General features: G+C 41.6%; 2 protein-coding genes across 8 annotated transcripts; one reads left to right on the top strand and one right to left on the bottom strand.

The window, feature by feature from the left end:
• Positions 1–28,695: 28,695 nt before the first annotated feature.
• Positions 28,696–66,923, bottom strand: LOC140453571 (keratinocyte-associated protein 3-like). Of its 3 annotated transcripts, none has more exons than XM_072548373.1 (6): positions 66,662–66,923; positions 45,520–45,715; positions 44,585–44,644; positions 43,858–44,049; positions 37,855–37,989; positions 28,696–32,689 (listed from the first exon to the last, which is right to left on the bottom strand). In XM_072548373.1, the coding sequence occupies exons 2-6, from the start codon at positions 45,604–45,606 to the stop codon at positions 32,603–32,605; spliced, it is 561 nt and encodes a 186-aa protein (XP_072404474.1). In that variant the 5' UTR covers positions 45,607–45,715; positions 66,662–66,923; the 3' UTR covers positions 28,696–32,602. The 3 variants fall into 3 exon arrangements, with proteins under 3 accessions (XP_072404474.1, XP_072404473.1, XP_072404472.1); XM_072548372.1 differs by lacking the exon at positions 45,520–45,715 and adding an exon at positions 45,310–45,494 and having other exon boundaries at positions 66,666–66,921; XM_072548371.1 differs by lacking the exon at positions 45,520–45,715 and adding an exon at positions 45,310–45,494 and having other exon boundaries at positions 66,662–66,920.
• Positions 66,924–71,886: 4,963 nt separating this feature from the next.
• LOC140453569 (calcipressin-3-like) lies at positions 71,887–244,512 on the top strand. Of its 5 annotated transcripts, none has more exons than XM_072548366.1 (7): positions 71,887–72,244; positions 73,518–73,754; positions 185,552–185,725; positions 199,840–199,923; positions 210,310–210,393; positions 227,042–227,213; positions 236,234–244,512. In XM_072548366.1, the coding sequence occupies exons 2-7, from the start codon at positions 73,563–73,565 to the stop codon at positions 236,389–236,391; spliced, it is 864 nt and encodes a 287-aa protein (XP_072404467.1). In that variant the 5' UTR covers positions 71,887–72,244; positions 73,518–73,562; the 3' UTR covers positions 236,392–244,512. The 5 variants fall into 5 exon arrangements, with proteins under 5 accessions (XP_072404467.1, XP_072404469.1, XP_072404468.1 ...); XM_072548368.1 differs by having other exon boundaries at positions 73,489–73,754; XM_072548367.1 differs by having other exon boundaries at positions 71,887–72,259.
• Positions 244,513–247,493: the final 2,981 nt, after the last annotated feature.

Below are 247,493 nucleotides of genomic sequence, written 5' to 3'. Positions count from 1 at the left end.
TCTTTCCTTCTTGTTCTATGGTAAGTAATCTTCACTGGCAAGGCCAGCATTTATTTCCCATCCATAATTACTCAGAATTTAGTTGAGAGTCAACATGGAGGCCATAATAGGCAAAGAGTATGGCTGATTTCCTACTTGAAAAGGCATTGGTGAGCATTTAGTTTAAAAGTTAGTGGCCTATTCCTAAAATTTAATCAATTGAATTGATTGGCAGAATTCAATCTGCCATGGGAGCATTTGAGCTTAAATCCCAGTGTATTCACCTTGACCTCTTGACTACTAGTCCAGTGACATTACCATTATACCATTGTGATTACTGCATCTTCCCAGTCCAGTCCAGACCAATACTGTCCATTCAATGACACCATGACTGAGCTTTTGTTTTAATGCTACTCTCCTGCACTATTCCCTGTCCCTTGATATTTTTAATACATAGAACTCAATCAGCCTCAACCTTGAAAAAGCTCAAAAACTGAACCTCCCAAACCCTTCATCATCAGAAGATTTCAAAGAGTCACCACCCTCTGAGTAAATAAATTCCTCCTCATCTCAGTCCTGAGTGGCCATTTCAGTTATTCGGAGGCCTCGGAGCAGACTGAAGGGACCGATGTCATGCCTTCCTCTGCCAATCCAGCAGGAGGAGGATGCCACTTCTTTGCACCACCCTCTCCACTAGGACCTCAGGTCCCTGTCAGAAACATGGTACCATCTTCCCCTTCTATGATATCATCAGAATGATTCTGTCACTGAGCAAGTCAACTTTGGAATGCCAGTGCACCCCAGGCTTTCAAATGTGGCAAAGATACCAGTCATTCTAGTCTTTCAGCAGGTATCCATTGAGGGTTGAGTTGTTCTGGAAATGGTGCATAGTAAGATGGGGTAAGAACACAACAGGAATGCCACTGGCCATGTTAGGTAGTTAAGGAGACTTATCAGACTCAAAGTGTTAACTCTCTCTGCTTCTCTCTCCACAGATGGTGCCCAGACCTGTTGTGTTTCTCCTGCACTTTCTGTTTTTATTTCATATTTCCAGCAACTGCGATATTTTGCCTTTAGTTATTGAGGCATATGTTTGGTAAGATACAATGAGAAATCTTGTTTGATCTCACAGCAAGAAACCCTCTAAAAATCTCAATGCAACTCACACCACCAAAAAAAGAGCAAGATTCAGCCAATTATTTACACAAGAAATGTTAGCAAGAATGCAGAAAGTAATACAGCAGAATTTAAAAGAGCAGTTTATTACAAGTTTGAATACTTGCAAATGTCATCAAGTTTAATCTCTATTGGCCAAATGTCCCTCACTCTACACTGTTTACTGCTCAAAGTTAAAACTGGCACATATCTATAAGTTGCAACTAAAAACAGGTGGTGGAACCATCAAACCAGAAGAGCTCCATTTTCACAACCTCAGGATGTTCCAAAACGCTTAACTAAAGCACATTTTAAGTATAGGTTCTGTTGTAATGCCGCAGTCAATTTGCTTCCACCATCGATGATGTGATAATGACAAGATAATCTGTTTTTCTTGTGTTCATTGAGAGGATCTTTTACATCCACCCATGACAGTAGTTGGAGCATCAGTTGAACATCTCATCAGAACAATGGCAGCACTATGAGTCAGCTCTTCCACGGTAAGATACTCTGCCTGTAGAAGCAACCAACACCACGGAACACCAGAAGCTATATAGGACAGATGAAATTTCTGATATTCCTAAATAATATTTTTGTGACCTGTGTCTTATGGCTTTGGCTGAAGGAATAATATAGGCGAAAGTGAGGACTGCAGATGCTGGAGATCAGAGTCCAGATTAGAGTGGTGCTGGAAAAGCACAGCAGGTCAGACAGCATCTAAGGAGCAGGAAAATCGACGTTTCGGACAGGAGCTCTTCATCAGGAATGAGGTTGGGAACCTCCGGGGTGGAGAGATAAAACGGAGGTGGGTGGGGCTGGGGAGAAGGTAACTAAGACTGCAATAGGTGGATGGAGATGGGGATAAAGGTGATAGGTCAGAGAGGAGGGTGGAACGGATAGGTGGGAAGGAGGATTGACAGCTAGAACAGGTCATGAGGATGGTGCTGAGCTGGAAGGTTGGAACTGGGGGAAGGTGGGGGGAGGGGCCTGAGTTCCAATCTTCCAGCTCAGCACCATCCTCATGACCTGTTCTAGCTGTCAATCCTCCTTCCCACCTATCTGTTCCACCCTCCTCTCTGACCTATCACCTTTATCCCCACCTCCATCCGTCTATTGCACTCTTAGCTACCTTCTTCCCCAGCCCCACCACCCTCCTATTTATCTCCCCACCCCAGAGGCTCCCAGCCTCATTCCTGATTAAGGACTCCTGTCCGAAACATCGATTTTCCTGCTTCTCCAATGCTGCCTAACCTGCTGTGCTTTTCCAGCACCACTCTAATCTTGAAGGAATATTAGACTGAGCAAGGTTTGGAATTGAAATCATTGTACTAAATGATGAATTTGCCAAAATGATGGGTCAAAAAAGACCCATCAGAGAATACTCATGGTAATAGAAAATTGGGAAAAGTCAGTATTACCCTTTTTAATGCGTATTCATTCATGTTGGTGTTGCTGGCTATACCAGCAATGACTGCCCAACCATAAGGGCCCTTGAGATAATGTGGATGAGCCTATGTTGGACTGGAGTGGGCAAAGTTACAAATCACACAACACCAGGTTATAGTCCCAACAGGTTTATTTGGAAGCACTAGCTTTCGGAGCGCTGCTCCATCACCAGGTGGTTGTGTAGCAGGACCATAAGGCACAGAATTTATAGCAAAAGATTACAGTGGCATGAAAATAAAATTATATATTTAACAAACCTAAATTGCTGTTCAGTCTTACATCTTTTAGAATGGATTGCAGGTTTTGGTTCATTAATACATAAATCCCAGAACTCCTTTTAAGTCACATTCTCAAGATAAGGTAATAAAAATTTGGTGACATCTCAGATCAGACGATGCATTAAAGGTGTGAGGTTAAAGTCTGTCTGTATCCCAATCTTGACTGAGACTGGTTCTATTTCCAAAGTAAAATTTACATAATATGATATGGATCGACTGTTTGCATTGACTATCTAAAAATATAATTCTGCAAATACAAATGCACCCCATAGACTTGTGTGTGTGTGTGTGTGTGCATGCATGCAGGAGAGAGAGAGAGAGAGAGAGAGTGTGAGAGTGAGTGCATGTCAGAGAGTGTGTGTTTGTGTGTGTGCAAGCTTGGTAAAGTGAGTGTGTGAGTGTGATGGAGTAAGCCTGTGAGAGGGTGCATGTGTTGGCGTGACTGTGAGGGGTGTATGTGTGTGTGTATGAGAGAGGGTCTGTATGAGTGTGTGAATAGGTGTGAGAGAGAAAGTGTTTTGTGTGCAGGGTCACCTGTATTGTGACATGAACCCAAGGTCCCGATTGAGGCTTTCCTCATGGATACCAAACTTGGTTATCAGCCTCTACTTGGCTACTTTGAGTTGTTGCCTGTCCTGAAGTCCACCCTGGAGGATAGTCACCTTAAGGTCCAAGGCCCAATGTCCCTGACTGCTGAAGTGTTCCCTGACTGGGAGGGAACTTATCTGCCTGGTGATTGTTGTGCGGTGTCCAATCATCTGTTGTAGCATCTGCTCAGTTTCGTCAATGTACCATGCTTCAGGGCAACCTTGCCTGCAGCGTATGAGATAGACAACATAGGTCAAGTCACATAAGTACCTGCCACATATACCATGTACGTGGTAACCTCAGGACATTGTTAGTATCTCTTTTGTTATGTTCTTTTCACATTCTTTGCATGCGAGAACAATGCAGTGAACTATCTTAACTGTTTTTACTTGCTTGTCCCCACCTATATTTGAAAGAATGCCGATTTATGGAAGAGTGCTGAAAAGTGATGTGAAAAAGTATTTGAATATCCTTTTATTTATAATTGCATAATAGTTAATAAATTTTGTGGTGAATTGGATGCTAGAAATTGGGCTGAATTTATCTCACGAAAACTATCAGTGATGAGGGAAGGTTACCTTTAGCATCTAAAACTGTATGGTATACATAGATATTGAAATGTGGCATTATTTCATATTACCTTCCACCACTGTGTGAAATAATTGTGGAACACAGGATTGTATTCTCCACTCGGGAGTATAATATGATTAATGCATTTGTTTTCTGCAATAATTGTGTCTCTTGCCTTTCAGTAAAGTTTCTACCTGACTATATGACTTTATTTCTCCCTGTATCAACATTTGTATCTCCATTACAAGGTTGCATATAACTTAATAGAAAGCTTCTTATTTCACATTATTTTTAAAATCACACTTGTGTCCTCAAAAAGGTGATAGCATCACAACCAAATTCACCAGCTTTGTATCACTATTAAATGCTAGGATTATTGGTTATGGCAGTCCTCTGAGGAGTTATCTCATGATACATCATTTTATGCACTTAAAAAGAAAGCCAGTTGTATGAATGTAAGCAATGGTTCTTTTTCTAATTGTGATCACTTATTCCATCATGTAATAATTTTATCATACTGCTAATTGTAGTTTATTGTACTTCATTCACTGTATATTTGGATAGTCCTTTTTTTTCTTGCAAAATGATCACCAAAGCTTTTCCTTCTTACAGTTTGGCTGTTCTACAGGATCATCAACAGGTGCAGATGTCTGACATGTAGTGACATTCTGCAATCCTGCTAATCTTTCTGACAGTATATATTAGCAGTTTCTGTGGCTCAATTAGCAGAACAATAGATCAGTTCAAAAGTTCAGTTAATTGGTCAAGAAGCAGCAGATAGAATTCTTTGATGTTTTTCATCATTTGATGGCACTGCTTTACCTATTCAAATTGCAACATTACACGTATTTGTTTTTAGATTTCATCTCCTAAAAGTGAAATAATCTTTTGTACAAAGAAACAAGATCGCTTCATTCAAAACTCTGCCAGGTCACCTTCATCCCCCTCCGCCCAAGCATCAATGAATTTAATACGCACCGTGACGTCGAACACTTCTTCCTCCGCCTCCGAGCTTACTTTCACAATCAGGACTCCCGCCCACATTCCGAGGATCCCTTCACTCACCTCCAACACATTGCATCCACCTGGACACCCCGCGCTGGCCTATTACCTGCCCTCGACCTCTTCATTTCCAACTGCCACTGGGACATTAACCGCCTCAACCTGTCTACCCCCCTCCCCCACTCCAACCTCTCACTCTCACAACACGCAGCCATCCAATCCCTCTGCTCCAATCCCAACCTCACCATCAAGCCAGCAGATAAAGGGGGCACAGTGGTAGTCTGGCGCACTGACCTCTACACCACTGAAGCCAAACGCCAACTTGAGGACATCTCTTCCTACCGCCCCCTTGACCATGACCCCACCCCCCCATCACCAAACTATCATCTCCCAGACCATACAGAACGTCATCACCTTAGAAGATCACCCACCCACAGCTTCCAACCTCATAGTCTGGGAACCCCCACTGCCCGGTTCTACCTCCTTCCCAAGATCCACAACCCTGGCCACCTTGGCCGACCCATTGTCTCAGCATGCTCCTGCCCCACTGAACTCATCTCTACCTACCTCGACACTGTCCTATTCCCCCCCCTACTCCAGGAACTCCCCTCATACGTTCAAGACACCACCCACACCCTCCATCTCCTCCAAGATTTCCGTTTCCCCGGCCCCCAATGCCTCATCTTCACTGTGGATATCCAATCCCTCTACACCTCCATCCGCCATGACCAGGGCCTCCAAGTCCTCCGTTTTCTCCTCTCCCGGCGTCCCCAACAGTACCCTTCCACCGACACTCTCAGTCGTTTGGCCGAACTGGTCCTCACCCTTAACAATTTCTCCTTCGAATCCTCCCACTTCCTCCAGACCAAAGGGGTAGCCATGGGCACATGTATGGGCCCCAGCTATGCCTGTCTCTTTGTTGGCTACGTAGAGCAGTCGATCTTCCGTAATTACACCGGCACCACTCACCACCTCTTCCTCCACTACATTGATGACTGCATTGCCGCCACCTCATGCTCCCGCGAGGAGGTTGAGCAATTCATCAACTTCACCAATCCATTCCACCCTGACCTTAAATTTACCTGGACCATCTCTGACACCTCCCTCCCCTTCCTGGACCTCTCCATCTCCATTAATGACGACCGACTAGACACTGACATTTTTTATAAACTCATCAACTCCCACAGCTACCTGGATTACACCTCTCCTCACCCTACCTCTTGCAAAAATGCCATCCCATATTCCCAATTCCTTCGCCTCCGCCGTATCTGCTCCCAGGAGGACCAGTTCCACCACAGAACACACCAGATGGCCTCCTTCTTTAGAGACCGCAATTTCACTTCCCACGTGGTTAAAGATGCCCTCCAACGCATCTCGTCCTCATCCCGCACCTCCGCCCTCAGACCCCACTCCTCCAACCGTTACAAGGACAGAACGCCCCTGGTACTCACCTTCCACCCTACCAACCTTCGGATAAATCAAATCATCCGCCGATATTTCCGCCACCTCCAAACAGACCCCACCACCAGGGATATATTTCCCTCCCCACCCCTTTCCGCCTTCTGCAAAGACCGTTCCCTCCGTGATTACCTGGTCAGGTCCACACCCCCCTACAACCCACCCTCCCATCCTGTCACCTTCCCCTGCCACCATAGGAACTGCAAAACCTGCGCCCACACCTCCTCCCTCACCTCCATCCAAGGCCCTAAAGGAGCCTTCCACATCCATCAACGTTTTACCTGCACATCCACTAATATCATTTATTGCATCCGTTGCTCCCGATGCAGTCTCCTCTACATTGGGGAGACTGGACGCCTCCTAGCAGAGCGCTTTAGGGTACATCTCCGGGACACCCGCACCAATCAACCACACCGCCCTGTGGCCAAACATTTCAGCTCCCCCTCCCACTCTGCCGAGGACATGGAGGTCCTGGGCCTCCTTCACCGCCGCTCCCTCACCACCAGACGCCTGGAGGAAGAACTCCTCATCTTCCGCCTCGGAACATTCAACCCCAGGGCATCAATGTGGACTTCAACAGTTTCCTCATTTCCCCTTCCCCCACCTCATCCTAGTTCCAAACTTCCAGCTCAGCACTGTCCCCATGACTTGTCCTACCTGCCTATCTCCTTTTCCACCTATCCACTCCACCCTCCTCCCTACCTATCACCTTCATCCCCTCCCCCACTCACCTATTATACTCCATGCTACTTTCTCCCCACCCCCACCCTCCTCTAGCTTATCTCTCCACGCTTCAGGCTCTCTGCCTTTATTCCTGATGAAGGTCTTTTGACCGAAACGTCGATTTTGCTGCTCCTCGGATGCTGCCTGAACTGCTATGCTCTTCCAGCATCTGCAGTCATTGTTTTTACCCAGGTAATATCGACTGGCGTTTCTCTCTCTCTGCATGAAGGAGAACAGCTTTTCCGTAAGGAAATGCACTCTATTAAAGTTAAAAATCTCACAACACTAGGTTATAGTCCAACAGGTTTAATTGGAAACACACAAGCTTTCGGAGCGATGCTCCTTCATCAGGTGGTAGTGGAGGGCTCAATCCTAACACACAGAATTTATAGCAAACATTTACAGTGTGATGTAACTGAAATTATACATTGAAAAATTGATTGTCTGTTAAGCCTTTCATCTGTTAGAATACACCCAGCATCTCCAAATCATCTATTAAAGGTATTGCTGTAAATAACATCCTCTTTTCCTTGGTGGGACGTGGGTTCTGGCCAGAAAGTTGGGATAATATGGCAAAAATAACAAGTCGGAAACTTGATGTCAAGTCAAAGTACAAGCTGAGTAAGAGCACTGCTTGCCTCTAATTGGCCATGCCTGACTGGTGACTGATACGCTGGGCCTTCCATGGAACAAGCAGCATACATTTCTCAGCAGCTCCCCAGCCAGTTGTTGAAACCCCCTGTTCCCTCAACAACATTCTACCCACACTCTGGGTTGGAGGCAGTGGTCCTGGTTTTGCAATCTGGGGCACCCATTCCAGAGGAATACCTCTGCGCTGAACTGTTGCAGTGTAATGTTTATTTGAATTTTTTCTCAGTCTGACTGTAATGTAAATCCTTTGACTATGTCTTATTTCTAACTTATTCTTTAAAAACTGTAAAGTAATTCAAATACTTTTTATTCCTCTTTCATATCTAAAATTTGTACCAAGGTGCTTGTCCCTAAGTTGGTGTCAGAGGTGACATTGTAATATTTTACATTGTACTCCTACAGTTCTGTACTGGAGTACATGTGACAATAAAGGATATTCTATTCTATTCAGTAAAACTTGAAACTGACATATACTGGTCCAGTCATCTCGTATAATTCACAATGGAGGTCCAGTCCATTTCCAAGAATTACTTGTTCTTGTCCCTCTGTGAAATCAAAGCAAAGATTCAAAAACAGTTTCATTTAAACATCAAAAGTGAAACAGTTAACAAGTTTTAAAAATTGTAAAATTGCCAAAATGACCAGTTGCCCCTTGCCAGCTGTAGGCCTATAGAAAATGCCATTCAAGACAGCAGGATGCCTTTAATTGCCTATCAGGTAGTTCATGTGGGGGACAACTGTCACTTCCTTGAAAGTAGTGTGGTGGCACAAGGAGGACCAGGCACACAACTACCATTGTCTTCCTATGCTGCTGTCATGCCTTCCACCCTCTGTCAGCCATTCTCAAAAGCCAGTGACATGCTTTGTGATTTATAAAGACCGCCCTACAGAATGCTCTTGTGTTTGTGTGCTGAAGTATGTTCTGTTTCTGCCACTAGAGGCAGCAGAAGCTAACTAGTAGGGGACAGGAGCGGGCCGGGTGCCCTAACCTCAGTCAAGGAGGTGGTGCTGGTCAAATGGAGGGAGGGGGCGCATTGTTCCGGTTGTGGCTGGTGTAGTTACCAACTCGTATGAAATAAAACAAGGCTGCTTTAACAGGTAGTTCTAGTAACCATGACAACCAGTGAGTGAGGCATGTTAGTTGACAGGGAGCTGTAGGGTGGTGTGGTTAGTCAATTAGGCTTCCAATGCAGTGTCTTTCCAATTCACATGTTATGATAAATACAATGCAGCTGAACTTCGATGTGTTGTACTCAGATAACCTGAGTTTGTGTTGAATTTGTAAGACATTCCTACTGGAAGGATATCAAATCCAGTTGAATGGTGCCAGTGACAAACCTCTGGATTAGTCTCTATTGATTAGCCAAATGCATTTAAGCTTGTCATATGACCGCACTATGTTAGGCCAGGCCAGTGTGTGAAATCATGGATCTCTAGGCAAGCTGTCATTTAACATGAAAACATTTAACATAAAATCTCCAGGTGAAAGAAATTTCAAACCCTACAAGCACAGTACAACCTGTGAGAAAGGTAGAGGTGTTGTCGTTTAGGGAGAAAGTGAATTATTACAACAAGTGGAAAACCATGGTGTGTGAAGTAAACAGCAGACATTGCCAAGGAGTGAGAGATTCAACCATCAAATTGTCAGACCATTTTCACATGATTGCTATTTACCGTGTTTTTTTTTACATTGAGTATGTTTTGAGGCAAATCCGATTGGATAGAGTTTCCTCAGCCATCTCAAAGGTTCACTTAACACAAATTCAACTCTTGTGATTTAACTGTAATATGAAATTCCATGCTTCAAAGCAGTTTGTGAAATTGTTATTATTTCATGCACTTATGGATTTCAGACTCTTCACACTCCCTGGCGACAGAAGAATCAGCAAAGCCTCTCTGATCCAGTATTCTGCTCAGGATGACTCCTTATCGTTCCCCATGTGCAGCCAGACATGTTTTTCAAGGAACCCCAATCCAGCAACACACTGTGGGTAATGACAGCACTGACAATTCCCACATAACTTTAGGAATACAGGAGAAATATAATCATGGAAAGAAATGTAAATGACACAGGACAATGAGGGCATTTTAAAAATTGGACATCAGATCGCCTTGGTGATTAGCAAAGGAATTGAAATCATCAAAGGTGATGATATCTTGATACCTAATCCTCTTTCTCATGTCCTACATGCCCCTCATCCTCCACTCCTGAATTATAAGCTGCTGATGGTGAAATATTTGTGACCTACTTATCACCTACCCCTCCCCCACCATCTTTCTCCTGTAAGATTGCCATGCAAGGTTAGATTGTGATAGCTACAATTTCTGCCATCTTGGCTGTGGATTACAGTGCACATAAAGATTTACAGAACGTCACAGCAGTGAAGTAATCCGTTCCCCCAGCAGCTGACGAGGATTGTCGAGGCACTGCCTCTAGGGGAGTGGCAAGTGACAGGTTGAGCACAAATGCGCTATCCTCTCTCAGGTTTATAGCATTGGTCCTCCCAAGCTTGCTGTTTTTAACCATTGTCTGTGGATTTTGATGTCAGTCAGCCAAAACTACTGCCACTTCTCTGAGATAGTGCACTCTGCAGCTGAACTCTGCAGAGATCACCCTCCAAAGCCACCTGCTGATTTCTCCTCTGAAAGTCATTTCGGGTGCATTTCACCTTCAGGAGTGTAATGTGACAATGCCTATGTTATCCATTGTGACATAAAACACTGGGTACGGATAGCGGTATTGAAGAATCCAACAGACATTTCTTACAAGTAGCTCTGCATACATCTTGTTTCTCAGTCTCCTAAGTCTCTGGGTTAATATTAATTTAACACAGTTCAGACATCCATACACCTATAAGAGACGTGCAAAATAAGATTCTCAATTTGACCTAGTATGTTTCATCGCAGCTTAATGCATATGTTTATTATGAAACTTGAACAGTGGATTTAATTGGCAACTTCTTTAAGCCTAACCATTATTTCAAGATGGTGGTGGGGTAGACGGGCAGAGCTCGGGCCTCGTCCACTCTTGATGGCTTTCTTTCTTGTTTCTTTCTTCATTTTCTTTGCTGTAAAGCCTGGAGAGTGATGGGTAAAGGAGGAGGTCTCCAGTGGCAGCAGCAGCACAGATAGGACAAGTCAAACATTGCTTCACCCTAGCCTAGCTTCTCCCGGTGAGCGAGGAGCAAGTCCCAGGCTGATTCCCCGGCCCAGATTCGCAGGATAGACCGAGGCTCCAAGTCCACAGCTAGGCCCGGGCCAATGGAGGAGGAGAAAGGGGGTCTCAGCCCAATGTGTGGAGGTCTGCTTCTTTGGTATTCCAGCTGCTTGGCAGGCTGTCTCATCCAGAAGTCATGGAGATATACAACATGGAAACAGACCCTTCAGTCCAACTCGTCCATGCCGACCAGATATCCTGAATTAATCTAGTCCCATTTTCCAGTATCTGGTCCATATCCCTCTAAACCCTTCCCATTCATGTACCCATCCAGATGCCTTTTAAATGTTGTATTTTGTACAGTCTTGGCCCAGTTTGGTGATCTTCTTTGGCCAAGGCTTCTGGCCCAGTATTGCAGTGGCCTAGCCTGTGGCACTCTTGTCCCAGAATGGCAGTCTCGTCCTGGCTGCACCATCTGGTATTCCATTGCTCCTTAATCAGCTCTCCCTGAGTCCAGGAGCCAATAACTGATCTGTGATGAATTTTGTTTGAATTTTACGTTTTTATTTTTATGTATGACTTCTGTCATTGATGTAGGTGCCATTGTGGGGCAACTTATAAAACTTTTCACTCTATTTTTCATGTAAAAGTACACATGGTAATAAATTTCTATTCCATTCCATTCTATTTACTGATGTGTGATACATTTGAACCCTTTGTATATTGCGCACACACTCACACTATCTATATATGTGTAGATTTTGATGCACCCAATATGTTCTGCATCATAATATACATTTTTACTGTGGTAGGCTTTTCCATAGCATTTAAAAATCATTTTTCTATGCATTTTTCTGGTTTTGCTGCTATAGGCTATCAAGTGGTTAAACAGGAGGTATGCTTGTTATGTGGTAGAACCAGTTTCTAACCATAAAGTTTGCAGTTCTTTGTTTTATTTCAGTTTCTAATCATGCTGCTAGTGGCAACTTGTCCTTTTGGAGAAAGATTTAAGTATTTATCATCGATTTGTGCTTGAGCAGGATTAGTGCAAGTGAGGAAGAAAGGCATGCTACATTAAAACATTGGATATTATATATCTCGTATGAAGAATATCCTTAAGTTTGGTTATGAAATACATATTATAGTGTATATGATTAATTGCTCAGCATTTATGCAGTGTTGTCTTTGTGAATAATATCATTTGGAGTCACAATATTTAATGGAAATGGGGTGAGCTCAAAGAACCAGAAGAAGGTAAAATTGGATATATTAGAATGAGAGTGCACCCACCAGCATTTCAATGGAGAAATGATAGGTCTGCATGTCCAATATAAATTGGTACAAGTGAAGTGTATCTAATGGCTCCCACAGACTGCACACAAAAGCACTTACAGCCAGCCACTCAGTATATTAAAGATACAATGTTACTTACCCAAACAGAGATGGTCCATTAGAATGGAAAGAATCAGTTTATTTTGTTCCTTTTCTATTTCTGGCTTTAAAAGAAAGGTATTAATCTGCTTTATTGATGCCAGCAGACCTGCTGTGTACCTGCAGCATTTCTGTTCTTAATTAGGACTCGCACTGTATCATTTAAGTATAAAAAAAGGAAGGAATGCTTACTGTTTTCAGTGTTCTCATGTCAGGAACAAATATTATTCCCTGACTTTGAAAGTAATACAGAGTCACAGAATTTGTACACGACAGACAGCCATTCGGCCCATTATTTCTCTACCCCTCGTGTAATTTCCTCCGTTTCACCATAACTCTGCACATTCTTCCTTTTCCAATAACAAACCAATTTCTGCTTGAAAGCTTCAACTGAAGCTACCTCTATGGAACTCTTAAACAGTGCTTTTCAGATCTTAACCACTTGCTGCATGAAAAATGTTCCCTTCATGTTTCGTTTTTTGTCAATTTACTTTAAATCAGCACCCTCTCATTCTCGATGCTTCTACCAGTGTGAACAGCTGCTCCCTATCTGATCTGTCCAGGCCCCTCATGATCCTGAATGCTTCTATCAAACCTGCTCTCAATCTTCCCTTCTCCAAGGAGAACAGTCCCAGCCTCTACAACCTGACTATATATAACTGAAGTTCTTTATACCGGGAACCATTTTCTGAATCTTTTCTGCAGTCCTGCTAAAGCCTTCATGTCTTTCATTCCTAAAGTATGGCACCGTTGGATGTGTTGCTCCAGTTGTGACTGAATGAATGTTTGATGCAAGTTTAACTCAACCTTCCTGGTTATGTACACTATGCCCCTATGGTAAAGCCTAAAATGCTGTATATGTCATTAGTCTTTACTGACCTGTCCTAGCACCTTTAATTTGTAATAAAGGGTGTTCTTCTGCAATGTCACGCGATTGGAAATCTGGCATAGAAATTTGCGCTGTAGGAGATCGCTATAGAAAACCGCTATACCCGTTCAGGAGGAAGTACGCATTATCCAAACAGTGTCCACAATCTGTTAATTGTGTTATCGTCAATTCGCATTGATGAAATGCACATTATACCAGATCAACCTCTACACATAGACACCCAGATTCATTTTAGAATTGTTTCCTTTTATGTTATATCAACTTTGTGTTCCACTTACCAAGCTGAATCATCTCACACTCCTCTGCATTAAATTTCTTCTGCCACTTGTCTGCCATTCCACCAACTTAATGTCCTTACAAAGTTCTATGCTATCCTACTCACAGATTCACATGCTTCACTGTTCAAACAATTCACTGATCCTATATCATCTGTAAAGGTTGAAACTATGCCATACACACCAATGTCTGAATGATTACATATCTCAGGGGAAGCAAGGCCCTTAACACTCACCTGTTGGGGGGTGAGGGAGCATCCATTATAATCCTTTCTCCAGGTTGAAGGACACCCACCCACTGACAAGTACATTTTGTTTCCTATCTTGCTATTTCCCCTTTTTATTCTGTTAGGTGTAACTTTGCTCACAGGTCTGCTGTACAGCACTATATCGAATACCAGTATCAAACACTGTGAAAGTATCCCATCTCAAAGTGACAGGAGGCTGTTTAATGATTTGACTTACAATAACCATATGTATCTCATCGTAAGCTGCAGGTGAAAGAAAAATCTTGTATACAAAGATATAAAATTCTATAAAGATATAGAATTTATAGTTCTCTAAATATACTAGAAAGCACTGAAATGTCGTGCCATCTACGAGGTAAAACATCAAAGGAGTTTGTACTCACACAAAAATGCACTACTTTTGCTTCTTGTTAAAACAGATGTCATAACTGATATTTCTATATTTTAAATGCTATAAAATGTCTTTTTTTTTGTCCCGGAGAAGCTCAGTAAACTACATATGCTATTTACATTTCAGTGAATGGCACTGAATCAGCAGATTGGCTAATCATAAGTGCTCCTTTCTAGTAAGTTGATTGATTGCTGCTCCTAGCCAAACAATCAACCAGAGAATGTGATGTGTGTTATTGTAGAAACCATCACAAGACAGCTTCACAATAACACCTGTTTCCCTAGTTACCAGTTTTCTCAGGTCCACAGAATGTCAAGAGCTACTACTAATTACTGAAATCATCAAAATAGATAGACCAGTCCATCATACCCATCAGGTTGAAGCAGACTGCTTGAAATATTTTTATCTTGCTCAAAAAAGAACACTTTTTCGTTATTGTAAAATACAGAAGAATTCAGATCTCATATCAATGCATATTTCCTTCAAACATTATTTTGGCATTCCTGGACCTGCTGATACTTATGTCTATTATTTTTCTTACTGTTTCTCAATGAATAATGATTAGATTCCTTACAGTGTGGAAACAGGACCTTCGGCTCAACAAGTCCACACTGACCATCCTAAGAAAAACACCACCCAGACCCATTCCCCCACATTCACCCCGGAGAAATTCCACACAGACACAGGAAGAATGTGCGAACTCCACACAAACAGTTGCCCGAAGTGGGAATTGAACCCATGTTCCTGGCGCTGTGAGGCAGCAGTGCTAATCACTGTGCCACCATGCCGCCCTAATAATGCCAATGATCAGCTACTTTTAATTTTGCATATTCTATATCGAAAATATCTTGTTTCAGTACAGTAAAAACAAATTTCAAGAGTAGAAATTATTCATAAAGCAAAATGGAATGGCAAGAGAAAAATATCGCATGAATTGTTTTTATAAATTGAGCATCTGTCAGATGCACCACTTTGTTGAATTTTACACAAAGCCCTTGTGAAAAGAGAGCACCTGTAAACTTAAGCTGAGAGTAGGGTCAGGTCCCTGGTGATCCCTTCCCCTGGAAAAATAATCTTTCCAGATGAACTCTCCAAATTCTGACATGAATACCATGGGTGAGGCACTGGCGATTGTATATTACATGGAACTGTAGTCCAATGTAAATCAGGGCCTTAGGAAAAAGCAAGAATGTCGGCCAGAAAAACAAAAAGCTATTGAAAGAAAGCAATACGTGGGATCGGGAGGTGGTCTGGGGTTGTGACATCAGGTATTGGTGAGAAAATAAGAGGACAATGATGATGAAAATAAGTTGCCTCACAGAGTAATGGACAAAAGAAGCATAACTCAAATTGCTGAGCTGCAAAGAAGATTAGAAAGATCATGAAAGTCTGGACTAGGGAAGGGATTGTGGGAAGTGCTAGCTGGGAAGGACAGATTAAAGAATCTAAACAGTGAAGAGAAAGGGGAAGAATTGAATGATAAACCATATTAATCACAACAAACATTAGCTGATGCTTTTATAAATTCATTATTGGCATCATTGGCTGGGCTAACATTTATTGCACATTGCCAGTTGCTCTAGAGAAGGTGGTAGTTAGCTGCCTTGAACCATTTTCTATAGGTACCCACTTAGAGCTCTTAAGGAGGAAGTCCCAGGATTTTGACCCAGAGACACTGAAGGAATAATGATATAATTCAAAGTCAGGATAGCGTTCAGTTTGGAGGGGAACTGTCTGAGTGCTGCCCTCGTCCTTCTAGACGGTAATGGTCTCAGGTTTAGAAGTTGCTGTCTGAGGAGCCTTAGTGAGTTTTTGTAGTGCATCTTATAGATGGTATAACTGCTGCTGCTGTGTGCTGGTGGTGGAAAGAGTGACTGCATTATCCTGGATATTAAAGTCTATGTGCCAAAATGGCAAATACCATTAAGATCACATAAATGTCAGGCCATGACCATATCCTATGACTGAGAGTATAACCCGAACACTTTCAAAATGTAAAAACTATGCCTTTATATTTCTGTGATCTTTAAAACTTCATCATGAATTAAGAAAGAACCATAATGAAATCCAAGGATTTACAGGGAAGATTGAACCATTTGAGAGTAGGGAGTTTGGACCCTTTTGTGAACCCTGTTTGTGTAGCAGTGGATTCCAGATATGTGCAGATGCACTGGAACCGAAGGATTGTTTACAAGTGAAGCCGATTGTGGACTATTGACCAGTTATTAATGACAACGGTCCTGAGCCTGCCAACAATTATGTGATTGGTTGTCAAGTAGGTGAACTACCTGGGCTGTGAATAAGACAGGGAGACATAAAAAACTGCAGATGCTGGATTCCAAAGTAGATAAGCAGGAGGCTGGAAGAACACAGCAAGTCAGGCAGCATCAGGAGGTGGAGAAGTCAATGTTTCAGGTACAACCCTTCTTCAGTTCTGGGCTCTACCTCCTGATGCAGCCCGGCTTGCAACATTCTTCCAGCCTCCTGCTTGTCTAATAAGACAAAGAGAAGCTAGGTCAGACCAGAGGAGAAATCAGAAGATCTGTGTCAGCCTGGAAACTTACTATCAGTTCTTGCACTTTATGACACTTTAAACTTGAAGTCAAATTAGTTAGTTTTACTTCTGCAGATAATGGAAGCTGTGGGCATTGAGTTGATACATCAGGGAACTTTCATAAGTGAAACAGCCACCATGTGACTCTGTTGACTAGTAGAAGCATTTGGAAAAAGGTTGAGGAGAAATCTTCAATCAACCCAGAACCAACCCAACAGAACAAAGACTGTAGAATGTTTCCCCAGTTTACCCTCCATCCATGTTTTCATTCCACCTGTATGCGATTATGTGTGTAAGAGTGAGTTTAAAAGGTGCTTAGAGTTTTAATGTGTAGTTTCCTCAATTTATTTTAATTGTTTACCCATAGCTAGAATCTAATTACCTATAATAAAGAGTGAATCGTGCTAAGTATAGAAATCTGCTGTGTGTTTTCTCTCAACCTGAGTCTGAAAAGCAGATAGTTTGGGGATTTTGTAGATTTGTTTTTAAAAACTTTGCTTTTTGCAATGACCCGGCTTGAAATCCAGTGCACTATCAAAGTGAATCATGACAATCACCACACTGAATGGCAATACCCTCACCGTAACTATCCTGGGCGCATGTTAATGGGAATCCGAATGGAATCAGCCATTTGAAGTATTAGCCTCAAAGAACGGAGAATGTCAGAAGTGGGATATCGTTTGGTAAGAGGCACACTTTCTGACTCCCCACAGCTTCCCTTCAAGTTATTATAGGTCAGCAGTTTCTCTCCAAGACTTCTTCAATGGTAGCTCCCAAACCTGTAATTTTGACCACCTTGAATGATGGTGAGCAGAATGGACGGCTTTCCTCTGGGTTGGAAGCATAGAATGAAAAGTGCAACAGGTTCACCATGACCTTCAAGTCTTGTAGCAAGTCTCACATTGTTCTGACATAGACATAACATTATCATACTCTTTTCTGGTCATTGAGTCAAAATCCTGGAACTTCCTCTGAGCACCCGATCTGAGGGACTTCAATGATTCAAAAAGAAGCCTCATCTTCTCTCACACTGCTGGAGATGTGGAATAAATGCAGGTCTGGACACCATCACCCACATCCTGGGATTGATTTTTTTAAAAGTGCAGCAAAGCTTACAGGTACTAGATAGAAAAATTGAGGACAATAAAGAGACAAATAATGACAAGAACAAATCCTTGAATAAATCACCAAAGAACAATTTCTTGTATAAACCACCGCAGAACTAAAAGCTTGACAGACAATAATAAAATGACAGTAAGTTGATAGTCTTTGGGGAAATACTACAAACATCAAATGATTCAATTACAGTCATCTCACTGTACATTGTGACATTGAAGCACTGCAGTATATGATTTCCCCTGTGTGCTGTAATAGTTGTCTATGTTCTACATTCAGTGAAATGATTCAAGGACAATCATTTCACTGTGGGTTACAAAACTGATATTGGTACTGTTTTCTTTTTAAACTGCACTTAGGTACAGTACATAATTTTTTGAGATTTTTTTTGTTTGTGTAAGGGAAGGATGCTTTGATATGCTTGTGCATATTTCACCGTACATTGAACAGATCATCATTTGCAATGCAAGGACAACATTCCCTGGGTGCCTGGATATTATTTCTGTCTTCAATATTACTGAGAGTTCAAATTCAACAATTTAATTGGAGGATGTTGAACAGGCCATGTCATTGCAAGATTTCTCTAGGGCACTGTTGGATTTCAGTTTCCCTTCAGGAACAACTTCAGTTCAGCAAATTGGCTCTTATTTGTTAAACAGAGCATGTTATTTTGTTGCAGTGGTCCCCTGTACACAATGGGATTCAAAGGGTACTTTCTAATTAGCTTGAGTAGGCAATGCCTTGTTTTCAAATGTATTTAGATAAAGAGTAAATTGGGAAAAGCTCTTTCCATTGACAGGAAAGTCTGTAATCAAAGGACATGGACTTAAGGTATTTGGCAAAAGAGCCAGAGGGAAGGATATGAAATTATTATCATCTGGAATGCATTCATTGAACGGATGGTGGCAGATTCATTAGTAACGTTCAAAAGGGAACCTCCTGATGCTGCCTGGCTTGCTGTGTTCTTCCAGCCTCCTACCTGTCTACTTTGGATTCCAGCATCTGCAGTGATTTTATCTCTAACCAAGTTCTGGTGACAACTTGAATCATACTTATATGGAGAATGACTGCAGAATGCTGAAGTGCAGAGTGATTTAAAGTTTTGTAATGCAAGAGGTACAAACCATTAGTGTGCGCAATTCTGGTATTTTTTAGGGAAGAATGAAAAACTACAGGAAGTGTTTGAGAGGAAGTTTACTAGATTGATAGCTGGAATCAATGAAAGTGTTCCCTTCAGTGGAAAACAGAAACATGCTGGACTAAGTTTCCATTGGAATTAAGGACACTGAAAGGTGACTTGTTTGAAGCACATAAGCCCCAAAATGGTCCTGACAAGGAGAATATGGAAATGATCCTCTTGTGGGTTGGTCCAGAATTAAGGGGCAATATTTTAACATTACGGGAGGTCACCGCTTTTTTTTTAAGTAGTGAGAAGACTTTTTTTCTCCCAGAGGGTTTTGATTTGATTTGTTGATACCACATAGAGTCCATACAGTGTGGAAGCAGGCCACTTGACTCATCATGTTCACACTGACCGTCTAAAGAGCATCCCAATCAGACCCACTATATCCCTGTAACCCTGCATTTCCCATGGCTAATCCACCTAAAAATATGGGCAATTAGCATCACCAATCCACCTAACCTGCACATATACAGTCACAAGGAGAACAGGCAAACTTCGTACATTCACTTGAAAGTGCAATTGAACTCAGGTCCTTAGTGCTGTGAGGTAGCAGGGCCTACCTCTGAGCGACCATGTCAACCTGTCCATGACTTCCTTTCACAATGCCAAAGCCACTATAGCCCTCTATTTAATGGAGGTGTGAAGCATGTAAATGGATTATACCTCCCAATGTTATTTTAACCTGGAATTTGTTCAGTTTATGTGAATATTGGTACAGCCTACCAGAAGAGCATACCAGAAGAGAATAGAAGAGAGAAGACCATGAGGAAGGCACAGATGAGACAAGTGCAAGAGACCCCGGGGGAAGTACCTGTCAGGAACAGGTGAATCTCTTGGAAACCATAGAGACAGGTGTCACTGCCAGTCAGAGAGGTGGTCAGGTCTGCCAATCAGAAATTGGTGTGGAGGCAGAGCCGAGGAGTCAGACATCACACTGAGCTGTTATAATAGGGGACTCCATAGTGAGAGGGACTGAAAGGGGTTTCTGTGGCAACAGGTGGGATTTGAGGATGGTGTGTTGCCTTCCTGGTGCCAGGATTAAGGACATCGCAGACAGAGTGCAGGAAATCCTCAAGAGCGAAGGTGAAGAGCCAGACATGGTGTCCATGTCGGCCCAAATGATGTCGGGAAGAAGAGGAGGGACATTCTTAAGCAGGACTTCGGAGAACTCGGAAGAAGGCTGAAAAGCAGGACACCAGGTGTGGTTACCTCTGGTTTGCTTCCAGTTACTCGGGCTGGAGAGGACAGGAACAGGGAGATAATGGACTTGAATGTGTGGCTGGGGAACTGGTCCAGGAAGCAAGGATTTAAATTCTTGAATCACTGGGGTATGTTTAGCAGTGAGGATAAATTATACAAGAAGAATGGTTTGCACCTTAATAGGTGGGGGACCAGCATTCTGGCAGGTAGGTTTGCCACTGCAACACAGCTGTGTTTAAACTAAATAGCGGGGGGAAGGGGACAAACTGGAAGTTTAAGAAGGAAGTTAAAGGGAAAGTTAGAACAAGAGAAGTCAAGAAAGACAATGGAATCAATGGAGCAGAAAACTCAAAAAGGATCATGCCGTAAGGTCAAGTGAAATAGGGATTGATAGGAAGGGTGAGGGGAGTAACAAATTAAAAATATTATATATGAATGCACGAAGCATTAGAAATAAGGTGGATGAGCTTGAGGCTCATTTGGAAATTGGTAGTTACTATGTTGTGGGGAAAATTGAGACGTGGCCTCAAGTGGACAGGGCCTGGGAAATGAATATTCAAGGCTGTACGAGTTATTGTAAGGACAGACTGGCAGAGGGGGTGGGGTGGCCCTGTTGGTAAGGAATGATATTCAGTCCCTTGCGCGGGGGGACCTAGAATCAGGGGATGTAGAGTCAGTGTGGATAGAGCTGAGAAATTCTAAAGATAGAAAAGCCCTAATGGGAGATATCTACAGGACCCCCAAACAGTAGCCTGGATGTAGTGTGTAAGTTGAATAAGGAGCTGAAATTGGCCTGTCGCAAAGATATTACTACAGTTGTTATGGGGGATTTCAACAAGCAAGTAGACTGAGAGAATCAGGATGGTACTTGACCCATGAAAGGGAGTTTGTGGAGTGCCTCCGAGATGGATTCTTAGAACAGCTTGTGCTGGAGCCTACCAGGGAGAAAGCAATTCTGGATCTGGTGTTGTGCAACGAACCAGATTTGATCAAGGACCTTGAAGTGAAGGAGCCATTAGGAGGTAGTGACCATAATACAATAAACTTTAATCTGCAGTTTGAAAGGGAGAGGGTAGAATCGGAAGTGATAACATTTCAGTTGAATAAGGGGAACTATGGAGCTATGAGGGAGGAGCTGGCCAAAGTTCAACGGTGCAATACCTTAGCAGGGATGACAGTGGAGGAACAATGGCAGATATTTCTGGGTATAATGCAGAAGATGCAGGATCAGTTCATTCCAAAAAGGAAGAAAGATCCTAGGAGGAGGCAGGGGTGGCCGTGGCTGACAAGGGAAGTTAAGAAACATATAAAGTCAAAAGAGAAAAAATATAACATAGCAAAGATGAGTGGGAAAACGGAGGACTGGGAAGCTTTTAAAGAATAACAGGGGATTACTAAGAAGGAAATATGCAGAGAAAAAATGAGGTACGAAGGTAAACTGGCCAAAAATATATAGGAGGATAGGAAAGGCTTTTTTAGGTATGTGAAAAGAAAAAAATGGTTAAGATTAAAATTGGGCTCTTGAAGACAGAAACAGGTGAATTTATTACGGGGAACAAAGAAATGGCAGAAGAGTTGAATTGGTACTTTAGATCTGTCTTCACTGGGGAAGACACGAGCAATCTCCCAGGTGTAATAGTAGCTGAAGGACCTAAACTGAAGGGAATTTATATTAGGCAGGAAATGGTGTTGGAGAGACTGTTAGGTCTGAAGGTTGATAAGTCCCCGGGGCCTAATGGTCTACATCCCAGGGTAGCGAAGGTGGTGGCTCTAGAAATCGTGGATGCATTGGTGATCATTTTCCAATGTTCGATAGATTCAGGATCAGTTCCTGTGGATTGGAGGGTGACTAATGTTGTACCACTTTTTAAGAAAGGAGGGAGAGAGAAAACAGAGAATTATAGACCAGTTAGTCTGACCTCAGTGGTGGAAAAATGCTGGAGTCAATTATAAAGGACGAAATTACGACACATCTGGATAGCAGAAACAGGATAGGTCAGAGTCAGCATGGATTTATGAAGGGGAAATCATGCTTGACTAATCTTCTAGAATTTTTTGAGGATGTAACTCTGAAGATGGACAAGGGAGATTCAGTGGATGTAGTATACCTGAACTTTCAGAAAGCCTTTGATAAAGTCCCACATAGGAGATTAGTGAGCAAAATTAGGGCACATGGTATTAGGGGCAAAATACTGACATGGATTGAAAATTGGTTGGCTGACAGGAAATAAAGAGTAGTGATAAACGGTTCCATTTCAGAGTGGCAGACAGTGACCAGTGGGGTACCGCAGGGATCAGTGCTGGGACCGCAGCTTTTTACAAAGTACATTAATGATATAGATAAAGGTATTAAAAATAATATTAGCAAATTTGCTGATGACACAAAGCTGGGTGGCAGGGTGAAATGTGAGGAGGATGTTAGGAGAATTCAGGGGGACCTGGACAGGCTAGGTGAGTGGATGGATGCATGGCAGATGCAGTTTAATGTGGATAAATGTGTGGTTATCCACTTTGGCAAGAACAGGAAGGCAGATTACTACCTAAATGGAGTCAAGTTAGGTAAAGGGGCAGTGCAACGAGATCTAGGTGTTCTTGTACATCAGTCAATGAAAGCAAGCATGCAGGTACAGCAGGTAGTGAAGAAAACTAATAACATGCTGGCCTTCATAACAAGAGGAATTGAGTATAGAAGCAAAGAGGTCCTTCTGCAGTTGTACAGGGTCCTGGTGAGACCGCACCTGGAATATTTTGCGCAGTTTTGGTGTCCAAATTTGAGGAAAGACATTCCGGTTATTGAGGGAGTGCAGCATAGGTTCACGAGGTCAATTCCCGGAATGACGGGACTATCTTCGTTGAAAGACTAGAGCTTGTGTACACTTGAGTTTAGAAGGCTGAAAGGGGATCTGATTGAGACGTATAAGATTATTAAAGGATTGGACACTCTGGAGGCAGGAAGCATGTTTCTGCTGATGGATGAGTCCCGAACCAGAGGACACTGTTTAAAAATAAGGGATAGGCCACTTAGAACAGAGTTGAGGAGAAACTTCTTCACCAGAGAGCGGTGGGTGTATGGAATGCTCTGCCACATACTTGTTGGGCCGAAGGGCCTGTTTCCACACTGTAAGTAATCTAATCTAATCTAATCTAATCTAATCTAATCTAATCTAATAAGGCTATGAAGGCCAAGTCTCTGGATACTTTCAAGAAAGAGTTGGATAGAGCTCTTAAGGTTGGTGGAATCAAAGGTTATGGGGATAAGGCAGGAACAGGATACTGATTGAGGATGATCAGCCATGATCATAATGAATGGTGGTGCTGGCTCGAAGAGCAGAATGACCCACTCCTGCACCTGTTGTCTATTGCCTATACTTTACTCTTTCCAAGAGTACCAGTGATTCACTGATCATACCAAAGTCTGATTTTTGACTGAAGTGTTTTCTGTCATTTTCCTCAGCGTAAATAGAAAAATCTTGGTTTCAAAGCCCAAGTGATTCATCTTTGTCTGTTAAATTGATTTAGTTGAGTAATTTAATCTCCTACCTGGTTGGATTGTTTAGGTTACTGTGCTGATAAATCATGTATTGGCACTGAAGTGGTGAATCACATTCAATTTGCTGTGCAAATATCCTTGGTTCCTCAACATCACTTGAACTAATTTAGTAAAAGCAAATAACAGCCAAAACAGCAATCTTTTTAAAACTGAAAACTGTTTCCTGTAAACCTTCCCAAACAGGAGGACATAGTAGGAATGATTTTGACTTTGAGCAAGAGTGCATGTTTCATGGTTTTATTTTCATTTTATTTCAATGTAATTGGCTTAATTAAATGCATTCTCATTGCTGAATCAGAATATATATAATTAGTACAGTCTCCAAGGTGGAAACTTCTGTTTCTGTATTCTCAGTTCACATCTGGAGGAATAGTCATGTTTGGTGGCTGTGGGTGTTCCGTCCCTTCACTACCACCACCCTTCCCCATCATATGCCATGTTGCAAACTGTGATGCCCACATTAGAATTAACCATTTTCTAGGCTTGTATAAAAGTTATGATTTGGAGGTGCCGATATTGGACTGGGGTGGACAAAGTTAAAAATCACACAACACCAGGTTATAGCCCAACAGGTTTATTTGGAAGCACTAGCTTTCAGAACGCTGCTCCTTCACCAGCAGCACTCTGAAAGCTAGTGATTCCAAATAAACCTGTTGGCCAATAATCTAGTGTTGTGTGATTTTTAACTTGGTAAAGAAGTTGTCATGGATAGGCTGCCTGTAGTCTCAATCAACATGAAGGGCTTTTGCACAAAACGTAAATTTCGCTGCTCCTTGGATGCTGCCTGAACTGCTGTGCTCTTCCAGCACCTCTAATCCAGAGTCTCAATCAACATGCAAGTGGTCCCACTGCTTTAGTCTGCCCTTCAATGGAAGACTGCAATGATATGAAAATCATCATCATGAAAAATTTACTCATCCACTATGCCATCAGAGGCTTTAAGATATTGTTGTCGTCAACTACTTTTAAATAAAGTTAAATTTGGGAGAGGATGTTTGCAGGTAAAGGGATGACTAAAAAATGGAAAGCCTTCAATAATGAGATAACGAGAGGCCAGACACAGTATGTTCATGTTTGGATGAAGGGCAAAGCTGGTAGATGTAGGGAATGCTGGATGATTAGAGAAATCAAAGTTTTGAATAAGAATAAGAAGGAAACATATGGCAGGTATAGACAGCAAAAATCAAGTGATTCCCAAGAAGAGATTAAAAGCAGTAGGAGTATATTTAAGAGGAAAATCAGGAGGGCAAAAAGGGGACATGAGATAGCTTTGGCAAATAGGGTTAAGGAGAATCTGATGGGATTCTACAAATACATTAAGGACAAAGGGGTAACTAGGGACAGAATAGGGCCCCTTAAAGATCAACGAAGCCACTTATATGTGGAACCGCAGGAGATGGGGAAGATACTAAATGAACATTTTGCATCAGTGTTTACTTTGGAGGATATGGAAAATAGAGAACATGTGAAAATAAATAGCTCCATTTTGAAAAATGTCCATATAGCAGAGAAGGAGGTACTTTATGTCTTAATACACATAAAGGTGGATAAATCCCCAGAACTCTTTGGGAAGTTAGGGAAGTGATTGCTGAGCTCCTTGCTGAGATATTGTATTATTGATAGCCACAGATGAGGTGCCAGAAGACTGAAGGTTGGCTAACATGGTGCTACTATTTAAGAAAGATAGTAAGGAAAAACCAGGGAACTATAGACTGGTGAGCCTGACGTTGGTGGTGGGCACATTGTTGCAGTGAATCCTGAGGGACAGGATTTACATGTACAGAGGAACCTCGATTATGCGAATATCAATTATCTGAATATTGGACGATCTGAAGGAGACCTCAAAGTCCCGATAGAAACATTACATCAGATGTGTTTCCAACGCTGATCGTGTCTTTTGTTTACAGTGATTAAAAGTGAACTCCACTTCCTGAAATGCTGCCGAGAACAGTCCTGAACATTGATAAGAGCCCAAGCACCGTCTCCAAATAACTTGACCGCCAGCGTGCTCTCTCTCTCTCCCCACACCTCCCCTGGAGTTCGAAACAGGATGTCTCCTAAACCCCCCCCCCCCCCCCCAACTTCCTCAGATAATCGCTCCAACATTGTCCTGTACAGGGCAAAGGTGGAACCTGAGAAAAAGTTGCAGTAAAAAGGTGTGTTGTGTGTGTGTGGCGCACTGTTTGAAGACTCACCCCCAAAAGGCGACAGCAGCAACAGTAGCAGTAGTCTTGTAGTTTCCAGTCCGGCTGCCCCAGAGAGGGGGTGGGGGTGCACGGGGGAGGCAGGCGGATGGCGGTGGCAGTGTTGGTCGGGTTTGAGGGTTGGATGCGCTGCGGGGGGCTGGGGGAAGGGGGCGCAGATGGGGGGCGGTGGTGGATGGAGTTGGGGGCAGGGTCAGGACTTGGGCGCGGTTTGCTGCTGTCTAGTCTCCTGAACGGGGAATGGACTTAACAGAAAACTCCGAGCCCCAGAGGAGAAGCCTTGAATCAATTAACAGAATAATCAATTATCCGAACGAAATAGTGCCCTTCCATCTCGTTCGGATAATCGAGGTTCCTCTGTATTTGGAAAGGCAAGGACTGATTAGGGATAAGCAACATGCCTTTGTGCATGCATAATTGTGTCTCACTAACTTGACGTTTTGAAGTAACAAAGACAATCGATGAGGGCAGAGCAGTAAATGAGATCTATATGAACTTCAGTAAGGCTTTTGACAAGGTTCCTCATGCTAAACTGGTTAGCAATGTTAGATCACACGGAATACCGGGAGAACTAGCCATTTGGATATAGAACTGGATCAAAGGTGGAAGGCAGAGGGTGGTGGTGGAGGGTTGTTTTTCAGACTGGAGGCCTGTGACCACTGGAGTCCCACAAGGATCAGTGCTGGGTCCACTACTTTTTGTCATTTATATAAATGACTTGGATGGGAACATAGGAGATATAGTTAGTAAGTTTGCAGATGACACCAAATTTGGAGGTGTAGTGGACAGAGAAGAAGGTGACCTCAGATTACAATGGGATCTTGATCAGGTGGGCTGATGGGCTGAAGAGTGGCAGATGGAGTTTAATTTAGATAAATATGAGATGCATTTGGAAAGGCACATTGGGGAGGACTTATACACTTAATGGTAAGGACCTGAGAAATGTTGCTGAACAAAGAGATCTTGGAGTGGTCCTTGAAAATGGAGTTGCAGGTAGACAGGACAGTGAAGAAGGCATTTGGTCTGCTTGCCTTTATTAGTCAATGCATTGAGTATAGGAGTTGGGAGGTCATGTTGCAGCTGTACAGGATATTGGTTAGGCCACTATTGGAATACTGTGTTCAATTCTGATCACCCTCCTATAGGAAGGATGTTGTGAAACTTGAAAGGGTTCAGAAAAGATTTACAAGGATGTTGACAAGGTTAGAGGATTTGAGCTATAGGGAGAGGCTGAATAGATTGAGGCTATTTTCCCTGGAGCATTGGAGGCTGAGCGGTGACCTATTGAGGTTTATAATATCATGAGGGGCATGGATAGGGTAAATAGACAAGGTCTTTTTCCTGGGGTGGTGGAGGCCAAAGCTCAAGGGCATAGATTTAAGATGAGAGGAGAAAGATTTAAAGGGGACCTAAAGGGCAAACATTTTCATACAGAGGATGGTGCATGTATAGAATGAGCTGCCAGAGGAAGTGGTGGAGGCTAGTACAATTAAAACATTTAAGAGGCATTTGGATGGTAATATTGATAGGAAGAGTTTAGAGGAATGTGGGCCAAATGCTGGCAAATAGAATTAGTTTAATTTAGGATATCTAGTCAGCATGGGAGAGTTGGACTGAAGGGTCTGTTTCCATGCTGTACAACTACAGGACTCTGCTGGCATCTCAGTGTATCTGACGACAAATGCCAAGTCATGGTATACCAATGATAAGAAGACAATGATTTCAATCTGATGTAGACTACTGATTTTACCATGTGGCAGCATTGATACACACATCAATGGAGCAATAGCATGGATGCTTTGAAAAGTACTTAAAAAGTACCATGGCAAACAGTATGTTCTCTAGACCCAACCATTTTCAACTGCTTCATCAATGATCTTTCCTCTAATGTAAGGTTAGAAGTGAGGATGTTCATGATGTTTGCACATGTTCAGCACCATCTACAACTCCTTAAATACTGAAGCAGTCCACAACCAAAAGCAGCAACACCTGGACAGTGTCTGGGTTTGAACTGACGGATGGCAAGTAACATTCGTGCCACATAAGTGGCAGGCAATGACCACCTCCAAACAGAAAGAATTTAACCATTGCCCAATGACATTCAATTCACTGAAACTCCCACTATCAACAGCCTGGGGGTTACCATTGAGTAGAAATGTAAGTGGACTAGCTAAATAAATGCTATGGCTACCACAACAAAATCAAAGAGTTCTGCCTCAAGTAAGTCAACCCTGACTCTTTAAAGTCTGTGGAACTCAGGTGTGTTGGTGTAGCATAAATTATCCACTTTAAACTCTGACAGCCAGGCAGTAACATTGACAGATGAGACATCTCAATGCAAACCGTAAAACTATACTTACATCCCAAAGTTTGCTCTATCCTTGACCTTAATCAAATTTCATGAGTCCTGTGGAATCTTCAAATTTCAACAATAATGGCAAAAACAATATGGGGTGCAAAGCACTTGCTGGCATTTACTTTGGCACAGATGTAATTTTGTTTTGTAAGTGTGGTTATTTTATTTGTACTGGGGTTTCTCTACTTCCATTTGATGACCTTTTTTGGAAACTTCACATTGGTAAAGGTCCTCTTAAGAAGTGCCAAATAAAATCATGTTCTCTGTAAATAAACACACTAACACATCAAACAAAGTGAAGAACTGAGTGCTTGAGAAGCTTTATCTACATTATTGCACCTTCACTAAAGACCTCTAAAGCTTTGATGTTTAGTTAAGTATTTCAGAGGGTGTGTGTTAGCGACAAGACCAGCATTTGTGGTATATCCGTAATTGTCCTTGAGAAAGTGGTGGTGAGTTTCCTTCTTGAAATATTGCAAGTCCATTTGCAATATTGCAAGCACCTCATTCTACCGCAAATCCACAGACAACCTCACAATGCTACACTTCTCCAGCTTCCACCCAAAACATATTAAAACAGCCATCCCCTATGGACAAGCCCTACGCTTACACCGGATCTGCTCAGATGAGGAGGAACGTGACAGACACCTGGAATTCCACAGGGATGCCCTCACAAGAACGGGGTACGATGCCCAACTCATCAACTGCCAGTTCCAACATGCCACAACAAGGAACCGTAATGACCTCCTCAGGAGACAAAGGTGTGCTGCAACCAACAGAGTACCCTTCGTTGTTCAGTATTTCCCAGGAGATGAAAAACTACGCCATGTTCTTCGTGACCTGCAACACATTATCAGTGAGGATGGGCACCTCACCAAGACCTTCCCCACACCTCCACTATTTGCCTTTAAACAACCGCCAAGCCTTGAACAGATCGTTGTTCGTAGCAAGCCGCCCGGCTCTCACGACAACTCCATACAACCCTGTCATGGTAGGCTCTGCAAGACGTGTCAGAGTGTGGACATAGATACCACCATTAGGCGTGGGGACACCTCCCACCTTGTACGTGGCAGGTACTCAAGTGACTCAGCCAACGTTGTCTATCTTATACGTTGCAGGCAAGGAGGCCCGGAGGCATGGTACATTGGGGAAATCAAGCAAAGGCTACAACAACGGATGAACGGGCACTGCACAACAATCAATAGACAGGAGGGTTCCCTCCCAGTTGGGGAACACTTCAATGGTCCAGGACATTCGACTTCGGACCTTCGGGTGACCATCCTCCAAGGCAGACTTTGGGACAGGCAGCAATGAAAAGTGGCCGAGCAGAGGCTGATAGCTAAGTTCGGTACCCATTGGGAGGGCCTCAACCAGGACCTTGGGTTCATGTCACATTACAGGTGACCACCATTGCACTATACATACACACAGATACTCCTACACACACACAGGCAATCCTATACACACATACACATGGACACACATATACACAGATGTGCACACAGACACCCACACACACCATTACAGACACACACACTCCCACACTCACACATGCACCCCCTCACAAACTTAAGACACTCTGCACTCACTACACACGCACTAACATACACTTTCTCATACTCACAACCCCCAATCCAGACAGACAGACACACACAGACAGTCAAAGACCCACATGCACACATATATCTTGTGGGGTGAATTTGTACTTGCAGGGTTACATTGTACTTTGCTCAAAAACTGCATACATTCATGTAGAACGCTGAGCTCAAGACTCATGAATTCATGTAAAACTCTGGTTACCTCACTTTTTAGATTAGAATCAATCTAAACATGGACAGAGAACACAGGGGGCTAACACCTTCAGCATATTGTCTACCTATCACCATTGTTAACAGCTAACCCGCGAATGCAACTTTTTAAAAAAAAGATTTTATGATTTACACATGAAAGAAGTGAAACTATCATGATATTCCAACAGATGAAAGGCTTAACAGACAATCAATTTTTCAATATACAATTTCAGTTACATCACACTGTAAATTTTTGCTGTAAATTCTGTGTGTTAGGATTGAGCCCTCCACTACCACCTGATGAAGGAGCGATGCTCCGAAAGCTAGTGTGCTTCCAATTAAACCTGTTGGACTATAACCTGGTGTTGTGTGATTTTTAACTTTGTGCACCCCAGTCCAACACCGGCATCTCCAAATCATGAATATACCCAAAGTCTTGTCAGTAAAGGAGTTCCAGAATGGTGACCGAGCAACAGGAAAGAAATGATTATATTTCTAAATCAGGATTGCATGTGGCTTGGAGGGGAACTTACAGTTGTTTATGTTTCTATGTATCCACTTATCGTTGTTCTACAAAATGGTGCAGTCGCAGGTTTGGAAGGTGCTGTCAACGGACACTTGAGTAGCTGCTCTTGTATACACTGCTGCGACTGTGTCAGTTGTAAAGTGAGAATGTTGAAGGTATTGGATGGGGATGCTGATCCAAGTTGACTGCTGTGTCCTGGATAATGTTGAGCTTTGTGTTAGAGTCACACTTGTCCCAAGTGAACAGTGTTCCATCACACTCATGACTTATGCCTCGCAGTTAGTGGACAGACTTTGGGGAGTGAGGTGGTGAGTTATGTGCAGAATTCCCAGTCTCTGATTTGCTCTTGTAGTCAGACCATAAGGCTGTTCCAATTCAGTTTCTGATCAAGGATATTCCCCAGGATGTTGATGATGGGGATTCAGTAATGAATGTTAAGCAGAGATTGTTAGGTTATCTTGTTGGAGATAGCCATTCCCTCTCACTCTGTGACAGGCATATTACTTGCCATTTATCAGCCCAAACCAAAATGTCTTGCTCATACAGACATGGACTGAACTTAGTATTGGATGAATTGTGAATTATACTGAACATTGTGTAATGTTGAGTTAACATTCCCAGTTGTGACCTTAAAATGAAAGAAAGATCATTGACAATGCAGCTAAGGACACTACCCTGAGAAATTCCTGCAGAGATAGACAATAGCCGAGATGAATGGCCTCTAACAAACAGAAATAATCTTCCTTTCTGCTGGGTATGGCACCAACCAGTGGAGAGTTTCCCCTCTGATTCCCAGTGACTGCAGTTTTTTCACGTTTTCTTAACGTTATACATGTTTAAATGCTGACTTGATGTCAAGGGCAGTCACTATCACCTCATGAGTGTTCAGCTCCTTTGTCCATTGGATCAAAGCTGTAATGAGATCAGGAGCTGAGCAGGTCTTGTGGAACCCAAACTGAACACAAGTGAGTGGGTTATTACTGTGTAAATGTTTCTTGTTATCCCTGTCGATGATGTGCCTTCCATCACTTTGCTGTTGATTTTTTGACAGATGAGGCAGGAAATGGCCAGAGTAGACTTGGGTTGCTTTTTGCCTTTTCACAGGAAGGGAGACAGATTTAGTGAATGTAATTTACCAAGAAGAATCCTAAATGAAAAATCATGTGCTTTCCTGTCACTTCATGAATGATGACTAACCATTGGAACTATTTACCAGCAAGTAGTGAGTTGTTTAACATTACTGTACAAAGCCTGTGCTTCAGTATTCCTTTAGAATCAGATCTAATGTACTGATTGTAAACATTGCTGTGGTAAAAGTCAATCCTGTCAGCCTTCACAATGTCAATGCATTGGATAAAAGAATCACACATTAAAGGGCGGTGCTTCAATCAATATTGTCTTTGCCTGTCCTTAAAGAAATATTTAATTAGTCCACCCTCCAGCTTGTTCCCCAAAATTTGTCTTTACGCCTCCCACCTTCCCTTCCCCACCCATTCCCAAAGGTCTTTATCCAATTCCCTTCTGAAATTTCCTACTGAATCTACTTCCACCTCTCCTTCCTGGCAATGCATCCCAGGTCATAACAATTTGCTGCATAGAAGTGTATAATATTTCATGCAAAAAACAATGCATAGATTAAAACTGGATATATTGCCAGGAAACCAATGCCAGATCTAAAATTATCTGACAGTTCCTGTGAAACCTTTGCAAATGTTTGATGCTTTTGTGTTTGTTGAGGCAGTCGTAGCATGAATTTGGACTTTATCCAAAAATATAGGAGTGTCTGAAAAGTCCATTTGACCTACACTTGACCTATATGTCAGGAAAAGTGGGCTTTGTCTTTCTTTCATAGCTGTTCATCAGTCAATGTGATCGATTGTAGTCACACCCAGAACCTCACTGTAGTTTCTTCCAAAAGCTCACTGTCTTCATCTGTTTCCTGAATTTCTTCTGAAGATTTTTGTCTCACCTAACAGAGACCAAAAAGACAAATCCAGTAAGAGATGACTCATGAATGATTCGATGAAGGAGCCAAACTAAGCTCATCACAACAATTAGGGTGAGAGAGAGAATGAAGAATATTTATACATTTTGAAGGATTTCCATCTTTCCTCAATATGATTACTTGCTTCTTCTTGTTAAAAAAAAGGCAATTGAATTAAAAATTAATTATAGAATATATACCACAAATTTAGAATTTTAGCTTCCCCCGAGGAACTTACTGATGCATACCTAGTCATGTTTTATGAGAAGATTTACATTCTTTAAGACAAGTGACACTCCTTTTTGAGGTTTAAAGTGCTTCCAGGTGTGATTGAACAAACTGGTGTTATTTGACTCTTTCTCCCATCCACCCGTGGGATCGTCAGAGAGGGAGTGGCAGCCATTTCTAGGATACTCCAGTCACGTGATATGCAATAGAGACAATGAGTCTTTTTGTTCTGTACTAGGTGCCCGGTTATTTTCTCCATTTGAATAAATGTGTTTAGCATATTTATACAGGGTCACTTTATTAACATCCGATTTATAACCTTATGGCTTTTTTTCCCCTAAACGGAAAGAAGTTCACATCCATTTCAGGACAAATGGGGAAGAAAGGTATATTTTAACATTTTGATTTGATGTAAAATCACTGATATCCTTATGCAGCAATTAAAAATAAATTTATTTAAAACAGATAAACCACACTTCCTTTATTTTAGATAATCGCTGTAAACTGCCACATGGCTCATTCTACCAATTTGGTTTTCCCCGTCTTACATGAAGATAAAGTCATCTATGATTAAGATACTGCCTTTTGTTACATGCTTTCATTGTCTCCTAATTTATTCTCTGCCCTGCAGCATTGCTAATATTAGGGGCAGCCTAGACATTATTTGCATTCACTTGTTACTACTTATGCCACCCTATTTGGGCGGCACGGTGGCACAGTGGTTAGCACTGCTGCCTCACAGCGCCTGAGACCCGGGTTCAATTCCCGCCTCAGGCGACTGACTGTGTGGAGTTTGCACGTTCTCCCCGTGTCTGCGTGGGTTTCCTCCGGGTGCTCCGGTTTCCTCCCACAGTCCAAAGATGTGCAGGTCAGGTGAATTGGCCATGCTAAATTGCCCATAGTGTTAGGTAAGGGGTAAATGTAAATGTAGATGTAGGGGTATGGGTGGGTTACGCTTCGGCGGGGCGGTGTGGACTTGTTGGGCCGAAGGGCCTGTTTCCACACTGTAAGTAATCTAATCTAATCTAATCTAATTTGCTTGTATACAAAGTTTGTATACTTTGTCCATTCCTGATTCACTCTGGGCATCATTCAAATAATTGCCTGCAATGATGCCATATTCTTTTATGTTTTGAGCCTACTTTTTCCCTCTTCCAAATCTCCAATTCCAATTAGTTTACAGCCCTCTCTACACCTCTAGCTGTTTGATTCAGCAAGACATTGGGAACAGCATGATCATGTGAAGCCTAACTAGAACAGTTCCCTTTTACCCAATACTGGAGTCAATGTTCATGAAATTGAAACCCATTCCACTCCAACCATGAGCCATGTATTTAATTCCTTAGTCTATTTTCCATATGCTAATTCACCTATGGATCAGGAAAAAATCCTGGCATTTTACCTTGCAGGTTCTTCTTTCTAATTTGATGGCATGGTGGCTCAGTGGTTAGCATTGCTGCCTCACAACGCCAGGGACCTGGGTTCAATTAGAGCCTCGGGCTTGTGTCTGTGTGGAATTTGTAAGTTCTCCACATGTCTGTGTGGGTTTCCTCCAGGTGCTCTGGTTTCCTCCCACAATCCAGAGATGTGCAGATTAGGTGGACTTGCCATGCTAAATTGCCACAGTGTCCAGAAATGTGCAGACTAAGTGGATCAGCCATGGGAGATGCAGGGTTATAGGGATAGGGTAGTGGTCTAGGTGGAGGGTTGGTGTGGACTCGATGGGCAGAATGGCCTGCTGGGGTGGCACAGTGGTTCAGTGATTAGCACTGCTGCCTCACAGCATCAGGAACCCAGGTTCAATTCCAGCCTCGGGTGACTGTCTGTGTGGAGTTTGCACATTCTCCCCGTGTCTGCGGGGGTTTCCTCTGGATGCTCTGGTTTCCTCCCACATTCCAAAGATGTGCACGTCAGGTGAATTGGTCATTCTAAACTGCCTGTAGTGTTAGGTGCATTAGTCAGAGGGAAATGGATTTGGGTGGGTTACTCATCTGAGGGTAGGTGTGGACTTGTTGGGCTGAAGTGCCTGTTTCCACACTGTAGGGAGTCTAATCTAATCTTGATGCAAATCCACATCTTAATCTAGTTCCTAACAAATCAAATTCTCTCAGTGGAACCACCTTCCTGCACGAGGACGACCAAATCCCTCTGTGCTGCAGCTTTCAACAGTCTTTCTCAAGTAAATAACTTTCAGCTCCTCTCTTCTTCCTTCTAAACTACTTAACCTCACTAACTTCACCTTATTGACATGTATAAAATTCTTTAGGTGTTTGATGCGGGCAGGTTGCTTCCCCTTCAGTGAGAATCTAGGACCAGAGGGCATAATCTCAGAATAAGGAGTAATCCATTGAAGATAAAGATGAGGAGGAATGTCTCTTCTCAGAGGGTAGAGAACCTATGGAATTCTCTACTGCAGAGGACTGTACAGGCTGGGTCATTAAAGACTATTTGGGGGAGGCAGTGGTATCATGGTACTGTCACTAGGCTACTAATACCGGGCAATATTATGGGGACATGAGTTCAAATCCCAACATGGCCAGTGAAATTCAGTTTTAGTTTTGAGGGGGGCAAGGTAAAAAGCCTAGTGGTATTATCACAGACTATTAACTCAGACCCAGGTAATGTTCTTTGGACCTGAGTTTGAATCCTACCAGGGCAGATGGTGGAATTTGAAAAAATAATTTAGAATTTAAGTGTCTAATCATAACTATAAAACTGTTGCTGATTGTGAGTAAAAAAAAACCCAACTGGTTCAGAAATGTCCTTTCGGGAAGGAAATCTGTCATCCTTATCTGGTCTGGCATACATGTGACTCCAGACCCACAGCAATATGGTTAATTCTCAACTGGCCAACATTCCTCATAAATGAATTAAAAAAAATTCAAGGCTGAGATAGACAGATTTATAATCAGTAAAGGGGTAAGGAGTTATGGGAAAAGGCAGGAAAGTGAGGTTAAGGATTATTAGATCAGCTAAGATTACAGTGAAAGCAAGCAGACTTACAGAGTCATACAGCACAGAAACAGACCCTTTGGTCCAACTTATCTGCACTGACTAGACATTCCAAATTGACCTGGTCCCATTTGCCAGCATTTAGCCCATATCCCTCTAAATCCTTTCTATTCATATGCCCATCCAGATGTCTTACAAATGTTATAATTGTGACCCACCTTCACTACTTCCTCTGACAGCTTGTCCCATACAGGTGCCATCCTCTGCCTGAAAAAAGTTACTCCTCAAGCACTTCATAAATCTTTCCCCTCTCACTTTAACCAATATCCTTTTAGTTTTAGACTCCCCTACCCTAGAGAAAAAAAACCTTTTCTATTGACCCTATCCATGCCCCTCAGATTTTATGAACCTCGATAAGGTCACCCCTCAGTTTTCAACACTTCGGGAGAAAAAAGCCCAGCCTATTCAACCTCTCCCTGTTCCTGTTCTGTGTTCACAGTCCAAAGTAATGGACTGGGCCATTTAGTACTGAGATGAGGATACATTTTTTTCACCATAGTTCTGAACCTGTGGAATTCTCTGCCACAGAAAGTGATTGGAGTCTAAAACACTGAATGTTTTCACGAAGAAGTCAGATATAATTCTTCAGGCTGAAAAGACCAAAGGGTATGGGGGCGAAATTGGGAACGGGGTACTGAGCTCGATGATCAGCCATGATCATATTGAATGGCGGAGGAGACTCATAGGGCTGAATAGCCTACAATTGCTCCTATTTTCTATGCTTCTGTAGTGCCAAAGGCCACATCACCACTAATGATTGTATTGATAGGCCAAATTGTGGAAAATACAGACAGATTGATAGGCTTCAGTTCGGACAAATGTGTCATCACTCTTCAGCCAGATATCTGTCAAACCTATTATGTTGACACAATCTTTTCCAATAAGTTCACAGCTGAATGGGCATTTCAAATGAAGATGTGTGCAAGGGGTGATAGCTTATTCACTGGCAGGGTCCACAGGGTCAGGATAGGAGAGGGGAATTAGACCGGAAGATTAGTTGCTTAGGGGATGCTGGCAGGGATGGTGGAAGTAAGTATGTGATGGGCAATGGGGCTGGTATTGGAATGAGCCAGTACCAAGAGTCTCAATGAACCAGTTGAAGAATATCAAGAAAAGCAGAGGGAAGGTGTAGATATATCTAACAGGGAGTCAAGCCTGGTTTGGCGGAAAGACGGCCAGAAGATTTAAAAATACTGAAGGACAGCAGTAGAAAACTGGAAAGGCTAAAGTACTGGAGGGTGGAGAAATGGAGAGAGGCACAATGATCAAAGAGTGTTTTGGAAAATGAATAGGAAAATAAGCTTAAAAGAAAGAGCAAAAGTGGAAATGCCATAAAAAAGTTAAAATTTAGAGAAGGATTGACTCAATTCTTAGCTATAGTTTTGTTTATGAATGTTTAATATGTTAATATTTTGGTCTTAATTAATGACAATTTTCTTTATCCATTTGGTCTGTATTATCTTTAGATCCATCTTATTAAGCATATTGTTGAAAAAGGTGTTTTATCAAGGTTGACCATAAAGAGAGAGCTGCAGATAAGACATACCAGGAAAAGGTCATATAATCAAATAAGTTATTCTTAAGTGGAAGACTGGGCCATCTCATTTATTTTGAACAAGTAATCTAATTTAACATTAAACAATTCTATACTAATTTACATCCCCAACCAGTAGTGATCTACGGTAAAACATTTAGTATTGCAATAAATTGAAATAAACCCTCTTTATTATGTTAAGAGATATTAGTCTTTTAACAACCACAGAACTATTAATAAAAGGGAAATGTGAGGAGTGGGATTTTTGAATCACAATAACAGAGATGTCTAAATGTATCTAGGTTGCTTTTCAAAATCAAGAGAACCGCACTCCAAATGAATCAAACTGGAACGTATTACTGTCTGGTTCTCTTACCTGTTTCCTGTCAGATTTCAGTGGCTTCTTCTTGATTCCTAATAAATTAATAGAGACGAAGAAACATCTGATAGACAGGAAAGCCTCCACACCAGTCAGCACCAGACTCGGTATCCACATTGCAAGAGTGGTATCCTGGGAGACAAAGTATTAGATTAAATGCTGTCTCCTGTGTAACAAAGGTTAACACTTTAGCTGAATTACAGCGGGCTGCAAAATAAAGTGTTGAGAGGTTGAAGTTGTGTGAATTAAGATTGACAGTATAAATGGTATCAGGCTTTCTTTCTTTTCTATCTCCCTCTTCCTTCTTGAGTCTGTGCCAATACATATTCCTGCATTTTCAACAGAAGTAAAGACTGGAAGATAAGTTAACTAGATTAATATTTTTGACCTTCCCTCATTCTCTGCCTACTCCACCCCACTAAATCTGCTCTTACAGGATAGGAAGACAAGTTTTGTTGCTGAGCTCTATGTAAGTCTACACTATTAGGCAAATATAAGACACTTATTTAAGGGGATCACAAAAGTGTGACCCAAAAGCTCAGTTAAAGAGAGAGGCTTTATGGAGTATCTTAAAGAAATAAAGGTGGAAAGACTTAAGGAGCGAATTCTACAACTTAGGGCCTACACCTGCACAGTCACAATGAGGAACAGGAATCCTGGCTGGCAGCTGTTCTCATCTAATATGAAACACAGAGGCTAACCACAGTGCAGAACTATCCAGCAACAGTCTGCTCACCATGAGTCCTCAGCTCAGTATAAGGGGCATTTACTCAAAGTGGTTGAGGTCTCACTCACTAGCTAGAGAACCAATCCCAGCTGTTCCTTTTTGTGATGGCCTGCTGCTATTATATATCAGGGCACTTAACTGGGTGGGCCTTCCCTGGAATCATTGGCCGTGCCAGTGCGAGTGATAGCAGCTGCACCTAAGGCCCAGGTTTAATAAGGGAGCCCAGCCCCCAGGTGAGTGATGGTGGGATGAGGGCTGCGTGGAGTGTAGTGAAGGAGGTCTGCAGGAAGGGCAGTGTTGGGATAGGCAGCTCTTGGTGGGCCTTCCCCTGATCTCCATCCCAATGTTTCGCTCTTTGATCAGACACTGAGTATCTTTCAATGAAGGTTGAAATCAAGCAGTAGCATTGACTACCTACTTCTAGGTCTCAGTTAGCAGTGAGGTGGGAAGTCTGTCCATGAACCAGTCCCAATTTGGACTTTATTAAAGTAGAGCAGGAGGTGATAGGGCTCACACCCACCCCTTCCCATCCAACAGAATGCTCCCCCCCACCAAAACCTACCTGAGGGGAGGGCATTAAATACCACCCTGTTCCTCAGCACATCACTACATCAGCTTCAAGATGAAAGTAGAATGGAACTTCGAGATATATTCAAATAAAACGAATTATCTCAATTGTCATTCACTGATTTTCAGTGGAGAAGGCAGGAGGCAAAGCTCACACCATAACAGAGACAAAAACGTGATGATTAGAGATAATTGACTTCATCAAGGTACAGCAGAAAACCAGATCGCAACCAGCATTGAGACAGCAGCATTAAAGATAAGATACCTACCAGAAATATTCTCTAAACAGGTTTGCTATTTGTTCCTTTTCAGCTGTGATACATGTATCACAGCTCTCCCTTTATGTTTTGCAATTTCTTTGCCAATTATTTTATCACCTCTGCTTCCAAACACCCTCAACCCCACCAAGAATTAATTGTTTTGCAAAATGTAATGCAAAGTTTGCACAGTTGTAAAAACAAAAAGCCATTCTGCCACTCTCATTTGACACCAGGTCACTTTTTTGCAGATTAACACCACCCACTAGGTGTCTGAGACAGATGACTTTCAGTAATGAAGATCTCTAGAATACAAAATGATTTGTTGTAACAGCAACAACATTGTTGTATGTCTATGTAGTGCCTTTCACATTGTCAGCTATACCTTCATTAAGAATGTTAAAAATCACACAACACCAGATTATCATCCAACAGCACTAATTTTCACAGCGCTGCTCCTTCATCAGATCGTTCATTGAGAATGACATCGACTTGGTCATGAGTTTCTATGATGTGACTGAGCAGGCTTATTCCTAACCCACAGATCTCTGGATATTTCACATGGTAGTGGGATTTGCAGTGCAGGATTTGCTTCTTTTTCTTTCCTTCTCTATCTCATTGTTAAAGTGTTTGGACTCGAAACCGAATGCAGTTGATGGCCATGTGGTTGCCATTTCAAATGAAAGGTAGCAAGCTCTTCCCATTAAGATCATTCTACTGCATTTGAGCGAAACCCTCAGGATGTCTTTGAAGGGTTTTCCTTCCCCACCTCTGGAGCATGGGCCTCTTGATAATTGATAGAGAAAAAACTGGATAGGACAGCGAAGATGATTTTCAGCCATTCAGACACCTTGTCCATGTATCAACATTGATTTTGCTGAAGTTTCACATGAACACTTTTCAAATGGGCTTGTAGGAGGACACAAGCATTAGCTCAAAGGATTCAACAGGAAGACCGAAGAATGCAGCGTTGTTATTGCTGATGGAATTTTTTGAGTGCTTTTAACTGTTGCTGATAAAAGGTCCAATTCTCACTGCAGTACAAGAGTGTGGTGACTGTCATGACTCACTGAGGGAGTGTGTTAGAATTCCTGGAGTCACAGATGTTAAAGATTTTAAAAAAGTATCAGAAATTTCTCAATTTACCACTCTGCCCAACCCAGGTTGACAGAAAGCACAGACCTGGTTTCTGTACTTAACAAATACTATTTATTGCAAGTAAACAGACAGTAGCTTTATGTAAACAATTATAGACCTCAGCATGTATCTCTATAAGTAAAACTCTAACCCCTGTTCACAGAAATAACTCTCATGCTATTTCTCAGTCATCCTTTTTCAGATACTTCCACAGGTTTGAAAGAGGCACAGAACAGCTGGTTCACTTATAAAAAGTACTCTAACTTAATTAAAAGTCAGAGCTTACGGAAACAGCTGAAGGAAAGATAAACTGATCTCGCCAGGCCTAAAGTGGCTTATTGCAGGGAACTGAACAGCTGTTCAGTTACCTGAGAACCAGTCACATGGTTGTTGGTAGGTGGAAAAAAATTAGTCATCAATAACTGGCCATTAGTATATAGACCAATTAGACCAAAGCTCTATCTGTACACAGCCCCTCAGCTCAGGCTCATCTACAAACTACGCTTCAATTAGTGCTGCACAAGCAATTGTATAAACAATGCTTGCAATGAATGTCAGGTTACTTGTTTTCAAACACGTAACAATTCTCCAGCCACCCAAACAGTTCTCATTTCTGCTTTTCTAATTGTGAACTGAAATTAAAAAATCATCTTTACATGACGACAACTATTCTGTACACTTAACACTCACTGTTGCAGTCTGTGGAAGATTGATCCAGGGTGTCCTCATCAGCAGCAGCCTTTTAAAAGATATGGCTACCAAGGTATGGTGTATCCTAGAGTCTTTCCTTCAATATATCTGAAAGGCAGAAAACTTGCCGGACCAGATTGTGGTTGATATGAGTTTTAGTAACATTTAAGATCGAGGAAGCCTCTTGTATGCAAATTGAAAAGATCGAAGGTAACTTGTGAATCTGATGCTGAGTGGGCAACAACACTGTAGTGACCTGCAATCTGTAGATCATGTATCCTTGGTGATCAGTTTCATTTGGTATGGAGGTACCTGAGATGCAAGAGTTTCCATTTAATTGCTACTTCGGGGTGGCATGGTGGCTCAGTGGTTAACATTGCTGCCTTACAGCAACAGGGTCCCAGATTCGATTCCAGCCTCGGGCTACTGTCTGTTTGGAGTGTGTACATTCTCCCCGTGTCTGTGTGGGTTTCCTTCGGGTGCTCCGGTTTCCTCCCACTGTCCAAAGATGTGCAAGTCAGGTGAATTGGCCGTGCTAAATTGTCCATAGTGTTAGGTACATTAGTCAGAGGGAAATGGGTCTGGGTGGGTTACTCTTCGGAGGGTTGATGTGGACTTGTTGGGCCAAAGAGCCTGTTTCCACACTGTAGGGAATCTAATCTAATACTGACTTGAGTGAGCACGTGATCTACACTGAGGTGAACAGGCACTGTCAGGATACTATAAGTAGAATGGAGTTATTGCACAGTCTTGCTTGATTATGGTTATGATTTTGGTGTCACCTGTTTCAGATTCCCACTTGTAGACATATCATCAGGATGCAATTCCAGGACTGTGATGAGACTTCTTGGACATCCAAGTCTTTGGAGCACAATTCACCGAGGATTGGGATTTACTGAGTCAAATGTTTTATCCAAGTCAATAAGTGAGGGGAAGAGTTTCTGGTGGTGTTCTTTTATTTCATCTTTCATGGGCCATGCAGGTCATTGACAAGACCAGTATTTGTTGCCCATCCTTAATTCCCCTTGAAATGATTGGCTTGCTTCACCATTTCAGTTAGCAGTTCAATATTAACTACTTGTTGCTGTGGGTCTGGAATCACATGTAGATCAGTCTGGATAATAATGGCAGATTTCCTTCGCAAAAGGACATTAGTGAACTGGGTGGATTTTTCCAACAATTGATGATAGTTGTTATGGTCACCATCACTATGAGTAGCTTTCAATTCTAGATTTACTAGTTGGCTTTCAATTCCATCAGCTGCGATGGTGGGAGTTGAACCCATGTTCCCAGAGCTTGGTTCTCTGCATTACTAATTCAGCAAACCTACCACTCCATCAGTGTTATCACCACAGTGATTGTTATGATGCTCATAGAGATTAATAATTTAAAACATTGCAGTTAAACTCCCTGAAGATGCTTGATTGATCTGAGGTTGCCAGGTGGTTAGAGTGGACTGGGAAGACAAGTCAAAGGTAAGATAGTGCTGAAGCAGCGACAGACTTCTAAGGATATATTTTCTGACTCTCGACAAAGCACATTCTCCCCGTGTCTGTGTGGGTTTCCTCCGGGTGCTCCGGTTTCCTCCCACAATCCAAAGATGTGCAGGTCAGGTGAATTGGCCATGCTAAATTGCCCACAGTGTTAGGTGCATTAGTCAGGGGTAAATATAGGGTGGGGGAATGGGTTTGGGTGGGTTTCTCTTCGGAGGGGCAGTGTGGACTTGTTGGGATGAAGGGCCTATTTCCACACTGTAGAAAATCTAATCTAATCTAATCTCATCAAAGATATGTGAGCACAAGCAGTCTTGAGCACCTTTTTTTAATAGTTGTTGTGGCACCCTGGTAAAACCTTTGCATTACCTGCTAAATCAATTTTGTGGTTCCCACAGTCAGCAGCTTGAGTGTTGCTCTCTGTTTTGTCCAGAATTGCTTTCTCTCACATTCCACTCTCACCAGCAACTCTGTGGTATCCCCCAACATGACAGCCGCCTGCTGCTCAGTGCCATTAACTGATCGCCAAATCTGTTCCTGACCAACTGGAGCATTGTGTAGGGTATGAACCCAGAGCTCATCCACCTCACTGAAATTCCAGTCCACTGAATCAATGCTCATTCACTGTTAGCTTCAGTTCATTTCTGACCCGGTTAAGTGTTGCTCCATAATGCTGAATGCAACAACATGGATATATTTCCTTAGGGTTTTGCATAGGCATATTATTTTCATTAGTTGGGATTTACATGGCTGGATTTTATGGCACGTCGGCTGTGTTTTTGGTGGGAAGTGGCACTTAAAATATGCCAGGGTACATGTTTCTGTCTGCTCCCCCCATCGCTGTAAACAGTTCCCAAGCCAATGGACTTGAATAATATGTTCCAACACTTCATTTGCATCCTCCATTCCTACAAAATACACTCCCACAATCTGTTCATAAGTTGTTACATTAAATTATCTGATCAAAACATGCCTTGTATTGTTTAATTAAAGTTGGAAAGTTCATATGACTGAATAATCCTAATATTATAAACCAACTTGTTTTGAATTAATAAGTATCTTGTAGAAATTAAGCTACACATTTATTAGCAAATGCAGAATAGACATAGTCCATGGACTATCAACTTACATAGATTCTTGTAGGATCAAATGGACATTCATTTGTTATTTGTAAAACATCCTTAGTGGAGCTGAGATGACAAACTGTAAGAAGCGTTCTTCCTCCATTGGCAATGGTGATTACAACAGAGACTCCCAGACCCAGCAGACAGGCCATGGAGATAAGGGAATTGAGCATACTACTTGCAAAGACAATGTATTGCTGCAGAATTAAACAAAAGAGATATTCTTTATTTTTCTCCATCTATATAAGAATTTATTAAAAGCAAACAAAAAAAATTCCTTTTTCTTCTTGAATCAGTAACCTAAGGAAACCTCATTGATTGCAAAGGCATTTGTAAACAAAAACAATCTGACCTCCAAAAGCTTTTTACCCCAGACTTTCATCCCTGTTGTTAGCATCTGTACACTTGAGTCTATGCATCTAATCCCTTTCCCTCTAACATACCAACAGTGGTACAGTTATCACCATTGCACTCTGAAATTCTCATGTTAATGCACGGCAACTTGTTACAAAACAAAACCCAAAAACCACCACTTTGCTCCTCTACTAAGCTCCTCTTTGAACTTGTTCATTCAGCGTCCAATTCTCCCTTGTGAGGGCCAACTCCACTTTATGTTACATAAGTATGCTGCATTAGTAATAGTTTACTTTATGACTCCTACAACAGCTAGCAGTAAGGGTGACATTAATACACTAATAAGTTTGGCAATTAAAATTAATAAATTCTTCTCACCAGTATTGTGCGAGACAGGTTCCCTGATAACACAATCACTGCAATTCCAGTACAAATAGTCTGAAAATACAGATTTTGAAATGAATTTAATCAGCATGTTTGTTAGTAAACTACAATGACAGCATTAAACAATTTATTGAACTGCACTAAAGCAATTACTGGGTAATTACAAAACAAAAGTGGGACAGAGTTAGTGGTGGCAGGGGTGAGGTGAACAGAATAACTTAAAAATTTCAAGTGGGACTCCAATTCAGTCACCTCTGGTTTTAACTTAGTGAGGGAAATCACTCTGTTCCCAGGAGATAATTTGAACATTTCAAACATATGTGAGATGTGCAGTCTCATCATGTTATCAGTTCTGCTGGTTCACCCTGTTTCCCAGGAAACCTGGCTGCTAAAGTTACAGAAGGACTGTTTCCTGGAAAAGTTAATTAGCTTTATAGCAAGGTTTGTGTACCAGGAGAAGCTTCCTCCCAGCCCACTGGCTTGTCTGTTTCTTTGCTTGCCAACAGACAGCCTTCATTCAAAGATGCCCTCTGATCAGAGCTCTGCCCCTACCCTGATTTTACTTTCTATCAATAAATTCGAATTGCACCCATTATTTTTCTGATTAACATTCCAGTAATTGGTAACTGGGGGCAAAATACACCATTTGAAAGCATAAAAATATAGATTCAATTCTGAATAAGGCACAGGTTGGTGTTTGGAAAGCTGTCAACGAGTACCAGTATTCCTGAAATTGCAGACATGACGTTGGTCACAGAATATTCAACCAAACTGCCATTTTCTGGTGAAGTGACATGTCGCAGGACTGTGCCGTGGATAATCGCTCCAAGAATGAAGTTCAAATGACCAATTATAATTAAGGCAATTCCAATTTTCATCAGCTGCTTTCTATCCAATAGATTATCTGAAACACAAAGAAATTGAAATACCTGTGAAATGATCATTTCTCTCTTGATTAGAAACAATTTGATGTAGGGATTGTAGGAGTAAAATGGCCTCTTTTTTTTATTGTTCATTTCTAAGATGAGGGTGTTGCTGGCTGGTCAGCATTTTTTTTGCCCATCCCCAGTTGCCCCTTGAGAAGGTGGTGGTGAGCTGCCTTCTTGAACTCCTGCAATCCACCTGCTGTGGGATGACACACAATGCTATTAGGGAGAAAGTTCCAGGATTTTGACCCAGCAATAGTGAAGGAACGGCAATGTATTTCCAAGTCGGGGTGGTGAGTGGCTTGGAGGGGAAATTGAAGGTAGTGGTGTTCCCATATATTTGCTGCCCTTGTCCTTCTAGTTGGAAGTGGTCATGGGTTTGGAAGGTGCAGTTTGAGGATCTTCGGTGAATTTCTACAGTGCATCTTGTAGATAGTACACAGTGCTGCTGCTGAGCTTCGGTGGTACAGGGAGTGGATGCTTGTGGATGTTGTGCCAATCAAGCAGACTGCTTTGTTCTGATGGTGTCTAGTTTCATACATATTCCTAAATGATCTTCCCCCGTCACATGGTTGTATGTCATTTAATTAGAAGGTAACCCAGAGAGTAGTGCTGAAGTTTAATTTCATTAACTGCCTTCATTTGGGATCCCAGACTGAAAAGGAATGCTATTCTTTGCAGCCAATATCAGGTTTCAGCAGCTTATTGGGAAGGAAAATAAACTTTTTTCCAAAATGATCACTTTTGATTTGATCTCTGTGGGATCATAACATTTATTATCGATGAGGAAGACCATTTGTCCTGTTTTCCTTCATTTACCCAAAAAAAAGCTGACACTACACCCTCCGTGCCTTCCACCATGCTCTTAAAAAGCTTGTCTCTACAATTTCTATTGAAACTTTATTCTAAGTGTAAATTATTCTACAGGTAGAGAAACATTTGCTAAACTGGGACCTATGTTTGTTCTTCACTAGTTTAAATCTAAAAGATATGTACAAAAAATTCATTAAGCTATTAATGACAGCTCTCCATGCAGTTATGGATGTATCTATATGTACCATATGTCGAAGGTTTGAGCTGCTGGGACTATTCCACTACAGTGATGAATATTTGAATAAAAATTACTAAACAAATTTTAAAATGACCAAGAATATTAATAGAATAACTAGTGAGAAAGACTATCCTACACATTCATGTTTCTGTGGCAAAACTTGTACTCAAAAAGTAGAGAATAGCTTTTAAATGAATAACATTTGAGACATTGAAATTCACTCTCACTTCACATTTCACTGTCGCAGACTTGCCAATTTAGGAACTGTTCCTGTTAACTCTGTCCCCAGAAATATTGGAATAAGGAGTCAACATACAAGTGCAGACATGACAAACTGAGAAGCCACCTTCTATGGTGTGCTATTCTAAGACTCTTAAAAAGTGGGTTTGCACCAGAGTGAGTTTGACTTCTGCATCAAATAGATAGTAAGTGGATTTCTTGGCACACTTGTCAGGGATTGACTTTTACCCAAGATCAACCATTTCCTCTTGTCTCCAGCCAGTGATGGGGGTTCATCAAGTTCAAACCCTCACAGTGAGGACAGCATTTCAGAAAAAAATGTCTTTACAGATACTTGGCTAGTGCTGGATATATTTTACTGTAGGTGGGTAGTTGATAGATTTACGACTGAATTTCTGCCCATTTGCTAAACTAACTTTAGACATCAGAACCTTGAACAGATACACCTGATCTCCAAATATTCAATTTAAATATAGTCAGTTCTGCTATAACACAATAGTTCCGTTCTCCTGCAATCCCATGTTATAAGAAAACTGCACAATAGCAGCACCATTTGAACTAATGGGGCTGGCATCACATTATAAGCAATACACGCTTTAAAAGTTCATGCCATAAAAAGAGTCGCTAATTCAATCACGTTATAGCGAATTTGCATTAACAAAATGCGCATTATAGCAGAACAACCTGTATTTAAATTAGCATGCATTTCCAAAAATGTCCTTGTTGCCATGGAAAATGTGCTGATACATGTTCCGTTATAATGCTGGTTAATTCAACCCAAAAACCAATGAGAAAAGTGCAGATAGACAAAGTATATACAGCATTGTTATAGACATTGATAAACGATAAAGGTTGACCATTCTGTCAGTGCCTAAGTGAAAGTATAAAATACAGGCTGCTGCATTCCTTTCTGTTTACAATGTAATTCATTTCTAATTTTCTATGGCCTTCCTGTATTTAAAACTGAAGGTTATTGTCAAGGGGATACTGTAAATGATGATCATCATTGCAATCCATTTATCTAATGACCTTTGTAAATCAGTTAGATGTTTAAATAAGTGAGGTGAAGAGTTTCTTGTGGTGTTTTTTTATTTCATCTTTCATGGGCCATGCAGGTCATTGACAAGACCAGTATTTGTTGCCCATCCTTAATATTATATTAATGATCTGGATGAAGGGACTGGGGACATTCTAGCGAAGTTTGCTGATGATACAAAGTTAGGTGGACAGGCAGGTAGTACTGAGGAAGTGGGGAGGCTGCAGAAGGATCGAGACAGTTTGGAAGAGTGGTCCAGGAAATGGCTGATGGAATTCAATGTGAGCAAAAGCAAGGTCTTGCACTTTGGAAAAAAGAATACAAGCATGGACTACTTTCTATACGGTGAGAAAATTCGTAAAGCCAAAGTACAAAGGGATCTGGGAGTGCTAGTTGAGGATTCTCTAAAGGTAAACATGCAGGTTGAGTCCGTGATTAAGAAAGCGAATGCAATGTTGTCATTTATCTCAAGAGGGTTGGAATATAAAAGCACCGCTGTGCTACTGAGACTTTATAAAGCTCTGGTTAGGCCCCATTTGGAGTACTGTGTCCAGTTTTGGTCCCCACACCTCAGGAGGGACATACTGGCACTGGAACGTGTCCAGCGGAGATTCACACGGATGATCCCTGGAAAGGTAGGTCTAACATACGAGGAACGGCTAAGGATCCTGGGATTGTATTCATTGGAGTTTAGAAGATTAAGGGGAGATCTAATCGAAACTTACAAGATAATACATGGCTTGGAAAGGGTGGACGCTAAGAAATTGTTTCCGTTAGGTGAGGAGACTAGGACCCGTGTGCAGAGCCTTAGAATTAGAGGGGGTAAATTCAGAACAGAAATGCGGAAACATTTCTTCAGCCAGAGAGTGGTGGCCCTGTGGAATTCATTGCCGCAGAGTGCAGTGGAGGCTGGGACGCTAAATGTCTTCAAGGCAGAGATTGATAAATTCTTGATGTCACAAGGAATTCAGGGCTACGGGGAGAATGCAGGTAAGTGGAGTTGAAATGCCCATCAGCCATGATTGAATGGCGGAGTGGACTCGATGGGCCAAATGGCCTTACTTCCGCTCCTATGTCTTATGGTCTTATGGTCTTATCCTTATTTACAAATGTCTACAGTGGACAGTCTCCATTTCTGCAGTTAAAACAGTGCATACAACATGCTGAGGAGACACATACTGACTAGATCCCTTCACAGAAGGGTATTCTCTGCCTCAGCTTGATGTTAGTATAATTGATTTGTTTTCAGGTTGCTGGTGAGTCACAGTTCTTTCAGCCTGTATGATTTTCTTCCTGTCTGTTTAGACACAGTGGCTGGGTGTCTAAGGCAAGTCAAGAACATGCAAGTTCCACCTTCATGGTAACAGCAGATATAATGGAGAGAAAATGCTGACACTTAATCCCCTGGCAGACTGGCTGGGAAGCTTGAGTTCTCAGTGAGAAAGCAAGGAGGATAGAAAGATTTGGTTTATTACAATTGAAGGTTTCACACTTGCCGGTTGATAAAAAGAAATTGAGTAGCTAGCATTCATAGCTAGCTATATTACTTATACAAAGCTAGCATTCATTAATCCCTAAACTTTTTGGAGTTTAATTCAATTTAGTTGTGATCAAGTTTAAAAGACATAATTATTACCACCTTTAAGACTTTACTAAGGTGTCAAAATTCACATCAGCAAGTTAAAATGTTCTAAGTTACCTTGTTTGTTTTTGTCCTGTATGATAGTACATAAGTTATTGTATACCTCACTGAGTGGCTCCATGCAAGGTGAGAATTAATTGTATAGGTAATTCTTTTCAACAATGTGCGAGTTACCATTTCCATCACTTATGATATATTCCATTGGGCCTCCACTGCCAAATGTCTCCCGATGGTAAAGGTGCCAATTGTTATGGGTGTAACATTAAAGAGAGTTATTTTGGTTTTCTCTACCTCACCAAAATTTAATACAAACTTTATCCATAATGCTAACCAGACTCTGGTGCATTTTCTGTAATGGTGCTGAATCCTTCAATAACCCAATTTACAATTTACATTATTTATCCAAAGATACTGAGTAAACAATGATAATGAGGAGTTTTAGTAACCTAGAACATAAGAATTTTTACGTAATTTTATTGTCTGTTTGTGTGATATGGTTGAATACTCTAGTTTATTTTTATACACACTGGGCAGGATACAACATCACATTTTTACATTCAGAATGTCACTTCAAAAGGTATTCCTACACAAATTGGTTTCAAAGCAAGGTGGGGCTCTTCAGACAACTGTCTAAAAGTAAAGCTGCATCCAAAATATTTAGCAAGGTTTTGTACTTGCTAAGCCCTCAGAAGTGATGAGGCCATTCACATTAGAATGCATCACTGGATTATAACAATATTACTGCATTGTCTGCCCGGCAGTTTGCAATGCCTTCCATCCTGAGGCATGAAGATTTATTAAAGTAGCTAGAAATAAATAACTAATCTTTCTATCACAGGAGATTACTGACATTTGGATTTGTCAAATGACAAAAGGTTTTTAAAGATTAACTCTCTTTCACAAAAGGAGAAAAGAACACAAAAGGTTATCGGTACAACCTCAATACCTCGTTAAACCTATTGAACAATAAATACAAATCTCAAGGTCCAATAAAAATAAAACAAGCCTGTTAAATATTAGTGAATAAATGCTGGTTGGCTGGCAACTTGAATAAAAAAGGATGGGAGTGGAATGGTGGGAGGTCTCTTAAACTATCCTTGGGTAGTATTAGTTAAACCAAAGAGGAGATCATTGACTTTGCGCTAGAGTGTAAAACAGGCGGTAACAAAGCAGCAGCTGGTTTTATGCCTCTCCTGAGAGAAGTAAAGTAGTCTGCCAATTCACTATCACTTGTTTTACAATTATTACCGTCAAAATTACTCCCAGAGATACCAATGTATTTATCTGTGAACATCTTAAATTACTAACATTTTGTAATAAAAGCGTATGGAAAAGTACTTTGCATTGTAGCTGTCCTGGCTGTAGAATCTTTATCACAGCCAATACTTTTACCAGGGGCCAGACAACCTCATGCTAACTACCCTAGATTATGGTTTGGAGATGCCGGTGTTGGACTGGGGTGGACAAAGTTAAAAATCACATAACACCAGGTTGTAGTCCAACAGGTTTAATTGGAAGCACACTAGCTTTCGGAGCGACGCTTCTTCATCAGGTGATAGTGGAGGGCTCAATCCTAACACACAGAATTTATAGCAAAAATTTACAGTGTGAGGTAACTGAAATTATACATTGAAAAATTGATTGTTAAGCCTTTCATCAGTTAGAATACAGTGATAGTTTCACTTCTTTCATGTGGAAATCACAAAACTTTTTTTTAAAAAAAGTTGCATTCTCAGGTTCCCGCATATTCTCAATCTCAGCAATTTTCCTGCAGGCAGGGAAGTGTGGAACTGCGACACTCCTACTGTTTTTCTCCGTGGGTACTGCAAAACCTGCTGAGTTTCTCCAGCAATTTCTGTTTTGTCATGTGAGACCTTAATTTGTTACTTCAGGCAAGAAAAGAACAAAGATGCTAATGATTTATAAGAGGAAATCCTGAAACCTGCTTTCTTCTTTGACAACAGCATAAATGACAACCTGAATCATAGCACTTTTTATCTCTTGAGAAGAATCAACTGGAAGAACATGGTAAAGAAGTTAATTTGCTCATTCTGCTGAGGATACTAAGGCCATGCAGCAGATATAGAAACTCTTGTGGGTGAAAAAAATTTAAAAAGTTCAAACACTGCACAAGAGGAGAAATAACAATAAGTTCTGAAGTCTCTGCAGGAATCTGTTCCAAATGAATACCTGATAGATATTTCACCAAAACAACATGAACCTCATTGAAAGAAATGAGCACTTGAGATGATAGGATATTGTATGCTTTGGATCAAATGCAGTTGAATGGGATTACAAAGAACAAAGAACAAAGAAAATTATGGCGCAGGAACAGGCCATTCAGCCCTCTAAGCCTGCACTGATCCAGATCCTTTCTCTAAACCTGTCGCCTATTTCTAAGGATCCGTGTCCCTCTGCTCCCTGCATGTTGCAGCTGTACAGGACCTTGGTAAGACCACATTTGGAGTACTGTGTGCAGTTCTGGTCACCACACTTTAGGAAAGATGTGGAAGCTTTGGAGAGGGTGCAGAGGAGATTTACCAGGATGTTGCCTGGAATGGAGAATAGGTCGTACGAGGATAGGTTGAGAGTGCTAGGCCTTTTCTCATTGGAACGGCGAAGGATGAGGGGTGACTTGATAGAGGTTTATAAGATGATCAGGGGTATAGATAGAGTAGACAGTCAGAGACTTTTTCCCTGGGTACAACAGAGTGTTACAAGGGGACATAAATTTAAGGTGAAGGGTGGAAGGTATGGGGGGATGTCAGGGGTAGGTTCTTGACCCAGAGAGTGGTGGGGGCATGGAATGCGCTGCCTGTGGGAGTGGCAGAGGCAGAATCATTGGTGACCTTTAAGCGGCAATTGGATAGGTACATGGATAGGTGCTTAAGCTAGGACAAATGTTCGGCACAACATCGTGGGCGAAGGGCCTGTTCTGTGATGTATTGTTCTATGTTCTATGTTCTATTTCTCTGCTCAACTCTCCAATCTATCTATATTCTGCTGCATTCTCTGACAGTCCCCTTCACTATCTGTTATCCAGCAATCTTAGTGTCATCTGAAAACTTGCTAATCAGACCGCCTATGAGATTAGATTCCCTACAGTGTGGAAACTGGCCCTTCAGCCCAACAAGTCCACACTGACCCTCCGAAGAGTAGCCTACCCAGACCCATTTCCCTGTGACTAATGCACCTAACACTATGGGTGACTTAGCATGGCTAATTCTCCTGACCTGCACATCTTTGGACTGTGGGAGGAAACCGGAGCACCCAGAGGAAACCCTCGCAGACACAAGGAGAATGTGCAAACTCCACACAGACAGTCAACCAAGACTGGAAATGAACTTGGATACCTGACACTGAGAGGCAGCAGTGCTAACCACTGAGGCACCGTGCCACCCCTATACCTTCCTCCAGATTATTTAGGCATATTACAAACAACAGTGATCCCAGCACAGATCCCTGTGGAACACCACTGCACTCACAGTTCTCCATTTTGAGAAACTCCCTTCTACTACTACTCTCTGTCTCCTGCTGCCCAGCTAGTTCTTTATCCATCTAGCTAGTACAACCTGGACCCCATGTAACTTCACTTTCTCCATCAGCCTACCATGGGGTATCTAATCAAATGCCTTACTGAAGTCCATGTATATGACAATTACAGCCCTTCCCTCATCAGTCAACTTTGTCACTTCTTCGAAGAATTCTATTAAGTTGATGAGACATGACCTTCCTTGCACAAAACGTGATGCCTACAACTGATAAGCCCATTTTCTTCCAAATGTAAATCAATCCTATCCCTAAGTATCTTCTACAGCAGCTTCCCTATCACCAACATCAGGCTCACTGGTCTATGATTACCTGGAATATCCCCGATACTCTTCTTAAACAAGGGGATAACATGAGCAATTCTCCACTCCTCCGGGACCTCACCCATGTTCAAAGATACTGCACAGATATCTGTTAAGGCCGTAGCTATTTCCTCGCTCGTTTCCCTCAGTAACCTGGGATAGATCCCATCTGGTCCTGGGGACTTGTCCACCTTAATGTCTTTTAGAATACTGAACATTTCCTCCCTCCTAATGCCGACTTGACTTAGAGTAATCAAACATCTATCCCTAACCTCAACATCAGTCACGTCTCTCTACACAAATACTCATTAAGAATCTTACCCATTTTCTCTGACTCCATGCACAATGTTCCTCCTTTGTCCTTGAATGGACCAACCCTTTCTCGAGTTACCCTCTTGCTCCTTATATAGGAATAAAAGGCTTTGGGATTTTCCTTACCTCTGTTTGCTAAAGATATTTCATGATCTCTTTTAGACCTTGTAATTCCGCATTTCAGATTGGTCCTACTTTCCCAATTATTTTTCCAAAGCTTCATCTGATTTCAGTCGTTCAGACCTTATATATGCTTCCTCTTCCCTGTTAGCTTATCTCACAAATTAACCTGTCATCTATGGTTCCCCAATCTTGCCATTTCTATCCCTCATTTTCACAGGGGCATGTCTGTCCTGCACTCTAATCAACCTCTCTTTAAAAGCCTCCCACATATCAAATGTAGATTTATCTTCAAACACATTAGTGTAGTTCTGTGTTTGTTGGTTAGCATAGACATAGTGGGCCAAATGGCCTGTTTCTATGCTGTGTGACTCTATGACTCTAGACAGCAAGTTGCTTGTTAACTAATTTTCAGCACAGTAATTCAGGGAATATGGGCTTCACAAGCTGGGCCCGAATTTAGTGCCCATCTATAATTGTCCTTAAGAAGGTGGGAATGAACTTCCTTCTTGAAGCAGTGCTGTCCATTTGATATAAGTACACCCTCAGCACTGTTAGGGAGGGAGTTCCAGGATTTTGTCCCAGCAATACTGAAAGAACCACAAAATAATTCCAAGTTGGAATGATGCACAGCTGGAGAGGAATTTGGTGGTTTTCCTTTGTCCTTTTCAATGGTAGTGATTGTAGGTTTGGAAGGAGCTGTCTAAGGAACCTTTGCGAATTTCTGCAGTGGACGTTGTAAATGTTACATATTACTACTATTTAGTGTCAGTGATGGAGGGATTGAATGTTTGTGAATGTGGTGCTAAAAAGCAGGTTGCTTTGTCTTATATGATGTCAAGCCTCTTGAATGTTGTTGAATATGTACATAATCCAGGCAAGTCGGGAGGAATCTATCACATTCATGATTTGTGCCTATTAGATGGGAGACAGACTTTGGGGGTGGTCAGGAGGTATGTTACTTGTTATGGACTAGGCCGAACACTCAAAACATTCTTAAGCAGGCAGCCCAGACTGTAACTTTGCAATTTGTTTCAGTAAGTGTACAGTGAAAATTATCCTGAGCAAGTTAGCTAGGTTTTAAAACAGACAAAATCTATTCACAAAGTTACGGAATGAAACACAAAGAATGGAATATAGAATACCCACAGAACTCAGACTAGACTTAATTATGTTGTTCTGAAAATACACAACAGTCTCAATAAACAAACCTCTTAAACATAGAGTAAAACTGAAACAGAGGTTTACAGGTCGAAATTAGAAATTCAGAAGGAGACAGAGTCCAGCAGCCTGTTTCCACACAGCCCACTGCTGAGTTGGCTCAACCAAGACTTCAGCTTTTAGGACTGACCACTCCCATTTCATTATACAGATTTCTTCTGAAACATGAAAGCTTTGGCCTAAAGTCTCATCTGTTTACATATGAACAAAAAGGCCTCCCTTTTTATCTCTGTACCAAACCAGTCATTTCAGAGCCCGGACTGTTTTACAACCCCTCTGGGGGAAAAAAACCAAGGACACAGTATCCTTGACAAAAGGAACAGCTTTTAGAAAAAAGGACCAGCTTTGTGACATACTCACCTGCAGAATTCCTAGCATCTGACTTACTCTTCTAGCAATAATATTTATATAGCTAATCCGAATCGTAAGACCCTAAAACGGATAGGGAGGACACCTGAGATGATCATTGGAGTCTCTCTTTCCTCCATTACAGACATTTATACCACATGCTGTATCCGAAAGGCTGAGAGCATTGTGGAAGACCCCACACATCCCTCAATTGAACTCTTCTCCCTCCTGCCATCTGGCAAAAGATACCGGTGCATTCAGTCTCTCACAGCCAGACTGTGCAACAGTTTCTTCTCCCAAGCCATCAGCTCCTTAATATAGTATGATCGGACTCTTTCCCATCTGAAATTCTTTGCACAACTTTGAATTGCTGCGAGTAAAATGTCTATTATTTATCATTGTTCTGTTACACTGCAAGTTGTGTGTATTGCACTTCTTATGTACATTATACCGTGTACGATTTGTAGTTTGTACTGTCCATATAGTTTGTGCTGTCTATGTAGCACCCTCTGTCCTGGAGGAACACTGTCTTGTTTTTTTGCTGTATCGGTTGTATATGGAGAAACAACAAATAAAGAGCTACTCTATTCTACTCTATGATCATCCTCAGAATGTTCAGAGTGATGATAAAGCATTGACTGTCAAGACGCAATAGTTATATTTTGTCTGGTTGATGATGGTCATTGTGTCACTCATCTGACATGAATTTTAAACATCAGTTATCAGCTCTCAAGTCTGAATATTGCCCAGATTTTTCTGTATTTGGTCATGGACTGTTTCAGGATCCAAGGAGCTCCAAATGATCCAAACGTTGTGCAATCATCAGCAATCACCCTCACATTTGAACTTATGATGGTGAGATGTTTAGATTCGCCGAATTCAACATTGAAAATCACATTCTCCACCAGACAGGCTTCTCTAAAAGCTTCCTAAGGTGGGTGGGGGAGGGTTAACAGGCCATTAGTTCGTGGTGAGAGGGTTTCCCATTTTGTCCCTGACACTGGCCATTTGAAATTTCCAAACAGTACTTTAGCAGTTGGGATCATGACATGACTTCAGAGACTGCAGCATCAAACTGGGAACTGAACTTTGCCCTGATCCTGCAGGCACCTGAAAATCTTTGCTCCAACTTGATATTTTCCACACTACACAAGTGCTGAGCATTAAAATAATGTAAGTTGCATTTGAAATCCATTTCATTACATCAATATTTATCTTACAAGTTGCTTGTTCTATTCTAAATGAGAATCTTTTTGATGGACTGTTATTATGGGCTGTAATGAAGTATTGTTAGGTATTTTAGGTCATCGAAGAAATACAATTATTAACTTTCACTTAACCTATCCCAACAGAGGTCCAAGGCAAGCAAGCAAAAGAGAATGGGGAGTCACATTTTTTAAGAATTATGACTTTTTTTAGCACATACATACAAAACTATTTTGCCCTTGGTGTTAACTTTAAAAATACTGGTGCATTTTTTCACTTTTTTTTCAGTAATAATTTATAAAACAAGATTACATTTGGAAGACATTTCCCTGTAGAATGGTTTAGCTCTTAGTGGGAAGGGATTATTTGGTGAAGGAAAATATATTATTGATAGATAAGTGCTTTTTTTGTTCATTGTGATAGTTATTAAGCATTTTGAAACACTGAAGGTATCATTTTCGTTGCTTAAAGTGTTAAGAAAATAGTAATGACTGCAGTTTTCAATTAATTTCAGTTAGTTGTGCTCAATTCCCTTCTAGTACAAAGTCCATAGCTGCAAGTTAGCCATCTATTGCTTTATTGCTTTTGTTCATTTTTTTCCCAATTTCATATCTGCACCACCCTCATGACCATTCTTTCCCTCCACAAGGGAAGAAAATGAAGGAAGTGTGAGCAAGTACAGGAATTTTTCAAAGCTATTTCGAAAAATGTATGCAACACTCTTTTATGAGTGTGCATGGTTTGTTTGCAGGGTGAGGAAACTAACAGCTTTTAAAAGGTCCTGAAATCATCTGGTTTACCAAATGATATACCACTGTGCAAATGCAATGGCAATCATTCAATGGTGTGTTATTTAATCTTCACCTGTACTTTGACCAATATTTCTGCATGCTACTTAGCTAATATATTAAACTCAACTGCCTCCACTTCAAAATACTGCTATTGCTGATCACTGGGTGACATGGATATAGTCTTCAGTAATGGTAAATCTCCAAATTATCTTACATCGACTTAGACATTAAGAAATTATCAAAACAGTCAATATACTAAAAATGAAGTGACTTTTAATAGTTAAGAAGAAATAAAGTAATCAATTTAAGCTATCAGAACATAATGATTTTATTTTGTGATTAATTAGAAAATTATGCTGTATAGATTGTCTATAAACAATTGTGATATTCCACTTTGTTTCAGAAGAACAAAAGTCAAGTGATTGACTAAAAATATCAGGAACGAGCATGCTGTGCAGCACTGTATAGAACAGAATGTGAAATTGTTAACAACCTTGGAGTTCTTTTGAATCTTGAACTAAGCTGCTGAGCTCATATCCAGTCAATCACCAAAGCCCATCTGCTTTATAACATTGCCCACCTCTGAACTGGCCTGTTTACTATCTGACATTCTCAACATTTTTCGAGGATGTTGGTGATTCGTTGTCTTGCAAATGTTCACAGGCACACTGCTGCAGATATTTCCAAATGTAAAACACTTATACCTTCTTTCTAATCAAGCAAACAATCTGGGATTCCTTTAATCTCGAACAACCAGGCTTGTTGTCAGGCTAATTTCACAGCAAATCCCCTTCAAATTGTCTTCAAATCAATTTGCAGTCTCAAAACACAACAACTCATAAACTTCAAAATTGTATTTTCTGTCTTTGTAGGCAGACTTCTCTGAAACAAAATTAGCTGCTCATTTCTGTCCACTATGGAATCCAATTCTTTGAAAATAGATAGCTTAATTTGTCACAAAATAGCACAGAAAATGCTTTCAACAAACATTTGTTGGTCATGAGCTGCTTTAAAACATGCTGTAGAAATGAAGGGAACCATAAAATTAAATATTTTCTTTTGTCAAAAATGAACAGAGATGTTTATTGAAGAATATTTCAGTGTTAAACCAAGACACCAACAATACAGGTGGAAAAATGTCCATCCTAAGACTTTTTGAACTATGATAGGGCAGTGATGTAATTTATAGAACACTGACAACATGCTTGTGTTTGCCACAACATGTAAAGGAAATACACTGCTCCAACAGTAATGGAATGAAAGGACTGCAATTGCAGCAAGTTCAGACTGCGACCACTGACGTTTTTCCACAATAAATTTCTTTAATCAAATCTAGCTAATATGAGCTATTATCTCCAGGATCATGTGGTTGATCAATGCATTAGTTTGGCTCTGGATAAAGGTGGAGATATTGTTCCTCACCAGGACTCATTTAAACTCTTTCTTCCCTGTTTTAGACAAGGGGTAATTTCAAGGTTTACTGTCAGACTGAAAAGAAAAGACAGTGAATCAGCTGCTTATTTTAAATCTGGCCTGAGTTTTATTTCTGGTCAACATCTAACACCTAAACTGAAAGCTTAGTAATTTGTCTTATTCCTGTGTGGAGGACCTTTCTGTGCTCAAACTGGCTGCTGCACTTCCCTAAGTAAAAAAAATAAATACTACTATTCCAATACTTTAAAAACACTTTACTGGTTGTTAAACACTTAAATGTCCTCAGTATATGAAAGAAACTACATCACTGCAAAATTTGTTCGTCATTCATATTGTCAGGTACTTACTTCCTGCCTCATAAATCTGCACTTAATCATTCATCTAGGACAGCAGGATAGTGTACTTGCTAATCTGCACTTATTCCCAGTCAAAGTAATGTCTTTATTTCACAATTTTTTAACATTGTTTCCAAATCCCTCTTTGGTCTCTCCCCATTAGAAGCACAAGTAATCTTTCCCTGGACATTGATGCAGCAGTAAACCAGTCACAGTTAGATATTCTACAATTGGTTATTAACATCATCTTAAACTGCTAACCTTTGGCCAGGTGGTTTGCCAATTTTCAATTAAACGATTGCATAGTTTTAATTCCATTTGGGACCAAAAAGACAAAGATATGGACCAGATCTTGCTTCAACTTAACATCAGCTAGTGAAGTACCTAACCCCAACTGATCCCATCATCTACACTGGATGACAATATGCAACAATAAAAGCATATCTCAAACTGCTTAACATTTTATTATATTAAATTAACAATTTCATCAAGTTGCTCTTGCTTCTGTCTGACTTCTACAAGATATCTTGAAAACAATAATTTCTTCTCTTTATATTATGTCATCAAAATAAAAGAGTTATACATCAGGTTTAATGGAATAATAATGGCTTGTAGTATATAACTTTAGTACTGCTGAAAGAAAGACACATACAGTCAAAGCTTATTTTCAGGATTGTTTATTAGATGTGTTTCTGTGGTGGGAAACCTTTATGGACAATCAGTGTGCCCCAAGAATTACACTAACAACTAATTTAAGTTATTCACTTGGACTTCCAATATAGTTCACTGTACTTGCTGTTGCTATATATATTCGCACGCTTTCCGTATAGAAAGGAATTTATACAGGTATCATGCCTTTTCAATTAAACAAAAGCTTTGGGAACATTGCTCTCCGGGGATTTTCTGCATAGCACCTCTTATTCAATCATGGTAGACTTACCAATTTGAATTTGAGCAAAAGCTCTGGGGTAACTCTTCATTGGTGCATTCTCCATGGAAAATCCTTGACAACCAATCAACGTGGTTCTCATAGCATTATAAAATCTTGCATTCTTGCATTGGCCCTGATAAGAGCAAGATGAGAAGTTCCAACAGACAGCATGTCTCTTTCTTTGGCAATACAAAAGTTTAATTTTGTATTGGGAACAGGGACTGATAAAAATCACCCCATAAGTACAAGCATGTCTACTATTATAGAACTTTGGGATCTAATAACACAACCTTATGAAATCACTTTGGGCAAAATTGTTTGGTAATTGAATAAACTTCACTGAAAATCTTAACCTAATCACAACAGTAGATCAGCAAAAGAAATTCGATGCCAAAAGTAACCAACGCCTTCAGTACCTTTGAATAAAGTTTATCCTATGAGTAGCACAAATAATCTTTCCTTGGACATTGATGCAACAGTAAACCTGTCACAGTTAGGTTATTCTACAATTGGTTTTTAACATCTTAAACTGCTAACCTTTGGTCAGGTGAGTATTGCCAATTTTCTATTAAACGATCACATAATTTTAATTCCATTTGGGACCAAAAGGACACAAATATGGACCAGATCTTTCTTCAGGTGAACAGCTGCAAGTGAAGTACCTAACCCAGATCGCCCATATCGCCTACACTGGATGACAATATACAACAATAAAAGCAAAGTATTTTTAGATATTTAGATGAATTGATAACTACTTAGTTATTGGATTATTTTGAGCCCCAGATTGTCGCTATTCTGTCTTTGGGGAGCACTAAAAATTTCAGCCAGTACTCGTGCAATTCTAATGCCAAAAGATAAAGACGTGTGCATTTCAAAATGTACTAATTGATAATACATATTAATTTAAAGCAGTCAGACAAAGTAGCCAATAGCCCATCTAGAGTCTGATTTTATTTCCAGGGAAGCCATTAAAGACCTGGGGACTAAACCTTATGACATAAAGCTTTAGAAGCAAGATGGTTTGTGTATGTCAATGAAGGATTTCAGATGAATATTTAAGAGTGAAAGAAGAGAATATTCCAAATTGTTTCTCTAAAGGTGATAAGAAGTAGGAACAGGAGCAGGCCATTTTATCTCTTGAGCCCACTTTGCTATTCTATGTGATCTTCTATTTCAACATCATTTTCCTGCACTCTCCTTAGATCCTTTGATGCTTTTCATATGTAGAAATGTATTTATCCCAGTCTTGAACATACTTAACGACTGAGCCTCCACAGCCTTCTAGGGCAGAGAATCACATGATTCACCACCCTCCACATGAAGAAATTCTTCCTCATCTCAGTCATAAACGGCCTGCCCTTATTCAGAGATCCTGCCCTCTAATTTTTGACCTGTCATCCCAGAAAACATTTATCTCACATCGACCCTGTCAAAATTTTATCTGCTTGAATAAGATCACTTCTGATCCTTCTAAATTCAAATGAATATAGATGGAGTCCTCTCAATCTTTCCTCAAAGGACAATCCATCCATCCTGGGAATTTGTTTGGTTAACCTTTGTTGCACTGCCTATGTGATATATGTATCTATTCCTGCATAAAGAGACCAAAACTCCACATATTATTCCAAGTATAATCTCACTAAGGCTCTATATAACTACAGTAGGATATATTTACTCCTATATATAAATCTTCTTGTACAATAAAGGCCAACATATCCTTTGCCTTCTTAATTGCTTGTTGTACCTTCATGTTAACTTTCAGTGACTCATGAACAAAAAACCAAGTCATTTTGAAGTTCAACGTTTCCCAGGATCCCACCACTGAAGAAATAGTCTGTTTTTCTGTTTTTTTCGTACCAACGTGGATAACCTTGTATTTTTTCCAAATTGTATCCCATCTGCCAAATTCTTGACCCTCTCTTTAGCCTGTTCAAATTTCCTTGAACTTTGTTGGCGTTCCATGAAAATTATTTCATTTATAGGTAAAAATTCTTTTTACTGCCATTCATTATACAATGGCCAAATATTGTGAGTATGACAGTGTCTGAGTTCTATCACTTAGAAATAGTCTCATTTACAGTAATCTGCGAAACAACTGATAATGGGAGTGGGTTGGATTTTCTAAAAGCACATAGAGTCTCATCTACTGCTTGGACAGCCAGTTAGAGACCTGCACTGCCTCCTATGGGAAAACCTGCCAAGTACACACTTCTTAAGAGGCCACCAGTGGGCTTTCTCCAAAACCAAAGACTCTGAGGATGGAAATCCCACCCACTAAGAGTTCAACAGCATCATCAAGGAGGCACTGTCCACTGTTGGAACAACTGTCACCAGACGTCCATGATTGAGAGTGATCCAGGTCAGATGTAAGTCATGGAGGGAGTGATTTCATAGGATATGGTTCAGCAGCATGGGGCTGGCTCTCAGTGGCCTTCATCTTTCCCAACACCAGGTCTCTTAATTGGGCACTGAGGGTCTTTATTTGAAGAATCCCCAGCCCTGCTCAGGATTGTTTATTAAGCATGCTCACAACTAGCTTATTACCAGCAGTGGTGGAATACGGCCTTCAATAATTAACCATGTAAGAGCCTCAATTGACAAATATGAAGAAACTCCAACCAAAAGTCTTCCAACTTAATGATAATGTCCTAGGGAGTGTAACTGAACAAAGAGACCTTGGAGTGCAGGTTCAGAGCTCCTTGAAAGTAGAGTCGCAGGTGGATACAATCGTGAAGAAGGCGTTTGGTATACTTTTCTTTATTGGTCAGAGTATTGAGTACAGGAGTTGGGAGGTCATGTTGCGGATGTACAGGACATTCGTTAGGCCATTTTTGGAATATTGCATGCAGTTCTGGTTTCCTCCTATCGGAAGGATGTTGTGAAACTTTAAAGGGTTCAGAAAAGATTTACAAGGATGTTGTCAGCGTTGGAGGATTTGAGCTATGGGGAGTGGTTGAATAGGCTAGGGCTGTTTTCCCTGGAGCATCAGAGGCTGAGGGATGACCTTCTAGAGGTTTACAAAATCATGAGGCGCACGGATAATTGACAAAGTCTTTTCCCTGGGGTGGGAGAGTCCAGAATAAAAGGCATAGGCTTAGAGTGAGAGACCTAAGGGGCAACGTTTTTACACAGAGGCTGGTACGTGTATGGAATGAACTGTCAGAGGAAGGTGGTGGAGGCTGGTACAATTGCAATATTTAAAAGGCATTTGGATGGGTATATGAATAGGAGGGGTTTGGATGGATATGGGCCGGCTGCTGGCACTTGGGACTAGGCTGGGTTGGGATATCTGGTCGGCATGGACGAGTTGGACCGATGAGTCTGTTTCCATGCTGTACATCTCTACGACTCTATATAAGTGGAGTGTGGCACACTTGGTTTTAGGTCTCCTTACATTTTTTCCTAACAACAGAGATAGTGTATTTGTACTACATATGTTCTACTACCTTTTGCTTTGCAGTAAACGATTAAAAGTAGCAAGAAGCATCATCATAGACCTACCAGTTACCATAATTATAATTATGTTTAAGTTTAGATCAAAGCTCAGTGCCTGCAAGGGTGAAATAGGAATATAATATTGCTCATTCTTCCCTTTCACGTGAACATTTATTACATTTTCTGTCAATGTGTGAAAGAGAATAATGAGCAATATTATGTTCACACAGCAATTTATTTAAAACAGTTTTTACTTTGTTTAATTTTTAAGGTTTTTTTTAAAATAAAACTTCTTTCATGTCCTATTGACAATTATAAGTGTTAAGCATAATTTGAAATGAAATTTAAGGACCCAAAGATAATGTCTTGCATTAGGGTCAGACTGAAATAATTGCTTTTTAAGAAAGACAATGTATAAATTTGAAATTCCAATTTTCTGTTTTGTTTTATTCTTCTCTGACCTACTTCCCGAACTGCTGTTTGCATGAAACTGATTTGATTGAGATTTGCAAAGATATTTTAACTACGAGTCAAAACGTGTGGTGCTGGAAAAGCACAGCCAGTCAGACAGCATCTGAGGAGCAGGAGAGAACATTCCTGATGAACAGCTTATGCTCGAAGCGTCGACTCTCCTGCTCCTCGAATGCTGCCTGAGTGGCTGTGCTTTTCTAGCATCACACCTTTTAACTCTGATCCCTCGCATCTGCAGTCCTCACTTTCTCCTACTTTAACTATGATACAAACATGGAAAAAAAGTTGAATTTCTTTCTAAAACAAGATTGTGTGGGCTTCAGGTGACAGGTACAAATAACAAAGAAATATATGACTCAGGGAGGCTGGAGCTTCAAGTTCAAATAAAGTTGACTCTATTTCCAGATATCTGAACTCATCTAACTCTGGCCTCTAAAATATACCAGATTTTAATTAAATGACCACTGATGGCCATACCTTCAGTTGGCTAGCGCATAACTTTTTAAGTACTCTTGTTATGGCAAAATTTATCATCCATCCCATAGTGATTTTGGTGCAATTGAGAATTTAAACAGGATTAGATTCCCTACAGTGTGGAAACAGGCCCTTCGGCCCAACCAGTCGACACTAACCTTCTGAAGATAACCTACCCAGACCCATTTCCCTCTGATGCACCTAGCACTATGGGCAATTTAGCATGGCCAATTCACCTGACCTGCACATCTTTGAACCATAGGAGGAAACCATAGCGCCCGGAGGAAACCCACGCAGACACAGGGAGAAAGTGCAAACTCCACACAGGCAGTCACCCGAGGCTGAGATCGAACCTGGGACTGTGAGGCCGCAGTGCTAACCACTGAGCCACTGTGCCATCCAGGATGGTCTGTGGCAGCCGGGGAATTGGTCATGTTTCTACCCCCACCCTGATTAAGCCTGTGGCATGGAGGCCTGTGGACAGTTCATTCCTTCTCACTGCCATTTGAGCTTTCATTCCACAGGATAAATTGTCATTTAAGCCCAAAGGTATGCCCATTTAAAGTTTTCTTCATGACCCTGCCAACTGCTATTAACTCATCCCAATAAGGCCCTTGCCATGTGGGCAGCATAACATGGAAATATGGACTCCTTGCAGAATCAAGGGTGTCTTTTGTTCAACAGTATTCAGTGCTTGATTGAGGAATACTATGTCAGGATGTGAAGTCTGGCTGAGAGGTACCAATCCTATCCAAGCTGACCCCCTTCTCTCAAATAATTCTCCTCCCACCATCACTCAGCTCTATACTGGTGACTTGCAGGACTTCTGTCCCTGGAGTTTCTGATCAAACAGGAGGCCCACTTCTGTCCAGTTAAGTCCTAGAGTGGCATTTGAATCCATGGGTCTTCCCTTAACGAGATGACAAAAAGCCTGCTGGTGTGCAAAAGCTCTGTCATCTCTACTAATGAGCAAACTATATCTCTTTTCTCTCTCCCTCCTAATCTTGATTTCCTCCTTTAAGGCACTTCTTAGATCCTACCTCTTTGACTAAGCTTTTGGTCATGCAACCCAATGTCTCCCAACATTGGTCAATGTCAATTTCTTTTGTTTTAGAAAACTCCTGTGAAGTACCCTGGCTTGTTAAAGATGCGACAATCAATACACATTATCTGGGTAGATTCAAATTTCGTAAAGATTTTGTTGCTTGTGACGGTAGTGACTTTGACAAATTGTCCCACACCTTTGCTTTCTTTTCTGTGACTAAAATGCTTACCATTTCCGGAACTCATCACCAGGAGCGCTGTCAATGTATCCATTCACTCTACTCTCACTGCACTATGATGTGTCTTAACATGATATTGCATTCCATCCCCTGGATGGAAAGCATGGCCATTTACTTCAATGTACCAAATGATAATGTCTACTATAAACATGATCTCAATGTAGCTCCGGAAAATAACAGATAATTTGAAACAGCAAAGCAAATCACAAGGTTCTTAGCAAATCTAAGACTACACAATATACCTGAAATCAAGCTCCTCAGTACTTCAGTCCTGCTGGGTATTACCAACAAACCAGACTTGAGGAATGAGTTTAACAACTCAGTCTCAAGTTAATATTAACATCTGCCATCTGAATTCCAAAATATCATTAACAAGTAATCCAACAGTAACAAAAAGCTGTACTCTGCATAAAATATCGAGAGTACTTGATCAGATTTGTTAAAAGATTTGGCTTTAACGATTACTCGGGAAATTATCTTCAAAGTCCTGCAGAGTTGTAACTGGTGAAATCAGCGTGTACGGTCGCAATAAAAGCGAAAACACGTAGTACTGATCCCAGCTGGTCTTGTATATCTTAAAACAGATATCTCCGCTTCGGACCCAGTATCATCTGATCCTGTCTTTTTCTCCGAATTCTTCAGCGCAATGTCCTCGTGGGTCACTGTGCAACATCATAATTTTCGCCGCTGAGTTTAGAAACGCAACAGCAAATTTGTATACAATACACTGAAGGAAAGGTCAAACTAAGTCAAGTGCCGATGCTTTTCACTCTGTTGAAGTCTATGGACTCTGGGCGTTGGTGGAGTTTAACTGCTCTCTCTCTCTCTCTCTCTCTTTCAACATTTGCTTTGCTGTATTTTCCACTGAACCTCCTGGACTGCAAAACAAAACTTTCTGACACTTTCATTCGCTTTCCTAAAGCCCCTTCCATTTGACGCTGGAGAATTACCGAAAGAACCTTACCTACTCTGCACATCTTCAAACACACGCTGCTGAATTTCACTTCAATCGATCACCATCTCCTTTCTTTAATGTCGAAGAACAAATCCATTGAGTTTCTGAGCGACATTAATTCAGGCAAATACAGTCAAGTCCCGCCCACCTTACCTTAACTCTTTCAGTGCCTAAATTCACTCGTCTTCAGACTATGCGCTTTCGAGTCTTCTGGAATTAATATTGAGTTTAACACTTTCAAATCGTGAACCATTTCTTTGAGCTTGTTATCATGTCCTTCCATCCCCCATCCCACTTACTATCTTTTCAAGTCTGGCAGTTAGACAAACCTTTGTTCTGTCGTTCCCACATTCCGAGCACTTAATGTAAACTACTCACATCTTTTCTCCACCAGCACCCTACACCCACTGCCCCCACCACCAGTCCCCCGAAACTATAGGATAAATGCAGCCTCCTCTACACTTCACCAGCTCTGATGAAGAGTCCTCGAGACTCGAAAACATTAGCTTGCTCTTTCTCTGTGGGCGCTGCCTGACCTGTCGTGGTAGAACATGGAACATAAAGGTATTTCAGCCCTTGATGTTACACCGCCCTGTGAAACCAATCTGAAGCCCATCTAACCTACACTATTCCATTCTCATCCATATGGCTATCCAATGACCATTTAAATACCCTTAAGGTTGGCAGGTCTACTACTGTTACGGGCAGTGCGTTCCACACCGTTACTACTCTCTGAGTAAAGAAACTAACTCTGACATCTGTCCTAAATCTATCACCCCTCAATTTGAAGCTCTGCCCCCTCGTGCTAGCATCACCATCTGAGAAAAAATGTTCTCACTGTCCACCAAATCTAACCCTCTGATTATATGTCTCAATTAGGTCACCTCTCAACGTTCTTATCTCTAACAAAAACAGTTTCAAGTCCCTCAACCTTTCCTCATAAGATCATCCCTCCGTACCATCCCTCCAGTGTATACCTACACCTTTCCATCGCTAAAGTAAACATAGCGGAATTGTGGTCGCTATCGCTAAAGTGCTCACCTACCTCCAAACCTAACACCTGGCCGGGTTCTTTCCCTAGTACCAAATCTAATGTGGCCTCGTCCTTTGTTGGCCTGTCTACATACTGTGTCAGAAAACCCTCCTGCACACGTTAGACAAAAACTGACCCATCTAAAGTACTTGAACTAACATATTCCTAGTCAATATTTGGGAAGTTGAGGTTCCCTATAACAACTACCCTATCATTCTCACTCCTATCAAGAATCATCTTTGCTATCCTTTCCTGTAAATCTCTGGAACTATTTGGGGGTCTATAGAAAGCTCCCAACAGGGTGACCTCTCCTTTACTGTTTCTAATCTCAGACCATACTACCTCATTGATGAGTCCTCAAACATCCATTCTGCAGCTGTAATACTGTCCTTGACTAACAATTTACAAACCCACCGACTCCCACAGCTATCTGGATTACACCTCCTCCCACCCTACCTCCTGCAAAAATGCCATCCAATATTCCCAATTCTTCTGCCTCCACCGCATCTGCTCCCAAGACGACCAGTTAAACTATTGCACTCTTAGCTACCTTCTCCCCAGCCCCAGCCCCGAGGCTCCCAGCCTCATTCCTGAAGAAGGTCTCCAGCCTGAAACATCGATTTTCCTGTTCCTCGGATGCTGCCTGATCTGCTGTGCTTTTCCAGCAATACTCTCTTAACAATGTCACACCCCCATCTCTTCTACCATCTTCTCTGTTCTTACTGAAACACCTTAAACCCAGAGCCTCCAACAACCATTACTGTCCCTGCTCTACCCTTGTCTCTGAAATGGCCACAACATTGAAATACCAGCATGATCTTCAGCATATGTTGGTTTTTAGTCAACAAAATTGGATTTGTATAACCCAAAACTCTGCTATAGTTCTGCTAAATGGTCAACATTTTGTAGGCTTTCATTAATGGAAATGGCTTTTCAATGTACCTCAATTTTAGATTTTCTTGTATTAAAGGGAGCTAAGGAAGTTAAATCTAGTATTGGGGAAGAAAGAAGTGAGAAATTATAAAGGAAGAATATAGAATCATTATGGCACAAAAAGAGACCTTTAGTCCCCTGAATTCATATGGGTTCTCAAGTATGTGTCATCCCATTCTATCCCCATGATCCTGCAAGGTTTACTTCCCTCGAGTGCACATTCAGTTTCTTTCAGAAATCAAATTCTTGGCTGTTACCAACTACTGCATAAAACATTCTTCTTCATATCCCTCCTATCCTGTACTTTGAATCTGTGTTTCCTTGTCTTTGTGTGATCAATCGGAGGGAATAGTTTCGCCTTGTCACCTGTAATAATCTTAATTACCTCTATCAAACCTGCCTACCAAAGCAAACAAGCTCATCTTCTCCAACCTAACATTGTAGTCCAAAGACCATATCTCTTTCATACCATCTGGTCCGAATGTCATGATAGTCCTCTGGGAGAAGCTGGGACTTGAACCTAGGTCCTCAGACCCAGAAGTAGCAACACCAACCTGACACCACACGAGCCTTTCCACGGTATTTACTGTGAAATAAAACTGAAAATATTTATTTAAATCAAAGAGGCATTTGGGTAAGTACGTGAATAGGAAAGGTTTGGAGGGATATGGGCCTGGAGCAGGCAGGTGGGATTATTTTAGTTTGGAATTATATTCAGCATGGACTGGTTGGACTGAAGGGTCTGCTTCTGTACTGTACAACTGTGTGGAAAATTACTATACTTTTAAAAATCATGTTTACTGGAACATATTGCAGACCAAAAACAGCTAACAGATACATGAGAAACTGTATGGTGGACTTTAAAGCCTGACAAATTGTCTCCCTTTGTTTATATTCAGGGCAAACCTGCCCAGCCACACTGGTTGGTCTTTTCATCAATCAATGTGAAAGAGTTCTCTGTAACAGCCACTTTGGGATTGGACTCTGAGGAGGAAATCTGTGTGTAAGCACAAATCTTACTTCTTAAGGAAAAGCATCAAGATACCTCCTGTTTGTGAAAGGTACCAGGAAACCGAGTTCTTGTCAGCTAATCTCACCTGCCCTTTCTAGGAAAATATTTTTCCATACCCTTGCTGAAGGAAGAAGAAAGCCCAAGTATTTAGCCTTGTGTTGTCATTAAAGAGCTGAAACAGTATTGAAAGAAATTGGAAGTTATAGAACGTAAAACCATTCACTAAGTCCCATGCTGTACTAATGGACTGCATTATCCCTGGTTTTCTTCCCCTTAAAATCCATATCTTTTTGAGTTAAGAAAGGGAAGAGTCCTAGAGATTTGTTAATAATTTATTTCTTTTACCATTGATTCAAGCTAATTTGTTCAATATGAATAGTTTTCCTCTGGGTCAGTATACAAACCTGGGGGTGTAGTCTTTTGACTTGAGTTTGTCAATCAGGTAAATTGGATAGTTTAACTAAATCTCCATCATTTTCTATATTCTGACACCTGAAGGGAACTTAGTGCCCCTCAATAACACAAAAGTTCAAGTTTTTCTTTTATTCAAGGTGATAATTGATGGATGAGAAACAAGCAGAATCCCTCTTTCACCACTCCTACTTGCCCCATCCAAATCATAGAATGCATACAGTGTGGAAGCAGGCCATTCAGCCCATTGAGTCCACACCAACCTTCCATAGAGCATCCCACCCAGATCCACCCCAGTCCCCTATCCCTGTAACCCCACATTTCCCATGGTTAACCCACTGAACCTGCATGTCCCTGAACACTACACACAATTTACCATGGCCAATCTACCTAACCTATACATCTTTGGACTGTGGGAGGAAGCTGGAGCACATGAAGAAAAACCACATGGACATTGGGAGAAAGTGCAAACTCCACAAAGTTGCTCGAAGCTGGAATCCAACCCAGATTGCTGGTGCTGTGAGGCAGCAGAGCTAGCCACTGCACTACCCAAATCTCTACTTTGCACTTCTTTAAACATGATGTGCCATGATACCAGCTATGTCAGTAGTGGAATGTTTGCTTTGGAGTCCAAGCAGTGTGGATTCAAGTCTCACCCCAGCGATTTGGGTCCACAATCAGATTTGCACTACTGAATGCTACAGTCAGCATAGTGTCAATACTATTTTTCAGATAACATATTAAACTGAGGTCCAAGGTGTCTTGTCATGTGAAAATAAAAGCACCTTTGACGCTATTTGAAGAAGGGGAAAGGGAGTTTTCCAACTGTCCAGCTAATGTTTATCCTTCAACTGTCCTGAAGGAGGATCACTGGGCCCGAAACGTTAACTCTGCCTTCTGTCCATAGATGCTGCCAGACCTGCTGAGGTTTTCCAGCAATTTCTGTTTTTGTTTTATCCTTCAACCAACAATTAAGAAATAGATGATTGGGTTATTTTATTTAATTGCTGTCTGTGCAAGTTAGCTATGGGTGCATTGACTGATGCATTTCTTACATTGACACCAATTACCACACTTCATAAGTATTAATTGGATTTAAGCATGTTGGATGAAAAGCACTGTATAAATACAGAGAACTAGATTATTTGGGTCAAACAATGGTCTCACCTACTAAGAGTAGAGAACGAATAAGAAATCCTTTTCAGTTCTTTCTGACACTTGAGTGATCATAGTCAGGCATTGACAGTAAGGAAGTTCTACCCACTGAGACTTACAGCTCATCAGAAGGCATCACCTCATATTGCCAGCAACAGAGACTAAGGAATGTCATGAGACTCCAGATGAAAACCGAGGAGCGGGTGGGTCTGGTGGGGTTGGAGAGAAAGGCTTGGGGTAGTTTTCAGCAGCCACACTTTCCTGATGCCAGATTCTCTGAAATTCATGGGGCTAATCTTGAATCCCTCAGGCACTATTATAGTTGCCTCAAGGATTGTGGGTGTCAATTAATGCATCTGGTAGATGCTCTGCCACTAGCTGCCAGGTATCCAGGCTACAGGATGTTTGCCCAGTTCTTGGAGACTGACATGTCTCCAAGCCATATAATCATTCTTGATATCTTTCAAATCCATCTGAGACAACAGGCAAGCTCCTCAATCTAACACCTCCACTGAAGATGTGGTACTTCCAGCACACTCAAAGCTGTATTTTTGGGAGTGTCCAACATCCTGAAGTGGCCAGGTGCTCAGCCCTAAAACCTGTTGATTCAGGAAACTGCTACCCTTACGCCCTCTGACAGCTGCCAGACTTCAATGGATCTGCTCATGTTGCGCAGTATAACGATACAAACGTTTCCTACTGAAAGAGATTCAATATGCACTGCGCATATTTTTTTTTAGCGGGAGCCCTCACAACATAAAGGAGCAGATCAAACTTCGCCAGACCCCAGTCCAAGGAGGTAATCAGCGGATGGTCTGGACGCCAGTGGTTCACGTAACCCCGCAGTGAACTAGTGGCCTCTCACCCAACCATGTTGTTTCTAGCCCCGCCCCCGAGGCCTCCGATTCGTCAGTCATGACATCATTAGCGACTATTCCAACTTCCCCGATCTGTGATTGGTTGAACTTGATGTCAATCACTCCGTCAAGTCAAGTTTGTTTTTCCGTCAGCAAGGTGCAGTGAGGGTTGACACCCGGAGCTGTTGCAGGTTTGTCTGGGGATGGTATTGAAACCTTTCACGTTTCTGTTGTGTGTTTTAATTTAATAGACGAGTCTGATGAGAAATAGCTAGTTGAGTTGACTTGAATACATTACTAGCAATGTAAACTCGTATTTTTTCGAAATTTTTAGTTTAGACTGTCTGGTTTATATGTCACAAATTACAGTTACGTGAGAGCAATACATTTTGCAATTTGTTTTGTTTCGAAGGAACTTCCTTTTTCTTGAGCTCATTTCGAATAGTTTTTAAGGATTCTATTTCCTATTAGATCCAGGCATTGCTGTCCTCAAAAGGATACTGTTATCATACTAACTGCAACACATTTGAAGAACTGTACAACAGCTTTCTGCAATAATTTAAATTATGCAACTAATTAAGAATTTCTATTAATATTATGTGTTCATGGCACAGCTGTTGAAGCTTATCAGGACTGCAATAACTAATCATTCTGAATTGATTTACCAGGCTTTAGTTGGCTTAGGGTTATTTTATTGCAGTTGTGAGTTTAAAAAAGAATGCTACCTGGAGACTTGGAGATTAGGAATCATAAAAGTGCACTGATGCATCTTACCATGGAGTGCTACAACCTGTGCATTTCTAATCTCAGTATCAGTTTCCAGTGGAGACCAGGTGCTTTCTCTGAGGGAGAATGAGTTTATCTCACAGCATTGGTATATATTAATCATAGAAAATATCATCACAAGGCCTAAATAGGGTCAGCTATAGTTGAGGGATATGCAGCCATTATTGGATAAAAATCAATCAAATGAAATGCTTCAAATAAACTGTGAATCTTGAATGTGCAAAAGCTATTTCTTGGTTTATTTATTTAACCATCTTAATAGAAATATTAATAGATTGACTATACTTTCTATAGTTATTTTTATTAATGTGTTCAGATATTCTGATGCATATTGATGGGACACAGGTAGGACCTTCTGGCCCAGTGGTAGGGACATTACTCTGCACAAGATCCTGACTCATATACTTTCAGTATATTGACTTGTTTCAGCATACAACGTTAATTTGACATAGTGCTGTTGCCACTATATCCTGATTTAAATTGAATCCTTGTCTGACTTATGATTTTGTTTTGAAGTAGAATGTACAGAAATTAGCTTTTAATATAAAATTATTTGTGGGATTATGTTGCATAAAAATTTAGTTTTAAACAGGTTTGTCACTGTAAACTATACTGATTTCAATATATTGTAATCCCCCTTTTTCCACAGATATTTTCAATTTTCAATGTTTTATTTAGGGTTATTTATGAGAACAATCAACTGGAGGCTCAGGCAGTGACACAATGCTAAGAGACAGTGCACAGATATGGCCCGAAACTTCAAATCACTCAAGCCTTTGTGATAATGATCAAGAGGATCTGATCTTTGAGAACTATGACAACCTGGACTCCAGGGTTATGAACTTGAGCAATCTTCCTACATCGCTATTTGCTTGCTGCGTTCATGAAACAGTCTATGAAGATGAAAATCAGAGGGTAAGATTCTAATGTGGAAGCTGTGTATTATATATTAAGGAGAAAGTGAGGACTGCAGATGCTGGAGATCAGAGCTGAAAATGTGTTGCTGGAAAAGCGCAGCAGGTCAGGCAGCATCCAAGGAACAAGAGCATCGACGTTATTTATTAAGTTTAATTATCCTAGTTGACAATGCCAAGAAGTAGAACAAAGGTTCAGCAGTGGTGAGGAATTAGAAAGGGTGGGGTCTGAGAATTTCAGGTGGGGTGGAGAGGGAGGTGGGGGAGTGGCATTGTGTAGGGCTAGGGGAAGTAACCTTCTCCTCATGTCAAATAAAAAAATCTTTTAAATTTCTAACTTATTATCATTCCCTTTCTTTGAATGTATATATCTCATGGGTTAAAATATTGAATTTAGTGCCACACTGGTATTCATTTTTATTAACTGCACACATGGATGCTATTATAATAGTTCAATTGTTCTTTCCTTTTATTATTTAAATTCTTTCACTTGATCTAGGTGGCTTATAAATCTGGAATTGGGAATTACCTCAGTAGTTCCAAACTTGTGCTTCTTTCCTTTAACATCAATACCCTTGGAGCATGCAGATCATGTTGCCGTTGAATTCCATCAGAATAATTGTACTGCTTCAATGTCACATCCAAACTTGTAGTTAATGTGTTCCAAAAATGACTTTGCTAGAGTTTAATGTTTCCACATTTTGACCTGTCAAATGTCTGATTGTGCCAGCATTTTCATTGTTCTGCCAATTCCAATTATCTGTATATATTCATTCCAGCATTCCTCTTATATGTAAAGATTTCTTCTTCTTCAGAATGTACATTAGTGCACACTCCATCAAATACATAAATAAAATGTGTGCCAACAAAAAATCAGCAAAGGTTTAACTGCTCTAAAGTGACATCTCTACCTGTAATTATGTTGAGAAATCAAATGTCCAACCTTGGGCATGCAATTGTTCATGAAGGAGGCCAAATAGATGTATTAAAGTGATCTTGGTCTGTGATGTTGATTTAGCAATAGTAGTGATGGCTCGATCACTGGCTAGAATTCATTTTAGTTATGTATTTTCTCATGAATTTATGCAATTGATAATTTGTATCATCTGTCAAACAGCCCTAGCCATTCAACCAATAGCTCTGATAAGCCTGGTATGAGTTGACTTTTCAAAGACAAGTGTTTAGATCAGAGTGGTGCTGGAAAAGCACAGCAGGTCAGGCAGCATCCGAGGAGCAGGAAAATCGAAGTTTCGGGCAAAAGCACTTCATCAGGAATAGAGGAAGGATGGCTCCAGGATAGAGAGATAAATGGGAGGGTGGGGGTGGGGAGAAGGTAACAAAGAGTACAATGGGTGAATGGGGGTGGGGATGGAGGTGATAGGTCAGAGAAGAGGGTAGGGGAAGGCAGCAAAGAGTACAATAGGTGAATGGGCGTGGGGATGGAGGTGATAGGTCAGAGGGGAGGGTGGAGTGAATAGGTGGGAGGGGAGATAGGCAGGTAGGACAGGTCATGAGGACAGTGCTGAGCTGGAAGGTTGGAACTGGGGTAAGGTGGGGGGAGGGAAAATTAGGAAACTGGTGAAGTTCACATTGAAGTCCTGGGGTTGAAGTGTTCCGAGGCAGAAGATGAGGCATTCTTCCACCAGGTGTCAGGTAGTGAGGGAGCGGTGGTCGAGGAGGCCCAGGACCTGCATGTCCTTGGCAGAGTGAGAGGGGGAGTTGAAATGTTGGGCCACGGGGTAGTGGGGTTGATTGAGGAGGGTGTCCTCGATAGATTCCGTGAAGCGCTCTGTGAGGAGGCGTCCAGTCTCCCCAATGTAGAGGAGACTGCATCAGGAGCAACGGATACAATAAATGACATCGGTAGATGTGCAGGTGAAACTTTGATGGATGTGGAAGGCTCCTTTGGGGCCTTGGATGGTGGTGAGGGAGGAGGTGTGGGCGCAGGTTTTGCAATTCCTGCGGTGGCAGGGGAAGGTGCCAGGACGAGAGGGTGGGTTGCAGGGGTCGAGGACCTGACCAGGTAGTCATGGAGGGATGGTCTTCACGGAAAGCGGAAAGGGGTGGGGAGGGAAATATATCTCTGGTGGTGGGGTCCGTTTGGGGAGGTGGCAGAAATGTCAGTGGATGATGTGTTAATACGAAGGTTGGTAGGGTGGAAAGTGAGGACGCGGGGGGGGGGGGGGGGGCGGGGGTGGCGGGATCTGTCCTTGTTATGGTTGGAGGGGTGGGGTTTGAGGGCGTTGGCGCCGGATGTGGATGAGATGCGTTGGAGGGCATCTTTCACCACCTGGGAAGGGAAATTGCGATCTCTAAAGAAGGAGGCCATCTGGTGTTGTCTGTGGTGGAACTGGTCCTCCTGGGAGCAGATATGGTGGAGGCGGAAAAATTGGGAATATGGGATGGCATTTTTGCAGGAGGTAGGGTGGGAAGAGGTGTAATCCAGGTAGCTGTGGGAGTTGGTGGGTTTGTAAAAAATGTCAGTGTCACGTCGGTCATCATTAATGGAGATGGAGAGGTCCAGGAAGGGGAGGGAGGTGTCAGAGATGGTCCAGGTGAATTTAAGGCCGGGGTGGAATGTGTTGGTGAAGTTGATGAACTACTCAACCTCTTCGTGAGAGCACGAGGTGGTGCCAATGCAGTCATCAATGTAGCGAAGGAAGAGGTGGGGAATGGTGCCGCTGTAACTACGGAAGATGGACTGTTCTACGTAGCCAACAAAAAGACAGGCATGGCTGGGGCCCATACGGGTGCCCATGGCTACCCCTTTGGTCTGGAGGAAGTGGGAGGATTCAAAGGAGAAATTGTTACGGGTGAGGACCAGTTCGGCCAAACGAATGAGAGTGTCAGTGGAAGGATACTGTTGGGGACGTCAGGAGAGGAAGAAACGGAGGACTTTGAGGCCCTGGTCATGGCGGATGGAGGTGTAGAGGGATTGGATGTCCATGGTGAAGATGAGGTGTTGGGGGCCGGGGAAACGGAAGTCTTGGAGGAGGTGGAGGGTATGGGTGGTGTCTCGAATGTATGTGGGGAGTTCCTGGACTAGGGGGGATAGGACAGTGTTGAGGTAGGTGGAGATGAGTTTGGTGGGGCAGGAGCAGGCTGAGACAATAGGTCAGCCAGGGTGGTCAGGCTTGTGGATCTTGGGATGGAGGTAGAATCGGGCGGTGTGGGGTTCCCAGACTATGAGGTTGGAAGCTGTGGGTGGGAGATTGCCTGAGGTGATGAGGTTCTGTATGGTCTGGGAGATGATGGTTTGGTGATGGGGTCATGGTCGAGGGGGCGGTAGGAGGAGGTGTCTTCGAGTTGGCATCTGGCTTCAGCAGTCTAGAGGTCAGTGTGCCAAACTACCACAATACCCCCTTTATCTGCTGGTTTGATAGTGAGGTCAGAATTGGAGCAGAGGGATTGGAGGGCTGCGCGTTGTGAGGGTGAGATGTTGGAGTGGGGGAGGGGGTTCGACAGGTTGAGGCAATTAATGTCTTGGTGTCAGTTGGAAATGAAGAGGTCAAGGGCAGGTAATAGGCCAGCGCGGGGTGTCCAGGTGGATGGAGTGTGTTGGAGGTGAGTGAAGGGGTCCTCAGAAGGTGGGCGGGAGTGCTAATTGTAAAAGTAAGCTCGGAGGCGGAGGCGGTGGAAGAAGTGTTCAACGTCACGATGCGTATTAAATTCATTGATGCATGGGCGGAAGGGGATAAAGATAAGGCCTTTGCTGAGGACTGATCGTTCGTCCTCAGTGAGGGGAAGGTCTAGTGGGGTGGTGAAAACTCGGCAAGGCTGGGAGCTAGGATCTGGTGTGGTTGTGGAGCCTGTAACTGGAGTGGGTGTAGTGGTGGAGGGAATGGAGCTGGGAGTGGGGGTGGTGTACCCCTCAGGATTCTGGGGGCGGGGATGGTGACAGTGGGATCTGCAGAGGGCATGTCGGCAGAACGCAGGTGAGTGGCGTTGGTGGGGGTGGAAGTGGTGGTGAACATGACAGTAGAGGAGGCGGAAGTCGCTGAACGTGTGACGTCAGCGATGACGGGGGCAGAAGTGATGTCACGTGTGGTGCGTTAGGGGTGGAAGTGGCTGTGGAAATGGCCATGATGGGAGCGGAAGTGGTGTCGTCGATAACCGGGGGGATGGTAGCTGTACCAGCCCCGTGGCTAATGGTGTCTGAGCAGTTCCAGAGGCCGGTGGAATCTTCTGGAATGTTTGAGGAGCACTGGTTATGGAGGTGAGTGTGTAAAAGTTTGCTGTACTTACAGTTTTTGATGTTTGAGATGGTGTTAAAATACTGTTTGTTGAGAGTATGAATTCTTCTTAGAATATAGTACAGAGTGGGTCCTTTGCAGTTCTGAGAAAGTGTGGCCCTCAGCTGAGGCAGGGTTGACTGTAGAGAGTGCATTGCTGCGAGTGTGGAGCGGAGGATCCAGAAGGAGAACCGTTTCTGGTGATTTTGAATCCGTAGTCTGGAATCAAACAGGACAACCAGTACAAACTGTGTTGGGTAGTCCAGAGACCATGTGGGATCAGTTGATTACGGAGGTGGCACTGAGGAAGCAAATGTGGCTTTGGTAGCGAGTCTGTTTCAGTACATGGTTGAAGAGCTTCAGGGCAGAGATGACTTGGGGGTTGCAGTGAGAGAGAGACTCGCTGAGATTCTTGTGGAGAGAGGAGGAGAACTTCTTCAAGGTAGGCTTTTTCTAAGACAAGAACAACCAGTACTATTTTCCTGGCTTTGGGCTAGCAGACTAGGATATGCAGAGGAGGTGAGAATAGCAAGAACCATGTAGGAACACTTCACTGATGTATTGCCACCATTCTGAAAATCTCTTGCAGGTGGATTAGTATGTGTGTCAGCTGAATTCTCATCAAAGGCTTGTAGGAAATTCAAATAATTGAGACCACAATAATTGGTGATTTCTTTTTATTCTTGTCTCTGTTTATCTGTGTCAAAGTGTCATGAATCCCAATCCTCTCCTCACATTGAAGGACTCCTGCTCCATGAGTGTAGTCTCCTAACAGCAGTTGGCATTTTATATTGGAACAGTGCATTTTAAAATTTCCATGCTGCCTTATTGCCATGGATATCCCACACGACTCCATTCTCTGTGCCTCCTCCACACATGCTGTCTAATACACCCCTGTTGCTGCGGCACACTTTAAACCTGATGGGTGCCATGTATGACCCAGCACCCCTGCTTTCACCACAATTTTATGTGGTTTCTGATGGCCTGCCTGCTGAGGGACAATTCACACCTTTACCTTGGGAGTGAATGTAGAATTGGGACTACACCGTAGAACTGGAGTAGGCTATTTAGTACATTGAGCTTGTTTTTTTTTAATTTGTTGTGATTATGTTGATGTGTGACCTAACTCTGAGCTAAATTTTCATGTGGGGTGTGTGATATGCAAGTTGGGCCCTTGGCAACTTATGACTGTCTTGGGCCAGGAATTTGGTGTTTTCGTAAGAATGTAAGAAATAGGAGCAAGTTAAGCTTGAAAGATGTTGGGGGGAGCCCTTGCCCTTGTACCTGAGTGTTAAGCACATGGTGCTTAATTAATGGATCTGGGCTTTCTCATCTCCTGCTCCTTTTACCTGCTAGTATGCTAGTAAGAAACTGTTAAAAACTATTCAAGACGGCTCAGGGAATCCCTGGTGGACTCAACCTATAAGCCTCGCTTGGTTCATCCCGGAGATCATATTGTGGTAGTCTGGAATAATCTGACAGTTTAGTTTAAATTTATTTAGCTTTATTTATCAATGGCATCATTGTTATAAAATAGAATATAGATAATATAGTAACATAGATAATATAATAATATAGATACCTGCTAGCCAGGTTTGAGCTAAGGTTCTAAAACAGAGTACCGGCACCAGGTCTTACCCCAAGAGCTCTCTCAGGCAACTCTCCTTATTGCTGCAAACAAGATGTCTTTACACAAAATTTGGTATTAAAATTACAAAAATGCCACCTGTCCTTAATCAGATTAGCAGCAATAAAATGACAAAAGTTTGCAGAGGAAGAGAAACTCATTGACAAGTCTGAGTACGTTTGACTAATTAAGCTACATGCACATCAAAGTGAGAACCCTTGACCAAGCTAAGCCAAATGGCCAGTTGCTTTGGCTAGTACATCATAATGAGAGACTTGTCTAAACTATGTGGAAAAGGTCATGAGGTAACCTTGCTCAGCTAACATGTCCAGTATCATTGTCCTCCAAAATAGCTTTTTCTTTTAAAATCATCTTGGATTCCCAGAATGCAAATTAAATTCATTACATTCCTGGATCTTGAGCTCCAGGGAACAACACACAAATATTCAATCCATGACAAGACAGTGTTCATTTAAATCAAGCCTCAAAGAGTTAATCTTTCCACCAGCTTCTGTCCTGTCTGTCTGTCTCTCTCTCTCTCTCTCTCTGTCTCACAATGTAGATTGAACCCTTCAGTCAATGAATGCAATTTACAGAAGAATGTTTTCTCTCTCTCATGAACACCTTCCAACTTCCTTACTATGTCAGTTTCGGCCTCTGTGTTTTCCCAGCCTGTAAGGGTAATCAGAGATTCACATTCCAGAACAGTCAAGATGAGGGAGTTGAGCTTCATAAATTCAAATCTGCTCAGTGTGGTATACATGAAAATGTATCGGGATTGTTCTGTTATGTGCAAATTCCACTCAGCTTATTAAATTACAAGGTCTATTCCAATTGGGTTTGAATTTGTTAAGAGTCTTTGATATAAACAGAAATCTAGTTATTCAACATCCAACTGTGAAATATGCGTAATCTTCCAGCCCCCAGTGTGAGAAGGAAGTACTACCACTCATTCCACAAGTGAACAAATGTTATCACCTTGTTTACACCGATCCGTTGACACTATGAACAGATGTCCCCAATTCTTCTGAACAAATACCCCCAGCCCCCACCCCACTGTGGTCAAGCGCTTTCCTGCATCTCCTGTCGCAAATGTGTCACATGTAAGGCTACAAGCTTTCTCAAAACCATTGGTTTAAAAAATTGAAAGAATAGACAATGGAGGCATATAGTTTCCTGAATAGGTATTTACTGATCTCGTGATCAATGGTATGCTTCCTCCTGATGATACCAAATCCAGAAGTGGGAATGCTTGGGCTGGGTTTGAGAAATGTAACACTTGTAAGTGCACACAAGTTACAGGACTTCTAAGCTTGAGTCATAATTCCTCCAATTATCCTGACTTTTGCATTCACAGTCATAAGTAAGAATGTTAGAACTGGGAGCACGAGTAGGCCAATTGTCTCCTCTAACTTGTTCCACCATTCAATATAACTGTGACTGATCTGATTGTAGGCTCCACTCTACTACCTTGCCTGCACCCATAGCTCTTGGCTCTACTGCCAACTAAAAATCTAACTCTGCCTTGAAGACTCCTCAGAAACTTGTATATTTCAAATCAGATCACCTCCCATTCTTCTAAACTCCACAAGTATAGGCTCAGAATGCTCAACTTTTTGTCTTAAAACAGCCCCTTCATCTGTTCTGATGAAGAGTAACCAGACTCAATTCATTAATTCTGCTCACTTCCCACAGTTGCTGCCTCACCTGCTGAGTTTTACTAATACTCTCTGTTTTTGCTTACCTTCATGCTAGGATTTAGCCTAATGAACCTTCTTAAACCTGCTTCCAATCTAATTGTGTCCCTCCTTTAGTAATGTAACCAAAACTGTACATAATATTCTAAGTGTGGTCTTATCAGAGTCCTGTACTACTATAGCAAGATTTCCCTATTTTTGCTGTCCATTCCTATTCCAATAAAGGCCAACATTTCTTTTGCCTTCCCAAATATTTGCTGAACCTGCATTCTAACATTTTGTGATTCAGGTACATGCAGCATTTTGCAGTTCCTGCAAAAAAAAAAAAATCTGCCATTCTATTCTTCTTTCCAATGTGGATAAGGGTGACATGGTGGCACAGTGGTTAGCACTACTGACTCACAGTACCAGGGACCTGAGTTTGAATCCACTCTTGGCAACTGTCTGTGTAGAGTTTGTATATTCTCCCCATGTCTGTGTGGGCTTTCTCCGGGTGCTCTGGTTTCCACCCACCGTCCAAAGATGTGCAGGTCAGATGAATTGGCCATGCTAAAATTGCCCATAGTGTTCAGGGATGTGTCGGGTAGTGGCCTGCATAGGGTACTCTTTGAGGTTTGGTGTGGACTCGAAGGGCTGAATGGTCTGTATCCACACTGTAGGGATTCTAACTTCACATTATATTCTACATACCAATTTTTTTTAAATTCACTTTATCATATCCCTTTATATTGTCTTTTATATCAATGTACCATGGAATCATCAACAAATGTGGATATCATGCAGTCAATGTCTTCATCCAAGTCAGTGATATGGATTGTAAATAGATGAGTCCCACCCCAGCAGTGTTCATGTTCAACGTGGCTTACAAACAGCACTGAAGGGCAGGTGTAGATGCAGGCTGGTTAGAGGTACACCTTGGTTCCAGTAGGCATTAATTCATCTCCCAGAACTATTTCAAGTCCATCTAAAACTCAGTCATCACTTGACACCACATAACATGGGGATTCATGTATTCTCCATTGCCAATCACTCATTGGCTGTCTGTTCAGTCCTCAGGAGTAATGCAATAGCAATGGAAATTCTTTTTAATTGCAGGTTCAATAAAACTCGAAGCTTTGACTGTCTTTTTGATTCATTCATGGATTGTGCCATCCTTAGTTGACTTTGACAAAGTGGTGGTGAGTTCACTCCTTGAATTGCTGAAGACCCACTGAGGGGTTTTCCATAATTTTGACACAGTGACACAGAGCAAAAGCAAATATATTTCAAAGTTAGAATGGTGGCTGGCTTGGAGGGGATTTTCCAGGTGGTGATGACCCCTCTGCTCTTTCCTTCTCAACAGTAGTGGTTGTAGAAACTTCAGTGAATTTCTGCAGTACATCTGGAGAAAGGTGCACAGTGCTGCGACTGAATGTTGGTGGTGGAGGCAGAGAATGTTTGTTTGCGAATGGGGTATGAAAGTAGTGGCTGCTTGATCCAATATTGTGTCAAGCTTTTTGAGCATTATTGGAGCGTCAGTTCTGATGAAGGGTTTATGCCCAAAATGTCAACTGTCCTGCTCCTCAGATGCTGCCTGACCTGCTGTGCTCTTCCAGCACCACACGTTTTGACTCTGAGCTCTAACATCTGCAGTCCTCACTTTCTCCTGGAGCATCAGTAGCTGAGTTATTCACTACGGCCTTCCTAGCTTCCGATCAGGTTCTTGTAGCCACCGTATTTATATGGTGAGTCTAGTTCAATCAATGGCAGCCCCCAATGATGGCAATGGAATTGAATGTTAAGGAGCAATAGTTGGCTTTTCTTTTGTTGCCTGTAGTCATTGCCTGACACTTGGGTGTCACGAATGTTACTTATCACTTTTCAGCTCCAACCTAGTTATTGCCCAAGTTTTGCTTTATTTGAATGTGGATTGTTTCAATATCAGAGGAGCAGTAAATTGTGCAGGGCATTGCACAGTCGTCAGCAAACGTCCCCATTTCTGACCTTATGGTGGAAAGATGGTCATTAATGAAGCAACTAAAGATGGCTGGGATGAGAATACTATCCTGAGGAACCCCTGCAAAGCTGTCCTGGAGATGAGAATACTGACCTATAACAATCACAGCCATCTTCCTTTGTGCTACATATGCCTCCAGACAGTTTTGCCAGGCTCCTTGAGTCAGTCAAGTGTTGCTGTGATGAGAAGAGCAGTCACTTTCATCTCCCTTCTGGAATTCAACTTTTTTTTCTGTATTTGAACCAATAGGGCAAATACTGGCTCTGGCATATATCTGGCTCTGGCAGAAACCAGGTTCAGTGTCCATGAGCAGTTATTGCTAAGCAAGTGCCACTTGATAAAATGTGATACCACATTGGCGATCCCTTCCATTCATGACTAGATGTGGCAGGGCTGCAGGGCTTAGATCTGAGCCGTTGATTATGGAATTACTTAGCGCCATCTATCACATGTTGTCTTGCATGGAAGTAGTCCTTTGAACCAGAGTGGATCCCTTGGCTTGAAGTTAATGGAAAACTGGGAGATATGCTGGTCTGTAAGGTTGCAAGAATGCAAAGATTAGGACCTGAATATTAAGGGTATATACATCCAAAAGAATAGAAAGCCAGGCAAAGATAGAGGATGTAAAAATGGATAGCAAGAATTTCACCAAATATTTAAAAGCAGAAGGGAAATAAAATGAGTGGTGGTCTTTTAGAGAATGAGAATGGGGAGTTAATAGTAGGTAATAAGGGAATAGATGAAAAGAACACATTTTGCTTCTGTCTTCATGATAGGGGATTAAAAAAAAGAAATCCCAGAAATAGTTGTAAATAAGGAAATGGAAGGAAGGAATTTGGTGAAATTACAATTCCAGGGAAGCAGTACTGAACAAAGTGATAGAATTGTTGGCTAGAAGGTTACTTATGGTCTCCACCCCAGGGTCTTGATGAGGTAATTAATGTGGCAGTGAATGGGTTTGTATTAGTCTTTCTAAGCTGGCACTTAGAAAAATTGAAGTTATCAGGAAGAATCAACATGGTTTTGCGAAAAGGAAATCATATTGAACCAAGTTTTTGGAGTCCTTTGAAGGAGTAACAGGCACTATGGATAAGGGGGATTTTTATGCAATCTAATTGGATTTTCAGAAGGTATTTGGCAAGATGGTATGTATCAGGCAAAGAAGCAGCACATGGTATAGAGAGCAACATACAAACAAGGATAGAAAAGTGGTTGGTTGGCAGAACATGGGATGATACATCAATGGGGCTTTTTATAATTGGTGGGATGTAATGAGTAGAATCAAGATTAGAGTAGTGCTGGAAAAGCACAGCAGGTCAGGCAGCATCCAAGGAGCATGAAAATCGATGTTTCGACCAAAAGCCCTTCTGTAACGAGTAGAGGCCTGCAGGCTTCTGTGCTGGGTGTCAACATTTTACAATTTACATCAATGACTGAAATGAGTGGAGCAAATGCATGGTAGATGAATTTCCAGTTGACACAAAGATGGATCAGAAAACATAGTATGAAGAGGACATAAGGAGATTGCATTCTGATAGTGAGAAGGCAAAATATGACAGGTGGAGTATAGTGTGGGGAAAAAATGTCTAATTGTACACTTTGTCAGGAAGAATACATTGAACAGAGAATGACTACAGAATTCTGAAGTGCAGAGGGACTTTGGTGTTGTGCATGAGTCACAAGAAGGTAGTATGCAGGTACAGCAAGTAATTAAGGCAGCTACTGGAATGCAATTCTTTATTACAAGAGTAATTAAGCATCAAAGTAAGGATGTTATGGTTTAGTTTTATAGTACATTGATGAGCCTATATCTCTCATACGGTGCACAGTTTTGCTATCCTTATTTAAGGAAGGATGTAATTACATTGGGAATGGTTCAGAGGAGGTTTGTTCAGTTGATACCTTGAATGAGTGGATGGCCTAATAAGAAAAGCTTGGACAGATTGGGCTCCTTTTCACTGGAGTTTAGAACTGTTTGAAGGATATGAAATCTTTAAAATACTTGACAAGTTGTAAATGGAAATGAGATTTTTTATTCTGCATGAGTCCTGAACTAGGGACCACACTTTCAGGATTAAGGGTCATCCTTTTCAGACAGAGATGAAAATTTTCTTTCTCTAAGGATTGTGAGCCTTTGAAGCTGTGCCTTAGAAGGTAATAGAGATGTCACCATTTAATATGTTTTTAAGTCAGGGATAGTGGAATTCATGTTAGGCAAGGTAATCAAAGGTGATTAAGAGTAAATGGAAATGTGGAATTCAAGACACAAAATGATCAGCCATGATCTTATTGAATGTTGCAACAGGCTCAAGGGCTGAATGACCTATTTTTACTTATAATTCCAATGTTCGTATTTATGTTCATAACGCCTTGAAATTGAAAGAATAGATGGCGTTACATTTCAGTTTAAAAACAAATTGCATCCTATTCATTCATTCATTGACAGGCAAATGTTTAAACTTCTTAATGCTTCTCAGCAGGACATTGTTTTCCTTCCTAAGTCAGAGCTGTCCGTACATGTCAATGAGAGAACCAAACATAACAGGAGATTTTACCAACATATTTTCAAATGTATTGTGGCAGTTTCTCCACTGGAAAAGGACTCTCATGCATATCAAGGCATTCAAAGCTGGTTAATGTGATGATCAACTTAACTTTGCAGGACTGAGCTCTTTGCCTCACTGTATTAAAAACACATCTACCTTACAGCATAGCATCGCATTGTGACATTTCGAGATGTTGTAGCATGTTGTACTTACTTGGCAGAAGATCCCTAACTCCTCAGCAGGTTTCTCCATGGTCATGAGCTGTTGAAGGAGTTGTGTTTTTCTGGTCTCACCAGCACACACAAACAGCATAGGCAGAAATACAGCTTTCCTATTGTCCTCATAAGCGGCTCCTTGGAAGAGATGCTTGAGATTCAAGCTGACCTACATAATGAAGGTGAAAGCGAGGACTGCAAATGCTAGAGATTAGAATCAAGATTAGAGTGGTGCTAGAAATGCACAGCAGGTCAAGCAGCATCCGAGGAGCAGGAAAATCAATGTTTCAGGCAGGAGCCCTTCATCCTCATTCCTGATGAAGGGCTCCTGCCTGAAACGTCGATTTTCCTGCTCCTCAGATGCTGCCTGACCTGCTGTGCTTTTCCAGTACCACTCTAATCCTGACCCACATAACATCCACGCAAAAGTAACTTAGAGTGAGGAAGGAACAAAAAGTTTGCTTAACCTGCAAAAATAAAACTCCATTTGCACTTTCCAAACTTATTGCAACTCCATGAGGAGATAAGAATATGATCGCTCACATCAAACTTAGTCCCATATCCTTTTGTATTTTCTGGACTAACAAAAGTGGACCAGTGTGTGTTTGAATTAACAATTAAAACTAGCATTGACTGTTGTTTACATAAGAGAGCTCCACATTTCTCACCACACTTTGTATAGAAATGTTTCCTAACTTGCCTTCATTACTACTCTCCAAATAAAGAATCTACCTCTGACATCTGTCTTATATCTATCACCCCTCAATTTAAAGCTATGTCCCATCATGCTAGCCATCACCATCCAAGGTAAAAGGCTCTCAGTCCATCTTATCTAATCCTCTGATCACCTGTATGTCTCTATTACGTCACCTCTCAGCCTTCTTCTCTCTAGTCCCTCGGTCTTTCCTCATAACACCTTCTCTCCATACCTGGTAAATCTCCTCTTAACACTTTCCAATGCTTCCACATCCTTCCTATAATGTGGCAACCAGAACTGTACGCAATGCTCCAAGTGCAGCTTCATCAGAGTTTTTTACAGCTGCAACATGACCTCATGGATCTGAAACTCAATTCCTCCACCAATAAAAGCCAACGTACTGTAGACTGCCTTAACAGTTCTATCAAACTGGGTGGCAACTTTCAGGGACCGATGTACATGGACACTGAGATCTCTTTGCTCATCCACTCTACCAAAAATCTTACCATTCGCCCAGTACTTTGTATTCCTGTTACTTTTTCCAAAGTGAATCAACTTCACACTTTTCCACATTAAATTCCAATTGTCACCTCGTAGCCTAGCTCTGTAGCTTATTTAAGTCCCTCTGTAGCCTGCAACATCCTTCAGCACTGTCCACAACTCACCGACCTTATGTCATCTGCAAATTTACTGACCTATTCTTCTACGCCCTCATCCAAATAATTTATAAAAATGACAAACAGCAGTGGCTCCAAAACAGGTTCTTGCGGTACACCACTAGTAACTGAACTTCAGGATGAACATTTCTCATCAACCACGACCTTCTGCCTCCTTGCAACTAGTTAATTTCTGATCCAAATTGCTAAATCACCCCCAATACCATGCCTCTAAAATTTCTGCAATAGCTTACCATGGGGAACCTTATCAAATGCTTTACTGAAATCTATATACACCACATCAACAGCTTTACCTTCATCTACCAGTTTGGTCACCTTCTCAAAGAACTCAATAAGGCTTGTGAGGCACGACCTACCCTTCGTGAAACCATGTTGACTATCCCTAATCAAGTTATTCCTCTCTAGATGATTATAAAACTGTGCTAAAATTGAAAAGGGAATATCTTCACCAGGAGCAACATAAATGACACTTGCATTACTTTAAGTCATGTGACCTGCAGCAGCCAGGCTGCAATACTGAAGCCAGACCAGCAAACCCTCCAAATGGGCAGAGCCTAGAGGCAGCCAACACCAGTTGCACTCTAAATATTGACCAACAGTCAGACAGAGGCAGAGAGATGTCTGTATTAAAAGAGACAGCAAATACAAGCAATGGGGGAAGACCTGCACGAAAATATGATTGTTGAACCAGTCGTGTCCTGGGTGACAGGTGCATTTTATTTTAACCTGCAGCCTTTAACAATAATGCACAACACTCGATGATTTGACAGTTGGCAGAGCCCCCCTAAAGGGTACAGAATGAAAGCAGGCCATGGCAGAAATGGGACTGGACTAAAGAGCTGCTAATCACCATTTTAAAGCCACTTAAAATGGTGCAAAGAAACATTCGAGTTGAGAAGGAGGCTCTACCTATTCTTCCAAATAGCCATGGTTTCATTTATGGCATCCTTCTTTCACTGCAGAAGCTTGTGTTTGGAGTGAACAAGTGATTTGATACTTGTGCAGCAAAACCTGCCTCCTGGCAGAGTTTTGGACCATGATAATCGAGTTCCAAAATTACCAGCTCTGACCATCATGCACAACTTCAAGTTAGTCACAGGGGTTGCAGTCAGACAGCTTTGCATAGGTTAACCTGCAGCCTTCATCTGTCCAATGAATCAGCCTGGTGAAAGGACAGCTTCCAGAAACATTATGACACACAGGTCAATTGTAGAAATGCTGTATATTTGAGTATGACCAGACATACCTGCCACTAATAAGAAAGCCAATACAGCTCTCAGTAAATGGAGATTATCCTGAAGAAGGCCATTATTTCTGAAGTCTCACAGCCAACTGCGAAGTGTTTAGTTATGGCCAGTCCTAAACCAAATTGATCCATTAGAATTTGTGTCAACTTTATGTATATGAACAAAGTTGTGCAAAGTGAGATGCATGCAATTGTTTTTATAAATGAGAGCCTGACTAAGGGCCTGCAATCAACACTCTTCACAAAGTTAGACATAAACAGCAGCTTTTAGCAACTTCTTTTTGACAAGGAGTCTTAGCCGTTGACAATGTCCATAGCACCTTATGGGTATACTGCTTTAACTGTGTCTTTTGCCATCACATCTGCACCTGAGATTTTTCAGCAATGCCCAACATTTTGGAAGGAATGGAAGACACCATATATCATATGAATGACATTCTCAACCCTGAACCTACTAAAGCACAACATGAAGATGGAGTATGGAGGGTTTTATGTAAAGTCCAGGATGCTGCGTTGACTTTCACCAACATGTGTGAGGTTTTCAGGTCAACAATTGCATTTTTGTGCAAAACTGTTCAGTTACCAGGAATACTAGTAGATGTGCAGATGGTATCAGGACATTTCTACCACTCAGAAATATCTCTCAACTCCAGCATGTGATGGGATAAACCGAGTGGGTTCGTTCGTTCTTCACTCAGACCAAGTTAATGCATGTCTTACATAACTCCCAAAGCAAGATCACACGTTTACTCATTCTTGATTATTCAACCCCTTCATCTCAGGAATAAGTCTAAAGAATCTCTTTTACACTGTCTGTGCTGCCAGTGCATCCTTTCCTAAAAACTGGGACCAACACTGTTCACTGTATTCCAGGTGCAGCCTCACCAATACCCTGTACACTAAATATTGACCAACAGTCAGACAGAGGCAGAGAGATGTCTGTATTAAAAGAGACAGCAAATACAAGCAATGGGGAAGACCTGCACGAAAATATGATTGTTGAACCAATCGTGTCCTGGGTGACAGGTGCATTTTATTTTAACCTGCAGGCTTTCCTATTTTTAAAATCCTGGGAATAAAGGTCAAACTTCAATTGCTTTCTTAACTTAATGCTAAATTTTATATCATGCACAAGAATACCCAGATCACTTTGTGCTGCACTTTTAAAAAAGATTCTCTTTCCATTTAAATAATCTGCCATATGATTCTTACTACAAAGTGCATGACATTTTCCTACATTTAAACTTCATCTGCCAACTTTTTTTGTCATTCTCTTCACCAATCTGTATCCCCTTGAATATTTCTTATGTCCTCATTCAAACATGCCCTCACATCTATTTCATTTCCAAATTTGGATACATTACACTCTGCCCTTTTTCTAAATCATTAATAAACAATTGAGACCTGAGGATTGACCCTTGTAACACTCTGCTAAGTATATCTTTCCAACTTGAAAAATACCCACTATTCCCAACTCTTTATCTTGGGGATGTTAACTAATCCTCAGTCTTTGTTGTTACAATTCTCCAACACCATGGGCTCCTATCTTGTGCAGTGATCTTTTATGTGGCATTTTTATCGAATGCCTTCTGGAAATCTAAATGCACTGCATCAAAGGGTTCTCCTTCATTAACTCTTCTTAACTTCAGAGAATTCTAGCAAATTAGTCAGAATTGATTCCCCTTTCACAAAACCATGTTGACTCTGTGACTTCTCTAAATGTCCTGCTATCTGACCTTTAATAATGGAGTTTAGCATTTTCCCAAAGACACTGTTAGGCTCACTGGCCTTTTGTTTCCCTCCTTTCTTAAACAGGATCATTAGTCATTTTTCAATCCATTGGAACCCTCCCAGAATCCAATGAGGCCAGAATGTTCCTAAATGCTTCCACTATCTCTGCAGCTACATCCTTTAAAACCCATGGCTACAGGCTGTCAGACCCTGGTAAATTATCTGCCTTTAGTTCCGTTAGTTCATCAAATACTTTGTTCTTCATGACAGAGATTGTTACAAGATCCTTCTTCTCATTAGCACATGACTTATTTGTTAACTTTGGGATGGTTATACTTTCTCCACTGTGAAGACCATTGCGAAAGATTGGTTTAAATTATCTGCCATTTTCCTGTTTCTCATTATTAAGTCTCAGTTTAATCCTCCAAAGGTTAACGCTTCATGTAATTTCAGCTTATACACCCTTACAAGCTCTCGCAGATACTTTTTGTAATTCTTGCCAATTTACTTTATCAACTTTTCCCTTTTTATTCATCCGGAGCAGATTCCAGAGTATTCTCAATTTTCTCAACTCCTGCTAGTTTTTGCTGTTTTTTGACGAGTTAGTTGTGATTGGTTACTGTCCCCGACCAGCTTCTCATCGAGTCATTATTATTGAAATAAATTTTGGTAGGCCTTATGAAATATTTGCTTTAAGTGTCTGACATCACTCATCCTTTGACTTTCTGCTGAATGCTATTTCCAGCCCACTTGACACACTGTCTCTTCATACTTCTGGTCATTGCCCTTTAAGTTGAGGACACCTCTGAGACCTGAGTTGCTCTGTCTCAAATTAAATTTGAAACTCTACCATGTTGTGATCACTACCCACCAGAGGATCCTTAACAGCAAAATCTCTTATTATTCCTGCCTTGTTATACATTACTAGATCTAGGTAGGTTGTGCAACATACACCTCTAAGAAATAATGTCATTCTACAACTTTGTCTTCTGTTAGTGAGTTTTGAGAAGACTTGTACCTCAGATTGTGGTTCTGGATGTAGGTTTGCTTGCTGAACTGGAAGGTTCATTTTCAGATGTTTCGTCACCATACTAGGTGACATCTTCAGTGAGCCTCCGGATGAATCCCTGCTGATGATTCCTGCTTTTTATTTATATGTTTAGGTTTCTTTGGGTTAGTGATGTCATTTCCTGTGGTGATGTAATTTCCTATGGCGATGCCATTTCCTGTTTGTTTTCTCAGGGGGTGGTAAATGGAGTCCAAGTCAATGTGTTTGTTGATAGAGTTCTGGTTGTCTTTCATTTTACCCTTGTCCATTTGAATCCTTCAGTCAATGTGCAGATTAAAATCACCTATGACAACTGTCATGCTCTTTTTACATGCCTCCATGATTTCCCAATTTCTACTTTGTTCAAAGTGAGACAACCCTTCTGCAACCTATTGAGAACTCCTACATGTGACTTCTTTCCCTTGCCATTACTCATTTTTAGCCAAACTGATTTGGGTTTGGGCTCTGTGCCAGTATGCCCCTGCTCACCTGGCAAGCCACATTCATTTTTTTTTTAGCTTTGTTTCTTCACCATCTCTTTTGTGTCAAAGTTCACTTTTTCTTCTTTTCTGTGGTTGTGGTGGAAGAAGGTGGTTGTGAGGGCGAACCTGGTGGATCCATGCATCCATTCCTCATGGCTGTAGCACTACAGCTGTATTGAAGACTTCATCCTCGGTGGGTCTGGTCCATTCTCCTGCCTGCAGTGCAGCGGTTTCAGTGTTGGCTATAGCGGTGGTGGATGGTGGTACAGGTTCATTCCTCATGTCTATGGTGACAACATGGTGGCTTCAGCATTGGCGACTTGGTGGGTCCGGCCTGTCCCTTCTTGCTGTGGTGACGATGCAGTGACTTTGGTCTCAGCTTCAGCGGTGGCAGTGTGGTAGGCCCGGTCCGGAAATCCTTGCTTCGACCGTCTCGGCAGTGGTGTCCTGTAGCCACTCCATAAACCCAGATTGCCAGGGAGAGAACAAAAGATGAACTTTGTCTCAATTAATTCTTTTTGTAATTTCTGTAATTAAAATGGTGCTGAATTGTGGTGACTAATACAAGTGACAATATATTGCTATTCTATTCTATTATACTTCCCATTGCAATGGACTATCCTTTATTGACAAAGCTGCCTCACCTACCTTTCCTTTATGCCTATTCTTCTGGAATGTCAAATACCTTTAAGTATTGATTCCCAGCCTTGGCCATTCTACAACCATGTCTCCAGTGTAAATATCAAGTCACATTCATTTATTTCCATTTGTACTATTGAATATAGTCCTGAGGAAAAGTCATTCGACCTAAAATGTTAACTCTGATATCTCTCCACAGATACTGCCAAACCTGCTGAGCTTTTCCAACAATTTCTATTTTTGTCTCTGACTTAGTGTTGTGGGGAAAATCACCAGCCTCAGAGTCAAAGTCGAGGTTGAACATCAGAGTTTATTGTACAAGGAAATACCAGAACTCCGGGTAGAGAAAAGACACAAACAGCACTGAGGTCAGCTGCGAGTCTTCTCTCAACCCGGAGCACATGTCAAGATACTTTTATACATTTTGTGATACAATAGGTCAGTGATGAGGTTACTGCTTCTGTAACGTAGTTTGTTTGTTGTAAACATTACAGAATCGTTGATAGTTTTGATGCAGTCGTTGTCAGTTCCAGTACAGGCTTTGTTAATTTCAGCACGGTCATTGTCAGTTTCAGTGTCTGCGTGGAAGTCCATTGCTGTAGTAATGGGTGCTAATCGCTCTTCCTGAGAAGGACAAATACTGCAGTCCTGGCTATCAGCACTTTGTATTGATTCCCGTATCAAACAGTTAGCATTTCTATCAAAGGTGTTGGCTGGACCCAGCCACTTCGGCGGGCAGTATACGCTACTCATGTGTATTCTCTCTTCCACCCACCTTAAACTAATCAACCAGATTGCAAGTGCATTGTGGTGGTCCCAGGCAGTATCGGTCTTTGCTCTGCTGTCTCTCTCCATATTGTGGTTCAGTGGCCATCTTGTGTGTCCGTGTGCCTAGTGTCACCCTGCCCCGTGCCATCTCCTACTTCAGCAGCATCTGCAGTTCTTTCAGTTTTTATTTATGACCCACTGAAATTGTCTATCTTGTCACAAATGCTGTTTGCATTCAGCTGAGGAACCTTAAGCTTTGATATTTTACAATTATTACTTTGTCTGTAATATGTGCTACAATCTCGTATGTACATTGTCTACCCTGTCTTGTCATATTTTGATTATTCTTTGCTTCTTCACTACCTCATACCTCTGCTCTCTTGGTTCCTTCTGATTTGTTTAAAACTTCCCTTCAATTACACCTCACCTTCTAATCAGTTTAAAGCCTGATCTACAATCTGAGTTGTGAGATTCTCCAGGACATTGGTTCCAGCATGGTTCAAATGAAGTTGTTCCAACAAAACAGCTGTCTTTCGCAGTACTGTAGCTAGTGCCCAATTAATGAAAAGCTATTTCTCTCAGACTAATCTTTGAACCAGGTATTACCTTTCTAATCTTATTTACCTTACACCAATTTGCGTGAGGCTCAGATAGTAATCCAGAAATTACTACCCGTCACTTTGGTTCTGCTTTCTAATGTAGCTTCTAGCTACTTGTAATCCCTCAGCAGAACCTCTTTCCTAGTCCTCCCCATGCTGTTGGTATCTCTGTTGTTCTCCTTGTGAAGCTGCTGTCTCTTCTCTGTCTTATTAGAGAAGCTGCTGACCCTGCTTTCTCTCACACTGTTTATGAAACTGCTGTCTTTGCTCGCTCACGCTGTTTCAAAAGGACAGGCAATTCCCCTCTCTCACTGTTTTACCTGGTGGTGACTGTCTACAGGCCTGTCTCTGTTCCACTCCTGCAGTGAAGCTTGATTGTGGACTTGATTTTTTTTTTCACATGCCCATTTGAGCTTTCAGAATGGATAGAATTTTTTTTTAGTTTATATGAATTAGTTAGATGGAGAAGAAAGAGTGTTCTATAGAAATATAGAAAATAAGAAACGGAGTAGGCCATTCGGCCCTTTAAACCTACTCCGCTACTCAATATGATCAACATCCAACTTGGTATCCTGTTTCTATCTTCTCCCCAGGCCATTGGTTGCTTTAGTCCTAAGAACAATCTCTAACTCCTTCTTGAAAACGTTCAATGTCTTGCCCTCAACTGCTTTCTGTGACAGAATTTGTTAAAGTTTATTGTTAACTGCTCTGTGTCCAAACCGAGTGTTCCATGATTATAGACAATGGTTGAAGTCAAAACTGGAAATCAAACCCCACTATTTCTGAAGTCATTACATGAAATCATCGCAAAAGTTAATGATTTCATAAAAGTATGGAAAATGACCCAATTTATCTGTATTTTAGAGCCAGGTTGATAAAGCATGGAGCATTATGAACAGGAATGGCTACTTATTACAAATAAATGGATTCTAGCTATGAATAAAAAATTTAGGAATCTTTGACACATGCCTCTACTAGTTCAAATTCTAATCTCTTTATAAACACATATACAGACACAAACAGGACAAGCACATTGATATAATCACCAGAGGGAAAGACTAGGGAGGAAGTTCAATGGTCCCTGCTCACAGTGTTCACTGCGATGGTCCTTTTCGATTGTCTGGACTTGATTGTTCTTCACTAGACACTTCAATAGTGTCTAGCTTGTAGAAGATGCAGGTGGTCATACTTTCAAAGTCCCTGACTTACTCATGAAGAGCCACAGCTCATAGCAACTGCTGAGGCAAGAATCAACTGCCTTTTTTCAGACTAAAGGTGGCTTTACTGCTGAGAAAAGAGACAACATTTGCCCTGATGGCTGTTATTAATCATTCAAACCTCTGACCTGTTCAGTGAGATCGAACCCAATTACATAGTCATTGGCAGGGGCCGAAGGCCTTCGTCATCAATAACTGATGGGTCATTGGTCCACAGACCAATTGTTACTAGCCAAAACTCCATTTATGCATACCTTTTGGCTCTCGCTTATCTGAACCCCCAGCTCCCCCCCCCACCACCAACCCCTCGCTGCTTGAACAAATATATTCATAGTTTAAGTAAAACCAAGACCTGGGGATGCTGGAAATCTGAAACAAGAAGAGAAACTGCTTCAGAAACTCAGCCACTGTGGAGAGGGAAACAATTAACATTTTGAGTATCGTGACCCTTCATCAGGACTGGTAGTAGCAAGGGTGGGGTGGTACATAGGCTGAAGAAACAGTTTGGGATTTGTAAAGGAGTGAGAGGAGAGGTGGAGATGGAGTCCAGAGGAAGACAAAGACAGGCAAACAAAGGGATTGATAAATGAGAGAGAATGAGAAAAGCTTCTAATGGGGACCATAGGAAGGTGAGAGTGGGTTGACTGTTGCTGAAAGTAGCCCATGTGATGACAAAGCCTAGGTTGTGAAGGTGTGTAAAGGACATGAAAGAAGGTACTCAGGCTCTCAAAACATTGAACTTGACTTTGAATCCTAAAGGCTGCAGGGTTTCCAAGCGAAAATATAGGGTGCAGTTCATCCAGTTTGCACAGATCAGTGCTGGAGCATTGTACCAAGCCCAGATCAGAAACACTGGCCAGGAAACACGGCAGTGCATTGAAATGGAGGGCAACTGGAAGCTGTGGGTCAATTTTACTGATAGAACACAAGTGCTCCTCAAAGCAGTCGCCCAACCTGAGTTTCATCTCCCTAGTGTAGAAGAGATCACGTTGTGAGCAGCAAATACAGTAAACTCGATTGCAGGTAAATCACGACTTCAACTGGAAGGTAGGTCTGGGGCCTTGGATACCGAGGATGGAGGAAGTCAATGGGAAAAGTGTTACATTTTCTGCAGTTGCATGGGAAAGTGCCATGGAGTGTTGGGGAGGTGTTAGGAGTGGAGGAGGAGTGGACCAGGGTGTCCCGAAGGGAATGGTTCCTGCAGAACATTGACAAGGAAGGGGAGGAGAATATGTATCTGGTGGTGTCACCTTGCTGGAGGTGGTGGAAGTGGCGGCTAATGATCCTTTTGATGCAGATGCTAGTGGGGTGGGGTCCAGGGAACTGTATCACTGTTGTGGGAGGGAGAAAAAGGGATTGGGTCAGATTGGATACAGCTGGGGACCACGGCGGTGGAGAACTCTCAGTTGAAGAAAAAGGTGGAGGTTTCTGAGCACCCTTCTGTAGGAGATGGCATCATCAGAACAAATGTGACAGAGATGGAGAAACTGGGAAAACTAAATGGAATCAGAGTGTAGGAATCAGGGTGTGAGGATGTATTGTCCAGGTAAATGTGGGAGTCAGTGCATTTGTAGTGGATATTGCTGGCCAGCATAACCCCAGAAATGGAACCTGAGAATGTTGAGGAACAGAAGGGAGGATTCCGAGATGAACAAGGTGTAGGTGAGACCAGGGTGGAAATTGGAAGGGAAATTGATAATGTTTTCAATTCCAGATGAGAGAGAGAAGTCATCGATGTCCTGGAGAAAGAATTGTGGGGTGTCTGGTTTCCCTTGGGAAGGTGGTGATGAGCTACCTTGCTGAACTGATTCTGTAGCTACATCCAGAAAACTGAGTATGAGGAACTCCTGCAGAGAGGCCCCGGAACTGAGGTGACTGACCTTCAACAATAACTGCTTTGTGCTAGACATTTCTCCCCCACCATCTACCTCTTGCCATTCCCATTTCCATTGACTCAAGTTTGTTAGGGCTCCTTGATGCCACACTTGATGGCAAGGACAGTCACTGTCACCTCACCTCTGGAATTCAGCTTTTTCACCTGTATTAGAGCCAAGTGTAATGAGTTCAGGATTTGAATGGGGCTACCAGAACCCAAACTGAGTGTCAGTGAGAAGAATATTGCAAAGCAAGTGCTGCTTGAGAGCACTGTTGTTGACATGTTCCATTACTGATGACCAAGAGTCGATGGACGGTAATTCAGTGGAGTTTCTCAAGACTGAGATTGGTGTAGCTTTTGCAAAGGGAGCAAAAAGATTTTGAACAAGTGGAGTTGATGCACAGATCAATGCTTGTCTAATCAAATGATTGAAAAGCTTATATGACCTGCTCCTGTGCCTATATTTCCATGTTTCTTCAACTATAGATTTTAATTCTTCTGTCCATTATTTGGTTTTATGTGACCTATTTTGATCTGTGTAAAAAAGGATTGTAGTGTTGTGCTATAGATGGTAAGTGAAGGGTTTCACAAAAGGATATATTGATTCAGCACTGAAGTGTATTAGCTCGAGTGAATCTGTATGACTATTGGAGTACAGGGAAAGATGGATGAACAATGGTGGAATCTCACAGGGGTCTGAGTGACGTTGGCTACAGCAGGATGTGAGACAGAATTGGGCTACAAATGCAGCATGGTCCATCTCATTGCTGACATCATTTCGCCCCCATCTTTCATGCTTTTCACAAGCAGTGTGGTGGCATTTCCACTAGTCAGCAAAAAGAAGCGAATTGACGGGGATTGATGCCTGTTAATCACCTTGTTTACACCACAACTCTCTCATTGTCATAGAATTCCTGCAGTTACTTACTGTTTTGTAATGATGGAAAGTGGGATTTGAGGGGTGTCCTCATTTCCTGAGAACCTAGTTGAATGGTGGGGTTTGGGGGCCTGGCTTTGCTGCTTCTCTCCCTTGTAAAATTGCTGTTTCTGTGTGTACAGCTATTAATGTTAATTGTTTTGTAAACTGTGTATTGTTCAATAAAATAATTTTTAAAATGAATCCCTGCAGTGTGGAAGCAGGCCATTCGGCTCACCGAGTCCATAACCGACCCTCCAAATGCATCCCACCCCCTAACCCACCTCACTACCCTGTCCATGTAACCCAGCATTTCCCATGGCTAATCCATCTAACCTGCACATCTTCGGACAGTGGGAGGAAACCGGAGCACCCGGAGGAAACCCATGCAGACACGGGGAGAACGTGAAGACTCCAGATACACAGTCAGCCGAGGCTGGAACAGAACCCTGACACTGTGAGGCAGCAGGGCTAACCACTGAGGCACCATGTCACCCTCACCTTATTAGTATTCAGCCTCCCATCTTGTCAAACTCATTAAACAAGCAAGATGTTGGGGAAAACTCAACAAGGAAAGCAGAGAATGGCTTGGGACATGATCCACCAACCCCAGAGGAATGCCTCTCTCTTCCAGGGACATCGGCATCTGGTATCTCATGAGACCCGTCCTGGCACTTCTGCTGTCCATTGTCATTGCTCTCTGGAAACTCAGCAGGGCAGTGAACATTGAAAGACTGCAGCAAGGACACATTGCACACATGGACAGCTGGGAGATGGGTTCAGTAACAAATGGAATGAGTGTGAAGCAGCAGAGAGTTGAGGATGGCACTGACCTTTGCAGAGTGGGGCAGGACCTTCTTTTTGCATTGCCAGCTCTCCCTCTGCACCCTGCAGACAATACAGACCAAGTGGCAAGCTTAAATCAGGCTTGTTGGGTCTGGTGGCATAGCCTTGTCTGCCAATCCTCTGGGAAGAGGGCTCTTCTCCTTTTACACCACCCCATGACTACGACCTCCGGGTTCCTGAGGAGAAATGCGGTACTCCATGCCTTCTCTGCCACGTTCCCACTTGCCCATCAATGAGTGGGCAGTTTCAAAATGCCAGTGTGCATCCAGTTGCATGATAGCCTTTTGAAGGTGGTGCCAATGCAAGGGATGCTGGGATTTGGCTGGCTAACTGCTGAGAGGTACGTTATTCAGAATGGCATGTGATGAGGCAGATGTGAGAGATGCAGTGGGGTTTGTTAGCTATTTATGATGAGTTTGGTAAGATAGAGCAAGAAATGTGACTGAGCTGCAGCAGAAATATATTTTTCTAAAAACCCATTGCAACTCAGACTCTGATTATTTAAAATATGGTTAAGATTCAGCTCATAGTGAATGTGGTAATGTTGTAATGCCTTACTTGTACCATCGGAGGCCACTAAAACACTTCAGTTGAAGTTTGTCAGTAAACCGAGTTGTTTTGCTGGTTGGAGCTATGTCAATAAAACTGAAAAAAACATTTAGCAAGGTTAGCCTGAATTCTTATGTTTTTAAACAAGTATATGTTCACTATGCTGATTTGAAAAGAAACATTTCATTGAAGTAGCATACGGTTTCAACATAAACAGACAAATGGTTTTGATTTATGGATAAAACAAGCGTGGACGTATGAAATACTGAGAATACTCCAATGCATTAAGCATTTTTCAAGGAAAGAGAACAGCTAAAATAACAAATCAGGTGGAATTTTTGTTGGTTTTGGACTTGGACCTGCTGCTTGTTTCAAATACTTCCTATTTTCCTTTCTGTATATTTTTCTTGAACGTTAGAAAATGCAGCCAAATGAACAGTACAATTTACCATGCAGTCTAAAACCTTATTAAAATGGTCATTCTGGTTCAGTGTATCTACAGACTATTAGAATTTATCTGTTGAAATAGACTATGCATTTGTTTCGAGCTTGTGTTAATATTGCCCAGTGTACTTAATGTTACATCTTGCTCCCAAATGTAGTAGGATATCATATTTCAAACTACTTTAATTATACTTTAATTTAGTTTCTCCACACTTGCCTTACACTTGAATCTGAAATCACTGATAGCAACTGTGATTAACTTAAAAAACCATGCAGTGCTGTTGGAGCTCGAGACTATTTGTTGTACATGTCTAACAATAACTAGGATTACGTCAGGAGTCTGCTGAGGAATGAGAACTCGAGGTATGCCTGTAGTGATTCAGCAGAAATTGAAGAAGTAGGTGAGAACCACATTGTAGGCTTTGAATGAGGATATACTGAAGTCTACTGTGACGGCAATGGAGTGCAATAGTGTCAAGTGGTGAGGAGTGGGAACAGTATATGAAGCATCATTAATCTACAGACTATCTACAGAGATCATAAACAGAACACCATAAATGTGTAAATGATTAGCTATGTGACCTTGCTCCACTACAACTACTCTAGCAGTTCAAACTTAACTGAAAATGTTGAAAAGCGATTGGCTGACAAATGGTGAACCATTTAGATGTAGCTGAGGAAGAATAATAGTAGAGTGAAGAGAGTAAAGAAAATTAGAGCATACTGTGTACACAGAATGATGATAAGGACAGATTGTGTAGAGCATTTTGCATTTCTTTATGCATTGACAACTTAGTGTTTCATGTGACACCCAGGATTTGATGGTGTGCATAAAGAAGAGCTTTTTATTATGGTAAACCTTCAATACAAGAGTGTATACCCTTAAAATTGAAGGCAGGACATTCAGGGATGATGTCAGAAATGTATTGAAAGTCTAGAAAATTCTACTTAACAAGCTGTGAAGGCAAGTTCAATTGAAAATTGTAATGAAAAAGGTTTCAGAGTTATAGTGTTAAGACAAGTAGATGAATTTAAGATGACACAACCAAAGCTGTTTCAACAGTACCTCCTTAACCCACAACCTTTACCATCTTGGAGGAAAAGGAAAACTTAGAAACATTAAATAGTGTGCAGGAGTAGGTCATTTGGCCTTTCGGGTCTGCACCACCATTCGCTATGATCATGGCTGATCATGCAATCTCAGTATCTCGCTCCCATTTTCTCTCCATAACCCTTGATCGCTTTAATTGCAAGGGCCACATCCAGCTCCCTCTTGAACGTATCTAATGAACTGGCCCCAAAAGCTTTCTATGGGAGAGAATTCCACAGGTTCACAACTCTGACTGAAGAAATTCTTCCTCATCTCCGTCTTGAATGGCTTACCCCTTATTCTTAGAACGTGATCCCAATTTCTGGACATTCTTCCTGCATCTAGCCTGTCCAGTCCCAACAGGACTTTATACGGTTCTATGAGATCCCCTGTCATTCGTCTAAATTCCAGTGAGAGCAAGCCCATTTGATCCAGTTTTTCTTCATATGTCAGTCCAGCCATCCCGGGAATCAGTCTGGTGAACCTTCGCTGGGCTCCTTCAATAACAAGAATGTCTTTCCTCAGACTAGGAGACCCAGACTGCACACAATACTCAAGGTATGGCATCACCAACGCCCTGCATAACTGCAGCAAGACATCCCTACTCCGATACTCAAGTCCTCTTGCTATGAAGGCCAGCATGCTATTAGCTTTCTTGACCACCAGCTAGACATGCGTTGCCAACCTTCAGCAACCTGTTCCACCATGACACCTGGGTCTTATCGCTCTTCATCCTTTCTTAACCTGCCATCATTCAGATAATCCGCCTTCCCACTTTTTGCCACCAAAGTGGATAATCTCACATTTACCCACCTTATATTGCATTTGCCAAGTATTTGTCCACTCAGCCAGCCTGTGCAAGTCACCTTGCAGTCTCTTAGCAGCCTCCTCACAGGACACACTGCCACCCAGCTTAATGTCATCTGCAACTTTGGAGATCCCACATCTAATTCCTTCATGCAAATTGTTAATGTATATAGTGAACAGCTGGGCTCCCAGCACTGAACCCTGCAGTACCCCACTTGCCTGTCACTCTGAAAAGGACCCTTTTATCTCTGCTTCCTGTCTGCCAACCAGTTCTCTGTCCACATCAATACATTACTCTCTGATACCAGGAGCTTTAATTGTGCTTATTAATTTCTTATGTGAAACCTTGTCAAAAGCCTTTTGAAAATCCAGATACACAATATCCAGTCATTCACCTTTGTCCACTCTACTGGACACATCCTCAAAACAATTACAGAAGGTTTGTCAAGCAACTCAGTTATTACATCCAGCATTTTCCCCGGCACAAATGTAGGGCTAACTGACTTATAATTCCCAGTTTTCTCTCTTACTCCTTTTTTAATAAGTGGGGTTACTTTAGCTCTCCTCCAGTCCATTGGAACTCTTCCAGAGTCTATAGAATGATGGAAAATTATGACCAATGTGTCCACTACTTCTAGTGCCAATTTCTTAAGTACTCTGGGATGCAGAGCATCAGGCCCTGGGGGACTTATCAGGTTTTAATCCCATCAGTTTCCCCACTACCATTTCCTGACTAATGAGGATTTCCTTCAGTTCCGCTTTCATGCTTGACCCTCTGTCCCCTAGCATTTCCAGAAGATTGGATAGATGGGCATATTATCTCTTGCATGTTCCTCTCCAAGACATGCACCATTCTTCCATTGTTGTGGGGTCAACATCTGGACATCTCTCTTTACCAGCACTGAGTATGTAGCTACACTACCAACATTTATGAAGGGCATGTCACCATCTTCTCAAAGGCTTCTGGAGATGGGAAATAATTGTTAAGAGATTCCAGCAATGCCAAATATTATGAACAACTATAAAAGGCTTTGATCTATTGAATAGTCCTTGTCATGCAACTCTTTTACGTACTGTGTCTATCCAGCCATTTGGTTTGTCTCTGACACCATCTTATTTTTGACTTTTTGTAACTATTTCTCTTCCTTAATTAATCAGATTGAAGGTCATCCCTCCACTTGCTATTCATCTATTAACACTTCACTCGCACTGTTTGACACTTTTGATCACCTGCAAAGACTTGTTGTTCACCCTGTTGACATTGCATTCACACCATTTGTCTTATCTTTTGACACTCTTAATTACCTGGAATTATTTTGCAATGGTATATCCACCTGTAAATTCTGTGCCTGTGCGCTTCCCTCCACTTCACCTAATAAAGGAGCAGCACTTCGAAAGCTTATGATTTGAAATAAACCTGTTGGAACATAACCTGGTTTCATGTGACTTCTGACTATTGAATGGTCCAGCAGACTTGAAAGGCTGAAAGCATAGTCTTCTTACTACTGCAGGAACGGTATAATTATGAAGTCAGTCAGTTAGGCACTTATGACACTAGTTACAATTCCACTTTTAAGAAAATTGCATGTTCCTCATAATTGCATCCTATTGGAGCCAGCAAGTCCCATTTAACAGATGGGTTATGCCAAATAAAAGGGCATGGTGCAAGATATAGTGTGTGCACTTTGATTCATTCAAGTGTTCTGCATAAATTGCTGTTGTGGGAAGAATTTTTGCTCCAAATAAATACAATGTAGTCAGCAATTATGGGGAATGAACAGAAGGCACTAGCCTAGAAATATCACTGCATATAAATGGGTTCTATAAATATAGGTGCAGCATTTTCTTTATTGCTGTGTAATGGGAGTGGAAATAAATGGTTTCCAGAGTTTCATTGAGAAAGAAAAACACAAACAGTAAAATATGGCAGCAATTTGAATTTTTAGTTCTGCAAAACTGAAATCTTTGCAGCATTTGAACAACATGGGCAATAAACGCCAATTTGGACAAATATAGCAAGAATGAGAAAAATCTAGATTTTTGACGTCGTGGAACAAAAATGTCTACTTTTTCCCTTAATGGATTTTGAGAGGATTTGTAGCTCAGGTTGAGGTTCTGGATGTAAGTTTGCTCGCGGAGCTGGAAGGTTAGTTTTCAGTCGTTTTGTCGTGACACTAGGTAACATCATCGGTGAGCCTCCGGTGAAAGTATTATGACCCACTTTCTTTATACGTGTTTCCTTGGGTTGGTGATGTCATTTCCTGTTCTTATTTCTCAGAAGGTATTAAATGCAGTCCAAGTCGATGTGTTTGTTGATAAAGTTCTGGTGGAAATGCCATGCTTCTAGGAATTTTTGTGCACGTCTCTGCATCCTCTGAGGAAAAGAACAGGAAATGACATCACCAACCCAAGGAAACCTAAACATACAAATAGAAAGCGGGCTTTAACACCAGTGCTTCACCAGAGGCTCACTGATGATGTTACCTAGAATGGTGGTGAAACGTCTGAAAACGAACCTTGCAGCTCAGCGAACAAACTTAGATCCATTTCCCCTTAATATTTCAATGGCTAGGTGAGGTTGTCATTAGTAAGTGATGGTGACTCTATTTCCATGCATTTGGTTAAAAATCACACAATGCCAGGTTATAATCCAACAGGTGTATTTGGAGGCACTAGCTTTCGAAGTGGTGCTTCTTCATATGATAGATGTGAAGCAGGACCATAAGAGACAGACTTTATAACAAAGCATTATAGTGTCATGCAGCTGAAATGAGAAACCTAGATTAAGTCTTCCATTGTTTAGAATGAGTTTGCTCATTTCGGTTCTTTAATATGTAAATCCCAGAACATCTTTCCAGTCTCATTCTCAAGATAACTTCAGGTTTTCTAACAAAAGATGCCATCTCAGCTCAGACAATACATGAAAGGTGTGAGGTTAAAGTCTGTCCCTGTCCCAATCTTGAGTCAGACTGGTTCTATTTCGAAAGTGGGATTTACAGAATATTACATGGATTGACTGTAGGTTATGCATTTTTTGAACAAAATGGAACGTATCTGCAAATATTCTGCAGGTACAAATTCATTCCATACAAATTCTGTGTCTTATGGTCCTGCTTCACATCCATCTGATGAAGGAGCAGCACTTCAATAGCAAGTGCTTCCAAATAAACCTGATGGACTATAACCTGGTGTTGTGTGATTTTTAATTTTGTCCACCCCAGTCCAGCACCCGCTCCTCCAAATCATATCTGCATTTCCCTCTCAATAGCTACTATTTGCAAATCTCCCAGGTAGAGTGGTCTTCGACATGTTGAGTGCAAGCAATTTTTTTTTTGGATTCCAATCTTTGACAGCCAATCGCCCTGTCCTCCCTGTGCGTGTCCCTAACAGTCAATCTCACCACCCTCCTGTGTTTCCTCACCATGTGTGTCTCTTACAGTCAGTCTCAGCAAACTCTCCCAATCCCTCACTGCCTGCGTATCAATTAGCATCCTGCTACTTGTCTTCCACTTCTGAAAGCTGCAAAGCTTGAGAAAAGTCCATGTTGTTAACAGGTTTTGCCAGTTTATTGCATTGTGTTAGTTTGGTCTGGATAGGCTATCGTAGCAGAGTAAAGTACGTTTTATGATGGCAGTATAAACAAGTGAATCAGAATGATACTGGGGGCTGATGTGTGAAGTCAGTATATTACTGTAGTGGAAATATAGGAGGCTGCTTACCCAATGTGTTTATATGGACTCTCCTGCTCCACTGCCCATTTTCTGTAGACCTACAGCTTTTTTTTTGTCATCAGCTGCTTTTCTAATAGGTCTGTGCAGGAGAAACCACAGGGAATCCTGCCACAGCCATGTTCAACATCTAAGCAGCAGAAGCCAACTAGGGGCCTTTGGAAGCAAATCACGGCCAAAGATGTGGCCACCCAAGCATCAGCACTTGAAAGTTACATTTTGAATGTTCTAGAATCATGGATCCTGAGGACAACCTACAGAGTGACCAGCAACAGAGCTACACCACGAACTACAAGGTGAAGCAACAATGATAAGTGATGAACCTGGACCATCTGAAAGGAAACCTGAAATAAACTACCGCCACATGGAATGGGGAAATGAATTCCTGTTCACAACGGTAAAAGATTTGCCTCTTACGTCACCAAAGTATATCAATAAGTTAAAAAGGGAATTTGGGTTAATACCATATATTGACGCACAGGAAATTCAAGTTTAGATTTTACATGAACAGCATGCTTCAGATAAACAAAGTGAACTAACTGTAGGTTGTTTCGAAAGTTCAGCAGTATTTCTTTTCTAAGCTAGCAGCAGAAGATAAGGTCTGAGGTATGCACTGAAACATCTTCTGACAAAATGCAAGAAATCATTCAGATGGTAAAGTAATTAAAAAGCAAAGGCTGTGACACTGACACCATTTAAAAACTTAAGAACAGGGATTAGTACTGAGTTCACTTTTATTTGTCATTTATGTGCACGATTTGGATGAAAATATAGGGGGCATGGTTAGTAAGTTTGCAGATAACACCAAACTTGGTGGTATAGTGGACAGCAAAGAAGGTTATCTAAGGTTACAAAGAGACCTTGATCAGTTGGGGCTGAGGAGTGGCAGATGGAGTTTACTTTGGATAAATACATTTTGCTAAAACAAACAAGGGCAAGACTTATACAATTAATAGCACAGCCCTGGGTAATATTGTCAAACAGAGAAACCTAAGGATTCAGGTATGTAATTCTTTGAAATTAGCATCACAGGTAGACAGGTTGGTTAAGAAGGCATTTAGCACACTTGTCTTCATTGCTCAGATCTTTGAGTATGGGAATTGGGATGTCATGTTAAGGTTGTACAGGACATTGGTGAGGCTTTGTCTGGAGAGCTGTGTGCAGTTTGGGTCGCCCAGTTATTATATTATTGGCAGGAAGGGTTGGAGAGGGTTCAGAAAAGATTCACTAGGATGTTGCTGTAAATGGAGGGTTTGAGTTGTAAAAATAAGTTGGATAGGCTGGTACTTCTTTCCCTGGAAAGTAGGAGGTTGAGATTTAAGTCTTATATAAAATCATGAGGGGTGTAGGTAAAGTAAACAGCAAAGGTCTTTTCCCTATGGTGGGAAAGTGCAAAACTAGAGGTCATATGTTTAAGGTGGGGGGAAGGATTTAAAAAGAACCTGAGGGACAACTTTTCCACGCAGGGGATAGTTTGCGTGTGGAATGAACTACCCGAGGAAATGGTGGATGCAGATACAGTCACAACATTTAAAAGATATTTGGATAAGTACATGAATAGGAAAGGTTTGGAGGGATGTGGACCAAATGCAGGCAAGTGGGAGTAGTTTAGTATGGCAACATGGTCAGCATGGACGAGTTGAACTGAAGAGATCTGTTTCTGTGCTGTATGATTGTATGATCTAGTGTTCCTGCAAACCGAATTGCAACTTCTGTTTCTTCGCATCTCCCTTCAGATTTTGATCCAGCAACATCTACTTAAAATGATCGCTCCTGGCTACTATGAAGCTGGGGTTAACTATGACGTCCATGGCATAAATGATAGACAATAGACAATAGACAATAGACAATAGATGCAGGAGTAGGCCATTCTGCCCTTCGAGCCTGCACCGCCATTCAATATGATCATGGCTGATCATTCCTAATTAGTATCCTGTTCCAGCCTTATCTCCATACCCCTTGACTCCACTATCTTTAAGAGCTCTATCCAATTCTTTCTTAAAAGAATCCAGAGACTGGGCCTCCACTGCCCTCTGGGGCAGAGCATTCCACACAGCCACCACTCTCTGTGTGAAGTAGTTTCTCCTCATCTCTGTCCTAAATGGTCTACCCCGTATTTTTAAGTTGTGTCCTCTGGTTCGGCACTCCCCCATCAACGGAAATATGTTCCCTCCTGCCAGAGTGTCCAGTCCTTTCATAAGCCTATACGTTTCAATCAGATCCCCTCTCAGTCTTCTAAACTCAAGGGTATACAAGCCCAGTCGCTTCAGTCTTTCCGTGTAAGGCAATCCTGCCATTCCAGGAATTGACCTCGTGAACCTACGCTGCACTCCCTCAATAGCCAGAATGTCTTTCCTCAAATTTGGAGACCAGAACTGTACACAGTACTCCAGGTGTGGTCTCACCAGGGCCCTGTACAGCTGCAGAAGCACCTCTTTGCTTCTATACTCAATCCCTCTTGTTATGAAGGCCAGCATGCTATTAGCCTTCTTCACGACCTGCTGTACCTGCATGCTTGCCTTCATTGACTGGTGGACAAGAACACCCAGATCTCTCTGAACAGCCCCTTTACCTAATTTGATACCATTGAGGTAGTAATCTGCCTTCCTGTTCTTGCCACCAAAGTGGATAACCAGACATTTATCCACATTAAACTGCATCTGCCATGCATCTGCCCACTCACCTAACTTGTCCAGGTCACCCTGTAATCCCCTAACATCCTCATCACATTTCACCCTACCACCTAGCTTTGTGTCATCAGCAAATTTGCTAATGTTATTGCTGATACCATCTTCTATATCATTTACATATATTGTAAAAAGCTGCGGTCCCAGCACGGATCCCTGCGGTACCCCACTGGTCACTGCCTGCCATTTCGAAATGGAGCCGTTAATCACTACCCTTTGTTTCCTGTTAGCCAACCAATTCTCTATCCAATCTAGTACTTTGCCCCCAATCCCGTGCGCCCTAATTTTACTCACTAACCTCTTGTGTGGGACTTTATCAAAAGCTTTCTGAAAGTCCAGGTACACTACATCCACTGGATCTCCCTCGTCCATCTTCCGAGTTACATCCTCAAAAAATTCAAGAAGATTAGTCAAGCATGATTTCCCCTTCATAAATCCATGCTGACTCTGTCCTATCCTGTTACTATTATCCAGATGTGCCGTAATTTCATCCTTTATAATAGACTCCAGCATCTTTCCCACCACTGAGGTCAGACTAACTGGTCTATAATTTCCTGCTTTCTCCCGCCCACCCTTCTTAAAAAGTGGCACAACATTAGCCGCCCTCCAATCCTCAGGAACCAACCCCGATTCTATTGAACTCTGGAAAATAATCACCAGCGCATCCACGATTTCCCGAGCCACCTCCTTCAGTACCCTGGGATGCAGGCCATCAGGTCCCGGAGACTTATCAACCTTCAGACCTAACAGTCTCTCCAACACCAAATCCTGGCAAATAGAAATTCCCTTAAGTTCAGGTCCTTCAGCCACTGTTACCTCAGGGAGATTGCTTGTGTCTTCCCCAGTGAACACAGATCTGAAGTACCCATTTAATTCCTCTGCCATTTCTTCGTTCCCAGTAATATATTCCCCTGCTTCTGTCTTCAAGGGCCCAATTTTTGTCCTAACCATTTTTTTGCCTTGGACATACCTAAAAAAGCTTTTACTATCCTCCTTTATATTCTTGGCCAGTTTACCTTCGTACCTCATTTTTTCTCTGCGTATTTCCTTCTTACTAATCCTCTGTTGTTCTTTAAAAGCTTCCCAGTCCTCCGTTTTCCCGCTTATCTTCGCTAAGTTATACTTTTTCTCTTTTAACCTTATATGTTTCTTTACTTCCCTTGTCAGCCACGGCCGCCCATGTCTCCTCCTGGGATCTTTCTTCCTTTTAGGAATGAACTGATCCTGCATCTTCTGCATTATACACAGAAATATCTGCCATTGTTCCTCCACGGTCTTCCCTGTTAAGGTATTAAACCATTGAACTTTGGCCAGTTGCTCCCTCATAGCTCCATATTTCCCTTTATTCAACTGAAATATTGTCACTTCAGATTGTACCCACTCCCTCTCAAATTGCAGATTGAAGCTTATTGAAGCTTATGATGTAAGGTCCCATCACTGGTATCCTATTGTGCCTCATCTGACCGCTTGGTTGCATGGAAAGGGTGATGTGGAGGTCAGATATATAATTAATAAGGTGAACAGTGGAAGATTACGTGAGAGAAATTGTCAGAGTCCCCAGAGGGAAACACTCTGTGAAACTCTATCAAATTGACAGAGCCAAAATATAGGAGCTTTCGGCTCAAAGAATATACCTCCATGTGAAAGATTTAATAGTGATCTATGTAATTAACCTTTGCAATGTGCATTATGAAATGAAAATAAACCTTTTGCCTTAGATTTTGTGGTTCGTGACAAAGGCACATTGCTTCCTCTGTTCTGGAAAAGGGCTTCCTACAAAGATTTAGCGGAGTTTGTCGCAACCATTTCCCCTTTTATGATGTAAATTTAATGCTGGTCCTATCAATAATTGATCTCTGCTGTGCAGGAACAGTGGATTCATCAAGAAGGCTGAGACCTCAAAAGGTAGTAAGATTCTTTCAGTGCCTTTATACATTGTTTGTGAACTGATTATTGTTCATAGAAACATAGAATCTACAGTGTGGAAGTAGGCTATTCAGCATTGAGTCCACGCCCACCCTCGGAAAACAATTCCACCCAGATGACCCCCCCTCCCACCCCACCCTAACCCTGTAACCCTTCAATTCCCATGGCTAATCCCCCAAGCCTGCATATCCCTGGACAGTATGGTCAATTTGGCATGGCGATTCCACCAAACCTGTGCATCTTTGGACTATGGGAGGAAACCAGAACACCCAGATGAAATACACACAGACACAGCCAGACTGTGCAAATTCAACACAGACAGTCACCCGAGGCTACAATTGAAGCCGGCGCTGCGCTCATTCTTCAGAGTTCATTCTTTTCAGCTTTTTGCAGTGAGTGCAATAATACTTGGGACACATGACACTAAGAGTGTGGTGCTGAAAAAGCACAACAGGTCAGGTAACTTCTGAGGAGGAGGAGAATCGACATTTCGGGCATAAGCCCTGGTGAAGGGCTTATGCCCGAAATGTCGATTTCTCCTTCTTCTTGGATGCTGCCTGACCTGCTGTGCTTTTCCAGCACCACACACTCGACTCAGATCTCCAGCATTTGCAGTCTTCGCTTTCTCCACACATAACACTAAGACAAATTCAGAAACTGGTTGGATTTCCCCATTTTTAGCTGTATGATGTTTGTGAGGAGTTTCATGATTGTCACATCAGGACTCTTACTGCCTTTCCTCATTCCGTCTTCCACTCCTCCCCTCATTAAATATGCAACCAGCCTCTTTGCTATCCTTCTGCTGCAAACATGTGGCAGGAGAAGCGCAATTCCCAACGCAACCAAGATGTGCAGGACAACAAGCTGAGCCACTGTGTGTTTAAAGCATAGCTACACACACTTCAGATGCTGCAAAGTAGGGGCTACACCAGGCAGCTATCTCTTAGAAAACTGAAATGTCTGAAAGGGAAGGTGAGAGCCCACTTTCCAGAGAGGGATCTGGGGGTGCTGGTGGTTAAGGGAGGTCCGTTCTCTACCTGACTGGCCATTAACCGATGCCAAGGCATGAAGACACATGACACCAGGTTATAGTCCAACAGGTTTACTTGAAATCACAATCTTTCAGAGTGTAGCCCTGTCGTTAGGAGTGTCATGTGACTTCAGACTTTGTCTACCCTAGCGCAACACAGGTACCTCCATATCAAGGCATGAAGCATAACTGGTCTGGATACAGATAGTGGCCCACGTTCGTGCCATCTCCAGGATCAGGTGGAATGTACAGCAGGGCAGGAGAAAGGTTATTGATCATCTGCACTCCGCAAGCTAAGTAGCTCTAACTTCTCTGTGCTAAGTTAAAAATTACACAACACTAGGTTATAATCCAACAGGTTTATTTGGAAGCACTAACATTCAGAGCACCATTCCTTCTAAGGGTGGTTTTGGAGTAGGACCATAAAACACAGAATTTATAGCAAAAGGTTACAGTGCCCTGCAAGTAAAATGGTATACTTAACATAGCCTTTAATCTTTTAGAATAGATTACAGGTTTTGGTTCATTAATATGTAAATCCCAGAACTTCTTTTAAGTCACATTCTCAAGATAAGGTAAGGTTTTATAAAAAATGGTGACATCTCTACTCAGACAGTGCATTAAAGGTGTGAGGTCAGAGTCTGTCTTTATCCCAATCTTGACTAAGACTTGTTCTATTTCCAAAGTATTATATGGATTGACTGTCTGCATTGACAGTATTTTTTGAGCAAAATAGAATGTATCTGTAAATATAATTCTGCAAATACAAATTCACCCCATAGACCCATTCTCTCTGCTACTTTACACTCGCAACAACCGACACCTGCACACAGACCTCACCAACACCCATAGAACAACTCTCTGAACAACTTCTCTATCCAATCCTCCCACTTCCTCCAAACCAAAGGAGTAGCCATGGTCACCCGCATGGGCCCCAGCTATGCCTGCCTCTTCGTAGGATATGTGGAACAGTCCATCTTCCGCAGCTACACTGGCACCAGACCCCACCTTTTCCTCCGCTACATTGATGACTGTAACGGCGCTGCCTCATGCTCCCACAAGGAGGTTGAACAGTTCAGCCACTTTACTAACACCTTCCACCCTGACCTCAAATTTACCTGGACCGTCTCAGACTCCTCCCTCCCCTTCCTGGACCTCTCCATTTCTATCTCGGGCAACCAAATCAACACGGACATTTACTATAAACCAACCAACTCCCACAGCTACCGAGACTACACCTCCTCCCACCCTGCCCCCTGTAAAAACGCCATCCCATATTCCCAATTCCTTCGTCTCCGCCGCATCTGCTTCCAAGAGGACCAGTTCCAAAACCGTACAACCCAGATAGCCTCCTTCTTCAAAGACTGCAATTTCCCCCCAGACGTGGTTGACGATGCCCTCCACCGCATCTCCTCCACTTCCTGCTCCTCCGCCCTTGAGCCCCGCCCCTCCAAACGCCACCAGGACAGAACCCCACTGGTCCTCACCTACCACCCCACCAACCTCCATATACATCGTATCATCCGCCGTCATTTCCGCCACCTCCAAACGGACCCCACCACCAGGGATATATTTCCCTCCCCTCCACTATCAGCGTTCCGAAAAGACCACTCCCTCCGTGACTCCCTTGTCAGGTCCACACCCCCCACCAACCCAACCTCCACTCCCAGCACCTTCCCCTGCAACCGCAAGAAATGCAAAACTTGCGCCCACACCTCCCCCCTTACCTCCCTCCAAGGCCCCAAGGGATACTTCCATATCCGTCACAAATTCACCTGCACCTCCACACACATCATCTATTGCATCCGCTGCACCCGATGTGACCTCCTCTATATTGGGGAAACAGGCCGTCTACTTGCGGAACATTTCAGAGAACACCTCTGGGACACCCGGACCAACCAACCCAACCACCCCGTAGCTCAACACTTCAACTCCCCCCTCCCACTCCACCAAGGACATGCAGGTCCTTGGCCTCCTCCATCACCAGGTCATGGCAACACGACGCCTGGAGGAAGAGCACCTCATCTTCCGCCTAGGAACCCTCCAACCACAAGGGATGAACTCAGATTTCTCCAGTTTCCTCATTTCCCCTCCCCCCACCTTGTCTCAGTCCCAACCCTCAAACTCAGCACCACCTTCCTAACCTGCAATCTTCTTCCTGACCTCTCCGCCCCCACCCCCACTCTGGCCTATCACCCTCACCTTGACCTCCTTCCACCTATCGCATTTCCAACGCTGCTCCCCCAAGTCCCTCCTCCCTAACTTTTATCTTAGCCTGCTTGGCACACTTTCCTCATTCCTGAAGAAGGGCTCATGCCCGAAACATCGATTCTCCTGCTCCTTGGATGCTGCCTGACCTGCTGCGCTTTTCCAGCAACACATTTTCAACACCCATAGATTACCAACATCATGACTGTCTTTATTCAATCGCAAATGAATTAACATTTACCAGTTTATTCTTCAAATACAATCTATGCAGTCCTTACAATATGTATTTCTAATCTTCTGTACCTACATTTTATCGAATAAATGTATCACATTTTGTCAAAAAACTAAATGAATGCTTATCGCACTCTTTGAATTCGCATTTCATTGACCACACTGACAGGTTGTGCCTTGTCATTGTGACACACCTAAAATCCCTTAATTCCAGAATCATTCTGGTAAATCTCCTCTGGACCCTACTATGGACTGTCTACATCCTTTATAAAATGTGCTTCGGTTAGCATTTGAGATTATCTGCAATCTGTTTTAGTGGTTGAAGACTTGGTTAATTTTGTTTTCACATGTTGGCAATTCATGTTGCAGCTGTATAGAACTTTAGTTATGAATTGATTTGATTTGTTGCAGTCACATGTACAGTGAAAAGCTTTGCTTGTGTGCTGTACAAGCAGACCATCGTAAGCAAGGACATGCAGGTCACAGGGTGCTTAGACAGAGTGAGGCATACAGATTACACTGCACAGGAGGTGCATCAAGCAAGATCAATATGAACAAGATTAACAGTATTTGAAGTTAGAAAATCCATTCATCAGTCTAATAACTACAGGGAAGAAGCTGTTCTTGAACCTGTTGGTGCATGTGTTCATGATTAGATTAGATTATTTACAGTGTGGAAATAGGCCCTTCGGCCCAAGCTTCTCTCTCTTCTGCCTAATGGAAGCGGCCATAGGAGAGCATTACTGGGATGGGTCTTTAATGATGTTGGCTGCCTTTCTGTGGCAGCGAGAAGTGTAAGTGGTGTCTATGGAAGGAAGGTTGGGTTCCGTGATGGTCTGGGCTGTGTATGCAACCTTTTGTAGTTTCTTACGTTCCTGGGTAAAATACCACACCATTTTGCACCCAGGCAGTAGGTTTTCTATGGTACATCTCTAAATATTGGTGAGGGTCCTTGTGGACATACTGAATTTCTTAAGCTGCCTAAGGAAGAAAAGGTATTGTTGTGCCTTCTTGACCATAACATCTACATGGGACGTCTAGGACAGTTTGTGGGTTATCATCACTCCTAGGAACTTGACGCTCTCAGCCCTCTCACCTTCTGCTCCTTTAAGTAGATAAGGGTGTGTTCTCCTGCTTTCTTTCTGAAGTCAATGATCAGGTTTTTTTGTTTTGCTGACATTGAGAGAGAGGTTGCTATCATTGCAAAAAGCTTTAACTAGAAGTCCTATATGCTATCCATTGTACCATGATGCCACGGAGTTAGGCCACATTTGGAATATTGTGTCCAGTTCTGATCATCAGACCACCAGAAGGATGTGGGTGGAGGGGGTACAGAAATGCGTTTCCAGGATGCTGCCTGGTTTGGAGGGTATTAACCATGAGGAGAGATTGGGCAAAGTTGGTTTGTTTTCACTTGAACATTGAAGGATGAAGAGCAACCTGATAGAAGTTTACAAAATTATGAGAGGATGGATAGTTCGAATCTTTTTCCAAAGGGTAGAAACATCAATTACTAAGGGACATATGTTTAAGGTAAAAAGGGGTAAGTTTAAAGGAAATGTAAACAGCAAGAGGGTGGTAAGTGCCTGGAATACGCTGCCAAAGGATGTGGTAGAATGGGATAAAATAGCAACATTTAAAAGGCATCCCGACAGATAGATACATGAATACGCAGGGAACAGAGGGATACGGACCACGTAGAGGCAAAAGGTTTTTAGCTTAGAAAGGCATCATCTGTTAGTGCGGGCTGAAGGGCCTGTTCCTGTGCTGTACCGTTCTTTGTTCTTTGTATTCCTCAAGATTGTATCTGAAAATACCGGCTGTATTTTTCTATTAACTTTTCTGAAGTTTCCTGTTATTTAAATTTTCCTTAAAGTTATTTAGATGGCAAATGGTAACATAGTAATAGAGAAATAACTATTTCCTGAGGCTATATATTTAAAAGCACAGGCATTCCTTTCGTATTTCAAATTAGATAGCACTATATATTTCTCTGAAGGGACATTGTGGCCTCGGATTTTCAAACTATGTTAATGGCTCTAATTTATTTTTGTAATTTCTTCCAAGTGTATCAGTTTTATCAATTATGTGTAAGATTGCCAAGAACATTTGTAGGATTTGGAACAAAACTATATAAATTAAATTATGCATTTAAAATGTAAATTAGAAAACGTAAGCACATGATTCAACATTTAACTGACTTCAGTAATGACCTCTTGGAACACAGGCAGAAGATGATACAATCAGGCAAAAAAAAATTGTGTTCCCACTTTAAATCGTGCTGTTCCACCTTCTCTGTTCTTCTACTTGTCACGTTTTGGACTTCTTCATGTCACCATTTAGAAAAGTCTTGTTGGAACGTGTGCTGTAAGTTTCTTTTCGAATTTGAATTCTCCGGGTAATTAGCCTTAATAGTACGATTTAGGATTTGGGCTCGGTGTTTGCAGCAGTATAGTTTAATGATTGAAAGCTGTTTTGGGAATTTCACTACTATTCTGATTGCAATCATTCCATTCATTTGAGTTCAGGAAGGATGGTTGTAATTTTTTAAACATATATTCTTTATTGGGTTGTGAGGCTTCCCTGCTAATGAGAGTATTTAATATGAAAGTTTATATCTAGTCTCTGAGGAGATTGTGGTAAGCAACCTTTTTGAACTGCTGCACTTGAAGTTGTCCTGGTACACCCACAGTGCTGTTAGAGGGGGGAGTCCCAGGTCTTTGTTTCAGCCACTTTGGTGAGACTCTCAACATGGATGTTCCTGTCCTTGCTTGTTAATTCTGACTTGAGAAACAGAATTGCCAGAACCCAGGAGGACCAGTTCCACCACAGAACACACCAGATGGCCTCCTTCTTTAGAGACCGCAATTTCCCTTACCATGTGGTTAAAGATGCCCTCCAACGCATCTCGTCCACATCCTGCACCTCCACCCTCAGACCCCACCCCTCCAACCGTAACAAGGACAGAATGCCCCTGGTGCTCACCTTCCATCCTACCAACCTTCGCATAAACCAAATCATCCGCCGACATTTCCGCCTTCCGCAAAGACCGTTCCGTCCGTGACTACCTGGTCAGGTCCACGCCCCCCCCTACAACTCACCATCCCATCCTGGCACCTTCCCCTGCCACCACAGTCTATTGAATCAGAGCTGAGAATGCTCATTAGAGAACAACAATTGACACACAAATCCTATATGGTATTGGCATTTGTTCTGTCCACTGTCAAATAAATTATTCCATACTTTGGTTCAAAATAACCAAATGCAGAAATGAAAATGTAGATAGTTAGTGTTTCAAATCCAGGCCTTGGATATTCAGTTCAAAGTTGGAAAGCCACTGCTAATGATTTCTGGTTCCCAACACTGTGCCTTGTCTGCATTATACAGACAAAGATGTTTCTTTTATGTAGATACTCTAATTACACCGATAATGAGCTTTGTGTTCAAATGGTGGCGTCAAGTGCTGCCAAGAGCTGGTGACTGAATGCTGAGCACCATCCTCAGAGGCAGACAGCAGCCACAACTGGCCTGCCGCTATCGTATAGAATAAAAAAAAGACAGCGGAGAGGCAGTATATTCTCAGCGAAATCACTCAATGGCAAATGGAAAGATAGTGCACCTTATCTGAGAGACAATCTCTTCATAGCGAAAACATTTCCTCCTTTCAAAAAAATGTTCTGAAAACTCACATTATATGAAACACCAGTGCAATAATATGCATCAACCTGCTTGGGTTTGGCAGTCTATGATTTGAGAATCACTCTGTTGTCTTCAGTAACCATTAACTAGTTTCTGCTTTAAATATAGCAGCACATCATTGAGAAATGGACACACTGCAATGACATTTAGATATGCCACTATCTAAGTGTGCCCACTGCTGCTCTTGCCCCCCACATGTGATTGAAAAGTTTACTCCCAGGACAGACTTGCTGGGAAAGCAACTTGTTGCACTTCTTCGCCCCATTAAACACCAGAGCAAAGCTTTGTTTCTTGTTTGCTCAACAGTTGCCACATATAATGAGCACCTTTAGTATATGGGCCAGCATAAAGTTACAAACTGTTAAAGCTCTGCATGTGAATTTGAAGAGAATATGTGTAATTTCTATCAGTTAGACCTGTTTGCCATTCAGAAAGAGAGAAAACCTTTGGATCAGTGACTGCAGGAAATCAATTCAGCGTGACTCTGACTGCAAGGTCCCACCATCTGATTTGGCATTCCAGTCCACCAGCTGGGTTTGTGGGACTTCAGCCTGAATCAGAGAACACTTACCAAAATGAAACCTGGCTCAGGCTCCACACCTACTGACCACCCTGGCTTTAATGGCAATGTTGAGGCTGGTATGCACTGTATCTCTCCACCCTCAGTTAAAGTTTAGCCATTGATGTTAATGGGCAAGATTAAACTGGCTGAAAATCCGTGCACTTCCACACTTAAAATTGAGCCAAGTACCTCAGAAGCCATTTCACTCATTATACCTGTGTTAAATCTCTAAACCAGTGTACACTTAATCTGACACTCATTATTTCTCCTGTGCTATTTAAGTGTTTGTTTCTTTTTATTTAATTATTCAGTCATGGGATATGGGGGATTGCTGACTTATTTTTCATTTTTGTTTTATTTCTGGAGAAATGGTTATGCAAGATTGAATTCAAGAGTCGTGAGGTGATGTTGCAGCTGTACAGGACTTTGGTTAGGCCACATTTGGAGTACTGTGTGCAGTTCTGGTCGCCTCACTTTAGGAAAGATGTGGAAGCTTTGGAGAGGGTGCAGAGAAGATTTACCAGGATGTTGCCTGGAATGGAGAGTAGGTCGTACGAGGATAGGTTGAGAGTTCTCGGCCTTTTCTCGTTGGAACGGCGAAGGATGAGGGGTGACTTGATCGAGGTTTATAAGATGATCAGAGGAATAGATAGAGTAGACAGTCAGAAACTTTTTCCCCGGGTACAACAGAGTGTTACAAGGGGACATAAATTTAAGGTGAAGGGTGGAAGGTATAGGGGAGATGTCAGGGGTGGGTTCTTTACCCAGAGAGTGGTGGGGGCATGGAATGCGCTGCCCGAGGGAGTGGTAGAGTCAGATTCATTGGCGACCTTTAAGCGGCATTTGGATAGGTACATGGATGGGTGCTTAATCTAGGATAGAAGTTCGGCACAACATCGTGGGCCGAAGGGCCTGTTCTGTGCTGTATTGTTCTATGTTCTATGTTCTATGTTCTAATCTGTTTCCATCACCTCTTTCACAGGGGCATTCCATGCTGCAACATCCCTCTCATTCACTTTCCTAATGCACATCTTTGCTCCTTTCTTGTTGTCTTAAGTATAATTTTTCATACTGTCCCACTAGTCAGTGAAAATAATTTTCCCCATTTATGGCCTCAAACCCTTATCATTTTGAATATAATCAGATCTTTTGTTAATCTTCTGTATTTTTATTAAAAGAATCCTGGTTTCCCTGATCTGTCATAACTTCTTCCTTTAATCTCTGATATTTCTACTTCCTTCATGACCTTTTGTAAAGAGGGTGTTTATACCTGGATATATGATTCTAACTCACCTAACTAACCCTTTCTTCAGAGGGAACATTACAAGTACTTGTATTAATATTCATACGCTTACATTTCTTTTCATAAAATCCATGATTTTTTTTCTTCAGTTGATCAGTCCTTCCATGGGAAAGTGCAGCAAAAGTGAAAAAACAGATTCCCAACACCAAGATAAGGTTCTGATTTTTTTTTCTCCTTAAGATTTAAGTAGCGAGTTCTGAACCTCACTAATGTTTGTCAAAGATCTTTTATAGCTATTTAATAATTAATCTCTACTCATTTCTTTGCAGCTTCCTATTATAATCTCCATCCCCTAGAAATAGAGGGTGCCAACTCTCAATGTCAAAGTCAGACCAGTTCCTGATGCCACAGCTTTTCCTTTGTCAGGCCTTCATCCAGCTCCACCTCACCACAAGTGTCCTACATGCTGTATGTACACCATCCTCTTCCATTCTTCCTCCATGTAACTAGGCCAAACCACATGATTGTTTACAATTCACATCCCACTTCATTCCTCCTAGATTTCACTTTGGATCTTATGTATGCTTACACCTTGAATGCTTCTGCCAGGTTGATTTGCATGCAGAAACTTGTGCATCTACCTCTTGTGCCTCATGACTGTCTTTTTTGGCCTTCATTCACTTGAGGGGTTTGCCATTTCTGGCTTGCTTTGTCTTTTTGATCATTAGCGCTTCATTGAAAACCTACAGGCTCTCGGCATATCTAACTTGTATTGGGTTTAATCCAGGTGGGGCTGTTTAATCTTATCGGGGGGGTTTGTGACTCATTGAAGTGCAAACTGGAAAATGATCATCTTTGCTGCCTCAGAGCTGCAGTCTTCACACATTGAACTGCAACTATGTAAGGACGTAGTTGTTATAGTTGATGATAGGTTTCCTGGGTGTGTTTATCCCTGTAATGTATCCCAGCTTGTAGAAGATAGGGCTTTAGCTTGAGAATGAATTGCGGATTGGGAGAGAAGTGATTCTGCAAGGAGTTCCTCTTGCCGTTACTGTTTCCTGTTGCAAATCATAAAGCTTATAATCATGGCCGTGTTTAATGGTTCACTCTCAAAACCAAAGTCTGAGATTTTTAATAAAACAAAGAACTGTGAATGCTGGAGTTCTGAAACAAAAACAGAAATTGCTGAAGAAACTCAGCAAGTCTGACAGCATCTGTGGGGAAAAACAGGGTTAACATTTTGACTCCAGATTTGAAACATTACTCCATTCTCTCCCCAAAGATACTGCCAGCACTGCTCAGTTTCTCCAGAATTTATGTTTTTGTCCAAGATTTTTAAATTGGTTAGGTAGATTTAATATTAATAGTCTTTATTTGATATCATCTTGACAATAGGTATCTTAAAGCTGGTTTATTATTAAAAAACTGGAAAATGAAAACAGCACAGACTGGTAGATCAAATGTCACTAATGGTGTCCATTTATTCTTTATTAAACATGTATTTGTATAAAAACATCTGAATTAGCTTTTATAAGGATGTTGCTGGGACTGGAGGGTTTAAGTATCGGGAGAGGCTTAATAAACTGGCCTCTTTTCCCTGGAGTTGGAGACTGGGAGATGACCTTTTTGAAGTTTATAAAATCATTAGGGTCATGAATAACGTGAAAGCCAAGGTCTTTTTTGCCGGGTGGGGGAGTCCAAAACTAGACGGCATAGGTTTAAGATGAGAGGGGAAAAATTTAAAAGGGACCTAAAGGGGATCTTTTTTGTGCAGGGGGTGGTGTGTGTATGTAATGAGCTGCCAGAGGAAGTGGTGGAGGCTGGTAGAATTACAACATTTAAAAGACATCTGGATGGATATATGAATAGGAAGGGTTTAGAGGGATAAAGGGCCAAATGCTGGCAAATGGGACTAGCTCAGATTGAGATGTCTGGTTGGGGCAAATGAGTTGGACCAAAGGGTCTGTTTCCATGCTGTACCAACTCCATGACTATATGACAGGTTCTCTACATCCCCCTCCCCACTGCCGTACTGGTTGTAGACTTTCTCAACTGACTTCCACAGAAGTGAGCACATTGAGAGCACAAAGTAACCTCATTATTGTATGCACCATATCTATGATGGCAAACAGAGAAGAAAGATTATGGGGAAAACCAGCTAATCATATTGGAAAAGAACAGTCTTGGCAGGTTCCCTTGAGGGACAGGGAGGCAAAGCTGAATTTTGTAAGCCATAGGGAGCGCTGGTAAAGCCCTTTGCTGCTCTGTCTTCCGTTTCAGCCTCCAGTTTGCAGGAAAACTGACCAGCAAGCCAATAATTGGAAATCGCTCCCAAAATCCAATCAGTATTGTAATATCATAAATGCCAACCTGCCTTTGCAATGCCTCTTTTTATCATATTTAGCTCTTGTCTCTGTCTTCTCTTGTGCTATCTGTCTCTCTCCTTCCTCTTCAGGTTAAAATTACCTCCTGTGTCCTTGTAGCTTTTTCACACCCAGGAAATTCCTTGCATGCTGTAGTAAGCCCTACAGTGATCCAGTAAATTAAAAATAGCAGTTCAAAAGAATATCTGAAAAATCACTCAAATAACAATTGCATGAGATTTTTGCATGTTTTCTCACTCTCAAGTAACTTACTGGAAAAACAATTTCTAAGACAATGTGTTGAATGCCTCTATTTTACAAGCTTTTTAAAAATCATTTCTGCAGAATCTCAAAACAGGTTTTGCAATATGGCTTCTGATGTTCTCAGGTTTTCTGCTCTCTTGATTTAAATTACAAAGAATACTGAGTTACAGTTCAAACTGGAATTCCTTGGCAAAGTGATCTAGTTTTTATGATTTATCAAAACTGCAGAACCATTGCATCATGCAGAAAACAGATGGCTAAGAACAGATTCTCAAAGTGTATGTGGTCTCTTGTTAGTTTCAGCTAGTGTCACATCATGTACAATATAAAACCAGCTTGAGATCATCCATACTGTCCTGCAGCTTTAGCCATTCATTTTTCTCGAGCAGGTGTCTTTTTCATACACAGTAATCTGCCTTGTTAGATTGTGTCTTTGAAATATGGAGATATTTTAAGACACCAATCTTTTAAAACAAGGATGAAATAAATGCAGTTCATTGACTCCATTGTACTTATGTTAGAGAAGAGAACTCAGCAGTCTCTGCTGGACTTGTACATTCCTGTATTCACAATCATGACTGATCACTTCCGAGAAAAAAGATCATTTCTGAATATGTGTGTCCGTGTTTCTTTTCCCTTTATGCTATCCCATCAGAGCCCTCATCTGAGTCATCTGCAGCAAACTCCATGTGTGATTTCTCCCGACGGGCATCTAGCTCTTGTGCAATTCTATTTGCCCTGGTGATTCACAACTTGCAAATCCTGCCTCTGTGTTACCTTCGAAGGTTCACACAGTACCAGTGTCTGAGCTGCTGGCTGCAGGCATGTCAGATCGAGTGACAGTGTTCCTTCATGTTCAGGTTGTTCTACCCTTTTATGCTTTCAGCCTTCCATACCACTGTCTGATCAGCTGTAGATCATGAGAATCGAAATTGTAAATGTGCAACGCAGGATTGGGATGAGAGAAGACGGCTGGTGGGGAGTGGGGGAGGTGTGGTGGTGGGGTTTGTTTATCAATACAGATAGCAGGAGGAGGGTAAAATGAGATTTTAAAGAATGCAAATTTCAGAAATGCAAATGCCTGGAGCTTCATTTCTACTCAACGCCATCTCCTCTACATGAGTCAGCAAGGAGCTGGAGCCAGTCACCACCAGTTAGTTGCTGCTGCTGTCCACCTTGTCCTGCAAAAGGGAGATGTGTGTCGATGATTAGTTTGAAGTGGACAAGCTTGAGATGAGTGTGCAGCTTGCAATGCTAAGTATCCAAATGTATGGCAACACCTTTGGGCGTGAGGTTTGAGTTGTGATTGATGAGAGATTGTTGGTAACTGGTTAGAAGGGGGTGTGGTGCATGCAGCATTAACATGAAGCTTGTGGTGCATTTAGTAGGATGCATTCAGCCCTTGACCGTGTGTGTGAGGTCGTTGGTCTTACTGCAGTACTGCGTCCTGTATATTATGATTAGATTAGATTAGATTCCCTACAGTATGGAAACAGGCCCTTCGGCCCAACAAGTCCATACCAAACCCTCTGAAGAGTAACCCACCCACACCCATTCCCCTACCCTGTATTTCCCCCTGACTAATGCAACTAACACTATGGGCAATTTAGCATGGCCACTTCACCTAACTTGCACACCTATGGACTGTGGGAGGAAACCGGAGCACCCGGAGGAAACCCCGCAGACACTGGGAGAATGTGCAAACTCCACACAGTTACCCGAGGCAGGAATTGAACCCTGGCCCCTGGTGAGACATTTTTTAAAAAAAATTCATCCATGGGATGTGGCCATTGTTGGCTGGGCCAGCATTTATTTCCCATCCTTCATTGTCCTTGAGAAGGTAGTGGTGAGCCGCCATCTTGAACTATTGTAGTTTATTTGTTGTCACCTGTTCCCATTGTCTCCTGAGCACAGATCTGGAGGGTCTCGTGGCCAAGAAGGGGAAAGAACCTCTTTCTTCCTATCGACCTCTTGTATCAACGACTCCAGTGCAGGGTCTGAAAATCTTGGAGCAATGCAGTCTGGCCTGTGATGTTTCATTCTCTCCCTCAGGTCTTCAAATCTTCTTTAAGCAGTTTTGGAAAATAAGAAATTAATTAAGGCTTTAAACTGTACAAAGTAGCCATTAGGCCCGACAATCAGGCATGTAGACATTCAGCAACACATTCACTGGGCTGCTCATTAAAATTTACAGAGAGTACAAAGTTTAAGTTCTGTCGACAGCATTTTGAATTATAATTGTGAACTCAATGCCCAACTTTGTAAGTTATCAGATTTGACCCTTGTTGATTGTGAACTCTGCCCTCTTCATCCGGTTTTCAAAAAATTGCAAAAGCTGATGATTGACATTTTCCAGCTGAAAATAAAATTGTCATTAACAGTATCCATATTTGCATTCACATTTGCCATCTGTAAATTTATTTATATTACTGTGATACATATTTACATATTTATTTGAGAAAAATCTTGTTTTTTACATTGATCAATGACAGATTATCATCAGGAAAGTAATTTCCTTGAACTTTTTCACAGATACTTTTTACTTGTTATCTTGAACACAGTGTTCTGATCTAATTAGATTTTGTGATTAATGTGTACCAGGTCACCTCCTGATCACCTTATTTCAGCAACATGTGTTACAAGATTGGGACCAATTGATGCTTTATTTATTTAGCTGACTTTCTAATACAAATACTCATTTAACTCATTTTTACAACAATTAATGCTAGAAGTCAAAAGCAGTTTACTTTTTTGATACCCTGGGGTTCTGAATCTTTAATTAGATGACTTCAGCTTTTCTATGGCTATAAATGGTGACTCTAATGAAACCAAAGTCAATAATGCATAAAACCATATCACAGCTGCCTGTTTCAAGTTCTCCTTTATTGTGCCAGCAGTACAATTGCTTCCCTGCCATGATTCAGGACTGTGAGCTGTACAGCAAACACAGATTTCCCCATTTGGAAACTGTTCTTTGCTCACTGGCTTTCTAAGTTCATATCCACTTAGGTATAAATGGATGATAATTGCATTTCACAGTTTACAGTCAGGATTACTATTTCATTAAATGACCCATTTTGCTTGTGTTTCACTGTATATTTTAGCACAGCTACAGGTTCATGAATTAGGACTTGACCACCATGCTTGAAGGACTCTAAATTTTAACTCCACTTCCTCATTTAAGTAACATAGGGCAGTCTCTTTCTTGAAGTCTGCAAGTCTGAACTCAAGTCGTACATGGACTGGGCAAGGAGTAAGGGGCAGAATGGTGGAAGAGATTCAAAGGGCCAAATGGCCTACTCCTGCTGTTGAGTTCTATGTTCCTTAACGTGGCCCTTGCCTGTCTGTTGGAAGAGTCGAGGTGGATTTGAAAGTTAAAGATAAAATGGCACGAGTGGAAACAAAGCTACGTTGAGCTGCCAAGGAGGAGAGCTAATAACCAGCCCTACTCCTCTTCTTGCACATCCACACATGTCCCATTATGGCTGTGCGAGAGAGATTAAAATCAAGGTTACATTATTAACATTCATAAGTAATACACTTATGATCTTGATTTATCTGTAGACAGCAAGGTTGCTAACCACATTTGTTGATAGTACTGGATTGGAAGCAGCCAGGTATGAAAAATTGAGGGCCATGGTGATTTTAACAGTCATTTGTAGACCTGGAAGTGTAGTTTGCAAGTCTTCCTGAGAAGATGATGTACTGATCACTAAGGTAGGTTAACTAAACCTCTTCGATCATTCCCCAGGAGCTGTACTGAGCACGGCAAGTGTTTTGTGTAAATATAACAGAGAACTGTAGATGCTGGGAATCTGAAACAAAAATAGAAATTGCTGGAGAAACTCAGAGGTTAGGCAGCATCTTTGGACAGAGAAACAGATTTAATGTTTCACGTCCGGTGACCCTTCATCAGAACTGAAAGCTGCTAGGAAAGGGGAAAAGGGTAAGGTGTAAATAGAATAAATGGAGACAATGCCGAGAGAAGGAAGAAAAGGACAAGCGAATGAAAAATTGCTGGTAGGCCAGAAGGGAGATGAATGCTGGGTAGAGTGTTAATGAGAAGTACAAATGGTTTAAAATGGGTGGGCTGTACTGCAAGTAACCAATACGAAATAGGACATGGACTGTAGGAGTGGATAATGAACATGGAGGAGTTGCTGTGGCCAAGAGATGAGGTGTTTTTCCTCGAGCTTGCATTGAGCTTTCCTGGAGCATGGCAGCAGGCCTGAGACAGAAATGTTGGGCATGGAAACATAGTGTTAAAGTGGCAGGCAACTGGAAGCTCGGGATCAGAGCATAGGTGTTCCACAAGGTTGTCACACAGTCTGTATTTCATCTTCCCAATGTAGACAAGTCCACTTTGTGAGCAGCGAAGACAGTAAATGAGATGGAGTGAAGTGCAGGAAAATCGCTGCTTCACTTGGAAGGTGTATCTAGGACATTGGATAGTGAGGAGGGAAGAAGTAGATGTTGTGGCGATGCTGCTCTTTAACATAGTTATTGTGTCCTTGTCTTCTTTTTTCAGGTCATCAAAGACACAGACTCTGAAAAGTCAAAGTTGAAGGGTTTTAGGGCCAGTTTGATTATAGCCATCAGATACTGCCTCAGGTAAAAGGCTTTCAAGTTATTAAAAAACGCAGCTGTACAACAAAACAGGAGTGACCAGTTCTCCCAGCTCAGCTTTTCTTTAATTTGGTCTGTTTAGCAAGCAGTAGTGTTGTGAAGCTGATGGCCCCAAGAGACGCAGGTCTGGGCTGACCCTCTCTTTCTGACCTCTCTCCTCTCAGACCCTGTGCTTGATTTTCCTTTAGTGCCAAGGGGTGTTTATGGAGATTGTTGCAAATATTTGGAACAGCATCGTTAAGTTGGGATGATCTGTTGGGTTTTCAGATTGGATAAGTTATTCTGTATTCTGTTCTCTTTTTTTTGTGTTTCATTCTTGTAAATAAATTCTGTTTTGTTTAAAACTAAGTGGTTTGACCAACTGCATCCCTCCTGGAATATCCACATTACACTTACTTAAAACAACCCGCAAAGTTAGGGTCTGGGCTACTTTCTTGAAATGTTTTTTAGGGGGGGGGTCAGGCCTGATCCATAACAATGGGCGAGTGTTGCATGTTCTGCGATTTGCATGGGGAGGTGCTATAGGGTTGTGGGGAGGTGTTTGGAATGAAATAGGAGTGGGCCACTACGTCTCAGAGGGAAACATCTGTGCGAAATTCTCATGAAGGGAAGGGAATATGTGTCTGGTATTGGCATCCTACTGGAGGTGGCAGAAATGGTCACTTATGATCCTTTAGGTGTGGAGGCTGGAGTGGAAAATGCGGACCTGGGGACACTATCAGTGTTGTGAGAGGGAAGGGAAGAGGGCAGAAGTGTGGGAAATGGGTCAGATGTGGCTGATCGCCCTGTTAATCAGTGTCAGGGAATTCTCAGTTGAGGAAAAAGACGGACATTTTTGAGGCCCCCTTGGAAGATGGCATCATCAGAACAGGTACAAAGGAGACAGTGAAACCAGGAGAATGGAATGGAGTCCTTACAGGAAGCAGGGTGTGAGGATGTATCGTCAGGATAACTGTGGGTGTGTGATATCAGTGGCTAGCCTATCCCTGGAAATGAGAGGAAGGGAGGGGAGAAGTCAGCAAAGGACCAAGTGAGGTTGAAAGCAGCAAGGAAATTTGAATCAAAATCGATCAATTCTTCCAATTATGGAGAAGAGGGGGAAGCAGCGCTGATGGTGTCCTCAGTTTCCACCCCAGCAGTCTTTGCATCCAAACGATCTTAAGCAACCGATTCCAGCACCTCCAGTGGGGTGCCAACACTAGCCACACATTCCCCTTTCCTCTCTTGTTAGCATTCACAGGGACTTTTCCCACTGGGACACCCTAGTCCACTCTTGCTCCAGTACTGACACCTCCTCAAACCCCACAGCACCTTCCCATGCAAATGCAGAAGGTGTAGTACTTGCACATTTACCTCCTCCTTCCTCACTGTCCAAAGCCCCAGACACACCCTCCAAATATTTTGTGCAGTTGTTTATCTTCCTGTCATGTGCCTTTTTGGCCTCATAAGCAATTTAATTCTACTCTTGCTGGTTGACTGTCAAAAGTTGTGCTTCTGGAGTACTGATTTCAGTCCCCATGATGCATTTTCCTTTTGAAAAATATAGATTTCATCTAAAATATGCAGCAGCTCATCTTCCAAAATAGGACTGCAAAGTGCGCAACATAGTCACGTGGCCATGCCACCAGAACATGCAATACTTTCCAAAAAGCTTCCATTATGTCAGCAATAATGAGAATCAACTTCCCCAAACACCAATAAAGGAGTGGGGAACAAACAGGATTCTGCAGTCTTCAGTAGTCCTGAACTTACTGCTCAGTCGCCTTCAGACAGTGCTCAGACTAATTTCTGTAGATATTATATTCCAAATACTGCATTTTTTTTTATTTCCAGCATCCAGTTGTGTAAAGACTGTTAAGCCTATCTTTGCACTCCTCGACTTAAATCCTAGCACTTCCTGCTGCTGATATGATCTTGCTGTTGACTTTAATCAGCCTTAGCCTCAGAAATCTTGACCATAAAATTATGCTGCAGATTCTGCTGCTGGCTTTTATTACATTATAAGATTTAAAATTTCCTTTGATGTACAAAATGCATAGAATGAACAAAAGACACCTTAAGATGCAGGGAGCTGTGATGTACACTGAGGAATATTTTGAAGGGGTAGGCAAGTCTGTGGGGTAGCCATGAGCTGTTTTGAGTGAAATAATCAAAAATCTTAGCTGCACTTGCAGGAAATTAGTTATTTCCGAGCACTGCTTCTGAGCATGCAATAGTTTAAGCCTCAGGTAGATTTAATTCCCTCCTTTGAGGTGAGTTTGGTGGTGGCTCGGGTATTTAAATCAGACAGAAGGATGACAAATAGGGAACCCAGTAGTATCCTGTTGGAGTTGGTGTTTGGAAGGCCCAAGGTTGGCCTTTCCATCCTGTTAATAATTGAGGACTTTAAGCTGCCAATTTTGGCTCTTGTTCTGGTGCTCTGATATTTGCCCATTGCCCCTTCCTACTTTAAGACTTCAGTTTCTGAAGTGACCATGGAAGCTAAGCTTTTCCTTCATGGACAGCATAAAATGGGTGATAGTGAATCCATAGTCCATATAAGGTCCCTGCAGAAAAGAACAATTTATTGGGATGCAAAACACTGTGCCGATTTAGCAGTTGTTTGTTTTGAACCTTCTCAATTTATGTAAAAGTATTCCCAGAATTGCCTCCCTCCAAAACTGTTCTCAGAAGTTCCAGCCCTGTGTCATCTCTTAGATCGCATGGTGTTCTGCTCAGTATGCATGTATTATTGATCTGGAATGTATTATTGGGAATAATCATGGAAGTTACTGTGGGAATTCAGTTCTTCAGTTTAGTTTATTTCAGCCAAATCCTGACATTGCATTTGCAAGATCTCCATAGTGCAGTTGCCTACGCTTACCATTCCCTCAAGATCTACAGTCTCCATTATCTTTCCCTTAATCAATCAATTTATAAATATTCCTAAGGTTTTTAAAAAGATGCATATGTACGGTTGGAATTTTAAATTCGCATGAACATTTTCAACACCACCTACCCTTAAAAGGTTTCCACACATTTCCAATGTGTGGAAATGAGAAAATGAGTCAGACTTCAAGCAGAGAGATTAATCAGGATTCAGCCCAGAGGAGGAAAGGAACAGGGTGAGATTAATGACCTGGAAATCAAAATTTTATGGTGGCCTACTTGGTAAAGTTGTCTAGAACAATACTAAGGCCAACTGTCAATATTAAAATTGCTGCAAGGTCAAAGATATGACTTGGTCAGCTATGTTAAACTACTTGAAAACTAATTTGATTTATTAGCTAGTCTTGACAATGATATTTATCCTGAAAGTGCAGTAATTGAGATGGATGTATGAATGGAAGTGGTTTGGAGGGATATGGGCAAAATGCTGGTAAATGGGACCAGATTAATTTAGAATATTTGGTCAGCATGGACACGTTGGACCAAAGGGTTGTTTCCATGCTGTACGGCAGTATGACTCAATGTTCATTAGTTAATTATGCAAATTATTGTGAAATGCTTTCAATCTGGAAAACCAAAGGATTACCCTCATGAAATTTTGTTTTGACATCTTTGCCTGTCTTTTCCCTATCTTTGCTCCTTAGAGACTTCGGCCAGGATTTAGAGACAGAATAATTCTGCCTCCACACAGCTGACCCAGGAGAAAGTGCACCAGAAGGTGCAAATATTGTTTCCAATTGTCCAGATTCTCTGGATTCACGGTGGCCAGAACAAGTGCAGGAGTGGGCTAGGCAGATGGCCAACTTAATTTTCTGGGAGAAAGTGAGGACTGCAGATGCTGGAGATCAGAGCTGAAAAATGTGTTGCTGGAAAAGCGCAGCAGGTCAGGCAGCATCCATGGAGCAGGAGAATCGACGTTTCGGGCATAAGCCCTTCTTCAGGAATCTGTCCTGAAGATTCCTGAAGAAGGGCTTATGCCCGAAACGTCGATTCTCCTGCTCCATGGATGCTGCCTGACCTGCTGCGCTTTTCCAGCAACACATTTTTCAACTTAATTTTCTGGCACTATGTTGAAGTTTTCAAAAAAGGCAATAAAGCGTGAAACAGCTTTTCAGCACTCAATTCCACCCCTCCCTCCCCTCCCACCCCCCCCCCCCCCTCCTACCCCCCCCCCCCCCCTCCTTATTCCACACCCTCCTTGGCCATGTCCATGATTCTTTATAGCCCCATGTTAACCCCTGACCCCCATCCTCCATTTTCTGCTCTTATAACAGCCATGCCAATACGAAGAATATCCAACATGGGCAGATCTTGCGACGCGTGCTGACATGAAATAAAGTGTCTATTGTAGACTTTATCTTGACAAAAGAAAAACACTCATTCCTAGAAGCCCACTTACTGCATTTACATTCCTTTAACTATATAATCCCTTACAGCAACAAACCCCTCTTTCATGTCTATATTCCCTGTATAAAAACAAGTGTTGGAATTCATAGTCCGATTTTGAAGAATTTATAATCATTTGGAACTGTCAGCCAAACCACAAATAGATACCACCAGATTGTGATAATCAAAAATTACAAGTTTAGTCATGTGGCACTAATCTGGAAATAATAGTCCTCAGGAGTGAAAAGGGAGGTAAAGTTTTAAAGGCAAATATACATAGCTTGACAACTCTGTTTGACAGTTCCTGTTCAAGATTTTGACAGTTTTTATGTGCTTCACAGTTCCAGTGAGTTTATGCATGGCTTTACACAGTCATGTCTGTATTTGTCAATCCAAAGTTTGCTTGACTTCTCTCATAAGATACCTGAGCTTTCCCAAAGGTGGCCTGGCACTGTAGTCAAAGGGATAACTTATCCTTCCATCTGGGTACCTTGACTATTCAAATAAATCCACAAAACTCAGATCTGCTTTTACAAGGTCTAACTTGCGCAGGTCACATTTCATACAGACATATAAAGATGGATGCTGTGACCATAAAAGGACAGCTGCTCCTGAGAAAGGCATACATAATTCACCCCTACAAAAGTCTTCGCTTCAGGTGAGACGGCAGTGGTGTAGGGTTTCTGAGTCCGGGGCTCCGTACACTTTTCTTTGCATTTCTTTTTGTTTTTTTGTTCTCTCTTTATTTACCACTTGGTGAAGAGGTCAGTTGCGGTGACAACATTGAAGGCGGTGAGTAGGCCCAGCAATACAGACTTGATGCAGCGACATTGGGTTCCCAGTGACTTCTGCATTATCGAGGCGGTCCTAGCGCTGACTCATGGCTGCTGCAGCAGAGGCGACTTTGAGTTCCTGGCAGCATTTGCATCCAGCGTAGACTCAAGGTGGCAAGTCTCAGTACGAGAACTGGTGGCATCAGCAACTGCTGCACTGGCAAGGTGGGTCTGGAGCAAACTCATGGCAGTGGTGAGGTTGAGTTTGGGTCAGTTGAGTATTAGGCAGCACCGTTGGCATCTGCATTGGCGAGGTCCAGCAAGGACACGGTGGCCAGTCATCAGTGGAGCTGAAATAATGTTGAAGAGTAGTGACTTTTATTCCAGTGATGGCAGTAGAGTGAAGGGGACTTGTTGCCTGGCCACCAAACCCACTGAACAAGAAGAACTGTCAAGTAGGAAACTTTTTCTTTGTTTCTTCAGTTTTCTGTCTTTATATTCTATGTTTTCATCTATTTTTGTGCTTGAAGATATGCCAGAGAGTATGACACTACACAACACTTATATTTTTTGTAACAAGACATGTGAAAATAAATAAATAAATACAAGCAAAATTGGTGGATGTAATGTTCAAGGTCAGGACTTGCATTTATTGGCCTCTTCTGTCAAATTAGCAAAGATGAGGAGACTGTCCAGGCTTTAGGTTTAGTTCTAGATGAACTTCAGTGATCAAATGTTGAGCCTCCATGATAAATACTCATGCAGGTTTTCTGTTTCGAGAATGAAAATGGATAATTTACATTATTATATCAACTGGTAGTGGATGAGATCCTAGACACCATAACACAGGATCAAATTAATACTCCCCAGGAAAGACAGGAGTTATAACCAATGAAGGTTAGCCAGCACAGATCAGTGAAAGACACATTTGACAAAATTAGTAAGAGTTCTTTGAGGAGTGTATTAGTAATGGAAATGAAATTGATGTAATGTATGATGGATTTACAACAAGCAATTAATAAGTTGCTGCATAGTAGTCAGCATGGCAGCAGTGTTCTTGTCTTTAAGACAGAAGTTGAAGCGTACTCCAGAGATTTCAGCACACAATGTAGATTAATACTTCAGTGCAATACAAACAGCAGGAAAGACAATTCAGATAACCAATCTAGTTTTACATCCCCATTTAATTTCTTTATATTTAATGCACTTGCAAAAACCACAATAACCTTGACCATTTAATTTTCAGGAAGACCCCAAATCAGTCTTTTGGAAGTCCCCAGATTAGATTAAAGGGAGGAAGGGACTGAGAGAGGATTTGCAGCCACCGGTGGCAAGGTGGACTCATTAATGACCAACTGACACCAATTGTCCCTGACCCCATTGCAATTCATGATGATTCAGGAACTAAGTAGCAGCTGCCTGACTCTGATCCCTTAACAAGCAATCTGACATTAGGAAGCAAGGTGACATTGAAAGCTACCCTCTTGTCTTGTGATGAAGATTCCTAATATATGATTATTATTTGGGAACCTGGATTCCAAAGTGGAGAAATAATATATGTATATAGCTTTAAATTTGATTTGTATATGTATGTTATGTGAGTGTTAAGGGAAAGACATAGTTTCAGTCTCATTTTACTTGTTCTCTGTGAGTAATATTGGGAGGTCTGGAGTTTGCTGTGTGTATTTTTAATGAGGGTTCCAGCTGTGGAATAGAGCTTGAAGTGAACAGTTCAGTGTATTTGAAACAAGGGGAAAAGAAGAGAAAACATGGGCCGAGCAACAAGATGTTTTATGACACCGACAGACTGAAATTAATTCATTTAGAAAGACAGTGTGCACAGGTTCAATCAGAGCAAAAAGGTAGTTTAGCAGTGTCTAGAAGTTCAGGGGGAGGGAAGAATTGGCTTAGAAGAAAATTCCAGAAACAGAAAACTGAAAGAATTGGGCAGAATCATATAGGGGCCTAAATGCCATGGCCAAATTGGACAAATCTAGCGACGCCTATTATCAATGTTGGGAGCAACTTACTGCATCTTTTAACTAAGTTCTAGTTTGAAGCTAAGTATCTTGTTAGGCAGCAATCAACTCTCTACTAAGGGGGATTATTGCTTGTTCATGACCTTATTAACTGTACATATCACATCTTACTATGCAGTTGCCAATCTTGCCATTCACCAGAAACAAGCTTAGAATTCTTGACACGGAACTCAGAGTGAGTTCCTGGTGATTTAAGCTCACTGCTTTCTCTAAAGAACCAGCATGTTGGACAACGGTATCTCAGGACAGTGGCCATACAGATCCCAGGTTGACAAACATTGGCATCTGATGTGTGCCAGCTTGTAAGAACCCTCATGGCACGTCTCTGAACCATATAAGGTATGCTCCTGTATTTCAGTGCTGCACCTTGGGATGCAATATGAACTATCATTGGAATGTCACAGCACGGACACATTGTACTCCGGGACAAACACCAGCTCACGGACTGACCTGGACTGCTTCTCCAAGCTGTTTGCTTGTTCTTTTGATACTCACTTTGAGGCTATCGGATGGGTCATAGCATCCCTGTCTTGCCTTGTCTTTTTGCATCTTGCGCCTCAGCTATGAATAGCAAACTCACAGTGCTGCTATATTGCCTTGATATTTAATGCAAAAGCAAAGCCAGGATACTAATGGCTGTCACTAGTCCTCAGGCAAGTCAAGGGGGAGAGACATCGATCAGGGAGTCCTCGCACAGTAAATCAACAGCCAGTGCTGACACAAGTCTAGGGGCTTGAACACAGTTTCTCAACCTCTCGGGGCAGTTAGAGTCAGGTCTCTCTACACAAAAGGGTGAGGAGCTGAATGTCAAGCAAACCAATACTCACCTTGACTCTATCCACCCTATTGTGGGCTGTTAGTCTCCAGGAATGAAAGAGAGGCAAGTATGAAGGGAGGTGAAGGTAAGTACCACAGCTGTTACTTTTGGTGCAGGTGGAGAGCTGTCCCGATTGAGTGAGTAGGCAGGATCAGTGGTGTTGGGGATTGGGGTGGGTAACAGTGAGTGAGGAAGATGTTACAGGCAGTAGTGAGAGCAGTAGTGCATGAGCTTTAGTGGGAGTTGGGTAGCAGAAATAGAATGAGTGTGAGACAGTGGAGAGAAGCTGGTGGCACTGACTCTGGCAGAATGCAGAAGGTCATTGACCTTTTTCCTGCAGTGCCAGGCATTCCTCCAGGTGGCTTAGTCTGCATGGACTCAGGTGGCAACCTTGAACAAGGTTGGCATGATCTGACGCTGTGCCGTCTTCAGCCTGTCCTTGTGGTAGTGGACATTGTGCTTCTGTGCTGCTCCATCAGAACCCCCAGGTCCGTTCCCACAAGATGGGCTGTCAATTTTCCTTATCCTTGGATGCTGCCTGAACTGCTGTGCTCTTCCAGCACCACTAATCCAGAATTTTCCTTATCCTCCATGTCTGCGGCAAATATCATGAACTGTGCAGGGCAGCTCCTGACTAACCAAGCTTGTCTGAGTGCACGGTGGACTTTTAAAGATGGTACTGGATTAGTGGTGCTGGAAGAGCACAGCAGTTCAGGCAGCATCCAACGAGCAGCGAAATCGACGTTTCGGGCAAAAGCCCTTCATCAGGAATAAAGGCAGTGAGCCTGAAGCGTGGAGAGATAAGCTAGAGGAGGGTGGGGGTGGGGAGAGAGTAGCATAGAGTACAATGGGTGAGTGGGGGAGGAGATGAAGGTGATAGGTCAAGGAGGAGAGGGTGGAGTGGATAGGTGGAAAAGAAGATAGGCAGGTCGGACAAGTCCGGACAAGTCAAGGAGACATTTACTGAGCTGGAAGTTTGAAACTAGGATGAGGTGGGGGAAGGGGAAATGAGGAAGCTGTTGAAGTCCACATTGATGCCCTGGGGTTGAAGTGTTCCGAAGCAGAAGATGAGACGTTCTTCTTCCAGGCGTCTGGTGGTGAGGGAGCGGCGGTGAAGGAGGCCCAGGACCTCCATGTCCTCGGCAGAGTGGGAGGGGGAGTTGAAATGTTAGGCCACGGGGCGGTTTGGTTGATTGGTGCCCCATGGCCCAACATTTCAACTCCCCCTCCCACTCTGCCGAGGACATGGAGGTCCTGGGCCTCCTTCACCGCCGCTCCCTCACCACCAGACGCCTGGAGGAAGAACGCCTCATCTTCCGCCTCGGAACACTTCAACCCCAGGGCATCAATGTGGACTTCAACAGCTTCCTCATTTCCCCTTCCCCCACCTCATCCTAGTTTCAAACTTCCAGCTCAGTAAATGTCTCCTTGACTTGTCCGGACTTGTCCGACCTGCCTATCTTCTTTTCCACCTATCCACTCCACCCTCTCCTCCTTGACCTATCACCTTCATCTCCTCCCCCACTCACCCATTGTACTCTATGCTACTCTCTCCCCACCCCCACCCTCCTCTAGCTTATCTCTCCACGCTTCAGGCTCACTGCCTTTATTCCTGATGAAGGGCTTTTTCCCGAAACGTCGATTTCACTGCTCGTTGGATGCTGCCTGAACTGCTGTGCTCTTCCAGCACCACTAATCCAGTGTTCGAATATTACTGTCAGCTGGGATCATAAGATCTCTGACCTGCCCCTCCTTCTCCTGTGATCCCCATCCTGGCTTCACTCACCTTTATCATGGGGTTCTGCAATGATCCTAACCTCTGATCAGTGCATAGCCAGCTGCGTAAGCTACCCAGGGCTGTGGTGACATTGAGGAGTTACTGGTCTCTGGCTGACTGCTTTCAGCAGCCAGGCTACAGCTGCCAGATCCTGAATACCAAAGGAGACTTTATGGTCGCCACATAAGTGCATGGAAGAGCTCAATAGTGCCAGGTCTCCTACTGGCCTGATGAGATTCCCCGCTGGTTCTCCAACACACTGACACCATCCCCTTTGGGCCAGCCAAATCCATCCACTTTATATTTTATGTTAATCAATACAACTTCCCCAATTGCAGGAATAGCTAGCGATGCTAAATTACAGACTTCAACTGAGAAAAGCTGTTATGGCTCTGATATATTTAGGTTCTTGAAAACACTTGTAAGTTAATACCATTGGCTTCATCACTGCTGAAGATGTCATGTTAACCTAATCCACTGTTTGGGAAGATGATAGGTTTCCAGTCAACCACCTGTCCCTCTTCCCTTCAGTGGAGAGTTAGAACTGGGCACTAACCCACATCTACCTGTTTACTGAAAAGTGGGTCAGGTAAGATTACTCCTATTGTTTATGCATGAGCCACACCAGAAACCACAATGAACTGACTACTTCACATAATTAGGTTAAAGGGATGAGAGCTTTGTATATCAGGATAATGCAGGCATAGAACTGGGCTAAATGTAAGCAGGTTTTGCCTTTTCTCAAAGACTTGTCTTTGCAACAAATTGTTGGTTTTGTGTAATGAGTGTGAATTCACCGCAAGCATTCAAAAAAAGTGAGGACAAAGTTCCCAACTTGTGGCTGACAGACAATAATGTTTAAGCAGTAGGTGATATATACAGTGACATATCTGAGCTGTCTTAGAAGCTTCGTGATCACCTGTCATCAGAGAGGTGGTTTGTAGATTTTCTTCCATCTGGATTGGCTTCAGGATATTTATATGTATTGTCCTGCCAAGGAATTTAAGTGATGGGTGCAGTAGGTTGGGCTTCATGGTGTTCAAATGCATCATTTCATTATGGCTGTCTGCAATTTTTATATTTGTAAATTTTCTTGATCAGTTTATGTGTGACAGAGTGAAGCCTTTCTCTTTGAAATGAGTTATGCTATTGACTGTCTTGTGGTGACTTCTACTCATAGGTTTGATTAAATAAAGTAAACCAGATTTAAATCTGATGATTTCTGATGCATAACATGTAACGTGTTTTCCTAGTTGATGATGTTCAAAATGGTTTCTCTATAATGCAGAAATTAGATTGTTGGCAATTGAGTTTAGCAGGGTAATTTGTTCCTAGACTGGAGTTTAAACCATGTAATTCAAACACTGGCATTGTGTTGATCTGTTCACAGTACATTTTTTGATTGGCATATAAATTACTTTTGTAATTTCTTTTGTTATAGCCTATTTTCAAAACATTTTAAAAAAATCTTTGGCTGATTGTTCCAGTTTAGCAAACCTTCTGAAGTCATCAGCCTTATATTGTAATAGGTCAGCACCAAACTGCAGTGTCAGTTTAATCCTTGACTTTATTTCAGGTCCAGCTTTCAATTGAGTGTTAATGCAGAAATGACTGTTGTTTCCTGTGTCCCAAGAAGAAATATTTAAGCTCCTAATTATTGTAAATCTATTGTCTGCTCTTGTTACCATTCACTTATCTGGTTAAAGTTCAATATATCAGTTGGGAAGATCATAGCCTAAACCATTATCTTGATAAAGTATTCTATTGTGTTGCATTTGATGTGTCCATAAACTGAAATGTAATAACAAGGATTTTTTTTTTCTTCAACCCCCTGAGCTCACAACAAATACCAGATTATTGCATAAATAAGAGCAGACTCTGGTTTGTGTGGAGTACAGCCATACAGCATAAGAGAAGGGTTTGTCACACTGAACCTGAGAAAATTATCTAGTGAAAACCACAAACATTGGCAGCAGAAATTTCAAATCTCCTTAAAAGATTTTGTAGAGATACCACACGCAGATAATCCAAATTTAGTGGAAGCAGGCTTGTTTATTGTGCACTTTATTTATTGGAAAGCACTTACAAATGTGGAATATTTACTGTTCAATTTCTTTGAAATGTTCATTTAATGTAATGTTGATATTTTTGCTTGCTTTCAAAGTCTCTTTGGTGTATAAAACGAACAACGTGTACAAATTGTGAAAAAGGAGCTAATTAGCATGCCAGGTCAGTGCTGCAGTGATGTCACTGGCAGGACTAAATCCCTATGTACAGTTTTCAGTGCCTGCATTTATCTCCTGAAGGCAAATGGAGTGCAGTTCTGAGCTGGCTGTAAGCAGGATCATCGTTTGCTGATTTTCAAAAAGCCTGTCTTTTAATTTCTTTCTATTGTGTTTCATAACGTTATTGGTAATGCTCAGAGGCATCAGCAAAACTGTGTTCTGCTAGAGGTCCGAAGTGCTGGCTTTTCATATGCCACGGAGGGAGAGAGAAAAAGCGAGAGTGCAAAACTACAAAAATAGATTAAGCACATTGAAGAATGCCAGCACAGAAGATGGAGTGGGAACTGTTAGTGCTAGTTGCATGTGAGGTTAATGAGCAAATATTCACAAACCAAGAGGTCCAGGTATGGAATACATTCATTTAATTTTAAAAAATATTTTGGGTTTGGACCACTCCTGCTTTGGCATATTATGATGGCTGAATTGATCAAACTGCAATTTATGTTGGTGCAAAGAACATGATATGAACACTAATCATTTCTAAAGTCAAGCATGAATTCTAAATGTAGCTGTCTATCTATATAACAAATATATTTAAACTCTTCAGTAACTGTTGTGTTCCTAGTTTTTTTTTTGAAAAGTTAAATTTCAATTAATATATACCTAGGGAAATGTTGATAGCACAGAAAATATTGCTTAAATTTACTCCAACATGTATCTGGTACTTTATGCTGAGACTTATGACTTTTCAGTCTTTTAATAAAATAGTTATTTGATACCAACATTGGAAAAATATAGTCCACAATGTAATCCAGCTGTTTCAGTGTTCAGATAGGCATATGAGGCTTCCTTTTTCCACTACTCTTTCCCCTAAAAAGTGCATCTAATCTATGTGTGTGAATGAATATTTGTCTGTATTTTAGACACACAAACAAAACGAATTTCAAACCCTGTATGAAGAATTATTTGTTGGTGCATTGTATAATCGTTGTTTATTAAGTATTGTATTTGCGAATATCTTTGATTCTTCTTCCCCCTGGACAGCAGCACACAATGGAATGAAGATGTTGAGGGAATTGAATGAGGGAAATGGTGGTGAATGTTCCACCTTTTTAGTTGCAGTCAGTAACACTCTCCTCCTGACAATCTGCAAGGTGACCTTGATCAATATCTGCAGTTATTCGTGTTGTCCTAACCAAAATCCTGGGTGAACAGTACTGGGGAGAAGAAAGGGAGAATGCCTTTAAAATAAACATTATTTTGAGGCTATGTTTAGAAAATTTTACTGTGGGTGGATTAGGACAATGCCTTTCTTAACCTCTGAGATCTTGCTGTGTATTTATCTCTCAATTATTAGGTTGTGATTTCAGTGGCCCTGATGATTTTGTACAAATTGAAATTTTTAATCCAATGTAATTCCTTCTATGTGTTGTATTTTGACACATTTAACACTAAATTGGCTATTGCATGGAAAGAATTAATGTTTAGACAGGTGCAATGAGTGAGGTTAAATTCAAGTATATTATTAGAAAAAGGTATATCTCCTTATGTTTCTTTTCTTTTCATTATTTTTCATGGATATGAGTGTCACAGGTTCAGCCAGAATTGATTATCCTTTGCCATTTGCCTTGGAGAAGATGGTGAAGAGCTGCCTGCTTGAATGGGTGGAGTTCTTGGAATGTAGGGACACACACAATGGCATTAGGAAGGGTGTTACAGGATTTTGACTTGGTGACAGTGAGGAAACAACGATAAAGTTCCAAGTCAGGTTGGTATGTGACTTAGGAGGAGATCTTGCAGGTATTGGTGTTACCGTGTATCTGCTGCCCTTGCCCTTTTAGGCAGCAGAGGTCATAAGTTTGGAAGGTGCTGTCTCAGGAGCCTTGTTGAATTGCTGCATTGTATGTTGTTGCTGGTACACACTGCTGCCAGTATGTGTTCCGTGGTGAATGAAGTAAATGTTGAAGTTGGTGTTTGGGATGCAAGTCAACTAGGCTGCTTTGTCATGGATGATGTTAAATTTCTTGTATGTTATTGGCACTGAACTCCTCCATGCAAATGGAGAAGTTGCTGTTGCATGCTTGACATGTGCCTTTTGCTAGATAGATACCTATTGCTAGTGCTCTTTGAGCCACATTTGCTCAAATGCAGCCTTGATCTTGCTCACGCTCACCCTTTTGTCTATGTGTGGACCAAAACTATAATGAGGGGAGGAGTCAAATGGCCCTGGTGGAACCCAAACTAAGTGTAAGTGAGCAGGTTATTCCTTTGCAAGTGTCACTTGATTGCATTGTTGATGACACCTTCCAATATTTTGCTGATGATCAGTAGTAGACTGCTCGGATGTAATTGACAGGGTTAGATTTGTCCCACTTTTTGTGTAATTGACATACATGGGCAGATTTTCATGTGGTTGTGTCAATATCCAATATATTATGTGATATCTAGAAATCTGTGACGTTGCCATCAGATTGGTGTACAAATTCTTCAAAAGACAGAAACTAGCATTTCTCTCTTTAATTTGTGCTAGTCGTGTTTAGATTCTCGTATCAGCATTTGAGCTGCTGAATGGCTTGCTTTCCTGCAAGGTTACAATGGATGCATGATGACTTGTGCCTCTCAAGTTAAAATAGACCATAGGTGGATTAAATTGGCTCAACCTGGTACTGTAGAAATTAATACTGATGAAATTGGAAGTGTACAATTTCAAAGCAATCATGTTATGCAGGTTAAAATCATTATAAAATATTGTTTAGGTAGTTTTAGACAGTTAGAATAAAAGAAGCACGGTCTAATTGGTGGGATGTGATGAGGCTTGTTCCACAAGGTTCTGTACTAAGGACTCAGCTTTTCTCTAGACACAGCAGTATTTTAGGTGAAGTTGGATGGTCAGGTTTGTAGCTGACACTGAGTCCCATTGTTCCTGAATTGGATGCAAAGAGTCAGGAAAATTCTTGATTCCACAAACCCAAATTTGGAGAATGTGTCTTGGATGTTCTAATTTTGGTTCTGGCAACGGGGGAGAGTTGGACGTGTTGTGGGATCAAGGGTGACTCCCCGTGACCTTGAAATAGTGTAACATTGCAGATGCAGCTCAGAGATGCTACTCATTGCCAGGCCTGAAAAGGCCACCCTCAATGGTCCATGATTTCATCTCAGCTGTGTAAGGAAAAATAGCAAGAAATAAAGAACTACACTTCAGCACCCACTCCCACTTTGCCAACACGTACCAATTCCTGCACCCCAACCACCATCCCTGGCCCCTCATACACTCCATTCCTAACCATGCCACTGTACCTATCCACATGGCTCTTGAGATAGCCTGTGCCACTCTAGTGATAATGCATGCCAACTCATGTCCTACCCGTCATCCTAAATCCTTACAATTTCAATGCCAATGCTCACAGTATCCATCATATGCAGTTCCTAAGTGTTTATTGATTAAAATTCATCATAAAAATGGCAATAACAAAAAAAATTAGATTTTAAATCCTTCAGTTATTCAATCCCTTGTAAAAACAAGCATTTGTACTAACAGCCCTATTGCAAAGGGTTTAAAACTAGTCTGTCAGTTAAACTATAAATTAACAGGTACCCCGCTGTAATAATGATAGGTTGTAATCTTCCCTGTTGCTGGCCTTCTCCCATCCTAGGACTCCTTTCTTAATACTGCTGTGAGTGTACCTACCTCTAAGGGTCTCAGTAATTCAAGAAAGATGCTCACTGCCACCTAAACAAGTGCAAAGACTGATGGTCAATAAATGCTTATCTAACCAATGACAATCCCATCTCAAGGCTGTTTTTTTTAAAATTAGTAATGCAGTACAAATACTGTGTTGATACCCCTTAGACTTACATCAACAGATGCAATTAAATAGCACAAACTGATTTTTAAAAATGCTGTTTCTTTTTATTTAAAATCCACAAGGTTTGACAGCTTGATAGTTCCAATAAACTTATCCATTTTTACATACATTCATCCCTACTTCTAACATTCCAAAAAGCACTTTATTTTCTTGTATCTATCCAAAAGGGCACCCTCCCTCTCCAAAGAGATGTGATATGACCTTACCCTGTAAAGCCTATAACCCACAAGTCATGTTTTGGACATACCATACATAAATATGGATCTGACTAAAGTCAATTGTTGTATTGCATATGTAGCTGGTTCTGGGAAGATTTGACTTTTTCTTGTAAAGTGTGTAGTCCACAAGTCATGTTTTGAACATCTCATAATTAAATTTACATCTGACTGAAGTCAACTGCATAGCTGCGTGTGCGTGGGTTTAGGTGTAGAACTATTGAAATTGTGATTCCAGCACAGTCTGGTTAAGCTGGAGACCCTTTCTTTTATTGTGGAAACCTACTTTGGAAACACAAATGAGAAAATAAATTCAAAACAGAACATAGAGAGATCAATGTGTAAAACTGTGGCGAATGGAGTTCAATGTGGGGCCTTATGAAATTATCCACTTTGAGTTCAAGAAAAACAAATCTGAATGAGCAGGGAAACTCACTTGTGTAAATGGTAACACCATTGCAGAATACTGCTCACTACTGCAGTAGTGTTTACCCAGTAAATCCAGCAGCTACATAAACAAATTTCTCTAAGTCTGCTTTGAATGGCAAGGAACTAGGAATTGTAGCGGTGCAGAGATTTGGATATCTCTTTAAATAAATCGCTAAAAGTGAGAAGTTGAGTTTTAAAACTAATGAAATGTTGACGTTCATCTCAATAAGGTTAGAATACAGAGAGGAAGATGTTATACTTCACTTGACATCATCTATAATATTGTGTTCAGCTTTGCACAACATAACCTCTAAGGATATGTTAACTCAGAATAGATGCAGTACAGATACAATGGAATTTGTGCAGATATATGAGAATAATAGTGTGATCTCAACTGTTAGGCTGACTGGCATAATTGTGGCTTGTTTTTCCGATAAGGAGAGAAGATTGTAGAGACATTAATTGTTGAATGTATAATAATAAAAGAGGTTTGTTAGGGTGGTGTATTGAACCTATCCAGAACAAGAAACAATAATCTTAAAATCAGAGTTAGACCTTGCAGTGGCGTACTCACAAAGAACTTTTTCGCCAAAGGGTAGTAGAAATCGGAAGTATGCTTTTATCTCAAAGATTGTGGATATTATTTAAATTGAAGCTGTTGGGACCGAGATTGATTGATTGAACTTTACTAGATAATGATGACAAGGGACATGGAACAATGTTTCCTCTGAAGTGTGGAGCCATGAAACAATCCAGAATATTGTCCAGAACAGTCAATACAGCTATGGGAATCACTAGGGAACCAATGTTTATGGCAATCTTAAATGTACTGCATTGTACAACAAAGTGCTTGTTCACAGAAAAGAGTCAATTAGGTAACTTTGGTGTTGAGCAAAGGTGGGTGAGTTAGGTCGAGGTACATATTATCCATTATTTAATTGACTGGTGGAACAGGTTTGAGGGGCTGATTGGCCTATTCTCTTGTTCCTGTCAGTAAATACCACTTTACCAGAAGAATTGTCTGACTGCCCAGATGTAAGATATTGACTGATAGATTTGTTTTTTTCAGACGGTGTTTGGCATTGAAGATTGGGGGCTAAGTTTTCTCTTGGTACCATTTTTAATAATAGAACATCTGTCACTTAAAATTGTGAAGTATGTAGACTGTACTTTATGCAATTTGTCAGATGTTCAGACATATGAAGTGGTTCATTTCGACTGATAACATATTAAGCACTTCTGAAAGTTCAGCACTTAAATCTGTTTAAAGCCATTTTATTCACCTGTATTTTACAAAAAGTTATGAAACTGTAAGTATAAATTACAATTACTTAATATTTGAAATATTTAGTACCTCATACTGTAGCATTTCTGTTTAATAAAACTATAAAATTCCTATTAATTAAGTTGCTGTCCTTTGACACCTATAATTTGCCAAAGGACTACTATTAGCTAAAGTATTTAATTTCTGCTGAACTGTATGAAAGACTATAATTTTTAATTAAATTGGTGCCAATAGAATAATATAATGTGATTACTTCCATTATTGTCTGATACTTCCTTGGGAAAAAAAAAGTAAATTCTGGAAAACTTGAATGTAGAGTTCATTTTATTAAATAGAGAGTCTTAAGCAATATGATTTACAACTGAGGCTAATGGTACTGGAATATCTTTATAATAGTTTAAATTATCGCAGTGGCAGGAAAGTCATACTACGCAGGCTTTAATCAATATAAGAAAGTTATCAGCCATGGGTTATTGTCTCACATTCATTGAGGTTTACACACACTAACCCACCCTAATCAGATAAACAAGCAAAAAGAGAATTTGCTAACTTAATGAATTAGAGCTTTGGATTAAAAAATTTCAAATGTCACTCCCAGTATTTGAGAAGGGAGGGAAGGAGAAGCAAATCAATTACAGAACCATCATTTAGTATCAGTTGCAGGAATTCATTAGATTCTAACATAAGAAATAGTGTGGCACACACTTTTGTGCTGATGGAGAGGGTCAAACAGCATCCATTGCCCTCCCGCGAAAGTAGTGGAAGCCAGTTTTAGGGTCAAGACTTCTGGAATGGTGTATTCAGTGCCATTTGGTCCATATCTTGGCCAGAATTACTCTGAAAGCTCAATTCTAGAAGTACCAAGCCCTGTCCCCTCGTATACTCTGGGATGCAGGGTGGCTGGTGGGGCTGTGGTGGGGAGGGGCTTGGAGAAAGTGTGCAGATTGTGCTTTGCACATCTGTGTTTCATGGAGCCAACTGCACATCAGAAGTTGAAGCTCCCTGCAGTTAGGTTCAATTTAAATTACTGGATATGCACTTCTTACCAATCCTAGGTCCAGAAACACCTTTGGTAGAGTGCCCTTAGAAGAGGTCAAATGCCCTTTGAAGTTGTTAAAAGTACACATAGATGCAAGAGAAAGATGGATACACTGAATGTCATTGTCAAGGGAACTGCCAAACTATCAGGGCATTTAAATCATATAGCCTTTAATTTAAAAAAAAGCTTGCTATTTCAGTGTCTTTTGATATCAGCCTGAGGGCTAATTCTCTAGGACTTATGCTGCATGACTGATTTCATAATCTATCATATCACAGTGATGTGCCTATCAGTTCACAGTTTCATTTTCAGCTCCAATGCTTTTGAAGTTTCTGAAGTGAGCCTATGAATACAAATGCTTGATTTTATTAGGTATTAAGTAGTTGGCGGAAGGCTTGGAGAATGTAAGTCAAAAAACAGTAGGATATTTGATGGCATAGGTTAACACTAAGTTAGCATAAAGATTATTAAAAGGGCCATGATATGTAGTGAGGGATAGGTTGGCATGTACGATGAGATGGATCATGAAGGTATGTAAGGGACATGGGTGGCATGATTAGGTATAAATGCAATATGACACAGGGAGTGTGGGGGGTGGGGGTGAAATTCTGTCAGCAGTGCGGACTAGAGGCCTTTTGTTCGTTTGTCAAAGCTGTAACACAGTCCTGGACTGCTGAGCCAGCCCTGTGCCCACAGTCTGCCTAGCATCCTGCAGCTCTGTAGGCTGGTTTAAGCTCTTCCCATTACATCTGCCACCTGGAATGAAATTGAATCATTGAGGACACTTTCTTTTAGGTTGGCTATATGGAACTGGGAATTTCTACAACTCTGTCAGGGCCAAAGATTTAGGCTGTGACTGAATATTTGGGCAAGTATGAAATTATCAAAGAGAGTTAGCTGTGATCAGGTGGGTTAGGTCACATATAACTGATGTTATTCTGCTTTTTTTAGATATTACTAGCATGGTAGTTAGAGGATTATCCGTACATGTCTGAATAGACTTTCAGAAGGCACTTAAATTTTAGTGAGAGATTATTACTAAAATGAAGGCAGTTAAAATTAGAGGTTGCCTTATGATATTGGTTTAGTGATAGGAGTCAGAAACTGGAGATGATCGGAAAAAACTCTGCTAGGATCTGAGAATTATGAAATGTGAGCTGTTCTAGGGACTCAGATTTCTACCACAAATACTGAATTGAGTTAAAAAATAAATAAGTCGTGCTATCCAGGTTTTTAGATGACTCTTAAAGTCAGGGAGGCAGAATAAGCAATCTGGATGGGAATAGCAAGTAACGAAAATGCATAGACATGCTGAGTGAGTGGCAGCAAAACTAAAGGGGCTGTTCAGTGTGGGAAAGTATGGAGGCATCTACTTTTGGTTCAAGAAAGACACATTTTATTTTTTATGCTTTTGGAAGACAAGGGGCTGTAGAAGCGCAAAGGACATTTACTTATTTGCACACATTTCGAAATGCTTGTTCACAGGTACGACAAAATGGTCAGCAAGTCTTTTTCACATAAATTTTCCAGGTGGGATCTATTCTTTGTTGCTATAAGGCAGCAGCGGTGATCTGCCTATTGATCGCATTTTCTCTTTGCAGTGCTTGAACGCGACTCAGTACTTTGCTGTTTCAGAGGATAGTGAAGAGAAAACATGGTTGTGTGGAGAGGAGTAGAGTAACAGACAAGCTTCTTCTGTGAAGGTCATTTGTGTAATGTGGGTTTCAGTAGAACCAATGATTTCATGGTCTTTTTTTAACCCATTAACACCTTTTTTGTTTCCAAATATTTTTATTTGAATTCAAATTCTCAAGCTACCTTGGTGGGATTTTAACGCTCGTTCTCCGCATTAGTGCTATTATATAATGAATACAGTACTGTTTTCTAATCCCACATTCCTCAGTTTGATTTGCATGTTTTTTTGTGCTCAGTAGGAATAAGCTGTGAAGGTGCATACCATCCCCTATTTGCATGTTACATATTAGAATGTTCCCATCAGTTTAAAACAAATTGCTGCTAAGTCCAAAAGAAATAACATTAATATCCATGAGTACGACATCAGTATAAGATTATTTTAATGTATTTAGTTGGTGTGTTTTTATATTTAGTATTTCTCTATGTTGATCTCCCATGGCATCGTATAAGAAAAGTCACAATGGTGTTCTTCACAGTGGATTTAAAGGTCAAATGATATTAGGATCATGAACATCATTCTGGACCCTTTTTAATATGGCAAATTATTTCCTTGCTTTGAAATCATAATTTCTGCAGCCATTTTTTGTTCATGGAAACAATCTGTGTTGTTGTCATGCTGTGGCAACGTTTTCCCCTTGAGGTAGGAAGTAAGTTCAGCATGACATGTTCACGGAGATATGCGTTTGCTAACATATTATTTGAGTAGGTAAGCAGGACGGACAAGAATGGTATCACATTTCATATTTGGGTCTGGATTTGTGTGTTGTAAATAGTTCAAAAGTCATTGAACCCTCGGGTTCCCATGGATAAAACACCCGTTTGATGGTAGCTTTTTAATCCAGTACAGATCTGTAACTGCTCTGGCCCTTGCCATCATGATGCAATTTCAAGCCAACATGCCTCAGCATGATGTCTCCACAGGCATGTTATTTGCAGGTGTTAACGCTGACTTTTACATAGCGTGTATCCACAGAGATCGAAGTAAAACGGAGGTATTAAAGAAGTTCCATACTTCACATCCAGACTTTTGAAACTAGACAGTGGTTATTGCAAAGGCGCTTTGTCACAATTCCTGCTAATTTGATCTGCAGCCTTTAGATAAATGGTAAAGTCGATTCTCAGCAGAGAAATTGTCTCGATAAGACCATTAAATAAAGCCACTGGTGAAATCAAAATGAAATTGTGACATTCACTTTATAGACTGCACCAGAATGAATTATAATTTTATGCCTGGAGTAGTGCTACAACTATAACATGGTTGCGTTTTCAACTGGTTCCTTATTATTCAATCTATTGAAAATGAATGCTTTCTTTTACTGTGAATCATAAATTGTCACTTTTACTGTGAGTACTACTGACTGGAATCTTCAGCATGAATCATCAGTAGCTGGTCTACTTGCAGCAAGGAGGCAGATTTGTGTTCTCATTCAGGCATGGCACAGAATTCAGAGCCAAGACAAAACAGCATAGCTGATACTAGATTTCTGTATCACAGAGGAATGGTGTGATGATTAGGTGCTAAATGCAACTGATGCGATGAGCTGATGCAGGAGATTCCACATATTATGTAATTGTCTAGTGACTAATTCACAGCAAGTAATCTTGTGCATAATTAGTGAAGAATGTTCCCTGCGCTAGTGATTGCAATGTTCCAAACTTCACATGAAAGGAAGGCACTGGTTCTTCCATAACAACTTGTCGACACAGAGTTCTCATTTGAGCTGCCTGCAGAGATAGGTGGATTTTTTTTTAGCCAACATAACAAGGTAATAATCAAAGAATACAGATGTTTTGTCAGAAGTTAGGGACATTTTTTGTCCATTGACCATTGTGGCTGACCTGGCATGTTGGTGCTCTGGTGATTGTGCTGTGTTGTTGGTCAGCCTGCTGCAGACGGCCTCTGTCTCTGGAGACTATGTCTGCAACCTGGGATCAACTTGGTGTGAAGCATCATCTCACGTGATTCAGGAGGCCTTCATGAATTCTCATTCAAACAAAAAAATGAGATAACAAGAGTCCAGAGACTGAATACTCCTGTTAGGGTGAAAGAAAAGGCTGGCAGATGACTGGAGAAATTGAGGTTTTCGTTAGGAAAAAGAAGGAAGCATAGGTCAGGTATAGACAAGAGAGATCGAGTGAATCCTTACAAGAGTGCAAAGGCAGTAGGAGTATACTTAAGAGGAAATTCAGGAGGACAGAAAGGTGACACAAGATAACTTTGGCAAATAGGGTTAAGGGGATTCCAAAGGGATTTTATAAATACATTAAGGACAAAAGGGTAACTAGGGAGAGAATAGCGCCCCTCAAAGACCAGCAAGGCAGCCTATTGTGGAACCACAGGAGATGGGGGAGATACTAAACGAGTATTTTGCATCAGTGTTTATTGTGCAGAAGGACATGGAAGATATAGAATGTGGGGAAATAGATGGTGACATCTTGAAAAATGCTCATATTATAGAGGAGGTGGTGCTGGATGTCTTAAAAGGCATAAAGGTGGATAAATCCCCAGGACCTGATGAGGTGTACCCTAAAACTCTGGGAAGATAGGGAAGTGATTGTTGGGCCCCTTTCTGAGGTATTTGTATCATCAATAGTCACAGGTGAGGTACCAGAAGATTGGTGGTTGGTTAAAGTGGTTCTGCTATTTAAGAAAGGTGGTAAGGACAAGTCAGGGAACTTTAGACCAGTGAGCCTGACGTCGGTGGTGGGCAAGTTGTTGGAGGGAATCCTGATGGAAAGGATTTACATGCAGTAAGATGTTTGACAAGGTTCCTCCTGGTGGACGGGTTAGCAAGGTTAGATCTCCTGGAATAGTAGCTATTTGGAGAACTAGCCATTTGGATCCAGAACTGGCTCGAAGGTAGAAGACAGAGGGTGGTGGTGGAGGGTTGTTTTTCAGACTGGAGACCTGTGACCAGTGGAGTGCCACAAGGATCGGTGCTGGGTCTACTGCTTTTTGTCATTTATATAAATGATTTGGTTATGAACATAGGCAATAATGTTAGTAAGTTTGAAGGTGAAATGGACAGTGAAGAAGGTTACCTCAGAGTACAATGGGAACTTGATTGGATGGACGAATGGGATGAGGAGTGGCAGATGGAGTTTAATTTAGTGTGAGGTGCTGCATTTTGGAAAGGCAAATCAGAGCATGACTTATATACTTAATAGGGAAGGTCCTGGGGAGTGTGGCTGAAAAAGGAGACCTTGGAGTGCAAGTTCATAGTTCGTTGAAAGTGCAGTCACAGGTAGGATAGGATAGTGAAGAAAGCGTTTGGTATGCTTTCCTTTATTGATCAGAGTATTGAGTACAGGAGTTGGGAGGTCATGCTGTGGCTATACATGACACTGGTTAGGCCAATTTTGTAATATTGCTGCAGTTCTGGTCTCCCTCCTAGTGGAAGGATGTTGTGAAACTTGAAAGGGTTCAGAAAAGATTGACAAGGATGTTGCCAGGATTGGAGGATTTGAGCTATAGGGAGAAGCAGAAAAGGCTGGGGCTGTTTTTCCTGGAGCGTCGGAGGCTGAGGGGTGACCTTATTTAAGTTTATAAAATCATGAGGGGCATGGGTAGGCTAAATAGACAAGGTCTTTTCCCTGGGGTGGGGGAGTCCAGAACTAGAGGGCATAGGTTAGGGTGAGAGGGGAAAGATATAAAAGAGCCCTAAGGGGCAGCTTTTTCACACAGAGGGTGGTGCATGTATGGAATGAGTTGCCAGAGGAAGTGGTGGAGGCTGGTACAATTGCAACATTTAGAATGCATCTAGATAGGTATATGAATAGGAAGGATTTAGACGGATATGGCTCAAGTGCTGCTAAATGGGAATAGATTGGGTTTTGCTGTCTGGTCAGCACTGACAAGTTGGACCAAAGGGTCTGTTTCTGTGCTGTCCATCTCAATGGCTCGAAGTGATTGCATGATGTGCTGAATGCGCAGTCTGGTGTATCCTATTTTAGGGGGATGCCAAGTGGAACTTTTTCCTTTGGAAAAGGACAAGAATGACTCCAGCTATCTTGTACCTTTATATGGTATACAAAGAAATTTTCTAATCAACCAGTTTGGAGATGTTTCTGGGTAATCCAAGATGGAGGACGGGAAAAATTTCAGGCTGTAAGAGCTGCTCCTTTTTTTTGAGGTATTTTAGGTGCTGGAGGTAATTTCATCGAATTCCAGGAGCAGCAATTACTGTTTTATATGCTGTTGCATTGTTTTGGAACTTTGAAAAAAAAAAGTCAAAACAACAGCAGTTTTAAAAGGGAGAAGAGCAGACAAAGGACTCACATGGTTAGGACAGTGCAGGGGAGAGAGAGAGAACCTGTACAGTTAGCGCCTTTGCTGTTTGAATTCGTGTATTGCTGGACATCGGAGTGCATCTGGGAAAATTAACAAACAATGAAATTCACAACTAATCTTGGAGGAACTGTTGGGCGAAGTTCACAGCACAGAATCAGATAAGTTAATTGTTGTTTTAAGTCTGTCCAAGAGAGAGGCTGTATTAGTGAGTATAGTGGATTCTTTCTTGATTATGTTTTTGGAGATAAGTCTCTTGATTAAACTTAAAATATAAGCCATATCTATTAATTTAACCTGGGGCAGTGTTTGTAGAGGTATAAGATGGTGTTATTTTCTGGGTCTGTAGATTGTGAAGGAGCAAAAATGGCCTTTGCAGTGATATGTACTTCTTGTCAGATGTGGGAGTTTGAAGAGAGTTTAAGGGTTATTGCAGATTATATCTGCCATAAATGATGTTGGCTGTGGATCTTATCAGATCGAGTGGATCGGTTGGAGAGACAGATAGAAGTGATGAGGAATTTGCAACAGCAACAGTATGTGATGGATGGCAGTAATAGGAAGGGGGGAATGTCTCAGATACAGTCACATAGATAGGTTAACTCCAGGAAGGGTAAGAGAGGTAGGCAGCTAGTGCAGGACTCTTTTGTGGATATACCCATTTCAAACAGGTATGCTGTTTTGGAAAATGTAGGGGGTGATGGATTCTCAGGGGGTCGTAGCACAAACAGCCAAGTTTCTGGTGTAGAGACTGGCTCTAATGCAACAAGGGGTACGTCGGCTTCCAAGAGATCAATTGTGTTAGGGGATTCTGTAGTCAGAGGTACAGACAGATGTTTCTTTGGCCAGCAGAGAAAAAGCAGAATGGTGTGTTGTTTACCTGGTGCCAGGATCAAGGATGTCTCAGAGAGGATTCAGAATGTTCTCACGGGGGAGAGCTGCCAGCAGGAGGTCATTGTCCACATTGGAACCAACGACATTGGAAGGGAAAAGGTTGAGACTCTGAAGGGAGATTACAGAGAGTTAGACAGACACTTAAAAAGGACGTCCTCAAGGGTAGTAATAACTGGATTACTCCCAGTGCTACGAGCCCGTGAGGGCAGGAATAGGAGGATAGAGCAAATGAATGCATGGCTGAGGAGCTGGTGTATTGGAGAAGGATTCACATTTTTGGATCATTGGAATGTCTTTTGGGGTAGAAGTGACCTGTACAAGAAGGATGGATTGCACCTAAATTGGAAGGGGATGAATATACCGACAGGGAAATTTGCGAGAACTGCTTGGGAGGATTTAAACTAGTAAGGTGGGGGGGTGGGACCCAGGGAGATAGTGAGGAAAGAGATCGATCTGAGACGGATACAGCTGAGAACAGAAGTGAGTCAAACAGTCAGGGCAGGCAGGGACAAGGTAGGACTAATAAATTGAACTGCATTTATTTCAATGCAAGGGGCCTAACAGGGAAGGCAGATGAACTCAGGGCATGGTTAGGAACATGGGACTGGGATATCTTGGCAATTACAGAAAAATGGCTCAGGGATGGACAGGACTGGCAGCTTAATGTTCCAGGATACAAATGCTACAGGAAGGATAGAAAGGGAGGGGGAGTGGCATTTTTGATTAGGGATAGCATTACAGCTGTGCTGAGGGAGGATATTCCTGGAAATACATCCAGGGACGTTATTTGGGTGGAACTGAGAAATAAGAAAGGGATGATCACCTTATTGGGATTGCACAATAGACCTCCCAATAGTTAGAGGGAAATTGAGAAGCAAACTTGTAAGGAGATCTCAGCTATCTGTAAGAATAATAGGGTAGTTATGGTAGGGGATTTTAACTTTCCTAACATCGACTGGGACTGCCATAGTGTTAAAGATTTAGATGGAGAGGAATTTCTTAAATGTGTACAAGACAATTTTCTGATTCAGTATGTGGATGTACCTACTAGAGAAGGTGCAAAACTTGACCTACTCTTGGGAATTAAGGCAGGGCAGGTGACTGAGGTGTCAATGGGGGAGCACTTTCGGGCCAGCGACCATAATTCTATTTGTTTTAAAATAGTGATGGAAAAGGATAGACCAGATCTAAAAGTTGAAGTTCTAAATTGGAGAAAGGCCAATTTTGACGGTATTAGGCAAGAATGTTCGAAAGCAGATTGGAGGCAGATGTTCGCAGGTAAAGGGACGGCTGTAAAATGGGAAGCCTTCAGAAATGAGATAACAAGAATCCAGAGAAAGTATATTCCTGTCAGGGTGAAAGGAAAGGCTGGTAGGTATAGGAAATGCTGGATGACTAAAGAAATTGAGGGTTTGGTTAGGAAAAAGAAGGAAGCATATGTCAGGTATAGACAGGTTAGATTGAGTCACTTAGAAGAGTATAAAAGAAGTAAGAGTATACTTAAGAGGGAAATCAGGAGGGCAAAAAGGGGACATGAGATAGCGTTGGCAAATACAATTAAGGAGAATCCAAAGGGTTTTTACAAATATATTAAGGACAAAAGGGTAACTAGGGATAGAATAGGGCCCCTCAAAGATCAGCAAAGTGGCCTTTGTGTGGAGCCACAGAAAATGGGGGAGATACTAAATGAATATTTTGCATCAGTATTTACTGTGGAAAAGAATATGGAAGATATAGACTGTAGGGAAATAGATGGTGACATCTTGCAAAATGTCCAGATTACAGAGGAGGAAGCGCTGGATGCCTTGAAATGGTTAAAGGTGGATAAATCCCCAGGACCTGATCAGGTATACCTGAGAACTCTGTGGGAAGCTAGAGAAGTGATTGCTGGGCCTCTTGCTGAGATATTTGTATCATCGATAGTCACAGGTGAGGTGCCGGAAGACTGGAGGTTGGCAAACGTGGTGCCACTGTTTAAGAAGGGTGGTAAAGACAAGCCAGGGAACTATAGACCGGTGAGCCTGACCTCCGTGGTGGGCAAGTTGTTGGAGGGAATCCTAAGGGACAGGATGTACGTGTATTTGGAAAGGCAAGTACTGATTCGGGATAGTCAACATGGCTTTGTGCGGGGGAAATCATGGCTCACACACTTGATTTGAGTTTTTTGAAGAAGTAACAAAGAAGATTGATGAGGGCAGAGCAGTAGATATGATCTATATGGACTTCAGTAAGGCGTTCGACAAGGTTCCCCTTGGGAGACTGATTAGCAAGGTTAGATCTCATGGAATACAGGGAGAACTAGCCATTTGGATGCAGAACTGACTCAAAGATAGAAGACAGAGGGTGGTGGTGGAGGGTTGTTTTTCAGACTGGAGGCCTGTGACCAGTGGAGTGCCACAAGGATCGGTGCTGGGCCCTGTACTTTTTGTCATTTACATGAATGATTTGGATGCGAGCATAAGGGGTACAGTTAGTAAATTTGCAGATGACACCAAAATTGGAGGTGTAGTGGACAGCGAAGAGGGTTACCTCAGATTACAACAGGATCTGGACCAGATGGGCCAATGGGCTGAGAAGTGGCAGATGGAGTTTAATTCAGATAAATGCGAGGTGCTGCATTTTGGGAAAGCAAATGTTAACAGGACTTATACACTTAATGGGAAGGTCCTAGGGAGTGTTGCTGAACAAAGAGACCTTGGAGTGCAGGTTCATAGCTCCTTGAAAGTGGAGTTGCAGGTAGATAGGATAGTGAAGAAGGCGTTTGGTAAGCTTTCCTTTATTGGTCAGAGTATTGAGTACAGGAGTTGGGAGGTCATGTTGCGGCTGTACAGGACATTGGTTAGGCCACTGTTGGAATATTGCGTGCAATTCTGGTCTCCTTCCTATCGGAAACTTGAAAGGATTCAGATAAAATTTACAAGGATGTTGCTAGGGTTGGAGGATCTGAGCTACAGGGAGAGGCTGGACAGGCTGGGGCTGTTTTCCCTGGAGCGTCGGAGGCTGAGGGGTGACCTTATAGCGGTTTACAAAATTATGAGGGGTGTAGATCGGATAAATAGACAAAGTCTTTTCCCTGGGGTCGGGGAGTCGAGAACTAGAGGGCATAGGTTTAGGATGAGAGGGTAAAGATATAAAAGAGACCTAAGGGGCAACCTTTTCACACAGAGGGTGGTACATGTATGGAATGAGCTGCCAGAGGATATGGTGGAGGCTGGTACAATTTCAACATTTAAGACGCATTTGGATGGGTATATGAATAGGAAGAGTTTGGAGGGATATGGGCCGGGTGCTGGCAGGTGGAACTAGATTGATTTGGGATATCTGGTCAGCATGGACAGGTTGGACCGAAGGGTCTGTTTCCATGCTGTACATCTCTATGACTCTGTTATTGCACACCTTTTGAAGCAGCTGGGAGTTGAACCCTGGCATCATGGCTCAGAGATCCTGAATGAGGTATATTGTAAAAAGTTGAATGGGATTGCTCAATTAGCTCTATTTTACTCTGGGTTCTGTTCATACAGCACAAGTCTAAAATAGTGAAAACTGCTTTAATACTGGACCCTTAAATGTGAGCCCTGAGAATCTCATCTTCAGGCTTGCTTCAGGCTGTCTTTTAGTGGGCTGTCTTTTAGCCTATATTGTGACTCATGTCTCTTGTCAACATCATCATTGAAGTAAACAATTGCTGACTTAATTGCAAGTCTTTGTGAACTTACGAGATCATTTCAAACTGCTTGTCTGCTACTTGTAGTAAGAACCATTCCATATTTTCTGTCATAAGGCACTAAACATCTCTGCAACAGCTAATATCATCTTGTAAACTGTGTCATGATGCAATGACTGTGCAGCTTTCCCACCTCTTTTAATTTTCTATTCTGTTACAATTTGTGTGACTCTCGCAGACAGATCGACTCATGAACAAACCTAATCTTCTGATATCTCAATGAAGTAAACACACTGTGGACTGATTTTGACCAACTTTCTGGTGATGTACTAGGCAGCAGGGAGACATTGTCTACCTCCCAATTCCCCCCTGCCCAGAGGCTACTTTAGTCACTTAAGTGACCTCCTGATTGGGTACTGAGAGTTCCCCTGACTATCCCTGTGGCAACTGTGTCACCTGCTCTCACCAATGCCCTGCCCTTTGTCAGGGTCTGCCTGACTGCCCTCAGTGCCCCTAGAACCCAGTTACCTCACTGTGTAGGATGTGTCCTTCGCTTTAATTCGTGGTGTAGTTTCAGCACTAGCCACCTTAACTTGCTGCATAGCTGTATCCCCCCCTATTTGGTCAGTCACTGCTGGGGACAGATTGCCAACCTTAGTAGGAATGCCTACCCCAAATGAACCCAATTCATTTTCTTCCCTGACAAGCAGCAATGCAGAGTCACTTCCACTCCACTCTCCACTTTCAAGTCTGTTTGTGGTACACATGCCGCAGGAACAGCATTTCAGTCACGTTTGAAAAAATGAACCATTGGGGCAACACTGATTTTCTCATCTCTGCGATCTGATCTAAGCTAAACTGTTGGCTTGAAAGGTGGTTGTCAGGATCCAATACAAAATTAATTTGGGTAGTCGCAATCCAGTTTCATTTGATAGCAGGTCATATCTCTGAAATTTTTGTTGTGCTACAGCAACATGACGAAGGTTGCTGTTTCTTTGGGACATTGTTGCAAACGGTTATGCTTGATCTATTATATTCCTGTTATAGATGGGGATGCTCTTGGGGCCTCATTCTCTTACTAATTGCCAAACTCTCCACCATCCTTCATGTTGAGACGTGGTAGACATTATCCTGACTTATAGAGTCAAAAAGATGTACAGCATAGAAACCGACTCTTCAGTCCAACTCGTCCATGCCAACCAGATATCTGAAACTCATCTATTCCCATTCGTCAACTCTTGGCCCATATCCCTCCAAACCCTTCCTATTCATATACCCATCCAGATGCCTCTCAAATGTTGTAATTGTACCAGCCTCCACCGCTTCTTCTGGCAGCTCATTCCATACACACACCACCCTCCATGTGAAAAAATTGCCACTTAGGTTCCTTTTGAATCTTTCCCCTTTCCCCTTAAACTTATGCCCTCTAGTTCTGGACTCCCCCACCCGAGGTAAAAGATTTTGTCTATTTTCCCTATCCATGCCCCTCATGATTTTAAAAACCTTTATAAAATCACCCTCAACCTCCACAGAATATAGAACATTATAGTGCAGTAAAGGCCCTTCGGCAGTCAATGTTGCACCGACCTATGAAACCAATCTGAAGCCCATTTAACCTGCGCTATTCCATTATGGTCCATTTGTTTATCTTATGACCATTTAAACGCCCTTAAAGCAGGCAAGGCATTCCACACCCTTACTATACGCTGAGTAAAGAACCTACGTCTGACGTCTGTCCTATATCTTTCAACTTTCTATTTAAAGCTGTGTCCCCTCATGCTAGCCATCACTATCCAAGGAAAACGTCCACTCTATCTAATCCTCTGATCATCTTTTATGTCTCTATTATGTCACCTCTCAACTCTATAACGAAAACAGCCTCAAGTCCCTCAGCCTTTCCTCGTAAGACCTTTCCTTCATACCAAGCAACATCCTGGTCAATCTTCTCTGCACCCTTTCCAATGCATCCACATCCTTCTTATAATGAGGCGACCAGCACTGTACACAATACTCCAAGTGTGGCTGCACTGGAGGTTTGTACAGCTATAACATGACCTCATGGCTCAGAAACTCAATCCCTCTACCAATAAAAGCTAACACACTGCATGCCTTCTTAACAACCCTATCAATCTGAGTGGCAACTTTCAGGGACCTATGCACATGGACACCGAGATCTCTCTGCTCATCCACACTACCAAGAATCTTACCATTCGCCCAGTGCTCTTTATTCCTGTTACTCCTTCCAAAGTAAGTCACCTCACACTTTTCCACATTAAACTCCATTTGTCACCTCTCAGCCCAGCTCTGCGGCTTATCTATGGCCCTTTGAAACCTGCAGTATCCTTCCACACTTTCCACAACTCCACCGACCTTAGTGTCATCTGCAAATTTACTAACCCATCCTTCTACACACTCATCCGGGTCATTTATAAAAATGACAAAAACGCAGTAGACCCAAAACAGATCCTTGCAGTACATCGCCACCAACAGTCTAGGAAAAACAGCCCCAATCTATTCAGCCTCTCCCTATAGGTCAAACCCAGCAACCTTGGCAACATGCTTGCAAATTTTTTCTGAAACCTTTCAAGTTTCACATCATTCCGATAGGTGGGAGATCACAACTGCACACACTATTCCAAAAGTGACCTAACCAATGACCTTTTACAGCTGCAGTATGACCTCCCGATTCTAATACTCAATGCTCTGACCAATAAAGGAAAGCATACCAAGTGATGACTTCACTATCCTATCTACCTGCAACTCTACTTTCAAAGAACAATGAACCTGCACTCAAGGTCTCTTTGTTCAGCAACACTCCCCAGTGTTAAGTGTACTTGGTGGTTGTGAGATTACTAAACAGTGATTTAAGTTTTTGTTGTTTTTGTAGCTATGCCAAGTTGACACCTCATGTTCAGCAATGCCTGATAGTGTTCCTTGCATGGCCTTCCACTTTCTTCATTGAATCAGATTTGTCACTTAGCTGGGGGAGTGAGGGATAAAGTGATGGTGAAATAACAGATTGTAATGATGTATAACTTTTGTATGTAATATGAACAATGAGATTAGTTCTTTTTCTTTCCCAGCTAGAGATGATAGTGCTAAAATGCACGATGGAATGTGTTAGAGCGGTCAATTGTGAAAGTAACCAAGGTATGGAGAATGCTTGCAGATGCAGAAGAGTTGAAGCACGTGTGGAGATGGATGAGAATGTGGAGGTGGAAATAGATAGACATGGATTTGAGTTTAAGAGTTTACCTGAGGATCACATGTGCTACTCCTGTGGAATTCACATTCTAACCATTCTGCAGATATTGCTGTTATTAGTGACTACCTTATATTTATTGACTCAAATTCTTGTGTTCTGTGTATGTGTAAACTTAAAACTAATTTGAACACAATGATACTGCAAGAAATCCCAAATGATCCTGAGTTTTGAAATGATCTGGTTCAGCCTGAGGCATTTGCCAAGGAGAGAGCTGGAATCAGTGGAAATTAATTTACCTATGGGCATCTGTTGTATAATGTAAACTCTGTAACTAAGACTAATTCAATTTTCTCCTCTAAGCCTTTGATGGATCAATATTCAGCTTATCTTGCATTTGCCCTGTATGTTCATCATCAGTTGTGTCCTCTTCTCGTCAGGTTGACTAATTGGTCTGATTCAAATCTTCTGCCATTTTATTAAAGATAGCACCTTCAAGTCCACAATGAACAGTAGATTCTCGAACATGTAGTTTTTACACAGAAGTGGGATCAGCTAAATTATACCTGCAGAGACCTGGCATAGACTCAAAAAAATAGTAGAACTAACTTATGTACCAGTTTCCTATTATTGTTCTTGCCAACTCACTTCCCTTTAACACATCACTGCTATTATTTCTGGCTACTCCTGTGAAATCCACATTCTAACCATTCTGTGGATAGAGAAGCTACTCCTGAATTTCTCATTGGATTTATTAGTGACTCTCTTATATTTATGGACCCTAATTCTTGTCTTCTGTGTATGTGTAAACCTAAACTAATTTGAACACAATGATACTGCAAGAAATCATTGACTTTATTACCCTGCCAGCCATGGATGATAAATGACCTTCATCAACTTTGTAACCATTAACAGCCATTGATGAGTGGTGACCTTAATCAACAAGTGGACATTTTAGCTATGGGCACATCAGGATTTATTGATTAGATAGTTTAAAAGATTGATCTGTTCAGAGTGTCGTCTTAACCCTTTTATAACCCCTGATCTTTATCAGAAATCTAGACCAGATGGGAAGTTATCTCAAATCATGCAGTGTTGAAGCTTTTTTTCTTCTATCTTGAGAAGAGGAACTTTAAGATAAGTTAATACAATAATTTAGATTATCAGAATTGACTAATTGACCACTGATCCAGAAACCAATCTGACAAGCACATCATAATTCTGTGGACTATCATAATATTTGTTGAATAATGCCAAACAGTACAAAATAAGCTAATCCTTTGTTAGATTTGGGTTGTGCAATGGATAAACATGTCCGTGCCGACCAGGTATCCTAAATTAATCTAGTCCCATTTGCCAGCAATTGGCCCATATCCCTTTAAACCCTTCCTATTCATATGCCCATCCAGATGCCTTTTAAATGTTGTAATCGTACCAGCCTCCATCACTTCCTCAGGTCTTGTGTTGGGAATATTCCCATCGCACGTAAGCATTAAGGCACCAACCACGCAGAAGGGATTGGGTAGCACAAAATTAAGAGATTCATTTAGTGAGGAGTTGAGAAACTGGTGAAAATAGTACACTTGGAGAACTTATATGCATGCCCGAGTTGGTAACTCCATTAGAACAAACTGAGGCTGTTAAGTCTGAATCACATAATTCATTGCATCATTTTTCCCTCTAGTGATACATACAGAAAACACAACCACACCAACATAAAGGTGTATGTGTCAGGAGAAAGTCACCAACCATGGCAAGGGCTAAGCTTAGCAGAAGAGGGACAGATTTATTTGAAAAGGGAAGAAACCCTTTCCTTACTGCCCACAAGCATTACTATAAAAAGATCACTTTCTCTTAAGTTAAATTTAAAGTGAGATCTTAATCGTATTATGAAAGCTTGATTTGAATGTGTGGGGCATGTGAGCCACCTTTCCAAGAGGAGTTGCTCACATGGTTCAAAAGGCATCACCATAAAAATGCTAATTACTCCTTTTACAGCAGATAAGGGATATGTTCCCATTTGTTTTATTTTTGAATTTATCAACACCATGCTCCCTGTCCCTCTCATCTGTTTCTTCCTGCCATTTTGGTGGTAGGTCTATCTAATGTAAAGGCCTTGCAATTTCAATATTTTGTAAGTTATCTGCATTGCATTCTTATCACCTAGAAAATAAATATTATTGGATATTGAGGTTGGATTGCTTTGTAAATGGTTGCTAAAAATCTGGCACAAGTGTGTTCAACAACACCTTGGAATCCATTAGTCTTGATTGCAATTGCTTGTGGTATATTGTGGGACTTTTGTTGTGGAGAAGTTTTCTTTTAAGGTGTTGGATGATTGAGCTTGACTAGAATTTATATTCCAGAGTCGGTTTGTGTGTGTTTAATGTGGTACGTGATGGAAATTATTTTTGCTATTTTGTTATTGAATTAAAACAAAACCCAAAGTGGGGAAAAGTTGCTCTAAAGTCGGGCTCTGTTCTAATTGGACTGACAGAAACCTTTACATTTAAACATCTTTTTGCTACTTACAGGGACGAACTTCCGTAAGATGTATTTCAGTTTTCAACTAAGTTAAATAACTATAAATTAAGTATTTAACATTAGACGGAGCACAGGAACAAAAAGACCTTGTACTTTACACATACATATTCTTAAAGGTGGCTGGACAATTTGATAAGACTTGTTTTTAAACAAGCAGCGCATTTGCTTCTGGTGTTTAAAAGTAAGCAACATCAATCCAAATAAGATATGCTAAATGTTTTTTGAATTGTAGTTAAAACCACAACTGGAATATTGTGTCCAATCCTGGCAGTCCACCTTAGAAAATCTGTCAATACTTTGGAATGGGTGTAGAGGAGATCTATTAGAAGGTACCATCATTGAAAGATTAACAAACTTCCTTCCTTGGACACTCTGAGGAGCAGGCAACAGTGCTACAAAGCGATCTAAACCAGTTAAGCGACTAGGTAAGCAGAAGCAAATGGAGTGTAATGCGAGGAAGTAGAAAGAGTGGAAAAGCAGAATATGTATTTCAAAGGTTAGACACTAAAACATTGGTATTCAAAAGATTTTAGATGTCCTTATATGCAACTCAGAGAGTTAACTTACAGATACATCAAGTAATTTAAAAGTCCATGTTATATTAGCCATCTGGCAAAGGAATTGGAACATAAGATAAAGGAAGTTTTGCTGCAATTATATAGAGCTTAGATGGGACCACATCTAGAATGTGACATACTGTTTCAGTTGTCTTGCCTAAAGAAAGATTTACCTTACTTTTGAGGGAATGTAACAAATGTTTACCAGATAAATTCCTGATTGAGAAGGTCATTACAGTGAGGACTGATTGAGTAGAATAGCCCTCAAGTCTTCGCTGGACTTCAGAAGAATGAGAGGTGATCTTGAAACATGCAAACTTCTGAAGGGACATGGTAAGTTAATACTGAGAGACTATTTCTCTTTTCTAGAAAGTCTAGAAAACCAGAACCAGGATTTTTAAGATTACATGTATTCCCTTACCACTGTCAGGAGACTCAGCTCCAAATGCATTGCCTCCAATGTAGGCTGCTCCTTAGTCACTTGTCACTCCATTAGTGGACTGGAGATGCATCTCCTGCCTTTAATCAGACAAGAGTCCTGAGAGCTACCAGCCAATCCTGCTAATCCCAGCATGCCACTAGGTACAGTAAATACATCTGGGGCTGCAAGTAGTTCCTAAAGTGCAGAACCATCAGGACTGGCAGGGCCTCAGTGACAAGGGCATTGGGGAAATTTATGGGCCCCATCTACCTACAAATCCATCATTGAGCGAATGTAATCTTCAACCTGAGGTGTGGAGTGTCAGAATAAGGGACCATTTAGGACTGAGTACCCTAATGTCTGTGAGCATTTGTGCAATACTGCTCATTTAATAGTCATATCTGTTTTACGACAGAGTCCTGTCATCAGTAACTGCAAATAAAACACACTCAATTTGTCATACAACACCTAATTTTGATGTTTGAAGTTAGTATCTTTTAAACCTCCTGATTAAGATGTTTCCAACTCTACAACAGGCTTCTTCCTAGGTACAGGTCAACATAGTCCCAGAGAGATTACTGGGCTGTTGACTCAGCAAGACAAGTGGTGGTGGTTTAACATAAGGATCAGCCTACCTCAGGCAAGGGAGTGAGTTTAAGTTTCATTGTAACTTCATCTGGTTCAGGAATTGAACCCACACGGTTGACATCACTTTGCGTTGCAAACCAACTGTCCAAACAACTGAGCTAGCTGACCCCAGATTGCAAGTCAAACGACCTGGTACACCCTTCAAGAATCTATCCACTTTGTTGAAGATATTGAACATGGAAAAATTGAAAGCTGAGACAGAAATTTGAACCAACATTACTGTGTGTGAGCATTAGATTTCCATCTATCACATTTTCCATGTCAGTCAAAATAGTAGCTGGCTGTCAGGTGAGGAATTTGAATTTAAAGTCTCCAACACCCGCTTGTGTCACGGCCAATTAACATATCAGGTGACAAAATCCAACCCGATGACAGAATCTTGCAGGGTCTGAGTCAGGTGGGCTACGATGAGATTTGTGCTCGATTCAGAGGAAAGGTCTGCGAGGCCTATCTTGCTGTCGGGACCATCTTGCTGCATCTCTTATGGTTTTGCCAAGTGGTAAAGTGAGAAGGCAGCAACATGTTTCCATTTAAAGGGGGTGATAGTAAGTTCATGGAGGCACCCACAATCAGGCATTCTGACACAGCAAGCTAAGGGCACCATCCCTTACCCATTGCCCTGTAGGTACATTGTTCCTCTTGCTGCCAACTCTAAACACAGACATTGATCCATTGTACATCCTGTATGGACATGACATTAGGCATCATGCTGGCAAAGTTACATTAAAAAAAATTGAATGTAAGAGCAAAATAAACACATTTGTACAAAAGTGAGACAATGTCATTCATTTCTTCTTTGTCTTTCTCCTGCTACATCTCAGTGTATTCCATGGTTCAACCCAGAGTGGAGGAAGCCTGCTCAGCTATTGGCCCTGGAGCTTTGATCAGATTAACCTGGATTTGGATGTCCCTGGCCATTCTGAGGATTTTCTGCAGCCGAAGCTCTCTTTAGCACAACTTTCAAAGCTTGGGAGGTGGGGGTTGGGGGGAAGGGGTAGGTGTGAGTGCAGGGGCAGGATGCAGGTGAAGGGCCCAGTCACCTCGGGAATGTCTTGAGAGCAGATTTCTTGAGGAGCATTATATGTGGTTTGTCTTCAGGCTGGCCGACTCCTGGGACTGCCCAGTTTCCTTGTGAGGACCAGGCACCTGGTGTGCTCACCAAACTCCCTGTGTCCCTTGTCACCACCTTCATTCCTGAGGACCAGTGGCTGGGATGATGGAGTGCAGGGCTGTGTACTCTCTGCAGCAGACCCTGAGGGTACTGGATCTGGCTCTCTGTGGCAGCTGCCAACATCCTTGCAGACATCCAGCCGCTCACATGACTTGCTGCAGTTTCTGAGCATTGAGGGCCACTGGGCACCACATCCTTGTCTGCTGCTGCTACTCCTGTGGCTCCCTGTGTGATCTGATGAAGTCCTTGATTGTCTACACGTGAGGGGTTCTCTCCTTCCTGGGGATGAGCAGCAGCCTGGTCTTCATCAGCTCTCCAAGTGCCAGCTGCCTGGGGCATTTCCTCCTCAGCCCAGCTGCGGAGCTGGCACACTGAGGTGTTTACCAACTTGTGCAACCAAATGTTCAAAGCTTAATCTCCCATTGAAGTGTCAGTACCTGGGCTGATTGAGGGGGTTTAGGACAGAGTTTTGCTGATGCTTCGTCTTTGGCTTTGGTACCTTTATCTTGAGAGGTTGAGGAGGGAGCTTTGGGAGGAGCCAGCAGTATCTCTACAGAGATGGTGGACAGCCTGGCAGTGCCTATGAGACCAAAGAGAGAGAAGGCTTTGCGGGGTAATGGTTAGATGTGCAATGACTTACATTGACAACAGGCTTACTAAAAGAATGGAAATCTGTTTAGTTGAGTTGGCTGGACACCTGGTTTGCAATGCAGAGAGACACCAACAGTGTGGGTTCAATGAAGGATTCTCCTTCTCAATCTTGCTTGAGTGTGGTGACCCTCAGGTTAAACCACCACCAGTTGTTTGTCTCTCTAATGAGAATCAGCCCTCCCACTGAGGTTCATGCTCACAATTGTCTGCAACATCTTCCCTCACTTGTTCTTATTGCCCTCCAGGCTTCCACACTAGCAACTCTGCATGGCCTCTCTGGAACTCCTCACCACAGTGTGGTGACCTTACCTCTACCGTGCTGAGAGATTGCAGTGGAATGAAGAGTGATGCTTGGTTGTCAGGGCGTGGATATCTCAATATCTCTGCAGGAGTGGTCTCAGTTTTCATCAGTGAGGAGTAGGATTCTCAATTCTCAGGCATTGAAGAGTTGAATGTCAGGCACCCGTCCACCCTTTCAACCCTATTGTGAGGTGTCTTTTTCTTGAGAGAAAGGGAGGAATTGAGTGAGGTGAGTGTGAGTGCCACGGCAGTTACTGCTGGTGAGGAGTCCCAGAGAGGTCGTGCAGAGTTGGTAGTGTGGAAGCCTGGAAGTTAATGAGAACGAGTAAGGGAAGATGTTACTGACAGTCATGAGCTAGAACCTTGGTGGGAGGCAGGTGTTCTAGCAGAGAGTGAGTGTGAGGCGGAAGAATGGCGATACTTAAACGTGAAGCAGAGAAGACCACTGATGTTCTTGTGGCACTGCTGGCTGTTCCTCTGATGGCACTGACTCTGTTGGCAAGCTCTGACCAGGGTCTAGTGGCAAGGTCTCTTGTTCTGATACTCCAGAAGAAGTCACCCCTCCTTTGCACCACCCCCTCCACCAGGTCCCTGTCAGAGAATCGCAACGCTATCTTCCTCTTCTCCAACACGTTCAGATTCTGTCCTTGCTCATCCGGTGCACTAAGCCCTTTTAACCCTGACCCAGCAGCCAGGGCTGCAGATCTTTTGAGTGATGAATTGTCCCAGAGATGGTACAGAGTCATATGGGGATAGAACTGGGTGTGAGGAAGCTAATAAGTTTAGCAAGATATCTTGGTTAGCCTCATGATGAGAGAGAGTCCTTCCAAGAAACCTGATGCAACTCACACTTAGCCAATGTAACATAAGATTCAGCCTTTATTGTCTTTGTTTGATAGTCCAGCCTGTTTGAAGCAGCTATTTTAATTGTTATAAAATAAAACAAAAATTAAACTTAGTTTTATTTTTCTGTTTTGCTGCACAAACGCTAAAAGCTAATTGCATCACTTCAGAAGTAGAATAATGACTCAGGTTGTTGATGGAGAAGCTGAATTATACTGGATGTTGTCATTGACCCAAGCTATGACAGTGATGCTCTACATTCAGTTGCATAGTTCTCTTATTCTGCACACTCAGTGGCTATTCTTAACTATCTCCCTTTGATTCTGCATTGCAACATGAAACTTAAGATGGTTAGGCTGCAGAATTCTAGCTAATCCTTTTATTTGAAAGTTTTCTTCAAAGAACATTCAGAAAGACTTACTGAAGCAAATTGAACCCAGGATTGCTGCCACATTAGGAATTAAAGTAAAGTGCACTTGATTTAGTAACATTTTGTTTTAAAACGTGCCATATATCGCTGGAATAAGAGCAACAAGATGGAGTTCTGCCAAACCTCATACCAGTTTGACTTTGCCCAAGCTGCAACATTAATACCTCTGGAACAAAATGAACTTTACAAAGTTCCTAGCCAACCAACTGTGTAAACTTCATTTTCAACCTTTTTAACCTGGCAAAGTGCCCCATCAGCATTTTGCAAACATGAAAAACCGTAAGAATATTCAGACACAAGTGAATGAAGGTCTGCGATTATAGGAATCCAAAAGCTTTGCTTCCTTGCCCAGAAAGCTGTGTAGAATTGGTTCTGATGACTCCCCATCCTTACAACTAACAGCTGCTAGTCGTAGAATGGTTACAGTGCAGAAGGAGGCCACTAAGCCAATCGTGTCAGCACTGGCCCTCCAAATGTGCATTATGACTTGGTGTCCTTCTGCCTTTTTTCTGTAACCATGTACATTGTTTCTATTCAAATAATGCCCTTTTGAATGTCTTGATTGAACCTGCCTCCACTTAACTCCCAGGCAAGACATTAACTACTCACTGTGTGAAAAAGTGCTTTTGCTTCTTTGACAAATTATTTTAAATTGTAACCTCTCATTCTCCATCTCTTATGATTTTGAAAACTTCGATCAAATATCCTCTTGGTCTTCTTCACTCCAAGGAAAGCAATCCCCACTTTCAACTTCATCTTCATAACTGAAGTTTCTCTACCTCTTCTTCACACTGTCCAATGTGTTCACATCCTTCCTATAGTCTGATTCTCAGAGATGTACACAGTACTCCAGCTAAGATCTAACAAGAGTCTTGTACAATTTTAGGATAACATTCTTTTTCTCGTGTCTAGATTAGAGTGGTGCCTGAAAAGCACAGCAGTTCAGGCAGCATCTGAGGAGCAGTAAAATCGACGTTTCAGGCAAAAGCCCTTCATCAGGAATACAGGATGAAGGGTTTTTGCCCGAAACGTCGATTTTACTGCTCCTCGGATGCTGCCTGACCTGCTGTGCTTTTCCAGCACCACTCTAATCTAGACTCTGGTTTCCAGCATCTGCAGTCATAGTTTTTACCTATTCTTTTTCTTGTACTCTATGCTCCTCTTAAGAAAGCCTTGGATAATGTATGTTTTATTAACTCTCCGCAACCAGTCTTGCAACCTTTAGTGATTTGAGCGCATATATGCCCAGGTCCCTCTGCCCCTGTATCTTTTATACTGTCTCTCCATGTTCTTTCTAGTAAAATGTATCACTTCACATTCCTTCACACTGAACTTCATCTGCCATCTATATGCCCGGTCCACCATTTTGGCAATGTCTTTTGAAGTTCTGCACTGTCCTCCTCATAGTTTACAATATGCTGCTTAGGTTTGTCTAGATCCCAGCTATGGAAATTATTTCCTGTACTTGGTCTAGATCATTAACGCACATCAAGAAAAGCAAAGATCCCAATACTGCCCACTGGGGAACTCTATGACAAATCTTCCTCCAGCCCAAAGAAATTGTCTATTAATTATTACTCTCTGTTTCCTAGCATCGGTTATTTTTGAATCCATGTTCATACTGTCCCACGTATTCCATGAACTCTAAATTTGCTCTCAAGTCTGTTGTGTGGCACTGTTTCAAACACTTTTTAAAAGTCCATGTACACCACATAAACAGCGTTATCTATATCAGCCTTCTCTGTCACCTCTTCAAAAACGCTGAAAGTAAATTCAATATGAATTTCCCTTAAGAAATCTACGCTGACTCTTATTAATTAACCCACATTTGTGTTTGTGGCTATTATTTCCATCCCAAGTTATTGTTTGCAGACGTTTTCCACCACCAAAGTTAAACTGACTGGTCTGTAATTGCTGGGCTTATCGTTACTCCTTTTTTGAACAAGGATGTACATTTACAATTCTACAATGCTCTGACTCTAGTGGAGTCTAAAGACAAGAGCAAATTAGTGCCACTGGCCAATTATTTCCATTCTCACTTCCTTCGGTGCCCTTGAATACATTTCATCTACTCAAGGTGCCTTGTCAACTCTTAAGTAACAACAGCTTATCTAATCCCTCCATTTCATTAATTTTTGAATTCTTCTAATGAATGAATTTCCTCCTCTGACACCACAGTCTGGCTAGCTAATGCTTCCTGAGTAAAGATAAATGCAAGGTATCTATTTAAAACTCAGCCATGTCCCCTGCTTCCAGAACAGAAATTGGTGCTGAACATTTAAGCTGAAATGTTTAAATTTCTCTTTTAATATTTTGAACTATATTAGCCAAATACATTTTTATGTGATTATTCCAAGTATTGAAGAATTATAAATTAAATATGTTTATAAATCTTAATTATAGTTTGAAATTATTTTTATAGCTGCAGTCTTTTCTATATTGGTCAGTAACATTCAGTCGTTATTGAGTTATATACCATAGATTTTTCTAGATTTTTATATAGAACTGATCAAAGTCACACACAGAATATGGCTCCTTAACGCTTTAGGAGCGCAGTGTGAATATTGTAATGATAGAGTGAAAGAGATTGAATAATTTGTAACTCAAGAAGAATTAGGTCTTTGTTAACAGCATAAGGTATAAATAGATCTACCTGGAACTATTCTGCTCAGAACTTGGTCGAGGCAGGAAATTGCCAGGAGAACAGCAAATGTGCCTCAGGGATGCCCTCAAAGCATCGCTGAAGAGATGTAACTTTCCTGCTGACCCATGGGAGTCCCTGGCTTAAGATCAACCAAAATGGAGAAGGTTCATCTGGCAAGGTACTAATCATATCAAGAGACTTCATTACGAACATGCTGAGGCAAATGCAAGGCATCTGTCGGAGTATATATAAACCTCTAAACAACTCATCTACCCAACCCTTCAAACATTACATGTCCTGTATGTGGCACAGTCTGCAGATCAGGCATTGAACTTACCAGCCACCTCAGAACCCATTGAACTGGAGTGGAAGCATGCAATTTCCTATTGCAAGGAACTGCCTAAGGAGAAGGATTGGATATTGTGCTGTACTGAAGCAACTCGTCACTGCTTGAACACACAAACCTCGCTAATAAGACAATTTAACTTGATGTTTGTTGCAGAAACCATCATTGTTACTAAAACTGTTGGATGAGGTTGCAAGTATCAGACAGTAGTGGTGTTTTAATGTAACTAGGACTTTGTAATCGCTGCTAAAGGACTCTTTCATTCAAAACCTACCATATTTCCCAGTGACGGTAATAATTACTGGAAGTGTCTACCAAATCCAGCTGCACAATTCTACTTCATGAAACTTTAAATCATTTTAAACTCTGATTTACAAGATTGCCAGAAATTTATGAAGATAGTGAGAAAGGTAGCATTTCTGGTTTATTGGACCCTATTGATGCATGGGCAAATAGGATTACCTGAAGCACAGACTGGCTCTTCTGCATTGAACATACATGTTTCTTCTTTTGCCAAACTGACAGTAGGATGAATGATTGAAGGATGTTGCAAGGTCAAGCCTGACCAGACGTCAGTGATACAGCAAATAAGGAGGATATTCAGCCCACTGTTAATGGTGTTCCAAGTTGTGGTTAATGCTCTGTTGAATGGACATTAACAAGTTATATTAAATATAACTATGTACAAGGATAGGTAAGAGATTATGTTTTCTGGAACCCTACAGACTCAGGCTCCAGTTCCATGTGATCAGACTTAACAAAGATATGGCTTATTTTTGCACATGCTCAATAGTTTTTCTTAGTTAACTGAATAATTAACCGTTTCCCAACATTTACCCATGGCACTGCAGATATTTCCCCTCCTAATTTCTTTTTGAAACTTCATCATTGAATCTGCTTCCACCATTATTTAGATATGTATTTCAGGTTATAACCACTTGTTCCACAACTGTTTTTCTTCAGATCTTCCCTGGCTCTGCCAATTTCATTTTAACCTGTGTCCTATGGTTACCACCTATTGTGTAATTGGAAACTGTTCCATTTTGTTTACTGTGTTAAAATCCTTCAAGATTTTCAATACCTTTTGTCAATTTTCATATAAGCTTCTCTTGTTCGAACAAGAAGAACCCAGGTTTTCTAATCTCCTTATCCCCAACTAGTTCTCAGTTGCTTGTTTCTGATGGATAAATCTCAAACAAATTTTTTTGAACTATTATTTTCCAAATCCTAAACTGTTTTCAACTTGGTATCAGTGTTGCAGTGACATCACAAGCCTTCAGTGTGGTATTGCAAATCAATCTTTGCTTCGTAACTTAATATGTTTCCTATTTTTAGAGGCATTTCTGAGTTTTGTGTGTGTGTGATCATCAGTCCAAACCAAAAACTGTGTGGCCTTTTTATCTCCAGTTTAATAATTGCACCTTTGGTGCAGAAGAGATAACAGAAACTCAGTTTAATCATTTGTTTTATTTGAATAAAAATAATCCCCCGCACCACCTGCCATTTTCAAAATGAGGGCCAGATGAACAGTTTGCTTCCATACCACTGCCAATAAATATCTTGTCCTTTATGTAGTAAATTATTTACATCAACTCAACTGCTATTCACTCCCTTCCCCGCCGCTGAATAAAAGTGTTGCTGTGCCACTCTGCATGTCTGAGGCCCTTTCTTCAAAGCGCATCTGTTCTGTGGTAAATTTGTGAGTGAGTGTATGTTTTCAGGTGTGCACTTTACAATTGGCAGATGGTATAACCAGTGCACTGAACTCAGTGTGCTACATGTTGACATGCAATTATGTGCCGCAGAGCAGTAGTTTACCTTTCATCTCTGAGTGTTTTCCATTTCTATCATGCTGTTACACAGTGCTGCCAATGAAGCCCTGAACAGGGAAAGAGATTGGCAAGGAATTGTGTTCAAAACCTAAACAGAGGAGTAGGCCATTCAGCCTCTTAAAATGTCCTGTACCATTTTATGGCCCATGACTTATTCATCTTTTTTAAAATTCATTCACAGGACATGGGTGTCACTGACCAGGCCTGCATTTATTACCTGTCCCAATTGCCCAAAGGGCAGTAAAGTGTCAAACACATTGCTGTGATCTGGAGTCACGTATAGGCCAGATCAGGAACTGACAGCAGTTGCCCTAAAGGACATTAGTGAACCAGATGGGTTTTTCCTAACAATCAGCAATGGTTTTAGTGTTGGTTTCCCCATAGTCCTTATACTTTTATTTCCCAATTACAGATGCACTATTTCAAAACTCAGTTCACTGCTGGATTTTGCCAAACTTTTGGTCATGTAACTTGTGCAGGGTTAGATCCAGCCAATCTGTGGCCATGTGGGGTCAAGGGTCACTTGGAGTGGAGGGACGAACTGGCTCCTAAGAGACAAAATAGATAACCCATCCAATGTCATGCTGCACCAAGTCAAATTATCCAGATTAGTTAGTTGTGTAAAATGTTAAAGAAATACGTACGACACATTCTAAAAATACTCAGATTCTGGAAGATTCCAGTTTTTAGACAGCTAGTTGTGTATGAGTGTATCTCCCTTCTAAATTCCTAGATTTATTTTGTGTAAATATCCTCCACATCCAAGTAGGAGATTTTAAAAAAATTCTCTCGGATTGGTTTTCGCTGTTTGAACTGAAACTTTAAGATTATCAAAATAATTCAACAAAGTAAAATCAAATGCTGGCTCTTCCTTGGCATTCTGTTTTAATTCTGGGTTACAACAGGATTAAACTGTATCAAAACACTTTCTCATTGTGTTAGTTTTGATATAAATGCAGACAATGTAAGGCAGTAATGTGCCTGTAAGTGCCATTGTTAAAACTGAGAGGTTATCTAATTGGAGAATATTTTTGGCTGGCTTAAATTGTAGATGGGATCTTCTAAATAAATGAAGAAAAAGTTCTAACTTCAGAGTATTTATGATAACTGAATGCAACATTGTGTATGTCCACACAATTAACATATTTCTGCAAATGATCATAATTCATAAAGTGAAATGACTTGCAATTCAGAAATTCTATCCCATATCGATACAGAGGTTTACAAAATTATGAGGGGCACGGATAGGATAAATAGACAAAGTCTTTTCCCTGGGGTCAGGGGGTTCAGAGCTAGAGGGCATAGGTTTAGGTTGAGAGGGGAAAGACATAAAAAAGACCTAAGGGGCAACTTTTTCACACAGAGGGTGGTACGTGTATGGAATAAGCTGCCAGAAGAAGTGATGGAGGCTGGTACAATTGCAACATTTAAAAGGCATTTGGATGGGTATATGAATAGGAAGGGTTGGAAAGATATGGGCCAAGTGCTGGTAGGTGGGACTGGATTTGGTTGAGATATCTGGTCGGCATGGACAGGTTGGACCGAAGGGTCTATTTCCATGCTGTACATCTCTATGACCGGTATGGTAGTTCTTGATTGAGAATTGAGACTTTGGCAAAGGTTTAGTTTTCAAGGAAGGGACCATGTCCACTAGTTGTTAAACTGGTAGGAACCCCAATTCATTTTCAGCAAGCCTGACATTATTTCAAGGCAACCCAATAATCACCTGAGCAACTTGAGGCCTTCCACCAAATTTAGCTGAGAGAAGTGGATAAATCCATTTAGAAACTCTTCATTAACAGTGATATTCTCTGATTCTGTTGCATTGGACCCTTGAATGATGGATCTTTGGAGAGAGAGAGAGAACTGGAGTGGGATGGAAAAACAAGGGGTAGGTATGCTAACCAGCAAGCTGAGGGTCTATGTCCTATGGAGCTGAATTCCCCCTCCCTCCTCAGTTTCTGCACCTTCAATTGGATTGCAAATGCCTGAACACACCCCTGCAGACCACAGAGACTGACTTCGCTGAAATAAAAACTGAAAGAGCTGAAATATTCAGCAGGTCTGGAGCATCTGTGGACAGAAGAACAAAGTTAGTGTTTTTAATTGAATGCAATTCTTCAACAAAACAGGGCTAGCTGGCAATCTTCTCAAGTGGTGTATTCTTTCCCTTTTTGCTGGCAGAATTCCAGAAACTACAGCTTGAGACCCTTAAATGACCCTTGAATGATGTCTGAACCACCTCCAGTGGTTCTCCAGGTGGGAAGGCCTACTTTTCTAACCTGGAGCTTGAGCTGTGGGAGTTAGGATGGCAATGGGATTTCCATGCTGCACCTTTTTACCCAACTCAGATGTACCCACCCCTCGTCACCACCATCACCACCCCCTAACTCCAACACCACCTCAAAACCACCTCAGTGGTGGGTATTAAATCCTGCCCATTATTTTGGAAACACGGACATGACATGTTGAATAATTATTTCCTGTCAGAGAATCAAGAGCAAGCCAAACTCGTAATGTCAGCAGGTTGTTGGAATAATGGCAAGATTAAAATAACAACAAAAGGCTTCACTGTCACACGGCCTTATTCCCCCCATTTCTTAAATGTCATTTGACAAATATTCTTTTTAAAATACTCCTATTGATAGAATCTTAGTCACTACACTTCAGTTTCTTTAATCTGTTATAAACATGAGCACTGGAATTTATAGTCCTACTTCAAAGACTATATAACAAAGCTGTAAATCAAATTGTAAACTGGCAGGTACCCCACTGCAGTAATAAAAGGTTGGTGGAATCAGTCATGCAGCAGTAATCGTATAATTCTCAGACTTATGTCAATAGACAGAGTGAAATAACAAGCACTATTCTTTCTTACTGTGGATAGTTTCACCTGCCAAAATATTTAAAGGGTGTGAGTTGTAAATGTATTGATAGCTTGACAGCTCTCTTGGTGGTTTAATTTGATTTGGGCACTTTTATTTACATACATATGTTTTCAACAATCCCAAAAGACATTGAACTCTCCCAAAGGACACTTGTCCCATAACATCTGTGTGGGAAGTCAACATTGTCAAGGGTAGCTTGCCACTCCAAGAGGTATCATATGTCACCATTTAATTCTGCAGCTTTATATCATCTTCTCACAGGCCTAACGTCATGTTTTGGCATTACACTAATGAAAATCCAGTCAACCTGGGGCATTTGCACTTCAGTGAGAGCAGTCACCTCTATGATCTATAGATATGCAGATTAGAATTTGCCCCCACTCCCTCTTTAGAAATTATTGGTACCATGTTTGGGAATAAGACCTTTGGATTCAGGCCTCTGCCACCATTCTTGTGTATGGAGGAATCTGAAGCTAGGAAGCATAAAGAGAATTCAGGAAAACCCCATTTCCCTATAGAGTCTTTACAATGTGGAACTCAATACCACAAGGAGTACTTAAGGTAAATCATCATCTGATGCTTTACATCAGTTTCACAATTTCCAGTTTGCAGGCTCCAGCTGCTTCTGCTTCACCATAATCCCTTTACACATCCATGTCCCACCATGTCCACTAGTTGTTAAACTGGTAGGAACCCCAATTCATTTTCAGCAAGCCTGACATTATTTCAAGGCAACTCAATAATCACCTGAGCAACTTGAGGCCTTCCATCAAATTAAGCTGAGAGAAGTGGATAAATCCATTTAGAAGCTCTTCATTAACAGAGTTGTACTCACTGTTTGTATTGCCAGGATGATCTCAGGGCTCTCTGCTTCTTCCTGGAAAAAAGGCCCGAACCACCATCATCCGCCACCACCCCCCTCCACCTGACTGAGCTTGTCTTCGCTTTGAACAAATTCTCCTTCAACACCTCCCACTTCCTTCATGTCAAAGATATGGCCATGAGCCCCAGTTATGCCGGTCTCTTTGTGGGGTAGGTGGAGCATACCTTGTTCTAGTCTGACCCAGGCGCTCGCCCACAACTTTTTCTCTGGTATACTGATGACATCATCAATGCTACTTTCCCCTCCCATCTGGAATTGGAAAAATTTAATCTATTCTCTGTCCAGTTTCCACCTTACTCTCTCTTTCGCCTCATCCATCTCTGACTCCTCCCTTTCCTTCCACAACATCCCTGGTTCCATTTCTGGAGTAGGCTGGCCACTGATGTTCACCCACTAACTCCCATAGTTACTGTGACTATACATCCTTCACCCTGCTGCCTATTACATTCTTCCAGTTTCTCTATCTCCATCATGTCTGCCAGCTTCTATAAGGGGGCCTCTGAAATGTCCACCCACTTCTTCAACTGAGGACTCCCCACCACTGTAGTTATCATAGCACTTAGCTGTGTCTAATCCATCTCCCACACTTCAGCCGTCATCCTTTCTCTTCCTTCCCACAAAGCAATAGAGTTCCCTGGTCCTCATGTACCACCCCACTAGCATCCATATCCAAAGGTTCATTCGCCATCATTTCCCCCAGCTCCATCAGATTGCCACCATCAGAGACATAGACCCCTCCCCACCCTTGTCAGCCTTCTGCAGGGAACATTCCCTTTGGGATACCTAGGTCCACTCCTCCTTCAGTCTCAGTATCTCCCCACACACCTAACACCTTCCCATGCAATTGCAGAAGGTGTGACTCATGCCCAGTTGCTTCTTCCCTCCTCATTATCCAAGGCCCCAGGCAATGATTGATGATTAATGAAAACTGAGTTCAGCTCCACCAATACAGGCTTCGAAGTGGATAAAGCAGAACATCTAAAGATTTCAAGGTGTGATGATCTACATCAGATTTCTTCACAGGCTTATTAATAGTGTTTAGCTTGTTAGTGTAACTTGTATCTGAATGTTACCATGCAGTGGAGGTGATGGCCTGGTGGTATTGTCGTTTGGCTATTAATCCAGCAATCCAGGTAATATTCTGGAGGGTTTGGATTTGAATCTCAATTTGACAGACGGTGGAATTTATTTTCAATAAAAATCTGGAATCAAATGTCTAACAATGACCATGAAACCATTGTTGATTGGGGGTTACAAACAATCCAGGTCACCAATATCCTTTTGGCAAGGCAATTGCTCTCATTACCTGGTCAGGCCTACATGCAACTGACTCTTAACTGCTCTCTGGGGGCAATAAATGTTGGCCTAGGCAGTGACTTACATCCTGTGAATGAATAATAAAATTGTTTCTTCCTGCGAAGACTCAGTTGCTTGCAGTACATTTCTCCAACCATAGTTGCCAATGGTTTGTATCCCAAAACTAATGCAATATAGTGAGCAGCAATGGAAACTGGAATTTAATTTAGCTGCACCATTCTAAATGGTATCAACTGTGGGCATTGTTGGCTAATGGCAGAAACTGACAGTAATGGGAATTCCAGTAGATCCAGAACAAAGAATTCCAGTCGACCCAAGTGCAGTACTGGATGTTTATAGCTTTAAAGATTTCACGGTTTTAAGCACTAATCATATTGCCTGTAGCAACAGGAGTAGTGGAGCAGCAGAACAGAGAAATTGCCTTTAGAGAAACTCATGGAAGATCAACAAAGTGAAACTGTGCTTAATAGTAAAGGCTTTTACTTCAGACCTAGTAAGTGCTGAAGCTATTCACACTTGACAGTTACGTATTGATCAGAAAGCGTGTATCTGTAGCAACAGCGCTAATTAGAGGTTCAGCTATCAAATGAACAAATATTAGAGCTCTGTGAGTAAACTTAAAAATCTCATTTTAAGGGTGAAATTTCAAAGGCACAAAAGGGACTGAGGAGGTTAGAAGAGTTAAAAAGGAATACTTACAACTCACAATGCGTATTGGCACCATAGTGAGTTGAAACCATGAAATATATCAGCTGGAATACAGAAATCCAGAGCCATAGAAGTATTTAAGATCAAGGTGGCAGTAACATTAACATTTTGAAGCTCAAATTAAGACAAATAAAGGGCAACTTAGAAGTCTAGACAAATAAAGTCTAACAAAAAATGGTAAACAGACTATGAAAACAGTGATCAGATTGGAAGATCCTTAATTTAAACTATGGTCAAGTTGGGATGAATTTATTAAGAACACAAGCACCAGGGTTCCTTTTGGAAGGCTGTGGAAAAGAATGGGTCTTTGTTAGGCTGTGAAAATTGGAAAATCATTCATTTTGCCTGGGGGGGAAAAAATCAGTTTGCTTCCATTTTGACTTCAGCAGGTGGGAGACCTCCATTTTGATTGCAAAAATACAGAAAACTCCTCTAAGCCATGCAGAATACAGAGATGCTCTATTGCAGTATTTAAAGCTTCAAAAACAACTAAATAAACCAGCATTACCACACAACACAGTTGATGAGCCTTCAGGTCAAGGGAAATAAAATAGCCCTACGATGACTGAAGAAAATTCAGATGATGGACAACAGCAAAGTTAGCAAGAAGGTGCAGATGAAAAGGAAATGAATGAGCAGTGCAACACAATTGAGGTCCTTGATAATTCTTAAACTGAACTTCTTAAGCACCAGCAGAGCCTGGTGAACAAACTGTATAACTGATATAAATTCAAGAGGAATATTTCAATTCACCTTCCAAGGACAAATTAACAGCAGTAGTGACAGAGCTAAGTCAGCATCAATCCTTGAGAAGCATGATTGCAGACATAAACATGTTGGTTCACCAATAAGAAAAGTATAGAAGCCGATCCAAGATATTCAACCTAGTCTACAAATTGAAGCTAAGAGTTTATTTACTTCAACATGGATGGAATTAGCAGACTGAGAATAAAGATTAAAGATCGGTTGCATACCACTCCATGGAAGCCAACATTAAGATGGGATGACTAACGTTCACAGATTTCACAACATGGCCAATAAGGAATTACATTGCACTGAGATCTGAGATATTGTCAAGAAGCAATTGCCTGACTCAGAAATACAGGATGCTATCAAAAAGAAAACACTTGTTTCAGCTACCTTCCCTGAAAAGAATTCATGAGATTAAATGTCCCCAGATTAAGCTACGGAGCAGTTGCCAAATTCAGTAAGGACAAATTCCACAGCAGAAGACATTACAGAGGTTAGAGGTCTTCTAAATAAGTAATGGAACATCTTCCTAGTTTAGCAGGAACAACATCCTAAACAAAGGCCATCAAAGAGATAAATGATCTTTCAGGGGAGAGAGTCTTAATAGACCACACAAAGTCAAGAATAGAACCAATATCGATAGTCCTCAAGCAAAAGATGTAATAATCTTCCAACTCTGAAGGCTGTGAGTTAATCCTTCTGACTGCTTGAACGTGTGAAGACTTAGTGGTTACAGGGAGAGGAGAGGGGCTAGTGATGAATGTAATCATGTACATGGATGCATGCATGTTAACTAAGGGGATTAAACAGTTTGGGCAAAGATGTTGTATAAGATCATGATTGTGAAAGGATTAATGTTGGAGAGTACTTAAAGCCCCACCTAATCTGGTGGGTGGGGATATGACAGAGGGAAGAGCTAAATCCATAGGTCTCCTCATGGTCTCAGTAACAAATTCTCCTTGGGCCCCTTCATTACTTTTGAAACCTCAAACAAACTCTCCTTTCTTTACTTGAAATCTCCAAAAAATACAAACCATATTTCATTCTGTCTGTTATCATAAATCAGTCTTTCTATCCCAGTCATCTTTCAAGCCAACTTTTACTGGACTTATGCCATGGCAAGGATATTCCCCTAAGATGGGATACTGAAAACTGGACGATGTCTGTCCAGTATTTAGTATTGGTTATTTGCTTTTAAATGCTGTTCCTTTTGTATTGTGTACACACATAGAACCCCAAATTATTGCTATTTTGCTGTTAGAATGTATTATGGGCATCAAGACACAAAAGCAAGTAAGTGACCAAGAAAGTATATAGTCTGATAAGGCTGAAGATCAGGGTCTGGGAAGTGACCTGCTCAGACTGCTAAGATTCAGGAAGTATGGTACTGTCACTTCTGAGTCATAGAGTCATGCATCATGGAAACAGACCCTTGAGTCCAACTGGTCCACGCTGACCAGGTTTCCCGAACTAAACCAGTGACACTTGCATGCGTCTGGCCCATATTCCTCTAAACATTTCCTACTCATGTACCTGTCCAAATATCTTTTAAATGTTGTAACTGTACCTGCATCTACCACTTCCTCTGGCATCATTCCATACATGCACTACCCTTCTCAGGTTCCTTTTAAATCTTTCCCATCTCACCTTAAACCTATACCTTCTAGTTTTGAACACCCCTATCCTAGGGGAAAGACATTTGCAATTCACCTTTCCTAAACCCCTCATGATTTTATAAACCTCAAAAAGGTCACCCCTCAAACTCATTCACTCCAGTGAAAGAAGTCCCAACTAATCCAGCCTCTCCTTCTAACTCAAACCCTGCAGTCCCAGTAACATCTTTGTGTATCTCTACTGTACCCTTTCAATTTAGAAATATTCATTCTATATTTGGTTTTAAGGATAAACAAGAGACATCCTTAGTGCCATGCGGGAAGCAGACATGAAGAGTATGCCTCTTGACCCCACATTCAAGGACCCAATCACTGCTTCCAACTTCCCACCATCGACATGTATTACTGCTGCATTGCTATCTCTGATTTAAGTATAGGGTACTTTTTGCCAATGGGCACTTGATCAGGAATATTGGAGCAAGGCTTAGCCTCATCATTCAGATGTAGTAGACTTGGACTGGACTGCCAACGATGGCTGCACTAAGAACGTGGCCCTCACTTTTCAGCCACGACTGGTATTTCATAAAAGCAGAAAATGTAAATGATTTCTTCCTGTCCCATTTTAATTTTTGAAATCAAAAGTTACCATTTAATGTAGAGCCAATAAATCATTGGTGTAACTGGAAATTGTTTGGAGCTGAGCCTATTCAGTGTATATTTTAATTCACGTTTTGCAAATAATTTAAAAGTCAAGGACGTAGTGTTATGAAGTCTATACCTCACATAGGAGTAGTTCTTGACTTTTACAAATTACCATTCCATTGACTTCAATAAACAGTCATTTTAACATGTAAAATGAGTCCTGAACTTGCTGTCACCTGGTAGTCTCTCAACATTGAGGTTTTACACCCCCTTGTTGAATTAAACCAAGTCGAGAAAATTTGGAAATGTATTTAAGATTCTTTTGTGGTATCCTACGAGTCATTGTATTTATTTCTGTGTTGAATAAATGATTACTTTCCTATTCCAAAGGTCAGCACACTAATACTTTCATGCATTTACTAACAGGCTTGTAATGTTTTTCTGGCTGGTCGGTCACATAGTGGCTGTCTGGTAATTTATTCTGAATCCGACTGAGTAACAATGGCCACCTTTCACAGACCTGTATTGTCTTCATTTCAGAGGCATTGTCAAAAACCACTCACTGTTGTCATCAATGCTTCACTTAACTGCCTCCAACCTTGTGTGTTCATCAATGACTAATCTAGGTGCACCATTAAATTTAATTTGAGCTGCTGTTGAGGCTGAAAGCATCATTACTCACGAAATTAATGTATTTTATTTAATGTACCTTTCTTTTCACATGTCACCTCAACCCACAATAGTGAATTTCAGCAGCCTACATCTCAACATTGTTCTATTAGCCATATGCTGTTTGTTGTGTTAAAATTCACCTTTTAATACTACACCAGGGAGTAGTCATTACTCCTCCATCAGCCAGTCTCTTTTCACATGAAGTTTTTTTTGACAAAGTATATAAAACCAAAAGTGATTTCCACTACTTTAACAATGTACTAAAGAAAAAAAAAGGCTAATTTGAAAATAATGGGCAAAGAAAAGACAAGTCATTGGGGGGAGAATAATGAATCATACTTTATTTATCTGAAACTTAAAATGATTTATAACTTTATAGCATAATTAGGATGTTGAAACAAGCAAACTATTGCATGTGAATCAGAATGCATTAAGTAAAGCATCTCCCCACTAACAACATCCTGGGGGTTACCATTGACTAGAAATGAAAATGTACTAGCCATATAAATACAGTGGCTACAAGAGCAGATCAGAGGCTAGGAATCCTGCAGCAAGTAACTCCTCTCCTGACTCGCCATAACTTGTCCATTATCAACAAGGTATAAATCAGGAGTGTAATGGAATACTCCCCACTTGTCTGGATGAATAGACAAGAAGCTTGACATTACCCAGGATAAAGCAGCCTGTTTGTTTGACACTTTGTTCACAAACATCCACCCCTCCACCACCACTGATACTCAGTGGCAGCACTGTCTATTATGTACAAGATGCAATGCAGAAATTCACCAAAGATCCTTGGATAGCACTTTCCAAACCCACGACCACCTACATCTAAAAGGGCAGCAAATACATGGGAAACACAGTGTCTGCAAGTTGCCCTCCAAGCCATTCACTATCCTGACTTGGAAATACCTGTATATCGCTATTCCTTTAATGTCACTGGATCAAAATCCTGGAATTCCTTCCCTGAGCGTGTTGTGGTTCTATCTACAGCTTATGGACTGCAGTTCATCTCTACCTTCTCAAGGACAACTAGGGACAGGCAATAAATGTGGACCTGCCAGTGACAGCCATGTCCCATGAGTGCTTTTTTTAAATCAAAACTATAGTCTAAATCTTTATTCTTATAACAAATATGATAAGAGAGGGGAAACAAATTAGTGTTGCCTCACTTTTTTCTACAAACCACATTGATGAAGCTTGTTACTTTGTGTAATTCAATATTTCAAATTATACAAATAAATTTACATTTTTCTCAGAATTCCATGTTTGAATCCTTCCAATCAAGTTTCCACTCCTGCCTCAGCTCCTGTCAAGGTCGCAAATGACATTAGGTGAAATCTTTCATCAATGGCATGTGTCTCACTCTGATTTGATTTGGTTTATTATTGTCACATGTTGCAAGGTACAGTGAAACATATTGTTTTGCGTGCTATCCAGGCAAATTATACCTTATATAAGTACAACAGGATATAGAATTGAATGCAGAGTATAGATTACAGCGATAGAGAAGGCACAGTGTATATGAGAGGTCTGTTCAAAAGTCTGATCAGTGGGGTAGAAGCTATTCTTGAATCTGTTGATACGTTTTCAAATTTTTGTATCTTCTGCCCAATGGAAGAGGGTAGTAGAACGTAATATCAGGGTGGAAGGGGTCTTTGATTATGTTGGCTGCTTTCCCAAGGCAGCGGGAAGTGTAGGCGGAGTCAAAGAATGGTAGGCTGGGGTGCATTCACAACTCTCTAATATCTTGCAGTCTTGAATAGAGCAGTTGCCATACCACGTCATGATGCAACCGGAGAGGATACTTTCAATAGTGCACCTATAAAAATTGGCAAGAATTATTGTGGACATGCCGCATTTCTTTAGTCTTCTGAGGAAATAGAGGCAATGACGTGCTTTCTTCACCATAGCGTCAACGTGGATGGATCAAAACAAAATTGTTGGTGATATTTACTACTAGAAAATTGAAACTCTCAACCACCTCCACCTCAGCACCATTGATACAGACGAGACATGTCCTCCACTCTGCTTCCTGAAGCCAATGACCAACTCCTTCATTTTGCTGACATTGAGGGAGAGATTGTCATCGTTACACTATGCCACTAAACTCTCATCTCTTTCCTGTATCCTGTCTCATCATTGTTTAAGATCTAACCCACCACAGTGGTGTCATCATCAAATTTGTAAATGGAGTGAGAGCTGAATTTGGCCACACAGTCGTGTGTGTGTGTATAAGAAGGGGCTGAGTACACAGCTTTGTGAGGCACCAGTGTTGCAGATTATTGTGGAGGAGGTGTTATCACCTATTCTTACTGATACAGTCTGCGGGTCAGGAAGTCGAGGATCTAGTTGCAGAGAGGGGAGAGAGTCCTAGGTCTCGGAGTTTGGAGATGAGTTTGTTTGGAATTACGATGTTGAAGGTAGAGTTAAAGTCAAAAAAGAAAACCACAGCTACCGGCTGTTTGTTTACCCTCCCCCATCAGAATGACTTGCTGCCAAAGAATCGAGTCCCCCATCACTAAAGCTCTGCGAATCTCTTTCCTCCCTTGTTGTACAGTAGATCCAACCATGGTGTCACAAACTTGGCTGCTGTTGCTTTCCCCTGAGAGACCATTCCCCACAACAGTATCCAACATGGTATGTCTGCTTGAGAGGGGAATCGCCACAAGTGACTCTTGCACTATCTGTTCATAATTACTAGTCTTCCTGGTGGTTACCCAACACTTTTCTGCCTGTGTAGTCTTTACCAGCTCACTAATCTGTCTCAGATCATCTGCTAAAACCCTCATTTAAGCATCTGGTACCTTTGGATGCAAGATTAGAGTGATGCTGGAAATGCACAGCAGGTCAGGCAGCATCCGAGAAGCAGGGAAATCGATTATTTGGGCTGGAGCCCTTCATCAGGAATAAGGATGAAGGGCTCCTGCCTGAAACGTTGATCTTCCTGCTCCTCGGATGCTGCCTGACCTGTTGTGCATTTCCAGCACCACTCTAATCTTGACTGTAATCTCCAGCATCTGCAGTCCTCATTTTCGGCTACCTGTAAATGCATTTATTTCAAAGCACTTTTGCTGGTCTTCCACAATCTACCCTCGATATCCATGAGGCTATCCAAAACCCTGCTTGCTCAAGCTTTACTTGCAGCAGGTCCTGTACCCCTATCACTCCAGTATTCACTGACCTGCACTGGCTGCTTCTCAAGCAATATCTTGATTTTAAAATTCTCATCCTTTTGTTTAAATCTGTTCCTGACCTTACACTCCTTATCACTGTAACCTTCTCTTGGCCCAACAGCCCTCTGTTCTCTGTGCTCCTCGAATTCCGAATTGTGAATCCCCAATTTTAATTGCTCCAACATTACCTTCAGTTTCCTTGGCTCCAAGTCTGGAATGCCTTCTCCAGCTCATTCTCCTCCTTTCAGACAGTTCTCAATTCGTAGCTCTTTGACCATGATTTGGTCATCTGACCTGCTATCTCCCTGTACAGTTAAGTGTCATACTTTGTTTCTCAGTGCTGCTGTGAATTGCTTTGAGACATTTCATTATCTTAAAGCTCCGACATAAAAACTGTGCAAGGTGGTTAACAACAATGTCCCTAATGTTTCTGTAGTCTGCGAGTGTGCCTTATTTGGAATCACCTATTCGGGAATAATCACTTGTATAAGATAAAGTTAAAAATCACACAACACTAGGTTATAGTCCAACAGGTTTATTTGGAAGCACTAGCTTTTGGAGTGCTATTCCTTCATCAAAAGTACTGGCAGCATGAAATGTACACAACTCGCATTTATGTAGCTCTTTTAACCTAGGTACCTCATCGGAATGTAATCAAACAAATAGAGACCCGAAGTGACAGAAGTAGATACTATTCAAAGAAAATAGGATTTAAAGCTTGTTCTCCAGGAGAGAGAAGTGGAGAGGTTTGAGAGAGGGGGGAGGGATGAGGGAGTTCCAGAACTTAGGGTTTAGTTACCTGAAAGCAGACCACCAATGGTGGGGTCAAATCTGTAATGTCCTAAGGTCAAAATTACAGAAGTGCAGAGATCTCCAGGGGTTTGCAGGGCAAGAGGAGGGTGCAAAGATAGCAAGAGCTAAGGCCATGAGAGATTTACAAACAAGGCTAAGAATTTTTAAATGGCTGCATCACTGGACCAAGAGTTACTGAAGGTGCTAGGTTCAGACAGCAGAGTCTTGTGTGACGTCAAAGTTTTGGAAAGTGCAACTGGAAGAGTGGCCAGGAGTGTGTTGGAGTTATTGGATTCAAAGGTAGTGAACTCCAAAATGAAAATGGCAGGGAGAAAAAGCTTAAGGAAGTGTGGGAGTGCCAGTCCACACTGCATTTCTCAAGCTGGTTGACTTTTTAATCCTAAAATATTGCAATCTGCCTCATTTTAAACACTTGCACATAATTCATTGTTTTGGAAGATTGTTGCTTTAGCTAGAGTTAATAAAGAGTAACTGTTTCCAATGACTTTAAGGTCATTTGACATTAAAAAGAGGAAGGCCTCCCCTTTTTCTCCAGCAGTAATGCCAAATATTTGTATGCGTTAACACAAATTAAATACTTGAGAGTTCAAAAAGAAATATCATTGGTTTCTGACTATTTTCATGTTTTCACAGCTTTATTATTTGTGTGAGCTTTTTTAAAGTTTACTGCAGTTTAGTAGAGTGTTCATGAGAAAGACCAAAGTAAATATTAAAGGTAAAATGCTGTACAATGACTGTCAATAGGTCTGTGAGAATGTGGCTGTGGGAAACGTGTATAAGCCTGTATTATTAGATGCACAGCAATGATACCAATCTGAAGTCAGTAAAAAGTGGAAGTTTAGGAAAATTTTACTTGTATCATCTTATTACTACTATCGCAGAACTCTGGTAACACAAAGTATCTTTCTTATCCAGGATCGATTTGAAGCCCTTTTCCGGGTTTATGATGAACAAGCCACATTCCAACTGTTCCAAAGCTTCCAGAGAGTACGGATAAATTTCACCAATCAAGAGGCAGCTGCACGTGCCCGAATAGAACTTCATGAATCCGACTTTAATGGCAGCAAACTCAAACTTTATTTTGCACAGGTACGATATAATGATCTTACAAACCTTCCCCGAGATCTGCATTGTAAATATTTCAAGTTATTCCTGACTATCAACAAATCAGTCATCTATTTAACACGAGTGATAAATCACATTTTGCCCCATTGATACCCGGTGTTAGTAGAAGTAGACAATGTGACTAAAATGATAGCCAGTGTCAAGATTAGAATGGTGCTGGAAAAGCACAGCAGGTCAGGCAGCATCCAAGGAGCAGGAAAATCAATGTTTCGGGCAAAAGCCCTTCATCAGGAATGAGGCCTCAATCCTGGTGAAGGGGTCCTGCCCGAAACGTCAATTTTCCTGCTCCTCAGATGCTGCCTGATCTGCTGTGCTTTTCCAGCACCACTCTAATCTTGATTCTGATCTCCAGCATCTGCAGTCCTCACTTTCACCTAAAATGATTGCTACTTCACCATGACCACCTTTGCAGCTATGTAATCAGTCCTTTGACATGCTGGGTTTCTGCTATTAGACATGTCAACACATTTTGCATGTAAGAAAGAGTTTCTACTGATTAATTGGAAGAAAATACTTTCAACTGTGTGTCTGGACACCTTTGCTTTTGTGGAAATATTCAAATTATTTCAATATAGCATAGTACTTTGCGCAGTCATACTTCCGTAGATGATTTATGGCAGAGCAGTAGATATGATCTATATGGACTTCAGTAAGGCGTTCGACAAGGTTCCCCATGGGAGACTGAATAGCAAGGTTAGATCTCATGGAATACAGGGAGAACTAGCCATTTGGTTACAGAACTGGCTCAAAGGTAGAAGACAGAGGGTGGTGGTGGAGGGTTGTTTTTCAGATTGGAGGCCTGTGACCAGTGGAGTGCCACAAGGATCGGTGCTGGGCCCTCTACTTTTTGTCATTTACATAAATGATTTGGATGCGAGCATAAGAGGTACAGTTAGTAAGTTTGCAGATGACACCAAAATTGGAGATGTAGTGGACAGCGAAGAGGGTTACCTCAGATTACAACAGGATCTGGACCAGATGGGCCAACGGGCTGAGAAGTGGCAGATGGAGTTTAATTCAGATAAATGCGAGGTGCTGCATTTTGGGAAAGCAAATCTTAGCAGGACTTGTACACTTAATGGTAAGGTCCTAGGGAGTGTTGCTGAACAAAGAGATCTTGGAGTGCAGGTTCATAGCTCCTTGAAAGTGGAGTTGCAAGTAGATAGCATAGTGAAGAAGGTGTTTGGTATGCTTTCCTTTATTGGTCAGAGTACTGAGTACAGGAGTTGGGAGGTCATGTTGTGGCTATACAGGACATTGGTTAGGCCACTGTTGGAATATTACATGCAATTCTGGTCTCCTTCCTATCGGAAAGATGTTGTGAAACTTGAAAGGGTTCAGAAAAGATTTACAAGGATGTTGCCAGGGTTGGATGATCTGAGCTACAGGGAGAGGATGAACAGGCTGGGGCTGTTTTCCCTGGAGCGTCGAAGGCTGGGGGGTGACCTTATAGAGGTTTACAAAATTATGAGGGGCATGGATAGGATAAATAGGGTTTGGGGACTCCTTAACTAGAGGGCATAGGTTTAGGGTGAGAGGGGAAAGGTGTAAAAGAGACCTAAGGGGCAACTTTTTCACACAAAGGGTGGTACGTGCATGGAATGAGCTGCCAGAGGATGTGGTGGAGGCTGGTACAATTGCAATATTTAAGAGGCATTTGGATGGGTATATGAATAGGAAGTGTTTGGAGGGATATGGGCCAGGTGCTGGCAGGTGGGACTAGATTGGGTTGGGATATCTGGTCGGCCTGGACAGGTTGGACCGAAGGGTCTGTTTCCATGCTGTACATCTCTATGACAATATACACAGTTAGAAGGTGCTGCTGATAAAAGGATTCACCTTGTCCCACTCTGAGAAGGTTACATAGTTAGCCAATTGATAAGGAAAATGCTTGAAAAATTTTACTCCATGATGGAATTGATCTTGAAGTTAATATATTAAATAGTGCCAATTAAATTATGTGACTCACCACACGAGATGAGAACTTCGGGTTGATATTTAGTACAGTCAGAACGAGATCATTCAGTGCATCGAGTCTTAGCTCACTTTTACAAAGAGCAATCTCAGTTCAGCCCTTTGCCCCAGTGGTAAGGAGGGGAAAAAAGGTCGAAAAATCTCAGTAGGTCATCTGTGGAGACAGTGGGGACTGCAGTGCTGGAGACCAGAGTTGAAAAGTGTGGTGCTGGAAAAACACAGCAGGTCAGGCAGCATCCGAGGAGCAGGAGAATTGACATTTCGGGCATAAGCCCATCTGTGGAGACAAACAGCATTAATGTTTCAAGTCGATGACCTTTCATTAGAACACCATTGTTGCTATTTCCCAAAGTCTGTCTGAAGTTGCTTCTTCATTTATCCCATTCCCTTTTGAAGATTATCCTTGATTTTTTGTTTGCCATGCATTCTAAAGTCCAATGTGGTCTTTCTCATTTTGCCTCTGAATCTTTTAACAACTGACCGTAAAGTCATTGGAAACAGTTACTCTTTATTAACTCTAGCTAAAGCAGCAATCTTACAAAATAATGAATTATGTGCAAGTGTTTAAAATGAGGCAAATTGCAATATTTTTGGATCAAAAAGCCAACCTGCTTGAGAAATGCAGTATTCACTGGCACTCCCATGCCCTTGTTATTTGAGCTTATGCTTATTTCAGACTTCCAGGTACTTCTGCATTTCTCCAGTTCACCTGACTGAACATTAGGTCTATGTTTAGTTTAAAATTAATGCCCACATCCCACTCCACTTTCAATGTGTTCTCAGCTCACTGGAGAGTTGCCTTCCACCATGGCCTGTGGTGAGTTATTTTACCTCATTACTTATGCAGGCAATTGAGGTGGCAAATCATTTAGGCCGAGCAGGGAGGAAGCTCTTGCTCCTTGGATATTACTTTCCAGGATTATATGTTCAGGTTTCATATTTAAAGGCCAGGTGGATATCACTTCACTCGCTGCAAGGAGTTTCATGGGAACCAGTGTTGATCGCCTCCAATCCCCTTGAAAATGTTACAAAAGAAACAGAAGCTTTGCCCATGCTCAGTGATGCAACTGAAAAAGAAGGGCAGTCTTCTTTCCAGTCCATGGTCTAAGGAGGCCCCCTACTTCTGTTCAAAGCTGTCGAGCGTTATTGCAGGTAGCAATGAAGGTTAGTTCGAATGGATCTTACTGATTGCTGGCAGTCTTCCATATGTCAGGAACTTTGGACACTACTTCTTCCATCAGCTATGGATGCGTGTCAGTGATGTGTTCTCCAGATTCAGTTACTGAATCTACTCCAGTTAATGTACCACCTGAGGTAACTACCTTTGCACAGTACAGGGTACAGATGAATTCCTTGCCAATGAGACCTCTGTGGTTTTGGAGCCTTCATCCTCAGAGGTGCTGATGGGGTGAGGCCACAGCCTCTTGCAGTAGAAGGCTAGGTCCTGCTTGACACTAGTTCTAACAGAAGAGAACATAATTGTGTATCAGCCACCACTTCTTTACATAGATCTTCCTGCACATTTGGAAAGGTCAGACCACAATGCTACACACTGAGTTTCTAAGATACTTTCATCTCTCCCTTACCCCTGGAATAGTCCCTGTCTTCTCCAATCAGCTCAACTGCACACTAATTGAAGGAGCTGAGCAATTTGATGTCCAGCACGCCTGTCAGTTTTGGTCCTCTCAGCATAGTTCTGGGAATGTTTGACTTGCAATGTGATGGAAAGAAGGATTGAATGTGCGGGCAATGGATACCAGGTGGTGAACTGTCACTAGTAAGTGAGTAGGAAGCAGAGTGCACAGGGAGAGTTAAGACTTTTGAGAGCATGAGGTGAATATGAGCAACCAATACTGAGTTTTGCATGCTATTATCATTTATGAGATGACAGTGCAGTTACAGAGTTAGACAGATTGGTGCTCGCATGAGTTTAAGCTAACAGAAGTTGGTGTAACTTACGCTGTGCAACACAGCAGATAATTAATTTCCTTCTGACAATACGTGTGCAGCTGAGCTGGTTGGATAAGACAGGGACTGTGCTGAGCTGGAAGTTTGGAACTGGGGTGAGGTGGGGGAAGGGGAAATGAGGAAACTGTTGAAGTTTCTGGGACACCCGCACCAATCAACCACACTGCCCTGTGGCCTAACATTTCAACTCGCCCTCCCACTCTGCCAAGGACATGGAGGTCCTGGGCCTCCTTCACCGCCGCTCCCTCACCACCCGACACCTGGAGGAAGAATGCCTCATCTTCCACCTTGGAACACTTCAACCCCAGGGCAGCAATGTGAACTTCAACAGTTTCCTCATTTCCCCTTCCCCCACCTCACCCTAGTTCCAAACTTCCAGTTCAGCACTGTCCCCAGGACCTGTCCTATCTGCCTATCTTCTTTTCCACCTATCCACTCCCCCCTCGCCCCCGACCTATCACCTTCATCCCCCCCCTCCCACTCACCTATTGTACTCTATGCTACTTTCTCCCCACCCCCACCCTCCTCTCATTTATCTCTCCACCCTTCAGGCTCTCTGCCTTTATTCCTGATGAAGGGCTTTTGCCCGAAACGTCGATTTTACTGCTCCTCGGATGCTGCCTGAACTGCTGTGCTTTTCCAGCACCTCTAATCCAGAATCTGGTTTCCAGCATCTGCAGTCATTGTTTTTATCTAAGTTAGGGACTGTTCCTGGGGTAATGAAGAGATGAAAATATCCTAGAAATACCCTAGCATTGTGGGCTGGCCTTCCTGAATGTGCAGAAAGGCAAATGCAATGGTCTACATAAGGAAGTGGTGGCTGATGCACAACACCTTATGTTCTCTTCTGTAGGAACTAGTGTCAGGTAGGACCCTAGTGCAAGATGCTGTAGCCTAACCCCATCAACGTCAACACCTCTGAGGATGAAGATGCCAAAACCACAGAAGTCCACTTGGCAAAGCATTCAACTGTATCCTACACTGCACAGAGCCAGTTACCTCAGGTGGCACATTAGCTGGAGTAGATTCAGGAACAGAATCTAGAGAACACATCACTGACATGTGTCCTTAGCTGATGGAGGAAAGAATGTCCAAGGTTTCTAATATATGGAAGACTGCTGGCAATCAGCACCCAGCAGAGACAGAGAGGGCAACATCAAACAGATATACTAGAAGCTCACTCAAACAAAAGATGAAGGAGTCCATGGAGATGACAGCACAGTAGCACAGTGGCTAGCGATACTGTATCACAGCGCCAGGGACACAGGTTTGATTCCACCCTCGGACGACTGTCTGTGTGGAGTTTGCACGTTCTTCCTATGCCTGCATGGGTTTCTTCAGGGTGTTCTGGTTTCTTCCCACAGTCCAAAGATTAGGTGGATTGGCCATGCTAAATTGGCCATAGTATCCAAGGGTGTGCAGGCTAGGTGAGTTAGCCATGGGAAATGCAGGGTTACAGGGATGAGGAAGTGGGGTGAGTCTGGGTGGGGTGCTCTTCAGAGGGTCAGTGTGGACTCAGTGGGCCAAATGGCCTGCTTCCGTACTGTAGGGATTCTATTCTATTCTATTCCATTCATCCCTGTCTAGTGTGGTTGCTCCACGGGAGGGCATGGCTAAGTCCACAGAGAGGATGACAGCTGCCTTGAAGGTTCAGAAGTGGCTGTCAGGTATGCATCGGGACCTGCACTCCATTGCTCTAGCCAAAGCAAGTGCCCCTTACTCTCAAGGCAACAGGATGATCCTAGCAGACACACCAACATTCTAATCATGGTACTCTCCAAAGGTGGCCTGCCCCACCACCTCCACTCTGTCTGTTACTCCATTGTGCATTAGAGCTAAGGCCATGGACGATGTGCCTACACCCGTGCAGGGAGCTGTCAGTAGGTGGGGCCGTCTCTAATCATGCCTCCAAGCAGGTGCCAGCCAGAGTCTTCAAAGTCATCAGGACGTACCAATCCATAGTCTCCCTCCAGGCCATCACGGCTCTTGGCAGCATCTAAGTGTAGTGGGATGGGGAAGGAAATAAACTCTCCAAAGACATTGGTGACATAGGTGTAGGCAATGAGGATATTCAGCACTTCTGGAAATATATATTCTCTTATTCTTGTCTGCTGTTCCGGTCTTCCTATAAAGAAACTGGAAGTTGAAGCTTTTCACCTTGCACTCACTTAACCTGGGTCACAAGAAACCGACTTGGGGAAAGCACCATTTTATCCAGAATGAGGAGAGAGTATTAATTAGTTGTGCCATAACTGTCATTCAGAAGCAGCAAGAAACCCAGTTATAGCCCAGCTAATTAGCAACAACATCTCCATCTATATAAAATTGGTATCTCTTTTTTTCTCCAAGCCTGTTTCTGACATCCTTGTTCAGATGAGTGCAAGAAAAAATACTTCAACTTTCAGTCTCATTTTAGACATAGTTAAGGTCTGTATCTCCAAGCATTTCACCCTTTTCTATTAATGGGAGCTCAATCAAAACCTGGAAGCATTGGCAGTGAGGATGTGTGGCATTGCAAGGGTACAAAGAAGACTCCTGCCATAATGTAGCCCTGCCAGGCCAATGAAGGTTTCAGATGCATTAGGAGTAGCCTAAGGTTGTGCTGCAACTTAGTCGTGTTCACTTGCATGTCTTCGATGCACAGGCCATTTTAGCTCAGACATCGGGAGTACGTTGTCACTGAACTGCTCAATGTATTACAGCAGCTGTCACTCTGTCATTGGTCCAGGGCAAGGTTTGCAAGCAGACATTTGGCTTTACAGAGGTGTTGAGATTAGAACCAGAGTTAAAGTAAAAAGGCACCATTTTATTAGACAGATAAAACAAATGCAATCCATCTCAAACAATGAGGAACATTGAATACAACCTGACAGAGGCCTGGCAGCCAATAGTATAAATCAAAGGTTATGTACAGAAACTGTATCTGGGCAGCTCAGTCATCCTGAAGAAGGTTATTAAAAACACTTTCAGGCTTCCCTGGCTCAACAAGCTATTGTCCTGTTGTCTTTATCTGTTTGACGGTTACCTTGGCCCATTCCGGAATCTTCCCCATCAGCTTCCTCTTCAATGGTTTCTCCATCCTCCTATATCACCTCTTCTGCCAATGTTTCCCCCGTGTGATGACAGAGGTTGTGCAGAGTGCAGCCTGTGACCACCATGTGGGACACTGTGTCTGGGGTTTACTTCACCACACTGATTGATTGATTGTTCCAGTCATTGAAGCCTCCTTTTCAGCAGGCCTGTGGTGTATCCTACAATAGGTAAAGTCACCATAGTCTTACCAGACCATAAGGCTGCTCTCTCATTTGAGAGAGATAACTGGTGGTGGTTTCAACCTGAGGGTTACCACGCCTCAGGTGAGGGGAGAGATTGGGAAGGAGAGTCCTTCATGGTAGCCTCAGCTGTACGTATGCTGTTGGTGTCATTCTGCATTGCCAACCAACCATCTAGCCAACTCAGCTAAACCGATTCTCATATATGGCCCTCGTGGAAGCATGATCAGCATTGTATCTCTCCTCAGCCTCATTCTAAGGATTGCTGAGAGGTGTTATCAGTCAGGTTTGAAGGAGATATCCCGAGCAATGATCCTTGTATGGACTGAAAGCCTTTGAATGATGTTGGTACCTCTGAGAGGACCAAGATCTGAAGGTCATGACAGCTCCCTGGATGCAAAACATTATCTGGCCAGCGTGGTCGAAAATGATCTCCAAAATTGCAGAAATGGAATCCTTTCCTATTGATGAAAACTTAGTCAGTGATAAGATGCTGTGATTGTTCAGTGATGTAATCAAATGAGCTCTGATCCTGTGGAAAACTGGTAATGACAGCAAAATCTAAACTCCAGCCACCTGACTCTCCACAACAAGTGATAAGGAAGTGATCAGGTGCAATTTTGCAAAGGAAGTATCAGTGACTTCCGGAATGCACTTGTGAATTAACACCTGTATAATGCCACAGAGGTCCCCAGTAGTTCTGTGAAACAATCCATTGCCAAAGAAATGCAGAGCAGCTGCTATTTTTATGGTTACCAGAGTTAGATTACCACTCAGTACTTGCTGCTGCAGAATCTTGTCCAGCTACTAACGTAGGTACCTGATGATGATTCAGGACATCCTGAAGCACCTTCTATACAGAGGCCTATACATCCCATTTCACACCAGCGTTCTGCTTCAGTGTAGTGGCTCTTGTTCTACTCATTCTACCTCTGCAGGATATATGGCAGCCAGTGGCAATTGCTGTTCTTGTAGTAGTCTTCAGCAATTCCTTTGGAGCAGTACGAGACAAAGAGGAACGGTAGGCTTGATCTACATCAAGGCCTTTTACTTTCAGATAACCTGTGTAAGCAGTAAGTGGAAGCACACAGTCCTATTCATTGGATTAGATTAGATTAGATTACTTACTGTGTGGAAACAGGCCCTTCGGCCCAACAAATCCCCACCGACCCACCGAAGCGCAACCTACCCAGACCCATTCCCCTACATTTACCCCTTCACCTAACACTAGGGGCAATTTGGAATGGCCAATTCACCTAAGCTGCACATTTTTTTTGGACTGGGGGAGGAAACCGGAGCACCCGGAGAAAACCCATGCAGACACGGGGAGAATGTGCAAATTCCACACAGTCAGTCGTCTAAGGCGGGAATTGAAACCGGGTCTCTGGCGCTGTGAGGCAGTAGTACTAACCACTGTGCCACCGTGCCCCCCATGGGGCACTTCACCACTGCCATTCTTCCCCATAAAGCTCTAGGTTATGACCACAGATGTTGGTCGCTCTCCTGATGAAGTCTGCGACCAGCATGTCCTCAGTGATTCAACACTGCTGCATAGCCTGAAAAAATGCCTGCCCAATACCAATATCACAGGAGCTTCAAGATATCAACTAAAGATGGATTATCTTCCAACCTAGCAATACCCTTTCCAATGTGTGGTAATCACCTGTCCTAAGTAATGTTGACCCAAGAAAGCGACAATGTGGCATTGTCATGAAGCAACTGCAAACACCATTCCCCCCAATCAACCAACTTCCAATCCCCTCCCTCCTCTTTTCCATACCATTTCCTCCTCTCACTCTTTCCCGTCACCTTTCTCGCCTCATCCCTCTCTTTCACTCACCCTATTCCCCCCCCACTTTAGTGTGAGGCTTCTAGAAACCCCACGGTGCTGAAGCTGGACTGTCAGTCCATCAAGTTCAAACCGACCCTCCAAAGACCAAGCCACCACCACCCCCCCCCCCCCCCCCCCCAACCCATCCTATCCGTGTAACTCTGCATTTCCTGTGGCTAACCTATCTAACCTGCACATCTTTGGACTGTGCGAGGAAGCTGGAGAACCTGGAGGATACCCACGCAGACACGGGAGAATGTGCAAACTCCACACAGACGGCCTCATGAGGGTGCAATTGAACCTGGGTCCTTGGCGTTGTGAGGTAGCAGTGCTAACCACTGAGCTACCGTGCCACCCTATTGTTCTCTCTGAAATTCTCACGGTATTCCAGTTGGGTTCAGTGACAATCCAGGGACGCTTGCTGCCTCCAGCCTCCTGTAATCGGAAAACTTACAACAAATGTGAAGCCAAGAAATATTTACATAACTTTACTGGAAGGAGAAAAGTGTCTGAACTTACAAAGACTGGAGGCAGAGAAATAGGTTTGTGGCTGTTATGCAGTTGAGTGTTCGAAGTATTGAGTATCTCGATTGGGCAGAAGTTATTTGTGAAGCCTGAGTTAATTCCTGCAAGTTCTGTAAATAATGAGATGTAAATGCGAGCAGTGGAGGCTCTCAAAATCTGCTGGGGGAAGGTTCACTCACCTTTTGAGGGAGGAAAACTTAATTGCTACAGGTTATCTTGAGAATGTAAGTCTGATTTTTTGGAATCTCACCCAATCATGTTCTCATGCCTGCCATTCTTTTCACCACCTCTTGTAGCAGAAAATTGTAGTCACAGATAAAGTACATTTACTCAGGCAAACATCACAAAGCAAAAGAGCTGAAGTAGAGAAAATAAATATGGTAAAGCATTTTCTCCTTACCTTCTATTTAAATTGATGCCATTAGCTTGGAACATTGGCCTCCAATTCTGTGGTGCCCACATGCCTGAATTATGCAAGCAGGAACAATCCAGTGGATGGAAAGTCTACCATTAATCCCTACGTAACTTCTCCTAACCTGATCCTGTCTTTATATGACTTAAATAAGCCAGTTGTCATGAAAGTGACATTACCTGTGATTTAGTGGTGATATCACTTGGCACTATCACTGATTGGATGAAAAAGATAATTGTAACCCAAATTTGGATAAACTAGTGAGGTGCAGGCACCATAGGCAGGCAGCATCATATCCATAGTGGAAAAAGGTTGACTGGACGCCAGGAAAGAAAATTACTTACTAGCTTTTGGAAAAAGCCATGGGGAATGGACTAACATTGGAATAGGGGTGAATGCATAAATCACAAGGAGAGGTGTTTAGAAGCAAATGTGGGGCTAAAGGCCAAAGAAAGAAAAAAATAATGAGCAAAAAGGTAAATGAGATTTTTTTTTAAAGCTACATCTTTCATTTATAGATATAATCAACTTGATCAGAGATATCATTACACACCTCTGGGGCAAGGGGGACTTAAATCTATGAGTCTCAAGGCAGAGAGACTATCACTGCACCACATTTCCCCTAAAGAGTACTTAGTTTTTTCCACACTTAAGAGCACTTAATGATGTTTTCCTAATCGACCTCCCCAGAGGTTATGACACACTTTTGGCGTAGGTGGGACTTGAACTACGGTGTCCTGACTCAGAGGTAGGGACGCTACCACTGTGCCATAAACAACTTTGTGGAATCCAAAATGCATGTTGTATGTAATTCAATATAAAAGAGATAATCAAGACCAACTGAAATGGGTGATTGATGATAAAATTAAAATACCAGGCTGTAGAGCCCTCAGAAGGGTATTCCATTACAAAGCACTTCGGTGAGTGATGACATGTGGGTGATCAGCTGCTATAGTTGGGAATGTTTTGATGTATGCAACTGAAACTATATTTTGAGATCAAGATTGGAAAATATATTTACATATTTTTTGTAATTGTAATAGAATCACATCAGCAATGGAGAGCTCAGAATTAGAATTTTGTAGCACAAAAGGTCATACAGCCCACCATAACTATGCCACTTCTCTAATAGAACTACCCATTTAGTCCTGGTCTGTCATTTATCTTCCATGCCTTCTAAAATTTCCTGTTCCAAATACTTTTTCCTTTTAAAATCTATTGTGCATGCTTTAAACAGGGTAATATTATTCCAGATCAGTACGACCTTTTTAAATGAACAGGACACTGATCACCAAAGGGAAGAAAATGAATTAGCCAAGTCCAGAGCTAAAGAAAGGATTGCTTCCTTGCTCATACTGTCAACTGCCAACATTATCAGCAACAATTCTGCATTTATTCTTTTATGGTGAGCCATGTATGGGATTAGGTTCTTCTGATCATGTTTTAGTGTTCTCAAAAGGAAAGTGACACAAAAATATTCCACATTAAAAGAGAAGATTAAGGTCTTTCCCAGAAATTGCTAAGGTGAGAAGGAAGTATTCATGAATGTGCAAGCTAACTTCATTCTCACCAAACCAACAAATAAAAATTGCAACAGAGATCAATGTGATTAACTGGAGCATCATTGAATGTTACAGCAGACAAACAGATCACTCAACTGTTGAACAAGGTTGGTAGTTTTCTCCATGAGTTAAGCCTACTAGCATGCTTGTTCCCCATTGAGTTTAACATGCTTTTCTTCAATCAACTATTCCTTTGAAATAATTTGTGGCCAATGTGGCAATCAATTTTGTTTTTTTTTGACATCAGCTTTGTATAAAGCAATTTTTGTAACATTTCCTTTGTAGTTTATTAACGTTTGATTTGAAATGAGAAGAACCAATTATCCACCCCAATATGAATTAGTCATCTCGGTTATTGAAGAACAACTCCCTAAGCAATTCACCTGCATGAAGACATTTGTTGAGTGGAAGCAATGTGGGATGGCAACTGAAGTCTTGCTGAGTTTATTTCTGGATGGTGAAACTCATCTACAGTTTTTGATGGAAGCAAGAGGAAAGAATAGCAGACTTAATTTCTCTTTTTAAATAAAAACAAACAGGCTTGCATTAATAAACATGCGTTAAAGACAGATTACCCTTTTGTAACCACTTTGAGCTATCAAACTTTTGATTTAGCATCGCTTGCTGGAATAATCATAACTCATTGGAACTCAGACAAGTATTACTAATGATATAATGATAGCCTTTAAGGAAATGTCAACAATAAGCTGTTGTAACTGCTAGACCAGGGTTTCTTTGCTGTCAATGACACAGGCATTTTTTAAATAGATATTTATAAAGAGTTGGAGATTTGTTAGTGTTTGTTGGTCAGCATAGACATTAGATTAGATTAGATTAGATTAGGTTAGATTAGATTAGATTACTTACAGTGTGGAAACAGGCCCTTCGGCCCAACAAGTCCACACCGCCCCGCCGAAGCGTAACCCACCCATACCCCTACATCTACACCTACATTTACATTTACCCCTTACCTAACACTATGGGCAATTTAGCATGGCCAATTCACCTGGCCTGCACATCTTTGGACTGTGGGAGGAAACCGGAGCACCCGGAGGAAACCCACGCAGACACGGGGAGAACGTGCAAACTCCACACAGTCAGTCGCCTGAGGCGGGAATTGAACCCGGGTCTCAGGAGCTGTGAGGCAGCAGTGCTAACCACTGTGCCACCGTGCCGCCCACATGATGGGCTGAAGGGTCAGATTCTATGCTGCATGACTCTATGATATAAATAACTTCACAGCTTGATAGTTCTACATATCTTGTTCATATTCACATAAAAGTTGAGTCTTTAAGATTAAAATTTTACTCAAAAGGTCGTCAACTCTTGCAGCACTTCGGAGAGGTTGGAATCTCCTCTTTCTTGTTACCACACAACCTGAGATGCGAGGTCAAGACTGTTCCCATCAACCCTGTCCCACAAAGTCATTTAAGAGGAACCCAAAGATATGAGTACAGGCAAAACGAATTGAATAACCACCAACAATGGTGCACTAATCTGTTTTTTACCAGCACAAGCTTGACTCCTTCAGCTGGGACTGGGTGGTAGATAGGGATTTTTTGGGATTTTTTTTGTCTCTTAAACAAGGTATACGAAACATGAATTATTTTCCAACCAAGCATCGGCATCTACTTTTACATGACAGCTACTCTTAATCAACACAAATTCTAAACAATCAAACCATCCACACTGCTATTTGAGGACACTTGCTAAAATGAAAGTGCAGTTTGTTTGAACTCAAAGTACAAACTGGCTTGCAATATTTAGACTTTCCACATTCATGAATTGTGCTCTGTACCCTTTCCCCAACTGGTGAAAATGGGAACTGTCAGATATGGGGGAATGACATTAAATCCAGATCCCACCCATCATTTTGGAAAATGTATGGAGTTCCATAACTCTGGCAAAGATCTTGTCCTGAGTGTTGCAAATCACAATCGTTAAGCCACATTGAAGTATACCCAATGAATTATTTGTAAAAATTATACCTTGCATGATTTAGTTAAATCAAAATGTCTATCAATTTTGAGTGGAAGTAATTGCTATTCATCAAGTCGGATGCTTGTCAATAGTAAGGACAATTCCACCTTATTAAGGCATCCTATTGTGTCTAGTTTAATCAAATCTGCATATGTTTCCGATGTTGATAAGCTGAACTCGTGATAATCTGGCACTTGGAAAAACCTTGGAAGATACTGATTCAACACCATGTAGGTCCAAGCAATACACAAGATCAAAAGCTTTTAAAGTACAACATAATCCATTGGCAGAAATCCATTTTGTCACTTGGAATGTTCAAGGGAAATATCAGAAATCCAAGGAGTAGACTGGATTAAATTCTAATTGGAACAATTGGGAACAAAGTATATTAAGTGCCAAAAGAAATCTGTGTTAAAGATTACTGACAACAGCGAGACTGTGTGTTTAAATGATAGAAACTCTTCTTTCCACTTAAAATTGATAAAGCCTTGCAGTATAGGGCAAATGAAGTAGCAGAATTATTAAATAGTGACTTTACATTTTTCTTTGCCCAGGAAAATTTGGAAAATGTTGACAACTCAGATAATAAAATGTCAGAAACAGCAGAGAAGCAAAACGGCATTAAGAGACTAAAAAAGGTAAAAGAAAGGCTTGTGTTTATACGGCTCTTTACTTAGCAGAGATACCAAAAAGCTACTCATGCACAACGTGGTCGAAATTGGATCTCACTACTTTACTGTAAAAGCCATAATGTAGCTACAGCAAGAGCCAATTCTAGGAACCAATGGCCCTCTCACAAACTATGACTGGCCATTGTGTGAGGCCGTTTTTTCAAGTACCCTAGGTGACCATATAAAAGAGTTGTAATACTCCTGAGACATAGCCTCTGCTTTAGATAACTGCTAGGGTTGCTTCCCAACTCCAGGTTACCTATCTTAAGAGACCTTGCCAAAATTATATAGATTCTGGATTAGTGGTGCTGGAAGAGCACAGCAGTTCAGGCAGCATCCGAGGAGCAATAAAATCGACTGTTCGGGCAAAATCCCTTCATCAGGAAGGGCTCTTCCAGCACCATTAATCCAGAATCTGGTTTCCAGCATCTGCAGTCATTGTTTTTACAAAATTATATAGAACTGAGTGGAGCAGGCTTGAGAATTCTGAAGGAATCTTGGGTGGTGGATAATTTTTGTTTAAAGTGTATAAAGTGGGAAGTGGAAGCAGCAGGTAAGAGCAGTATCTGCAGTGTGAATCAGAGCAACGCAAAGACAAGCAGGGACACAGCATTGGAGCTGTTGAATGGAGTGAGACTAGCATCGGGTATAAAAGCATCGTTGAGGCAGTGGGAAATCTGCGGGGAAAGAATGACACCAGTAACCAGGATAAAAGCAGCACTAAAGCAGAAGAAACACAGCAGAGAAGCAATGGGAAAGATCAGTACCAGTAGCAGAGAAAATAGTAATTATGGGGGGAGCAGGAGCATGGGTGGTGGTTAGGGGGTGGGGTGGTGGTGGTGAGAAGGGGAATAAGTGTGACCTGCAGCACAGATGAAAGGAATGGGTGGAGCTGGCAAGAGTGTGGTGGGGGAATCACCAACAAGAACCAACACAATGCGCAACATCACAGGGAAGTAGATTGGTCATTGAATGAAAAACACCAAGAACTGAGGTGTTGACTTAACACAAAGGGGGAATCTGGAACAGCTTCAGAGTCAAGAACAGCACAGAAAGAGGCTGGGTCAATGAGTCACAACAAAAACCATAGTCCAGACCTTTGATGGTGACATTATAGCAGTGATGAGTCAACACCTCTGAGGATGAAGATGCCAAAACCACAGAAGTCCACTTGGCAAAGCATTCAACTGTATCCTACACTGCACAGAGCCAGTTACCTCAGGTGGCACATTAGCTGGAGTAGATTCAGGAACAGAATCTAGAGAACACATCACTGACATGTGTCCTTAGCTGATGGAGGAAAGAATGTCCAAGGTTTCTAATATATGGAAGACTGCTGGCAATCAGCACCCAGCAGAGACAGAGAGGGCAACATCAAACAGATATACTAGAAGCTCACTCAAACAAAAGATGAAGGAGTCCATGGAGATGACAGCACAGTAGCACAGTGGCTAGCGATACTGTATCACAGCGCCAGGGACACAGGTTTGATTCCACCCTCGGACGACTGTCTGTGTGGAGTTTGCACGTTCTTCCTATGCCTGCATGGGTTTCTTCAGGGTGTTCTGGTTTCTTCCCACAGTCCAAAGATTAGGTGGATTGGCCATGCTAAATTGGCCATAGTATCCAAGGGTGTGCAGGCTAGGTGAGTTAGCCATGGGAAATGCAGGGTTACAGGGATGAGGAAGTGGGGTGAGTCTGGGTGGGGTGCTCTTCAGAGGGTCAGTGTGGACTCAGTGGGCCAAATGGCCTGCTTCCGTACTGTAGGGATTCTATTCTATTCTATTCCATTCATCCCTGTCTAGTGTGGTTGCTCCACGGGAGGGCATGGCTAAGTCCACAGAGAGGATGACAGCTGCCTTGAAGGTTCAGAAGTGGCTGTCAGGTATGCATCGGGACCTGCACTCCATTGCTCTAGCCAAAGCAAGTGCCCCTTACTCTCAAGGCAACAGGATGATCCTAGCAGACACACCAACATTCTAATCATGGTACTCTCCAAAGGTGGCCTGCCCCACCACCTCCACTCTGTCTGTTACTCCATTGTGCATTAGAGCTAAGGCCATGGACGATGTGCCTACACCCGTGCAGGGAGCTGTCAGTAGGTGGGGCCGTCTCTAATCATGCCTCCAAGCAGGTGCCAGCCAGAGTCTTCAAAGTCATCAGGACGTACCAATCCATAGTCTCCCTCCAGGCCATCACGGCTCTTGGCAGCATCTAAGTGTAGTGGGATGGGGAAGGAAATAAACTCTCCAAAGACATTGGTGACATAGGTGTAGGCAATGAGGATATTCAGCACTTCTGGAAATATATATTCTCTTATTCTTGTCTGCTGTTCCGGTCTTCCTATAAAGAAACTGGAAGTTGAAGCTTTTCACCTTGCACTCACTTAACCTGGGTCACAAGAAACCGACTTGGGGAAAGCACCATTTTATCCAGAATGAGGAGAGAGTATTAATTAGTTGTGCCATAACTGTCATTCAGAAGCAGCAAGAAACCCAGTTATAGCCCAGCTAATTAGCAACAACATCTCCATCTATATAAAATTGGTATCTCTTTTTTTCTCCAAGCCTGTTTCTGACATCCTTGTTCAGATGAGTGCAAGAAAAAATACTTCAACTTTCAGTCTCATTTTAGACATAGTTAAGGTCTGTATCTCCAAGCATTTCACCCTTTTCTATTAATGGGAGCTCAATCAAAACCTGGAAGCATTGGCAGTGAGGATGTGTGGCATTGCAAGGGTACAAAGAAGACTCCTGCCATAATGTAGCCCTGCCAGGCCAATGAAGGTTTCAGATGCATTAGGAGTAGCCTAAGGTTGTGCTGCAACTTAGTCGTGTTCACTTGCATGTCTTCGATGCACAGGCCATTTTAGCTCAGACATCGGGAGTACGTTGTCACTGAACTGCTCAATGTATTACAGCAGCTGTCACTCTGTCATTGGTCCAGGGCAAGGTTTGCAAGCAGACATTTGGCTTTACAGAGGTGTTGAGATTAGAACCAGAGTTAAAGTAAAAAGGCACCATTTTATTAGACAGATAAAACAAATGCAATCCATCTCAAACAATGAGGAACATTGAATACAACCTGACAGAGGCCTGGCAGCCAATAGTATAAATCAAAGGTTATGTACAGAAACTGTATCTGGGCAGCTCAGTCATCCTGAAGAAGGTTATTAAAAACACTTTCAGGCTTCCCTGGCTCAACAAGCTATTGTCCTGTTGTCTTTATCTGTTTGACGGTTACCTTGGCCCATTCCGGAATCTTCCCCATCAGCTTCCTCTTCAATGGTTTCTCCATCCTCCTATATCACCTCTTCTGCCAATGTTTCCCCCGTGTGATGACAGAGGTTGTGCAGAGTGCAGCCTGTGACCACCATGTGGGACACTGTGTCTGGGGTTTACTTCACCACACTGATTGATTGATTGTTCCAGTCATTGAAGCCTCCTTTTCAGCAGGCCTGTGGTGTATCCTACAATAGGTAAAGTCACCATAGTCTTACCAGACCATAAGGCTGCTCTCTCATTTGAGAGAGATAACTGGTGGTGGTTTCAACCTGAGGGTTACCACGCCTCAGGTGAGGGGAGAGATTGGGAAGGAGAGTCCTTCATGGTAGCCTCAGCTGTACGTATGCTGTTGGTGTCATTCTGCATTGCCAACCAACCATCTAGCCAACTCAGCTAAACCGATTCTCATATATGGCCCTCGTGGAAGCATGATCAGCATTGTATCTCTCCTCAGCCTCATTCTAAGGATTGCTGAGAGGTGTTATCAGTCAGGTTTGAAGGAGATATCCCGAGCAATGATCCTTGTATGGACTGAAAGCCTTTGAATGATGTTGGTACCTCTGAGAGGACCAAGATCTGAAGGTCATGACAGCTCCCTGGATGCAAAACATTATCTGGCCAGCGTGGTCGAAAATGATCTCCAAAATTGCAGAAATGGAATCCTTTCCTATTGATGAAAACTTAGTCAGTGATAAGATGCTGTGATTGTTCAGTGATGTAATCAAATGAGCTCTGATCCTGTGGAAAACTGGTAATGACAGCAAAATCTAAACTCCAGCCACCTGACTCTCCACAACAAGTGATAAGGAAGTGATCAGGTGCAATTTTGCAAAGGAAGTATCAGTGACTTCCGGAATGCACTTGTGAATTAACACCTGTATAATGCCACAGAGGTCCCCAGTAGTTCTGTGAAACAATCCATTGCCAAAGAAATGCAGAGCAGCTGCTATTTTTATGGTTACCAGAGTTAGATTACCACTCAGTACTTGCTGCTGCAGAATCTTGTCCAGCTACTAACGTAGGTACCTGATGATGATTCAGGACATCCTGAAGCACCTTCTATACAGAGGCCTATACATCCCATTTCACACCAGCGTTCTGCTTCAGTGTAGTGGCTCTTGTTCTACTCATTCTACCTCTGCAGGATATATGGCAGCCAGTGGCAATTGCTGTTCTTGTAGTAGTCTTCAGCAATTCCTTTGGAGCAGTACGAGACAAAGAGGAACGGTAGGCTTGATCTACATCAAGGCCTTTTACTTTCAGATAACCTGTGTAAGCAGTAAGTGGAAGCACACAGTCCTATTCATTGGATTAGATTAGATTAGATTACTTACTGTGTGGAAACAGGCCCTTCGGCCCAACAAATCCCCACCGACCCACCGAAGCGCAACCCACCCAGACCCATTCCCCTACATTTACCCCTTCACCTAACACTAGGGGCAATTTGGAATGGCCAATTCACCTAAGCTGCACATTTTTTTTGGACTGGGGGAGGAAACCGGAGCACCCGGAGAAAACCCATGCAGACACGGGGAGAATGTGCAAATTCCACACAGTCAGTCGTCTAAGGCGGGAATTGAAACCGGGTCTCTGGCGCTGTGAGGCAGTAGTACTAACCACTGTGCCACCGTGCCCCCCATGGGGCACTTCACCACTGCCATTCTTCCCCATAAAGCTCTAGGTTATGACCACAGATGTTGGTCGCTCTCCTGATGAAGTCTGCGACCAGCATGTCCTCAGTGATTCAACACTGCTGCATAGCCTGAAAAAATGCCTGCCCAATACCAATATCACAGGAGCTTCAAGATATCAACTAAAGATGGATTATCTTCCAACCTAGCAATACCCTTTCCAATGTGTGGTAATCACCTGTCCTAAGTAATGTTGACCCAAGAAAGCGACAATGTGGCATTGTCATGAAGCAACTGCAAACACCATTCCCCCCAATCAACCAACTTCCAATCCCCTCCCTCCTCTTTTCCATACCATTTCCTCCTCTCACTCTTTCCCGTCACCTTTCTCGCCTCATCCCTCTCTTTCACTCACCCTATTCCCCCCCCACTTTAGTGTGAGGCTTCTAGAAACCCCACGGTGCTGAAGCTGGACTGTCAGTCCATCAAGTTCAAACCGACCCTCCAAAGACCAAGCCACCACCACCCCCCCCCCCCCCCCCCCAACCCATCCTATCCGTGTAACTCTGCATTTCCTGTGGCTAACCTATCTAACCTGCACATCTTTGGACTGTGCGAGGAAGCTGGAGAACCTGGAGGATACCCACGCAGACACGGGAGAATGTGCAAACTCCACACAGACGGCCTCATGAGGGTGCAATTGAACCTGGGTCCTTGGCGTTGTGAGGTAGCAGTGCTAACCACTGAGCTACCGTGCCACCCTATTGTTCTCTCTGAAATTCTCACGGTATTCCAGTTGGGTTCAGTGACAATCCAGGGACGCTTGCTGCCTCCAGCCTCCTGTAATCGGAAAACTTACAACAAATGTGAAGCCAAGAAATATTTACATAACTTTACTGGAAGGAGAAAAGTGTCTGAACTTACAAAGACTGGAGGCAGAGAAATAGGTTTGTGGCTGTTATGCAGTTGAGTGTTCGAAGTATTGAGTATCTCGATTGGGCAGAAGTTATTTGTGAAGCCTGAGTTAATTCCTGCAAGTTCTGTAAATAATGAGATGTAAATGCGAGCAGTGGAGGCTCTCAAAATCTGCTGGGGGAAGGTTCACTCACCTTTTGAGGGAGGAAAACTTAATTGCTACAGGTTATCTTGAGAATGTAAGTCTGATTTTTTGGAATCTCACCCAATCATGTTCTCATGCCTGCCATTCTTTTCACCACCTCTTGTAGCAGAAAATTGTAGTCACAGATAAAGTACATTTACTCAGGCAAACATCACAAAGCAAAAGAGCTGAAGTAGAGAAAATAAATATGGTAAAGCATTTTCTCCTTACCTTCTATTTAAATTGATGCCATTAGCTTGGAACATTGGCCTCCAATTCTGTGGTGCCCACATGCCTGAATTATGCAAGCAGGAACAATCCAGTGGATGGAAAGTCTACCATTAATCCCTACGTAACTTCTCCTAACCTGATCCTGTCTTTATATGACTTAAATAAGCCAGTTGTCATGAAAGTGACATTACCTGTGATTTAGTGGTGATATCACTTGGCACTATCACTGATTGGATGAAAAAGATAATTGTAACCCAAATTTGGATAAACTAGTGAGGTGCAGGCACCATAGGCAGGCAGCATCATATCCATAGTGGAAAAAGGTTGACTGGACGCCAGGAAAGAAAATTACTTACTAGCTTTTGGAAAAAGCCATGGGGAATGGACTAACATTGGAATAGGGGTGAATGCATAAATCACAAGGAGAGGTGTTTAGAAGCAAATGTGGGGCTAAAGGCCAAAGAAAGAAAAAAATAATGAGCAAAAAGGTAAATGAGATTTTTTTTTAAAGCTACATCTTTCATTTATAGATATAATCAACTTGATCAGAGATATCATTACACACCTCTGGGGCAAGGGGGACTTAAATCTATGAGTCTCAAGGCAGAGAGACTATCACTGCACCACATTTCCCCTAAAGAGTACTTAGTTTTTTCCACACTTAAGAGCACTTAATGATGTTTTCCTAATCGACCTCCCCAGAGGTTATGACACACTTTTGGCGTAGGTGGGACTTGAACTACGGTGTCCTGACTCAGAGGTAGGGACGCTACCACTGTGCCATAAACAACTTTGTGGAATCCAAAATGCATGTTGTATGTAATTCAATATAAAAGAGATAATCAAGACCAACTGAAATGGGTGATTGATGATAAAATTAAAATACCAGGCTGTAGAGCCCTCAGAAGGGTATTCCATTACAAAGCACTTCGGTGAGTGATGACATGTGGGTGATCAGCTGCTATAGTTGGGAATGTTTTGATGTATGCAACTGAAACTATATTTTGAGATCAAGATTGGAAAATATATTTACATATTTTTTGTAATTGTAATAGAATCACATCAGCAATGGAGAGCTCAGAATTAGAATTTTGTAGCACAAAAGGTCATACAGCCCACCATAACTATGCCACTTCTCTAATAGAACTACCCATTTAGTCCTGGTCTGTCATTTATCTTCCATGCCTTCTAAAATTTCCTGTTCCAAATACTTTTACCTTTTAAAATCTATTGTGCATGCTTTAAACAGGGTAATATTATTCCAGATCAGTACGACCTTTTTAAATGAACAGGACACTGATCACCAAAGGGAAGAAAATGAATTAGCCAAGTCCAGAGCTAAAGAAAGGATTGCTTCCTTGCTCATACTGTCAACTGCCAACATTATCAGCAACAATTCTGCATTTATTCTTTTATGGTGAGCCATGTATGGGATTAGGTTCTTCTGATCATGTTTTAGTGTTCTCAAAAGGAAAGTGACACAAAAATATTCCACATTAAAAGAGAAGATTAAGGTCTTTCCCAGAAATTGCTAAGGTGAGAAGGAAGTATTCATGAATGTGCAAGCTAACTTCATTCTCACCAAACCAACAAATAAAAATTGCAACAGAGATCAATGTGATTAACTGGAGCATCATTGAATGTTACAGCAGACAAACAGATCACTCAACTGTTGAACAAGGTTGGTAGTTTTCTCCATGAGTTAAGCCTACTAGCATGCTTGTTCCCCATTGAGTTTAACATGCTTTTCTTCAATCAACTATTCCTTTGAAATAATTTGTGGCCAATGTGGCAATCAATTTTGTTTTTTTTTGACATCAGCTTTGTATAAAGCAATTTTTGTAACATTTCCTTTGTAGTTTATTAACGTTTGATTTGAAATGAGAAGAACCAATTATCCACCCCAATATGAATTAGTCATCTCGGTTATTGAAGAACAACTCCCTAAGCAATTCACCTGCATGAAGACATTTGTTGAGTGGAAGCAATGTGGGATGGCAACTGAAGTCTTGCTGAGTTTATTTCTGGATGGTGAAACTCATCTACAGTTTTTGATGGAAGCAAGAGGAAAGAATAGCAGACTTAATTTCTCTTTTTAAATAAAAACAAACAGGCTTGCATTAATAAACATGCGTTAAAGACAGATTACCCTTTTGTAACCACTTTGAGCTATCAAACTTTTGATTTAGCATCGCTTGCTGGAATAATCATAACTCATTGGAACTCAGACAAGTATTACTAATGATATAATGATAGCCTTTAAGGAAATGTCAACAATAAGCTGTTGTAACTGCTAGACCAGGGTTTCTTTGCTGTCAATGACACAGGCATTTTTTAAATAGATATTTATAAAGAGTTGGAGATTTGTTAGTGTTTGTTGGTCAGCATAGACATTAGATTAGATTAGATTAGATTAGGTTAGATTAGATTAGATTACTTACAGTGTGGAAACAGGCCCTTCGGCCCAACAAGTCCACACCGCCCCGCCGAAGCGTAACCCACCCATACCCCTACATCTACACCTACATTTACATTTACCCCTTACCTAACACTATGGGCAATTTAGCATGGCCAATTCACCTGGCCTGCACATCTTTGGACTGTGGGAGGAAACCGGAGCACCCGGAGGAAACCCACGCAGACACGGGGAGAACGTGCAAACTCCACACAGTCAGTCGCCTGAGGCGGGAATTGAACCCGGGTCTCAGGAGCTGTGAGGCAGCAGTGCTAACCACTGTGCCACCGTGCCGCCCACATGATGGGCTGAAGGGTCAGATTCTATGCTGCATGACTCTATGATATAAATAACTTCACAGCTTGATAGTTCTACATATCTTGTTCATATTCACATAAAAGTTGAGTCTTTAAGATTAAAATTTTACTCAAAAGGTCGTCAACTCTTGCAGCACTTCGGAGAGGTTGGAATCTCCTCTTTCTTGTTACCACACAACCTGAGATGCGAGGTCAAGACTGTTCCCATCAACCCTGTCCCACAAAGTCATTTAAGAGGAACCCAAAGATATGAGTACAGGCAAAACGAATTGAATAACCACCAACAATGGTGCACTAATCTGTTTTTTACCAGCACAAGCTTGACTCCTTCAGCTGGGACTGGGTGGTAGATAGGGATTTTTTGGGATTTTTTTTGTCTCTTAAACAAGGTATACGAAACATGAATTATTTTCCAACCAAGCATCGGCATCTACTTTTACATGACAGCTACTCTTAATCAACACAAATTCTAAACAATCAAACCATCCACACTGCTATTTGAGGACACTTGCTAAAATGAAAGTGCAGTTTGTTTGAACTCAAAGTACAAACTGGCTTGCAATATTTAGACTTTCCACATTCATGAATTGTGCTCTGTACCCTTTCCCCAACTGGTGAAAATGGGAACTGTCAGATATGGGGGAATGACATTAAATCCAGATCCCACCCATCATTTTGGAAAATGTATGGAGTTCCATAACTCTGGCAAAGATCTTGTCCTGAGTGTTGCAAATCACAATCGTTAAGCCACATTGAAGTATACCCAATGAATTATTTGTAAAAATTATACCTTGCATGATTTAGTTAAATCAAAATGTCTATCAATTTTGAGTGGAAGTAATTGCTATTCATCAAGTCGGATGCTTGTCAATAGTAAGGACAATTCCACCTTATTAAGGCATCCTATTGTGTCTAGTTTAATCAAATCTGCATATGTTTCCGATGTTGATAAGCTGAACTCGTGATAATCTGGCACTTGGAAAAACCTTGGAAGATACTGATTCAACACCATGTAGGTCCAAGCAATACACAAGATCAAAAGCTTTTAAAGTACAACATAATCCATTGGCAGAAATCCATTTTGTCACTTGGAATGTTCAAGGGAAATATCAGAAATCCAAGGAGTAGACTGGATTAAATTCTAATTGGAACAATTGGGAACAAAGTATATTAAGTGCCAAAAGAAATCTGTGTTAAAGATTACTGACAACAGCGAGACTGTGTGTTTAAATGATAGAAACTCTTCTTTCCACTTAAAATTGATAAAGCCTTGCAGTATAGGGCAAATGAAGTAGCAGAATTATTAAATAGTGACTTTACATTTTTCTTTGCCCAGGAAAATTTGGAAAATGTTGACAACTCAGATAATAAAATGTCAGAAACAGCAGAGAAGCAAAACGGCATTAAGAGACTAAAAAAGGTAAAAGAAAGGCTTGTGTTTATACGGCTCTTTACTTAGCAGAGATACCAAAAAGCTACTCATGCACAACGTGGTCGAAATTGGATCTCACTACTTTACTGTAAAAGCCATAATGTAGCTACAGCAAGAGCCAATTCTAGGAACCAATGGCCCTCTCACAAACTATGACTGGCCATTGTGTGAGGCCGTTTTTTCAAGTACCCTAGGTGACCATATAAAAGAGTTGTAATACTCCTGAGACATAGCCTCTGCTTTAGATAACTGCTAGGGTTGCTTCCCAACTCCAGGTTACCTATCTTAAGAGACCTTGCCAAAATTATATAGATTCTGGATTAGTGGTGCTGGAAGAGCACAGCAGTTCAGGCAGCATCCGAGGAGCAATAAAATCGACTGTTCGGGCAAAATCCCTTCATCAGGAAGGGCTCTTCCAGCACCATTAATCCAGAATCTGGTTTCCAGCATCTGCAGTCATTGTTTTTACAAAATTATATAGAACTGAGTGGAGCAGGCTTGAGAATTCTGAAGGAATCTTGGGTGGTGGATAATTTTTGTTTAAAGTGTATAAAGTGGGAAGTGGAAGCAGCAGGTAAGAGCAGTATCTGCAGTGTGAATCAGAGCAACGCAAAGACAAGCAGGGACACAGCATTGGAGCTGTTGAATGGAGTGAGACTAGCATCGGGTATAAAAGCATCGTTGAGGCAGTGGGAAATCTGCGGGGAAAGAATGACACCAGTAACCAGGATAAAAGCAGCACTAAAGCAGAAGAAACACAGCAGAGAAGCAATGGGAAAGATCAGTACCAGTAGCAGAGAAAATAGTAATTATGGGGGGAGCAGGAGCATGGGTGGTGGTTAGGGGGTGGGGTGGTGGTGGTGAGAAGGGGAATAAGTGTGACCTGCAGCACAGATGAAAGGAATGGGTGGAGCTGGCAAGAGTGTGGTGGGGGAATCACCAACAAGAACCAACACAATGCGCAACATCACAGGGAAGTAGATTGGTCATTGAATGAAAAACACCAAGAACTGAGGTGTTGACTTAACACAAAGGGGGAATCTGGAACAGCTTCAGAGTCAAGAACAGCACAGAAAGAGGCTGGGTCAATGAGTCACAACAAAAACCATAGTCCAGACCTTTGATGGTGACATTATAGCAGTGATGAGTCTTTGCTGAGTCCCTATCTATTCAGCGGAGCCTGGTTTCTAATCATCTTAGCCGTGCCCAGCCTGGATTGTAGTTGGTGTGCAACAGTCAACCCACTTTCAAAGAACCCAGGCATCTTCTACCCCCTCAAGATGAAGTTTGGCATCTGGAACATCAGAACCCTTATGGAGAACCTCAGCAGAGACAGCCGAGAACATCGGAGCATTATTATGACTTGGGAACTCCAACGCTATGACATTGACACCATTGCCCTGAGTGAGATATGGCAGGCAGCAGAAGGCCAGCTCAAAGAAGACATTTCCTTGACACCATCTTTGAAAAAGATAAATCTGATGAAGAGTGCTGACCCCATCAGGTTGGTTTGACAATCAAAATGAACCAGTTGACTATCTCATAGAGCCCCCATTATTGGGTAAGCAGACGCCTCATTACCCTGTGGTTCACTTTGACCTAGAAACAGTACACACCCCAACCCTGAATGCAACAAATGAGCCCAAAGAGGAATTCTACTCCAACCTTGATAAGTCTAGTGTCTCAAAGGAAGACACCCAATTCTTCAAGTTGATTTCAGTGCCAAAATTGGAAATGCCACAGACCTTTGGAAAGGAAGGTGTAGGGAACATAAACATCAGTGAAGTCCTCGTCCTGACAAAATGTCTAGAGCATGATCTGGTAATATTAAAAATCCTACTTATCAGATAAATGCAAGACCTCATGGCAAAATCTTCCCTCTGGACATTGACACCTCCTTGACCAAGTCATAGTCCGAGTGAGGGAACCACATGAATATTCTTAATATTTGTGCATAACAGAAACTGGCCATTGCTGAACTGAGCCATTGCCTAATCTGGTCTACCATCTCTTAAAGTCTGGGCCATAAACAGCAACAGCACTTTTGCAGGAAATTCAAATCATAAGGGGCATGGATAGGATAAATAGAGAAAGTCTTTTCTCTGGGGTTGGTGAGTCCAGAACTAGAGGGCATAGGTTTAGGATGAGAGGGGAAAGATATAAGAGGGACCTAATGGGCAACTTTTGCATGCAGAGGCTGATGTGTATATGGAATAAACTGCCAGAGGAAGTAGTGGAGGTTGGTATAATTGTGGCATTTAAAAGGCAATTGGATTGGTATATGAATAGGAAGGGAGGGATATTAGAGGGATATAGGCCAAGTGCTGGCAAATGGGACTAGATTAGGATAGGATATCTGGTTAGCGTGGATGGGTTGGACTGAAGGGTCTGTTTCCATGCTGTACGTCTCTGTGACTCTTTGACTCAGTGTGAAAGGACTCAATGATTCTGCGAAAGTGCCTCAATCATCATGGATGCACTCAATAAACAGGGGCCACAGAATGTCCACAGTGCCGGATCTGCACTTAAGTTCATTGCAGACAGTACCTGTGAGGAGATTTCGGGTTATTGTACCAGGTGATATCAAGCCTGGATTGACAATAATGACTTTGAGGTTCAGGAGCTTTTAAACAGCAAGGTATTCCTGAACAGGAACCATAACCCAATATTCAAGCATGTCTGTGGACACAGAAAGGCTGAGGCCCAACAAAAGAACCAATGACTTCAAGAAGGGATGGTGGCCAGAAACCATGCAGAAAATACAGAACCTACAAACACTTAGAACATGTGTGGATTCTTCATCAAATCAAGCACCTACCCCACTGATAGCTAAGAACAGAGTGGAGGTCATCAAGGACAGAGAGGCAGTGAGTGCTTATTATTCAACGATTATCTCAAGCAAGTGTCAGATCTTGACATGGGTGCCCTTAACCACAAACCACAGCATCCTATTTGTCACCATCTCAGCATAATCCCAACCCAAAATGAGGTTTAAAAAAAAGCTATCCAACAGTTGAGAACCAACAAGGCCATTGCATTCCGGGAATCCAAGTCAAAATACAAAAGTACACTCGAAGTACACTTTTGGCCTGTATGCAAAACCTTCCTCTTCACCTGGAATGAGAAGAACATGGCAGAGGAACTTGGAGACATCATAATTGTGACCACCTCATCTGCAAGAAAGGAGATAACAGCAATTGCAGTAACTACAGTCAGGTATCCCTGCATTCTGTCACACAGAAAGTTATTGCAAAAATTCCCCTCAATTGCCTCAACCCAGTGGCTGAAGAGTTACTAGTGGAGTCATCAATGCTAATTCTATCAGTCAAGAGTTGTTGTGATCCCAAGTACTGTTATTACTGGATAAATCACATCCCAAACTGAAATCTGGCTTGAAGGATCACACTTTATTTTGTGAGGCTGCCTTTCATTGAAGCACAAGCAGATTCGGCAGATTTAGCTTTATCAATAAAACAGAAGTTCATTTCACAAAATAAATAAAAATAAAATGGAATAAGCCAAACTATTTATATATCCTAATTTGGAAGATTTCAAAACACTTGGTAAAATATAATCCCATCAACACCACTTTTCAGGATTCATACCAGAGGACGTCCCCTTCACTATCACATTCTCAGTTTGAATTAACTATTTTTTAATTGCTGGTTTTCAGAGTTCAATAGCCTCTTTCTTGATTATTCACACAATTAAATTTTGACTTTCTCAGCTTTAAATAGTCCCATCAGATTTCTAACTGCACACTTCTGGTCTGGAACTTTCAACCAAAACCCCTACACTGAGTTAATTTACTTCCTAACTGTTCTGAACTAACTCCTTTCTGAAAATTCTTCCATCTAATGTCAATCAGGATTTTTGCAAACTGACCCCCCAAAAAAACTTGCCAAGCTAAGGGTTTTTCCCTTAAGAAAAAAAATTCTGATTCTTCTAAGCCAAAAGCAAGCTCACCCCATCATAAAACTCTCACAATACAAATTAATTCCCATTGTCAATCCAGGAAATTGCTGACTTCTCCTGGTTTAAAACAAATCATGGCCCCAGAAATCCTGACAAGTTAATCATTAAACCCCTCATATGCAAAATCTGAAACCAATATGCCACTAGTTCAAAATTCAAACTCTAAAATAAATTGTATTAATATATTTATGCTTAAGCAGATTACTTATGTCACAAAGTGAACATAATCTTCACAGCAACATAAATTCAAGAAAAGAACAGCAGCAATCTTTTACTTAGCATTTTTAGATCCCTCAAAAGTGTTTGACTCTGTCAACTGTAGGGGTGGGGGAGTGACAGTGAAGCATCTCCACTTAATTTGGTCATCTTGAGAAGTTCATTGCCATCAGCTGCCTACTACAGACATGATGCAAGCCATAATCCTTAGCAACAGATCCACTATGTAAATGTGCAAACTGGGATGAAAACACACTCCTGTAATTTGCTTGCCACAACACTTGATCTACCTTGATGAACCTTCCAGCTGGTATATAACTAATCTAGTGGACAAGTGGAAAACTGTACAAGTTGTGTCACCTCTGGTAGAGAACCAAGACCATCCAAGCCTCTGTTATTGAGCTGGAATATGTAGATAACACTCACTTGTGCCCACATTCAGAAGCTGAGATCCAATCTGTCATTGATGCTTTCAAACTTGGGCAAAACATCCAGAAGTCAAAGATCCTCTATTATCCTGCTCTCACTGCACAACATTACTCCTAACTGTCCAGATCCATGGTGATCAATTTGACAATGTGGATCAATTCTGTGGAGAGTTCATACCTTGGAAGTTTCCTCTCAACAAAGGTGAGTATTGGCAATGAAATGTGACCTTTGACTATCTGAGAACCAAAGTATTTGCTTTCAAAGACTTCAGGCCCAGGCCTAAGTTCATGTTCTACAGGGAACAGTGTTCCAAGCCCTACTATATACATTAGAGAAATAACCAATGTGCAGCAGATACCCCAAATGTGTTGAGAAAAATCAGCAGATGTGCTGCCACAGAATCTTGTAAATCCATTGGCATAATAGATGCTTCAGTACCACTGCCCTCTCACAGGCCAGCATGCCAGTAACAAGCCAATGGCTGTAGTCTATCAGCTGGGTGAGCTATATCATCTGCATGTTTGACATGAGACTTCCAAAAGAAGCTCCGAGTTTCATGACAGCAAATGGTTACCAGGAAGGCAGAGGAAATGCTTCAAGGATGTCCTCAAAATCTCCCTGAAAAATGCAACATCCCCACCAACTTGTTGGAAGCTTGATTCCAAGGCTGTTCAAACTGAAGAAGAAGAGAAAGCTGTGAAGGAATATCTGACAGACCCAAGTGGAGATCAAGCACAAAGAGTGAAGACCTGAGCATCCCATTCATCTGCCTCAGGAAACACAACCTGCCCAAACGCTGCAGGGTGTACAGCTCTAGTACTAGTCTACTTACTCACCATAGGATCCCCAACACCAAAGTCTGCCTCAATCTTGTGGGACTGTCTAAGAAAAAGAGCAGGCGTGTATCCCATCTCACAGTGTTCTCGATCATGCCCTACGACTCCTCAGACAGCACATTCTAAACCCACAGCCATTACCATCTGGAAGGACAAGGGCAGCAGACACATGGGAGCACGAGCACCTGTGAGTTCCCCTCCAGGCCACTCACCAACCTGACTTGGAAATAAATCCCCATTCCTCACTGTCACTGGGTCAAAATCCTGGAACTCCCTCCCTAACGGCATTGTGGACATTTTGACATAGGGAGCAGCTCACTCTAAGTTCTGTGCTTTTGACAAGTGGCATGGTGAGTTTCTTGCTAGGCAGCAGTGAGTTGCTAGTTAATGAAGATCATTGCTTGTAAAAAGGCTTGTTGATAGACTGACCTGTCTGACTGATACTCAACTTTCAACATGCTAACTAGAGCAGAGCAGGCTCGACATTGGCAATGCTCAACATGGAAATCAAAGCAGGGATCTTGCAAATTCAGTTCGGCTCTTGCTCGGAAGGACCTCCGTGTCATGTATGACTAAACAGAATCTCAGGGCACGGTCCACAGGCATCAGCCACATACAGCTCTCATCCACAGACTTTGGCATCTTACCTTTGCCAACCTTTCATCCACATCATGTCACCTCTCTGTTTCACTGGTAGGGCCCTCTGGAAGCAGAGACCTACATTGCCGGACACATTAGCAGTTAGCATTGAAAAGCTGCTGCAAAGACACTTTGTACACGGGGCAGGGACCCAGCTCATGGATTGGATATGGCTTTATCCTTCTCTCTTCACCCTCACTCACTTAGTGCCTACCTGCAAGCTCAAAGCATCCATGCCATGCCTTGTGCTACCACTTAGTACAGTCACACAATTGGGCAGCTTGCCTTGCTGCCCAGTAGTCCTCAGTCAAGAGGGTGAACATCTTGCTGTGTTTTATGTCAATCACACACCTTCACCATGTGCCTGCAGTTTTTAAGCAAACACACTGCATGGCACACCAGCAGGCAGCCGGCTCTCAGAGGCCTGGGGGAGAGGGGGGAGTAATTCTCACCAAAGTCCATGGAGGTACCTGTCAGTCAGGGGGTCCCAGCACACAGTAAGTCATAGGCAACCTCCTGTACACTGTAGAGGGCATAAACCTATAAGGTCCCTTTGACTTTCCATCACCTTCCACTATTTAGGTTGCATCTCCCTGCTCCAGTCTGACCAACCTCATTTCGCCACAGAGGCCACAAAAAAAAGGATGTTGGAGGAGAATGGCCAGTGTTGTCAGAAGCATCCAGAGCTCTGTGTCTGCCTTGTTCCTCTTGTTTCTAGATGATGCAATGGTCTCCCATCACAGCTATCTCTCTATCGATCATCATCTGAGGCCTTAAGTTGTGTCACATGCTGGAGCAATGACATTTGGGGCCACACAGCAAGCCAACAACTAGGTGAAAGCAGTGACATTTCTTTAAAAAGTGCAAAAGAATGTACAGTGCATTGTCACTTATGTCACCATGGTGCCCTGTTACGACACTGGGTAAACTCCCCTGCTAATTTAAACCAGCAACACAGAAAAGATTTACCCCATGTGGTAAGCTGTGAAAATTCGAGAGGCAAAGAACTAACCCAAAAGTCACTATTTAAAAGTAAAAATTAACAACTTTTTTTTAATGTCTAACAGAGAATAACTAACTGACAACTAATTACAACTCCTAACTCTCATCTATCTTTCACTTTCCTCTCTCCAATACTGGCCTGATAAAACCCCTGATTAAGACTTACAAAAAATTCAAATTTCAAAACCAGCCCGCTGTCGAATCTTCTCTGTGTATTTTCCTCTGTTGATTTGCTCTCCAGGTTGGTGTTGATGTTTTTCTGTGCAAACTCCTTCTCCTGACAGGTACCTCTCAGAGAGCTCTTACCAGCAGCCTACATCTGTTGGTCTTTGGGCAGTTCTCTTTGCCACTCTAGGTAACTGTTCAAAATGTCTGATATTTATGCCCCAAAACATTGGATAATTTCATTGGTTTTAATATTGTCAAAATACCAAATTCAAACTGGATTAGAGTTTAATATCTTGGGGCATAATTTAAACTGATTGGCTGAATTCAAATGTGTTTTTGTATCCAAGGAACACAGCTCTTAGCTCGTTGTTTGACCAAATGTTACATTGTTACCTTGTTCAGAACAATTGGTGCTATGTCAGGTGCTATTAGCTTTTCAACTCTCTTAAAGGTACAGTACACCTTCATAACAGCCCTCATATGATTATCTTTGTCCTAACCCTCCCACTATGTCTTAATGCACTCCTTGGATACTGTAGCTGAATTGGAAGCAGCCTGCTTTATAAGGTGGCAGATTCTGAGCTTTGATGGGAGCTGGGTGCAGTAACAGAGAGAGAGTGAGCATAAGGTAGCAGAGAGAAGACTGTGGCACTTACTCTGGCAGAGCAGAGAAGGTCATCAACCTTTTTTGTGGCTGCTCCCCTGTACTGTGAAAATGCCATTGATCCAGGTGGCCACAATGGACCAGCTGCCAGAGTTTGACTCCCTCTGCCAATCCTCCAGAAAGAGGATTCCTGTCCTTTGCACCACACCCTTGTCACGGTCCTCTAGTTCCCTGCTGGACCGTCATGGTGCCCTCTGCCTCTGCTCCAACATCTTCAGGTTTTGTCCATCAATGAGCAGGGTAACTTCGGAATGCCATCCAGGTGCATAGCACCCCTTTAAAGAAAATGCAGGCACAAGGGATTCTGATCTTTCAGCAGGTATCTACTAATTTGTGAATTGTTCTGGGAATGATCAGTGTTAAATGAAACCAGATCGAGACGTGATGGATGCCATGGGGCAGGGTTCATAGCTACCGAAGCAAGCTTGTTACAATACAGCGAGAAAGCTTGCAGGACCTTGTGGCAGAAAACCCTCCAAAAAACTTGACACAGCTCAAACTCAGTCAAAGAAACGTAAGATTCCGCCCTCTGTTTCTCTCTCCACAGATGCTGCTGATCTGACTGAGTTCCCCTAGCAATCTTTTTATTAGTTTTTATCAAATTTAAGCACATTATAGTCTCAGATCTTAGAGAAGATTTGAGCTGAAATTAGCAAATTTTATTCCCTTAAGGTCCTTACATTTAAAAGCAATTACAGTACTTGGTCTTTTTAAGTAACTGATGTAATCATGTAATTTTTTTGAAAAAGTACACATGGGTTTGGTTTGATTAAGATGTGTTCTGGAGACATCTTTGAAACTGTCTTCAAATAATTGAAGGTGGGAAGTTGGAAAGATGTATATTCTTAAAAGGCTGTCAGCTGGATCGAAAAGGAGAGGTCATGCTATTTGATCTGGTACAATTTTTGAAAAATGATAACATATTTTGGCAATTCTTCCTTAATTAGACCTTGACAGATTAGTTGACCTGAGTCCAAAAATCCCAATTTTCTCAACTGTAAATTGAGTTGGAGCATGATTGTTTTGACGTATATAGTAAATAGTAGGTGGTATCAAGAGAATCAATGGTAAAGTGCACAGATATCTTGATCAAAGATCATGCGATTATCAATTTAAAGCCTATACGTGAATTTCAACATTTACTCTGGAACTCAATATTAGACACAGTACCTCAAGTGAAACCTAACCAAGTTTCTGTGTAACCTTGTGACTTTTGTACTCTATGCTTCTGTTGACCAAGTGAAGGACCAGCTAAACCTTTTTAACAGCTTTCTATGCTGTCCTGTCACCTTCTGAGACTGGTGGTTGTAAGTGTATCTGGTCCTGTAGCCATTAATTTGATACTGTATCAATCTTCATACTTCTCTGCCTCTCCCACTTTAGAATTCCAGGCTTACCCTTTTGTTCCATATTATCTGTAATATACCTTGCATGTTTTAATTAAACCAGAACACCCATCAATATTGAATGGAAACAAGCACCATTTATTACCTAGAATGACAATGTGACAATTAGAGCTGATTGATTGCTGGCACTGCCTGTTGTTCTTCATTTCATTAAGTCTGCACATGTATACAACATTGATGAACTGGACTAATGTGAGTGATCCTTTGCACTTTGAACAATTTTAGGAGACCGTGCTCTCTAATACCATGCAGGTTGACTGGAGCAATGAAGAACTATTATAGCTATAAAAAATACAATATTGACAGAAATCTAATTTGTTACAAGCCCTTACATGGGGGATGTTAAAGAATAGAATTTGGGATAAACGTGAGTATTTCAGAAGATCCAAGCAATCAAATAAACAAAATAATTTAACAAATTCTTAAACATGGGTGAGAACAACTGAATGCAAATAAATGAAATGCAGAAAGAAATATGAAGTGCAATATTACTAAGAAATAAATGTCAATCTGTACCAAAACAAAATAAATTCTTGTTCCATTTAAAATCAGTAAGGAAACTGGGATCTCGGAAGACTCAATGAGCTGAGTTACTAAATTGTGGCTTTACATCTGTCTTTGCCCAGACAAGAAAGGAAAATGTTGACAAGTCAGATAAAATATCAGAAACATCAGAGAACGAGCAAGATGGTAGCAATCTAAACAAGGTAAAAGAAAGATGAGCTTTTTATTTTACGTCATACCTACTGGGTATATTTCAAAACTGCACATAAACCCAGGTAGAAACTGGGGCTCACCGCGCTGATATTAAATTGTGAAATTGTCAACATGTAACATTTGTGCTTACCCAAACTGTGTCATCCAACTTAAAAAAAAAAGAACCACAAATGCTAGAAATTTGAAACACAAACAGAAACTGCTGGAAACACCCAAAAGGTCTGGCAGCATCTGTGGAGAGAAAGTAGAGTCAATGTTTCGGATCCAGTGACCCTTCTTCAGAATTGAATGGAGAACTAATTGAAAAGTAAAGTAGGGTTGCTGGACCAGAAATGTTAACCCTGCTTTCTCTACACAGATGCTGTCAGACCTGCAGAGGTTTTCCAGCAATTTCTGTGTTATGTCGTTTCTCAGACATGCTGGTGGCCTGGCGAAACAAAACTGACCAAAATCTGATTGACAGGCTGAGGCCTATGTGTCAAAGTGGGATGGAGATGAATGGACCGTGACTGAAATTTTTCTTCGAATTCTTGGGCAGCTAGCTGAGTTTTGTTTTTGCAGGGCACGATAAAAAAAGTAAGCATCCATACTCATTTTCTTGGTGATCTGATAATTGAGGTAAATAATCTGCAAATATAGATCTTACTGTATATAGGTGTGCATTTTTTAATGTATATTCGGGGGAGGGGGAGAGGTGTGGTGATGAGTGTCACTGGATGCCAACATTTATTATCCATCTCTGATTGCCCTTGAGAAGGTAGTGGTGAGCTGCCTTCCTGAACTGCTGCTGTCCATTTGAAAGTTAGGGAGAGTGTGCCAAGATTTGGCTGCAGTGATATTGATGGTCGCAATCTAAACAAGGAACAGTGATATATTTCGAATCAGGATGGTAAGTGTCTTGAAGGGGAGCTTGCTGATTGTGGTGTTCCCATGCATCTGCTGCTGTTGTCCTCCTAGACCATACAGGTCATGGGTGTAGAAAGTACTGACTCAGGAGCCATGGTGAATTTCTGCAGTGCATCATGTACACATTTCTGCTATTAAGTGTGGGTGGTGGAGGAACTGGATGTTTGTGGATGTGGTGCCAATCAAATGGGCTGCTTTGCTTTGGATGGTGTCTAGTTTCTTGAGTATTGTTTGAGCTGTGCTCATCCAGGCAAGTGGGGAGTAGTTCCTTACAGATGGTGGACTGGCCTTTGGGAGTCAGGAGGTGAATTACTTGCTGCAGGATTTCTAGCCTTTGATCTGCTATTATTTGACACCCTTTTCAGGCCTTCAAGGAATTCCTACCCCAATGAACTAGTTTTGAAATATAATGCCTGGCAGGTAGATACTTGCAGCAACAAGTTATCAGGAGGATGACCATCTTTTGTGGGTGGAGATTTCAAAGGAATTCTTTGCTTCTTTAAAAAGTTCCTTAACACTACAATAGTGGGCTAGAGACCCATACAGTCATAGAGTCAGAGAGATGTACAACACAGAAACAGATCTTTCAGTCCAACTCATACATGCCGATCAAATATCCCAACCCAATCTAGTCCCACTTGCCAGCACCCACCCCATATCCCTCCAAACCCTTCCTATTCATATACCCATCCAGATGCCTTTTAAATGTTGAAATTGTACCAGCCTCCACCACTTCCTCTGGCAGCTCATTCCATACGTGCACCACCCTCTGCGTGAAAACGTTGCCCCTTAGGTCTCTTTTATAGCTTTCTACTCTCACCCTCAACATTATCCTCTAGTTCTGGACTCCCCCACCCCAGGGAAAAGACGTTGTCTATCTACCCTATCCATGCCAGTCATGATTTATGTTTTGTTTGAAAGATTATAAATCAGATGGTGTAGCAGTGGAATATCATCCTAGATTGTGGGCTCAAACCTTTTAAATCATTGAGCAAAGTTGACATTAACAGTTCTAAAAAATGTTTCTGACAGAATAATTAAATGGGTTGTCTTGATGTAAGAACATACCACATTTAAACAGCATATGCTCAGATTTAAAGTTGGCGTTGGCTGATGCAAAAAGAAAGACCTGTATTAATGTAGCACTTTCATGATGGCCTGACATCTCAGCACATTTACAGCCAATTCAGTATTTTGAAGCCACTGTTATAGAGTAGGAAATCCAGCAGCCAGTTTGCACTGAGCAAGTTCCTACATCATAGTGTGATCATGGCCAATCTGGTAAAAAAAATTAACTGATACAAAGTCATTCACAGGTCTTCGAAAGAGAGAAATGTAATCATTTTTTAAAAAGTAAAACACTATAGCCTAATTTTTGTTGGATCAGGTAAGGATAGAGACAGATGACAGAAAAAGAAATGATGTCAGTATCAGACCTCATACCTCTGGTCCCCACAGCAGGGAACTGAAGATGTCTACGTGACTAATTGGCTGGATTAGGAAAGTTAAGTAACTCCTTCCCGTTCAAGGGTCCTGAAATGTTCATGGGGAAGTAGCAGGGACCATATAAGGTGGAACAGGGGTCACTCCGACCTTGGATAACTTTGTTTTTGGTTGTGGAAAGCAGAAGATTTGAAGAAAATCTGTCCTGGAGTGATGAAATTGTAATGCCATGAACATTTCCATACTTTATCATAAGTTCCAACTCACCGCTGGCTTGATAAATTTGAAAGACCAGATGCTTTTATTTTTAAAACTGTGCAAAATAGAGAGCGACGGCTGCTGAATCAGACCAAACATGACTCATTCCTTGGTGTGTCACCACTAAACTGTCTGCCATTTCCGAATCTATCTCCAGTAAACCCCTCACCTCCGTCAAACTCAGAAACTTTGTTTTTTGCTGAGAGCAGGTTCCCCACTCAAAAGGCCCGATTTTAGCTGAGGAAGCAGGATTTGGAAAGAAGTTTGATTTTTGAGTTTGAGTATGCTCAGATACTGTTCTCGGAAAGTCTTTGAAACAATCTGCAGTGTTTTAGCATGTGAGAAATTGCAAATGCTGAACTTGCTAAAAAGAAGTCATGCTAGTTATATCTGTGCAGTTGTTCAAAGATTTATCTGGCATGCTGGTCAAGAGAAATTAGGCTTAAATTGCATAGTTGGATTTTAATGAACCTACTAATGAGCTTTCATTGGCAACTTGCAGTTACAACTAAGGTTAGATGATGCTATTAAGGCTGACAAAGAAATTTGTCAACAGTGAAAAAAATGAATACAAATCAGGCACATTGAAACAGGGGTGAAAAGTAGCCATGGTTGTTGAATTAGTGCTCCTTTTAATAATTTAACAAGTTGGACAAAATCTTAGAGCTTGAAGAATTTGTCAAAGTCAGTGTTACAGTAAATAATAAATAGAGACATGATCAAGGTTTTTGGATATAGATCTTTTCGGTTAAGAATCAAATGAGAGAATGTGTTTAATGAACCAACAGCACTCTAGATCATCACAAACAAAGCTTACATATATGGTACTTTCAATGTAATAAAACATCCCAAGGTGCTACAGAGGACTGTTAGAAAAATTTGACATCAAGCCATGTGTGCAAACTTTGGAGGGGATGTTCAAAGAATTTCTAAATAGCTTTAAAGAATGAAAAAGAGACAGAGAAGATTGGAAAGGGAAATTTGAAGCTTAGGTCCTTAGTTGCAGAAGGCACAGGCACTGGTGGAGAGGTTTAAAGTTAAGAATGTTTAAAAGGTGAGAATTAGAGGAGCCTGGACATTATAGAGGCATTTAGAGATAGGGAGAGATTAGGCTGTGGAGGAATTTGAAAACTGGGATGAGTTTCGTCAAGGGCAGGTCGTGTCTCACAAACCTCATTGAGTCTTTTGAGAACGTGACCAAGCATGTAGATGAGGGTAGAGCAGTTGACGTGGTATACATGGACTTCAGTAAAGCCTTTGATAAGGTTCCACATGGTAGGCTGTTGAAGAAAATGCAGAGGCATGAGATTGAGGGTGATTTAGCAGTTTGGATTAGAAACTGGCTTTCTGAAAGAAGGCAGCAAGTGGTGGTTGATGGAAAATATTCAGCCTGGAGTCTGGTTACTAGTGGTGTGCCACAAGGATCTGTTTTGGGATCACTGCTGTTTGTCATTTTTATAAATGACTTAGACGCAGGCATAGGTGGATGGATTAGTAAATTTGCAGATGACACTAAAGTCGGTGGGGTAGTGGACAGTGTGGAAGAATGTTACAGATTGCACGGGACTTGGATAAACTGCAGAATTGGGCTGAGAGGTGGCAAATGGAATTCAATGCAACTAAATGTGAGGTGATGCACTTTGGGAAGAATAACAGGAAGGCACAATACTGGGTCAATGGAAAGATTCTTGGTAGTGTGGATGTGCAGAGGGATCTTGGAGTCCATGTACATAGATCCCTGAAAGTTGCCACCCAGGTGGATAGTGCTGTTAAGAAGGCATACGGTATGTTAGGTTTCATTCATAGAGGGATTGAGTTCCGAAACCACAATATCATGCTGCAACTATACAAAACGCTAATGCGGCTACACTTGGAATATTGTGTACAGTTTTGGTCCCCATATTTTGAGAAGGATGTGGAAGCATTGGAAAAGGTGCAGAGGAGATTTACCAGGATGTTGGCTGGTCTGAAGGGAAGGTCTTATGAGGAAAGGCTGAGAGAATTGAACCTGTTCTCATTGGCAAGAAGAAGGCTAAGAGGGGATAAGATAGAGACATACAAGATGATCAGAGGATTAGATAGGGTAGACAGTGAAAGTCTTTTTCCTAGGATGATGATGTCAGCTTGTACAAGGGGGCATAGCTACAAATTGAGGGGTGATAGATTTAGGACAGAGGTCAGAGGCAGGTTCTTTACTCTGAGAGTGGTAAGGGCGTGGAATGCCCTACCTGCTAATGCAGTCAACTGAGCCACATTAGGGAGATTAAAGCAATCCATAGGTAAGGACATGGTTGATTTTGGGATAATGTAGGGGGACAAGCTGAGAATAGTTCAAAGGTCAGTGCAACATCGAGGGACGAAGGGCCTTTCTGCGCTGTATTGTTTTATGTTCTATATTCTAATTTTAAAATCAAGGCATTAATTAACCATGAGCTAACGTGGATTAATGATGGAGGGATGAACGAAAAACAGAAGTTGCTGGAGAAACTCAGCAGGTCTGGTAGCATCTGTGGAGAAAAAGGGGAATTAATGTTTTTGGTCCAGTGACCCTTTTTCAGTATTCTGAAGGGTCACTGGACCCAAAACGTTAACACCCATCACTACTGTATCACAGATGCTACTGGAATTGTTGAGTCTCTCCAACAACTTCTGTTTCAGATTTCCAGCATCTGCAGTTCTTTATTGTATTTTAGTAAAAAAAGTCGTCACATGATGCCAGGTTATAGTCCAACAGGTTTATTTTAAGTCACAAGCTTTCAGAGCACTGCTCCTTCATCAGGTGAAATGACACTTCTCTTGACGAAGGAGCTGCACTTCAAAAGCTTGTGACTTCAAATGTATCTATAAGATCTGTTGGACTATAACCTGCTGACATTAGACTTTTGATTTTATTCAGCCCAGTCCAACACCGACACTTCCATATTCACACATTTTGGTGATGGATAGTAGGTTAGTAGAGATTTGGTTTGAATTAGAACAGTAGGAACAGAATATGAATGATTTCAGTTTTATGGAGGGTAAAACATGGAAAACCAGCCAATCCATGGGAGACCAGCCAGAAGAAATTTGCAACAGGTAGATAGAATGAACAAGAAGGAGAAAATACTCTCCCCTAGTGGGAGAAATGTCATTAACAATAAAGCTAGATGAGAACAATGAAAATTAAGTTAAAAATGACACAACACCAGGTTATAGTCCAACAGGTATAATTGGAAGCACACTAGCTTTCGGAGCGACGCTCCTTCATCAGTTGGTTGATGAAGGAGCAGCGCTCCGAAAGCTAGTGCTTCCAAATAAACCTGTTGGACTACAGCCTGGTATTGTGTGATTTTTAACTTTGTACACCCCAGTCCAACACCAGCGTCTCCAAATAATGAAAAATTAAAAACCTGAATTTGTTAGATTTTTGTTAGGCAAGTGTATTTAAGGCTAGGGAATCAAGGTGAGCAGATGCAGTTAAGTTACAGATCAGCCATGATATAATAGAATGTCAGAACTGGTTTCAGGGACTGTTCTGTTTCTATATTCAAGTTTCAAAAGACACACAATTAATTTTAAACTTTTAATTTAAAGCCAGCCAGAAGCTACTCCATGTAAATAATCTTGAAATTACAAGTAAGGATGATGGGGAAGCTATTGAACTTGGTCATATAAATGGAAACACACAATTGCAATTCTACTGAGAGGAAAACAAGATCTGATGTAAATGAGGCTAAGAATGGCTGATCTGTGAGAACGTAACAAGCCTTTTCTATTTCAATCCTGTGGTCTTTTCTAGTCCAAATTTTCTAAATAATACTTACATGATGCTCAGAGGAAGAAGAAATGGCTAAGAGACCTTCATAGCTACAGAAGGAGTAATAATTTACTTAAAAGGAAAGTCTTGACTTTTCTGCTATGGCAACTTTAACCATCATATTTTGTAAAGTTATGTTGGTATTTCGAGTTGCCACATTCTAATGAGTTTTATTTTTCAGGTTCAAAACAGCGAAGACAAGGTTGATAAAATGTACTTGACCCCACCTCCGCCTGTGAAACAATTCCTCATCTCCCCTCCAGGGTCTCCTCCAGTTGGATGGCATCAGATTGAAGATGCAACTCCCACCATTAATTATGATCTTCTGCGTGCAATCGCTACACTTGGTCCAGGTGGGACATAGCATTATCCACAGAGTAGCATGAAGTGATTGTGCTTAAAGGTTTAGTGTGCCTGTGTTTATGTTATGTTTTTCTAAAAGGAAAATCCCAAACTCATGTAAAAGAGCATTACATATTATATATATATATATATGAACATAATCCCAAAACTAAATGTGGTGTGGCTGCTGTTATCTTTCTCAACACATGGCTGAGACAAACTTTTTCTTCTTTAGAGAATTAGATCCACGCCCTATTGATAAGAGTGTTCTAAACCCACAAAGTGAAGTCAACCTCTATCAACCAGCAACATGGGACTGCAAATGTGCCTGGGACATGGAGAAATATTGCCCACAAATATTTGTTGGCTGTAGACACTTTGCAACAATAGGTTATATTTATAATTAATGGATGCACAAAGGTTTTAAATGATGGCACAGATTTTCGCCATAACTGAGACTTACTCCATCTTGGCAAAAATGATAGAAGATGTTGGAAATCTGAAGTTGTGCCTCCAAAATTGGCATTTTCCATTTTTGTGGAAACAGGATTTAAGATGGATCATGGTTCAGGCGTGCATGCTCACGGAGGCAGCTAAATGGTTAAACGATCAGCTATTTGGGGTGGCATGGAGGTTCAGTGATGAGCATTGCTCCCTCACGGTGCCAGGGACCCGGGTTCGATTCCAATCTCGGGTGACTGTGTAGAGTTTGCACATTCTCCCAGTGTCTGTGTGGGTTTCCTCTGGGTGCTCCAGTCTCCTCCCACAGTCCAAACGTGTGCAGGTCAGGTGAATTGGCCATGCCCATAGTGTTGAGGGATGTGTAGTCTAGGAATATTAGTCAGGGTTAAACATTGGGGAATGGGCTTGGGTGGGATACTGTTTGGAGGGTCAGTGTGGACTTGTTGGGTTGAAGGGCCTGTTTCCACACTGTAGGGATTCTAAGATACCTCTGTTCAAATCAGATTTTAGATTCCTTCATGTCAGATACCAAGAATGTGGAGATTTAAATCTGATAAAAACAAGTCATAATACATTGTTTTAGAAAACCAGGGTACCTCTTTAGAGAGCTGAGATACCTCTGAGGACATAGCATCAGGACACCTTAGAGGTTGGGGGTATTGGTGAAGGAAGGAGTGTGCAGTTAATGTTGCACTGGGGAGAGGGTTAGGTATCCTTTGGAAATGGGAGGGAACCCGGGGTGAAAGGAGGGGTTACAAGGGGATGGTGTTGTCAAGTATTCTTTGGGTTTTTTAAACTGTAGAGAAGATTGTGTGTGAAAGGTACAACTTTTCAAAATGCATAAAAACATGTCAAAACCTGTCCAAGCAATCACAATGTATTTTCATGAGCCAGACCAATTTTGTCAAGCACTATGGAACTTTAAATAAGACAAATTTAGTTTTTTTCCAGTATGTGTGAGCACGTAAGGATGTGAGGTGAGCTGGTATGGCAGAGGAAGGGGGAACTAGTGGAGGATGGAAGTAGGCATTAACTTAATATAGGGGGTATATGGAATATGGGTAGAGGGATATTGAATTGCATACAAGGTATGAGAAGGGCCACAAGGATGGGTAAAGGAGCATAGGTGTATGAGAGAGCAGTGAGGAATGAGTTGAATTTTTGTTGGATGGGTTGACATGGAGAATATTTGAGGGTGGGGGAGGTGTGAGGGATGAGGCCTGGAGGAAGGTTTATATTTTATTCTTTCAATTTTAGTCTAGAGACAGGCAGACTTTTCACGCATCCTGACTTGGGAGCTATCAACCTCCTAAGCACCAAGCCTGATTCCCAATTCAAAATAGACAAACCGCAGGTAGTAGTTTATAAAGAAGAGGTCTCACAATTATGTGCACCCATTCTGGGAAAGAAAATTGGGGTCAATTTGTGATCACTGTATACTGTGTTTTCTTCATAAGAGGAAGATTGTTCACTATCTTGAAAGCCAAACGTTTTCTAAAGTTATTTTTTTAAAATCTATTGATTAGGAGCAATCGGGAACAAAGCTCTTGTCTCACAAGAAAGCATTCCAAATTAGGTTAGATTTGAGATGCGCTCAACTGACATCTCTTCTGAATGTATCTATTAAGTACCTGCTATTGGATGTTGCCCTAACACACTTATATTTTCAGTGCTGAGGTATAAATTGTCAACATTGTTTGAGTTTTTCTTTACACAAAGCAACAGGAAAAGTACTTCCTGTCAGATCTAATGCAATAAGATAAAAGGATCCAGATTTAAAATGATTGAACACTATACAGTAATGTTTTTCATTTCCAATGTCCCCTGTTTGTCCATAACTGCAGATTTTGTTTTTAAATTCACATGGTATTTTAGCCAGGCACTTATATAATTTATCATGTATGGGTGGTAAGGTGAGGTTCAAATCAGATCAGTTTATTATTACTTTAATTAATACAAATTGAACAAGTTAAATTTTTTTGCAATGTGTAGTGTGCAAACATATTTAGAACATAGAACATAGAACAAAACACTGCAGAACAGGCCCTTTGGCCCTCAATGTTGCGGTGGCCCATGAACTAATCTAAGCCCATCCCCCTACACTATCCCATCATCATCCATGTGCTTATCCAAGGACTGTTTAAATGTCCCTAATGTGGCTGAGTTAACTACATTGACAGGCAGGGCATTCCACACCTTTACCACTCTCTGAGTAAAGAACAATCTATCATCCCTCAATTTGTACCTATGTCCCCTTGTACAAGACAACATCCTTGGAAAAAGACTCTCACTGTCCACCCTATCTAATCCTCTGATCATCTTGTATGTCTCTATTAAATCCCTTCTCTCCAATGAGAACAGACCCAAGTCCCTCAGCCTTTCCTTATAAGACCTTCCCTCCAGACCAAGCAACATCCTGGTAAATCTCCTCTGCACCTTTTCCAAAGCTTCCACATCCTTCCTGTAATAGGGTGACCAGAACTGTACATAATATTGCAAGTGAGGCCACACTAGCTATTTGTATAGTTGCAGCATGATATCACAGCTCAGGAATTCAATCCCTCTACCATAAAACCAAACGCACTGCATGCCTTCTTAACAGCACTATCAACCTGGGTGGCAACTTTCAGGGATCTGTGTACATGGACACCAAGATCACTTTGCACATCTACACGACCAAGAATCTTTCGATTGACCCAGTACTCTGCCTTCCTGTTATTCTTTCCAAAGTGAATCTCCTCACATTTATCTGCACTGAACTCCATTTGCTACCTCTCAGCCCAATTCTGCAGTTTATCCAAGTCCCCCTGCAACATTCTTCTACACTGTCCACCACTCCACCGACTTTAGTGTCATCTGCAAACTTACTAACCATCCACCTATGCCTGTGTCCAAGTCATTTACCAAAATGACAAACAGCAGTGGTCCCAAAACAGATCCTCATGGCACACCACTAGTAACCAGACTCCAGGCTGAATATTTTCCATCAACCACCACTCACTGCCTTCTTACATAAAGCCAGTTTCTAATCCAAACTGCTAAATCACCCTCAATCTCATGCCTCCACATTTTCTCCAACAGCCTACCATGTGGAACCTTATCAAAGGCTCTACTGAAGTCCATGTACACCACGTCAACTGCCCGACCCTCATCTACATGCTTGGTCACCTTCTCAAAAAACTCAATGAGGTTTGTGAGACACGACCTGCCCTTGATGAAATCATGTTGACTATCTGCAATCAAATTGTTGCTTGCTAGATGATTAGAAATCCTATCTCTTATAATCCTTTCCAAAACTTTTCTTACAACAGACGTAAGGCTCACTGGTCTATAATTACCTGGGTCAGCTCTACTGCCCTTCCTGAACAAGGGCACAACATTTGCAATCCTCCAGTCCTCTGGTATTAAACCTATAGACAATAATGACTCAAAGATCAAAGTCAACATCTCCGCCATCTCCTCCCTAGCTTCCCAGAGAATCGTTAGATAAATTCCATCCGGCCCAGAGGACTTCTCTACTTTCACACCTCCTAGAATTGATAACACCACCTCAATCCTTTCTAATCTAATAGCCCATATCCCAGTCTTCTCCTCTACAATATTCTCCTTTTCCTGAAGTTTACATACTTGACATACAAGTTACCTCAGGAGGAGTCTTTCATGATGTTATGGCCAAATCTTTGGGTTTGGAGGCACATTTCAGTGTTTTCAAGAAATTCCAATTTTTCTTCACACTTCAAACTCCTCTACAGCAAAACAAAGGAGGCTGGTTATTGGTCAAACTGCTCAGCTCCAGGACATCACTGTGGGACCTCCTTAGGGACCTTCCTAAGTCCAACCACGGAGATTCAGCTGTTTCATTAATGAACTTTACTGTTCCACAAAGTTGCAAAAAGGAATGTTTGCTGATGATTACACAATGCCTAGCACCATTTGCGAGTACTCAGATGCTGACCCACTTTATTTTTAATGACGAAAGACCTAGAAAACATCCAGGCTTGGGATGATAATAGCAAATAACATTTGCAGCAGAGAAGTACCAGGCAATAGAAAGCTCCAGCAAGAGAGTGTCTAACCATTACTCCTTGGTATTCAATGGAATTTCTATTGCTGAATCTCCACCGTTGACAAGAAACTAAACTGGACCAGCCACGTAAATACAGAATCTTCAAAAGCAGATCAAAAGCTAGGAATTCTGTGGCAAGTAACTCATCTCCTCTATTTCCAATTTCTGTCCACCATTTGCAAGGCACATAGCAGGAGTCTACTGCATCGTACTCTGCTTGCCTGGATGACAGCAACTCCAAAAATATTGAAGAAGTTTGCCACCATCCAGTGCAAAGCAGTCTGCTTAGTGGCATCCCATCCATCACCTTCACCAGTTTTTCTCTTCACCACCAATGCATAATGTGTGCCACCTACAAGATGCACTGAGGTGACTCAGTGAGGCTCCTCTGACAGCACTTTCCAAGCCTGTGATGTCAATCACCTAAAAGGGCATCAGATAGGTAGGAGCTGCACTACCTGCAAATTTTCCTGCAAACCGTGCAAAATCCTAACTTGGAGCCATATCACCTCCTTCACTGTTGCTGGAACAAAACCTTGGCACTCCCTTCTGAACAGCACTGTGTTTGTCCTTCACTGCTAGGATTACAAATGTTCAAGAAGGCAGCTCACTATCGCCTGCTGTAAGGCAGTTAACCATCAAGGCTGGATGAGCCAGTGATGCCTACATACCATCAATGAATCAGATCTTCATCGCCAACACTGTATCCTACCAACATGGGTGGCACGGTGGCTCAATGGTTCGCACTGCTGCCTCGCAGCGCCGTGGACCCAGGTTCGATTTCAGCCTTGGGCAACTGTCTGCGTGGAGTTTGCACATTTTGTGTCTGTGTGGGTTTGCTACAGTTTCCTTTCACAGACCAAAGACGTGCAGGCCAGGTGAATTGGCCATACTAAATTGTCCATAATAATAGGTGCATTAGTAGGGGAATGGGTCTGGGTGGGTTACTCTTTGGAGGGTCGGTGTGGACCTGTTGGGCCGAAGGGCCTGCTTCCACACTGTCAGGAATCTAATCTGAATACTGCATTCCTTTTTGCTTTGCTTCACTTAAATGGCTACCTGGCCGGTGACCAAATCAGAAGTCAGTTAAGGAGTCCAATATCGAAGTTAAAGAAGAATAATTCTGAAGGAGAATCAAATTGGACTCAAAAAACTAAGTCTCCCTCTCTCCACAGATTCTGCCAGACCAGCCGAGTTTCTCTAGCACTTTCTGTTCCTGTTACAGATTTCCAGCATCTGCAGTACTTTACATTATGAAGAAGAAGAGCAAGTCTAGCTTGAAAGTCAACCAGAAAAATGAACAAACTATTAGAAATCGTGGTTGGTTGGAAAAATAAATCATACAAATATGCCAGAAAGGAGTAGAGACGAGAACAAAGTAGAATGTGCTGTGGGACACTCTATGTTCTGTGTTGTATGCAATCCAACTGTAAAGATCTACATTCTGAAAATTGTTACAGATTTAAATTACTCTACCACATGGTTCTTCTGAGAATGGCAGAATACGTAGCTGCATTCCATACAGGCTTTATCTTGAGGAACAATTTCATGCCCCATAGCATTAGAAGGTTTCTGATCAGTCAGATGAATCCCTTGAGCCTTCCTGTTAACATGCTGTGCTTCACCCATGACATCTGGATTACTGCAGCACCTCCAGAAATTGTCAGCATTGTCACCAAATGAAACTGTAACTTGCAGCATAGAGGGTCCTACAGAACATTGCTTCAATACCTTTGACGTGCTGTTCAATGCTTTGTTGAGTTTTTTTTTGTGTTTGTTCATTTTACAATCCCTGTGTAGTTGACAATTTGGTAATCCAAGCTGTGGTTGGAGCTCTTGGAGAAAATATTTTTGGGATTCTGAATGAAGTGATTGCCTGTAGCTACTGAAACCCTTCACCATGTAAACCAAAAGCAGTGCGTAAGGATTTGTTGTTAGAGATGATTCAGGGCTAAGCCCTGAATGACTAAAGGTTTTTTGAGTGAGTCTGCTCACAATAGTACTGCTTCCAATCCCCACACAATACACTTTCCAGTGAGAAGGAAGCACAAAAAAATTCTTTAACTAATCCATGACCTAAAATCAGAAGCTAAGATGGCGTCAGAATAGAACGTTTCAGCCGGAGCTCACCTGCTCCATTCATTTGGGGTTTTTTCTCCTTTCCTGCTTTTTTTCTTCTTTTCCCTCGGTGACACCCTGAACTCCTGGCCTCAAGCGCAACTCCCAGCCTCTGCAAGGACCCGGCGAGGCATCCTGTCAACCATCACTCGGGGGTCTACTGGCCAGACTTGGTGGTCTCCCAGCCTGGCAGGGTCTTGGGTCAAGGCCCGGCATAGTTTTTTAGATTAGATTACTTACAGTGTGGAAACAGGCCTTTCAGCCCAACAAGTCCATACCGACCCGCTGAAGTGCACCCACCCAGACCCATTCTCTTATGTTTAGCCCTGTCCCTAACACTACGGGCAATTTAGCATGGCCAGTTTACCTAACCTGCACATTTTTTGGACTGTGGGAGGAAACCGGAGCACCCAGAGGAAACCCATGCAAACACGGGAGAATGTGCAAACTCCACACAGTCAGTCCCCTGAGGCGGGAATTGAACCTGGGTCTCTGGCGCTGTGAGGCAGCAGTGCTAACCACTGTGCCACCGTGCCACCCACACAGGATAGTCTGGAGGCTGGGTGCCAGCGTGGACTGGGTTGGAAGGTCTATTATTCTGAACTTTTTTTTTCTCATTTATTCCTACAATCCACAATGCTGGACTTTTCAATTTCTTTATTCTTCTAACTTTTTTTTTCCGAAGAACTTGTACTGAAGAATCTGTACCTAAGATAGCACCGTCAGTGGCATCTTGTCACTGTACTCATTTGAGTACATATGACAATAAAGGTAATTCATGTACACAAAATAGCCCCACAAAGCCAAAGCTAGCTACAATTTATCTTACATTTGGATGACTGAGAAATTACTAATGTAACTGGCCAGGAACAACCAGCCTATCTGCAAGCTTTTTTCCAGCAAGAAAGCAGACAGAGACTGAGGGCCCTCAAGAGGACTGGTGCATCAGTAGTAGGAGTGGGTAGGTAGTTTAAAGCAAGCAACACAATCAAGCCACTGCGTGGTCATGACAGAGTCATTTCCAGTGCTAAACCAAGAATAGCTGCAGTTGGGAGCCTGTCAGCTCCCCTTGGAATTTGCAGACCATTAACAAATACACAATCCTTGGAAGGATTAATACACATCTCTAAAACAAAATGGAACATCATTGGGCAGCTCTTGGGAAAATCATTCGTGGACTATTTCACTTATCAATATATTAAAAATTTTGAGTTTGGGTGAATTTCCTGCCTGCCCAATATATGGAGAAGTGGTCATGTAATGATAACATCATTGGAGTAATAATTCAGAGGACCAAGCTGTTGCTCTGTGGGCATGGGTCCAAATCCCACCACAGTAAATGATGGAATTATAAATTCAGTAGATAACGTAGAATCATAGAGTTGTACAGCATGGACAACCCAACTTGTCCATGCTAACCAGATTTCTAAATTAACCTAGTCCCATTTGCCAACATTTGGCCCATTTCTTCCTAATCATATACCCACAGATGCCTTTTTAATATTGTAATTGTGACAGTCTCCAACACTTCCTCTGGCAGCTCATTCCATCCACTCACCACCCTCTGCGTGTATGGAACGAATCCTTGTATCAAATACTAGGTCAATTTAAAACAGTGTTTTCATGATCGGCTGGATTTCAGACCCAAACTCCTAGGAGACAAGTCGAAAAAGAAATGTTTCTGAAAATGGGAACAGAGTTTTTCTTGCATATTATTCCCACAGGAAACATCTTTGGCAGCACATAGAATTTTAGCCCTGTCATTTTGAGTATCTTCTATTGGCAGAAGAGTGTAATAACAGTGTAAGAAATTTGTTAAGAAATTGTTTAATCTGAGATTAATGATATTAACTGAAGTTGAAAGTCATTTGGAGGTAGGCACGAGGAAATCATGATACCAACTTTTATAATGATCTAAAACTAAAAACGTGATCCATCTTAAAGCCTTAAAGTGTTCATTTATTCTCAAATATTAGTAGATCCTGAAGTTAGTTCCTTAAAATGCACCCAGTTCACATTTTTGAATGGCAGGAGATATCTAGAGTCTTGAAACTTATACAATCTTAATACAGCAATTAATGTTTAAAAATGCTTTTTTTTCAAAAGAATTGTGGTTTCAAGTAAATGTTGTGATTGTATAACTGGGACCATCTCAGATTTTGTCAGTGACTTACAATAGCCATTGTCTCTTTCCTAGTCGTCTGAGCACACGCACACAGAATGTAAAAGACGTTGTCGTGGTTACACTGAACACTCTGTTTAAAGAAATAGAAAATGCTTTCTCTGTTTCAGAAAGAAAAGGGAAAACTGCTTCTCCTAATTTAAGCGACTTACTTTCATTTACCCGTGTCAAGTTATTGCTGCATTTCCTCCTTTGTCCTGTAGGTGACAAGTACGAGGTGCACACAGGGACAGAAGGCACTCCAAGTGTTGTGGTTCATATCTGTGAGAGTGAAAATGAAGATGAAGGTGCAGTTAAACTGCCAAAACAAAAAATAGTTCAAACAAAACGACCAGATAATGCACCAACAGTGAACAAATGAAGCGTCTGTCTACCTGCCTCATCTGACCATATCATTTACTGCAGCAACAATTTAATGGCTGTTTTTTCTTTTCTTGAGGACTGTTTATCTGTCGTTATATGAAAAAATGTAGTAATTTAGGTGATTTCCTAATAAAAGAACAACTGTAAGGATTCCTTTTTTGTGGCTTTGAAGCTTTATTCCATCTTCACCCAGTTTGGTCCGACCTCACCAGACACAGAAAGATGTTGGCTGACAGGGGAACCAAATGGCAGGATTGCTTCCCTCTCCTCCAAAAGCTTCAAATCCATAAAATTGTTATGTAGCTTCAGTATTTGATCAAAGCTTTATTTCAGCCCTTTTCAGATGTGTGAATTGTAAATGTCGCTATTGTCTCTTTTGCAATGTTGTGTTCTGTATTATCTGTCTTGAATGTTGTTCTGAACAAATATTGACCATAGGAAGCAATACAAAAACTGTTTGCATCCATAGTCTTGCAATACTTCAAGCTAATTAGATTCTAATTAGAGAAAGAGACCAAACTGTTGTGAAGTATTCTTCACCCCCTCTCCTGTATATCCCCACCCCTCCCCATTTCCTTCCCAGGAACAGTGGTGAGGTGAAATAGTGATGCCATTAGGCAGCTCACTTTCGCAATTGAAATGAATTTCAGATGATGCAGTTTGTGCTTGTTTTTTTCGTCTTTTTAATAAAATAAATTCTCTGGCAGAAATGAAACTGATGAATCTGGAAAGGCATAGCAGTAAGTCATGCTTGCATCTGTAGAAAAAGTCGTCATTGTTTCAGGCCTTTCTGCTTTTCCAAAATTGAATTTGCAGGTTGAACCAAGTTAATGCCACTCAGTGAACAATGAGGCACCAATGAATCATGTTTGATAACCCATAAAGCTTTAAGGCAAGTACTTTGGCATGATGTGGCATCTCATGGCAAACTCCACCCACTTCTACAGTTCTCCAATTTGACTTGATTTGTTCACTGAGTATTGCAGTTTTTCATAAAAGTGTCTGGAGCTAATGAGCAGATCTAGATGATATGTTATTTGCCAAACAAAACACTTGCTCTAGCAATGATTTAAATAAAGAGAAGCATATATTTGCTGAGTAGTTTATGCTCAATTAACATCAATTACCTCTGATAGTTCTTTATTGCATTAAAAATGAATTATACATTGAGTTATGCAATGTAACTACACAACAAATTAAATTTGAAAAGCACATTAAGTAGTTTTTAAAATGTGGAATTAGATAAAGTTTGTATTAAGCAATGAATTAAGAGTAGACTTCAGGATATTTGTTTAAAAATTCAAACTCTCTATACAATTTGCAAAGTATACATTCTGTGAATTCTGAGATCAAAATGTTTTGATTTAAAATTAGGATATAAAGAAAACTTATTCTTACGGAATATTTGTGTAATATTAGAATTTCTACAAGTGCAGGTTCTATTTGTCATTGCAAACAAAATTTGTGTAGACTATTTTCAATTGAATCTAGCTCTTGGCTTGAGTGAGGGGTATAGTTAATGCCTTAAATCTAATTTTAATAGCAATCTTTGTTATCATTCTGATTGCGTGTCAAGGTGGCTGCATTCATTAGACCAAAATTCTAATACTACGTCAGTAATGACCAAACCTGCAAGTGTAGAAGTTTGAACTGATCTTGTAAATTTTAAATCACTGTTAAAGCTTTTGGTTTTGACTATGATATTGATTGAATATTTAAACTGCTCAGATAGCCAGTTTGCAAAGCCTATACTGGGTTCTATTGTAGATATTTCTATATCAACCTGTTCAAATGTGTTATGACATGCTGCTAGAGCAGATGGGACTTGAATCTAGGCTTTCTGGCTCAAAGGTAGAGACACTACTATTATACCACATGAATTCCAACCCCTGCCTCCCTCCCAGGTTACATTGTAAGATGTTCAGTGCCAGATCCATAAGAGCACATAAAGTAGCCTCCTGTTTTCTCTGAATCCCTTTATTTGTTGAGTCTGATATGTTCAATTCCAGCTTTTCATGGGAATCCCTTGTCCAAGGATTTCAATCTCATGACTTTAATTAATGATCTGTTCCTGGCAGAAGAGAGATATTGTGTTCTGGACTGGATTTGTTTTCTGTGTCACCTCAACAGTAGGGAGCTTGCATAAGCAGAACATTCATCAGAAGAGGATCTCAATGGTTTCAACTCATTTAGATGATCAGGGTATGACAGCAATAGCAAAGAAAATACTGACATAGAAGCAGAATGTAAGGATAGCGCACACTGGAAGACTAGCCTTTTTTCTGTTTGAGGAAAGATATTTACTACTTTAATGACCACATCATCGCAACTGTGATTCTGTGTGCACTGTTTGATTGATTGTGTGGCAGAAAGTGCAGAGGAGGACAATATTTTTCCCTGGAAAGAGAACATTGTAGTAGCTGAATCCATCATCACTGTTCACGGTGTTTGCCCCTGTCCCACCTCCCAACCGCTCCCCCCCACCCCCCACCCCCAAAAAAGAAAAGGCTAAGCTGTTGTTATTAATAACTTCAATTCTGTGAACATAAAGCAAGATACTTACTGGTCTGAGGAATGGTCACTGAGCCCAGAATGTTAACTCTGATTCCTCCCCACAGATGGTGTCAAATCTGCTGAGCCATTCCAGCACTTCCTGTTTTTGTTTTTGATTTCCAGCATCTGCAGTTCTTTCAGTTTTTTGAAGATAATTACTCAACTAAAATTATTTTTGCAAAATATCACTGCTTTATGGAATATAAAATAATCTGTGTTCCAGTCTCTTGCAGAAAATGTAGCTTTTCAGCCCCAGGCGATCAGTGTTTACCATCAAGTGTTTACCATCTGGTATTCATCTGAATAGATTGACATTAAAATTGCAATATTGCAAGGAAAAGTGTAAATTTAGGGCAGTATTTAATGTAGGTGACGGGAGGTCTCACTCACCAGCTGAGAAGTGACTGGCAGTGCCACATTATCACTTTTTAGGAAGGCCCGTTGCATTGTTCCAGGTAGGCACTGAATTGGGCAATGATGGGCTTTCCCTGGCATCAAGGACACTGAGCCAGAGGTTGGCAGCACTTCATTTCTCAGCAACACCATTGTGAAAGTGTGGCTGTTGCCATTAATGCACCCACCTGAGGCCCAAGGATCAGTGAGGGACCCAGGCCAGAGGTAAACAATGTCAGGAGGAGAATCACAAGGAAAAGTGGAGGGTGATCAGTCAGCAAGAGCAGGGGGGTTGGTGCATGGTTTCCGCCTCACCATCCTAGTGTTAGGTCTATCAATCATCCTGCCTTTTTTGGGCTTCCCACGTGATAAGTCTCCCATTTCCATTAATAAATATCAGCAACATTGGGGTGAGGCTCTGAAGTGGGCAATGCATTAATTGCCTACTTAAAGGCCTCACTTCACAGTTTAACAGACGGTTATCCATGAGCCTTCTGCAATGAACTTAATTGGAGCAACGAGTGGAAGGTGGTTCAGTTCCCATCCACCACTATTTGTCCTTTTGTGAAAGAAATCTGCCATCCTTACTTGGTCTGACCTTCATGTGACTCCAGACCCATAGCAATGTGGTTAACTGCGTCCAGGAGATTAGGGATAGGCAATAAATGCTAGCCTGCCCAGCATTGCCTATATTTCATGAACAAACTTTTAAAACGTTAAAATAAAAACATACCTGCTGCCTGATAAACAACCAGCAACTAAACTCACCACAGAAATTGCATTAAATTCTATCCAAAGAATTGTTCATTGCAAATATGTAAACAAGTGAATATTTGAACAAAATGAGCGGCAAACTTCAAGCAATTTAAACAATGCATTCTACTTCTCCATGCATAGGAGGTACACTGGTCATTGCATGACCAACTGTCAGAAAGGTGTTGGTGCTGTTTTGCCAGGCTACGAGGAGGTGTGTGAGAGCGATACTGACATGTCCTTTATTCCCCCAAAAAACAAAGCGAAGATCAGTGACTTAAAGTTTGGATGACTACAGGCAGCAAATGAGCTGCAATGCATTGTACTATTGATTTACCATAAATTTCCAAAATACTAAGTTAAATCTAATTACAAGTTTAGGTGAGTATTGATTAATTACTGAAACTGGAAAAAGATGATGTTCTTTGCACGTAGGAAAGTGGGACCCCCATAACTCAAAATGTGGGAAGTATTTGGCAACTAAAAATGTTTTATGTTATTAATTATAAAAAAATTTCTTCTTGTATTAGTTTTTTTTGCCTCCAATGTTTCCTACAAGACCACATCCGTTTGTTTGAAAGTATATGACCATAAGATGTAGGGAGCAGAATTAGACCCTTCGGCCCATCAAGTGTCTTCCACTATTTGATCATGGCTGATCTGTTTCTCAACCCAATTCTCCTGCCTCCTCTGCATATGCTTTCATCCCCAATGTGACAATGTATCCAGGTCGCTGCTAGGAATCATACTGAGTGGTGTAGGATGGAACTCATCCCCTTTTACAGATATGACTAGATAGCTTCATAGTGAATAAGTGCACACAATTCTTTGAACACTTCAGTCAATTTTCCACCCCTGCCAAGGGTCCGTTCATTTGATGATATCTGCCTTGTTTCCAAATGAGGATTTCCACACATATTGATCCTGTGGCTGAATATTTTAATGGAGAATTGGAAGAACACAAGTAAAGTTGCCATGCTCCTTCCAAACCAGAGGCTGCTCTGCTATTAGAGAGAGAGAAAGAGAGAGACAACTGGTAGTGATTTAACTTGAGGGTCACTATGCCTGGGAGGTGAGGGGAGAGGTTGAGAAGGTGAATCCTTCATGGTGTGGGAATGGAACCCATGTTATTGGCATTACTCTTCTTTCCAATCAACTGAGCTACTCCAAACCCCAAGTACTGAGTATTCGTATATATGTTTATTTGTTTTTATCTGAGGAAAAGCAAAAGTGATAAGAAATAAAATCTAATCAGTTTAGCAACTTCCAGAATAAGGAGAAAGTGAGGACTGCAGATGCTGGAGATCAGAGTCAAAAAGTGTGGTGTTAGAAAAGCCCAGCCGGTCAGGCAGCATCCAAAGCGCTGGAGAGTTGATGTTTCGAGTATCAGCTCTTCATCAGAGTTCTTCATTCCTGATGAAGAGCTTATGCTCGAAACGTCGACTCTCCTGCTCTTCAGGTGCTGCCTGACCCCCTGTGCTTTTCCAGTGCCACACTTTTCAACTTTCAGAATAAGGCTACCTTGGATATAATTAGTTAGCTCCTTCGAAGACCAGCACAACATTTTACCCAAATGTGGCAGGAGATGTCTGTAAGGTACTGATGTAAAGACAAGATTATCTGATATCTCTTCAATGTGTTTTAGATGGGGATGACAGGAGGATGAAAATATGAGGCAAAATATGTTGGGCACAAAACTGGGAGAGGGGCACAATAAATTCTGAAAATAAAGGTTTGGCAAAATTTAAATAATACTCCAAAATAGGCATTTGATGCAAAGTACAATAATGAGAATTGATACGCTGCCCTCTACTGTTTAAAATGTTTCAATATGTTCAAATGTATTATTTGTCTTATTGTAGCCCTATTCTGAGAAGGATCCAAATAATTTCGGCTACATAATAGTTAATGCTAACTTGCCACATGTCCCTAAACCACTCAATTCTTTAAATTATAACTTGTCTCTTTTGAAATAATTTTGTAATATTAGACTGGCATGGAATCCCAAGCACCAGATCGTGCTTGGTCCTCAGCCTCAATTTCATTTCTATCCCAAAATGTTACATTCTTGGACTCAACATTCTGGCTGAAATATTGGAATGAAGTTATGGTACAGAGTACTGAAGAAAGCAATTGTACAAAAATATGAAGGAGGAAGAGAATGACAAAAATGTCATCCATTTCATCATGCCAAATTAAAAGCCAATCTCATCTGCTCCTCGACTTCTCTGATATAACCAGTTACTGATTTGCATATTTCAAAATATTAGCTAAGAGGTAGATTATGCATCAGTTTTACTGATACACATGAAAGTAGAACAAACCTTTACATCTCTGATCAAAACCAGACAATACAGTTGGGCTGATACTGACTGAACAGACTTTAAAACATAATGGCTGGGCAATCTTTGAAGCGTGAATCACCAATTCCAAATCAGAGTCTAACTTGAAATACAGCATTTAAATTCCATTACTTACTCATGTAGATATATGGTATGACCATAATCATTAAGTGACAAGTATATTACAACAATGATAGATTTCATTTTTTACCAACCATGTTTAGGAATGTCACAATTTTATTAAGTTGATAGTTCCTGAAAACATTACAACACTTCCTGACGACTGGCAATGTTATAAATTGTTTGAGGCAACCTATTCAGGTATGCTATGATGCACCTTTGAGGTAAGTAGGAGATGAACCCTGACCTTCTGGTCTAGAGGTAGGGATACTATCACTGCACCACAATAATTCCTTGGCAGTGCTATATACTGACCCAAATCTAGCATTTCTTTTTCTCTCTCTCTGTCCTTTCTCATTGTTATAGCAGATCCATTTACAATTATTATGACTGAGTCAGCATATAATGTACTGGATGGATTTTTTTTCACTCTGACCTACCTTTGGTTCTTCCTGCATTGATAACAGGTGTGTTTGGTATATTTTTTGTGCATTCTCTGTTGTTTCAAATAGTAGTTGCCAATTAAACTAATCGCACAGTTTAAGTTTTATAACCAGTTGTATTTATCATGCATGGGTGCATGCCCGTTAAGTGAAGTGTTTGGAAGTAATCATCAATGCAGCCAGTAAGCAGTGTAACAGTTTTTGCTGCTGTCACAACACAAGCTCTAACCAACCGCCTTGACTGTCTAGTAAATGAAATAGTTTACATTTCAGGAAGAACATTAAAACAAATGAATGAAGCTATTGTAAATATCGCTGCAATTTCACGGCTGCATCAAGCAAAGTACTGCTTACTTTTGCAGAATGCATGAGAATGTGTAAATTATGCCTTCTTATTTTGAGTATTCTGAAGTTTAAGTCACTTCCATAATCTTTGGAACAATTATTTATTCACTGCAGTATATTTCTAGGTGTGCTGGTGAAAAATAACAGCAATGTATATTTGTTATATAATCATCTATGTTTTGCCTTGGATTCTAAGAATCAATCAAGTATTCTTCAGTGTTCCCAATAGCAGTAGCCATTTAACCCAATAAACAGCATTCATTTAGTTTTGTAGTTGATTGAGTATGCCATGAATGGAGTACAAGAATAAAGGGAAAATCTCAGATAACAAAGAGTCCCTAGTATGAGTAGACAAACTAGTCATGTCTCTACAAATTGCAATGCTCATGAGTTCTGTATCTTTCAACCTACACAGACACTACAAACTTGCCATCACTGCTCAGAATTCCTCTTATTTATTCTAAATAATCTTTTCTTCTCCCAGTACGGCTCAAACACATGATGGTAGATACTAGGTATTTCTTGTACCTTTTCAAAATTCTATATGAAGTGTCCCTTGGTTACTGTTATTCGGTTGCTGGGTTTTATTTTCCTTGTACTGTGCATTTATTTTCATTTTAGCACAATTCTGTATGCAATGGACAATCTTATGTTAGAATCAATTCAAACCTATTTTTTCTGCACACTCTATGTCCTGCCAAAAGATGATAAAACTGTGAAAAGGTGAAGCGAATTGTTGAGAATTATTAACAGATCAAAAGTGATTGTCGGTACAATAGATATTTGTATTGTATTTGAACAAGAAATGCAGAAGGTATGGGTGCAGATTAAGTATAACTATTCCAAACATGAGATTGTAACACAATCATTATTGTTCAGGCTTGAACTTGCCTTTTCTCATACTGGCATAAGATCTGTGCTGTTGGGTGTTGTGTAAAATATGGAATGGTGTAACTGGATTGGTACATTTTGGTACTGGCCAACTTCTACTGCTATTCATTGCTATTTCTGTAATATTTTGTTTAAGTTATGTAATCAAGAAAACAAATGTTACTGTGATATGCCTACATGTTCCACAGTAAAGCCTGTCTTGTCAACACTACTGTTTGTGCACTGGTTACAAATTTCTCAACAAATAAATTTGATCAGCATGCTGCTGTAAATAAGTTATCACTTGTTATCAATATGTATTTATTACTGAAATCATTTCAATTCAACCCTGTATGTTTTTGTACAAAAGTGAGACTGTTCTTATCAAGACAATGGCTGATGTTTGTTTGTGTAATGCACTTACTTGGCTTTGAAAATAGCTGTGGTTACACCTCAATAGGATAATGTGATGGATATCAAATTTGCCATTTCCACAGTTGTTATAATAGTTTCTCAGTGAAAAATTAAATGTGTGACCAAAAGGACTAAAGAGCTCAAACCTGCCATTTTGAGCATAGTACAAGTTTGACATAAATCCAAATTGGGAAAATGTTCCTCTCCCTGAAGTAACATGGCCGATGGCAAGAAAATTGGGAAAATATAACCAAGAATGAAAAACGTTGACATCTAGATGCCAAGAAAGAATGACCTGGTTTTCTATGTGAGCTTTAAATGACAATTTCAGAATCTCACAGATGAACAGTGACTTCCTTATTTCCATGTAAATGCAATTTTTTATTAATTCAACTTGCCTCGTTTCCAAACCATCTCCGATTGTTCTCTCCTTCCCTGAGAAGCTACAGGGCACAAGTTTTTGTAAATCAGGGCAGGTAACTGCTGGCTACAGTTCAATGATACATTGACCTGGCCTTCAGCTAATTCTGTCTTCACCACAGTGTCTCTGCATGCTCCATAGATATCAACCACCTCTAACCGTCATCCACACAAGTTAGCATCAGCAGTATCACACAAACATGCCTGCTGTCAGTCCAACTCACACACTAATTCAGCCCTTCAGCACTTTAACTTGGAGGTTTGGGATACCTAGGACTTGCATACTTCTGCTCGGTGGCTTTGCATGGAGCAAAATATATGCATCCCGATAGGATATCTGTTATAGCTCTTAGCTTGATTTCTTAGTGTTTACTCATAACTTGTGGTGCAGATCAAAATTAGCAGGTATGACGTGGGGTAGGCATCACTGAGATATGGCTGAAAGCTCAGAATTGGGACTTGAATATTCAAGGATTTACAATTTGTCGAAAAATAGGCAGTTGGGCACTGGGGGTGGGGTTGCCTTATGAGGAAGAAATGAAGTAGGGTCAGATGGTATCGAATTTGTGTGGGTGAAATTGAACTGCAAAGATTAAAATAAAGTTAGCATTATGTACATGCCCCCAAACAGTAGTCAGGAGCTTGGGTGCAAGATACACCAGGAGATAGAAAAGGCAAACTTCAGTGATCGTGGTGGAGTTCAATATGCAGGTGGTCTGGGAAAATCAGGTTGCATTGGATTGCAAAAAAGGAATTTGTAGAATGTCTATAAGATGGCAAATTGGAGCAGCTTGTGGTAGAACATACTAGGGAGTAAAAGCAATACTGAATTTAGTGTTGTGCAACGAGGCAGACTTAATAAGGGAGCTTAAGGTGAAGGAACCCTTAGGAGGCAGTAATCATCATATGATTGAATTTATTGTGCAGTTTGAGAGGAAGAAGATAGAATCGGTGGCAAGTGGTGTTCCATAAGGGTCAGTGTTGCGACCACAATTTTTTACTTTATACATTAATGATCTAGATGAAGGAACTGAGGGCATTCTGTTTAAGTTTGCAGATGGGTAGAGGGACAGGTAGCATTAAGGAGATGGGGAGGCTGCAGAAGGATTTGGACAAGTTTGAAGAGTGGTCAAAGAAATGGCAGATGGAGTACAACATGGGAAAGTGTGAGGTCATGCACTTTGGTAGGAAGAATAGAGACATGGACTATTTTCTAAATGGGGAGAAAATTCAGAAGTCTGAAGTGCAAAGAGACTTGAGAGTTCTAGTCCAGATTCTGTCAAGGTAAACTTGTAGGTTGAGTCAGTGGTTAGGAAGGCAAATGCAATGGTTGCATTTATTTTGAGAGAACTTGAATATAAAAGCAGGGATGTACTTCTGAGAATCTATAAGGCTCTGGTCAGACCATATTTGGAGTATCGTGCGCAGTTTTGGGTCCCATATCTCAGTGAGGATGTATTGGCCCTGGAGTGAGTTCAGAGGACGTTCACCAGAAATGTCCCAGGAATAAAAAGCTTAACATGTGAGGAATGTTTGAGTGCTCTGGGATTATACTCAATGGACTTTAGAAGGATGAAGGTGGGATCTAATTGAAAGTTACAGAATACTCAATGGCCTGGACAAAGGCGATGTAAGGAAGATGTTTCCATTGGTAGGAGAGACTAGGACCTGAGGGCGCAGCCTTAGAGTAAAGGGAAGACCTTTTAGAATGGAGATAAGGAGAAACTTCAGCCAAAGAGTGGCAAATCTATGGAATTCATTGCCACAGAAGGTTGTGGAGGCCCGGTCTTTGAGTACATTTAAGACAGATAGATAGGTATTCTTGATTATCAAAGGGATCAAGGGTTTTGGTGAAAAAGCAGGAGAATGGGGTTGAGAAACTGATCAGCCATGATCAAATGGTGGAGCAGACTCACTGGGCTGAATGGCCTAATTTCTGTTCCTATTCCATTATGGTCTTATAATGTGCCAGATATCAACTCTGCTATTCCCAGAGTTGTAAGAAAAGTTAAAGATGTTACACAGAAGGAAGCAATGGCCTTATGGTATTGTCACTGGAGTAGTAATCCCATCAAATGGTTGCATTTATGCTCAATGAAGGTTTGGTATTAATACTCCAATCGTTGGAGATATTGTTGGGGAAAAAAGAAACATCTGGTTTATTAATGTCCTTTTAGGAAGGTGATGGCTATCCTTACCCAGTCTGGCCTCCATGTAACCCCAGACCCATAGCAAAGAAGGTCAATGTCCTGTCACTTAGGGATGAGCAATAAATGCTGGGCTGGCTGTTGTCACCCATGTCCTGTAAATGAATTTCTTAAAAGTTGCTTTTCAGACCCAGATTGGCAGAAAACATGGACCAGGTATCTGTAATTAACAAGAATTATTGATTATTACAAGTAAATAGACTGTAGCTACAGGCAAACAATTCTGAACCGTTGTCATAT

The sequence above is a fragment of the Chiloscyllium punctatum genome, chromosome 27 (genome assembly GCF_047496795.1).
Source record: "Chiloscyllium punctatum isolate Juve2018m chromosome 27, sChiPun1.3, whole genome shotgun sequence".
Taxonomy (NCBI): Eukaryota; Metazoa; Chordata; class Chondrichthyes; order Orectolobiformes; family Hemiscylliidae; genus Chiloscyllium; species Chiloscyllium punctatum.
The sequence above is the reverse complement of the archived record's forward strand: the minus strand, read 5'-3'. Positions and strand labels throughout refer to the sequence as shown.

What these genes read in the sequence shown, in the direction of transcription:
- LOC140453571 (XM_072548371.1), bottom strand. An exon ending in ACCTGTCTCGCACAATACTG is followed by an intron (nt 44,050 to 44,584) that starts GTGAGAAGAATT and finishes TTAATTCTGCAG; the next exon opens with CAATACATTGTCTTTGCAAG. An exon ending in TGAAATCTGACAGGAAACAG is followed by an intron (nt 32,690 to 37,854) that starts GTAAGAGAACCA and finishes GGTCTCTGTTAG; the next exon opens with GTGAGACAAAAATCTTCAGA.
- LOC140453569 (XM_072548366.1), top strand. Translation starts at nt 73,563, where the DNA reads ATGCTAAGAGACAGTGCACAGATATGGCCCGAAACTTCAAATCACTCA. An exon ending in GCATTAAGAGACTAAAAAAG is followed by an intron (nt 210,394 to 227,041) that starts GTAAAAGAAAGG and finishes TTTATTTTTCAG; the next exon opens with GTTCAAAACAGCGAAGACAA. An exon ending in AATCGCTACACTTGGTCCAG is followed by an intron (nt 227,214 to 236,233) that starts GTGGGACATAGC and finishes TTTGTCCTGTAG; the next exon opens with GTGACAAGTACGAGGTGCAC.